The 238,439-nt window shown below is 35.8% G+C and overlaps 12 protein-coding genes across 23 annotated transcripts; 8 read left to right on the top strand and 4 right to left on the bottom strand.

The window, feature by feature from the left end:
• The first annotated feature begins 26,531 nt into the window (after positions 1–26,531).
• Positions 26,532–30,660, top strand: LOC114352607 (pupal cuticle protein 20-like). The gene is made up of 4 exons (XM_028304261.1): positions 26,532–26,583; positions 27,842–27,981; positions 29,761–30,006; positions 30,493–30,660. Exons 1-4 carry the CDS (start codon positions 26,572–26,574, stop codon positions 30,536–30,538), a joined length of 444 nt encoding a protein of 147 aa, XP_028160062.1. The 5' UTR covers positions 26,532–26,571; the 3' UTR covers positions 30,539–30,660.
• Positions 30,661–32,939: 2,279 nt separating this feature from the next.
• On the bottom strand, positions 32,940–37,399 carry CPR8 (cuticular protein RR-1 motif 8). The gene is made up of 4 exons (XM_028304259.1): positions 37,338–37,399; positions 36,794–36,930; positions 33,556–33,801; positions 32,940–33,131 (listed from the first exon to the last, which is right to left on the bottom strand). Exons 1-4 carry the CDS (start codon positions 37,350–37,352, stop codon positions 33,080–33,082), a joined length of 450 nt encoding a protein of 149 aa, XP_028160060.1. The 5' UTR covers positions 37,353–37,399; the 3' UTR covers positions 32,940–33,079.
• Positions 37,400–41,680: 4,281 nt separating this feature from the next.
• On the bottom strand, positions 41,681–44,773 carry CPR9 (cuticular protein RR-1 motif 9). Its single transcript, XM_028304199.1, has 4 exons — positions 44,408–44,773; positions 43,637–43,947; positions 42,981–43,226; positions 41,681–42,671 (listed from the first exon to the last, which is right to left on the bottom strand). The coding sequence occupies exons 1-4, from the start codon at positions 44,417–44,419 to the stop codon at positions 42,578–42,580; spliced, it is 663 nt and encodes a 220-aa protein (XP_028160000.1). The 5' UTR covers positions 44,420–44,773; the 3' UTR covers positions 41,681–42,577.
• A 10,552-nt stretch (positions 44,774–55,325) lies between these two features.
• On the top strand, positions 55,326–58,608 carry LOC114352608 (uncharacterized). Of its 4 annotated transcripts, none has more exons than XM_028304264.1 (4): positions 55,326–55,870; positions 56,333–56,456; positions 57,914–58,021; positions 58,384–58,608. In XM_028304264.1, exons 1-4 carry the CDS (start codon positions 55,832–55,834, stop codon positions 58,548–58,550), a joined length of 438 nt encoding a protein of 145 aa, XP_028160065.1. In that variant the 5' UTR covers positions 55,326–55,831; the 3' UTR covers positions 58,551–58,608. The 4 variants fall into 4 exon arrangements, with proteins under 4 accessions (XP_028160065.1, XP_028160066.1, XP_028160064.1 ...); XM_028304265.1 differs by lacking the exon at positions 58,384–58,608 and adding an exon at positions 57,246–57,502 and having other exon boundaries at positions 57,914–58,190; XM_028304263.1 differs by lacking the exon at positions 58,384–58,608 and having other exon boundaries at positions 57,914–58,266.
• A 5,730-nt stretch (positions 58,609–64,338) lies between these two features.
• Positions 64,339–69,790, top strand: LOC114352589 (uncharacterized). Its single transcript, XM_028304243.1, has 4 exons — positions 64,339–64,489; positions 67,097–67,217; positions 68,098–68,197; positions 68,821–69,790. Exons 1-4 carry the CDS (start codon positions 64,448–64,450, stop codon positions 68,936–68,938), a joined length of 381 nt encoding a protein of 126 aa, XP_028160044.1. The 5' UTR covers positions 64,339–64,447; the 3' UTR covers positions 68,939–69,790.
• Positions 69,791–71,756: 1,966 nt separating this feature from the next.
• On the top strand, positions 71,757–82,526 carry LOC114352594 (uncharacterized). The gene is made up of 4 exons (XM_028304248.1): positions 71,757–71,943; positions 80,049–80,169; positions 80,625–80,724; positions 81,502–82,526. The coding sequence occupies exons 1-4, from the start codon at positions 71,902–71,904 to the stop codon at positions 81,617–81,619; spliced, it is 381 nt and encodes a 126-aa protein (XP_028160049.1). The 5' UTR covers positions 71,757–71,901; the 3' UTR covers positions 81,620–82,526.
• A 10,856-nt stretch (positions 82,527–93,382) lies between these two features.
• LOC114352575 (extracellular serine/threonine protein CG31145) lies at positions 93,383–123,386 on the bottom strand. 2 transcript variants are annotated; one of them, XR_003655872.1, is made up of 11 exons: positions 123,093–123,386; positions 114,185–114,433; positions 111,834–111,958; positions 109,135–109,213; positions 99,802–99,894; positions 97,859–98,102; positions 97,410–97,490; positions 96,794–96,906; positions 96,319–96,459; positions 94,088–95,799; positions 93,383–94,035 (listed from the first exon to the last, which is right to left on the bottom strand). XR_003655872.1 is itself a non-coding variant. In XM_028304211.1 (10 exons), the coding sequence occupies exons 1-10, from the start codon at positions 123,299–123,301 to the stop codon at positions 95,610–95,612; spliced, it is 1,524 nt and encodes a 507-aa protein (XP_028160012.1). In that variant the 5' UTR covers positions 123,302–123,386; the 3' UTR covers positions 93,383–95,609. The 2 variants fall into 2 exon arrangements, 1 of the variants encoding a protein (XP_028160012.1); XM_028304211.1 differs by having other exon boundaries at positions 93,383–95,799.
• LOC114352620 (uncharacterized) lies at positions 123,300–191,786 on the top strand. Its single transcript, XM_028304282.1, has 2 exons — positions 123,300–123,435; positions 191,500–191,786. The coding sequence occupies exons 1-2, from the start codon at positions 123,300–123,302 to the stop codon at positions 191,784–191,786; spliced, it is 423 nt and encodes a 140-aa protein (XP_028160083.1).
• A 2,599-nt stretch (positions 191,787–194,385) lies between these two features.
• LOC114352571 (zinc finger protein 271) lies at positions 194,386–216,582 on the top strand. Of its 6 annotated transcripts, none has more exons than XM_028304203.1 (22): positions 194,386–194,794; positions 194,868–195,095; positions 195,245–195,404; positions 197,515–197,609; positions 198,152–198,226; positions 200,962–201,114; positions 201,582–201,779; positions 202,266–202,430; positions 202,781–202,911; positions 203,745–203,842; positions 204,472–204,610; positions 205,220–205,371; positions 206,198–206,365; positions 206,945–207,172; positions 208,243–208,423; positions 209,218–209,385; positions 210,009–210,176; positions 211,632–211,796; positions 212,349–212,503; positions 212,887–213,034; positions 213,381–213,462; positions 213,693–216,582. In XM_028304203.1, exons 1-22 carry the CDS (start codon positions 194,735–194,737, stop codon positions 213,816–213,818), a joined length of 3,243 nt encoding a protein of 1,080 aa, XP_028160004.1. In that variant the 5' UTR covers positions 194,386–194,734; the 3' UTR covers positions 213,819–216,582. The 6 variants fall into 6 exon arrangements, with proteins under 6 accessions (XP_028160004.1, XP_028160003.1, XP_028160002.1 ...); XM_028304202.1 differs by having other exon boundaries at positions 197,515–197,657; XM_028304201.1 differs by having other exon boundaries at positions 197,515–197,669; positions 213,696–216,582.
• A 588-nt stretch (positions 216,583–217,170) lies between these two features.
• Vps20 (vacuolar protein sorting 20) lies at positions 217,171–218,239 on the bottom strand. Its single transcript, XM_028304207.1, has 2 exons — positions 217,763–218,239; positions 217,171–217,643 (listed from the first exon to the last, which is right to left on the bottom strand). The coding sequence occupies exons 1-2, from the start codon at positions 218,063–218,065 to the stop codon at positions 217,326–217,328; spliced, it is 621 nt and encodes a 206-aa protein (XP_028160008.1). The 5' UTR covers positions 218,066–218,239; the 3' UTR covers positions 217,171–217,325.
• Positions 218,240–219,556: 1,317 nt separating this feature from the next.
• On the top strand, positions 219,557–227,703 carry LOC114352584 (luc7-like protein 3). Of its 3 annotated transcripts, none has more exons than XM_028304231.1 (9): positions 219,559–219,852; positions 220,131–220,326; positions 220,482–220,579; positions 221,162–221,331; positions 221,967–222,104; positions 222,445–222,687; positions 224,040–224,185; positions 225,913–225,995; positions 227,258–227,703. In XM_028304231.1, the coding sequence occupies exons 1-8, from the start codon at positions 219,748–219,750 to the stop codon at positions 225,957–225,959; spliced, it is 1,143 nt and encodes a 380-aa protein (XP_028160032.1). In that variant the 5' UTR covers positions 219,559–219,747; the 3' UTR covers positions 225,960–225,995; positions 227,258–227,703. The 3 variants fall into 3 exon arrangements, with proteins under 3 accessions (XP_028160033.1, XP_028160032.1, XP_028160034.1); XM_028304233.1 differs by having other exon boundaries at positions 219,561–219,852; positions 221,180–221,331; XM_028304232.1 differs by having other exon boundaries at positions 219,557–219,852; positions 225,913–227,703.
• A 3,087-nt stretch (positions 227,704–230,790) lies between these two features.
• On the top strand, positions 230,791–232,082 carry LOC114352597 (uncharacterized). Its single transcript, XM_028304249.1, has 2 exons — positions 230,791–231,006; positions 231,348–232,082. The coding sequence occupies exons 1-2, from the start codon at positions 230,904–230,906 to the stop codon at positions 231,536–231,538; spliced, it is 294 nt and encodes a 97-aa protein (XP_028160050.1). The 5' UTR covers positions 230,791–230,903; the 3' UTR covers positions 231,539–232,082.
• The last annotated feature ends 6,357 nt before the right edge of the window (positions 232,083–238,439 follow it).

Here is a 238,439-nt window from a genome sequence, read left to right as displayed (position 1 = left end):
TCTCCAACAAAAATGCACAGAATCCGACAAATATCAAGAGACTTTCAAGATTTTCTTTAGCTTACCATATTTTCGTTTCCCTACCTATTGAAATTGTATTTAAAAAAAGTTTGTAATTGTTAGGTTATTCTCATATGAAATTAATTAATTCAACTTCACATTTCGTGAAAAGTTTAACATATGTACTATCTGTATAACTTCAGAGGTTGTAGTACCGGTGGCTTTCACTTAATTCTGACTGAAAACTGAAAGATAAGCTTTAAGGAAAGCTTTTAAAAATATTTTAGTGTGTCACTAAAATGCTAATAATGGAAATTAATCCAAATCATACACAATGGTACATTAGACACTCATGGCCTTATTATGCTAATATCTAAGCTTCCTGAGCTTAAAGTAAATCCAAGTCGAATCCCATATAAATAATCGGATTAGTATTAGTTACAAGTAAATGAGACGGTAAATAAATCATCATACATGTGGGTCACGGTAAGACCGCAGTAGGAGCCGGTGGTTGCTAAATTGGGTTTTCGAAGATTACAAATCATTATGTGACGTGGTGACACATATTGAGGACTACTACGTGATGCGGTTCACACTCGCATATTATGGACTGAGATTTAAAATCCTATTAGTAGTGGTGATAGGACACTAATTAGAAGATACATTTTGTTTATTTACCAATTCGAATATTTTAAGAGTTCAATTGGGGGTGATTGAATGAGTGAGAGTTTGCCTGTAAGTACTATCTTCATACCTACAAAGATAATAGATGTATGAATGATGATGAATGAATACTTGTGCTAAAGCTGCATGCATTGAGCTACCGAGTTAGTTTGTTAGTTAGATAGTGGCATAATATGATACGATCTAACAATTTTTAGGTTCTATGAAGTTTCTATTGATTATCGAAGTGATGTTATTAATATCATAGAAGTTGGTAATAGTATTTTTTTTAAATTGAATCACGTTTAACACACGTGCTTAAGCAAGTTCGTTCAGGTTAACTAATGTTATGGCGCAGAATCCGAACGTGCAACTGATTGATTCTTTATTTATCAATTTCGTGTAGAAACACTTTAAAAATGGCTCCCAGGAAAGAAGTCTGGTTTCATTAGAAACACTATCTGTCTATGGTTGTGTACACAGTCCGCCAGACTGTTCGGGGCCGCGGATTGCCAACGAAAACAGAACTCAAGTGTTGTGTTTACAAACTGGAGTGTCCGCCAATTGGATGTTCTTCTGTTTCGTAGGCCGCGAAAGAGGGCATGATTCAGACGCATTGGGCCAGTTAAAAAACAAAAACAAATATTCAACTTTTTTTTGATCGCATTAACGCTGCGCTAACAGATACTATACAGGTTTGAACTTCACGCTTTGATAGGTTTTCAATAATAACAATAGTTTATGTATCACAGCAGTGAATAAGTCCTGTTGACCCAATTTTGTCGTTCTGAATATAAGCGATGAATAATCTGTACATACATCAATGTTATGTAACTTGATATTAAAATTGTTTCGCCCCAAAATTGGTTTAAGTCCGAATATAATGATCGCAATAGCTTAAATCTTCGCTGAAATTCTGGGTTTACCAGTACCTGATTTTGTGAATGCACTATTATAAAAATCAACTAAAAGAGGGATTGAACTGTCTCAGTATCCCAACTTTACTTCACTTTGCAATCAATGTTATTCGTATTCTTTGTTATAAGAATTGCCAGTTTCTATTCGCACCGATTATTTAGTTTTCCGAATAATCACACATTGAAATATTTATTCACACCAATTTTCAGCATTGATACTAAACACTCGAAGAAACCGTGAGAAAAACGCTTTGTTTGTTAGGTTTGTATTCGTACACTACGGAAAGACTTGTATAACCATACAAGACGTTCCAATGTAAACATTGTTTCGGCGAATAATCTTTACCAGAACTATCTATTATTATCAGCAAAATAAGTAGTTATTAAATAAAAATTATCAGTATAAGTATGAGAATATGAATGAGAAGGAACTCCATGAACGCTACCCCGCATTGTTCATCCAACCAGGTGTTAGATCTTTTTGCTTGAGATCATTTAGGCTAAGTTGCACCAACTTACTTTAACGGTAATTATCCTGCTTTCGCCTCCGAGATTTATTTTACCATGTAGTACCCCTGTACGACAACCCAATCCGCACACAATATTCAGCGTAGTAGTATTAAAAAACAAAAGAGCGGGCAACCCCACCCCTACCACGCTGTGGGCTCGGTGTCCGAGCGGTCTCATTCCTTTGTGCGCACGCGCAACGACCGCACGCAGTATAAGAAAAATGCTTAAGTGACGTCACCAGGACGTTTTTACCGACAAAAAACGTAATTATTTTAAGTTGTGCAGTGTAGTGACGAGAATTAGACCCAACAAAAGGTTGGTTGTAACAACTATTTTGTGCAAGTGCTCGTACATTTTTATTATAAGCGTTGTGACACGACGCGTAACTTTGACCCATTTTTAGCTCCAAGTTAACGCGCGATGTTAACCAGTAGCCATTTTTTTGCTCCGAGGTAATGCGAGATGTTACCCAGTAGCCATTCTATTGAATGATCAAACGAACTTACCAAGTGAAGTTCGATCTAAATTATCCTGTTTTCGCCGAAGAGATTTAAGGTCCCTCCCAACCCGAAGATTTCTATATCTTCTTCCCTGGAGGTAAACGTCAATGTCATCTCTTCTCTAAATATAATGAGACCGCTCGGACACCGAGCCCACAGCGTGGTAGGGGTGGGGTTGCCCGCTCTTTTGTTTTTTAATACTACTACGCTGAATATTGTGTGCGGATTGGGTTGTCGTACAGGGGTACTACATGGTAAAATAAATCTCTTCGGCGAAAACAGGATAATTTAGATCGAACTTCACTTGGTAAGTTCGTTTGATCATTCAATTATGACAATAACAGGTCCTTTTTATATGGCATTTGACAGATTTTTTACGTTTTGTCCATCAAGTCCTAAGCTGCTGCTGTCCTGCACTATGTTTGCCGAGCCTTTTATAAGTTCTACGACAGCTATTGCTGACGCACCGCCACTTTAGCATAGATGGTGTGCGACGTGCGTACTACCTTTTTTCATGATTAAATGAATCATTATGGCTCATGGGTTCGATCGAACCCACGACCTCTCTCCATGGCCATGTGGCCGTCAAAAATACTTGAAATTACCAAAATTAAGTTCTGCTTCTACGAAATTATACAAATTATAATATTCATTAGTCAATTTATGTTTCAAGCTACCGTTTCTGTCAAACACCACTTTAAAGCTGTAGGTAATGGCGTATGTATTTACCGCAATGGGCTCATTTAGGAAAAATTATGATAACTAAACAGCTATATTTAGGTGATGTACTGAACATTTAATGTGAAAAGTCACCGTTATAGATACAAAAATGATGTCGTAACGAGCGTTTGTCACCATCCTAAGTGTCCTGCGAGGTGCCATTGGTCTACAACGAATTTAAGATTACACTTTATATCTCAACAACTATTAGGGCTACTAGGTAATGTCTTTTAAATGATGTGTGAATGTTTAAGTTCGAAGATAAGATGACTCAGCAAGGTGTCATTGGTACCTGCTTATTAGTTTCGGCGTCTCTGTCATAAACAGGGCATCAGAGAGAAAGGGAAAATTCTTCCAATCCGTGCTTAAGTGAGTCACAGCTGGAACTAACCGCAAATGGGTAACCTGTTTTATCCGAAGCAGTATTTATTATATTTACTAGTGATATTGTCTGACTCATGATCAGTGCACGTGATTCCTCTGAAAGGCTTAATTGAGCTAGCTCTAAGCTTTTCAAGTAGGTAGATATTTTCCCCGTCATATAAAATGGATTACAAAAGGATTAGGCTTTGATTAACGGGAAGATAAAGCTTTCATTTGTTTTTTATAAGTGTTAAGTAAAGAAGGATTAATATATCAAACGCATTTTCCTGGTATACTAAGGGTTAGATAAAAAGTTATTATTAAAAACATCAACTTTTTTAGAAATTGGTTGGTTGTGCATATAAAGAGATTCCCCTTACCCAAAATCAAGCAAAGATACTCCTAGTACTTTTGATTTTTAAGTCAAATCAAAGCTTAAAGTTGGCAATACACACTTGATTGGCTATAGTTAAGTCAGCAATGTTTATAATCGAGTACGATAAGGAATGAGCACGTGGGAGCCGAATACCAATAAAATTATCAAAGAAAATTTCTCATGTTATAAAAGAAGCCTAGACTGAAACTAGGACTAAGTAACGTTAGTTTTGTAGGTTTAGATTTATTTTAGGTTTTTTATCAGATGAGCGTACTTTCTTTACGTGATAAATATCGTAAACTATGTAATTTAAGATAATACTCGTATATTAAATAACAAAATAAAGACCAAAACCTAAGGTAAAAAGATAATATTTCGAATTAATTATTTTTCTCATGTCAATTTTGACCCCCTACAATGTAAGTTGTTCGTGTACACGAATAAATTATAGCGAGGAGCTAAAATACCCGCAATGAAGCATCCTTAAGAATTTTTTCCCTTAACAGATTCACAAAGATGTTGCTCAGTTCCTGTTATACTACCAGAGATATTATGGTGGTTGAAGAAAAATCTTCGGCTTTTTTGTTCAGCACAAAAAGTTTTTCCACACTTTTACAATCGAATCCAATTTGAAAAGCTAATTAATTATCGGAATTGGATTCGAAAATTTATCATCTGTTAGCCTAGGCGCAGACCACCGACTTTAGTTGGCCGATAGTTGGGTCGAGCTGTTAATCAGTATGGAGAAATGGAGATGTATGAAAGTGCGCACATTACAAAGATTTGGTATCAGCCGATTTTTCATACATCCTAGAATCGGGTCCAACTATCGGCCAATTAAAAGTCGGTGGTCTGCTTCTAGGCTTCAAAAATATGACATGATATTTTGTTTTAACTCTAAAAACAACAAATACTGTTTTATTAAGTCCATTACAGATTCACGGCTGGTATTTCCCGGGATTTATTTGTTGTTACTGCAGTACTGTAGTGTTTACTACGGCAATCCCTGCTCCAGTTCTAGCTGGTGCCTCTAGCAATTATCATCTATGGAGCCGATAGGCACTGCGACCTCGCTCCAGTCTATGGTTATACTCATCTCTGTCTGAATAAGTGCAGTACATGGGACAGGATATTTTGTAAAATCGTACTTATGCATAAATACAGTAATGTATAGCGAAGTACTGTGGCACAGGGGTAACGTGATGAATTTTAAGACTTTTAGTTAATAATAGATTGTATACGTCATGGTTCGTCTTAACCGTTGTATGTAAATGTATTTTGAGTTATCAAATTACATACGAGATAACTATTGAAAAAAATAAATTTAGAAATATTTATCAAGCTGATATAGGTAATCAAAAAGACATTGCCACTATTGCTGATATTAACAAAAAAACTGTAATTTATTTATAGAAAGTGTATTTCATATATCACTTAACTAATTTAAGTGCTGTCAAATTGGATATATCCGGAGCAAAACAGCCATGTTCGTGATAGCCCCAGGAAAGAAGGTCATATCCACAAATTACTACTGTGCTTCGAGATCAAAAATGCACTAGAAATGTTCACGATATCCTAATATCGTGATAGCATCAACATCCAATTATATTTTGATACGTGCTACTTATCGCACGTATTCATAAAGCATGCAAAAATTTAGATAATGCAAAAATTTAGATGTGAGCATCTTATTTATTATGAAGTAGGTACGTACTGTGTCATATCATACCTATAGGTATGTGGTATTTGATATCAACAAGAAGCTTGAAAATAAGTAGGTATATTATTCACATCGGCGACCTTAAAGCAAACATTAGGCGCATTGATCGACTGCATAGATTAACACGTAAGATTTAAATTCATTATGTTTGTTTATCTCAGATATAGCTCAGCAAGAAAAGTAACTCCATCGCGCGAGTGAAGAAAAGCTCAGCAGCTTTACACGGAAAATTCTCGAACGTAGAGACGTTTAGTTAGTGATCGCTCACTCGTGGTAGAGTCGACAGTGGTTGCATAGATTATTTTATTTTATTTAGGATAAGATATGTAGTAAAAAGTTATATTTCGACATTTAGTTATTGTACCTACAACCCGCACCGCTATCCACATCTTACATCTTTGCATGTGAGAAAATGAAAATGAAAAATCTTTATTGAATTTGGACCAATATTTGGCACTTATGTAACATTCTGTACATCAAGATGTACCGTCGTAGCTTGCTAGGCACTGTGACATAATATGAAGTTTATCTACGTGCGACTTCGCAACAGAAAATTATAGTCTGTTATTCTGTCAGCTGTACAAAAGTTTGTGTGTTACTGTATGTTTTAACTAGCTGTTTTGCTTGCACTACGCCGTAGGGCCTAATTCTCGGCGGTATTTGTATGGCTAGTGGCGCCAAAGCGCAGACAGAGTGCATTCCAGAACAGTGGAAACGTGCCGACTTCCGTCGCGGTATGTAGGCGCGAGTAATTAGAGATTTCATCCCAATTAAAGAAAGTAAACTAGATATCACTGCTCCACTTTTATAACCTTTAGGTACACAGGAACTTGGTTACGGAAGCAATGAAAATGAAACTAGTCGTGATAATGCTGGAAAGTCTGTCATTTGCATTAAACGTTCGGTGCACTGAACAGCTTGTTTACTGGTATTTATGGAACGATCACGGTTTGTTTTCGCAAAGGTAATTTGTACTGACGAGATTAAATGCGATGTGAATGTAATTCAACAGAACAGTGGTTATTTTAAGGTGCAATTTGTACCATCTTAGTTGCTGGAAAAAACATAAGATAGTATTTTTTTTTATTAAAGAGTGATTACCTACTTTACTTATATTGCTAAAAGTTCATGAAAAATGAAAATTAGTAATTTTTAAGGAATTTGGCTTTCAATTAATTATTCTGATATTTCATGGAGTCCTGTTAACATATAGAGCCGGGAATTGGAACACTTAGTACACTGTACCTAATTTACTAATGGCAATTATTCAACTAATTACAGCAAGTAAACACTAAAAAGTGAAGTGAACACGTGTTCGACAGAGACATTACCAGCGAACTGTTCAGTTGGCAGTAATCACGCTCGCTGGCGCCGCGGGCGCATGCGGTAACATAAACACTGCGCTTAGCTGTTGTTTTGCTATTTGAGGATTATGGGAAAATGTTTGGATGATTACTTGAAGTTTATATTGATTATAAATAATTTTGGTATTATAATACTTAGAATATTTACAATAGCGACTGTCGGCAGTTATAATACATATATTAACTTCAAACGTCTTGGTTATTTTGATGTGAGGAAATCAAGATACATTACATTTGTTAGAATAAGAAAACTATGCTGAGGAGCCTCGTTAAATCAGCATTTCAAGTAATTCTCTACGAAAGTCACGCTACAGTTTTGAAGTGCCGGTAAATTAAGTTGTTTTGGCGTTAACAAGCATCAAATGATTTTTCAGTATAAAAACCGAGTATCGTGTCGAACGCAATAGCTTCCGAAATGCGCGCGCGCTGCGTGCCGTATTAAATCGATATTGATCCCAAAACTACCTTATTCCGGTTCAGGATTCACACAGGAAACGCTTCAGGCACCAAGTCATGATTTAACTTTTATTCTGCAAAGGATATCCGCCGATTTTGATAGTAATACTTGTAATCAATCCTTATCCAAATTATATCAGATTACGATATACAATAAATTCGGTTTTTCATATTAATGATTGCATAATCATGTGCACAGGAAGCTTGTGTTTAGAGAGTGATTCGCGTGTGACTCGATAATAGTAAAGTAAACTTACCAAAACACAGTTTGCGTGTTATAAAATTGGATTACAAAAACATTTGGTGTAACTTTCCCTTGTTTTCTAAAATAGATGCCAGTGGGCTTGTTTTCAGATAGTTAAAAAAGGTAGTTTCTAATTCTTTAAAAAACGCAGAAGATAAGTTAGTACTTTTCTACTATAAGATCGTGTTTTGGAGTTTAATTATCGCTAGAAATACTAAGTTGTCATAAAATCCATCAGCTCTTTAGGAAGCGACGTAAACATAATCGGATTTGCATCTAGGCCGAGAGTGGGTGAAACCCACGATACCGTCTCGTCTTGCGTCTAAGATACCTACGAGTATCAATATTAATTGTACTTACATTTCGCCAATATTATAGTAAATACATTTTCCTGTAATTACCTACGTCCAAATAAAAAAAAAATATAAAAAGAAAAGTCTGCATCACAATCACGAATTTCAAATAAAAGCTTCAATTTTGTGAACGAAATCACAAAACATTTGAGTTTTACGTTATCACGTGAAACATGTTCTTGCAATAAAGAATTTGGATTGATATAATGCAAGTACTTATTTAATGTGTCATAATAATTACTGACAGTACAGTAAGCAAGTACAGTTAAATGACTCTATTAGTGGAATATGCCCTCTATATGTCCGTAGATTAACCTGGATTGCTGTCTCATACGTTGTCTACAGGGTTAAGTTATCTATGCTATGGATATGACTGTTGATCCCTTGTCGCCTCTCACTCACGCATTCATGGAAGTTATGTTTTATTCCGGTGAATGGAACACACCTGTTGAGAATTTGGGATAGTTTGGAACGGGATTGTAGAGTCAGGGGATTTAAATAACCATTATTTTACCAACAAAGACAAAACACTGAAGGTTAGATTGTAATTACCAGGAGTATTTAAACCTACACATTATCATAATTATTTCTGCTCATAGACTTCAGTTGCTGAAGTAAGTAAGTCTTCAACATACACTTCCATCTTCGTCTGGTTGTGCCTTTTACAGTTCTTTGAACTTTGATTGGAACTTTCGGAGAAAAGCTTGAGAAAAGCTTAGTCTCAGTCTGTAGATAAAATAATAGCTTTGGTAAATATTTAATCTAAAAATCTTTACGAATGATGATTAATGGTAAATATATATTTCTCTTGACTGAGTCATGGCAACCATTTAATTGTGAAGGCGTTCCGATGACTCAGACTGCTTCGTCCACCGAGAGCAAAAGTATAAGGATGTGCGTTAAAGAAACCCATAAAGTTAATAAAGTTTCACATGTTTAACTGTTCCTTTAGTCACTATTTCACAACCATATCACCTTTGCATAACACATCGAAATTATGCGTACAAAACTACTTAATTTTGATGAATATCCAGTTAACTTTTGTAATGATTGCACTTTAGCATGACGAATGAAGACTAATATCAGATTAGGTCGTTCCTAATATTTTAATAACGGTTCTCGTGTACCGCAACGATCCCATAACTTATCCAAATTTATGTGTGCTTGTATTTGCATAGATTTCGTCAGTATATAGTGGCGCCCCCAGGCGGGTTCCACTTGCTAAGATATGGTAGAGTTATGGCGGCCGGTTGAGTGTATCGCTAAGTTTTGATGCCTGATATGAAATTGTACATTAAATTGAAAACAAACGGCGCCAGCACAATCGGATTTTATACTATTTTATTGCAAAATAGCATCTATTTCAACCACATAAGATGCCATAGTATTTTGCTTGATATGCGGTATATGACTAAGAAGTACGATCTTTTGAATATTCAGAGTTATTGAAGAGTTTATTTATCTCCGGTTTGCTCAGCCAGGATTCCCGGAATCTCATCTTATTAATGTCAAATTGCCGTCTCTAATGTCTAATTAATGGTTAGGGGTCTAGGCTGATACGTGAGGGCTATATTTACATCAACAACTTCGAAATTTTAAAGGATTTTTTTTATACACGTACGTAGTATTCGATGTTATTAGTTAATTAGGTATTTGAAAATAAAAGCTTAAAAAAAAGAGTATTTCATCTAACATGAAAATTAAACCACTACTACTACTGGGACAGTAATATCTTTATTACTACATTTTAGCATTGCACTGCAATCATTTGACAGAAATAATGCGAATTCCAGACGCTAACACATGGTAATAGGCTCATTAACTCCTTGGCACGGCATGATGCTACGTTCAATCAGCGAAGAACGCAAAACTAAACTGTATCATCAACTTTACAGCATTTTCCAAATTGTTTGCGTTTTATACGCATATTTTTCTTCAGGCGCAAATACCGCCACACCTTAACTGATATTTGAGTAGGGATTTGATGCGGACTCTGTCATTAGCGAAAGTGGTCGGATGCTACCTGTTTTGCATAATTGGAAGCTCTTGTTTTCTGCGTGGTAGAGATTATAATCCGATGGCTGGAGATCATAGCATGTCGATGGTTTGTGAACTTGGCTGTGACGTGTAGCGATGACGTGGTCAGGTCAAGTGCATTGGTTGGCATTGATGCCTAATTGACCGTGTTGAGGGTTGATATCGATGGACAATGATAAACTAAGAATACTTCGATTCGATTTTATGGTTAAGATTTTAGGTTTTGTAATAAACCTCCGGATGTTATTTTATGGTGGTAATTGCTTACTATAAGTTTTAAGATTTATTTTGTGAAATTTTGTCTTTAATAGAACCCCACGCTCGACAGGCAACTGTTGTAACCACTGAGTTATGAAGACACTGTTTGTAGCTTGTACAATGTTTTCCGGGAAGTGTCAAACGATACTTGTCTGATAGAAGAAACCAAATCACAATGCAATCCAGAAGATTGATCCGAGTGCATTGGATTAAAAAAGAAGAAAGTCGATCGAACTGCTACTTACATGATCACAATATCAAAGGGTGAGAATTTCGCGAATCCCACGCATCCGTTACTCCGACAATGAGATAAGGAAGCGCGTACACAGATCGTACCGTATGTCGGAGAGTTCACACGGCCGCATTGCGAAAACACGACCTTCGGGTATTACATATTACGTTGGTAGGTGCACAGCTGCACAGTGTTACGGAAAAAGACGTTTGGGATGCGGATATACAATTTTCAAACCACTGTTAGTCAAAAAGGTCAAAGCTTTCGTTATGATGCATTACGGATACTTGACATCGAACATTTTAATTGGGCATTGCCTTCGTATCAGAGAAAATTAGATAGGTATTTCAGTTTTTTAAGTACAGAGTAAGTTGAAACTTTGTAAAGAGTATGGTCTACGTGATCTTTGCGAATTCGAAATGATAGAGGAAATTTCGCTTCTACTTATACAGTACTCAAGGAAGAGTCTCCTCCTCTTCTTTTCAGCCAAATGACGTCCACTGCTGGACAAAGGCCTCCCCCAAGGTTTTCCACAATGAACGGTCCTGCGCTGCCCGCTCCTCCTATCTTATAATAAAAATTGAACCTCAATACGTATACTGGGTTGGGTACCTAACTTTCTCTACCTTCATCAAGTCCCAAAACAACCGATTGACTAACCGCAACATAAAAATTACATCAAGAATAAAGTTGTTATGAAACCTTTGCGGTCTGGACCACCTTCGTATGTGGTGGTCTCATTTCAGCTGTGTTGCCAAAGCCTTACAGTACAGTGGGTATAGCATCTTATCATAGCGTAAGTTGGTCTTGTTACAGCTGTGTTGCCAAACCGTATGCAGTGGGTGCATTGAGGCTGGCGCCCGGGTCTGTGAGGCAACCCGCGTCAATTCGCCAGCATTCCGACTCACTCTTTCAGGATTTTCCTTAAAAGCCTCTTCCAATCCTAATAAATTGAACCTCAATTTTTTTCTGTAATTTGGGTGAAATGAATTTTCTCTATCTTCGTCAAGTCCCAAAACATTTCGACACAAAAATTACATCAAGAACAACTTTGCTACGAAATACTTTTGCGATGGACCACACTCATGTGGTCTTGTTTCGGCTGTGTCGCCAAACCGTATGCAGTGGGTGCATTGAGGCTGGCAAGGAAAAGCCTCTTCCAACCCTAATAAATTGAACGTAAATTTTTTTTACTAGGTAGGCTGATTTGAACTTTCTCTATCTTCGTCAATTTCGACACAAAAATTACATCAAGAACAACTTTTGCTACGAAATACTTTTGCGATGGACCACACTCATGTGGTCTTGTTTCGGCTGTGTCGCCAAACCGTACCTATGCAGTGGGTGCATTGCGGCAGGCGCCTGGGCCTGTGAGGCAACCCGCGTCAAATCGCCGGCATTCCGAATTGCGGACCGTTACGGTACCCGGACGCTGCGTTGCGCAACGAACGCATCGCCCGATGATGCAACCGGTGCATCGCGCTGTCACACTAGTGCCAGTGGTTCCCAACTTTCTTCGGACCAGGAACCACTGTTGTCTTCGATGTTTACAGGGAACATGAAATAAGAAAAAATAAATCCGAAAGTGACCAAAAACTTACTGTAATACAGCAATAGACAAAACTGCAATTTCACCTGTTGTTGAGTAAGGTAAGTATCATGCATTTACCTACTTCTAGACTGTAGTTCCAGTCTACCTGCCCGGTAGGTAAATGGCTTTTCACTTTCGCGTTAAAAAGCCCGTATTATAATTAACTTTATTAGATAGAAATCATGTTTTATTTCTGGAAAAAAAAAAACAGTTAGGTATGTAATACGTTTTTTGAGCTTTCTGAACCAGTTTGGTAACCCTAGGACTTATACTTATTTTATACCTACTCAAAGCCACTGACTATGTGCTGGTGATGGTTGGGAACCACTGCACTATGCGGAAGGTCGGATTCGGATGATGAAAGACGACGGCTGCTCAACTCACGCGTGTAATTGCGTTTCAATGTTATGTTTACTCGCGTTAGATGTCCGGTCATTAGAGTCCACAAACTTTTCTGGAAAGTAGAATAAAACGGCGCTTTTTTTGTAAATAAATGATTTATTTATGTGATTTATTGCAGAAATAAATCAGTAAGTGCAGTATAAATTAAGGGATTAATGAGTAATGTTGATTTATTGATTTATCTGAATAAAAAATATATGCATTAATTCATCATACGAAAACTAGTATTAACAACGCCTACATAATGCAACGTTATACTTAAGTAGGTCTACCTAAACGATATGTTCACTTTATTTTTAAAACAACAAAACTTAAAATTACACTTTTCACCAAACTAACTTTATTATTTCCTTCCGCTCTCACATCCATTTAGTTTATTAATTGCATAATTTTCAATAGATTACATTCAAAGTATGACCTCCAGAGTCAAAAGCCCGTTACACGCTCTGTCAAAGAAAGCGTGTGTGAGCGTGCTGCGCACACGCATACGGCCTCGAGCGGCCTTGACAATGTCGCGCTGCCTTTCTTCGACTTCGCGCGGCAGCGGAGCAATGTACGGACGACAGCACATTAAGCTCAACACTGTGGCTTCTTATATAGTTGTGATAAATGCTGTTTTGCAGTAAAATGTATTGTCTGATGTGCAGTTGCCGGTAAGGCTTGCACTCTGCGCTCTTTGATTCTTTATGTGATTATCATAGGATGACAATAGTTGGCAAGCTTTGCGTGTGAAAACCGGCAGGAATAAAAACGATGTACTTACTGTAATTTTGTATTTTATTTACACAGAAAGAGATGAAGTGGGTTTAGTAAGTGATTTTAGCTGTCCAGCCGTAGGAATAACTTACGAAACTGGAGTCAATACTCAATGCGTTTATTGCTTCCATAATAGTCATAAAAGTTTCAGATTGATATTATATAGGTTTAAGAATCCAACTACTGTAGATCGTGAATAATTTGTAAGCATAAGTAGATGATGAATGAAGTTTTAAGTAAAACAATACTGAAAGAAACTTTTGACTGAAAGTGTCAATATTTAGGATCTTTTACTTGCAATAAAAAATAAATTTGAACCTACATAAAATTATTCTATAAGAAAACTTCACACTTCCTGTAATTATAAAACCTTTTCATACATTGTTCAAGCTCAGCATCTTTGTTCACACTTTTGTTTTCTGAACAGAAATTCTTTCTATCGTTTGTTCAACGTAACGTTCTTTTGTTTTCTCCGCGTTACGAGATAAATACGTTACGTAACGGAGACGTAACTACTTACACGCAGATTCAGGTCAAGATCTCAATACCTTATCCGGAATATTCCGTTCTCATAACTTTAAAATTGCACGGAACTCCAAAGCTAATGTGGTAATATCACACAATGGATACACATAAAGTAGGTCCACTGTTGTGTTTATTATTGTGTCTAGAAAAGTAGAAATAGTAAGTTGGTCTAATTTTGATGATATACAGTACTGTCTTATTTGTACTGACATTATACAGTGTGTCCGGGCTTGTAGTGATCAAACTTTAAGGGCGTAATCTATGGACAATTTTATCGATGAAAATACTTCAAATTTGGGGCTTGACCCATTTCTCGCAAAATTACGAGGATTTAAGTTTTTAATTTTTAGTTTTCACCTTTTCCTTCAAAAACAAGTGAAAGCGTGGGTAGCTTAACACTAATAAGCAAAAATTTTATATCATGCGATAGCCAATAAAATTATCTATTAGCAGAAGTAGAAAACAGATACAAGTTTCATACATTTTAAGGGAGTAAGAATGGATTTAATTAGAAAAAAACATGACTTTTTTCACTTATTTTTCAGTTATTTTCCAACACAAGAAAAACCAGGTCGTTAAGGTATGTTTTATTTGCATTGTATTATTAGTATTTGAGCTATTCTACAAAACAAATGTAAATTTATTAGTCTACGTCTATTAGTTTCGACGTAATTGTTGAACAAAGATACCCCTTCCCAGCGGTTTCCATAGCGCACGCGACATGCGAAAATCCACTGCCTGAAAGAATCACACAACCTATTCCGATTACTATGGAAACCGCTGCGAAGGGGTATCTTTGTTCAACAATTACGTCGAAACTAATAGACGTAGACTAATAAATTTACATTCGTTTTGTAGAATAGCTCAAATACTAATAATACAATGCAAATAAAACATACCTTAACGACCTGGTTTTTCTTGTGTTGGAAAATAACTGAAAAAGAAGTGAAAAAAGTCATGTTTTTTTCTAATTAAATCCATTCTTACTCCCTTAAAATGTATGAAACTTGTATGTGTTTTCTACTTTTGCTAATAGATAATTTTATTGGCTATCGCAAGATATAAAATATTTGCTTATTAATGTTAAGCTACCCACGCTTTCACTTGTTTTTGAAGGAAGAGGTGAAAACTAAAAATTAAAAACTTAAATCCTTGTAATTTTGCGATAAATGGGTCAAGCCCCAAATTTGAAGTATTTTTATCGATAAAATTGTCCCTAGATTTGGCCCATAAAGTTTGATCACTACATGCCCGGACACACTGTATATCAGGCGACTTAACAGCAGGGTTTACCTTAAAATTATATCAATGTCTGGAAGTGCTGTTTGATTCCAGGCATAGGTTCCAGTTTTAGTTTCAGTCAGTCACTTTGACCACCACTGTGGGTCCTTAAAAACAAAAGAAAAATATTAATTTGCGATCGTGTACAACTTTAGAGCAGAAACAATGAAAGCTCTAGCGCGAAGAATTCCTTTACATGGAACATGATGAATTTGTTTGAGTAGTTATGAATAAGAATAAGAATTTATTCATAATATTCATATTATGTCAAGCTAAGCTAAGCTGTTAAGTAGTAAGTTTACTGTCTTCATGTCTATTAGAGCGTTTTTTCCAATGGATGGATGCGACGAAGGGGAGACGACCGTGAAAGGAATGCGTGCTTTTATAACGTCATAACTTTTTCGGACTTTTATTGAGTTTAAAAGAAAAACTGGGCTCGTTTGTTCTCCAAAAAATATTTTGTTTTACCTTAATTTGACTTTCGAACTGGAGAGGCACTTTTGAAAATATACATGCTACACTGATGTTGATGCTGATAAGTAAAATGGGTTTAAACGTCTGCAGATTTTTATTTGTATTATTTGTGACAATACATTTTATATTATTTTAGTTAACAGTTTGTACATACATTAATGATTTGGGGAAATATTGATGTTTTTCAGATTTTACACAATTTACCTTAAAAGTCGGGCTAAGTCAATGCTGCTGTGATAACGATTAACACAAATAATCTCAGTTATAGCAATAGTAGTAGCCGTTCTAAGCAATTTCGGAAGTAAGAACATTCATACTCGTAAGTAACGCGTTCGCTCATGATAACGTCTATCTTATAAATTAATTTACAGCGTTTCTTGAAACGATTTATATCATCGTTGGGCCGTAATATGTCAAGGTGAACACGACTTACTCTTTTATTGTTAAGCGAAATTGGCAATTGAACGTTTCGCAACGATCCGCACAATACTAAACTGGGTAAAAGGTAGGGTTGCCATCTCTAAAATTTGGCAAACAGGACAAGACGCGTGAAAACCCCTGATTTTAAATCCCAGAACCCGGACATGTCAACAGACATTTTTAAAAACTTATTCGAATCGCGCGGCATCGCCCTCAGCCTGAAAATGTAAAACCCGGGCCACCCTCTAGGACAAATCCGAGGACACGTCCGGGTTTCCTGGGGTGGCAACCCTAGTAAAAGGTATCATAAACTGGCATTTTGTTAGCTTGCCTAGGGTTAACTTAGTTACTTAACCTGGATGTAAGATAGCTCCTTTCAACTACTTTGTATTTTCTAGTTGGAGCAAATGAAAATTAATGCGCAGAGCAGTTTTATAGACTGTTGCAGCGATGCAATAGCAAGAAATGTTTTTACGAAGTAAAAAGTGATTGTATTCCTTGAAAATTTATTCAACGTAACTTCCCGGAAAAACTTATAGAAAATTAAGGAGACAATAAGAAATACCTTATCAGTCCTATAGTTTGTTGAAGGTAAACTTACAACGCATTATAAATACTTACACAAAACACCTTCAAAGTGCACTCACCGCATTATGGCGTTAAACAAAATAAACAACCCACCAAATCCTTCATAAATATATTTTATCTAAAGGGACATAAGAGTAATTACTTTCCAGGCGCGGTCCTTTGCCGAAAAGAAAAATAAACAAGAAAACCTTTATTTCGCACGTTACAAAAGTTTTAGATTTGATTGGATGAAGAAATTGTAGTTCATTACCTAAATCAAAACTTGAGTCTAGGAGTAAAATTGTTATTGTTTTTTTTTGTTGACACAATTCTTGTTACAAATCAAGACGACGACTTCAGGACTTTATAATAAGCCCGTTGGAGTTTCTTCTATCTTCTATAAATACATTAATATGGCTAATTTAACCTTTTTATCGAGTTCAAAACGTATTTTGTAGGTACCTACCTTCTACATTAAAATACCTATACTTATTGTTTGTAGAACAAAGCAATTAAAATTAAAGACTCGAATAACCGAAAATACAATTAATATGGAGAACGCACGTAGGGTAGACCGGGTACAATAGTACCACGGGTCAATAGTACCATCGGCGATATTTCTTCATACAAACGACGTTAGATTGTGTGCATAGCGTCAGAATATGCGCTTTTTGTGTTTCCATCCGCTCACCAGTCGGCGGCGCTTGCGCTGAAAAATGAAGGTGTACAGGAAGGATTTTCGTTTTTTGCCCAGCCGCAGTAAGTTTTTATGTCAAATATATGAGCCCATAAGTTACCTAATATGCTATTTATTACCAAAGTATTGTTGTCAATAGTTTATCCAGGCTCTAAACTTTGTATCGACAGCGAATTATTGGCATTCACTGTGAAAATGACTGAATTTTAGGTGAAGTTCTCTTGACTACCTACTTGGAACAAATGTAGGACCAGTCTCCATGGGGTCAATTGTAGCGGTACAATCAACCCCGTGGTACAATTAACCCCCGGAACCTTTTTTTTTTAAAAGGGCGAAGCATTAGTAGGTTTAAATAAATCAGGGTCAATTGTACCAGGGGTCAATTGTACCCTCATACAAAAATAGATTTTTAAGTTTTGATTATTCTATCATTGTTATTATGCTTATTGTTGTTTCAGGAGCAATATCCGAGCCAAATAAATGACATATTATGTAGAAACAGTTAGCTTTTTCGTTTTTATGGATTAAAAGTTATTATTTTGTTTTTAAACTTTAGTGTTGATTTTTCATACTTGTTCCTAAATATTTTCGATCTCAATTAATAAAGAATGATGATTGTGGGAGATTAAGAGTACAGAATACCAATAAAGGTAATGATTAGATAAACATAACGACTTTTATAGCCTCATATATTATTGGTACAATTGACCCGTTGTAGGGGTCAATTGTAACATGAGACATCGTACAGTTCAAACTCGTTTTTCATTAAGTATTCGAAAGAATAGTTCAACTCTGCATGCTTAAATTTGTAGCTTATGAGTCTAGTTTTTACAGCATACTAACAGAATAAGTTTGTATTTCATTAGATTTCTCAATATTGAACAATTTCCAAAAAATGGTACTATTGTCCCCGGTCTACCCTACCCTTTACATTGCTAAATAAATGTGAAATAGGCCTGAAACGTGTGACACTGAGGATTTATGTAACATCTAAAATCTTGTTTAATGTTCGTGCTTAGCAAGACTTACCTACTGAATTTCCTTTTCTTAATAGGAAATACAAGCAAGTGATACGATTGTCCTGATAGGGGTCACCTGTCAACTGCAAAGAGCCTTTTGGATCCGTGCTAGTGACAAAGACAGTAGACGCTATTTATTTATTACGTAGCTAAGCGTTGCAACAGAAATACTGAGAAAATGCACCGCAATACAGTGCCTAATTTCCTGTTTTCATTGGAAATATAAAAAAGTATGAAGGATAATTTGGGAAATGGACTATAGATAGTATACCATCATTTAATTGAAATAATATGTTAACTTTAAAAGAATAAAATTTGACTTTTTGACCACTGAAAAGTAACCGTTTTACACTGGCGGATTGAAATGTCGAATAAATGGGCTATTCTGTTATTTAAAGAAGCAATTACCCAGACAGCTCAAAGATACAGCCCGTAAATGTTTTAACAAAATCAATTAGGTGAGGATAAAAGTTCAAAACTTCAAACAAACCGACGGTTACTTATGAATATGTCGATTGTAAAAACGGTGTCTGGACGCGGTTCAATAAATTCGTACTGTTTGTGTACCACCCGTTACTCCTGATTGTTTTGTTGGAGAGCCGCCAAGAAGCTCGATACCTACCGTAATACTATACTTACCTACACCACCTACGCGTAAGATGTAGATATAATTTTACGTGTGTACGGAAGTACGAATCGAAGTAACGGTTAACGAATAAACGGTAAGATAGCCAGTTCTTCTGTGGTTGAGGATTCCGGGTGAAGCTCGCTTCCACCTTCGGCCTGATAGTCACTTAGGTACTATCAGGTGAGATACAGGCCAAGAGTCTCCTCGTAGTAGATAAAAAAAATACTTTGACACAAATCAATCATTACGAGTAAGCATTAGTTGCACTTTATTTAAGAAAAAATGTTATTAATTTTTAATTAGGCAGGTCCGTATTCCATTCTTGTTTGGGAGTTCATTAAGGTATAGAGCCTAAGGGCTGATATTTCTAACTTTTAACTGAAGAATAACCTTGTCATTTTGCCATATTTCCCATACTGAAACTGTCAAAGTGCCAAACTTATTCTTCAGTTAAAAGTTATCTGACGATTGAAAAATCAGCCCTTAATAATATTAAAACGAACATAATCCAGATATTTCTAATGTTGCAGTCATGATAGAGCATTAGATTGTAAAATTCGAAATATTTTTAAAGCTCACAGCTGAAAGTAAGTAGGTAATAAGACCCACCCTTAAATCACTGTAGCCTAAAAATTGGATAAATCCAGAGCATACCTCATTTTTCGAGAGCATAAATATTATTTCCGCATATAGAATACCTACTATCATACGCTGAAAATCTTTAATGCGCACTTGATTTTAAATCTGAATGGATTTGCCAATTCTCAGAATCGATTAGGGTCGGCAATATGTTTATGAATTAGCTAGTATATGGTTGGTAGGGTGTAGATTATTTATTTGAATTTTAGGGACTTTAAAAATTAATTACAACATCAAATGCCATCAAGTTATGCCAAACCAGCCACAGGTAAACGAATTTATTAATTAGGTACTATTGAATCGTAATAAAGTTCAATTGCATCTTAATGAAAAAATGTTTCCTTTTAAGAAAGCTCTAAAGAAAAGTATTCCAAGTTATCCTCTATCTTTAAGTAGGTATTCATGTTTGTGTTTTCTACATTTAAGTAGGGATTGAGAACGTTTATACAAAAGCTAGTAGCTTATTTTGTGAACTGAAAACATAAACTTTACTCCTGATATAATAAGACTTGTCTCAGAAGTCACGTGGATAGTGGTCACACTACTCTGGTTAATCATCCAGGTTTCTCGCTAGGACTGTCTCCAGACAGTCCTAGCTCTGTGTAACATGTGTATGCTTTCCAGGAAAGTCATCTTTTTAGAAATACCTATCCAGCTATAAAACATGTGATTCATAGTTATTTAATTTTTAGCGTTAAGAGTCGCATCTCAAACTAATTCGAAAATTATAAATAACTTGAAAAAATCGAACTGCCTAAGGCGGCAATTGAACCCACGAGGGTTCATTCAATCGATTTTTTCAAGTTATTTATAACATGTGATTCATATTTTGTAAAAGTTAGTAAGAGCACAGAATAATAATTTACTTCGTGCAATGTTCTTCTTCAATGCAATGAATCTATAAGCAACAGCATGATGCCGATTCTTGCCATTTCCAAATAAGCAAATACCTAGCTTTACTTTGCAAAATATATCTATAGAAAAACAGCACGAACAAAGACGCTCTACATATACCATCTAAGGCTTTTCCTGGATATTGACGTTAACCATATACATAATAAAAGTTGTCAGTATACAATAACGCAATTGTCTCCATATATGAAGAATCAAGAAACATACGGTGTTAACACGTGATTTATTGGAAAGTCGAGAAAAGATAAGTGCGTATTCCAACTGCCTGTATAGTTTGTATTCTATGGAAAAGTGTCAAAGTTAACTTTTTATTATTTTTCAGGTGTTTGAAAACGTTTAATATTGTCCTGAAGCGAGGAGTGACAAGGAAAAATATTTTGGGTCGCGTAAAATCACTCTTTTTGCAAATAATACTTATTTTATTCAAAAGCTTCAAATAAAATCATGTTTCAGTACGAATTTCATTGGTAACGCATAGGTAAGTAAGTACGTTTAAAACAAAATTAAACTGTTTTCTAGCGCGGTAAGTACACGATTGTTTTTATTAAACTCTAACGGCATGACTTCGTGCGTCATTCCCCACGATGGGAAATCTTCCATCCTGTTGTTTGATTAGGAATTTTATTTTATTGCTTGACGAAGTTTTGGCATGCTGCCGGCTGGGCACGAGCTTATTGTAGCAAGTACAGTTTAAATAGGTAATTTTTGTACGTACATATACTATTAAAATCAAGGTTTAATAATGTAGAGATTCATTATAATCCTATATTAGTACGTTTCTAATTTTATTCCAATGTAATAAACCTTTGCTCATATGTAAGCAAGGCGCCTGAAGGAACGTTTCAAACACTTTCTTTGATACGCGTAAAGATGTTTTAAATAAAATTGTAGGTGCTTCATTATTCTCGCGGTTCAAATAATGAACACAACATTGGTAACTTTAATTGTACAATTGAAAATTGTAATTTAGTTTGGTGACTAAATAATTTACGGACTGGAATAGCTCTATACTGTGAGGTAAAGACTCACTTGTTTTTATGTAGGTACAAATAAACTTTTTTCAGTCTTTTATTTTGTAGTGACGTTCAGAAAATGTTTGGAGCTTTCTGAACATTATTTTACGATAAGAACCTTAGGTATTCATCAGGATTTTCTCAAAGACCATCCTACGTCTCGAATCTCTTTGTACGGTCACGCTTTACGTCACTGAAAAGAGATCCACAAAAAAGGCCGTAGGTGTTCGAATACATGCATGTGCTTACTTTGTGTGACATCATCCGGAATTATTTAACAAGTAGCTTTTGTTCTTTCACGCGTTTAAACTATGGAAAAGAGCATAAAGATAACACTCAAGTAATGAGACGATCTGCACAGTAAAGGACTTCCAAAAAGTCTTATTTCACGTAAAAATAAAAGAGCCTTTGCGTTTGCGTTGAAGTCTAATTTCTGCTGTGAATTTCAATTTTGTCTGCAACGAAGTCCCTACCTGAATTTTGTTTTATTGCCGGTATTCTGGGCCAAATTTTACATCAATAGTTTAGAATCTACTAAATACTTAACAGGTGTTATTGAATCTATAAATGTAAGTAGGGGAACCTGTTGTACTTAGGCCAGTTTTTCGAATTTTGATTTTTTGAAAAATAATGGTGATAGTTAAACTTGTCTAGTGCAGTTATATTTAAAGATCATTTAATTAACTACATAATTCATTCATAAAATTGTGTATAATTTAAAAAATTTGGGCATACTAGCTGCTAGAAAAAAAAAGGGAAAACTGTCCTAGGTACAACAAACCAGGTGTACCTTGGACCGTGTACGTTGTACCTATTTAAATTTAAATAAATGCTTATATTCGCTTCAATTTGTTAATTTTCTGTTAAATTATTATTTGAAATACCAATTATTACAGTTATTAGCAACAATATCTAAGTAAAAGTATTTTTTTAAAAAGATCCTCATCCATATTTTTTGTACTAATTATTTTTCACAATTTTTTGGCAACAAATCACTTAAGTTTAAGCCGGCTCTCCAGTCCATGTTCAGCCTTACACAATCAACTAAAATATGACAATATTCAACATTTTTTCTAGAAAATTTTGTTGAATGTTGATATGTTATGTCGTGTAGGACAAAATACGCGCTGGAGTGGCTTTAACTTGCAATCTAGTTTTTTTTATTTCTTATCATTTAACATAAATTCTAGCAAAATATCCATTAAAACCGCTTTATCAACAAAAATAATCTTAAAAATGTCATATGAAGATACATTAAACGTAAATTTAAAAAACATTAGAAATTAAAAAAATACATATCAAAAACAGACTTTAAATTGCTATTTTGAGGTCTTCGGGGCATTGTATCTATAACAGTATGATATGTTTTTTTTATTACAATAAAATTCTCATTAAAACGTATGAAAATCAGTGACCAAGGTACATCGCTAGTTGGGTGGTCAAGGTACAACATTGCGACTACTTCACTTAATAAGCACACTATACCCACTTCCATTTGAGCTTAGGATCTGAAACTCGTATCGTCCAGTAGCTAGATATATAAAGATTATGTTCTAACTATAACCGTTTTGTCAAACATGCAACATTTTTCATAAATTGACATGAAGTAAACCTCCAAAAACTCACTGCGTCAGTGTAAAATATTAAATTACCATTTTTTCTTGTACTTGCACGGCGTCGGCGAATCTTAGCTAACTACACGTTAATGTTGACAAATAACGTATGTAATACCCTAGACAACTTTTCATAAAACCGCATAATTTAAAAAATATATACAATTGTTTTAGGTACAACTCTGTCCAAGGTTCAACAGGTTCCCCTACCCACCTACTGGATTTCATCAAGCAAACACAGATTCCATATCAAGTCATCTGTATTCCTAACACTATTTTCTTTAAGACATGCAATTTTATTCGACTCACAGCTGAAAAAAGCGCTCCGATATCATCAACGGATCTAAACAAAGAAGCAGACACTATAGACCTTTACTATTACATAGAACTGCGTTGTCGGTTCATGCCTTATCTCCGCTGTATAACTTGCTATTATGTATTGTATGCTATTCTTGTTTAGCATACTATATGAGGATGCCAGATAACTCGTAGTTTCGTCGATGATATTGTCTTCACCTCTCATTGTAAGTGTAAAACATTGTTAGGTCCCTGACGTGAACTATCGAGCCTATGACCCCGTAGCTATTATTAAGTCATTATTTCACACGAATATCAATGTGTAATGTCGATGAACTTGTCTTCTTACTTGAATTATATTATAAATTTACTTCAGCTTTTATTATAAGTAAGTATATTCCAGTCGTACACAGTTTGAAAGTAATTTCGTAAAACGTGAGAATTCGTCTCTCAAATTTCAGTTCTTTAACGCTACCCGATAATTTTATTTTAGTTAAGAGCGTTAAATTATATTACTGGATTTTTGCTGCTCTACAAGCCTGATAAATATGAATAAACTTTATTAAAATAGGTGAAACGAGGTCATTGCTCGCTTTCCTTTTGCTATTTTAAGAAATGCGAGTGTTGATAAAATCCTATTTATTTTCATGGAGAGGGTTGTGCTCTTTCAGTAACACCATTTGATGATGACGTTAAGAAAAGGAACTACAAAAAGTCATTGGGACGTTGAGATTTAATTATGTTTTTTCAAAAAATAATTTACGTGTAAAGTTCATTCAAAGCTCAATTTTTTAACAAATGTTAGACCAATGTGTTTAGGTGGGTAAAATTCTTCCTCACACAAACATTTGATACAATACCTACAACTGCAATTCCAAAATGTAGAACCTTAACTCTTCCTGTTATCTATCTCTGTATTGTTTGTACAAAGCAATATCTAATATCACACAATAGAATATAACGTCTGTGCGGCATTCCAGTCCATAACTCGTCGAATTCTTCGAGATCTCAATCGGCTTGGCACCGGCAGTGCATAAACATCGAGTCTGAATGCACCTCCCGATCTGTGACTCCGCAAGTATTTACATCTTGTCAGTGGTGACCAACCTTTTATGTGGGTATCCAAACTAAAATGATTATTTTTACTTTCTTCGTAGTGCTGTGAAAATTGCTGATCATCATGAACCAGTTGACACCTGCCGAGCACGATCGCTCTCTTTTTTATCCAGTTTGAGGTTGTCAGTCTATGAAATAGGAACATCATACCTACACTGTTATGTTATTGTTATTTTGTGTCTATTTAATGTCAAATAAAGATTTTTAAAAAGATGTGGTCAACACAAATTCTAGTTTTTTCCTAATGCCTCTGTTCTGTGAAAGGTATTGGACCAGCCTACTGCCAGTTCTGTTCGACAAAATGTGAATATCAATTAAATAGTAGTATAATTTTAGGGTTATTTCTGTGATATACTCGTAGCAAAATCAACGCATACAAAGTCCTGATATGCGTTCAATTTTGACGAATTTGAAATAAAATCAAAATGTTTTTTATCTCTGCAACTACACGGAGGTAAATGATCCTCATTGTTTTAGTTGGTCACAATAATTTGTTGCGTCGATAATTTTGCAATTTGAACACAACGATTATAATGTTTGAAGATGCGAACAATTTACAGTTTAGCTAAAGATTAGAAACTAGTAACATGATATCTAAAACTAACATTTAACTTTCTTGGTACATTTTACTATTCTACGAGTACGAGAAGACAACGAAGAGTGTCCTATAAAGAAGTAAGATATTGGAGCTTTTAAGCTTTAGAATTTTTAAGGTTCCAACTTCAGACTGCTTATCTGTACAGAATATTATTTAATTGAGGCTAAGTTGACACTCGAAGATCTGTATTTAGAAGACACATTTGTATATCGTAATACAGTAAAGCAGTCCTTTTTTCCACTGTAGCTTGTATTCTACTTGCACTGTAGAATACTGTAGATGCATGACAGTCATCAATACTTACATGCTTCAGAAAGCATGTTGCATGCTTTCATGTTGATACACTGGAGAATTCACGAAGATTCATTAAAATTTCATGCGATTTAAAAAAATCTTGTAAATTAGTATCGCGATTTTAAAGCCAACCTTTTTTATCCTTATCCAATATTTTACTACAAAACTTCAGATCCTCGATCCTCGATACGGCTGCTGTACTTTACATCAGATACGGCGGTTATGATAAATGAAGCGTTGTGGGCCCGGCCAGGTCGAAAGGGCAGGACTTGAACATAGTTAAGTGCCTGTTATAGTTTACATTCTCACCTTGCGTGCGGAACTAGGGGCGGTGCCCGACGGGGTGCCATCAGAGGGAAATGCCGCGGCCCGAGGTAGCAGCGATGGCGTTTGTACTACACTAGTTTGTGGAAATTTGAGTGTAAATTGCGTTTTCTAGAAAAGTAAAAATGATGCGATCGTAAGTTTCATTACAAAATGATGTAGAGACGCTTAAATTGATAACTGTCGGTACTTTCTGCCTGGTTTGACATGATTATGTTTTTAGTATTCTACTTACAAAATGTTAATTATAATAGTGTATTCAGTAATTGCATCTAATTTAAATGAATTTTTTAATCCCTTAATAAGTTCTTACCTACTGATTAAACATTTAGAAAACGGAAAAGTTGTCATTCATAATCATTTTTTGGTATCAGTTAGTCAACATCTAGTTTACTGTAGATTCATAATTTCCAAGTTAATATTTTCTTAACATCATATTCAGCTCCTAGAGCTTATTTATGTAAGAAAAAAAAAAACATTACATACCTTCAAATATTTTTGATCATAAATTAGTTGCCGGGCTGTCTGCCTTTATGTCTAACACGTCAACACCTCTCATCACTTACACGCATCCCAGCACGGTTCAACAATACGAGCAAGGTGAGGCAACCCGCCGAAAGGGCAGCGCCGGCCGATATAAACGCGCGCATCCTTGCCACACCAACACTCAACAGACACTCGCCAAACTCACAATGTCGATCCTGGTAAGTTGGATTACGGATTCACAATCGATATCGAATTGAGCCGATAACATTGATAAGGCTCTCAACTTTTCCAAAAAAAAGTCACCAAAAATCTTTTCCACTAAAATCTTTCCTCGAAAATCATTAAAAAAACAAAAATATTATTACTTTGCGTTCATTTATGTCTTACAAACTAAAAAGTAACACATGATTGTATACAAAAACAAAAACCAACGACATGGGGATTTTGATAATATTATAACAATATAATGTTTCTTTTTCTTTAATATCGTAAAAAATAAAAGTCCAAAATGTCAATAACTTTTCAATCTATCAATCCTGGCCAAAAGTAACACACCCAAAAAACAAAAGACACGCGACAGGGCACTTTCTTCTACATTGTTTTTCTTTTGTTTTTGATAAAAGTATTTTCCATCATTAATACAGACACAGCTTTATAACTCGCTCTGCTGTACAATAAAGAAACCATATGAAGCCCCTATTGTTCTCCTAACAACAATATGCAGCATTTAAGATGCGCCGTCAATTTTCTTTGCCGCGTAGAGGCATTACGGAAAGCTACTCGGAAAAATGAGAAAAGGGAAAATCATTTTTTGTTTACAGTAATAATATTATTTTTGATAGGTTCATCGCCAATTTTGGAATGATAAAGTGTCATTCAGAGAAACGAATAACACGTTTTTTGGGAAAATTAATAAGACTGTGGTGTGTGGGTAGATATTGAATTTTCTTTCTGAAGGCACCTTATTTTCAAATTACAAATGTTTTCTAATCTTCTTTCAATAAATTCGTAGACTCATTATCCCTTCTAAATTTAATAAGGCTGGTGAAAATTTAATTTCATCCATTTCTTTTCTATCTGTAAGTAGTACTAAATTCTGTAAATTCAAGAACCATTTTTATCTTGAGCTAGCTTTTTTGCTGCTATAGTCATTGTGTCGATTTTTCTTGTGCTATTTTTACTCAATAAGATTAATTGTTAATTCATTCTTAAAAAGAATGACTCGCAGTAATTTTAAACTCGAAGTAAATTTCTTTTTATCAACATTTTCAAAGACGCTCAGTTTTTGAAATCACTGGACTGATTATATAATGTTTACACATAAAACATTTTACACTATATCCCTGACACGAAATAAGAAGTCCCGAATATTTAGGTACGAGCGTGTGTTTTCTCTGGGGACCTCCAGTAAAATTCACAGGAAAATTGTCTCTTTCTTTTCAAAAGCCTTTACAAACCCCTTGTTGCTAATTTCAGTTAGTTCTATTGTCCGTTGCGCTGCTGGGCTTCGCTGCTGGTGGCCGTCTCGACCATCTTACGGGGTACTCCGGAGGTTTCAATGCTGGCCCCTCCCGCTTCGAAAACGTCAACAATGGCGATGGGACTTACCGATTCAGGTATGAAAACACATAACAATCATAAAAACTCAATTTTCTGCTTGACTCGAAGGTTGACTGGAAGAAGATGTCATATAGTATTAAGTTCACCACAACCCAGCAAAGAAGGATTTCTTTAATGTATTGTGGCGAACTTTAAACGAATATTAACATGCTTCAAACGTTGAGTAAATTGTATAAGTAAGATATCAAGAGATTTAAATACTAATTTGTAGAGCTTTTACAGAAAATTTTCACTTAACGTTTGAAGTGTGCTAAAATTATCGCTAATGTGGCCAAAATATAACAAAACAAAGACGAAAACGTCCTTGATCCAAAATTCGGATATATCTAGTGCAATTTAAAACAAAAAATCACAGGTACAATCTTAATGAATCAAACAGACCTCTCTAATTAAGGCACTAAAATTGCTTAAAAGTAGCTCATCTTGGCCCATTTTTAGAAACACCGTGACGAGTTTCTACCGCAAAATCGTACTGCTATTCAACAGATTATTCAATAGCATCACACTAGCATTGAGAAGGATTTCCCACAAAGCAGTTCCGCCCACTTTAAGAATGTTAACTACTTACCTACAGTTGGTTCGGTGCTTTGAACTTTGGCTAATCACACCTGTTTTAGGTAGACCTTTAGTCGGACAGGGATCCTGAACTTTGCCACTAATCGGTTTTACAGAAATCAAATGGGTTTCGTGACCACGCTGCTATCGAATTAATAACTACTAATTTGAATTTGTACTATTACGTGTAATAGTACTAAAATGTTTTGTAATTGTGTAACTTATACAGGGTGTTAGAGATAATTTTGCAATGTAAGTAAATTGTGTGAAATATTGGGGTAGGCCTTTATACAGCAGATGATATATTTTGATTAAACCGACCATGGTGGAATTATGTAAAGTGAAATTACTATCTCAAATTTTAATCAATTTTAAACAGTGGACTAGTTTTGAAAGTTATAAAAGTAAGTAATTTTCTATGCAATTAGACTCTTAAAAAGCATTTTTACTTCCAGCTTTGTGAGTTTGATACCATAGTTCAATAAATTAAAAAAAAATGTTTGTTTCAAAAAGAAAAATTGGCTTAAATAACGTTTTTTCAGTTATTTCATGCAACTAAATGTGAAGCAAACCCATTCACTCCGTGGGCGAGCTCATAACTTTAGATTGCGGTATGAATTTGCTAAAGCTATTGGGCCCTGGAGACCGATTACTAACCAGTGCAATTTTTTACTCTTATTTTATGACTAACGAAATACATCCGTACCCTTTTTTTTTTTTTTTTTTCGGTGGTAAAAATGCATTGAGTTGCATACCCGCCGCTGTGGTCAGGCGACGGGTTATGTGGGGCTCTCCCCTCCAGAAGGGAGGGGCCTACCCACTAAAAATCCACCATCTCCGTCTCGCTGAGCATAGATGGGAGCCGGTGTAGCGAGGCCTTTCCCGACATGTTCCACCTATGCGCAGACCGTCTGCTATGCGTACAGACTCCATCTTCGACCACGCCATCTTTTATTTTACAGTGACAGTTTTTTGCACTGCCAGTAAACAGATGACAGAGAAGCAGATCAAACCGTCTTTAACAAGTAGAATACCGTTAAGTTTCTCTTACACATTTTTGTAACTTTTCATCAGTAAGTAGTAACACGTTAGCTTGTGAGTAAGGGTGCATATTGGATGGATATTTGTTACTTTACCTGATATTACAGATTTAAGAAACTCACGCAAGTATCAAACGTTCACTAATGATTTAATATTAATCTACTTTTAAACATTTCCAGCTATGACACCCCGACTGGCATATCAGCTCACGAGAGCGGCGCGCCTCGCGCGTCGGGTCCCGAGGGCCCAGCTGTCACATCGGAAGGAGGTTTCTCGTACCGAGCGCCCGACGGCCAGCAGATCTCAATCTCGTACACCGCGGACGAAAACGGCTTCCACCCCACTGGGTCCCATATACCCACCCCGCCGCCCATCCCTGATGCTATCCTCCGCTCGCTGGAGTACAACAGACAGCATCCTTCATCGTAAGTACTCGTAAACTATCGAATATCATTTATGGTCTCTATTTTATGCTGGTCACTAAAATGGTATTAAAAGAAGTCTTATGGTAAAACATAGCTGTTAGGATATCATGACGCGCTATCAAATTTCCCAATCAGTACATGCTCCTTCATGAAAGCATAATCTATTAGATAAAAATATTTATGCCCGTTTTCCCCATCAATCCCTAATTTTTAAGTAAACCCTATGGTAATACATAACAGAAATTTTGTTTTTATAAGGGTCACTTAAAATTAGGGATTGATGGTGAAAACGGGCATTAGACTCATAGTACTTAGTGAACGAAATAATCCATTGAGAATTGAGTAGATAGCCTCAATTAGTGTTATGCAATTATGAACTGACAGCAGTAAACCAGTAGGGAAAACGTTTCTAACCGTCCCTAAAATCTTATATTATATCTAAAAAGTAGATGTTTTGCATATTAATCATGTTTCTTGCTTTTTCAGAGACAATGGCGCTTACAACGGTGGACGGAACTCCTACCGCTACTGAAAGAAACTTGTGTAAAAAATATGAAAATGGACTTACAGCGACAACATAAATTATAGCATACCTCAAAGCCATGAACTGTGATATCATCGCAAAATAACTTATTAATATTTATTTCATAAATAATATTAAACAGAATAAAGATGTTGCTTTGAAACGTTGTTTTTTGTTTTACCAAGTAATCATAATTAGGTCATAGTCACTTCATTTATTCCATAAACAATAACATTATCGTATTGGAAAGCTATTAATATTAAAGTAGGTAGGTATTAATATTTAGACTATGAAATACACATTCTCGATCAAGTCACCTTTTTGACAAATAGCGTTTACTTACCTTTAGTATTAATGGAATAACGAATTTAATTTAATAAATGTTCCTATACGTCATAAAACTTATTGTATTATTCAGATTACGCCAAAGATTCTATCGAGCAAAACTGAAGAGATAGCAAATACTTAAACATTGCTAATTCAAATTCTAATAGTTTATTCAGTACATAGGCCCTTTCCAGGGCACTTATAAACGTCCCAAACATAGCTTGCCCTACCACCACTTCGGGACAACATATGGGCTGGTGCGGAGAAGAAGTGGCGAAAGAAACTCAGTCACCTTTGTCAGCCTCTTTTTCAATCCAATACAGTAATTTATAGCTTACATAATACGTAATACATGTGCAAGCCGTTTAGCGGAAAACCAACATTTGACAAACAGCTTAAAACATGGTTCCTCCAGGCGAAAGTGAATAGATACTTATAGACCCACCATACTGCATACTAGGCTGCATCTCGTGTATTTGCAGTCAAAAATCTGCTATGTTCTGGATTAAATAAAATGAAAATATTAAAATCTATTAACAAAAGTTCACGCAAAATCAGGCCCAGCTATCAGCCAAATAAAAGTCAGTGGTCTGCGCCTTTTTTTTTTCGAGTGGAAAATGCATGAAACTGCATACTCACCAGCCCGGGGGAGCCGATGAGTTATGTGGTGCTCTCCTCGCCTGAAGGGCAAGGCCTACCCACTAAAACCCAGTCGGGTCCCTCTGGTCGCGCTTAGTGGGGCAGTAGGTATACGAGTCGAAGAATCGTTCGCATGCGTGCCCCCACGCAACAGGCTAATGCCCGTTTTCACCATCAATCCCTCATTTATAAGTGACTCCTATGGTAACACAATTAGTTTTTATAGGAGTCACTTAAAAATTAGGGATTGATAGTGAAAACGGGCATAAGACAAACATTCTTTGTTCCATTGTAGGTTTCATACATTCATGTACCTACTCTTATAAACTCTTCATGTATTATTTGTAAAATCAACATTCCAGCTATTGTCCCTAAATTAAATCAATTTCCAGTGACATTTCAAATTATTTACATTTATCGGGTCCTGCGCTAAATTACGTTGATTGTTAAATCTCGCGATACTGATACTGAACGATAATGAGCGTTTTAATTAAGCGCGTCAATTTGATGTGAGGTGAAACTTGCAGGTGTTTAAATAAAATAATGATAAGTTTTGAATAACATTGTATAATAACGCACAATAAATATTAAGTTTGAGTTTAGAATCGTACATAATATTGTGTTTTTTCAGAAATTTCAAATAGGACCCCAGCAATATTTTCAGCACCAACCCGAACTTAACTAAAACTAAAAACTTAATAAATTATGGGCACTGTACGTAGTTTTTTGGTTGTTAAAACTAATTAGGTACTATTATAAGAATAAGTTCGTAGGTATTTGAAAATGACAAGATACAGACCATTTAATGTGATAAATATGTAGGTAAACCTATTTTACACTAATTGAGAAAAAGTTCCTACGTAATTTAAAGCACATAAACATTGTATAAAAACTCATACCTACTTACCGATACCAATTAGGCTTGTTTTGCCGCTCTTGCTCTATATTTTTTTCAGGAATGGCTTCACTATTATCACAAATTCACAATGACCTGTATCTTTGACTTCTACCAGATTGAAAGTGCTTTACTAACTTTGTTTGTGCTAACTTTGTCATGTATTGTGTTATGTCACTGTGTGTGTGACGTACCTACTTATTTAAAACAAGGAACATAAGACATGTTTTTTTTTCACTACATAATATGTAGTGAAAAAAAAACATGTTTATGTTCCTTGTTTTATCTGTCATAAATATATTATATTTATGACAGAAAGACAATTGAAAAATGGCGGGATTCTGTTTTACTTTTTTAAGGCAATATAGCCAGCCAGTCATTTGTACAAACTGTATAACACTATCACATCAATAACTTGGTTCAAATATAATAGTTTTTATTAAGATGTTGGTCCTTTAACTACATATTTGGCATAGTTTATTTATATGGTTTTAAAGTGTTGTTTATAATGATAAAATTTCCACAACGTGGAATATAAGAAAAGAAAAGTTTTTAAATCATCGTTCATTTATTTAAAGCTTTATAAATAGTACAATATAAATATATTACATTAAATCTTCAGTCCTTTGAAACTCGCCGGCTGCCATTACAAAATATCTGTATACACCTCTTTATGAAAGAAGTACTACTTAATAATAACCACCATGGTTGTATCTGCCACTGTTGTAGTATCCGTCGTTACTAGAAAGAAAAATAAAATATAAGTAGATATCATAAATTGAATGACACAAAACAAGAACTCAATTTCTCTGACGGGAACTTTTAGATTCAGCGAGCTATAAAAGTATTTCATAACTCAGCTTTATGCTCAGTAAAGCAAATCTCATAAAGTTATGAAAAGCTAGTGATTTCTTTCAAGTTTCAGTGGGGAATGCAGATTTCATATTTATCAAAGGAAATAAGACGCTATATTTAGGTACTTATACTCTTATATTTCTTATCGTCAACTATCGAAAGCTTGAAATGCTGTCTTAAGAAATCATTTACTGAAGTTGAAGTTTCCCCACAATATGTAATATTTTCTCACATGTTAACTGATTCTTGAATTTAATTATATTGAAATTGTTCGGTTATATCTATTTTACAAAATGTAAAAAATACTTACGAAGAAGGATACTGCCTGTTCTGTTGCAGGGAGCGGAGGATAGCCTCTGGGATTGGGGGAGGAGTGGGGATGTGGGAGCCGGTAGGGTGGAATCCATTTTCATCAGCAGTGTAGGTCAGGGAGATCTGCTGACCATCAGGGGCGCGGTAGGAGAATCCGCCTTCAGCTGTCACGGCGAGACCTTCAGGGCCAGAGGCGCGAGGGGCCCCGCTCTCATGCGCTGCGATTCCGTTGCCTGTTTCGTAGCTGAAAAAAAAAGAAATGTCAAATTACTGGTCTACTTTCAAACAAATGCGGGCGGGATAGTCTAATGACTGATTCGTAGTTGAAAAAAAAAATAATTGGCCAGTTATTAAACAATTGAAAGCGGGCTTTTCCATTAAAAACAAATGAAAATCAAACATGACCTTTGTAGGTACGAATAACCGAACAATCCCTGGAATTAACTATTCCATTACAGAATACTAGGAACAAAGGAGGGAAGGACTAAGCACTGTAATACACAGACGTGACTTATTGATAATGAACGCGCTCGTTTGTGCAGCCCCTGTGCGGTTACCAAAGGCAAAGGTGGAACTAAGGAGCTTGGAACAGATTCAGTACTGTTTCATGTAACTGTGAACATTGAACACTGCTTTAGTGCTTTCTCAAGCTCTATTAATATTTCTTGTTCTTCTTGAGTTTCTGTCTGTTTTTATTCCAGTTTGATATAGGTACCTGTTAGTGTTTTTCTTTCTTATCTATGAAATTAAGTTATTGTTTTCTTTTTTAATAAATTAATATTTATCGTTTCGTTACATCTTGGGATAATATGAAATGATGTGTATTAGTAACTGCATTCTACTTTTAATTAACAAATACACTCAGCGGCACGGAATTTGGCCCAAGCCTAAACAACCAGATATGGGGCCAAATAGGTGTTGTATACCTTAATTTCGTGTGACATGTTAACAGAACATTTTTTTTTGTTAATTTAAGAGGCTAGATTAATAAAAAAAATGCGTCTGTTTAACTTTTTTGACTTTAGAAACGCATTTCGTTGTTGGAGCGTAAAGAGTACGGGTAAGTTTAAATTCGATATTAAATGTTGTAAGGGTTTGGTGTCTTGTTTTTTGTTTTTAAATTAATCTTAGGGTTATTCTCGTTTCCATAATTTGAGAATAATGCCCATTACTCCAGCTCAAGTTGCTCAAATAGTGTTGCTTACATGTCAAGAGCGTATGCAGCGGGAGATGGCTGAAACTTTCAATTTATGGCGTACAAACTTAAAATACACGTTAAAAAGGCATGACCAGACCGCTTTTTACACAAGAAGATCAAGAAGTGGGGAATTAAGGTGTAAATCAGCGCGCGATGACCCGATTGTCGTGCTTGCAATATCAAAAAATCGGGTTCTCACTACGTTTGAGATACGCCAGCGTTTACAAACAGCAAGCCCAGTGAATGTCAGTGAGCACACAATAAGAAGAAGGATGGATGATCATAACCTGTATACTCGAAGACCAGTTCGAGGACCAGAACTTCTCAGATACCTTCGAGAAGTGCGACTTACGTTTTCTAGAGAACATGCAAATTGGACGCAAGGCTAATGGAGTAAAGTTCTATGGATCGATGATTGCAGAGTCACCTTAAGAGCTCCAGACGTCCGTGGAAGTGTATAGAGAAGGTGCGGAGAAGAGTTACTACCCAAACAGACAGTTTTCATAAAGAGTTTACTCCATTAGTCTAACGTCCAATTTGCATGTTCTCTAGAAAACGTAAGTCGCACTTCGCGAAGGTATCTGAGAAGTTCTGGTCCTTGAGCTGGTCTTCGAGTATGCAGGTTATGATCCTCCATCCTTCTTCTTATTGTGTGCTCCCTGACATTCACTGGGCTTGCTGTTTGTAAACGCTGGCGTATCTCAAACGTAGTGAGGACCAGATTTCTTGATATTGCAAGCACGATAATCGGATCATCGCGCGCTGATTTACACCTTAATTCCCCACTTCTCCGTCTTCTTGTGTAAAAGGCGGTCTGGTCATGCCTTTTTAACGTGTATCTTAAGTTTGTACGCCATAAATTGAAAGTTTCAGCCATCTCCCGCTGCATACGCCCTTGACTTCTAAGCAACACTATTTGAGCAACTTGAGCTGGAGTACTTGAATTTAAACTTAGCCGTACTCTTTACGTTCCAATAACGAAATGCGGTTCTAGAGTCAAAAAAGTTAAACAGACGCATTTTTTTTATAAATTTAGCCTCTTAAATATCAATCGATCAACATGGAAAGCATTGGGGGAGGCCTATGTTCAGCAGTGGACGTCCTGTGGCTGAAATGATGATGATGATGATGATGATGATTAGCCTCTTAAATTAACAAAAACCAATGTTCTGTTAACATGTCACACGAAATTAAGGTATACAACACCTATTTGGCCTCATATCTGGTTGTTTAGGCTTGGGCCAAATTCCGTGCCGCTGAGTGTAGTTGCTCTGTAACCATGAAACGGAATGGTAATTAGTGAGGATTAGCAGAATAGCCTGCGTGTGTAGTGATTGCGATTCCGATCGTTTGTCAGCGCTGAATTAACGCCATTTCGATACAAATAGTCGATTAATTAGCGATCGGCATGACTGATATTAAACATGAATGTCGCCGTCAATTGCCGGTGTAGATGAATGATGTTGATCATGTACCAGATATGTAATTGCATATTATTATTGCAATATTGATAGCAACTACACATATTAAAGTCATTAAAGAAAAATCGGCAATTAATTGGATTTACTCCAATTATTGTGCAAGGAGCACAGTATAAATGTTACGTATCATTTAATTGTAGGTGTATTTTACAAAGATTAAGCATTAAGCATCCTATGACACACTATGTCCCATGCTTAGATAAGCAAAAATGATGAGGATTCTAAGTTATTCAAATTATTAAGCTCCGAGTCGCATCGGAGGGTCGTGGGTTCGATTCACACTTTACGGGATTCGATTTTTTGAACTTAGTGACCTTATGTACGTACTTAGGCTGAGTTACACCATCTTAAAAATCTGTCAAACATCATACAAAAAGCATCGGTTATCGTTATAGTTACGGTCAAAGTTAGGTGGTGCAACTCAGCCTTAGATAAGCAAAAATGGTGAGAATTCCTAGTTATTAAAATTAACTCTGAGTCGCATCGGAGGGTCGTGGGTTCGATTCCCACCTTAGGAAATCCTATACTTTCAAGTTATTTAAAATGATAATTCTTACTTGTATCTGTAAGTGCCATCCCCGTTGTTGACATTCTCGTATCGCAGAATGGGTATGTGCGCTCCGGAGCCGCTGTAGCCGTTGTAGTGGTTGTACTCAGCCGCCGCGCAGGCTACCATCGCTAGGGCGACAATCAGCTGGAAGAAAGAATTAATTGGTCAGTTAAGAGGTTATAAAAATAGGCTTATTTATATGGCTAGGGCTAGTGCTGTTTCCGAATTTTCAGGTTCGCTCTTTTACTTGGAACCGTCACTCATGCCAGCATCTAGCTACGAGCAAGAGGGGTAGTTCAAAAGTTCGGAAACATTGTTTTGAAGTAGCTTGATGCTCACTTGCCGAAGTGAATATCAAAGCTAAAAGACACAATTTGTGAAGCCCCTCACTCCAAAGGTCCGAAAATTTTATTTCTGAGAACTTTTCTTGACTTGATGTGTCAGCCGTAAGTGGGCTAGGTAGTTAGGGCTTAAGCTGTAGGTCAATATTGTCAAGTTTAACAACTATCTAGACATTCAAAGAATAGATACGAAAAGAAATGTTTCTATACCTTTACTGAAGACATCTTGAAGTATTTTTTTTTGTTTGCAGCGAAGATGTAATCCAGATCTAAGTCGATGACTGAATGATGTTCCAAGCCTCTGTCATCATTTTATATTGATGTGATCGCCCCGGATCACCTTGCTCGACATCAGAGAATCCTAGCATTCCACCACACCCCCCGCTGGGTCGATGATTGTTGCCTATAGCAGAGAGCTAAATTCGGCAGACTTTTTGAACTTATCTTCAAGGGCACATAAAGTAACAATGAGGTTGCATAAGCCGCAAATATCACAATGCGGGTGTTAAAAATTTAGGCTTCAAGTTTTGACAAAGCAATCTATATCTACTTACGCCCGTTTCCCATATTCAATCCTTGTCCAAATCCGGATTTCAACTTTCAAATTTGATTCAGTTTTAGATTAAATATCCACAATATTCAATGCGTTTACACACTTAAACAGCCTTATAAACAATACAAAGATATCAAAACATCGAAAACCGCAGATATGTTGACGGACGGATCTGGATTTGGATTGAATATACACAGAAAACCAGCATTCACGAAACAATGAAGTCCAAAAATATACACGCTTACAAGTTATTTGATATGGAGTAAATTTTATTTCGATTTATTAATACAGGTACTCGTAGACATCTCAATTGGGCGCGATATCATAAATGACACGTCTTTGTTAATTGGGGCTCTACCCACTCTCATAATATGTAGGTAGAGACAAAGATATCTACGCATATGAAGCCACGGGCATAACCAAACAATCGCATTATGCGTTGAACTTTTGAAAAGAACTAAAAATAGATTACTCTTTGACCTATACCGCACCTTGATTTGGATTGCCATAGATATTATACTTAGCATCACAGGGAAGCGTACCTACCTACTCGTAATTTTTATCCATTTTTAATACAGTTTAGGTTAAGACTTAAGAGGGAATTAAAATCTTTTACAACAAATTTTAATAAGTAATTAAACAGTTTCTTGAAAACCTACTTATGCTCTAGATAAGAAGACACTTTCTAATAAAGTTTTATTTATTAATAGGTACCTTAGTTACTGTATTATAGTGAAATATTTTGAATTATAAGTTGGCTAATATGTAGTAGCATAATTTATATTCATTTCACCTTCGTTGCATGATTTCAATCTGCAACCACTTCTGTAAACCTATGGAATTGTCTGTAATGAATGGTATTATTGAATTACAACAGTATTCTTACAATAGATAATATACTTATTCCGATTTCAATAACAGAGATCTACTGGTCTTTATAATGTTCCAGTTTGGTAATATTAAATGAGAGCTTATCAAAGCTTCGATTCTGACTTTTCTAAATACAATTGACAAACATGCTGAAGACATCATTTTAAAAGCAATAAAACATACTTTTCGAAAAAATAAAATGATAATAGGCTTTCGATCTTAGGCTGAGTTATACCACAAAACTTTAACGATAAGTATAACGACAACTGGTGCTTTTTGTATAAAGTTTGACAGATTTTTGACGTTGGTTAAAGTTAAAGTAAGGTGGTGCAATCCAGCCTTAACTTACTATACATATTTTGATTGATTGCAATGTTACTAAAAATCAAACTTCAGAGTTATGTGAACTACTCTATACAGGGTGGAAACGATAAGTGATCTCACTTGATTATTTCTAAACTATACAAGATATCCAAAAACTGGTTACTGATCCTGAAAGTGCTTTACGAGCTCTATCCAACGGTACCAATAATTTTCGGATAGATCCAGTTAATTCTGTAAACTATTACTGATACCGTTTCAAAGAGCTCGTGGTTATCGTGACGCCTGTTTTTATAAGCTGCATAATTAGGCTTTATTGCATCGTGACTCAACCTGAGGACTTAGTGCTATCGCCCAGTGTTCTAAGTATGCAAATCTATATTATTTTGAGTCTACACAATCATCATTTCAGCCAAAAGTCGTGCTCTGCTGAACTTCCTCAATTATTTCCAGACTAGCGGCCGCCCGCGACTTCGTACGCGTGGATCCCGTTTTCCCCCTTCATCTATCTTACGCGGTTTAGATTTTTCATACAAAAGGATTTTCCCGCTAATTCCTGTTCCTGTGGGAATTCCTAAGTATACTATACATAACCTGCCCATGAGTATGAAGAATAATTGTACCAAGTTTCGTTAAAATCCGTAGAGTAGTTTTTGTTTCTATAAGGAACATACAGACGGACAGACAGAAAGACAGACAGGCAGACAGAAAAATTTTTTACTGATTGCATTTTTGGCATCAGTATCGATCACTAATCCCCCCCTGATAGTTATTTTGAAAATATATTTCATGTACAGAATTGACCTCTCTACAGATTTATTATAAGTATAGATTGACCGGAAAGTAGAGTTCTGCACCCAGCGCCTTCCTGCTATCTTTTTTTTTTTGTTTTGGGTAGGTATTCAAACAAGTTTATTTCGGCAATTTATCCTGAATTGAGAACAACTAGGATCACGAAATTTTATCTTTATCAAATAATTTGAATAAACGATCTCCGATTTTTTTTAATGCATAACAAGGCAGGTATTGATCATTAGATCTTATCAAAATTTGACATAGTAATTCATCTTCAATTTGGTCATAATATTGTCTGAATCACTATTTTGTACTATTTTATTTATTTATTTATTTATTTATTTATTTATTTATTTTATTGGGCTATCAACATGAGACACAGTATTATACACAATTTAAAAAAAAAATTAGCCAAAGGTCTCTAGCTAACTGCTCCCACACAAACGATAACCACAGCATGCATAATATTATAATGTAAGCAACCCGTGAACTTTACACAATATNCGCGCGCCGACATATATATAGATATTTGCGTTTTTACTATTTTGGTCCGTGTACCGTAACATGTTAATGAATTCTGATTGGATGGAGGCACAATTTAGCTCATAAATATGCATGTTTGTTACGCTCAACAATGACAGATGTATTTAAAAGATGGACAATAATTAGACTTGGCAAAGTTAAACGGTATTTTTATGGTGTTGTTGCATCCTTGACCTCCCCGCATACATCGTGATTCGTACCTACTTGAGTTTATGCAAACACTTCCTCTTAAAATACACAAACAACATGCACGAGCATTACCATTATGAGAGGTTTTGTATTTTCGCGTGTTGGGTAATTTTGTGGTTTATAAAATCGTCAGCATAACGCAGATTAATTTTCTTATGTTGGGGCACTTATTGTGCTACGCCAGATGAATATTATGTCCCTCCAATTTTATGGGTCGTAAAATTAGAGAAAGTGGTGTGACGCCTAACATGCGTGCGTATTTTATGTGAGTAATTTGTGTGTCGTCAATGTTCCGCCAAGAGAAGACTAAGGTCTTTAGTATGAAAGGATCTATTTCTATCTACAATTGTCATTGGTCGACTTTACACTATTCTTTAGTTTGAATTGGATTTTAANCTGGCAACTTCTTGCTGAGATCATTGTACAAACGAGATACACGAACAATTGGTGAATTGCGACCCATCCTCGTCCTACAAAATCTATTTCTGAACAATCCACAAGGGTAACGTGGTATTCTCAAGGGCACGTTATAGGCAAGCTGACCCAGCAAGACAGGACTATCAATGTGGTTGTTCACCAATTTATGGAGGTAGGTCATATCCATATATACACGTCTCACAGAAAGCGGATCCAAACCAAAATACTTTGCTTTATCTGGGTAGGCCTTAATTGTTCTCGGCATCCTGAAACGATAAGACAGACTGCGGATCAGTTTCTTTTGAATTCTTTCAATCCTATTGATATGCACATTATATCCTGGACACCAAACCGTGCTGCAGTATTCAAGCTTACTCCTAACGTAGCTATTATAGAGCAGGATGACTGTAGAACGCCTTCTAAAACCCTTTGTACTTCTTAGTATTATTAAGCTGTACTTGAGCTCGTATTGCTTTACTTATGTAATAAAGTTTTGTTAAGAGCAAACATTGTGAACATTTCAGGAAATAAATTCTACTCCTGCTTTGAAGGTATCAAGTTAGTTAAAGGTTAAAGGCACAGCGTCCTATTCCTATATTTGATAGACTCTCAATAATAAAATTTAATATGATGAATATAATTTTTTTGCAAGTATTGTATGTAAAGTGCTAATCTGTGCTTTAAAATGTCTCTTCTAAATATTTGGCGTAATTAGTGCTATTTTCACTAATCTTCATATCATATACCTATAGTTTGGTATAGTTTTTATTCTATCAGTTACTTGCTACAATCTACAATGCGTTTACAATTAACGGAATGTTTTAAAATAAAGAAATGAACAAGGATTTAAGATAATAGTCTCATTTATTCACATACTATGCTTATGTACATAGTTAAGAATATAATTATGAATAAGTTATACATTAACAGTGCTCCGTACTTCGTGATATCACAGTCCAAAATTCCATGGGTATGTCCGTCGCCGTCATGGGTATGCCATAGTTTCATAAAGTTATAAAAATCGCAACTAAAATAAAACTGAAAATATACATTTACAAGTAAAGCTTAACTAATGAAATAAACTTTGTGTACCTTAATAAGCATACAATCTAGACACGTAGTAAGTAAATAATGGTTTTGTACTAAGTTAAGTGATAGATGATATAGCCTCACAATTAGAAATGGTAAAATTTGAAGATCCACAATTATACTAATCGTAATTAATGTAGTGTATTAAAATTTTATAAATATATGAAATGTATAGAACAGACAAAAGTACCTACTTCACCTTTACAAGGCGCTAATGAAAACGTAACATATAAAGTAGCACAGTCACTTGCATAAAATTAAACTATACTTATTATTTCTAACACACATCTTACAAAACATAGAATACCTTAAATCTACAATCCATTCAAAGTCCAGACCTGCTGTTAACTTTGTCTTTTACAAAAACAAATCTCTAAAAAAACATAACCCTCCTTCTTGCGCAGTCGGGTAAAAAATAGAGGACAGCCACTAAATCCTTCATCTACAAAACGTTTATAGTAATAGCTTTACAGTAATTAAGAGAAAAGAAAAGCTCTTCATCATTTTGATGCTTTGTATTAGATTAGCTCTAAAATACACTATCAAATCTGCCGATAAGTTTCTGACGTTTAGTCTTCACAACATCGGCGTCTCTTGCTACACCAATAGCAACCGTCCTCTAGTGATCATAAAGTTTTGTTTTAGTTGCGATTTCTTATTAAGATCGATGAGATCAGTAGTGGTAGCCGTTGGCGCCACCACCGCCGGAGCCGGAGCCTCCTGATCCTCCAGAACCTCCGTTAGCGCCGGGGTTGTAAGCTCCATCACTGGAAATTAAAATAAATTGTTTACCTAAATCTTTTATTTAACATTATACGTATTTGGCATTTTTTTTAATGCACGAATAGTTACTCCAGTTCTAAATGGTAAACAAAGAAAAATTGGCTTTTAGATTTTGTTTGTTCAGTTCCTATTTTATCATGTGTCTTATGAGATAATGAGACACATGATGAGGTCACAGGTAAGGTCCCACTGGATGGAAGCGGTTTTCGTCAGCAGTGTAGGTCAGGGAAATGAACTGGCCGTCAGGGGGCTTGTAGGAGGTAATAATTGAATAAAACTCAGCAAATACTTACGAAGATGGGTTCTGCTTGTTGAACTCAATGGAGCGGAGAATCTCCTCAGGGATGGGTGGTGGAGTAGGCAGATGGGGTCCCACTGGGTGGAAACCGTTCTCGTCAGCAGTATAGGTCAGGGAGATAGACTGGCCATCAGGGGACTTGTAGGAGAACCCGCCCTCGGCAGTCACGGCGGGACCCTCGGGACCCTGCGCACGCGGCGCCCCGCTCTCGTGGGCGGAGATGCCGTTGCCTGTTTCGTAGCTGAAAAATAATTATAATAATTTAGTTGTCTAGTCGTAATAAGTAAGTAAGTAGAGTGTTGGTAAATGTGCCTAGCAAATTTTTTGTCTAATGGTGATGTGCTCCCAGGAAGCTAGGGGTTCTTAATTTTTCAATGTTTTAATAGATTAAGTTGGTGCAAAATACAAATAATTATGTAGAGCATTAGTTGTGCCGTTTAACGACTTGCTTTAAACTTAACATTTAATGGTGGCGTTGATGCAGTTTGCGACTTAAGTAGGTATCACTTTATTGTTCAAACATCCTAATCGTGACCATTTCGTTTTGCCAAATGATAACAAAATGTCGCATCTTTGAATAGAATATCGAATTTAAATGTCATTGACGATAATTGGAGTGCAATGCACACAAAGGGTGAAGTCATGCCTTACTTGAAGCTGTATGTGCCGTCGCCATTGTTCACGTTTTCGAACTTCGTGATTGGGATTTGTGAGCCGCTGCCGCCTCCGGAACCCCCGAAGGAGCCGCCTGATCCGCCGCCCGCGCCGAATCCAGCTCCGCTACCCGCTCCAAAGCCGCCACCGCTTCCTCCGCTTCCCGCTCCGCCGCCGAATCCGCCGCCGCTGCCGCCTCCCGCTCCGCCGCCGAAACCGCCGCCGCCGCCGCCTGGTCTAGGCGGCAGATATTGCGGCTCCAAACGCCCGCAAGATCCGATCGCCACAACCATCAATGTAACTGATATCTGCATTGAAATTGCCGAAATTAATTAATATCCATCGGTCATTTCTATATTGATTTAACATCTGATTAGCTCTTGATTTAATTACACTGATCATGCATTAATAATTAATTACTAAGCTCTATAATTAGATCTATGTGAATAGTTTTGAGGGATATTGATTAAGTCTGTTACACACAATATTGAAACGCGATCAGTTTTGCACAAGGCAATTGACAGTCGGAGAAATAATAAAATATTAGTTAGGTATAAATAGTAGCCTATTCGTGAAGAAAATCTGTAGAATATTTGAATCACTTAGAGGCTAAATTTGTATATTATCCAAGTCTTTTTATTAAACAAGTACCTATTTAGTTATTATAAAAAATAATATCGCGCATCCGAAATCAAACCGGGACATAAAAACAAAGGACGCACGGTCACCGGACCTCGAAAACATTCGACAATCGCCCTCAACACTTACCAGAGTGAGCATTATGTGTCCGTTAATTGGTTTACTAATGATGGTGCTCGTCTCTCGGCGGTTGGCACAATACACCCGGTGAGGATGTGGCCCGTTTTATATCGGGCTGGTGTGCCCTTTCTCGGTTGCCTCACCTTGTGCGTTCGGATGCAGAATCCACGCCTAGACCGACTTCAGCCTGGAATTCCGGATGCTCCTATCGAATATACAGTTCATAGAGATTTGACAAATTCCTTCGCGGCTTTACTAGTCTAAATGCTAGACTTATGACTAATGTTTGTAGTGAATTCCTCAATCGTAGGTGAAGTGAGATGTAGAGATTTGATACAGATGTTTTCAGACTCTATATTTTTATACCTAACTACAAATTGTCTGGTAATTGAAAAGGATTTTTAGATTTGCAAAATAATTTCGATGAAATCAAAAAGGGCTTAGTTAATTAACTTCAAATACTGCTAAATAAATAAATAATACACCTACTAAATCACTGTACACATAAAACGTGATGCAAAAAATCCTTCTAAAGTAATTATTTTCCCCGTTTTGAATTTAGGATTTATTGCGATTTAACTTAGTAGGAAAATTGAATCCTTTCCCTTCACCTTTTAAATAAAATATAAGTAAAGCAGATCCAGCCTCAACTTCATCGTGAAAGGTTAATTGAGAGTACAAAGGAATTCTTAGAATTTGAAATAGATCGCGATGTGAGAAAAACGCGACGCAAAATTTCACAGAAATATTACGCAGGCCTAAGAGGGTTATTAGACGAAGTATTATTAAAAAGTTCCCTTGCTTATTGGCTAACTTTTGTATTTCAGGAAAATATTATGTATCTACCTACCAATTCATAATGATCATTAATCATCTGAATTTTCACCAAGTTCATTTGTTTGTTATATAAATTCATAGCGTCTTTTAGATTAATCTGTTTATCAGAAAAAAAATGTATTCGCAAAGATTACCGAATGAAAAAAATGCAATAAATCGTCTTTATTGAATGTAAAGTTATGAATCCTTTGGCGAGGCACCGTTCTCGAGAATCAAATGCAAATTGAACTATTATCTCTGAAGTCTCGGATATATTCACAGACTACCTAGCTCTATAGAAGCTATCTGAAAAAGATATAAAATCAACTGAGCGCTCGAGCACTCGCAATATTTTATTATGTTTGGTCTCTAAAATTAATTTTCTTTTTATGTCCCAAAATAGAGTATTGTTTGGTTAAGCGTGGCTTCTTTTCACTAAGGTTTCTTGGTGTGCCAATTTTATATCCATTTTAAGAATCAGTTCAGATAACACAATAACTTGCCACTAGTCCAAATAAATACAAAAAATGCTTTTTAACAATGAGAGTAGTGTACTACACACTCTTAAAACATACATACATATGTTAAGATTTGTACTTCGTTAATGAAGTCATATATTATGTCGATATTTGATAGCTAAGTTGTCTGTATAATACGGTAATGTATTCCGGAGATTATCCCCGATATTATAACTCAATTACAAGAGTATGACAGGAATATTTGAGTTAATGTTATTGAGCATACCCACTTATTTGTCTTGGCGTACTTATTCAAGGCATCGTCAGTGAGGGCCGAGGTTGAATATAATTAATGTTTTAGTATTTTAGTAGGTACTTACCCACCTAGTAAGAAAATTAGGGGTATTTTTTATGTTTTACTTCATGATATAACTTTACAGAAAATGTATTATTCAGAGGTAGGTAGTATCCAGATCAACACGCATGCTGAAAAAAGCATTTCAGGAAAGAATTATGTTTTTTGCTCAAAATGCCCTGCTGGAAGATTAAATGCACGTCCTGTTAGTATTATAAATATTGTTTGTGTAAAATTGTGGTCTAATCCTTCTAGCAGAAAGCTAACCTAAACTTTAAACTCGAGCTTATCTGCTTGCACCCACGGAAGCTTTGTCGCCTTACGTAAACTTTACTGTACCATACTTTTATGATAGATTTATTAAATTGGTATTGAACATGTACCTACTTTATTTTAAGTATCGTTCGTCAATGTTATGTACTTACTCTTTTATATTGTATTGTATTATTATTTAAATAGATTAAGGCTGAGTTGCACCATCTTAATTTAACTATGACAAACGTCAAAAATCTGTCAAACTCCATACAAAAAGCACCGGTTACTGATATTGTTACGATTAAAATAAGGTGGTGTAACTCAGCCTAAATTAAAACTTTTCGTTTTGGTGCAAGTAACAGTAAATCAGATTAAGTATATGTTTTTGCTGCAAAATATTTATAGTAACTTGTAAAATTAATGATTTTATTGCAACGAAATGTTTGTCTGATGTCTCGTATGCAACATTTTTTAACTAGCTGTCAACAACAAGTATTTTCTTACTAGGTATCTTGTAAATGTATTTGCTGGCCATCTAACAAATCATCTGACAGTCAACTAAAGGGTTTAAAATATTGTGTTATTTTATATCTGGGGAAATTAAGTACTGTGGTACACAGTGGTTATAGATACTATTTTCTATCAAAACCATAATAATCATACATAATAAAAGTAAGTACCTCCATTATTGTTTTTGCATTTTGACTCTTAAAGAAATTTTATCGAAGATCTAGATCAGAGCAAAACACTTTGTCTTTACCACGCCGTATATTGCTAAGATTAAGTCTAAAAGCTTGGAAACTAATTTACTTATTAAGGAAATAGGTCGAACGCAAGTTTCAGTGCAATAACCGTGAGCCCCTAGCGGTGCGTTTTCTCTATAACACATGTAACGTGCTCTGTGCTTAGTTTGAACTAGTTAGGGCATTGTGCCCGGTCCACGAGGATGGTGGTCTCTAAGTAAGTGCAAAGGTCAAAGCAAATCAAAACTTTATTAGTATTTTAGGCCCTTTTCCGGGCACTTATACTCGATAAATATAAATTACTAGCTGACCCGGCGAACTTTGTTCCGCCTTAATGGCAATAAATAACGGGATAAAAAGTATCCTATGTCCTTCTCCTGGCTCTAAACTATCTCCCTGACAATTTTCAGCTAAATCGGTTCAGCCGTTCTTGAGTTATAAGTGGAGTAACTAACACGACTTTCTTTTATATAATAGATTATCCTTTACCAACAGTTCGGGACATGTCGGCTGGTATGTCACAAGAAGTGGCGGAAAATACTCAGTTACCGATAAAGGCACTACTTCGGTATGACATATCGACTGGCGCTGAGAAGATGTGGCAGAAGAAATTCAGTGACCGGTAGGTATAGTACAGTTAATAATACAAAAGGAAAAATTGTCTTCATAATAATTAAGTATCAAATCTCTTTAATTGAGTAAGATTGTCTACAAACATCTGTGCAGTTCTGGAAACTCTTGTACACTTTATAATGGGTTAAAATACAACCAGTCAAATAATGCACTAATATTGATAATCGTGACAGCTATATAAAATTTAACCTTTCGACCGCTCGTTACATTATAAGAGCGATGAGCGCTGACAGACATTTCAATCCCATTATTTATATACTTCGACTCCTCAGATCAAATAGTAAACAGGTTCAAATATGCAGTGTAATTGGCAGATATAGAGTTGAAACCGCAAAACTATAATTTTTTAAGCTTATAATCATAGATAATGATTACGCATGTGGTGGTCACTGCAAATTCCTTTCAAAAGGTAGGTACATGGGAAAATAACAGCAATAAAAGTTTACATAGTTGTATAACTAAACCTAAGATATTCTAAAAACAGTAAATCCATCAGTAATCTTAGGCTGAGTTGCACCATCTAACTTTGACCGTAACTATAACGATAACCGGTGGGTTTTTCAATGGAGTTAGACAGATTTTTGACGTTTGTCAAAGTTAATGTAAGATGGTGCGGTGCAACCCAGCCTTAATGTGCAAATAAATGAGTTATTAACCACTTCATGGTATCATCACTAGATGACAGATGCTCTCTTAATAATAACGTTTATTATATGCAATAACTTCATAATAATCGTGTAATAATACGCAATTTGACGATTATGGCACAGTATAATAGGCTTCTTTCGGGTAAAATCGTTTTCAGTAAATCTATTTTTAACTCCATTTACTTATAAGGACGTTTTGCGAGCTTTCTACGTTGGAGCAAGTCATAAAAAAGTTGTAAAAGTTATTTATCTTCTGCAAATAAGCTTTTATTATAGACTAGCTTTCCGCCCGCGGCTTCGCCCGCGTGGAATTTTGTCTGTCACAGAAAAACATTATCGCGCGCGTCCCTGTTTCAAAAACCGGGATAAAAACTATCCTATGTTCTTTCCCGTGACTCAAACTATCTCTATGCCAAATTTCATCAAAATCGGTTGCGAGGTTTAAGCGGGAAAGCGTAACAGACAGACAGACAGACAGACAGACAGACAGACAGACAGACAGACAGACAGACAGACAGACAGAGTTACTTTCGCATTTATAATATTAGTTGGGATTGGGATGAAAATAAAATTCATAAATTAAAATTCATAAAATTCATTTATTTTTGCAAATAGGCTTTAAAAAAGCGCTTTTACACGTCCCAATATTAACCCTACCACTGCTTCGGGACAATAAATGGGCCAGTGCTGAGAAGAAGCAGCGCAAGAAACTCAGTCACTATTGTCAGCCTCCTTTTCAAGGTTTTACAGTCTTTAAAATATACAAATTATAGTCATAAGTATTAATGCGAGCTAGGTAGTTAAACATTCCAAACATTTTTATCCTTTATATAATCATCAACTTTATAGTAGCCCTTTTTCATTAAGGTGCTTTTGATATGTGCTTTAAATTTATGAATGGGCAATTCTACAACAGTTTGTGGTAATTTATTGAAAAGTTTAATACATTTCCCCATAAATGAATTACCAATCTTGTGCAGTCTGAAATTTGGAACGGCAAGTTTATTTTTGTTTCTTGTATTGAACTTGTGTAAATCACTCTTTCTAGTAAATTGCTCTATATTTTTGCGAACATATAAAAGGTTTTCATAAATGAACTGTGAAGCTACTGTCAGTATATTAATCTCCTTAAAGAATTCTCTCAAGGAAAATCGGGGTCCAAGGTTATAAATGGCCCGCACTGCTCTCTTCTGCAGAACGAACACAGTTTCAATGTCCGCAGCTGAGCCCCACAACAATATGCCGTATGACATTATACTATGAAAATAGCTAAAATAATGGCTTTTAGTACATGAATATCTTCGTGTGAATTTAATCAAAAGTCATTGTTCCCTCTCTCTGCTCTTACATATGTAGGTACTTAGAACGAATTATTACGAGAAAAGAAGGCAAATAGATACAGCGGTTATAAAATCGAATTACAGCTAAACACAGCTTCGTATTACTGAATAGGTGCAAGACGAACGAGAAAGAAAAGTCCTAAGTTATAATTAATTAAAGTTGGTTAAGTTCTCACGTGCCATCGCGCCGGTGTAGAATATCAGTGACCGATCGCGTTTCCTTGGTGTTTACTGCAGTATTTGGTGTGAAATAGTGAAATATGGACATAGAAAGTAATTAACAATTATAAATAGCTAGAGTACTTCCAAACTATGAAGGTAGACAAATATTGATAAATTTAAAATTTAGAGTTTTAAACATGAATCAATGAACACAAATAATGGAAATTTCTAGTTGTCTATGTATACCTACCTACCTAGCCTGTACTAAGTTGTAATCAGTGCAAATTAAGTTAGAAATAGCTAAACTTTCCACGTGTAGACTTGTAGGTACTCGTGTGTAGTTTGCACAAGCGTTCGTGTGTGACCGATCACGTTGTTCTGGACGTGTCACCGCTTATTAGTGAGAAAACGGATTAGTATTGTTCGCTACGACCTAAGTAGTTTATAGTTTGAAATTGGGAAGATTTGGTAGGAATAAAAGGAAGAAACCATGTAAGCTAGTAAAGATGATTGCTACTTCATATGATTCAATCATCATTATCGGGTCATTAGTCTTTACTATAGGAAGACCACTCTCCATTTTCAACCGACTTCAAAAAAGGAGGAGGTTCTCAATTCGACCCGTATGTTTTTTTTATTTTTATATGTTTGTTACGCGATAACTCCGCCAATTATGAACCGATTTGAACAAATCTTTTTTCGGCGTATAGGTAATACCTCAAGATGGTCCCATTTAAATTTAATAATAGAAAAAACAACCCCGAAGGGTGGAAAATTGGGGATGAACTTTTTTATACGCAATATCTCCGCCGATTTATAAATCATTTTGAACGATTATTTTTTTGTTGAATAGGTATTATCAAAAGGGTGGTTTCATGCGAATTTGAAGAAAATATTTCACCCCCAAGGGTAGAACTTTTTTTTAATTTTTAGTATTATTTTGTGTTCACGCATTTGAAGTCGGTTTTTTTTTAAAGTTAATTATATGAGAGGCAAATTAATGGAGGATTTAGCCTACAATTCCTGCGCTGGCCAGACGGGTTGGGGACGCCTGACATTCGTATATCTCTCGTGTAGTCGTCTATTACGACATCGGGGTGGTTTTTACCCGTGATTTCATAGATCTCTACTCAATTTTAGTACCTACGTCATATTCAGATTATACCTTTACTAGCGGCCGCCCGCGACTTCGTACGCGTGGACCTCGTTTTACCCCCGTTAGATACCATGTTGATAGATGGCGTTTCACGGCATGAATATTTATAAGAATAGCAAAAACAGTAGTTTGCCCAGCGCTGTAGATTTTAACCAATGACGATAGACGGCGCTTTTTAGACGTATCGTCATAAATTATAGCCTATTATGTTAATCTGGGTTATAAACAATGATACTGTAAAGTTTCAACAAAATCTGTTCAGTAGTTTTTGCGTGAAAGAGTAACAAACTTCCAGACTTCGCCTTTATAATATTAGTAGGATTATATTTATTTGCAATATCTAGATTCTAGATCCTAAAATACCTACACCTGAAAATGGTTTACGCAGTAGCACCTTCCAAATGTCACAGTGCAGCGTCCGTGAGCACGTGACCGGCGCCCGCGCACGCCATTAGCCAAAATGATCCCGTTCCGATCGTTACCTACATTCAACTTACGTTCTTTTGGACCAAGGACAATTTCCGTGGTCATTTGTACTAATGAATTCTGAAATGACTGTGAATGCATGCGTAAAATAAACAAAATGTTTATTGATAAAGATTGGATTGGGTTTTTGATAAAATAATTATGCCTTACACACTTAGAGAGACAGACGATCATAGGGTAAACATATCAATTACCTTCCTACCTATCACATTCCTACCGATAAGGAAGTATTTACATAAAACATCTTTAACGTATAACTATACATTTGTGCCACTTTTGAATTGAACCATTCAAGTTTCGTTATTTTGAAAAATACCTAATACTAAAGCCCAATACAGTCGTTTTCATTGTAAGGAACATCGAACCCCTGTGATCCGTGTTCTTCAACTTTCAAGTTGCCTTATCTACGAGTAAGTACACGTAAATAACAAAAATAAATTCGGTTGCACCATCCCAAGCACCGCCTCCAGTCTTAATTTAAGTGTTGGTATCCTTACAAATATGTATAATGAATACGTAAGTGATTCTGTCTGTCTGTATGTTTCCATTTTCTATTCTTAAACCAGTAAACAGACTACGATTTGAATTTGTGAAAACTTTAAGTAATAAAGATTGTATTAAAGTTTAATTCCTCAAGTTAGTTTAAAAACTACTCAGGATTTTGGTAACTCTTAGGTTTTTGCAAAATCATATCTCAAGACGCTAACTCCCAAATAGGTATGGGGTTCCAAAATTCCCGTGTTTTTCCAGTATTCGACCATTCCTTATGGTAAAACATTCATCACGGACGAAACCAGGGTAACTGCTTGTATACTATACAATAATAAACCTGGCCTCGAACCCTGCACCCGATATGATCCGTATTTGCGAATATCACGATCAGACGCCAATCGCTGTCACGACGTTCTACAGCAAAGGTATTCTCGACAGCACGTCAGACTGTACATTTTTGTTGAAAAATCGCTCTAATTACAACTTAATAAGATATCCTGTGCTTAGCTTGAAATGCCGTCAAACGTTGTTCTGAACTTTGCGGGCAGGCTATCCTGGAAGCCTGGAAGGGAAGAGATTTTGAGAGACTCGTTTTATTACACACTTTCCTCTTCCTAAGGTGAATATATTTTTGCAAACTTACAAAGTTCTAGTATAAGTTTAGATGTGAAAAGCCTAACATTTAATTTTCGCGTAAACTCATCAGTTTAGCTAATAGATAATGAGCAAAAACTCACACTTTTCAAGCAGTGATTACACATTATAGAGCGGCTGGCGCAGAGCTCCGATTAAACGCAAGATTCAACGAACCTGCTATACAATATTATCTACAACTTTTAACCTAAGTAAGTACCTACGAGGAAAAAGTACAAAAAATCTAGTACAAAGAATAGGAACCTATAGTTCCAAGTTCAAAGGTTTGCACTATTGCTACAGTGCTGCAGCCACGTGCCTGAAAATATAAGTAAATGTCACCCGATATAGAGTTTACGAACTTTGTAACTAAATAAGTTTAGTTTATTAAAACAAACGAAAAGGATTCCCATTAGAATACATAATAAACAAGTCCATTTATCACTTACTTTTAATGTTTATTAATTATCTAATGGAATCCGTTACTCAGAGAGCAAATCAATATAGTGCGGTGATTCCCAACGACTGACCTATCGGATGACGTTAGGAAAAGGCAATCAGCTCTCGGCTCCACCACAATTGGCTTTCAAGCAATAATCCCATTGAACTACTGCATCGAACCTGTACAGAAACCGCCTAGAGGCAAAGGTAAAAGCGACGAACAATACGGTGTGCACCTAAATGCTGTTTGGGTGTACTCTTTGTGGCTTCAGCCCAAACTTATTGCAAGATAATGCGTTGCATTTTGGTAGGAAGCTGTATTGTTTCGTAACCAAAGAGTGGTCTTTAGGTCTAATATATTGGAAACAAATTGCGCAAGCAAGATAGTGTAACTAGGCAAACTACTCGTACTGATAGGAGTATCCAAAGTTGCAAAAGTTCCTTACCCTACGCGTGACGCGACACGCAATTCTTCCCTTTGACTTTCCCACGCTGGTTTTTTCTTTTGTCAATAAATGAAATGCCTTGTTTAAACAAACTGTTTGACTAGCTAAAAGACTGACAAAGAAACCGGATACAAAAATCAATCTTTGACCAGAATTGAATAATTTTATTCGTTCCTTTTGTGGGGTCGTAAAATAAGGGCAAATTCAATTGTAACAGGATGTCCTGTGGGCTAAGGAAGTAACTTCTATCCCGGTTCGCTATAAGATTCTCGCAAATTTGCGTAATCAGGACATTTCCTGCTGTGAAAGAAAAACATAGAAGTCACTATGTGCTCTTGAGACAACGAAGATGATATTCTTTATAACGTTATCCTTTCGTAAAAGTCTGCCATGTATTAAAGGCAGCACTGTAGGTAAACTATGGTAACGATGCACAAAATGGACATTGTCTCGAAGCGCTGGTAGGGCAAAAAAAGAATGCAATGAGACATGTATAGGCTCCATAAGAGCATTTGACGATTTGTAAGTACTAATTTAATTAGTCTAAACTTAAACAAATAAAGATAATTTATGATTTTGATTTTGACGAAGCTTTTCAAATGTGAGAAAAAACTATTTGAGGATGAAATTATTATTTGCCCTTGCCCAAGTTACTACATAGTTAGTTTTTCATGAGTTTACCTCGAACTTTTTCTATGCTGTTATTTCTACTGTCTGCGTTAGATTGAAACTATTCGGTAATATGTAACTTCTTTGTATCGAATAAGAAAAATCTCTCTAAGGCTTTCTTTCTCAAATGGTTTTGTATTGAATATTCGATTTCTATAAGATTCGTTATTTATTTTCCATTTCAAGATGTTGAATAAGCTTAGGCTGTTTGAAAACTAACAATCTTTAGAAGATGAACTAAATGTATTTTTTTCATATAATAGTCTAAGTACCTACCTACATTATTATTAAGTAGTTTAACGCGCATTGAACTCTAGTTTAAAGTGGACTGGGAATATAATTTTAAATTGTAGTTCCAACCCGGTTAATACTGGGACGTGTAAAAGTGCTTCTTTAAAGCCTACTTACAGAAATAAATGAGTTTTATGAGTTTTTTTTATGAGTTTTAACCTCGTTTAATGTTTTATTTTTAAGGGAATTATAATGGACAGATACATTATTTTAGGTAGATTATGAAATTGTGAAGTATTTAGCTAAACGAAATACCTGAATCGGGAAGCATTTAATAAGTAGCGAGTGTATGAGACTAACTAACCTTTTTCCATGCAAATTGTGTTACTGTCGAGTCTCTTCGGGTCAATTTAATCTGGCGTTTCAATGAAAATTAAAAATGTAGGCTACATTTTGTTTTGTCTGATGGAAGGTAGTAAATAGGCAGTTACCTACAGGCGCTTTATAACGGTTTTATAGGTGTAAAAAATGAAATTCATCTACATAATTCAGCACTGGATGAGTATAGGTACATAAAGTATATCAGAGTACTTTGTCGAAGAGGTTTTTTAGAGACTTTTTAGGTAAAAATGATGGGTATTTTAGTATTTATGCATCTTCTACATGACTACACTTCTATGTTTAAGAGCTCTTAAGTTTGTTTCTTTTCGTACAAATTAACGCATTTTTTTTTTAAAGTTCCAACTTGTAACGACAGTGATCCCTGATTGGTTCAGAAAATATCTGTATGCTGAATCATAATAATTTATCATCTATTTATGATTTCTCAATTTATTTAAAAATTTTACGAGATTAAAGTTCAAACCCGAAAAGTTCAATAACTTCCATTCCATTGTTCCGTGAATATTCAGATTATTTAGTTATCGAAAGTAAAAGGCGATTCTTACCACGAAACCGCCTTGAGATTTAAAACCAATTTTAAGTCATTCAATAGTGTTGTAGTTTTGTTCAGCGACAATATTGTTATTGTTTGATTTTCTACCCTTCGTCCTCGTTTCTATTTTGTTCTATTGTATTTCTTCCAAAATCCTACGAAGATCTAAACTTTCTAAGCACATTAGCACAGGCAAAATGTATCTAGCTTGCAAGTTTCAAACAAATTGGGAACCATTTATGAGTGACACAGTGAATTGATGCAGAAAAACCCCAGTTGAAGTCCATGCTAAGGTTCCCAAACCAAACCTCCGGCTAAACCATTTGATTGAGGCAATATTAAATTAATACGAATCTTTTAGGAGAAAACTTTTTGCTTAGTCAATAAATCACAATTTGACTTCGAAATTCCGTTAAAAAAATTAGTGTCACAGTTCTGAGCTGTCAGATTTGGGCAATTTGTTATTTTATTGTAATGCAGCTTTGTTAATGTAAATTCTTCATAATTCATTTGTGATTCATATAAATCTTGTGAAAATGTTAATACCGACGTGTGTAATCAAATTCTTTGAATTAGTGAGTATATTCGTGTTACCCATTAATCATAAAATGAGTAAAATATGTGACTAGATAAGTATTTCCTGTTCATTATAGCAATGTTCTACTTTGGTAGATCTTTTGGGTTGTAGGGTAGTGTGGGAGTAAACCCTTAGTAAGGTAACTCCCACACGGCTGCCTTTCTTCACAATTGAATGAGTATTTCTAACTCATACTAATATACCAAGTTGACAGAGCCTGGTAGTCGATTCACTCCAAATCTTTAGCCTCTCCCTGGTCTTATAGAAGAGTTACCTGGTAATCCATTAACCTCAATTAAAAAGACACATCGGTGTTATTTTTGTTTAATGGTAGTTCCACTACAGTGATTACCTCAATGGTGAAACTTTTCTACTATACTAGGCCATTGAAGTAATATACATTATAACTCAATGCTATAGGCCACTGAATCCGATCTATATTTTGCTGGTCCTGTTTCAGATGCTGGCAGTGTCCTGCCTGGTTCTCCACCACTACAGCTATGACCTCACAGACGTGCCTACACTCATGCTTTGTTCCGGAACCTACATTGGCTACGTCGTCGTTTTATCTGGAGAAATCATAGGTAAGATAATTTTAAATAATATGTTAAATGAAGGTTTCAAGGTGGCTCAAGTGGTGGTTATAAAGGTTTAGGCACTTTAATCTACTTGACTTGACTGATGAGACTGCTTTCAATTCTACCAGCATCTAAGGAATAAAAAAATTTAATCAAATCTTCAAATGGAGGATTAACAAAATCGTGACTTACTTATCTAAATCGGAGTGCTTTGTCTGTTATTTTATTAGGATTTACATCGTTAAAACACTTTCCCGAGGGATGAGCACAACTCGAGTTTCCTTGTAATTGGGTTTGTAAAGACGAAATGCGTGAAATCGTTTGCATGTTTTAATCCCACACGTTTCGAAGGAATGTTTCTTAATTAAATTACAACTAGCTTTTGCCTGCGGCGTGGAATTTGGTTTACTAGGATGTTATCACGCTTCACTGAGAAAATATCTATTTACTTAAGGCAAGTTGGGCTGTGTTACTTATCTCCGTCGCATCACCTTTTAACCTTTTGCTAGCGAACACATGGTGGTCAGAGTTACTTTCAAGCTTAATGTAGGTAATGCACTTACAATGTTGGCATAGTTTATACCTTTCACATTATATTGCAACATGTTAAATACTATTTTCGCTTTTAATTTTTGCATTAAAGCCACTTATCAGTTTAGATGGAAGCCGCACTTATACAAATGGGTATTTTAAAGGACCTTCATAAATATTTTGATTGCGATGAAAAAATAATGCAGGAGTAGTCTTATTTGGTAAGTTAAAGTTTCTTATTCTAACCATATGAAACGATTTTAGGAGAGATGATATTCGCGCCCTTGGACCTGGTTCAAGACATGTACTTTGGGATCCTGGGCATCGGTCTCTTCACAGTTAGCGGGGGGCTGGTGCTCTCCTCAAGGGTCAAGCCGGCTGCTTACCCTCGGACTGGTGACCACACGGCAGCCATGATTGCTGGATCCTTGGCTATTACCAACGCCTTCATCATGCTGTTCGATTTGAGCCTGGCGTACCTGGATTCGGAGGAATTTGATGAGGAGAGTGTGTGATGTCAGGTTGGTGCATGATGGATTTTCAAGAATATCTTATGACAAATACCAACTTCATTGTGTCAATTTACGTTTCTACTCAAGATGTATAAGTGCGACTTCTTATGTAAATTGATATTTTGAAAAAATATTCTTCCTTGATCTTCTTAATGAACATCGTGGATTTCAGATATCTATTTGTTTTTACAGTTCCCAACTGTAACATAAATATAAGTAGCTTTGAAATTAGGGCCAGGATGTAGGTCACCTACAGCTCAAGCTTCTAATTCTCCTCAATTAGAGACGTACATGCTCCTGCAATGTAAGCTATACGGCCTGATGTTGATGATCTAGCATCAACCTTATCCAGGAGTCATGCTCTACAGTGCAGTGATGATGATGATAATGATGATGAGCTTATAATGAACCTTATTCCAGGCGAGGCGGTGTCAGCAGCAGCAGACGCGTACATAGACGCGTGGTGGTCTGCCTCCGGTGGGCTTCTTTTCGGCGCGTGCGGCGCGCTCACGCTCCGCTCCTGGAAAGATATCCCACACTGCCTGCGCCGGAACCACGCGCAAGCTACAGCTGTTTGCTCGCTGGCTACCGCTGCTTTACTCACCATAGATGCACTGCTTGCGGCTTGTTCTGCTCACAAGGATGACACCAGCACGAGGACTAAGCCTAAGAAACCGGTCACTACCTGCTCGTGATTTGCACATAAACTGTTCTAATGTTGTTCTAATTCAGTGACATTGAAATAAAAGTGACATATTTCATACATTGCCTTTTCATTTTAATGATAGAACACACTCTGAAACAAACTTGGCTTTCACTGGTTAGGTTTAGCAGTTATTCGTAGAGCACTGGAGTCGAGGGCGGCGCGCTCACGCTCCGCTCCTGGAAAGATATCCCACACTGCCTGCGCCGGAACCACGCGCAAGCTACAGCTGTTTGCTCGCTGGCCACCGCTGCTTTACTCACCATAGATGCACTGCTTGCGGCTTGTTCTGCTCACAAGGATGACACCAGCACGAGGACTAAGCCTAAGAAACCGGTCACTACGTGCTCGTGATTTGCACATAAGATGATAAGACTGTTTTAATGTTGTTCTAATTCAGTGACATTGACATAAGAAGTGACATGTTTCATACATTGCCTTTTCATTTTAATGATAGAACACACTCTGAAACAAACTTGGCTTTCACTGGTTAGGTTTTGGCGGTCAAACTGTAGATCCTAATAGCTACACAGAAGTTACAGCTGGGGGAACTAAGAGGAAGTACTTCTGTAACGTACCTACATTACTTTCAGGTTGAGTAGAGTCCTAATGATATAATTTCATAGTGCTGCTGGTAAGTAACTGGACATTGTAGTGCAGGTGTCAAAATAGTGAACAGGGCGGTAAACAATACAATCTGAATGAACAATTGATAGTAAATTACTGAAAACTTTCATTCTTGCGTGAAGATGTTTTAAATAAAGTCAAGCTGAATTACAAAATAGAAATGTTTAAATCGCACATGGCTAGTATCGTCTTGTTCTCACAAGACAAAATGTGTATGTATTGGAATTTGTTTAATAAAGTGTTTTAAACAGTCTAATCGGAAATGCTGCACTGCGGTTACAATTAAAATAAGCAATCGTTCAGCGCTCTGACATTGGCAATGAACATTTGGATTGGGAATACATCTCTTTTGGTGGTTTTTTAACATCTTAATTAATTTTTATAGGTTAAGGTTTATTTTCGCGTAGGGTAAACCACCCAATTATTTTAAAATAATTCCCTCATTAATAAGTACACTATTTTTTTGAGTTAGCTCTATCTCTCGGACTCCATTTGAATTTCGTGGCTCAATCGTGGGCAGGTTCTGTGCTGTGGAAAGCAACATGATCTCTATCAACGAGTTATCGAAGTTCCACTAGATGGCAGTGTTAACTCTACAATAAAGCTCTGGAAAGTTTCGGAGTCAGTACCTACCTATGATTGTTATCTTTCAGTGTAAAATGGTACTTTATCATTAAAATGTATTTAAATAGAGAGGAAAGACTAGTTTTCCGGAATGCTGAAATTCGTTCGTACTGAAAAAATATAAATTGTGTGGCTCAGTCGTCATCTTTCTTTAAAAAAATGATTTCTTAGGGCTTTTAATGTAGATTTGTAATAAATTGTTCCTTGAAAAGCCTTATGTCCTGAAGGTATTTGAAAATGTGTTATACACTAAATACAATTTTGACTGTTCTGTTATACCTATTTCTATTAGCTGCCCACCTCTTACCACTAGGTAAACTTAAAACGATTAGAATAGAGTCATCATTTCCGAGTGATAATTACCAGATAAACAAGCTGATTAAACTGTTGGAGGCTTTAATTGAACTGTGAAGGACACATTGTTTTAAGTGTTACGTAATCGGCACTTTAAGGAACTGTTGACACTTAGACACAATGTAAGGATTACAAGGTTTTTTGGGATCTGATGTCATTTTCGCAGTTAAAACAATTAAAATCTTAATAACGTCAATTTAAAAATTGTGATTTGATATTGGGAATAGTATGAAAGTAATAAAAATTCATTCATTTTCTGTAAAAAGACTTAGAGAGAGCTTTTACACGTTCCAGTTAGTACTTATTTAACCCTACCACTGCTTCGGGACAATAAATGGGTCAGTGATGGGAAGAAGCAGCGCAAGAATCCCAACCACCAAAAGCAGTCACCTATCATTCAGTATGACTGTGTACATCTCTGAGTTTGTGTCACAACTCACAAATAGATAACGAGTGCCCGTGCGTGTTAAACGAAAACTATAAAAATTTTATTAGTCAACTAGCCAGTATTAACAGGCGACCGCTAAGGATGCGTTATTTGTGAATGTGCAGTGAAGTCATACATTAGTCAGATCTTAGACGATATAGTACTTGCGATTTACATCGATATGATGCAAATATGCAATTTGAGACCTTACTGCCTGATGTTTAGAACAAAAATTGATATTTTTGTGACTCTACATGGTTTGCAAAATGTAGAGCGTTAGTGAAATAACAAGTGTGTTAATGTTATTTCAATGTTATTTGATGGCAATGAACTTGTGCGTGTTTACCAAATATTAGCGCTTTTGTTTAGTAACTTATGAATATTAATTATTTATCAGTTACTAAATTTTAAATAAACAACTTGAAAAAATCGAACTGCAAGGCAGGAACCGAACCCACGACCTTTCGCTTGCCGGGCGACTGCTCTTCCAAGTTTCTAATTGAACCTTGCATTGTTAACTGATTACGAATAGTCTCATTGTTAACAGGATCAATAGTAATTAATTAATATCAATAACAGTTTTAAGTTTTTCTGTCTACAGACTCTTGGTCTGTACTCTCGTAAAAATTTATTATTATGTATGTTACTTTCAGTTTTTAGTTTGTAATTATTAAACCTTGCATTATGAATACCAATAAGTCACACGGTGAATAGGATAGTTCTTGAATATTAAAAACGGGTTATTCACCAACTCGACACAAGTTAAGGGACACACGTGTGTCCAGTTGGTGAAACTCAAAATTAGTATATCTACACGTTATTAGTACAGTCGAGTTAATAAATATATTAGCAGTGCCAATGATTCAAAATATTGTAAGCGTTTTAACGATCACACATATAAACTCAAACATCAATAAAATGTAATCATATAAACTGTTCATCAACATGTTGCGGTAGTGCAATATTGACTGCGCTACTGCTCTACAATATTTTTAAACATTGGGCACTGCCAATATATTTATGAACTCGACTGTACGTATAACCCGTAGTTGGTTTCATTTTGTAAGGGAGGGGTTCCCAATAATTGTGCTCTTGTGTAGGTAAGTAATAGTCGTAAACCATCTAACGTTTGAAGAAACTGAGAAATAAAGTCAGTGATTCGCATTGTAAAAATAAACAGCCGATCAAAAACTTTTATCACGAAATTGTTATTTAAACTAGGTACTCAATTAAAAGTATTTTTGGCAATTGAATCATTTGCCACCCCATGTTCACATTTTTAGATAGACGACGGCAATTTAGAGCGTGACTAACACTAACTTTTCATAGAAGTGAGAAGTGAACATGCTTAAGGAGTTTGTTAGGAAGATCATAATATTCGATGTAAATTTTGCATGTTGGTGTAAAAGCAAACCCGCCCGAATCATCAAGTACAACCACAAAATTACGCTAAGTTAGATCATAGTCCTTGAATAGTACGCACTAGTTGTAAATGCAAACGCATGGCCACCGTGAGTATAATTTCATTCTCATTCAGCAGACAGGGAGGGTCGGCCGCGCAGTCTCACAGCACAGAAAACGTAATATTAAGAGTCGGCACTCTCTAACTTACAGTTTTCAAAGTTAGGTTAACGTTTTCCACCAACCTAATGAAGAAATTGAAGCGTACTAACATGACAGAAATATAGTGAGGTACCGTACCCACTTGAACATTAATCAGTACATCGAAGTTGATATTCATTTGAACATCAATCGATATTGATATGTTCGGTATCGATAAAAATTACACTATATCGTCAAAATGTTTGATAGACTCTGGTGATAAAAGCAGACAATTTAACTCAACAGCAACAAAATAAATGAATAACTCAGAAATAATATTTTATGTGATCTGAAATTTCTCTCCTGACGCTGTCAATGTATATTGCCTACTTTTTTTTAAATAAATCTTACTAATATTATAAAATTAAATGAGAAAGTTTGTATGGATGTCTGGAAGTTAACATGTTTGTTACTCTTTCACGCAAAAACTACTGAACGGATTTTGATGAAACTTTACAGTATGAGTGTTTAAACACAAAATAACATATTATAGGCATATAATATCCATGACAATTTGTGACAAACTAAATCCCACCAAAAACATTCTGTAAAAAAACTAGCCAAGTCTAGATGGAGCTGCTTGTTTATCTCTAAAAAGTAATGAAATCTAGACAAAGTCGTGCCAAGTCTATGGTTCTTTACTGTGATTTCTTTATTATTATAGTTAATGTTGTGTGACTTGGCCGTTAAAGGGTACAAAACCAGGTGCTCCATGACACCATTGCACCAATCTGTTGCCAGAACCGCTACCCATTGACGATGGAAAATTGCCACTTGGAAAACGTTGATTTAATAACCAGTGAATTGTAGGCTTAGTAATAAAGCTGCGTATTTCAATAATATTTATGCATGATTATTGATTATCTTAATAAAGATTGTTCAACGACCAAGTCACACAACATTAACTATAATAATAAAGAAATCGCAGTAAAGAACCATAGACTTGGCACGACTTTGTCTAGATTTCATTACTTTTTAGAGATAAACAAGCAGCTCCATCTAGACTTGGCTAGTTTTTTTACAGAATGTTTTTGGTGGGATTTCACTTCTTTTTGTAGAATGTGCCATAATTATTTAACGTCGTCGTCCTTTAATATTATCGACATTTTTTTTACGATATTAAACACATCGACCTTTAAAATGGACAACGAATCAGAATAATTGTTTTAATAATAACTTAACCTTAGCGAACCTCACGATATAACAAAGTAAACGAAACCAACCAAATTCAAATTACACAACATTCAACTAACTTAATCGACGGGGGGGGTCTAGAGAAGAAAAAAAATATGGACACCGCGGTGCAGAAAATCGACGCTCAAAGTGCTAGCGCCATCTAGCGGTGAGCGGTACAGGCGAACACCACGGTGCCGGTGTGGCGCTAGTAGTATTGGTTATGAATGTGGTGTTACTCCAGATCTTCGATTTTCCTAGTTTTTATAGTTTTCCCTTTATGTGGCCAATAAACCCTAACTCTGTACCAAATTTCAGCTCTCTGACTTTATGGGAAGTACTAGTTCTATTTTGATGATCATCAGTGAGTGAGTGAGTGTCATAAATGCGAATATTTGCTTTCGCTTAACTTCGGAACTAAATGACCTACAGACTTGAAATTTTGGATTTTAAGTATGTGATTATAGCTTACTAGATGACGAAAATTTCTGCGTTCTGGTCTTATCCAGAGGTTCTCAAATAGGGGCCTGAAAATGCGGCGAAATGGTTCCAGTAAATTCCAGTAAAGGATGGTACGGCAGTGTTTGCTTCGCGCTCGACTTGGCGGGGGCACTGCCGTGCCCCCAGATTTCACGCGAGTGGAGTCGCGGGCAAAAGCTAGTAAGAGGATATTGGTCAAGATTAGGTATTTAATGAAATTTAACTATTTTGGTAGGAAAAGGCACTTTTATTTCATCTTTCAGGCTGCAGATTGGGTCGATTTTTGGTCTTTTGGAGGCTGCAACCACAAAAACTTAAATCAGTAATTCATGGTTAAGAAATTAGAATACTGCAAATCGGACAGTAGTATTAGGTATAAGTCATTTTAGATCGCAATTCGACATAATAATTATAAATTATGTCAGGCTGAAACAATCTATCGGAAATATCGGTAAAAAATATCCATGGAGACTACTCAATTATGCCACACTTTCTTAATATTTTATTAAATGTGTATGTTCATTAACTATTTTAACCAAGTAGACACAGTATAATTTGCGTGCTACTAACATATTTTATGATGTAAACATTCCAATTTACAAACCTATTTATGCTCCAATCTGGCTGAAAATGTGGCAGCCATATTAGGTACATTTCCCTCACGCCACTGACTCTCACGCCCCAGATTTACACCTAATTGACATATTGCAAGGATACCAACTTAACAATAGTAAATTCGACGTATAATGCGACCAAATTATCTTATTTGGTACTTTTTATTTTTGTAGGATTGTATGTTTTGTTGCAATATTGGTAACAAACGTCAACCTAACTTATACGGAGTATAATTGTATGGAGTGGCGTCAGCCTGTCTTACTGTAAACGTCAGGTTACACGCACGTCGCAGCCCCTGAAAGTTGTAAACAAACAATTCTACGTTGGAATTTGAATCAAGAAAACCAAGATGTATATCAACAGAATGTCCATCGTCAAATTCCTTGAGCTGGTGAGTTTTTTTTTTCTTTAAAAACATTCTAACCGGCCAGGCCGGGTTTGGTATATTTTGTAGTAAAAGCCACTTTTATTACGTCTCGATCGGTCTGGACTTCTGGAAGGACCTTCTTTACTTTTCATACTTTTAACCGCCGCGCCCGTTACTTGTTTTGGAAACATTACGCAGTACCTATTTCAGCATTTTATGTGTGTTGTTTTAATTTATTTATTATCTATCGAATCTTTGATAAATAAAGGCATGTTTTTAAAAATACTAAGAGTGAAAATAGTAACGATTATTACTTCTACGACGTGTGAAAAACAATCAGAATTATCAGATTGCTCACAGACGGGTCCCGTACATAAAAAAAAATCGCAACAGCGTTCGTCTCGCTACAGCGTCATTCGAAACTACATAAGGGACCCCTCACAGACAGACAATATTTAATATTTTTATAGTGGAAACTGAATACGCTTGATCGATTCGCGCAACTGCGTATCGGTCTTTGTTTTATGTTGACCGATCTATGGTCTGTCGTTCATTATGGTTTCATGTTTTGTATAGTTATTTGAATGATTCGTATGATTTTCAAAATTCTTTTTCATGAATTTCTATAAAGTGAATATTATCAAATCAAGAGCATTTTTTTACACCAAAAATATTTATTTACTTAAAACTTTTATGCACATAAACCACGGTACATAAGGTGAACTTAATGCCATTCTGCATTCTCCTCCAGTTAACCTTAGGGCCAAACTGAGAAATATTAGTCATGACCGGAATTATTGATTGGCCCTATGTAAATATTTTTGTCATTGATTCACCCAAGAAGTATAACAACAACAACATTCGGTAAACGTTTCCTACCCATTTACGAGTAAGTGTTGTCAACATATGACGAATGCCGGTGGTGCATAATAGGGTCAACATGCCGTGATGTTTGTTGTTTCATTCAGTGTGTCATATGTATTTTTAGATCAATATTTTTTACGATATTTCCATGTTGATAATTACTTAGTCTAATCTCCAATGTTGTCATTAAATCAATATTCTTATTAGCAATTCTGTTAAAAAAAAAATCTGAGAAAAGTCGTCACAGAAAAAAAAAATTAAAGCATATCAGGTCATGAAATTTTAAAGTCACAAAATTAATGATAGCTTCTAAACTACGAAAAATCGTAGAACATACATGGGAGTGAAATCGACAGGTATGTTTCTCACTTGTCACACACCCTGTATATTTTAATATTGCCTACTCATAAAGAAAAATAGGTAATAATTATTTTTAAATTATTATTGAGTGATCTTTCATAAAAAGCTACTTATTTTATTACATAGATCATTTAAGTGCCACCAGTGGTCAAAATTGAATAAAATATTTTTGATTTTGACTATAATATTCTCGTCTCGCCAAAAATCAGTTCAGCTTCAGCCGGCCCTTCTAGAGGTCACGATTCAGTACAAGTGCACTGCCCTCCAGACGGGGTGATGCAATGTGGGTCCCCCAATGCCCGCTAGTCTCACCTGAAGGTTACCGTATTATAACCTCTGTATGCCTTCTAGACGATTGCGACGTATCTAGATCGCGGCTGCTTCTACTCCCTTAATAGCCAGTACAGTATGAACGATACGACGAATGTTTAGTGCATAGTACCTATACGGCAAAAAAAAATGTTAGAGCAGAATACAAACTTTATACTTTCTTAGGCCTTTGTTACAAATAGTATTCTTAGTATTGCTAATATCGCCAACTTTTAGCTTCGATTTTAAAAATAAAGCTCCTTAGGACACTCGTAATTTTGACAGAATTTATGGCAAAGAAACGAAGCTTTGAGGGAATTAAAACCTATAAAATAGAATGTCCTCAATTAATAAATAAATACAGAAATTGTAAAGTTGTCTGCAATGTCTAGTAAATTAATATTTATTTTATGCGTAATTGCGTATTATTTGGCGAGACGCAGATGACGTATTTAGTACAGTCAGTCCAAGTTCATTAGTCCCCTGCCATTATTTATTTTGCAATTAATGTTATTTACTATACAGGGTGACTTTAAGGATAAGGCCTATTTTCGGGCACTTTTATGTCTATTAAGCTTTACCTACAGTTTTAGCAGCAGTACGTATTTTTCTATGAACGAAGTAAATTAACCACATGAATTTTGAAACCGCGCGCAGCTGATAGAAATAATGAAAAATGAAAAAAAAAAGTTATTTTTACTTATATAGATTAAGTTACTGATTCTGGATCGCTCCTAAAAATTTGGATACTGATTGCAAAGTCACCATGTATAGTCCTTGTATCACAACTCAATGCTTAGTGAAACAGTAAATGATGCAGGCCGCTACCAATCGATCAACATGGAAAGCATTGGGGGAGATCTATGTTCAGCAGTGGACGTCCTATGGCTGAAATGATGATGATGAATGTTAGATTTTAAACTTTCGCGTTCCATTTCAACTAACTAAGGTCTGCTTGTGACCACGGCTGCAGCATAGCAGCCGAAACGTCAAGCCGTGAGTACATAATGTAATTCATTGATAAACGTCGCGTTATGACCCGTGTCTAACTATGTTATGATGAATGTTGTTAAGTCGTGACATTTCCTTCACTTTCAGGCGCTGACATGCACCTGCGTGGGGCTCCACTACCAGAGCTACAACGTCGAACCCGAAATCGGTATGCTGGTCACCGGCACCTTCGTCGGCTTCCTCATCATCTTATCTGGGGTTGCCTCAGGTAATATTCCATGTTACTATACTCGGCGCAAAGATTCGTGGCAGGCGGAGCCATAAATATTTTTTTAAACAGAGATGCACACTCGCATCTATTTTTTTCAAGTCCTGTGTAGCCTCTACGATAGGATCTACAGCTTGACCGTCAATAATAATAATTCAACCAGTGAGGGTCAAGTTTATTCCAAAGTTTAGTCAACAGCACGTCAGACGATTGTTGCAAAATTGCATCGCTGTGTTGTCTTCTGTGCCAGGGTTGGCAAAAAGATTTTAGTCGCAAATTATTAAAAATTAATGATTAAAATCATAACCAAATTTTTTTTGCAATGCAATTCAATTGAAGTGGGGGTTGCAAAACTATGAGGTTTTGCATGTTGGGGAGGTGCAAGAGGCTTCGCACCAGAAGTTTCACGAGGGGGGCTAATTGGGGAGGGGCAATTCAGTTGAAGTTGGGGTTGCAAAACTAGGAGGTTTTGCATGTAGCGGAGGTGCAGGAGACTTCGTACCACAAGTTTCAGGAGGGGGGAGGCTAGGGGGGGGGGAGCATTCAATTGAAGTGGAGGTAAACTAGGAGGTTTTGCATGTTGGAGAGGTGCAGAAGACTTCGTACCACAAGTTAAGGGGGGGAGGGAGGGAGACTAGGGGGGTAATTAATTTAAGTGTGGGTTGCAAAACTAGGAGGTTTTGTTTGTTGGGGAGGTGCAGGAGACTTCGTGCCAGAAGTTGCAGGAGGGGGGCTAGGGGGGAGGGGCAATTCAATGTATGTTCAAAAAATTTTATCAAAATACAGCATGCATAACCAAGAACGTCACCGAATAACCAGATAACCCAAATTCTTTCAAAACCTTTTATTATTTACTTACTCCAAATATTTTCAATTCCAGGTTACTTGATGCAGTCGCCCACCCACAAAAGGTTGGACATGTTCTATTCGCTGGTCGGCGTGTGCCTGTTCCTCGCGAGCGGTGGCGTCGTCATCGACAAGTAATCATAATTATTTATTTATTGCTTCATTTGATTATTTTCCTAAGCATTAACTTTATATGAAAAGTTCATACGTAGTTAAGTAGCAAATAAGCACGCTCACTATAATTCTTAGCAAATACAAATAGTTAGTAATGTCCTCAAAATGAGCACACTGGTGAACATCTGAACAAATGAAATTAAACAATAATAATTTACGTACAGTTCACGAGACTGTACCTATTTTGCTAGCAACACTAACACAGATAGATAGGTATTCAATATTAAACTATTTACAATAATGAAATTTATAGAATGTAGGATCAAACCCCCATTAAATTAAGTACTTACCCACTGCATTAACGTATAATGCAAAGATGCAACCTCTTAAAACACACTTCAGTCTATACCAGTAAATCGAGTTAGTTATTTAGATCTTTGCTAGTAGTAGCTTTAAAATCAATAAACAGTTTGTCAATTGATTTGGTTTCGATGTATATTCTCAAGAAATACAAAATATCTTATCTGTTTTTTGGTATCCAATTCCATGGAATGTTATTTCATTTTACAAATTAAGCAAATCATGATTTGCTTAATTTGTAAAATGAAATGATAATTTTATCATTATTACTTCTTTGCTTCAGATACCAAGATCAATCTAAATCGGAGATCGGAAAATACAACCTAGCCAAGGGTTCCTTGGCCATCATCAACGCGGCGGTCCTGCTCATTGACTCCGTGTTGACGCAACGTGGTGAATAAGGAGTCAATATACCCTCCGGGTTCGAACCTCTTCAGAACCAAAGCATAAAGTTTTTTTACTATTAAGCTGTAATTATGCTTTAGAATGTAGCGTATAGTTCTTGCAACTCACGAAGGCGAGTGAGCTTTGGTGTGTATACCAGAGGGCCTAGTGTGAGTTTACATCAAACGCGCTCACTAGTGAGCGCGTCAAAAAATGACATTAAATGTATGACAGATTGTACAGCGCCCCTAGCGGGAAACGTTCAACAACTAAAATTTTCATACATTTTTTAACTAGCACGAGACTGTGTCTATCAAAACTTTTGAAAAACGAACAGAAGCGAGCTACCACAATGTAAAACTCACTCGCCTTCGTGAATTGCAACAACTATAATTAGAATTTCTCTATGGCTGATGAGGAAGGTGGAGACGTACACACGCCTGTGACGTGTATTGAAGTTGCATTCCCTAAGACCAGTTTCACTAATGTCTGATTAAGTTTGGGGTATTCAACGCTATGGTAAAGCTGTACACACACTGACAAACAGACTGATGAGTTGAACTGACGGACATCCAAAAAGTGACCATGTGTGTGTGAAATCTTAAGAAAAGAAATCAATTGTAAACTGTCAGTGTTTTGGAAGTAAGTATGTCAGTTCAACTGATCATTTTACATGACCGTGAAAGTCCAGCTTAAGGGTGACTTGATCCCTACTTTAGCATAACCAAAATTGTCGTTTAACTATCAGATAAGTTCCCAGGCTATCAGGGGCGGTGAAACAGGTTCATAGTATTTTATCCCTATCCTATCCTTTTATACTTTACCTACCTAAAATACTATACATTGCCTGAAAGCTTGTGAAGCTGTTATTTTGTAAATGATATTATTCCACTAATTAATGCGAAAAGTTTAATGTGATGGGAATTATTTTTCGACTTGCTTCAATCTATTTTTATACTCATAAGCTCATATTATTAGGTAAGCTAATAACTTTCTTAGATTTAGATAAAACGTTGTAGTATGTTTTATTATTTAAATTAGTGTTAAGTTTTTTTTATAAATGACTTTAATGTTATTGTCTGTCTCAAAACAAGGAATAAACTACCTCTATTTAATGTCTCTGTCACTTGTTCTGATTATTTCTTCCTAAACCCTAACATGTTATGCTATGTTGTCATCATCCATCATCCTTTCAGCCATAGGACGTCCACTGCTGAACATAGGCCTCCCTCAATGATTTTCAAATGCAACGCAAGTTATATAAATTTTCTATTATTATACACCATGGACAATTGGACATTAGCAAAAATAAAAATATGTGTAAAATGAAATTAAAAAAAAACTGGCCCATTACCAGACTCTCCCTTATCAGGCGGCCACTAAGGATGCGTAATTTATGACTTTGAAGTGAAGTCATAATAATATTAGTCAGAATTTAGATGCTATAGGACTTACGAATTACATCGATAAGATGCAAATATGCAATTTGTAACCTTACTGCCTGATGTTTAGAACAAAAATGCATATTTTTGTGACTCTACTCGTATTACATTACTACTATTGCAAAATGTAGAGCGTTAGTGAAATTATAACAAGTATGTTAATGTTATCTCAATGTCATTTGTTGTCAATGAACTTGTGCATGTTTACCATATATTTATGTTTAGTAATTTATTAATACTATTAATTATTTAGTTTTAAGTAGGTAAACCTTGCCGTGCCGTGTGTTGACGGCAGAGTAGAATACATTTGTCACCAACCCCTACTCTTCCCGCGGGTGTCGTAAGAGGCGACTTAGGGTCCACACATCAAACAGAGAACGGGCAGCAGCGCTCTCTGAAAAACATCAATCTTTTAAACTGCGATCTCCAACCCGCCTGCCAAGCGTGGGGATTATGGCAAAACCCTCCACTATAGTGGAGGAGGCTCATAGTCCAGCAGTGGACTGTAAAGGGCTGTCGATGATTGATGATGATTGAGGTAAACCTTGCATTGTTGAGTTAACTGAAATACAACTACACGTTATTAGTGTAACGCGTAGTTCTCTCATTTTGTAAGGGAGGGGTTCTCAATAACTATGCCCTTGTGAGATTTATAGATAGTAATGGTCGTAAAGCACTATCAGTTTGGAGTTTAGGCGGTCAAACATTTAATAAATGATGATATCGCGTGTCGTCATGGAACTATTTATAAATCTGTCGTAATGGAATGAGAAAATCAGTATTAATTGGAATTTGCTCCATATCTTAGTGTAGTGTAAGATAGAAAGATATCAAGACTGCACAAAAATCTGGTGAAATGAAAATAAACGAAATATGCCGTAAACAGGCAGCAACAGCTAAACCATCTAGGCTATACTACTATAGAATGTCGTTGTTTTGTGATAAAATATGAGTGCAATTTAGAGTAAAATTGCAATAAGAAAATTTATAAATAAGCGAATTTGTACTCTAAAGTTTGAGCAAACTGCGGAATGAAGTTGGTGATTTGCATCGCCAAAGTAAACATTCGACCATCCGATTGACTTTTATTACGAAATTGTTATTCATCCTGCTAGAACATAGTTGTTAAAAGTATTTTTGGCACAAATAATTTGATACCCCATGTAAGACACATTTTTAGATAGTCGAGAGCAATTAAAAGCATGACTAACACTAACTTTTATAGAAGTGAACATGCTTAAGGAGTTAGTTAGGAAGGTCTTATTCAATTTTGCGTATTAGTGTAAAGGCAAACCCATCCGGATCATCAAGAACAACCACATTACGCTAAGTTAGATCATAGTCCTTGAATAGTACGCAATAATTGTACGCACTCTGTCAAACGCATGGCCACCGTGAGTATGATCTCATTCTTCGTCATTCAACTGGGAGGGTCGGCCGCGCAGTCTCACAGTGAACTTCGGGTTACACGCACGTCGCAGCCCCCGTCCGTTGTAAACAAACAATTCTTCGTTTGAATTTGAATTAAGAACGCCAAGATGAATATCAACAGAATGTCCATCATCAAATTCTTGGAGCTGGTGAGTTTTTTCTTCTTTTTTTTCAACATTCTAACCGGCCTGTCCTAATTTGGAAGGGTTGGGTTTGTTTGCCTTGGGCTTTAACGGGTTTTGGTATATATTGTAGCGAAAGCCGACTGGCATTACTCGTACATCGGTCTAGGGACCTTTACTTTCGATACTTTAACCGCCCGTACTTGTTTTGTAAACTTTACGACGTGATTACAGTTAGTAGATATCAGTATAATTTAACAAGTTATGTGTATTGTTTTATTTTATACATTATTATTAATGAAATCAATAATATAAATGTACTGAAAATAGTAATAATTTATTAGTTCTACGACGTGTGAAAGACAGATCTATCATAGCAAAGACATACCTGAATATTTGGAAAGCTGAAACGTTTGATCGATTCGCGCAACTGCGTATCGGTTTTTGTTTTAATGGTGTCCACTCTATGGTCTGTATGATATGGCTTTATGTTTTGTATAGTTTTGTGAATGATTGTGTATGATTTACAAAATTATTCTTGTTGAATTTCCATAAACTGAAAATATTAGTCATGATTGGAATTATTGATTTGCTAATGTGATCCTCCTACGTAAATAATTTGTTATTGTTTCACGGCAGAAGCGTCAACGTCATACAATTTTTGTACCTAAACAACAACCAGCATTCGGTAAAAAGTTTAAGCCGGTACGAGTACATACCTAAGTTTGTTGTTTCTACTGACTGACGCTCTACTGTCTGAGAAACTATGTATTTCTAAATAAACTGCACATTTACAAGTTATTTTTCGCTTATTTTATCAGGTTTAATACAAACAAAAGCATTTCTCGAACCATCTCCACTGAAAGAATCCAGTTGTGAGTGTTTACGCGTACGCACGCGATCGTACGAGTAGAACATAGAGGTCAATGACTCTTGCTTTCATTCAGGAGTTTGTTTACAATGTTAGATGTTATATTAACTGAGATTTACTGGTGCATTCGTTATGGTTTATGTCTTGTTGTTGAATATAACTCTAGATTTGACTGGTAAGACAAATGATTTTTATTTAAAAGTTGATGAGATAGGTAGTGGGTTTTTCAGATTATTCTGTTCTAATTAGAAAGAAAAAAAATCTTAGTATCATAGCCTAGAAAACTTTCTTATTTACACCAACTACTTATTACTGTGGTAAAACGTTACTTAGCAATACAACAAATGGTTAGTTTCTTCCTTTTAATATTCAAGTCACCTTTTGACTCTTCCTTTCTGCCTAATAAGTAGTAGGATACGAGTACAATAGTAGGTACATTCGAGTACATTAGTGGGTACCTACTTCCTACTTCCTATATCTACCATTTGTCTACATAGCCTGATGAAAGTAGAGTTTTTGTGGATAAAGAAAATACTGAATATCAAAAATGGCAACTTTTTGAAGTGTTTGTAAATCGTTTCAGGGTCATCTTTTTTTACCAACATTTTAGGAGGATAAGTATGACTGAAGTCATAAAATGATATCATAGATGCCATTAATTTCCGCGTGAAGTTGACTAAGAATTCGTAATGTACACTAACAAACAGCATAACATATAATTTCCTGGCAAAATGACTCTTATTTCATTTGAAATAAAGCGGTCTTGCGGTCATCATACGACTGTACCAGTGTGTATAATCGGGTCAACAATACCGCGAGTTGTTGATTCATTCAGATCATTGTGTCATGTATATTTTTAGATCGATGTTTTTTTGCGATATTTACATAACCTGATAATTACATTAATTAAGTACAAGCTGTCATTAAATTAACATTGTCGTGGAACAGTTTTATTGACATCTACACGGATTTTTTCTTTATGATAACTAGGTAGGTAGGTACATATCCTTTCAAGCACCAGCGATTCCAGATACAATAGAAATCAAGTTTCCACAAGATAATATATTACTATAATACATTATAGTAAGCAGAAATTCATTCTCCTCCAGTTAACCATAGGTAACTGGAGAAGAATGCCATATGGCATTAAGTTTGCCTAATGTACCCTGCTAAAAGTACATTCATTAATGAACAATTCTTTTCATACTTCTATTTAGAATTTTCTTATTCAACTGCCACAATAACTCGCGGTCTGGTTGCACACAAACATAGTTAAACTGGAAATCGTAAATTCTTTCGCGAGTGTTTACTCGTATCACGCTTCCTTACATCACCGTCGTTAAATCTATTCTGGCCGCGCGTTGTCGTCCACTGGCCTTCTTTTGGTTAGTCAACCAGCATTTATTAATTCCTCAAACGGTGAATTTGTAAATAAAGAAGATGCCCAAAATAGCCTGTCCTTCCACGATGCAGTGGCTGTTATGAGACTGAATCAAAGAAGACCATTCGAGCGGTTAGGAATCTGATGGCAGGTGCATTGTGTGCACCTGTTGCTTAAGGAATTTTGGGTTCGATGATTTTTTTCTGTTGAACTAAGGTTAAAATGACAAGAGCTTGAATCGGATCATCAGGTGTCGTGAATCGTAGACACTCTTAAATTTCCTACAGAACTAAAATGATTTACTTGGCTACTTGAGGTACGTAAACAGGTGCAGGTAACCTTAATGTCACGTAGATGATAATAACTCAATAAGTAAATTATTGGTATTATTCTTTACCTTATCTAAAATATTTTGTTTTCGGCACAAGGTTGCCTTGGACGGATTATTATAGATTAAGCATTTATAAATAATCCTATTTTTAATGGTTTAAATATCTACACACTGTTAAACCAGATAGCAGACGGTTATTGTCCCTACACAATACGAGTACGTTTTGAAATTGATTGTATCTTTTTTAAAAATAGAAATAACACGTGATTATTCAGTGCATTTAATGAATGTGTTGCGATTTGCGATAAGTTATGTACGGCTGTATCCTGGCTATTTATAAATATGAAAGTTTGTATGAATGCTTTTTGATATCATCAAGTAAATATAGCAAGCACACCGACGTCCTGATAGCTATGCCCTTGATAAAATTCAGCTTACTTCCTTATTATCCTGATAGGATACATAGTTATTTCCGTATCAGACACGTTATGTTAACGTCTTTTATCTCGGACAAAATGAATTTTCCAGTAGAATCGCAACCGTGAACACAAGGCGGTATTGAATGAAAGACATATTTTCTTCTTTCTCACTCTATGTAGAGTTAGATAGAAACCAATATGTAGGCATATGTTTTAAAAATATATTGGTATTTAATTTTGATAAAGGAAGAATTTACTCTTATCTCAAAATAAGTAGTTAACCTTATTTTGGCTTAAGTTAATTGGAAAATAAGTGACTTCTAATGATTCTTGGATTACATTCTACCTACCTAGAATGTTTATCCAAGAAGAACAGATTTTTTAATTGAAATTAAAGGCAAAGAGGGTGAAAAAGCTGGTAAAATGGATTGACCTCAAGTTAACGTTTGAACCAATTTAGATGGTTCTAAAACCATTATAGTGATTTATAACTTACTCAAACTTTAAAGTTAACCGTAGAACTCGTAAAAAGTTGCGTTACTTCTTCTGAAAGTCTTTGTAGTTAGGTACGTGTACCAATACAAGAAACCACCTACCACCCTTTGAAAATCTAGCAATTACCCGACTCAAGCATCAACTACGTAGGGATTCAATAGAAATAATCGTAAAACAAACAACAATGAAGGCACAAGTATCCACAGGGAATCGACTAATTGAATTATCACTTGAGTATTGTTGTTAAAACAATGGGCTCTATTGTGCAGGTTCAAATCTCTGCGGTTTCGAACAACGCTGTTCATATTCGATGAACTAATAATGTTAATTGATTGACTTTCCTATCCTTTGTTCCTTAGCTAGGAAATTAATGTTAATAAAACACCCACAGTAATATTACTAGGCATAAATACTCGGTCGTCACTAGGGCATGTAATATCGGAAGGTTTTCAATTCCGATATTGGATTCCGATATTAGATCTCAATATCGGAATTCCGATATTAATATCGGAATTGAGTTCATGTGCTATAAAATTAATATTTGTTTATATTCGTAAGAATTCTGGATTGTTTACAATAAAATAATGATTTTAATCAAAATCTTTAATTTGGTACAAAACAGCACTTCATAAAATTGAAGTATTTTAAAACCATTTTTACGTTATGGGCATGTATGACAAGAGGCAAACGAGCAGACGGATCACCTGATAATGAATGGTCACTGATAATGAGCCTATATGGACTAGCACATAATTAAAGTGTTTTGTAAAATCACAGGTATCAAACAAAATTTTACTCCTTCATTATATTACCCTGTTTTATGTTGGCGGAACGAATTTTAGAGTCATTCAAATCACGTGTTACAAAAATTGTAGAGCGGTAAAAAACTTGAATATGCTTGTAATTTGTTCCTTTTTGATTATCGATGTACAACTCACAAAACCACGAGCCAGCCATATGTCAGCCATAGGACGTCCACTGCTGAACACAGGCTCCGATGCTGATTTTCACAATGGCCGGTTGGTGGCGGCCTGCATCCAGCGCCTTCCTGCTACCTTTATGAGGTCGTCGGTTCAACGTGGCCTCCACTTCAGAACCTTGCTGCCTCATCGTCCGTCTGTTTTGCGTACTAAGGCAGAACCGTTAGAAGACCTTATCACAATGCTCAAAGACCTTAATCTTGTCGCGACAAGGAAAAAATTCCGTGCTTTTAAGCGGTTTTGTGAAAAATATAGTAAGTAGGTAGTTGCTAATTGCTCATAAGATAGGCCCCCTTAATTGATATTTATTGTCCGTGGTGCATAATCTTTTCTTAAAGGTTTTAAACCTTTGTTTGTCACCTGTCATCCGCTTTGCAATGGAGGGAAGTCGAACCTTAATTTCGAACTCCTCCTATGTTCTTCTGATTAATTTCGTTGCGGGTCCAATGACAGTTTAACTTTCCCCCGGGACAAACTTGACCTTCATTGGTTGGGTTTTTGTGGCGGTCAAGCTGTAGATCCTGGCTACACAGGAGTTGCAGTGCTGGGAACGGGAGGTGGGAATAGTTCCGTAAGACCTTAATCGAGTTTCCCAACAGGTAGGCGTAGCTTATGTCGAATGTCCATGTTGCTCCTTACCCAGTTTCGGCTGAGCTGAAGTGGCAATGGCAGGACCCAGAATACGCAGAACTGACGGTCCACAGTCCAGTAAAATTAATGTTTGAAAGGAAGTTGAGATGTCGTTCTTTGTTGACCAAGCACCTATGGCAAATGCTTAAATTGATTTAGAACAAGTTAAATTAACCATAAATAGTAAAGATATTAAAATATTTGCAGTGGAACAAAAAGTGATGGTGAGAGACATGAGAAAATCATTGGTATTTTCCTATCATGTACTTTGGGCTTTGTGGCAGGTTGTGGCGAGTTTAAACGCTTTGTTTAAAATCTCAATTAAAACTTTTATCTGATTCCGATATTACGATATTGGGTCGCTCAATATCGGAATTGAAATATCGGATCTCGCAGTCCGAGATTCCGATATTACGAGATTCCGAGATTCCGATATTCATGCCCTAGTCGCCCCCCTTGCGGCGCATGCAATAGCTTTATGTAGACCTGTAGGCCTAAGATGCGCGCCGTGATAACTTTTATCGACGTCAAAATGTATGGGCAAAATCGATAAAATGGCGTGATAACCGTTTATCGCGGCGCGCATCTTAGGCCTACTGTCAACAAACAGTTAAGTAAGAGCTAATTCTCCACAGAACACTTAACTTTTGATATGTATTCCCTAATCATGAAGAATTAGGTGAAAGTCTCAGTTTTATTTTTAAACTTGTCCGATATCCTTTTTTTTTATCCACAACGAGGACTCTTGGTCTGAAAATATCCGCGGTGAAACATGCGGGAGGTATCTCAATAGTTGGTACCACTTATGTCGTCTCGCCACAAAACAGTTCTGCTTCAGCTGATCCACCTTCAAAAGGTCATGATTCAGTGCAAATGCACTGCCGACTCACGTCGCCCTTCAGACGGGGTGGTACAATGCAGGCCCCTAATCTCACCTACAGTTTAGGAAAGGTTACCGTATAACCTCTACCTGCCATCTAGAATTCTAGACGATTGCGACTTATCTAGATCGTGGGAACTTCTACTCCCTAACTTGGATCAATACCCATAGTCATAGTAGTTAGTCATATTTTGGTTCATAAGTCAATACTACTTACTTAAGAGCCCTGATAATAGCCTACTCGTGGTACTTATATCAAGGTATCAAGAAAAACTACTACTGCACATTAAATAAATAACGTAGAATGTTTAGTCCTAACGACTAAAAAAATTTTATTGTTCTGTAGCGCGAATTACTAACCTTTTTTATACTTTACTACATTTCTTTGCTATAAACCTCACGGAGCCCGAGACCTTTCCAACGAATGCAAAACCGTGGAAATCGGTTCGTGCGTTCTGGAGTTATAGCGTCAGGGAGGAAAACCCGACTTATTTTTATATAGTAGACTATACGTACGTCCTTTGTTGCAAATGGCATCCTTAGTAATATTGATATTTCAAAGTTTCTAAGTAAGTAAGTAGCTAGGAAGGTACACTTTTAGCTTCGATTCTAGCAATAGCAATAAAGCTAAATTTATGGCAAAGAAACGAAGCTTCGAGGAAATTAAAACCCAAAATAGCATGTCCTCAATTTATTTAATTAAAGCCACGCGTTTGCCCTTAGCGCTTATCTAATCGGTCAACTACTCCCTACAAAATGTGTACTACTTACTAATTTATATGTTGGCCCTGTGATTCATATAGTATGAACATTGAGTAGGTACTTCATGGTAATAATATTAACTCATGAATATTAATCATTTTCGTAAACACTTTTTATGGTGTGATTGTGTGAGGATATGCCATCTAAGTACTTGGGTACCTAGTTGTTGACAATTTGCATATATTAAATAGCTTTATATCTTTTTATTTGCCTAGGTAATCTACAGTATCATCTTCTCGAAAAGGTTTTCTCGTTAGGTATGAAACGAAATATTAAAGAAAAGGTAGACAACTTTCAAATAAGTATGCATGAAAAGCCAACCGTTCCAAGTTGACTTTTTTGATCTCTGTTTAGGCTTGTTGAAACATTTTTCATTTTAATCCTAAACTGTTGTTTATTCTATAGTGCCTAACGTGCTTTCGCCTGTAACTGCTACAGAGGAAGTGTCTAAACATTCCAAGGTAAAAAAAATCGCTATAAATTCACATTAGATCCAAACCTACAACCACGCCTCTCACGATTAAGCAAGGCAACTTCAATTGGCCCCAATCGGTGTTACCATCTTCAAGGCTCGGCCTCGCTGTGCTCTATACGGAGGTGGTTATAGCATCCATGACATCACCTTCCCGGCAAACGGGTCTCGCCAATGCTAAGGGTGACGTCAGCGGTGATCCGATGTGGGGACAGTACGTACAAGTAAACATAGTAAAAGATGACTAGTTTTGTGGAAGAATGTTTGTTCTACGAAACGTATTTCGGTGGATATCATGAAGCTTGCGTATGGTCAATGGAATTATCCTGTTTGTTTTATTTATAACTATTATCTGACTGATAAAAATGATTCAAAACGTTATAAAAAGAAACGCTACATTTATCAGCGTTCAAGTCTTAGTCAAGTAGATTCCAATAAAGAATGATGAATGAAATGAATATGTGATACGTATCCAAATTCAATGTTGTTGTTGTTGAATAATTTGAAGTCTTCACGGCTGCATTGTCTGAATTTGCCACTTTTTGCTACGTCGAAGGTCAAATAAACTCAATTAGGCCAGTTTTGCTCTACTGCATGTCTTGTTATAGAGTTCGGCTAATTTTAGTTTTTCTTGTTCCATCAGTAATAAAGGGACTAAAAAACGGGACTTATCCCACCACACTTTCCCACCACTGCAACTTCTGTATAGCCAGGATTTACAGCTTGGCCTCCAATGAAACTCAGCCTTGAAACCCGCAACGAATTTAACTAGAATAATATAGGAGGAATTCAAAATATACGATAATATCGACTTCCCTCCGTTGCAAAGCAGAAGGCAGACAGAGGGACCATAATGTTAGTTACACAAAAAGTTCAATGTTGTTAAATTAGTATATTTCCTTTACTTCCAGGCTCTGACATGCACCTGCGTGGGGCTCCACTACCAGAGCTACAACGCCGACCCCGACATCGGCATGCTAGTCACCGGCACCTTCGTCGGCTTCCTCATCATCTTCGCTGGGGCTGCCGCAGGTAATAATCCAAGTACATTCGTACATTTTTGTTTGTAACTATTTTCACCAACCTCTCTACCACCTCTCTGTCCCACTGCTGCAACTCCGGTGTAGTCAGGAGTAGGTCCTGACAGCTTCACCACCAATAAAAACCCAAACAGCTGTGATTTTGTATGTATTTCTTGTAACAGCAACAATCTTTCATGAGATAGATCGTATCTTCTGTTGAACAGTATAAACCATCCACTAATCAAAATTTTGTTTTTGATTTTGTAATTTTTTAATTTACCTTTCAAAAAGTAACATCTTTAGCTCCATGTGGACATAATTGGAAACATTAAAGCATGGTCAAAAGTTGTATCAGAAGAGGGTATTCAACAAATCATGTAATGCCAAGAAACTTCCGCAAATAATAACTTAATATCCCGAATTGTCACAAAAACTTGTACTTACCCCAAATATTTTCAATTCCAGGGTACGTGCTGCAGTCTCCATCCCACAAGAGGGTTGATATCTTCTATTCTCTGGTCGGCGTGTGCTTGTTCGTCGCGAGCGGTGCCGTCATCATCGACAGGTAATAATGATCAATTATTTATTTACTGCTTCATTTGATAATGAGGTCTTAAGCATGAACTACATATGAAAGTTCATAGTAAAGTAGGAAATGAGTACCTACGGTCAAGCTAAAAATCTCAAAATGAGGTGGTCACACAGGTGAACAGCTGGGCAAATAAAACTAGCCAAGTTATTTTACGTACCTGCATGTCTATAAGTATCTAGCACGAGATTTTTATTTTGCTAGCAACGCTAAAACAGATGTTCAAGATTCAAACTACAAAAACAAAATTCATAGAATGTAATACCTACATACTTCAAATCCCAAAAAACTCAGAAATGAAATTGGGTAGGTAGGTACGTAGTTACAGCATTATCCAAAATTTCAAGGATACCTCTTAAAAACACACACTTATATCTACTTAAACTAAGTATCGAGCTAGTTTTAAATTTTACATAGAATTAGATTTTAGTGACTTTAAAATAATAGTATAGTTTCGCAATTGAGTTGGTTTCCATAGCTTTCACAAAAACTATAATACGGGCCTTTTCAAGGCGACAGTGAATAGGCACTTACAGGGTAGATTATGTACCATCCTAGACTGCATCCCACTTAACAGTCAAGTTAACACCAGGTGCGATTGAGGTCAAATAGGTTTGACCTATGCATAAAAAAACTTCGGTTGCATAGTTTTCATTTGTTGCATGATATCCACGTTTTGCTTAATTTGGGGCTAGATGGCTCAGAGTATCTTGTATATCAACCATATTTACAATGGTGTCTTCTTCGTTTCAGATACCAACATCAATCGAGGTCGGAGATCGTGAGATACAACATAGCCAAGGGTTCCCTGGCCATCATCAATGGGGCGATTCTCCTGGTTGACGCCGTGTTGACGCACCGGGGTGAATAAGAAGATACATAGCCTACGGGTTCGAACCTCTTCAGAACCAAAGTCTTAAGTTTTACTATTTATTGCGCGAAGCCTGTGACCTGTATCGAAGTTGCATTCCTTAGGACCAGTTTCACTAATGCCTGATTAAGTTTGGGATAGTTATCTGACACATAACGCTATGGTAAAGCAGGACACATATTGTCCGTTAAAATTCATTATAAACTCGTTTTTTGGATGTAGTTAAGTCAGTTCAACTGATCAGTTTACCTGGCTGTAAGGGGTGACTTTATTTGTCAGATATTTCGATCCCACCCGTTTAAACAAATGTTGTAGTTTATCTGCCAGATAAGTATCGAGGCTATCAGGGTCGGTGAAACAGGTTCTTAGAGTTTTATCATGCTGTAGATGTGCTTTTAAACCTTGATCTGGAATTGAACAAAGTACCTAACTGCGGTGAATATTTGATATTTAGCTGTATACAGTAGGTAAATGGGTACTAATTTTATTTATTTCACACTGCCGTCCAAGTTTTGTGAGTGAACGAATACAATTTTAACATTATGTAACTTCAGTACAGGAGTCGTAGAACCAATAGAGATATAAAATAGTTACAAAAGTGCCTGAAAGCTTGTGAAGCTGTAATTTGTAAATGATATAATTGTACCTACCACAGAATGCCTTATGGTGTCTATATGAACTACTTATACGAAAAGTTTAATGGGATGGGAGTCATTATACTATTTCCATATTTTTCGACGCACTTCAATCTATTTTTCATACGTATTTACAAAAAAAAATAAACTTTTTGATAATACATATTTATATTATGAACATAAGCTTATAATTGTCTTACACAAAACGTTGTCAGTATGTTTTTAATATTAATGTTAGTGTTAAGTTTTTTTTATAAATAACTTTAATGTTATTGTCTGTCTCAAAACAAGGAATAAACTTTAACTCTATTTTAATGTCTTTGTCACTTGTTCTGTTTCATTTATCCCTAACATAAAAAAAACTGTCGTGTTGTACTTTTATTATGTTTTAGAGAAGTTTTGTAGGCGGTCCGAGCACGACGAAGATAGTCACACCCAAAATTAGAAACAATCATCACCACATGTGTTGTTTTCGATTAGGTATGTCGATATGTCGAAATGAAATGACTGAATATGAAAATGTGAGAAACTGCGAGATCAGGCTATTATAGTATTCTGGACTTTTAGAAGCAGAATTTAAACCTTCATCAGGACACCTACTATGTTGTTGTTATTCAGGAAGAAAAAATGTTTTTACTTACATTAATAATCAAGGACCTCCTTGAAAAGGAATCAATAAATCGACAGTCCTATAATAACTTTGCAGTGAAATTTTTCATTTAAGTATCAATGTATCAATGTCTCTCACTTTTGAGAGGCTTGTCCTCCTAGGATACGAAATGAATGAATGATGATAAATACGCATATGAAGTGGTGGGAAATAATCTCGATGAATTTATAGTTAGAGCATCCAGCTTGCAAATTGGCAGGAAACTACTTTCATTGCGGTGCATTTCCCTTATCATACTAAGGGTATTGATACTTACTAGTATCTTGTTTATATGTATAGTGTTAGTTTACTCATAACAACGTGAATGAAAAATGCAAATTAATGTAAATCGCAAAAAGGTTTCCACTTCACATTTTTATCCTCAAAACAGTCCAACAACCAATGATGCATTGTTTTCATTCAAACGTAACTGGTCAGGTAAATTAGTCAGTTCGAGATTTATTTGGATGTCGACACAGCCAAGCTAATGCTTCCAAAATAGCTTATATTAGGATTGAGTAGACGAGGACGGGCGCGACACGGGCAATCAGCGTGATGTGTTGGCCGAGCCGCCCAGATTGCAGCTGATTAATTATTCTATAGATAGGAAATAGAACGAATGGATTAACTGCTCAGTTGATTTGATTTGCCAAAATATTTTGGGGGTATAGAACTTGGACTGTACGTTTTGAGGGTTAAAACGGAACGCATATATCAGCTCTCAAAAAGGCTTTCTTGAAAATCATACATTGATCTCATTGATTTTAAGTTAGTATACCTCAGTCAGATTGACTCTATGATTACCTTTTTTCAACCGATACTGAGATTTGTTTACGTACATTACCGGTTTCGTTTCTTTACAAAAATAAATGACCCAATGTTTTAGCAGTTACATTGTTTGTATCTTTTTGAAAAAGCTTAAGATACTCGTACATTTTTAAAGGCGTGCATATTTTTTCCTATTACAAAATCCCGTGTTGCCATTTCACTTTTCAGCGATTTCAATTATAAATGAGCTGACATACGGGAAGCGATACACTAGAATGGAAAGAATACCTACTACACGTTTAAGCCAAAATGACAAAAACGAGAATAGTAAATGAGCATGGAGCAAAACTGCTGGTTTGGGAACAGTTGCTGAACAATAATTATAATAGAGCGGTTTCACTTTAATCAATCTATTTTAATGAAGGAGTTCAATTTGAATTTGAAGCTTCTATAAAACTAAAGATTGTGAATCCTTCGTCACTCATACACTGCTTATATTAATATGAACACATATTTGACTCTAATTCGTAACGAAATGTATCAATGACGAGGTCGTCATGTGTGCATGAGTGGCAGGTGCCACTGGACTACAAACACCAGAAGTTTACAGGTTCAGATCTCACTAGAGGTAAGTGATATTTACTACGTTATACTTAGACTACGAATGTATTACATTACACATATAGGTATTCGTTAATTATAATAGCACGTTGATCTAAAACTTGTGATTTCAGATAAGCACACATTAATTACCTACTTTCAAATGCAACAAAATGCAAAACTTCATGCCATTTCACGCAATTTCTCTTTAACTGACTTTAACCAACTGTACATTTTAATAAACTAATTTCGCTACGAGATAATTATCATCGAAGATATTCTGGGAACTTAAATTATGCACCGTGTAAGTTAGGACGATCAAATACAGGGTGTGTTTGGCTTTCATTGGCAAATGGAGTTGGATTCGCTGTTTGCCGATACCTGCCACGGTGTACAATATCATTGTCAGATGGCCGATACGGTGTTTGATCGGGGAATGTTTTGGCTCTAAGGTATATTATGTGGGAATATTGAATGATCTCTCCCAATATGTTAGATACATCTTGAGAAGTATTAAGTACCTACATAGACTTAGAGAATGCATTTTTAAGTTATCTTTTTCAGGTAGATGTTTATGGGACGTAGCTTTTTGTGGGACAAATGGTTTCTTGGTTGTTTCTAGTATAATCAAAAGCTTATTTTATTTATTAAGTTTCTTAAGCGTTATTTGACAATTAAAAGGTTTTTTTGTAACAAAACTGCGTGATTTATTTTAAAACATATAAATTTTAGATTTTTTTAAATTAGGATGACGAAAGCACACCTGTAATTATTGGTACCTAACTTACGACAATAAATGAGTTTAGGATGTACCTAGGTATGATAACGCTAAAATAATGTAAGTATGGTTTGCTCGCTCAGATACCATAATTCTTGATGTCAATCGTGTCGTTGCATGAGATTGTTGAGATAACTTGACCGAGAAATAGTATGTAAATGTATTTCGGTTTTGTGTACGATTTATATGCGACGGCATGTATTATCCTTTCTCGGGAGTTCAATTGGTCCAATACTTTGTATGTACGATTCGATTGAGATATGGAATCAGTATACCATTTTGTCCAAATCTTTGATACTGATTCAAAACAAAGAATAACATAATAATAATTAGCAAGCTGATGAAACTATAGGTTTAAATGAATATGTTTAGGGACAACGCAAATGGCTATTTTCCATACCATACAAATAACCATAAATTGTAAAAGGCATAGCTTTCCAGGTTCAATTTGGTGCAGCCATGAATATAAATAACCATGAATATAAATAGAAATTACGTATTTATTGCTGATCTAACCGACCAGATCGGCAGTATTTAGTATCTTCCAGAGCGTTGCATATTTCAACATCCTTATTCAGGGTTAACTTTGATAAGGAGGTAACCTTCCAATATCTGATCCCTTTGCATTTAACCCTAAAATAATATAGTGGCTTGATGTGCGTTCTGTAACAATGGATGAAATATAATTTTCATTGATCGGCGGACGCACATTTCCATGCAAATGAATTTTGTAGCGGTGCGTCGTATCTCAGGCCTCATCTTTAATAACCATAAATCAACAAATCGAACCGTTCAATTATTTATGGCCTAGAAAAAACCACAATGTCATTTCAATTTTGGAATTGGAAAATGTATGCTTTCGTATTTGGAGTCGGACGTAGGTAGGAATACGATTTTCAGGATTACTCGCAATAATGTAAAAATCCCTATGGTTGTTGTATATCAGCTTGGCATCGTGGATTTCATACGCTGCTGCCGGTTGTCTTTTTGAAGGCGTCGGTCCATCGAACAGAGACACGACTTATAGTTAAGTAGGTACGACTAGGCCGTTTGCCGAAAAGCTGAATCCAGTAGAAGACTTCTCCATATTATTTAAATATCGATTTTGTCTCAGATGTTGGTTGATGCTCATATGACTCTTGTAGACCGCTTGACTTCTTCTTCTTAGTCAGACACTCTTGTCAGAGTGGTCGTGGTTGCGTTGACACATTGCGCTGTAGGGTGATGTCATCCTAAAAAGGATATATGACGCTATTTGGATCAAATATGTAATTGCTCAATAATGAATAATAAATAAATAAAATAAATAAAAATAAATCTCCGAGGGTAGCTTCTATTTCTGACGGTTAGGCGTCGCGAGTACACTGGACCATGGTGGACTGCAATACAGTGATAGTTAAGTACCTATTGCATTGTCTAGACGCACAGGTCGTATGTAAAGTTGCAGCAAAGTCCGGCCAGATTGCAAACTATGCATCGGTTGTCCATACAACGCGGGCCACTGATTTATGTCGAGCGGCCGGTCGCAGGCGCCGGCCATTGTGCCGGGATTTATCGCCGCCGGAACAATTCACTCGGCCAGCAGGACATTGTGCTCATCGCCTGTTCCAATGAGCCGATCACAAATTACCCAATAACAACATCGCGGTGTTAGCTAACGCGACGTATTCTGCATAATGGGTTTGACAATACGCTATCGCCTGCTACCGGATAATGCGGAGCATCTGATCTGATAATGTAAAGAAATTAGAACATTTCAGTTCTAGTTATAATTTTAGTACTAAGATTATTTTATTTAGATAAATCAAGTAATAAATTGTGAACATTCCAAAAAGTTACACCATTTCAACAAAAAAATAATTTGTTTTTCTTTTTGCATTATATTTTTCAGGCTTTTGAGTTTAGGTACAGTTTAGCTTTTAAAAAATACAACCCATTTTACGTGCTCGGGCCTCGGGCTTATTTCAGGCATGTCCCGTAATGTAATAGTAACAAAGATCTTTTTATGATTTACATATCGAGAAGCATCTGCATAGTCCAGTAGCCTCTTACCTATGCAAACTATGCATCAACAATATTTATGTAGGTAATACCTAACGGCTGGTCGCAAGTGCCTATTGTCCTGGGATTTATCGTCACGGGAACAATTCACTCGGCCCAGGACATCATGCTTATCGCCTTTATCGATGAAACAAAACAAAACGGTGGCTAAATAAGTAAACAAAAAAAAATCTATGGTGTTAAAAGCTATGGTGTTGTAAAGTAGCTAACTTTACTTGGTAAAGTAAATAAATGCAGGGAGTAACTTTTCAGTAGGTATACTTGTAGATCAACGATGCGCTAAGGGCAAAAAAGGGCCAGTCACACCACGACACCAGCTGACTCTATAGTTGACCACCTTTGTTTCTGTGCACAATTCACTCACCACGCATTGTGCTCATCCCCAATGAGCGATCGCAAATCACGACGATATATCACGTTTGTTTACGTCAACAATATACAGTTCAAAGCCAGATGGTGAGATGGGCTTGATGGACGTATAAAAGCTATTGTAAATTTTAGGGCAACAAAAAGCTGGTAGGTATTTAATTAATCTTTTAATAAACAAAATCAATAATTTATCACTTAAGATACATATAAACAGAGTGCGAGTGTCATTTAAGAATACCTACATTGTCTGATGTATTTTTGTAGTATCAGAAGTTTGTAATCTCATCTGTAGTCCATATGAGTATTAACATGTAACAAAGCGTTCGCGTTGCGCTCAAAATAAAAACATATTTTATGTAAGTTAAGTATCACAAAGTAAACAAGTACGTAAGTAAAATCTGTGAAATCCAAACGAAAAACATGTTGAAATGAAAGTAAAGACTGAGAAGCTTACTATACTATCAACAAATAGAACGGCAACATGAAAGCTATTTAAAAGAAAATTAAGTACCTAGCAAGACCGCAAGGGCAACACTATTAAAATGTCTTACTTTGGCCACTAATTGGGAATATTTGTAGAAGAAGCCACGCCACTTAATTAGCAAATAGCAGGCAATTAGGAATAGATAAATGTGCGCAGATAATTTGAATCCCGGCACCCGAGTCCCATGTAGGGCTACCATCTTTCTAGATAGTTCCGGATATTAATAATTTTGAGATTAAATCTACATGAAATAAAAATACCAGATATGAAAACTATACTAAGTATTTCAAATTGCCTTTTGATTTGTTCGGTTTCCAGTCCTCGATGAAATTGAAGACACCATTTGCATTGGGCACATCTATCTTAAAATTACCATCTCCAAGTTGTTATCGTCACTGATTATTGATTTCGAAAATGCAGCCAGCATCCTCGCCTCTTTGCTTCGCGGTCACGCTTTTATTTTTTTAAAGTTTTATTCTTTGTTTTGTTTCCGTTTTAATTAGAAATTGCAAATATTTTTGTCCCGACTTTAGAGATTTTTTATGGCGATCCCAGTCTGGGGTGATCCCGGCTTTAATTGTCCATCCCGTACGTCCCAGAGATAAATTTCAAAGTTTATCCCGCTATTGAGTAAATAATTGTAACATTAAAATTTCATTAAATACTACTAATAAACTACTTTCATTAAATACTAATAAAATAGACACGTACGAGATGTGGACGTTGCCCAATTTAGTTCATAAGTTATTCAAAGGAGAGAAGATATAAATTTTAATTAAAAAGATAAAAAAAATGTACCTTTTTTGTTTTATTTTATTTTTTGTATCACTAAGTATTGATTAGATGAAGATTGTTCAATTTCTCTTGGTAACAGTTGATTAAATGTTTATATTTAAGAACATCATAAATTGGTGAGTTGTGAAATGATCTTTAAGTACAAAACTCTTGGTTTAAAAGGAAAAGCCAAAACTTGATGATCAGTTAATTATAGGTGACTGAGTTTCTTCCGCCACTTCTTCTTAGCACCAGCCCATATGTTGTCTTGAAGTGGTGGTAGAGCAAGCTATATTTGGGACGTGTATAAGTGCCCTGAAAAGGGCCTATGTACTGAATAAACTAAGTATTTCATTTCATTATGTAAATTAAGCCTGCATAATCTGCCCCAAATTCAATGTAAATGCATGTGTTGTCAAACAAGTTTAGTTAGTGCTCGTTACAGACAGTTCGAAACTCTTTCGATGTTCGGGCAGTAAGTTCGACACCCGCTCGGGCGTGTGTTCGATAGTTCTAACTGGTTAATGGAATTAAAAGTTTGTATCTGGGATACGAGTATAACATGCAACAATTTAGTGCTTAGTCTATTTAGTTCTTCAAGTTGTATCGTCCATTCGTCCATATGACTAGAAAAGTGCTAGACATCCAAACTAAGCCCAGCGGACGAGGAAGACCCCGAATTACATGGATGTCCGTAATCAAAACGACCTTAAAGAAGCCCAAGTTAACAGTAAGACAACCCAGGACCGAGCCGCCTGGAGACGCATGACGCAAGATGCCGACCCCAAATAAAATGGGAATGGGCCAGGCAAAGTAGTAAGTTGTATCGTCTTGTTACACGCACTAATAAGTAAATAATACGAGTAGGTAACTAGGTACTTCTATTAACTGAAATTTCGAGTCAATTTTCTAAACTAACCCGGCCAGAATTCGAACCGGACTGACTACCAATTTATTTCGTGCCACTACGTCCAATTTACGTTATTACGATTGGTGTAGTAATTAATAAAACTAATTTTAGAGTAAAAATAATTGACTAAAACTCAACTACCTAAGGCTTTTGACCGCGTATTCCCACCAAGAATAACATTTTTCATTCAGGATTCTTTATTTAAGCGTCTCCACAACAATTTTACTAAACATTTATAAGACATTTCCATAAAATTAATTACTGATAAACGAAGGCAAGGACCTTATAATATTGTCATGAACAACACAATAATTATAATCAAACATTAATTAAGGCCAACAATGACCCATTTATTCTACAATCTCGGAATAATTCCCTGGCATTTTGGACTTGTTTATTGTTTACAAGTAATTTAATCATGTCACAAATAATTAATGTTAGATAAAATATTTAAAACATATTAATGTGAGGAAAATTCCAATTTTCCTTTTTTTAGAATTAATTATGTGTCATTAATATTTATTTATTCGATCAAGTAAAAGTGCATAGCGTGTTTTTTTTAAGTACTTACTTTAATTTGCGATTTGAGATCGGTACGAATCCGACAATTAACAATTTAAATCCACCATTTTAGTGACCGTCCTAATTTTATAATTAAAGTTTTATTATAATAACAAAATAAGCTTTTTCTTTATTTAAAGTGTGACCACAAATATGAAAACAAAGTGTAACTGTGAACAAGTGTTGTCACTTCATCCCGCCACCCCCAGTCACCCCCTGTCGGCCTTCAATTATTAAAATATTCCCTCTAATACAGCACTTTCGCCCTGGGAAATTCTTGAGACGATAATGTTCTTCTTAATTAGAAAATAAGATTTATTAAAAGAGAAAGGCTTTATTAAAACAAATCCGACAAAGAAAATGTACGGAATATAGACCGAGTTCCATTTTCATTTGTTCTGCCTATTGAACATCAAAATTTTATTTTACTCAATTACCAACTCGAGAAAAACTGCTCAGTAGCATAATTATAATTATGTTAATTGTTACGTTGTTTAATTTTGCATTATAATTAGAACCTGAAAGAAAATCAAAATACATACACCTGTTTATTAAACCTGAATGTGTATTTATTTAAGTATCAGTATACTTATTCACATTTTGTCCATTAGTCGCGGACATCCATGGAAAGAATAGTACGTGCTCTGTGGGTCTGACCAGTAAAGGGAGTGTAAACTTAAATCCTCCATTTCCCTCTGGCAAGAGAGGTTGTAGTGCACAGCCATAGATCTGATTTCCAATGTTGCATCTACTTATATGTAGTTAGTTAACCACTTGGTTATCCTTATCACCAAATCTAATAACATTTTTGTCGATAAGGCTAGAAAAACCACACATTTTCGCACATGTTATTTAAAATTTGTCAAAGATTTACCTGCTTCTTGTTATTCACGATATGAGCTCATGGCCGGCGCGAGAATCGCTGTCTTCATGCGAATATACAATTTCGGAGATTGCCTCCCGCGACACCAGAATAACAATATCTTCCATGTAAATAGGGAAAAACACGATGGCTTCCATTGCTTTCAATGTCAACTACAAATTTGACTTTTTACCATACAAAAGGCGCGTCTTTTATAGGCACAATTTATTTAATTTTTATGTCAACAATTCTTGTTTTCCAACTTTTTTTTACGTATTCTTTACCACAAAAGATTTAAAAATAGAGTTAGGTAGGTACTTACCTTCATGGAAATTGAAATTCTGGTTTAATGTATATTTTAGATTCTTTCGTTCATTCGTTCGTTGCAGCCAAATGACGTCCACTGCTGGACAAAGGCCTCCCCCAAGGTTTTCCCAATGAACGGTCCTGTGCCCGCATCCAGGCTCTTCCCGCGACCTTTACCAGATCACAGACAAACCTTTACAGAATATTTTAGATTACTAAAATAAATTATCTGATGCCTTCAACTTTATTTAAAGTATTTCAGCTATGCATAAATACAAAGATAGGTACTTTTGTTTAGGGCAAGATGACAATTTCTACCTATTAATATAACGTGATTTCCTAACTTGAGCGTACCATAAGATTTGGCTGATATTTGAAAGTTATTGTAGAACAACAAATTCTATTAATATGCAAAATGTTTTATCAAACACGCCAGAAAGCGGATAGAGTCACCAATGTTTAGTTAGGCGTTTAATAAACGACAAAAAGGCCATAAGCTATAAAACGTTATAGCGAATATCCGTAGTATAGTGATGTACAAGTATCGATATGGTCAAATGCGAATAGAAAACAACAAAATGTCATGTGTTACAAGAAATAGGTAGTATTTATAATAAGTAAGTAGCCCCCTACAAGGCAAATTCACCAGATTTTTTCTTAACGCACTACGGTATGGTTGACCGTGAAAATAATGATATCGACAGCAGTATCACTTTGGATATAAAAAAACTGTTAAATAAAAACTCCTTTGGTTTAGAACGATGCAAACTATAAGATTCATATTACTTACCCTCATAACATAACTATAGCCAAGATACAGGTTGAGCTAAATGAATATAAGATACGAGTACAACCAAGAATTTCTGTATCAATTAAATTCAGAAATTCCATGCAGTTAGATAAATTATACAGCTTCCGATAGAGTCGGCCATGTCCTGATGATAGTAATCATTCCAATTATAACGGCTAATGTTACTGATACCAATCGATAAGTGCAGGCACTTAATACTTAAGTACTCATTAATATTGGACTAGATCCTTTAGATTAAGCGTATAGGTCTGATTTAGAACCTGAAATGAAACAGTCGACAACCTCTAATAGGTGCACAACTATTTCAATCGGTCAAATCCAACCTACTTAGACATTCTTAAAAAAACAGATTGTATCAATATCTCCGTGGAATAACTGAATAGTTAGAGCAGTTCCACTACCTACTTTTCAGGACATTCAATATAATAAATGCAAAATCTCTATACCAAAATTACGATTTATCGATATCTTACGATGTTCATCGCGGCGTCACTACGCCGTACTATTCATATTCAGTTTTTATGGGGGCCGGACATATCTTTGTGTTTCTTGGTTTTATGCGACCTTTATATGACGTCGACGTGAACAGTGACCCACAAAATTCGTGCTTTTACGTCTCTATAATTCGTTTTGTTATTTTACTGTCGCTGAATTCGTGTGAATTCACTTTCACATTAGGGCTTCGGGATTCTGTGACACAATAGCGTTTTGGAAATGACAATGTTACAGGCGGGTAGGAATAGAAAAATTAAGTGTAGGAGCTTTTAGAAGTATTACTGGACTAAATCAATTTTCAATTATTATAAATTTAATTAAACACGTATTATGCTTAATGAATTCTTACATCAATCGAAAAAGATTTTCATTTGAAGTTTTAGATTGGTAATAATATTTGTACTTTTAATAGATTCAGCTTTAATATGTATTTTTACTGACACTGGACTCTGGTACTTGCTCTACCTTGTATGGTATCTGAATTATGACTAACTAATTATTTCTAAGATTTAATATTGCATTATTAATTTAACTTCGCATATTTAGTAATAAAATCAATGGATAGACTTGACTATTTATTTTACTTTTTTACCTCTCATTCCCACCGCTGCAACTCCTGTGTAGCCAGACCTACAGTTTGACCGCCAATACAAACCCAACCAATCAAGGATCGATAGATAGACATTAAAACACAAATAAATTCTTTGATTCAACTTTTATTTTAAACAGTCAACAGAATCTCGCATTCAAGATACACACACTTAACATTTTTTACACCATTGCAGTTATTCGTAGGTACGTCTTTGGCAAGTCGACTCTAGATGATGCAGTCATTAATTGGTCAGTAAAAGAGCCTTTCAGTTAATTTATAAGCCACTTATAAAAACAACAATCGATATTACATCGACTTATGCATAAGTAGTACTTTAAAAATTGATTCCTATACTCTTCCTTTCGTTAGTTGATATCCCTTATCAACCTCTTCATTTGTATAATAAAATACTTTTAAAATACCGGTGGTATGACATACTTATTCCAATTTTTTAAATGTTATTACTGAAAGGTTCTTTTAATGAATCTGAGAAAGTTACAATCACACTTCTTATATGGGCAACTATCAAATTATGCTAAAGCAAACAATAAAATAATAGCGTCTTAATCGTAGTGTTGTTTGTCGTAGTGTTTTTGATTTATCGATATTTATAAAAATATCATAATGTAGGTAAGAGCGAACCCATGGCACGGGCTAGGTTTGTAAAATCCGCGAACTTTTTACAGTCGCATTTCTAGACTTTATTTACATTTTTAAATGCGTTGCGTCGTACACAATACGTTTTTTCATAAAATGAGAAGCTGAAATAATGTTTCACGCTATTAAAAATAGTTTAGGTAAGGTTAAAATTACATAATATTGTAGATTAGATGATGAATAGTTTTTGTTTTGATAAATACGTTGAATGTTGGATTTGATTTTGAATTTGACTTGATCTGGTATTTGTATAATTTAAAGAAAAAATAATATAGGTACAGATACAAGTATCATTTTTACAAACTCATATCACCAAATATAGAGATTAAAAGTGTACTAAATTCAGATTTATAAAGTTTTTTTGTTTAAATTTCATTCATTCTCATTCCTTACAACTAAAGTCTAAGGTCAAACCTTGAATAGCTAACTAAATAATAAATATATTTAAAGACTTCCAGCGTCTTAAAATGTAATAAACTAAGAAAAGAGACCGATCATTAATAAGAAAACCTATAAGTTCTCAAACAATTTCATGCTTTTATAGCAAAATGTAAAATATATAGGAAAACATTTATTATTCTTATACTAATAAAACTATTAAGAAATTATTTTATCACTTAAAGTTAGTAAGTTTGTCAGTGTAAGTTTTTATTATAAAGTTTTGCGCATCATTTTGCGTTTAATGAAACATTCTAATCTGTTACAATATTGCATAAAAGATTCAGTTTCTTGATTTATTTTTGCTTCGAGATCAAACATTATGTAAATAACGAAATCTTTGCATTAACAATAATTACCGGAAAGGATAGTGTTAGAAGATTGCATTGAAAACACTTGGTAGCCTCGAAGTCATCAGACTTAAAAGAAAAGTTAGTAATATATCACAAATAGCTTACAACGGCATAGCTATGATATGTATTATTGAGCTTTCGAGCCACGGTAACAGAATTCACAACATTAACAACATTAATGAATCGCCTAAAATCTGTCAAATACGAATCAAAACTCATCTGTAAACTACATGAAATATAAAAGTCATATGCGTTTTGATTGTATTTAAAATAAGATAGCGTAAACTAAAACCTAAATCATAATTCGATTAACATTTGACAGCTGCCTAAAACTATTATAAACTTCAGTAATATTATGTACCTACAATGTTGCACTTTGCCCTTACAACGCAAGTCTTATAAAATCAGATTTAAAAGCTATCCATCAAAATATACAACACAAAAATATCTGCATACATATTGATAATTCATTTTGTCAATACTGATACCAATAGACACTTTTCTAGACTATTTTATTTCATAGTTACAGAATAGTAACGATAATAATAATTTTCTTACATATTTGGCTTATAATGGCTAACTCATAGTGGAATGATTCTAAATTATGCTCAGTATCTCACAAATTCATTTGGACAATCTTTGGCACTATAATCTTATGTCTAGAAGGCTTGGAGACAGAACCAAAGATCTTGCATTGATTGCACTTACGCTAACTTAGATGAGAGAGTCTGACGATCCGACTAGCTGATCACCGATTGCAATTCCCGGTCCCATTTCACACCAAACGTTTCGTGTACTTATCGATATAGAGTCCACGGTGTGGACTATCACAACACGATTTAGACAGTGAAGCTACTCGTTTAAGTCCATTCGTCATTGGTCGGTGGTCATACGAAGTCGTTGACCTCTGCCTGCAAGGGGTTGTCGGCTTTGTCGACGCACTTTCTGATGGCGTCCAGGATGATGCCGATCCGTCGGTCTAAGGCCACGAGGTGCGGCTCCCAGAGTATGGGAGAGACGGGGTCGACCCTCATTGACTCGCGGAGGTGCTTCGACAGCGGGATGCCGTTGTGGTACCTTCAAAGATTAATGACATCAATTATATCTTAACTGCGTAATGGATAACAGGAATATTCCCAACATTCATCATAAGTAGGAAGGTAGTCGACTGGCTAGCGTGGGGAGTGTGGACTAAATCTTCCATTTGCCTCTCGTAAATAAATAGGGTCGTGCTGCTGAAACTAAATGACCTGATGATAATGTAATGTAGGTACTTGGTAAAAAAGACCACCCCTACCCGGCTGGCATGAACAGTGTCGGCTAAATCCTCCATTTGACTCTGATAAATTAGAGGGTTGTGTTCCTGTAGTAGAGACTAAGAGTAGGCGCACACCGTTGATTTTTCGTCGGCCGATAGTTTAGTCGAGCAGTTGATCAGTATGGGCATGTATGGGAGTGCGCACACTACGCCTATTCGATTTGGCCGATTCTTCATACAATCAATTTAAAATCGGGCACAACTATCGGCCAACTAAAAATCAACGGTGTGCGCGTACTCTAAACGACCTGATGATGACCATGATGATGATGACTTACTTCAATAGCGTCTGAAGCGTGGTGTGCCTGACGACGCAGCACTGCAGCAGTGGCGCGAGGATGCTGAGTTCGTCGTGGAACGCCTTGCCGAACGCTCGCCCCTGGTCCAAGTGCAGCGTGAATGATTCATTGCCGAACATTCTGGAAAGGAGTTCCATGTTGAGACAATGCTTGCCCTGCTTTTCTTAGCACTGATCCTGACCGAGTCAGGTTTTCCAGAAAATAAATTGCCTGGGACTGACGGTCACACAACAAACATTGATATTTTAAGGAATCTCTGCCCACGCCTTTGTTCGCAAATAAGAAGCCTTAAAATAAATCTACAAACATGGCACTGAGTGAATTTTGTAGCTATTAATAGTTTCTTGGGAGAAAGACGGCGTTTGTTGTGAAAGAGAGGAGGCAAACCACTCTTAGGGAATTCGTAAAATTTCCGTGCTTTTAAGAGATTTTGTGAAGAGTATAATATACAAACTTGAAGGTCTCGTAGTGGTGACGATCCATGTTGCCGGTGAGGAAGTCGAAGATGGACATGTCCATCAGGTCCAGCAGCCGCCGGCCCGAGTCGTACGGCGGCGTGGTGCGCACCTGCACAAACATTTGTGCAAACATTGGCAATGCATAACTAATAAAAATAATAATTAATTGGCCAAATATCTAAATATCCTACATGCCTATTTAATGGTTGTATGGTTAACGAACTATTGATTATTACCAATATATCATCAATGATTGGTACCAAGCTTTCTCACTAACTGACATCATTTTTCAAAACAATAATTTTGTAAATTCTAAAACAAGATAAGCACTATTGTAGATTCATTGTTACGTTAGGCTGTCACCAACACAGCGGATTAACATTCTCTGACGCCTACTGTTCGTTGCTAGTGAATCATCAGTTAAACGTACGAGATGAGATCGTACTTAAAGGTAATTTAGCAGTCTCAACAAGCTTTGTCCTGGATTATTTGATGTAGGATTTAATTGGGTTCGGCTTTATTAATATTATCACGTGTAGGAAGAGGACATTGCTTGTGAGATAGGGATAAATCTGTGTAAGATGAAGAGGGAAGAATTCATAGATTACTTACCGTATCGCAATAGTCAGATTGAAGCTCCCATTGAGCTTTTCTTCTCTTGTGATACGACCTTCTCCATGGATGCCGCCATACCTGCATAAAAACTTAATTTTATTACAAAATGCAATATGCAACAAATCGATAAGAAGTAAATATTTTTTCTTGCAGACAATTTAGACCCTTTTCTCTGTCAGGATAAATTCTAAACAATGTGACTTTGATCAATAAATTCTATTAAGTCACATGCAGCTAGAATTTAGTGCATCAATCAATAAAGGACGAAACGAAGCGATATCGGTACAATTTGTAGAGACACCTCCTAAGTTTAGCAGTAACTAGAAGTTTTATAGTGGCTAGATATTTTGGACGCGCATTGATAGTGATGTGGCTAACTTAGTAATTTAGAGGAAAATGTAGCTGTTTAAAAAAGAATAATGCCATTAATCAAGTTAAAAACTCACTTTACGTTCGGCCAGATCCGAGGATGGCAAGAAGGCGGCGAAGCTTCCTTCCAGCATGTCAGGGTTGCCACATATAGCGTGACCAGTGTCGCAGTAATATGAGCACTTCCCGTGGAAGCAGAAGTTGTTCGCTGGCGACACGAAGAACGTCTTCAGGATGTCGCCCTCCGTGACGTCATAGATCTCTGTCGTCATGTTCAGTACGCGGCCCACGACCGGCATCGCCCGACGGAACCCGAGTATCCTGGATTTGTAGTTAGATTTAGATTGTTGCCCTCGAGGCCATTAACTTGTTTTGTAGGTACCTATTGAAACTATGATGGCCACACTCTATAAAGTAGGTAAGGCTACCTTATTTGCCAACTTTCAGATTTCGTGGTCAACAGGGGATCTCCTTGAAAACTAACACACGTGTATATACTCGTATCTATTTGTTGCATTTATAATTTGTAATTAAATAATATCAACGAGATAATTGAATCAATGTCTCCGTAGCTCAATGGTCAGAGCTGTCACTGATCAAACGATTCGTAAATTCAAATCCAATGTAATTCATTCAAGTAAAAATCATCATTTTATATGGATCTGAGTTGAGTTTTTGTATTGAAATCCAATCTTGAAATTATATGGTCTATAGGTAATGCATTTAACCGAGGATGTGTTTACAAAAAAAAAGTTAATAATTGCTTAACAATACCTATAGAATAAAGCATTATGTGACTTGAAAACATAAATATAAATATGCCATCTAAACGACTTGCTGTCACGGTTCCATGTCTGATATAGTGTCACATGTTGTATATTCAATATTGGTTTAAACCTAAGTGTACGTAATTCTTATAGATATATTGTGTAAATATTGGTCTATAATAAAATCACGTAAGTCTCAATGTCACACATTCCATGTGAGTCATAATATCAGTAGTGTGTCTGATTCTGAATTGATTACAGTATTTAAAGGTTATTTTTATTAAATCAAAAGGATTATTTAAGTACCTAAACAAATATAGTTAGAACTATTAACTAAATTTAAGTATCCGCCCTATGTTAGTTTTTCTTCTTAATTGATTCTTTAATTATTATTTTTTGTAATTCGACTCTAGTCAATATTATTTTCAGTTCGACCTACTAATTTAGACTCAGTTGCACCACCTAACTTTAACCGTAACTATAATGCTAACCGATGTTTTTTGTATGGAGTTTAACATTCGTCCAAGAGTTTGATTTTTGACGTTTGTTGAAGCTCAAGTAAGATGGTGCAACTCGAATCAGCCTAAGGCTGAAATAAGTCTGCTCTACAAGTTTCACAAACAGCATGTAGGAGTATCTTCACTCAAGAATTATTGAGATTTCAATAGTCTTGAGCTTTTTTAAAACTAAGGGTGACCCTTAATTTTACTTCAACTTCACCAACGCGTGCAGTACCTCTAGTACGAAAAACTTTCGAGTTCGTTTCGTTTGCGTATTCAAAGTGTCATCGAAAAATTTTGTATGAAAAATTAAACAGCGCCCCCTAGGGCGGCTATAATATAGCGTACTAGAGGTACAGATCGCCATCGCCGGCGTGATCGTAGGCCAATGACAGGTCGCCTGACCCATGACAGTCCGCACGACCTGTCATTGGCCTATGATCGCGCCGTGATCGCGCCGCGGCGTTGGCGATCTGCATGCGTTGGTGTGGTTGAATGTGTTTTACAGAGACCTAGAAAGCAATAACTAAATCGAGTACACTAGCCAGTTTAAGAGTAGGCGCACACCGTTGATTTTTAGTTGGCCGATAGTTGTGCCCGCTTTTAATTTGTATGAAGAATCGGCCAAGTCGAATCGGCGTAGTGTGCGCACTCCCATACATGCCTATACTGATCAACTGCCCGACTAAACTATCGGCCGACGAAAAATCAACGGTGTGCGCCTGTTCTAAATGTCAGTTCGATCCTGCATACCTGTCAAGATGAAAGGCAGCGATCTCCGCGTTGTGCCGCTCGTAGTCGGAGAAGTAGAAGTGGTTTGGTAGCGTTTGGACGTCTCTTGCGAACCTGGGGACAAAATCAAATCTTATTAATATACTGGCGATTAAAAAAAAAGAGAACAATATTATAGAGTCTGTCAAAATGATTAACAAAAACATTTTTTTTTTCAAAAAATATCAAATATTTACTTATTGTTTGGAAAAAGAACCCCCTACAGAAATTAATGTCGTCAATGTGTGGAGAGCTTAAAATTTTATATAGTTTCCCAAAATTCCAAAACAGATTTAGTTTTATGCAGTCATTGTCAATTTTCAACACTTTCCTAATTAACGTTGATAAGAAAAATTCAAGAATGTTATTGTTATGAGTAAAACATTAATATTTATTTTGCGTCGTAAAACTTTACACGATTTATAATAGCAGCTACAAAAAATGTATATAAAATCTTTTATTTGTTTTAAAGACAGCATTTAGACGTTAGAGCAGCGAAAATCAGCACGAGGTTAGGTTAGACTAGTTAAAGACGAATTATTGAAAAGGATATAACTAGTGCGAACTGTAATAAATTGTTATTTGCAATACAGGTTTTTATGTCAATCATAATAAATATCATAAAAGGTATATTACGTTTTATTTTCAACACAAATAATAAAGCTTGTAATGTGATTTTATGGCAGCGTGTTAGTAACTTTATTACGTTAGAATTTTAAACTTAAAATATTTTTATCATATTGCTATTATTGTAGGTTTCGATATAGGTTCAATCCCTTCTGTTACAACCGCCCTCGCCCTAAGGAAAGCCGAGTATCAGAAGAAATGGAGACAGATTATGAGATCTATGAAGGACTATCATTAAGGTTTACCTACTGGAGGAGAATAATGACCTCTATGGTAGGTAACACATAACAGGAATTTTGTTTTCAAAGGGGTCACTTAAAAATTAGGGTTTGATGGTGAAAACGCGCATAAGTCCGCCTTAAATTTGTACCGTGTTTTATGTGCATGTAAGTTTTAAATAAATAAGTACACGACTTTCAGAGAAGAAAACATGTGCACGATAAACCTATCGTGCACATGTTCTCTTCTCTTCCTTCAATGAGCTTAATATTGAGATATCAGAAGTTGCTTAACATTCGCAGTTTAATACTGTTAATGCAGTTCATCGTCACCCAAAGCACTGTTTTTCTCGGCTAAAAGTTGAAGTGGTCAGCAAACTATTTGAATGTAACGACAGCACATCAAGCCGAACACTGCAGCGACTCATGTGATTGTAATAGAGACTATATTGCAACAAAAATGTTATAGTCTGAGTGCAGCATATCAAGGGAGTCAATCGCGATAAAGCACGGTTGACGGGAGTCGCTTGATCTGCGATCTTCGGTAACCTGTTCTGAGCATACTTCTCAGCTCATTATCGGGGTAGTGATCGTTTGTACTGGCATGATTAAAGACTGCCAGAAATTAAATAATTACATAGTCCTTATATGAAAGACTCCCATAAATCAACTGAACTGCATGAGATTGGTACCTTGGGATAGGATTGGTAAGTACAGAATGAAAAACAAGTTAAATTCCGCTAAAAAGTTATTGATTTCTATGCTTTTGTTACAATTTTATGAAAATAATGAAAAAACAAAACATTAATTTAAAATTGAAATAACAAATACTTCATTTTATTTTCATTTTATTGACCATTATAGCTAAATCTGTCTATCAATGAAATCATAGGAGTTGATATAATAATAACATTGTTATGTAAATATTAATAGTTACCGTTATTCACTATTTTATTGTTACTAACGATATGTTTACACGGAATCATTTGCATTCCTGCGTACGCGTCATTACGTTAACGACTTACTGGGAAATAATAATATACAAACTAATATTAATTAATTAAATTAGAATGCGAATGGGATATACAGACAGACATAAAAGTAAACACGGTAGAACCTTATGTCAGTGGCGGCGTAGCATGGATTGGTACCCGGGGCGATCACCCCCACCCCCCCCCGTCACAAGTCCTATGGCACCCCCTGGTACCCCCCAGGATTTTGGGGTTACCTACCGATTCGAAGATTGAAAGACATTCACACCCCCCACCCCCCCGTATCATGACATAGACCGCAGATTTGCCATGCAGATGCGCCAGTGAGTACTAATCTGCGCGACTTGTGTCACCCCCTGATGCTTGGCACCCGGGGCGGACCGCCCCCACCGCCCCCCCCTTACGCCGCTACTGCCTTATGTTACTAGCAATAGTGGCGGTTTTGCTACAGAAATGTGATTCTGATGTGACTGTAGACTGTTACTTATTTGTGTCGTAAAACATTGATTAGTTTACTTCATTATATTAAGTAAACAATAAAACCTAGAGGTACTTTCCTTATTAAGATTCAGTTATCCAAATTTATTTGAATAGCTGGGCATTAACTCGTTAATCCGTTAATCGTTAATTAACGAAGTTAACATTTCTATTAACGGATTAACTTTTAAGTTAAATTTAAAAAATGATAACGGACTTCCGTTAAATTATTCTAAGTCCGTTAATCGTTAATCCAGTACCTACTATTTACCAAAAAGATACAGCAGGCACGCTGAAAAACGCTAGAAAAACGCGTTCTGACAAGTACATTCGGGCTTCCAGCAGTACTTCCAGTACCTCTAGTACGAAAAACTTTCGAGCGTTTCGTTTGCGTATTCAAAGTGTCATCGAAAAATTTTGTATGAAAAATTAAACAGCGCCCCCTATATTATAGCCGCCCTAGGGGGCGCTGTTTAATTTTTCATACAAAATTTTTCGATGAAACTTTGAATACGCAAACGAAACGAACTCGAAAGTTTTTCGTACTAGAGGTACAGAACACAAAACAACAGTTTTTGTAACCAGACCACTACACACTTGTTAGTATGCGTGGGACAACTCTTGCAACTGAATTTAAGACCAGTTTTCCTCAACCGATTGAGCTGAAATTTGGTATACTTATGTAAGTACGATGACGATGCAAAGTTATGGTACCATTGAGCTGGTCTGATGATGGAGTCATGAGGTAGCCATAGGAACTCCTAAATGAAACGGCGGCATGCATCGAATTTGGATTCGTTGGATTTGTCTTTTCGAGCACTTTAGTACTAGATGATGTCCAGGGTCCTGATGATGGAGTCAGGAGGTGACCATAGGAATTCCAAAACGAAACGGTGGAAACTTATCGAGTTTGGTTTTGCTGGATTTGTCTTTTCGAGCACTTTGGTGCTAAATTGTATTGTAATTGAACCAAGGCTCTGAGATTGAGATGCTACTAAAAAGTGTAAAATAAAAATAATAATAATTAAAAAACTTTTTTAAAAACAAGCTTTTATTCTGAAATGCAGTTGTACTAAAACGAAAAAAATAATTGTACTTATGCAAGGTTCAAATAACTTCGAAAGCTTGTAGCGCAAACATAAAAGAGGAATAAATTCCATGCGCGATACAAGCTTTCGAAATTATTTGAACCTTACATACAATTATTTTTTTCGTTTTATTATCATGTGTTAACGGATTAACGATTAACGTTAACTTGCGTTAAATCGTGCGAAATGTAACGTTTTAACGTTTAACGAAGTTAATTTTTTTTAGTAACGGTTTAACGATTAACGAAGTTAACTATTTGATTAACGGGCACCGTGGGCACCTATGTTTATTTGTCAGTGCCTTACGTCATTGTTTACTATCATAATTTAAGTATAGTGGTCAAATCACCGTTAGATATTATAAAGCTGTTATTGTTTTTTTATTTGCTGGTAATTAGCGGCATAATTAAAACCGTTAAAAAATTTAAAGTAATTTTGTAAAATATGCATGGTAATAGGTAGGTCAATTTCATTTTAGTCATAATCGTGTAGTTTTATTTTATCTTTATGGAAATTGTAATGGTTTTTAAGTTTAATCTGATGGTAAGTATGCAATCATTCGCTCTTTAATTCCATTTATGCAGATTTTTTTCAGTTCGTTGATGAAAAAGATACCTAATTTATTTGTTTTTTAAAATAACTCACCGCGGATCACCGACAAGTTCCGTCAAAAACATAACAAATTGTACCTTAAAATGACACCGAACCCTCGACACAGGCGACGTAAATTGAAACCAACTCATATAAATCCATTAAAGAGCAATATCGAATATCGCATCTTCCGAGCTTCGTAAGTGTATTTATTACGTGGAAAAATGCTAAGTTCAAAAGGTAATGCTGTAAATTATGCGCCCTGAGTAAATTAAGGTGGGTTCTTCGCTTTGAGGAATGTACATCGATGTCATAACAGGCTTGTACTTTATGTAGTTGAAATAGAAGCCTTTTTGGCACAAAAATAAGTTATTTAACGCTTTCGACTCTACAAATTGGGTATTGCACATACAGGGAGGAAATAAATCTACTTCTATTCTAATATTATAAATGCGAAAGTAACTCTGTCTGTCTGTCTTGCATTCACGCCTAATCAACTGAACCGATTTTGATGAAATTTGGCATCTTAGAGATAGTTTGAGTCCCGGACTCCCGGGAAAGGACATAGGATAGTTTTTATCCCGGTTTTTGAAAAAGGACGCGCGCGATAAAGTTTTTCTGTTACAGACAAAATTCCACGCGGGCGGTAAGCAAGTATAACATACATAAAATAATGAATGTATTGTCTCTGTATTTTATTCCGTTTCACGCTTTTCACCACTGAATCTATTTTGATGAATGACTCTTGGTTTAGAGATAGGCCCTTTATGAAAGACATGATGACAAAAGACCCGTCATATGTAGGTAATAATAAAATGCAAATAATTTTAGGCAGATAAACTGCGATCGTAAGCTACTTCAAAAATAAAATAAAACAATAACGTTGCTAATTTACACAATTTAAAAGTCATCATTAGTATTCTAGCAACAGAAAACAATCTGCAATCAGTTTTTCTGGACTTTCATTATTTTGTTTTTAATAATTGGCCATGAATATTGATGCAAATAAATTTCACTTGATGGATATTGCTTATTGGCCCATTACCTTAAATCTTGTTATTACTTCACTTATGAACATAATTTTCAGATATTTTTATTATTTTTTGTCATGAGAAATTACTTTCGCTAGTTTATACATAAATATCATCATCAATGATAGTTTTAGGTAAAATGTATAATTAAGAAAAGTGTTTTTCTTTTTCACTTTTACACCCACACCACTTACTTATTCTCATATTTTTATTTATATACAGAATAGATCTTTTCTTCAGCTCATGCTGTGAAAATATCAACCTTGTTGGCCAAGAGAATGGAACCAAATTATTTAAACGCTATCTAATACCAATCTAAAAACCAATCTCTTACAAATCACATATAATTTAAACCTCAGTCTTAGCCCTATAATTTACTTCATAAGTTTCACAGTCGTTGTGAATAAAATACTATGCATATTTTAACCTGAACCAGTTCAAATTTATATTAAGGCTCGATCTAATCTAAGGTATAGCCTACCTGTGATAATGCCTGGACATAATAAATCTCTGGTTTGGTTCTAATCCAGGTCAATTGATTACTGTTCAGGTAGCCATCGCGCTGCAGATCAAGATGGCGAATGGATCTGCAAATCAATGGCTTAAAATCTAAGAAAACACAACAGAAATCAAGTAATTGGACATATGTAATACTTGGATTGGACATAATAATTGGACGGAAATAAGGTTTAGCCTAAAACCAAGCGATATGCAAGACGAGGTTTTTTTTTTACTTATAGCTGTTGTTTCCAAAAGTATATATAATAATGATAAAGAGCTTTTATGTTACAGTAATATTTCGAGTAATGCCCGTTTTCACTATCAATACTCAATTTTTAAGTGACCCATATGAAAACAAAATTTTTGATTGATGGTGAAAACGGGCATAAGTCACGGAAATTATCTGTCTCTTAACGAAAGCTCTACAACCCTATAATATCGAGTGCAGGTGCTTAATCAATTTCTGTGAAACAAAACGATTAAAGTGGATATTAAATCCCGAATCTGGTCAGATAGGGGCACTACCGGTAATATACTGGCCGATTCCAACCATTTATTGTCTCCGGCGATCGCAGCGCTACTAAATTTTAAAAAGCTTAGTCTGCCTAACTCTTCTGAGTTGAACTCAAGCAGTGTGTTTTATTGGTACATCAAAATGCCAGTTATACTTTCGCTTACGAATACTGTTGGCAATAAAGTTTTATATTTAGACAGTGCTGAACTCGTAAACTTAATTTCGATGTTCAAAAATCAGCTGTATTAGTCTAGCAGATACCAAATGGAACTTTTCTAGAACATCTTAACTGCAAGCGACTTTTAATCTTCTCTCAGCAGCTTCGAGTGAAGTTTTTAGAAAAATTATAGACTCGAGGGGTTATCCCGACGACGTATCAAGAGCCCTCGTGGGTCTACAATCCACTCGGGGCTCGTAAATTAGACGACAGTCGATAGTAACCCTTCCCCTGCGAGTGTGTTAGTTTTATCGGCGACGAGTTAGGGTTATGGGTTAGCAATATTTCGTTACGTAGTTTTGTGTCTCGGCCGAAGTGGTTGCGGCCATGATTCACGATTTAATTTGCACCAAAATTGTATAAAAAGAAACCTTAAAATCTATTTATTTTCACTACATCATTAATGCGTGTCAAAAGTATTCGTTAAGTTTATCTTCTTGTTCACAAAACCATAAAAGTAATGGAATTACGCTCAATTGCAAGCATATTTCAAATGTTTCAAAGATATAAGCGTTGTTAGTAAATAATAGGTTAAATGATTCAAATAATCTGAAACTAAAACTTCAATCAGATAGTTTCTTTAGAAATAAATGTAGAGCAAGAGAAAACACCATAAAAATAACTATTCGTACGCAAACACGTCCGAGAATCGTTGAAGGAATACAATATTAGTGTTTACATTGACTTTGTCTAACAACTACAATCAGGTTTCATTTTCTCTAAGAGAAGGTGAATGAAAGTGCAGTGCAGGAACATGATCAGAATAGACTCATCTATAGAAAATACGAATACGGAACCTATCAAAAACACCTTGAATGATGGCTATGACTATGAATACCTAAGCCCTATTTTGTTCCATTCTCAGTTATAATTAATGCCAGAAAAATGCTCAAGGATTTTCTACAAAAAAGGTAAAGCCTTATCTTTTTTTAAAATTTAAATGTGTTTTCTTTTGGGCATATTATGTGAGCATTTTCTCTTTCGTCCTTTATTATTATAAGAGCACATCTTATTAAGCATGTTGGTACACACCTGTACCTTCAAATTTACCTTATAGACTATGCCTAAACCTACTTGGATTGAACATCGAAGGCTTTTATCAATATACCATATTATAATCTTACTCAGAAATCGTTTTCAATATACAAGTCGGTGTCAATTCAATATTACTTTGACGTTGGATGTTCATGGTAAAGCATCATGCCTGTAGATGGCTGACACTCGATATGCAAGTCTACTGGGACCCCGGCGATACTCCCGCGAGTGGATTTTTGGTAAGGCACCTTTGTTCTTTGTGACAATGAAAATTCTATTCCTTACCCTTTCAGAATATTTTACGTCTCCCTCGATATAATTTATCGACATGGATAGGGAATTGAGCGTGACAGGAATTTCGGAAGATAAGAAAATGTGAAAATGCTTTCTATAGAAATGAATTAGAATAATGTACTAATATGTATAAAAGTTGTAACAGCAACAAAAGTAAGTATTACAACTGAACGTAAAGATACTATCAAATTTGTAGATGGATTCATTAATTGTTTAGAAATATTTCTTTACAGGATTCCTCACGCGTTACTAATTCAAATCATTAACTTAAAACATTTATTATAACTGACAAATTAATGCAGTCTCAGTTTAATTAAACACCTGCCTGAAACCGCTTTTATATTTTCAAACACATTCTCGTGTCTAAATAGAAATCTACTATTCTCTGTACAAGACAAGAAAAATATAAAACGAGTAGCCAAATCGGCTTTAACTGCACGTTGCATGCACAAAGCTTACAGACTTTTGCAGAAACACAATCAACTTCTAACAATGGGTAAGAAACAACTTGGGGTAACTTGAATAGTACTTGGAGTGTGGGCAAGCTAAGCCGATCGCACGAAAGAACGTTCTCGAAGTTGAAGAATAGACGCACAACACTGGAGGTGACAGGGAAGTTGCTAAAGGACCACGCTCCAAACTAAAACACTCGAACTGAACTTAGGGACATGCGGGGAAATTTGGAGGCTGCGTAAAAATATTCGGAGAAATATGAATTGGGTTAAGCTATCGGGACTTCGACAATTAATTCTAAACTAAAAATGTGCGTAGGTATAGTTTTATTGACTATCTTAACTCATAAGTGCCACTTGTGGTCTAAATTGAATAAATATTTTTGATTTTGACTGGACTTTCAAAAGTAAAGGTATAAATACATTGTGAGCTTCCGTGGTTTAGTGGCTTTTTAATGAAAAACATGTATTAAGTAATGAAATGCGGCCCCGAGTAGCTCGCACGCAGACTAGATCCGCACGCGTGTCGAAATCCTCATCAAAGAAAAAAGGCACTAATCAAAATAGCAATAGAAAATTATTCATTAATATATTTTTAACAGTCAAAGATAAAATTCTTGAACTGATAAAACTATAACACATATAAATCTATAATTAGAGAAACGACTGATAACGTAACCGTTGCGTGACACAAAAATGAGATGACCGATTAGTGTTACACTTTAGATAACGAATACATCATTCGAGGAAAACTACTACACTATCGGCATATTGTTCATGTATTCCACGTGTAACACGTGGGAAATTAAAATATTTTACGCAAATTACTCGCGAGTGTTCACGTGTGGGTTTTGCAATGAAAATATTTGGAATACTATTCTGTCACGTGACTTCCACAATCCGAAACAATTGAAGTAACGTCTGCTGTCCAACCTATTTTATTCTGTTGATGTCTCTATAAGATTTTTATACGATGAATCTAAATTATCTTTATCAATTTGCTTATCGAAAATTAAATAGGGTTATCCTGCAGCAGTAGCACTAAATAAAATGATGATAAGGAAAGTTTTTAGGTCTTGCATATTGGTTTTCACGATACACGTGTTTGTATGTAGGGTGTTGAATACGTAAGTATAAGTATTTTAATGTAAACTATGTATATTATGAACATTAACATACGTAGGGTTTATTTACAACATTAATTAGTTCTAAGTATTAAATTGATCCGCAAAGCCGTACAAATCATATTAGTGGTTAGTAATTAATTAAGTCACTCACCTCATTGGCTTGAATAGAGCTTGGATACCATTCGGGTAATCGATGATGAGCTTCAACTGAGTTCCTCCCTCTTTTTGCTCTGCCGAAGATAATAACAATTATTAGACAAGACGTAACAAAAAGGAGTTTAGAGGCAAGGTAATTTGCTCTTTGTCTAAGTAGGAATTCCAATTTAGTACTTATACAGGGTGTCCCAGAATGGATGAATCAAACTGCTAGGGGAGGTAGCTCTAACAATGTACTATCCCTAAAAATATGAAAAAAATAAAGCGCAGGAACCAGCGGTTGACAAACGTTCTTATGTAGTTGAGTTATTATGCCAGTAATTTAAGTAGCGTAGTTTATTTCTGTATTTGATACGTTCTTTATCAATACCTACTTGTGTAAAGGATCCTAATTTTCCTTATTGTGCATGTTGACACTGTTCGTAAATATTTTCTGAGATAATATGAATACTCGTGTATAAAAATGACATGATTATGAATCAGCTTTCAGGTAGGAAAACAACCAAAAACCCAAAAACCAACTGATATTCAGGTTGTTGACATGCGTGACGCATTCGTTAAACTTACGAGTATATCATTATCTATATAATAAAGATTTTTCTACTAATGTTATAAAGAAGAAAGTTTCGTATTTTATGTTTGTATTGAATAGGCTCCGAAACTACTGGACCGATTTGAAAAATTCTTTCACCATTATAATCTTTTATATATTTTCTATATTTTTTTAAAAAACTTTACATTTTTTTCTTAACACGTGCGAAGCCGGGCAGGCCGCTAATATCGAATAAGTTTAATTAATCGAGATAGAGCATCGCAGTTTGCGCTACGCAGCATCGGTCTAAAAATACTATGAAGTCGGGTCGGACAATGAAATCCATTTAAGTAGTTTAAATATTAAAGTCCAATCCGAAGTAAAGGGCGAGATTGTTGTGGCACTATTGTCCGTCGACCGACCGCTGATTGCGCCCCCATCTAATATACATATCGTTCGTGCCCGGCAACATTCTGTATGGACAGGCCCGCCCTTGGAGGGACGTCTTTTTAAAACATTCAACCACATTTTCTTGGACGACATGTTCTTTAGCTTTAACGCGTACCTAACCTACCTACGCAAAACTAGCAGTAAGGTCTGTCGACCACGAACCGGCAGCAGATTGCGCGCCTCCGTGTAAATGTAGAGCCGCCAACATTTTGTAAGAAGGTTACAGCAGATAAATAACCTTCGCAGGACGACTTTTTTTTAAATCTTATTTTCTTGTACGCCGTGAAAGCACTTTGGCATTAATACCATAAATGAAGATAGCCTAGTTATGTGCGCAAGAAGAAATAGCTAATAACATTTTGTATAAAATTGGCAATACTGCAGCTAGAAAATGTGAAAACAAAAGCAAATAATTTTTGTACGTACCTATCTGAAGTATCTAAATGTCGTTTAATTAATTTATTCCTTGCCAATTACGCAGTTGGGCGACGATTAAATTTGCAAGCCAATGCAATAAATTAAAATATGTAGTCAACTGACACCGTCAGTTCTTGTGTGAGTTGCATACTTAATAAATAATCGGTAAGCACTAGAGTTTTCTTAGAATATGTATGCATGTATTTGCATTTAATTAGCTATTTTTGTTGTCTTGAACAAGTTATAGGTAGCATTCTAAAACTTGGTACATTAAGAAAAAAAGGTTCCCTACATAACTGGTTGTTTTTTAGAATGTAGGTAGGTACAAACTTTTTTTTGTGTTTTGTGTTGGAATTTAAAAGTTTAAAGCTGAGTTGCACTACCTAACTTTGACGGTGGCTATAACGATAACTGATGCTTTTTGTATGGAGTTTGACAGATTTTTGACGTTTGTCAAAGTTAAAGTTAGATGGTGCAACCCAGCCTTAGTTGTTAACTCAAAGTTATATAATATTAATTCTTTATTTTAAAATCTTAAAAATATTCTATTAAGCAGATTTGATACCTAGACAACTGAATTGGTGTTTTCAGAAATAGTTAAGATTTTGCTTAAACATTGACAATTAAGCAATAATGTTGTAGAATAATTAATAAGGTGGATGGCGGTAGCGTGGGCTTAAAAGGCTTATATTAACTTAATTGCTTTTCTAGGTTCGATCAACGATACCCTGAATATTTTATTGGTCAAATATCGGGCCGTTGATTGAGATCGTATTTTATAGACGATTATTAATTGCGATTGACGGTACAGTCTGACAATGTAGATGACCACAATATTCTGAAATAGGTCATATGATTTTATATAGGTTTTTGTATTAAATGCTCCTTCTATTCTGTTCAATTTATTTTGAACTTAATTAATACATAAGTATCACAATAAATCGCAATAAGAATTTAAGTTTGTATAATGTAAAGGTTCCCTAACGATTATTTGAACAATAACATGTTAACTGACATGTTATAGTGCGAGCGGCGCAGGACCGGTCTTTGTGGAGGCCTTTGTCCAGCAGAGGACGTCTTTCGGCTGAAACGAACGAACAAACGAACGATGTTATATTTGGATTTCTCCTTTTATGATTGTAAAGTCACTTTACTAAAATGTGATTATTTTTTACTCTCCCCGATCCTTGGGGGAGGCCTATATTTTATGTCCATCAGTGGACGTCCTCTGGTTGAAACAAAGACTTAAACTGCGATCGATAATGGATGATGATGAGGGAAATGTAGACACTCACCAGCGTGGATGATGGGGAGACTGACCATGTCCTTGATGACGGCGTCCACTAAGGTCTCGGCCTCCTCGTACAGCTCATGCTGTGCGATCTTCAGCTGGAACTTCTCCAGGTTTGATGCGTTTACACTGTGAAGTAAACACTTTGGTTAGTTATGGTGAGAGTCGGTCTTAATTAGAAGGCATTCAAATTATTGTAGTCAGTCGTCAATGAACCGGGATCGTCAATGGAATTTTGGCGAAAAGGAATCCTAGAATGTGGCAAATTGTGGGAAGTGTCATCCTACAGGTACATATACAAAATTAATTAAAATTGGTTGAGTGGTTTTGATGTGAAAAGGTTAGTAACTGACAAATATTAGTCAGACTCTTACGCATTGTTAACATGGAAGTGTGGTTGATATGCACACCCATTTCTATTTGCAGGTGTGTGCGCTAACGTTCAACCGATTACCCAAGTCAATACAATACCATCGAACCATATGAGGTTACTATTATGATATCATTTAGCCCTTTCGCACACCCAGCGGATCAATCGCCACCATTCTGCTAATGTCTCAATAGCCGACCGCCGCGTGCCCCGAATCTATAAACGTCCACATCCGCGACCATTTCGGCGAATACTTTAAAATTTGCGCACACGCTCCTAAACCTGGTCGTTAACGAGATTTACATGGAAGATTTTCCGATGGAGTGTTGGTTTTGGCTGCGTGGAACACATAAGCGCACGTGATTTGCGTACTAGCAGGTGCGAGGCTCCGGCGACGCGGCGCAGGACCCTGAATACTAAGGAGCCTACGTGTAGCGTTCTCGATTTGTGGCATGCTCCGATAACCTGCATTTAGAAATCAAGCCGCCAGCAACTGCAGAATTTATGGACTCTCTTTTAGTGTGAACTGTGCTACGCCAGGTGGGAATTCAAAAAACACGATGCTCACGATCAAGACAAATAGACGCTTAGTATTTCAAGCTGCCGAAGAGCGCAGCCAATCAGAATACTAACGTTTACCTATTACCGACGATCGCATTACAATATGTCACTTGCGACCCGGTTTGTTTTTCATGATAATAGCGAATTTGAAACCACGACTACCTTAAGTGCTTAATGGATTATTCCTCACTAATCCTTTAAGTAGGTACCTAGATTACATTGCAAAATGCAATCAAGATTGCTTATTTGTAACGTTGCTTTATTTATTGAAACACTGCAAATAAGGAACCTTTTATAATAAAGATACAAAATAACCGATGTAATATAAAATAAACCCTGCGTATGATACATGAATTCTTGAAGCGGCCCCATCATATCACGAGGCGTTCGCGTTCTGAGGAAGCCATCACGCATTCATTCCATTTAGTTTTATTGTAAAAGACCCGCGCCTATCTAGCCGGAGCCTCCTTACTGGATTTTAAATAAGATTCCTTGTTGAGCTTCTGAAATTTGCCTTACAAGATAAAGAAAGGTCGCCATCTATGTCTCGTAATATTATAGAATCGGGTTGTCGTGGAAGCGTAATATGATCCTTCTTTATAGTCCTGTATCATGCAAAATCCATTCCGAGCGTATAGGTCTTATTAAAGTGGGAACAGCGTGCAACTTTCTTTTTATTCTTTTCAGTGTTCCTATGAGATTTGGCCTAATATTTGCTCGGGCGAAATTACGTCAACCGCGGGGACCGGCCGCGGCCAACCTGTTTGATTTTGATGCATAGTTCAGTTAGGCGCGGGCATTCGCAGTAGATGAAAGCCGTGGGACGTACCGCTTTATTGAAATTAATATTGTAGGCGCATCAACTCCCTCGGAGCTAAGTAGAATAAATTCGCGAAAACGGCGAGCAACTGCTCCTTGCGATGCCACGCTATCAAAGTTTAATTGCTGCAATAACGAAGTAACTAACAATTTAATTTGGAGTCTCGCGGTGCGGTACATAAATCGTACTTGTGGATGTCAGCTGTCGGCAACTTCAGAGAATTTTCCTTGTAATGTCCCTTTCCGCGTCGTTTTTAGCGGAACAATTTAAATTAATATCTCTTAACGGGCTAAATTACTTATTATTTTGACTGAAGTTCTGCGTGGTTATGGAATGTGAATTCATTTACGTTGCTTGAGGAAACTTCCACAGTCATTGATTTTGAGATTTTATTCATTCTACCGTATTGCGTACCGTATACCTACCTATAACTAGTACATTTGTTCGTATGCAACTCACTTGCGCTTTAATAAGTTTTCTTATCACGTTTAGACCTCAATGACGGTTTCACTGCGATGTTCTTCCAACCGCACCTTATCAGGCATTTGTTTTACTATAAAATTCTTGAATCGATCTGCTAGAATTTTTGTTATTGATACTCTACCTTGGCTCTAAGTCCTCCATCTCCCCAATGGTCGGGTTCTCCGGTCTCAAGACGTTGAGGTCTCTGTGCGGGGGGATCACGACCGTGTGGTCCTCTGCCTTGCCCTGTGCCTGGTCCCGCAGTATGCGCTGCAGGTCTTCGTATTTGTCGGCAGGCGGCGCTGGCGTGCGCGGCTCCGCATCTGCGCCCGCGCCACTCGTCTCGCTCGGCGCTGATAGCTCGTACTCCCGCGATCCATTGCTGCCGCTGCTGTGGAAGAAAAATGAACTGTATTTCAAGAATAGTCTTATAATAACTTAGTCTATATTATTGTACAGAAGATGACACGTCAAGCTAGCACACTGAGACAAGCTAGCAATCTTAGGTAGTAATAGGTAAAGGTGATAGAGCTATCGACTGCGCTGACCGCGTCTAGATACTTCCCGCCACCACCAGATCTTCGGTCCACCTAGTGGAAGGCCTACCCACACTATTTTATATTTACTCATAGTTTTTTCCTCTGAGCTATACTTTTTCAATGTAGAGTAAGTTTAAGCTGTCTCTGCCCCGTTAATCTATCATTGGAAATAATCAAGTTAACAGCGAATGTGTTAGACATTTACATTTTCAACACTTCCCTCTTAATTTATCACGATATTTAAAAATGTAAATGACAAGAAAAACGTTCGTTAATTTTAATTCTTAATTAGTTCCTAAAATAAAAACTTGTCAATAAAAATGCTATGTAGCTGTACCAAAACGAAAAATATTCATGAGGAAAATTGTCATCACTAATTAACCAATAATTAACATCAAAACCTTAACACATTCAAAATCGTTCTACGAGCCAATAACTTAATTTTAACAAAAGGCATTGCAAACAATCACATTGGTAAACAATAAACTGGAGTTTTGAATAATAGACTGAGGTGGTGCTTTGGTACTTATTGTTTTATCAAAATTCCCCTGTACGAGGGCTGCACTAAAAGTATCGGGAATGGAATATTTCCACTGCTCCTATCATATTAAAATCTTTTTAATTGCAAACTCCTTGATTTTATAAATCGAATACTATTTATTTAATTAAAAAAAGATTCTCGGTCTTATCACAAGGTCTTGTGAAACTTGTTCAGTCGTTGAGAAAATGGAATTGACTCGATAAAATTCAAGAGCGACGATTTATTATGACTTTCGGAGTGGTTTAACACAAAACCAGTGTGTTGACCGGATGATTTCTGCATTTGGTAATGAAGCCCCATCCAAAACCACAATTTATCGCTGGTTTGCTGAATTTCAACGTGGACGTGTCAAGCTCAGTGATGATCCCCGTCAAGGTCGTCCAAAAACTGCAGTCACCCAAGAAAACGTTGATGTTGTGCGTAAGCTGATTGAAGAAGATCGACATGTGACATACCGCGAAATTCAGGCAACCTTAGACATTGGCATGAGTCAAATACAAATAATCTTGCATAAACAATTAGGTGTAAAAAAGTTGTTTTCCCGATGGATACCGCATTCGCGAACAAAAGAGTTTTTAGAGCAAGAAAACATAGAATTATTAGAGCATCCACCATACAGCCCCGACCTAAGCCCTAATGATTTCTATACTTTCCTTAAAATAAAGAATACATTGCGTGGTCAGAGATTTTTATCACCTAAAGAAGCTGTGGACGCCTACAAAACGGCCATTTTGAAGACCCAAACTTCCGAATGGAATGGTTGCTTCAATAATTGGTTTCGTGTATGGAAAAATGTGTCAAATTTCGCGGAGAATTCTTTAAAAAGCAATAAATACATTTTTAAATAGTAATGTTGTTTCACTTCCTTGATTCCCGAAATTTTCAGTGCCGCCCTCGTAATTAACTCAAGGGCTTCGAATTACTTGACTATGACGTCAATAGCTCAAGTGTCTGACTGGCGTTGTCGAAAAAAGGCATTGTAACCGGATTTTTGAATGATTAATCCAAAAACATGAAGGTAAATATAACATTAATTAGGAAGTGAGTACGTGTTTTGTTTTCTTTATAATAATATTGTTTAAAAAGGATTTTATTGAACGTTATACCATTCTAAATGGGATGGATAAAGAGGAATTTATTAGAGCTTTCACAGTTGTTTTTGTTTTATGCGATTGTGGTCACAGTTGTAATTTCAGATGCGGTTTGCTGTCTAAAGTCAGGATTAACAGAATAGATTAGAATTCAATTATTGTTTTGTAACATTAAAGACAGTAAATGGTGATGTCACTCTTCAAAATTACTGTAAAAACTAAATAGAAACTGTTTTGACAGCTCACCAGTTAAAAAGTGACACCTAATTACATTATAGAGTAAAATGAGCTTACTGTGTGCCTACCATGAGTTTACGTTAGGTGTGCTCGCTAGCGACTGCGTAAATAAATGACATTTAAATGTATGACATATTGTGCAGCGCCCCTAGTGGCTACTTTCAAGAAATAAAATCTTCATAGAATTTTTTGACGTATTCGCTAGCGAGCTCACCTAACGTAAACTCATGGTAGGCACACTGTTATCTACATTACATTGCACACAATTTCGCATTCCATTTGTCTAAAACAATCACGTTCAGATGCGATTTGTGCGCTTGATCGAAATGATTGGCACATTCTGTCTATTATCTATAATGTGGTGCGCATCCATTAATGGGTACAGTTAGCATCAAATAGTTTGTGACACCCAAAGTAGCCAAAAAGTTCGCAACACATCTTTGTTACTTGTATTAAAGTTGTGTTGTCAATTTTTTGGCGACTTTGGGAGTCACGAACTATTTGGCGCTGACTGTACGTACAGTTATAGCTCTTTTCGCGCATTCAACTACCTAATTATCAACACAACAAAACAAAGTGATATTAACGTTTTCATTAATTAAGATACGGAGTATAATCACTGTTATCAGGGTGATTAGCAACATATGATTTTTGTGTATTTTTAGATGTTGGCGTGGGGTTTTAGGTAGAAAGGTTTTACAATTGTTTGTGATGAAGTTAAAATGTAAAGTAGGTATATAATATACTCTATTATTAACAATATAAAAATTATATTAAGGGATAACCAAGTAAGGTAACCTGCTGAACAAAACTCTATTCAACGCATCCGATGAAACAGTTGATATAGAAATAGATGCATACAAAAGTGACGACAAACAATGGTTGTTGAAGTGAAATGTGCTCATTAGTGCCTCTCTTATGGAAACAAAGCAGAGGTATACAATCACAAAAGAGTACATATCAAGTTCGTACTGCCTAGCACCCTTGTTCCGCGTGCCTTATTGAAATGCACAATAACATTTTCTTGAAATTTTTTATTGCGTTAGGTATATGAATTGTGATTGGACTGGAAAACGCAGGTTTCGTTTTTCCAGTTAAGTAATTTCTATTGCTTGAAAATGAAATGGAAGACGTCATGGATTGGAAATTATAATAATTGAGTAGGTACTATTACAGGGACCGAGAAGTAGGTATTTTATTTCTCCTTCCTCGTATAGAATGTTAAAAATAGTTTCAGTAACTATCCAAAATAGCCGAAAATGATTGGAAAAATTAATGATTGCTGAAGACAGTACAAATAATCGATTTTGATTCGATATTATGAGAGCTAAGTCAAGTAAGGTTACAAGTTGGAAGGTACACAAAAGATTTGTAGCACTATTAAGTCTAACTGATACCTAACAAATGTTATAAAGAGCCTAGAAGCATTAGTAAAGTTGAACTAAATTGGGGACTACTGCAATGTCTCAAAGTTGGGCTTTGTCTCCAAAACTAGGCGAGTTAGGTGGTACCTAATTCCACTGAGTATATTAAAAAAGATGCCTAATTTCGGGGAAGTACAAAGTAATACACAACACTAGTTGGAAAGGTTGGGACCTTGTTATTACAATTTTCTCTTATCAGATAGATTTATCGATGTCGATTAATAAAATTATATCAGATGGACGAATAGAGGACATAAATATTCAACTAATATCAGATCTAAATCTCCATAAGCAAAATATTGTAGTAGTGAATCCAAAAAGGCAATTGACTAAAATTAATCTAACAAAAATCGTTTTACGTAAAAGAAATTAGTGGTAAGTATCGAGGCTAAGTAAAGTACACAATAAAAATGCCTACATATCGAACAAAGACTAATGCAAAAAAGATTCTTGAGATTGTTGTTCGCAGACCATTGTCAATTTGTGCGTATTGTTTCTGGGGGTACGCCATTGAGTGGCGGGCTCATATTACATTTATTATTTTCTATATTTGGCCCACTGAGACGATGACAAATTAATTAAGGTATTATTCTTCAACAAAGCGTAGATTAAGTGATACCTAAATATGGATGCGACCGACCACCCCCACATCATGGAAATTTACGCTGACTATTTTTGTTATGGAAGAACGTAATTAGAGCGATACCCATTTTTATGAAAGAAAATGCTTTGGAAAATGTATGCATCACAAAGCGATAGAATGATCTTATTTTCTTTTGGAGGACTAGCGTCCATATCTTCTTCTATCGTGACAGTTTTAGTAAACTAAGGTCACATGTCAAACAATAAACCGCCATTGACGCCTGATTGACTCTATCGCTCTCTCAGATTGATTTTTATGTTCAGAATTTTTAAAGAACAATGTTTCCATTCAGAACATACACAAATCAATCAATTGTTCAAACTATGCGATCTGGAAGTCATTGGGGGAGGCCTATGTTCAGCAGTGGACGAAATGATGATGATGATGATGAATAAATTATTTAAATTTTAAAGAATTTATTCATAACTTTAAAAATAAACAATAAATTACATTTCTTTTCAGTTCGTAAAACTCGGTTATTCACCTTATCAATACGCACTAATAAATCAATTGTTTCGATCTCAGTCTAAACATATATTTGAAATCTAAAGAAATCTAGTAAAAGTGTTCAATAACTTTTATTTTTGCTAATAAATTGAAAGTTGACTAAATTAGACATTTATCATTGGGCCTAAAGATATAAAAGAATTGGAATTATTATAGTTGGACACAATTAATGTTAACGTAATAGCAATCAGAGAATTAATTTGCACTGATCGCCTACTAATATGATAAATGTTTTTTACAATTAGCTGTTAATTGGATCAATTGTGAGTAATGTTCATCAAAAAAATAGCAATTGTCTTTATAATAATTCACTGAAAGGTGTCCCCCTAGACAAAACGCACTTTTTGATCGAATCGAAAATAGAATCCGTCAAAACTCCATACAAAAAAGGGGCTTTTCGACCACTTTTCGACTGGTTTGCGATTATAATTTGCACTTTGTCTAGACCCACAGGTTCTAGCGTTTTTTCGAACACAACACAAGGTTATTATAATGCAACTCATTGAAGCGTTTTTCTTTTTTCATAACACAGAATACCTATGTCTAAATCGTGTAAAGTAAACCATTGTTGCTTTTTGTTGAATAAGTACTGCTCAGTGTTTGAAATCGGTACCTAATCATGTTTTTTTTATTTATTAACCCAATATGTATATGTCAAATCTACCTTTTTGATTTTGATGAATCAAATCAGGGAGATTTTGGTTGTAGGTCGGCCGAAGTGGCAAAGATTTGAATCAAGTTTTCTTCGTCTTTATGATATAAAAATGCTACATTTATGCATTTCAACTGAGCCCCGCGATTTGTTTTGTAATGAATATTTTTTATTGATTTATATGCAAACTGATTGTATCTGAAACTTGTCATTGTGATTGCTTCCTATCTACTCATTTTCTGATAAGGATAACCGCTGATATTTGGGATTTTGGCGATGTACCTCAGGTGTACAGGAAAGTATCAAACTGTGTTTCGTTATCTGGTCAATTTCACTAATAACGTCCAATCTACTTGCATGTACCTACTATACATACCTATGTAGGTAGTAAGTATTTTTTAATGTGTCGGTCGGTTCAAGGTGATGTCTATTTAATTACAATTTAATCTCTACATTTTTGTAGCTCTAGTTCACACGTGTTTTGGCATAGTAATGTCCGCTTAACAACAAAATGCTGATATTGAAAATAACAACCCAATAACCTCTTTCATTTTACCTATTGCGGTGTTTTGCAATAATTACCTATTTGGTAGATTCTAGTACTAGGTACTTTATCAAGATGTGCAATTATTTTAGCAATTTAAAATAAGTAGGTAATTAGTTTGGATGTTTTGTGTCTAGTTCGTCCATACAATGCGTCTTTCGATTAACTAACAAAATGAAATATCGAAATAACCCACTTAAAACCCTCTGTGAAATTTTGGTTAAAATTTTTAATATGCGATTTTATTATTATTTTAAAATGAAATTTTTTTGCGAATGAGATAGTCGAATTTGGTAAGTTGATTTCTATCACAGAGTTTTCAAAAGCTGACATATTTATTATCCCACAACCCGCCCCCCTGTCATCACTCGATTCAATATATCGTTAATCGTCATAACAATCGTATCGAATGTCAAATCGACGTCATTGATGCACGTGTATGTAATAAATGAGTCAAGTTTATTAGGTGGGTCAACTGGAAGAGATCGCTTTTAAGCATATAGCCACGATAGCCGAACGGTGAAGGAGTCAGAGTGGCCGACTCGAGATTCGAGGAACGCGGGTTCGAATCCCACCGCCGCTCGACTATAATTGTGGTGAGCCCACTCGTAACACAAGCTTATTTAGCTTAACGAGGGGCTAACGGGACTATTAGTAATTTGTGAAATACAAATTGCTTTTAATATTTAAAAAAAAGCAAATTATGCAATATTAGAAATGTTTATCTTGTTTTGATTTGATTGTTACTAACACGATTTTATTTTTATCGGTCTGATAATTTTTTTTTTAATTCAATTACTAGCTGACCCGTCAAATTTTGTACCGCTTTTGAAAATATTCTATAGCCCTATGTTCATCAGGCATAATCCTATCCTACATAATATGTAGGATCCTAAAATGGTGAAAAATTTTTTTAGATTGGTCCAGTAGTTTCAGAGCCTATTTAATTCAAACAATCAAATCTTTGTTCTTTAGAATATTACAGTGTAGAAAATGTACCTAACAGAAACAGCTTATCTTTTTATTAGTGACAGTTAACTATACGGCAGATTTTAATTATTTTATGTGCGTAAACATGTATTCTTCCACTAACCGAGTACCAAATAAAATAGTTCAAACAACTTGTCCTTCCGAGCGATGCTCTACTCTGGGTTATCTTTAAAGACTGTCAAACCCGTCGCACTGATAACGCACTGATAACAGCCCGCAAATAATATGGTATAGAAAATACACAGTCGCCAACTGTTGATGTGAAAATAATCTTCTTTAATTGATTATTTTATTACCTAATACTTATTAATTTATACTTTAACCCACTTGTTACTAGCGTTCTTTTAAAAGAACGCTTGTTTTTACCTAAATATTTTTACTAATGTGGGTAGTGTAAACAATTTTTATGTGCAACATTTGAAAGATGAGGTGTGTCGCAGTACTGTCCAAGTCTTATAAGTACACTGACGTAAATAACTATAAAGTTTTGGAGCGATTGTTTTGAGATAAATTTATCATGACTGATTTAAGGTAAGGGATAGAAAAAGTGAACTCCGTAACATGTGGGTTAAACAAAAATATATCGACTTATTTGTCTCCTTTTCTAATTTCAATATCGATAAATTGCTTTTCTGACTGATGAAATCACAAGATGTGTCCGTTGTTGAGACTCTATTTACATACAGATGTACAACAACATATTTATGTATGACTAGCGGCCGCCCGCGACTTCGTACGCGTGGATCCCGTTTTACCCCCTTCATCTATCTTACGCGGTTTAGATTTTTTCATATATTTTTTTTTCCGCTAACTCCCGTTCCCGTGGGAATTTTACGATATCCTGTTGTAACTAAGCTTCAAGTTTACTAAGGTACCTACATGCCAAATTTCAAGCGTCTAACTTAAGCGGTTTAGATTTTTCATACAAATGTTTTTACCCGCTAACTCCCGTTCCCGTGGGAATTTTGCAATATCCTGTTGTAACTAAGCTTTAAGTTTACTAAGGTACCTGCATGCCGAATTTCAAGCGTCTAACTTAAGCGGTTCAGATTTTTCATACAAAACGATTTTCCCGGTAATTCCCATTCCCGTGGGAATTCCTAAGTATCCTATAACCTGCTCAGGAGTATGAAGAATAATTGTACCAAGTTTCGTTAAAATCCGTCGAGTAGTTTTTGTTTCTATAAGGAACATACAGACAGACAGACAGACAGACAGACAGACAGACAGACAGACAGACAGACAGACAAAAATTTTACTGATTGCATTTTTGGCATCAGTATCGATCACTAATCACCCCCTGATAGTTATTTTGAAAATATATTTAATGTACAGAATTGACCTCTCTACAGATTTATTATAAGTATAGATAATATTATACGAGTCGACTTCAAACGTTTGATTTGAGGGTCAACCTCGAAGATAAACTACTTTATCACATTTTAAGACTATAACTAGGTACGTAGCTGCAATCATGCAATTACTGTTAAATTATATTTATTTATTTTAATTCTTGATTCTATTTTAAGTATTCTGTATTAAGTAGAAGTTTTTGGTTAATTAAAGACTAAGGTAATTGTATTCCTATTCAAACTTGTTTAATTGTCTAGCAAACTTTGTAGTTGCTGACACTAATTAAAATTAAATGCTACCGACAGAAATATTTGATAAGATAAAATATTAAAAAGGTTTATCATTGGAAATTGGAATCTGATACGTTAAATTTTGAATAATATAAATGAAGTTTCATCTTACAATACCGACTAATAGATCGATCTGTTTACAATGATTCACTACTATCTGCACAGTGCCAAAGTTCAGGGTGATATGAAAGTATATTACTTACGTAGTTCACAACACAATCACTGATCACAACACCAACCTTTTCTGCAGGAACCGCTTCCGAAATTCTATGTACGCCGATCGTCCTTTGTCCTCGTCGTCGCCGATTTTGACGCGGCCGTGTAAAGGGACCCTGTGTCCAGAGATGCCATAGTCCATTTGTAGGTCGACTATGAGCATGAGCGTGAAGAGGACGAGGAACGCGCTGATCGCGAGCGCGAGGCGCTCCTTGAGTTTCATGTTGAGCATGGTGCGCGCGGTCGAGCGGCGCGGCGCGGGCGGACTGTGCGCATGGTCGGGCGGCGGCGAGCGCTTACAGTCGCGTGCGCGCAGCCGGCGCCGCCAGCGCGCGCGCGCCCAGCCGCTGACACTGCAAACAAAGCGTAAGTCAGCGAGCTTCGTAGTGCTACGGGATGTAGCGGCTTTCAGGCTTCTTCGTAGCGTACTACGAAGGAATGTCTAGCGTTAAGAAAATTAACAATGGGGATGTATGAAATGAAACAGTTTTCGTTACTCTAAGGCTTGGTTGTACCATCTTACTTTAACTGTGACAAACGTCAAAAATCTGTCAAACTCCATACAAAAATCACCGGTTATCGTCATAGTTTCCGTCAAAATTAGGTGGTGCAACCCACCCTTACACTCTTAAATTACTTTGTTTTGAACTACTAAGGCTGAGTTCCACCAAATTTAACCGTAACTTTAACAATAACCTGTGTTTATTGTATGGGGTTTGACAGATATTTGACGTTTGTTAAAGTTAAAGTAAGATGGTGCAACCCAGCCTTAATGTTAGTTATGGCTAGTATTAAAAATGAAATGGCTACTTTCATTACATAAATTATCTTATCCCTTCTTATTCTTCTTCTTCGATATTATTATCTTACATTCACCTTGTTAAAATCATTATAAATCTTTGTCAAATGTGTGAAAGAAGTCTTATTAAAGCACGTGGTCAATACGCCTTAACTGTGGGAACGTAGGATCTTTTAGGACTTTTTCGTAGCGCAGCATACTATGGAGATGGGCTGTAGTTACATGAAGCTTTGGAGCCGAAATTAAAAGTTGAGCGGCAATCAGTCTTGAGGCACTTTCGACATCTCACTATAAAAATGTTTAAAACAATATAATCTAGGTATTTGAAGTTTATACAAACGAAATTATGGTAGTGAGCCTGGATGCGGGCAGCGCCGGACCGGTCGTTATGGAAATCCTTGGGGGAGGACTTTGTCCAGCAGTGGACGTCATTTGGCTGAAGAGAATTTAGAACGTACGCACTCATGGTCCTTAGATTGTACCTCCTAACTATCTACTCTAGTATGTAAACCAATGTTCCGCTAACGTATCAATGTAATTTGAATTGAACTTTCATAAACACGTGTGTCACTTGTGTACTTTACGTCATATTATCACAGCTCGTATTTGAATTAAGATAACAGTAAACTAATAAAACGACATCATAACTAACAATAGATACTCTTGTTAATTACGTCATAAGACAAACTATAAGTCACTTAATCCATGGGAATGACATTGATATTGAAGTTATGAGAAGTTCTAGGAAAGTATTCGATGGCGCAAAGCCGCAGTGGAATGTTGGTGATACTTGATCTAATGTAGAGTTGCATTCACGCGTGTATTACTGTCTACTGATATGAAATTGATCTTGAGTTATGTGCAGAACTGAAAACTTGTTTATAATGTGCTGGTGTGCAAATTGATACTTATACCCCGTTATTAATAAGACTTACACCCTAGTTGACCTTGGTTTAAATTGTCATTTAGTATGGAAATGACATTTGAATCCCGGGTGTAACTTTTTATTAATCCCTTATTAACGTACCTGACCGTGACACGAAAGTAACAATATTAATAGTGATAAATAAAATACTAATTATCTGATAGAAAATAAATTTTACCTAGGTAAGCTTAACAGCAATAAGTATAACAAAAAATATATTTCACTTATTAATTTCAGTAGTTATTTTTACTACACGAATTGATTGAAAATATCAAGTAATATAAAATGAAAGAAAACATTCATTTAAAGTCATATCAAAATCCTCGCAATAAAAAATTGAATGTATAAATTACAGTAATTGCTTTTAGATCGGCTGTTCATAAACAGTAAATACATATAGCACTAATTAAAGAGCAAAACATTTTGCTATCTGAGACCCAGTAAAGTTAAACTGATGACAAAGTAGTAGTAAATATCAAACTCACGCATCAACAATTTATTATTATATTACACGTGTTAGCAACTTTGCAATTTTCAGGTCAATAGATCAATGTTGGATAATAAATTAGTTTTATCTATTACTGGCTTTACTCGGCCAGAAATAATATTGTCAACAGTCTAGGGATACCATTTGTTAGGGTAGAGAATAGTTAAATGCCTCGTACACACGACTACTACAAGCCACGTGTCTCTATGTATGTGTTTAAAAAAAAAATATGGATATTATTCTCTATATAAACTTCACATTCGGTTTACAGGTTCAAAGTTCGCTAAAATTGGTAGATATAAATTAAATTATTCTTAAATTATTCGGTCCAAGAGATTCTACCACACTTCGAATGCACACATTTGTCCTATCCCTATCTGAAACTCAATAAAGCACTAATTTATACAAAAGGGAAAAGGAATTAATCAACTGTGATGATTTTAAACCGGTAAGGATTTAAAAAATAAGTCTGGATTAAAAATAACCGCGTAATTAAAAACAATAGTACCTAGTAGAAGTTAATGTATGACTGTCCAATTAATGCTTGAAAGATTAATGATTAATCACATCGTAATAAAGTTCGTTATGTGCGTAATTATAATGATGGTGGCTATTATAGGCCAATTAATTTAGTTGCCTCTTCGCATCGACCAGTAATTATAATGTCAATCTCGAAATAAGTTAAGAACTTACGATCGAATATTGATTTGTAAGTCTTTAATGGGACATAATATTAGGGACCTATTTAAAGATAGAAATGCTATCAAAAAACTATATTTTTGGACTTTACAAACCTTGAAACTATTAATTCACCTTCGGAGTTTTAATATTCGCAGTTTGAAAAGGTTTTAAATTATATTTCTGCATTTGCAATTTAATCTATTTTTTTAAGTAGTTAAGTACTAATGAATGTATCTCTGCTCTATATGCTTTAAGTCTCACCTTTTTACCTACATGATGTTGCAACTTTGCGATTTAAAAAGATATAATATACTCCCATGAACCAATTTGACGCAATCATATGAAAACATGTAATATAATGATAGACAAAACAATACTATCTAGCGAACACCTAACAAGCACTCCATATGTAAGAACTGACGTGAGATTTTTACACTAAAATAACACACAAGTAACCCAATTAAAAAACTGATATATCTCTTTATATTGCAAATACCACAGTGTAGAACAACCTACCTAGAAACCTAAATATCTCATATTGCAATGCAAATAGAGTTGCCAATAATAGTACTAAATAGATAAATTGATTTGTTTTTTAGTGTCCTCTGGGTTAGGGGTTGAACTCACCCCAAGATTACACAGCAGAAGGGTGAATAAAGGTGCGTAAGTAATGATTTCAGAATAATGTTTTCGTCTACTCAAAGGGTTTTCGTAGACGCTAGGAACGAAAACATATTTTCAGTTTGAAAGCTGTGTCCGACAAAGCTTCTGAGCTTAGAGGTCTCTAAGAGCTTTCTAAGCGACATCACTTAATAATTGTACGAGCATTACATTTACATTACATGTGTGCATTCTTAACATTTTTTAAGAATATGGATTAGCAATTTGTAAATGCAAATTGCGAATGAGTTCAAACAATAGTCTAACGACGACGTAGATCTTGGAGATTGCTGCCTAATGGAATTTTTGGTGCCAAACTTGGCCTTCACTGTGTGGGTATTTTATTTTATTATCAGTCAATATGTAAATGTAGATGAGGAATTGCTGGCCGTTACGAGTATACACCAGTTTAACATATTTGACAGTTTTCCCTAACATACTAAATTAGGCAAGAACCATAACTGAGTCTGATCTTTAACAGAAATAAAAATTTGTTTATATCCAATATTATGATAGGTACTTCAGGATTAATAATATTCAAAAGTGTAGTTATTCCCAAACAGCATCATTAAAACAGCGATCCGAGTTGGAAGATACTTCAGACATGCCACACGAGGAACAAAAATGCACCAATTAAACAAGTTACTGTGGGGTAAGAGCTTTTGCTTACTTAAGTACCGAATAGTAAATTAATTATACTCGTACATTTTAATTTTCAGACTTTTTGACTGAATTCAAATTGGTTTCAGTGATATAGACAGTAAGGTGGAAAAAATTGATTATAGTTGATTTACCCAATAAAAATCGTCACGAAAATTCTGTTTCGTTCTCAGATTTGCAGGAAAGAAGCTTTTCTATACAATGTTTTCATGCAATTGCAATCTATCAAGAACAGGTATTTAAATGTGTGATTGTATATTTTCGGATATAATAAGTAGGTATAGTTGTCAGTTAGAAACTCATGATTTTTCACAATGAAATATGCAAAGAAAATATTTTGAGCGTGTTACTAAGTGTACTCGTGCTCCTACGTATATTAACTAATCGTTAATTTATATCAAATACATCTCAGCCGTAACATTGCATGCAACTTACAATAGTTTTGATAAAACAAACTATTGTGTAACGTAATATTTACCTATATGTAATCAATGTGGAATTTTATGTACGGCTTGCAAATTATATGTACCGTATTAATACGTATGTACCTACGTCCTAATAAATCACATTCAGTAATGCTTACGCGTGTAATAACTTTGATTTATTGTATTTGGTTTATCGTATTTTATTCAATCTTAATCTAATCGTAAACACGTAAAATAAAACTCTAGGTACTATGTAAGTTAGTATATGACGTACGTGAACTTGGTAAACTACTGAGTGGTTTATTTATCATAGCCTATATTTTTGATAGGGTGATCGCTATAGTAATTAGCCAATACATAGTTATTGTCCAACTTGCCTAAAATGAAAAAAAAAACAAGCCTAATGGAAGTTATTAAGAGAGGAAAAGAGACAAATATTTTTTCTGAGCAATACGCAGTCCAATGTAGTAATATTTTTGCCTCTTATTAACAATCCAATATGCCAATAACTATGTATATGCTAATTCTATAGTAATCACCCTATTCTGATTTAAAACATAATGTTTTGATTGGTATTAAAAGTCCCAATGGAGAGCTTGACCCTCTACTGGTCGTTTTGAAATATGGACAAGCAGACTTTTAATTTTGTTACAAAATCGACCTATTACAGCTACTTATTTACAATGCCACAGATTGTACAATATTAATAGGTTCTTTAAGCGTGATTCTACAAAAATAACATGTTCTTATGATTATTTTTCCATAAAAAATACTTAAATTGCCTAATGCATTTAATATGCACATTTTTGTGATGCAAAACCACCAAACCTTGTCGTTATTATGACAATATACCTACAATTATGGGTCCATCCTATTCATTACGTTCTGCAACGGTCGGTGCTCTTCTAGCTGTGAATGAATCACAAAATAACTGAAATGTAGGTACTAAACAGCTGACTCGAATACGCAACACGTTGTCATTACAATAACCAACTAGTAATCTTCAAAAGAAGAACGGTCATCTGTGACCCAGGCCCGACAGACACGAGACATACCACAGTTTTTTTGTCATGTCTTAATTAGTTAAATTATATATTTTTTATATTCGAAATCTATGTATAACACCAAAATATTACCCTTTGTTTTTGTTCAGGCGTTATACAAAAACTAATACAAAATGACTATTTATCACCAAAATTGGTAAATGTATGTACCTAAATGTCTATTACAGCTGCTATGGAATGTATCTAGGTGACCTGGAGATACAGCCGGATTATACAGGGTGGAAACGAGGTTACAAAATCCAAAAATTCAATGTTACCAGCTTCCATAATCTGTAACCTGTTATTGGTACCATTTGAAAGAGCTCGTGAAGCACTTTCAGAATCAGTAACTAGTTTTTCGATATCTTGTATAGTTTAGAAATAATCGAGTGAGATCACTTATCGTTCCATATGTAGGTATAACCACCCTGTATAATCCGGCTGTATCTCCAGGTCACCTAGATACATTCCATAGCAGCTGTAATAGACATTTAGGTACATACATTTACCAATTTTGGTGATAAATAATCATTTTGTATTAGTTTTTGTATAACGCCTGAACAAAAACAAAGGGTAATATTTTGGTGTTATACATAGATTTAAAATATAAAAAATATATAATTTAACTAATTAAGACATGACAAAAAAACTGAGGTATGTCTCGTTTCTGTCGGGTCTGGGTTTTTTTTGTATGGGGCGTGACCGTTCTTCTTTATTTATAATTTGGTTAATCACATTCTATTAATGGGGCTAGATAGTCGCAATTCTGTCCCAACTAACGAAACTCCTATACAGCCTCCGACATTACAAAAGTTAAAAAATAAAATACGTAAAATATAGTTTTTCAACTCAAATAGTGACGTGCATTTCTCTTCTCGTAATTACAAAAATAAACCATAAGCTTATCTAATCTATCTTTTTTTGTAATTATAAGGGAAATGCACGTTAACCTATAAAATGAAAATAGCTCTACAGATTTTTTTATTCTATTTATTACGGAAATGAACAGCAACATTCTTACACATAAACCAAACCAAATACATAACACATTTGCCTTAATTATTTGTACCTATATGATGTATTTATGTCACCAACTTTTTCCACTAAAAAGACTATGGGAAGCGGTTTTCACAATATCGCAAACTGATTACCGTGTGCGGCGCGCGCATAACCGCTCGTTTCGCGGCTCTCTGCGCGCGCGCATGCACTTACGCTATTGTCCACAGTGGGGTTTCGACAGACAATTGAAGTAAGTGTAGAAGCTTCTGGTCTTTGGGCTTGTGAAGCGGGTCATTTCTAAATTCACTGGGATTTGCTGGACGACGGAAGTTGTAAGGAGTCTATTCGTTGTAACTACTCGGTGTGCTTAAATTGCAATCCTGAAGTGAATATTATTATTAATAGATATTGCAGTGGGGTTTTTTTGACAGAGCGACAAATTAAGTACTAAATGAAAAGCTTTTCGAGTCTTCAGGCTTGTGAAGCAGGTCCTTTTATATTCAGTGGGATTTATTGGATACATGCTGGAAGTTGAAAGTAGTTTATATTATCATCGTAGCTATTCGGTATCTGATTAGGCCAAATCTGTAATCTTCAACGTGTGTGTAGGTCTAATGTGTAATCTTTATCTAAAGGAAGTGTTTTCAGATAAAGTTAGAGAGGGTCCTACTGCAGTACTTTGATTTTTTTTGTAAAATCATATCTTTTAGAAATAAATTTGACTATTTTAACTTGGTTTTATAATAGTCATTTGCAAAATTGTCTTTTTTATCCCGATTAAAGAGAGAAGTTAATCTCTATATCAAGCCTCAAACTATCATTGTAGCTAATGAAGAATTGGAGATTGATTAATTTTCCTATACAATCTATTTTATTTTTGGAATAAATAAATGAATGAATGAATGAATTCACTGTCTCTAAGTACGTTGTGTCAGCGGCAGCGCTCAGGAAGAACTAATAATGTTCGTTGGACTATTGCGTACGGTGACGCACGGAAATGAGCTCCCAGTCGTTAATAATAAACCAAACTAAATACATTACTGTGTTTAGTAAAGAAAAAATAATTTTATCATAATAGGTACCTATGCAAAGTATGAGAAATGTACCTATTTCTGGGTAGTATTTATTCTAAAGAGATTCGAACCAAATACAATAACTTGATACTAGGAAAAAACGGAGTACCCCAACAATAGTCTTCAGCATGAAAAGATACTCAAAGTACTAAGAAACAAAGACATAAAACATTTTCTCCGTTCATCAAAATCGTTATGGCGGAGCATTTGAAGACAAATAAGCGAAAACAATAAGGTAAACGAATGTTACAAGAACAATGGGACCATAAGTGCGCCGCGCACGCGAACGTTGGTCATTCAGATTGAAAACAACTGGCATTAGTACAACAGACGAACACACAGTAGATTTAGTACGTAAATGATCTATTGAATGTCATAGATTACCTATGAAAGAAACAATTTTGACATCACCAGGTGGTAGAGCTACTTCGTAACACCGTTTACGTAATTTCAGGTATCTACGAGTATGCTGGAAAAGACAGATGCTTTGCCTGAAGGAGATGAAAATATTCGAAGCTTTGGGAGTAGCACCCCAAGGTATCATGCCAAGTACGCGTGACAGTTGTTTAGTTGTTGCAGTTATTCAATTAAATAATTGCATTTATTTGTGTTCAAAATCCAAAAACTGTTGAGTAATAGTAAGCAAAGTGGGATATGTATCTTTATTTGGTTGGTTTTTATAAATAGAATAAAATATTTCGACGAATTGAGAACCTACTCCTTTTTCTGAAGTCGGTTAAAAAAAGAAAATAAGCATAAACTCTCACTCCTTTTCTGCTCTACATTTTTGATTAAGTAAGACTTAATGAGCAGCCTAGGTACCTACGTACAATTATTCTACTGTGTCTTCTCCCATTGTTACGAAGTTTTGATTGAAAGACATGAGTACCTAAACAATAAGCGCTTGTCCCATTGATAGCATCTTGATCGCACGCCACTCGTAGTAGGACCCTAATGATTTCAAAAAATGCATATGCAAGAGGATAATATTATAGATAGCTTACCGGACATGAATGTATACTTAGTTAGCTTCGAATTTGTAACTCAGTATTAAATCACAAGTTATTTTTTAAGTAAGTAATGCGAAAATGGGGTCATGTAAATGAATTCATGCAATTACACCTTTATGGTCAAGAAATTATAAGTTATACTAATGTGGAGACTTTATTATTTTTAATTTTCTCGTTAAAAACGATACTAAAATCATAAATTGCAAAATTATTGTACTTTATGTATTAAAAAAAAAAGATTTTTTTATGTTTAACAAGTTATTTTATGTTAATTACATGCTTCATAATTCTACGTAAATAATTACCGATAATTCAGTACATGTTCAAGTATTTTTTGTAGATAATTTGGTAACAAAAACAGGAAAATAGTAGGAAACATTTTTGTTAGAAGGTTTTACAATGAAACAATTGTATTTAAGTAACTCATTTTGGGGCCATTTTTGAATACTTTATTCAATAATAAAGGAGTGAGAGTGTATTACGTCATTCTATGGTAGTAAAGTTCATTGCACAAACAATTGACAGTAAAAGTATGTTTTTAAAACAAAAGGTAATCTAGGTAATAAAATATTAAATAATAATAAACAGTTTACAGTCTTGTCATTATAATTACACCACATGCAAGTGATGTGACACAAAAACTGTTTCGCCACTTGTCGATAAAACGTCCCATTCGAAATGCACTCGACCACGTTATTTGTAGTGCTTACCTAATTGACAGTGGGCAGGATACTAAAATAACCGCCAAATTATCGGACCAATTACGTCACTTCGATGGTAATTAACCCTTACAATGATTCAAGTGAGTGCTAAAATCGAGTGGACCACTTGACGTATTGTGACTGTGTATTTGTTTATTTTTCTTTTGCGTCTATTTAAATTTCATTTGAATAATACTTTAAGGCTAGGTCGAGGGCCTCAGGAGTCGAGTCGGTTCCTTTATGTAATTTGCGGTCGGTACGACCTTTTTATTAATTTCCAAATTGACTAACTCCTCAATCATAGATTAGGGGCCATTCATTTATTACGTAAGACTATTTTCGCTAGTTTTTGACCCCCCTCCCCCCTATTATAAAAAATATAAGAAGAAAAAAAGTTTAACACATGAAAAGAGAAAAAGTAGTAAATCCGCAGTATTAATCCAGTATACCATGGCAGTCACTTAAGTAATATTGTAGTGGTAATATGTCACAATATTCCACTTTATTTGTGAGGAACGTGTAACTTTCCCACATTTGCAACTTTACCCCTCTCGCTTACTTCTTCAAAAGACTTTAGTGGTGACGAAATGTAACTTAGCTACGATAAGTTGCAAGATATAGTTACTGCTGTGTGTGAATAACACCCCTAAACTCTATTTTTAGTTTACAATGAGTTAAAGTGTAATTGTGTTAACTTAAAATTAGTACTAATTTTCAGTTCCTCTTAGACTAATTTTAATGTTAAATGAACTATAAATATTTATTAACGGTGTAGATAAGTGGCAATTACTTACAAGTACTCGTACTATACATAAATGTAAAGTAAGAACATGTAAATTGGTGAGAAAATATTATTGTTTTTCCGTCTCACAGCCAATGTTTTCTTTTTTAAGCAATTTTCTTCATTTGACATAATTTTCCTATACTTCATAAGTCACCCACTTACATGTTATGCATACCTATTGTGAATTGAATACCATTAATAGACATTCTAGACTACTAGACATAGCTTCACGTTGTCACCTGATTTGAACAATAACAAGGAAAATCGCTATGAGAACTGGGACATTTTTTATCTCACACTTACTGGTGCAGACATATTAGTCAACTGATGAAAAAGTAATGGGCAAAATACTATATGCAAGCATCTAATAAAAGCATCGACTATATTAATCGATAAGAGCACTCGCATTCCAATAACACACCCAAAAAAGATTGAAAATATAAAAAGTTACATTACGTCATGTGAGTAATGTTACTCGACTATTATAAAGAAACCCATTTTAATATTTTTAGGTTAGCAGAAGGGGTTAACTGGGCTATTAGTAATTTGTGCAATACAAATTAATATTCTTTTAAAAATGTTCTTCGGTAAAAGTTATAGAATAACAGTTTAACATAATATAACAATGACCCTCTGACAAAACAAAACAATACATTTATTGTGATGCAATTTAATTAATGTCCAAATATGGTCTGTGGGACTATTAACCTGTTAATTTACTAAAATGTAATGGTTAGGGTAATGTAACAAGACATTTAGATTGTAGATTTAGAAGTAATCATAGTATTTATCGTGATTAAAGTGTGTACTTAATAAAAAAGGAGGTCAAGACATGTAATGTACCTAATAATATCAAGATTGTTTGAAATGCACTATACTTTAGATGACATAGGCCTGTGCGTGACTCAATAAGCATTGTTATTAGATAATTGGACTAGGCTTGGTTTACATTACAAATACATAAGTTTATAGTGTAGTCAAAGTCAAAATTTTCTTTATTTGTATAGACTTACATATATTAATAGTAGTTACAAATCGTCAAATATTTTGTTTTTATTGATCCTCTACATGACTCATAATCTTTTTACCCTACCAGTCAATTACTTTATATATCATGAAAGCCCACAGTTAAAGTAAAGCGAATACAATAATACTTGTTTTACGAGCAGAAACATTATTATGAAAAGTATAAAGACTAAACAATTATTTTCTAGTCTTTTATAAAAGCTTTCCAAGCAGGTTTATTGGCGCAGTTTTCTTGAGATAATCGAATTATAAATTGGAAATTTTGATAGAGATAACGCATTCCAGTTATTTAAGATCCTAAGATTTTTGACGATGATGTAGGGACATATTATTGTTTTTCTGGCATAACAACTGTTTCTGATAACAATGGAGCCGAAAAACGTAGTACTTATACAATATTGTCCTTTGCAGGCTTTGCATAGCCACGACCAATGTCATAGGTATATTTTTTGTGCATCTACTTTAGACTAACACTGAAAAACATTTTAATTTATACTAATTTACGTGACGTGAACCGTTAAAATTTAAATAAATCTACTTAGATATACTAATAGACTTAATTTCTTCCGGGTTTTTTTAGTCTGACGCGTATGTAAATATCTACGTCTGAAATAGGTATTTGTTAGGTGTTCATAAAATCAAATTATTTCTACCTCCCCTGCAGCTTAATAAGAGAGAATGTAAAAGGAATGAAAATAGAAAGTTAAAGATATAATTAATTAAATAGATGACAGTTCATGATTTATATGACAGCTAATTTATTATCAACTACTTCATCTTTGAATCGCTAAGAGCCGGTAGCAGTTAATAATCTCGTAAATAATATTATTAATGTCGCACACCGGTTTGAGAAATGACCAGTGACCAAAAATTCTGAGTGATTTCAAACCTCTGAAAAATGCTCCTCAAAGCGACTGATCCCTCTTTTATACTGCTCGACCACTCGATTGCAACTGCTAGTTTATGGGAATCAGGCGTGGGTGTTCGTATTGTGCGTTGTTAGTGATATAGGAGCACAAAAGTAAAAATCACGGAATTGAGGCACACACGTCGGACAAAATTTAAATGTGTTACTGTATTAAAACCCAAGGACTTGCAATAAAGAAACTCATTTATATAGCTTTATTAACTATCCCTTGTTCTGTGAATGTGGGTTTCATAATGGGGAAGTTATTATTTCAAAAGTTATGAAGCAAAAACGAGTAAATTCTGGAAACCGGACACTCCATTTTAGGCCAAATTTCGCCCGTTTTTGAACTTTCGGATTTTTCCAAGGCGAGATGTAAAACCTGGCGGTTTTCTAAATATGCTCTCCATCAAGTCAAGAGTCTTATAAATACGTGTGATTTTTTTCAAGTCCGTACTTCAATTTTAAAGGTACTTTTTTCGCCCCAGTAGGTCGATCGGTCGTCCCCGTAGAAATGCCCATAATATTAACGTAAAGTAGACTATATAAGGATTAAAATGACATATGATACATATGAGTAAGGGTATTTTAAGATATTCATTTCGCATCACAAAGTTGGCAACTCCGATAATTGGACGAAAACTAGCGCACTTACCCTACATGTATTAGCACACGTCATGACAATCTAGTAAAATAGAGACTTAATTGCGCAAATCTATTCACGCATTCGTAAAAATAATATCGGACACGTTTCATAAAATGATATAAACTTTATAATACACTCGTATGTCACTTTATTAGATCACCAGCATTGAATGCAAAGTATAGTCTACAGCCCAACAACCCAAATATTTTTTGCAAAATAGAACTTATTGCAACTACATAAGAATAACAAAGTCAAGCTTGTCGTGCCGCCGTTTGTACATGCACATAATACTAATGGTATCGGCCATTGTGGGGCCACCAATGTCAACCATACAATACCCATGGACAGCGTGTGGCGAGTAACAAATTGTGACTTTGGTTGATGGGTATCATGAGTGACAATGGCATTGATGATGGGTCGCCATCGGTGAAATATCAGACCGATGCAATCGGCATTGAACAAGTGTAACTAAATTTTATAATGCCATACAATATACAGGATGACATAACCTTAAACACTGAATTGAAACCATGGAATAGGAAGCATCTTAACCTTTGTTAACTTTTTTACTTTCCTTGGAAGTACCTACAGTTTTCAGTTTGGAAAATGTAAAAATCATTAATGTTTTCAGTCTACAATAACGTCTAATGTTGAAACCTTTTTCAGTTTAGTTACTTATTTCAGCACAAAACATTAAAATTTCTAATCACGAACGTAACCTTTAAATAAAATTGTGCATTCCCATCGATTTTTAGAGAATAAAGAAGAAAAGTACTTACAGTAAAAAGTTTGACCCATATACTTGTATACTTTTAGCAAATCTATTTGTCTGCCTTATTTAAAGATTTCTAAATAAACAAACAAGTACAGTAAAACTTAAGACCTCTATTAAAACCTGCAAACCGGATTGCGCAAAATTACCTTTCCAAGACTTTAGTGCTAAACATAACACGAATCTAAAGAAACGGTTTTTCAAAAAAACCTAAAGTAAGCTCGGACTTCTAAAACAGTCACTCAAAAGTGAAATGAGCCCGCGCTGAAAGAAACTCATTTCCGCCACCGACTTTCTCAATACATTTCATTTAAATACTTTTCTCAACTCTAAATGCAGAGAGGTTTTAATTTCGCATTTTGCTATCTCATACGTGAAACAAGAGAATGCTTTTGGCACCACCGTCTTGGGTACCTACTCCATTTTTATGCAGTCCCATTAAAACATTATTTAGTTCAATATGAGTCAAGATTTTTTCTACCATGGTAAAAATATTTTTGCTCTACGCCATTTTGTGGTAGGTTCTATGACTATCGTTTAACAGCCAAGGAGGTCTGAATAGGTAGTGTGGTATCCGTATGACTTTTAAGCCAAGATTAGTAAAGCAATTATGTCTATTAATTCATCAAAGCCCAGGAAAGTCGACGCGGGCCGCTAGTCTGCCAATAAAGCCAATGAATTATATCACAACCTCTGACTACGCTGGTGGTTACGAAGCGTGAATTCCCGTCAAAATCCATTCGTTTTTAATTAATCTAGATAAGTGTTAGTTAATGAGTCTCCTATGTCCAGCGATTAGCCACAAGTCACGGGCCGGCTGGATTAATTCATCTACTAATACTCTAGCGGTAATTAAAGTAGGTAGGACCTATTTAACACCATCACGTGTTGTAAATTAAGGTAAATTACTACTTTCCATGTTTTTAAATGGAATGGAAATGATTGAAAATAAGTAGAATTTAATAGAAAAGGTAAGAAGAAAGTGTGCATCATTTTAGGGCTGTGTTATGAAACTCAACTGAATGAAACAAAACTTAGATCTTTAGTCTAATTGCTGGTTTCAACAAAGCTACGAATCTTTATCCAGTTTTACACTTCGTTTCAGTAGGTAAGTCTATTTTCGAAGCATTCGAATTCCTAACTGCATTTAGCAAAAATCATAAATACGAATGGAATCTCACTTTGAAGACAGCCTCCTGATCGTCATTTTTTAAGATTTCATTGACATAAACCAGTTTCATTACATTGATTGTGCAATATAGCCTACAGTATTCAGGCAAAGATTTTTTGCATGTTTCCATACGAGCACAATCATGATAGGATGCATTTGGCAGTCTTTGTGAGAGCAATTTGGATGAAACGCACAATTTAATTGAAAGTTTATGCCAAAATTGAGTCATCTATACTGACTGAAATAAAAATGTTTTGTACTAAGAGGTGCAACGTTATCATTTCAGTCATTTACACACTAACTTATTTTTATTGTTTTTACATTCAATATTTGTAACAGTCACGTGTTTCTGTTCCATTACACCCAATAAATAATAAAAGTCATCCACAGTTCCACACGTCGTTACTTTAATTATTAACTCATTCACGTTTAATTATAACATTTATTTTTCGTTAGCGATCAAATTTTTACTTATTGCTGTAACACACCAATATTTTATCATAATTGGGCAATTATAGTGTAATTTTAAGTATTTTATACACTTTCAACATCACTTATTATACATTTGTATACATATTCAGTGCTTTATTGAAAGTGCAATCATTACAGAAAATCACGATCAATAATTAAGTTTAGTAACCAATTAGAAGGAGTTGATTTATGGTCTTATGAACTTAAAACGTTAAGTTTACAATTATAATTAAAATATCAAGTGCAATTAAATAGCTCTCCATTAATTAATACCTATAACTATCTCTATTTAAAAATAGGTTTAAATGATTTTAAAATAAAACAAATGAAGCAGTAATAATTTAAATTAGACTTAAAATACGATAAGTGCCTCAATAACTAGTCATTTGGGACTTCGAGCTGACATATTACCTTCGCTTTGTGTTTATTGTCATGTTGCAAGTTTGACGGCTCCTCAGAGAGCGTGTGTCAGATTAAATTGTAGTTCCTAAAGCTGCATTCAGTCATATTGTTATTGGATTTTGATGAAACTTTATAGTATTATTCTTATAACACACAATAACATAATAGGCTATAATTTAAGACGATCTGTGACAAACTAAATTTCACGCGGGTGAAGCCGCGGGCAAAAGCTAGTATTTGATAATACGAAGTTGTGAGCTGTGACATAAAGCAATAGAACGCAAAAATTTAATTTGACCACATTTGTGAGTAGATTTTATTGGAACTGCTTTTTTTCATAAATGTAGAGTCCTTTATATTGGTTTTATACAAATTACTAATATTCCCGTTAGCTCCTCCAGCTAAGCTTTAATATATGTATGTATTATTGTGTTACAATTATAGAATAGAATAAAATAGAATATAAATGGTTATTTAATTAGGTCCACGCCACCACAATAGTCCAGCGGCGACGGGGTTCGAACTACCAACTCTCGAACCATCGGGAATCACCATTGGGGTATTGGTTGCCTCAAAATCATGACTGTCATTTCGCGTTCTTTAAGAGTCCATTATGTTACAGTAATTTATACTTTAATTTTAATTTATTATTGACAATAAGTTACTAGGTGTCAGTATAGCAGACGTGATTGATGGTCACAGGCGTGTACTTAATGCACTCGTGATCACAGATTTCGCTTTCAAAGCTAAACTAGCTGAACGAATGTAGTATATCACAACAGAATGATGTATACCATAATTTACCATTGTTTAATGAACGACGGCATTTCAAGCTAAACACTGCATCTTATGTAGTTGTGATAAAGCAGACTTTGCATCAAAAATGTAGAGTCTAATGTGAGTACCATTAGCATATTTAGCAGAGGAACCAAAAAAAATCTTCGCTTATCATTCAGACAAGGAAATTCAAGATTGATCCAATCGCAATGAAACAATATAACAACGAGAGCTTGGCATATTTGAAGTCCTAATAAAACACATATTTAATTTGTTGGCAACAAATGACATAACATACTTACACGAAGTATGCCATAAGGGGTCATCCATAAAGTACGTCACACGTAAAGGGGGGGGGGAGGGGGTCGACAAAGTGTGACATGGNTTTCGTGACATCACATTTCAATTGTTTCAAATACTTGATATAATGTTGATTTCATAAAAAAGTACTAAATTTATATGGAAATAAAACTAATTTCGGAACAGCTGTTCTAATTTAATAATTTTTCGATGTGAAATTGCAAAACATGTGACGTCACACTAGGGAGGGGGGGGTCTCAGAAATGTGACCACCTGTGACAAGGACGGGGGGGGGGACTCAAAAAATCATGAAATTCGTGTGACGTACTTTATGGATGGCCCCTAAGTAGAGGATTAGTAGTGAGGTCGGGCTCGGGGGACTCCTGGGCATACTAGTCAGGTATACTGTCACTTGAAGCATTGAAGATGCGAGGATCTTTCACTTTCTAAACATGTGGGATCATAGGTACTACACGTGACGCGAATTCACAATGAAAAAGAAGTGCAGTTTCTGTTGTAATGTTTTGATTAATTTTCGCACAACTTCATTAAAACAAAATAAATAAAAGGATAACAATATCAATGGCTTAGAAAGCAATTCTTCTTGGAATTTTATTTACCTACTGTTATTAGTCATCTTCATTCTTAAGGCAGCTCCAATAGTCTGACACATTACCGCAAGATTGGCCGGAAGTCTTTCAAATAGTTGCGTGCAACAAAAACCGGCGCGTGAGTCTGTGTGGCAAAAGTAAACACAACAGCTTTGCTCAATCATAGGATCTGAAAATATTCCGAGAGTACCTAAAATGTCAAGGTTTTATCAGTCCCGATTTTATAGGCCCTCCATGCTCCTTTTGACTGAAGACAGGGAGTTCAAAGACACATATTATCTGTCTTGGGATGCGATGGGTCACACAACCTTCATGAGTTACATTTCCCATTTCTTAGTGTCACTCACTCTTGATTCTCGTAACAGTAAGATGCTTCTAGTGTTGTTTGTTTTAATGTATGTCACCATTGTCAGCCAGTTAATAAGGCATGTCGGCGTGCATGCTAATCTAGCTCCCGGTTGATGCGCGCAAAGATGTTATCTGACGCGCACTCACGCGCCGCTTTTTGTGAAACCACCGAATTGGGGCACCTTCGATTAACCTCCTTCGTTTGAACGGTAATGCTAACTGCATCGTGATTATAATATCATATTTTGGAAAGTTAATTCGACTGTTGTTAGAAAATTAAACCTAATTTAGATTAATCGCTTGTTTTACTTATTGTTGTTTTATTATGCGGCCACGCCACTCGATGGGCCGATGACTTTAAGAAGATGTCTGGAGCCTACACTTCAGTGATGCCCAATTTGGCGCAGTAGTTGAGACCTCAGGTCCTACGGTCTTTGGTTGTAGTATAAGGTCTCGGGGTTTTATACAATACTCATTCAAGTATTTACAAAAAAAAAATTACATCTTAGTGTGAAATTATGATCAAAAGTCCCATTATATGCATGTAACTTTTAGCATAACATGGTTTTATGAACTAATATTTATAGAACGACATTATTCATAGAGTATCATGCTGTAATCTATTGCATTCTATGGGCATTACGTGACTATGCCCGAGCTGTTTTAACCATTCAAACGTTGAAAAGACATTTATGCTATTCATCATTTCTTTAGGCCAGACGTGCCCATAACTAATTCATTGTATTATTTTATTAGACGATTGCGTTCCTAAAGAATAATGTACGTGACGAATGGGTTTCTTTCAAGTTTTACGGTGCAGCGTCTTGAATAATCAAAGTGAGTGATTTCGCTAAGGAAAGATGTTTGAGAAATTTTTAAATGCATCAAAAGTACTTGAAACAAAAGGTAATAATTTGTAACATCTGAAGAATTGTTAACGATGAAAAAAGTAATTGAAAAGTGAAAATGAATACTAATTTTCATTCACGAAAGTCTTTGAAAAGAGATGGTAAATACAAATCACAAAAGAAACACAGATGCTGATCATCATTTCAGCCATAGAACGTCCACTGCTGAACATAGGCCTCCCCCAATGACTTTCACATCGCATGGTTGGTAGCGGCCTGCATCCAGTGCCTTCCTGCTACCTTTATCAGGTCGCCGGTCCACCTTGATGCTGATAATACTATAAAAACATATAACCCTCCTTATGGCGCAGTCAGGTAATAAAAAGCTCTCGGTGAGTACGTTAACATAAATGCTCTACGAAACAAAGAAGCATTTACCTAAATACCAGAATTCCTTAAAATCTTAAATCACAGTGACCTACGCCGAAGGTCTCAGCAAAAGTGCGATTGCGCACATTTCTGACGCAGTGGGAGACAAAAGCAAAGATACGAATTAGCATAGACAAACAAATGCCCATAAACGTCCAGAGAGAAACACGTTAAACAACCGAATGACAGACGCTAATGGGTTATGAAATGACGCCAGCTACCTACACTTATTGTAAGTACGAGTATGGTATTGTTAGTTATTATAACAAATATTATTCTTACGCACTTTACCTTAAATTAAAACAACAAAATCTCCGGGAAATTAAATTCAGAATAAATGATAATTGAATTGAACATAATTAAACTGTCCAAAAGTAACCAAATATGTTTATACAGTGTTTATAGAAATGCGAGATAGGTCGAAGTGGATTAGGTTGTAAACCAATGGATCTAAAGTATTATAGAATAAAAGTTTAAAATCAATGGCAATGAGCAGCTTTCAATGCAAGGGCGCCTTCAAATTAGAAGCGTGCAGCGGCTCTGCAGTGACGCTACTGTGGCGAGTTTTCTAGCAATTGTATGAAAACTGGCTAAAGGCTCAAGATCTCTGTGGGTCAGAGTACACCACCACCAGCTCGCATACCATATTAGAGGTTTGACCTAAAAATCGTTTTCACACTGCAATGTTTATCAGGTCAAATTACAATAATTAGTAAAAACACAAAACTGAAGAAATATTTCAAGGTGCAAATTACAACACGTGTCACATGTGAACGTTACGTTGCAAAATAGTTTCTGAAAGTCTGTAAATAACTGTGTCCCTTTTTCACGGTCGTACAATTGCTTTGTGCTAGACAAGGACGAAATCTGGCGGGAGGCCAAACCTTTAAGCTCGTAGGTCAAGATCTAGAGCACATTTATACACGTTAAACTGTGAATGCTACCGATTAACATAAATTAAGGAAGCAAAATAACAAATAGTTTTTAGTCTTTTGTATTTACAACACAGAAATCTAGAACGTATTATTATTAGAAAATTGTCAGCTAAATCTAGGGAATTTGCTTTATAACATTTTTTTCATTTTATTGATTCTCTTCTTACCAGTTTTTTGAGGATAAAGGAAATTTGCCCGAACAGGAATGAGGAAATCCATCGAAGAGCGATCGATGGTGAAGGTATAAAACCCAAAAAGGTGACTGGGTCCAATTTCGTGAATAGTGAGGTAATCAACTATTTATGCAGTCAGGTATGTAAATAAACATGCACCGATTAATGAGAACTATTAATATGTTGTCATAAAATTTTATAAAAAAAAATAAAACCGACTCCAAAAAACCTACATTAAAAAGTAGAAAAATAATTACTAATAACCTACTTATTTATTAGGACGAATTAATATTTATGTAGGTATACCATGATTTATACTTCTGGAGTCGGTGCCAAGATTATGAAACATGTAAAGTTTGCCTGCACCGACTCCAAAAGTATCAATCATGGTATACCTACATAAATATTAATTCGTCCTAATAAATAAGTAGGTTATTAGTAATTATTTTTCTACTTTTTAATGTAGGTTTTTTGGAGTCGGTTTTATTTTTTTTTATAAAATTTTACTTATTTATTGCTTTTTAGTTAACTAATTATTACCTTGATGTTACCACTGAAGGTAGGCAGTACATTGAGACCATACTCTTCATGTCTAGTGTAAAATAATATTCCCTACAAAATACAGGTTACCATATAGGAAACCTAAAAAGACCTTAAACCGTCAGCCCACCTTAAAAACATGAAAGAATACAACTGTTGGTCTATTTGTACTTATTAATATTTAAAGAATTATCCTCCAACTCCTAAGCATTAAGGAGTTTTACCTTCTATCATCAGCTCATCAATATGAGATGATGATTTCCAGGAGCAAATATATGAATAACTTAAGAAAAAGTTTGAAAAACGATATACGTGCCTATAAAATTTGAGGGTTGCTCTCGATTTCCCTAGGATCCCATCATCAGATCCTGACTTGGTGACAATGGGACCACCTCAGAAGTGTACCCTATCGAACAAAAAAAGAATTTTGAAAATCGGTTCATAATTGGCGGAGTTATCGCGTAACAAACATAAAAAAAAAAAAAAAAAAAAAAACATACGGGTCGAATTGAGAACCTCCTCCTTTTTTTGAAGTCGGTTGAAAATAGGTGCATTGGCAGGTATTCTTGTTTTAATGCATTTGCTGTCAACAGCAGTTTAGACATATTTATGTGCGCATGACATCGCGAACCTCATGCATGCTTTGTTTCATAAATCAAAAGAAGAGAGAAAGAATCAGCTAAATCAGTTTGGACAGTGATGTTTATCAATAAAATTGGTCCATTATTACACGAGCGAGCATAATATACATACATACATAGACTTATGAGGCGACAATTAACACACAAACGATATCGAATATCGGTTGCCTAAACGAATTACGAATTAGGCGTGATATCCCCGGGGAGCGATGTTGACACCACCGAGATAATGATCGGCCTCCTCTGTAAGCTATATCAATATTGGTTGATATTGAAATACAACATCTACCTACTTACACAGCAAACGATTGATTATAAAGATTTCTCTCAAGGATAAACACAAATAAGGTAAGTAATGCGATCCAAAATGGACAAGACCATGAATTTGAGTATGATGACGTAAATTGTGGTGTAGCAATAGATTGTTCACTGTTAATAGTTATGGTGTAAATGATATTGTAGGTGCACCACCATCACTTAGCCCATCAAATAGCCCTTTTTATTAAAAGAACCCATGTAAATAACAAGTATGGCATGTCATACTTATGGATGGGTCTATCTATTTATGCTATCATTATATGACTCTTAATGTATCACTTCCAAAAATTAAGCAATACTGGATTACGTGAAAGAGGAAAACATGATGTGTCAATACCACGACTATCTGGTAACATAAACTGGATGCAAGTGGCCGAGGACTGAAATCGGTAGAGGGTTGAAGAGGTGGCCTAGTATGTTCGAAGACGAACCCTAAGCTGATATACATAGATAGATAGATGTTAATGACTATCGCATCCACAATCTTCCGTATCTTTTAGCTCCCAAAGGAGCCTGACCCTAACCCACGCGGTTGGTTTGGCATCCAGCGCTACAGGTGTCGCCGCCTGTCGGGCTGATTCCATGTGACGTCAGAGCGTGGAACCGATGGTAATTGGTGTCACATACCAATTTATTAATATATCCTTTCTATTCAAGGGCACTAATAAGAATCGAAGACTATTGCCGTTGCTAGGTATCCTCATTTCGGCTTGAGAGGCGTGTTTTTGAATCACTAGAAACTGAATTTCAATCGCTTTTAAGGTGATTACACTAGTTAATAAGGGAATGAATAATTTATTGTTAATTTTCAATTTCACTTCGCATTTTCTATTTCTTATAGTTTAGTTAGTTTCTTAGTTTAGTATTAATTAATTTGTTTCATATTCGTATATTAAATTACAAGTAGGCTATTAAATAAGTAGACTAAACGGTCTAGACTAGAGAATGCAATATGAATTCACCCATTACCTACAATAGTATACCTATTATTATTCACATTTGCAACCTTGGACCATTTTTGAATTCGGTATTTATTTGGAGCGAAAACAACATAAATATTAAAACAATAATCATAATGACACTTCATTGTGTCTTATGCAGTGTTTTGGCAAGATTACACACGGCTAGGGCACAAATAATCCTGCTGTCACTATTCGAACGAACAACAATTTTAATGATTTGCGTAAGGTTTGCATAAATTAAACATCTGTATTATGACACGTATTTCGATAAGTTGCCAAATTCATAATACTCTTTAGGGTTTACGTATATTTTTTAATTTAATTTTTACATGAGCTTTACCTGAAAATCGAAAAAAAAACCTCTTTATTGTCACAGCAAAAAAGATCTTTCTCGAAAACAATGTCAATGATGCTCCCACCGTTTATGTGTGTGTAGAATGAGTTTATGAGTCAATACATTCCATTCATCTGTTTATGGAGTTAAGAACTGTTCCCTGCTCACAGCTAGTACCTACAACAGTTCCTAGGAAGCTTTATTGAAGTTGTGTATTAAATTATGCCTCGTCCATTACTACTTAGTCACTGTCTACTCACGGACATTGCCCGCGGGCGGCGTGACCGGAGGGAGCGGCGAGCATTCGGCGAACGAACGAGCAATTTTCGGTTCGCGAACGAACATAGAAGAAGACGATCCTGACGCACTCTCTTCAACGACTTTGCACTAAACGGTCTCAATATTATTGTAAATTTATACCGAATAGACAATTAATTTTATACAGTCCACTCTTTTCTTTTATTAACTTCCACTACACTCACTATCGAAGTAACAGTCACGTACAAAAGGCAAGGTTGGTAGAGCACTCGGCGGCTTTTTGCTCACAGAAGAAAGCGGCAATGTGTATACCTATCTCGGAAGCTTCCGGACGCATCAGACGTTGATGTGTTGTATTTGCTCGGTAATAAATCAATACATGTATCATCTAATAGAGTAACAGACTGGCGGAGTCAGTTAAAGGTTAGCAATTTCTGAACAAGCAAGACACTTTTACATCTAGATATCGATCATCAACTAAGTATTATATTATCCTAAACTGAAATTGAGTCAGAGTAGAGCAAGTATATATTTTTGTTTGTAATAGAAATTGATAACAACTATGAGTATATTGTTAATTGATAGCTTTACAACGTAACCGTAAAAGTACGAGTACCTACCTCTATACGTTTAACCTATTTCAAACTTCGTTAAGTTTTAACTGACCACGAATATCCGTGTAAATATACAAAGTATTACGCATAGAGCCTATGAAATCAAATTCTTCACGTTCTGCAAGAGCGAAATAATACGGTAATATAAATTTGATTTGCCGCGATAAAATTACGTCGGTTCTTGGATTTATGATACAAATCAACAACTACCTACATAATATAATAGTGCCAAACTGCCTATAGTTTTTATTCGTTAGAAGAAACATGCTTAAGCATTATTAATACTGCCATTGAATAGAAAAGTTAAAGAAAACTTTCGAATGCATTACCGTCCGTAAGTAAATTAAATTATTATTATACTGAAAATATCACGCGTCAAAATGACAAGTGAAATTTAATAATATAAGCGAATATTAACATCTATTAAAATTAAAAACTGAATCAATTGATTTTTTATTATTCTAAATGCATAATTTATTTGAAATACGTATCAGTTATAGTTTTTCAGCAAAATATTATTTGAGAAAAAACATAATAAGCCTAGCTCGCGTTTCTTGTCTCTTGCTTGTCTTGTTTATTATACTTTAAATGAATTATTATACTTAAAATAATTAAAGGAAAATAAAATACTGAAAAACAAAAAAAAAATAACGAATTGAGTTTTAATTAATGAACGTGAAAGAAATCTGCGCTCATGTATGTTTATTCAGTGCTTGTCAACCACTGCTCAAACTTACCATTTCTTTTCTGCTAAAGCATAACAGCCGCACTATAGCATTACTAGCTACATAATTACTACACGTGATTATCTGCTTTGATTGACACAGCTAATGACATATGAACACTTTGAACAGTTCATAATACACACTTATGGTTGTCATCCCACTCATCTGGGGGCGTAGTGTGAGTTTACGTCAAACGCATTCGATGTCGACTGCGTATAAAAGTGACATTAAATGTATGACGGATTGTACAGCGCCCCTAGCGGAAACTTTCTGGAACTAAAATCGTGCACTAGTGACGACTTTTGATGTAAACTCACACTAAGCCCTCTGTGTGTAATCACAGACAAGCGACCCTACCAAGCTTCGCACGGGTGCATTAGATGCTTACTAATGTGGATTTGAAGATAAATTATCTTAAAATCGGTTGCGTTGCGTAGGTACTTAAAAGATCTAAGCGTACAGAGAAGTAGAGCGACCTCATTTTCTAGTATGTAGAGATAACTTTCAGTGTACAATTTTCTAATATTTTTGGCAAAAACGATTGTATTGGTTCAACCATTTATTGATCAGGAAATAAATAAAATAAACAGCTCACTTTGTATAGTATAGTACCCATTTAGACACCTCAATTTTCATAAGTCAGATTGAGTCAAATAGAACAAATAGAATTACGGTCCAGTAGTGGAGTATGGCCAGAATATAATACAATTGTGTTGAAGGCTTTACCTTGTTGGATATGAATGTCCTCATGATATAGTACAACATAGTATATTTATATCTTCGCTGGCAACCCTACGCCCAGCCCGCGTAACGCAGGCGCAACGCAAATAGCCGCGCAGATCGCGTGTGCGCAAGTTCCGCTTCCGAGGCGCAAGAGTTCGATAACGGACGTGCTAACGCGTGGCAATGGACACTATTACTAGCATAATTTCAGGTTAATTAATCAGTATTATTTGGTTGGATTATTAAATTCCTGATTGATCATCGAAACCGGCTTGAGAATTTATTATAACGCCGACTTCATCTTCTTCTTATCGTGTTGACAACAAACCTACACAGTGTTTTAGCTCAAACTCCGCCACAAGAGTGGCGTTGTCAGCAGCATTCATTAAATCCTCCTGCGTGCAGTTGCTCGGGCACTCAGGGCACGACACGACATCATGTGTTTCATCGACTGGGGAACAAAACCGCACCTGCACTCCATGTTCGAGCCATCCAAGAATCTTTATCCAAGAATAACGCCGGATGTTGCTTCGATAGTGATTAGTGGAAATGTAGAAATAAATAGTGGACTGTACGAGTATAAAAAGTGACAATTATATTATTGACTTTGGTAATTACAAAGAAAGACCGTTAAGTACGAAGTTATTTGATTAAAAAAAAAACCGGCCAAGTGCGAGTCGGACTCGCGCACCGAGGGTTCCGTACAAACCTGCAAGGTTTACAAAGTTCGTTCATTACGACAATCGAGTCATAACTATGTTTTTTTTTCACGGGTTAAAGGCAATTAGATCTAAGTATTTGATATGAATTTCAACTTGATAGCTCTACGCGTTCATGAGGAAAAAAGTAATAAGTTTATATTATTAAAAAAATAGGGGAGAGTTCGGTATATTGTACCGCCGGGTAAATTGTACCACCCTCATATTTCGTAAAGTATTTATTGAATGTCTGTAATGGCAACACTCAGCGATACACAACTAAAATCAATTTATATCGGCCATGTGGTTTTTGCCGTGACAACAAACACGTGTGTTTTATTTTGAAAAGTATTTTTTCATTTTTTCAAAGTAACTTTTGACAGTACATGTTTAGTTTGTAATTTTGTTAAATTTAATCACAGGGTGTTTCTAATATATTATTTAGAAGCGTAAATTAGTGTGGATTACAATTATTTGAAACATTTTTCGGTATTTGTAAGCTATATTTTTTACCGATTTTTTAAAAGCACTATCACCTAGTCGGCTAAATTGTACCACATCAACTTGTATGGAACTTTACCAAAGGATTTTGAAATTTTTTTTTAGTAAATCATATTTTGTAGTTATAATAGCTTAGTTATGTTTGACTAACAATAAATGAAAGCAAAAGACTGGCAAAGTAGATTAGGTACAGGTGTGCGTTACGATAATTGGAATTAAAAAACTTGTACTCAAAATCGTGATAACGTGTAAAACAATATCGATTGTCTATGTTATTAACTACTGTTCCTTTTCGTTTCCTAATTTGTTAAGAATGTATCGTATAATATTTTGCCATAGTTTTTTTAAAGGCTTGAAATTTATTGAAATCCAATTTATTAACCCTGTGGTACAAATTATCGAACCGGTTGGCTAAATTGGACCGAAGCTCTGAACTCGTACTTTGTTGATTTGTGCTAAATATACAACAATTATGTTAATTAATACTTATGAAATAGTAAGTTGAATAATGTATCTTTTATTATATACCATGGACATCAGCAAAAACAAAAGAAAACTATGTGTAAAATGGGATTGAAAAAAACTGGTCCAAATTAGCGGACTCTCCCTTATATATTTTGTAATGTAACTAAAAATTAAAGGTTTTCGGAATTTTTCCTTTATGTGTGCTATAAAACGTTGCTTCATGCCAAATTTCAAGATTCTAGGTCGACTGGAAGTACCCTTTAGGTTTTGATTCCCTTGCGAGTACTTGCGAGTTTCAAAATATGCAGCTTAAATTGCTGTTTCTTTTGATTGCGTTGACATAGAAGTTTGATTTTGTTAGGGTTCGGACAAACCAACGCGATCACACCGCGATCAGCCGGCGTGCAGCGATGGCGACCAGACCTAAATGCATTGATCGCCATCGCTGCACGCCGGTTGATCGCGTTGGTTTGGCCGAACCTTTACAGCTTAAAGGTATTATAGACCTGAGTATTTGGTATGAATTTCAATTTAATACCTCTACGCGTTTATGAGGAAATGGGTAGTAAGTTTAAAATTATAAAAAAAATATATATTATGTGATGTAACTAAAAATTTATGGTTTTCGTAATTTTTCCTTTATCTATGCTATAAGACGTTGCTTCGTACCAAATTTCAAGATTCTGAGTTCACGGGAAGCACCCTGTAGGTTTTGATTCCCTTGCAAGTGTCGAAAATTTGCGGCATAAACGGCTGTATCTTTTGATTACGCTGGCTTAGAAGTTTGATTTTTTCACAGCTTCAAGGGACAGTAGACCTGAGTAATTGATATAAAGAAGAACGGTCACGCCCCATACAAAAAAAACCCAGACCCGACAGAAACGAGACATACCTCAGTTTTTTTGTCATGTCTTAATTAGTTAAATTATATATTTTTTATATTCGAAATCTATGTATAACACCAAAATATTACCCTTTGTTTTTGTTTAGGCTTTATACAAAAACTAATACAAAATGCTTATTTATCACCAAAATTGGTAAATGTATGTACCTAAATGTCTATTACAGCTGCTATGGAATATATCTAGGTGACCTGGAGATACAACTGGATTATACATGGTGGTTATACATATGGAACGATAAGTGATCTCACTCGATTATTTCTAAACTATACAAGATATCGAAAAACTAGTTACTGATTCTGAAAGTGCTTCACGAGCTCTTTCAAATGGTACCAATAATATGGTACAGATAATGGAAGCTGGTAACATTGAATTTTTGGATTTTGTAACTTAATATTTTTTTCACCCTGTATAATCCGGCTGTATCTCCAGGTCACCTAGATACATTACATAGCAGCTGTAATAGACATTTAGGTACATACATTTACCAATTTTGGTGATAAATAGGCATTTTGTATTAGTTTTTGTATAACGCCTAAACAAAAACAAAGGGTAATATTTTAGTGTTATACATAGATTTCGAATATAAAAAATATATAATTTAACTAATTAAGACATGACAAAAAAACTGAGGTATGTCTCGTTTCTGTCGGGCCTGGGTCACAGATGACCGTTCTTCTTTCAGCTTCATACCTCCACGCGTTCCTGAGAAAAAGGGTCTTGACAGACGGACGGACGGACAACAAAGTGATCCTATAAGGGTTCCGTTTTTTCCTTTTGAGGTACGGAACCCTAATTATTTGATATTTGATATTTATATTTATATTTGAAGTCCTTTTATTAGAGGGAATTTGAAAAAACTAGCACCGATTATTATGCTTAACGTAAGTTTAAATACCTTCGCTAACCTAGGAAATAGCAATGTTTTTGTTTTGGTTTAGTAGATAGAGTCAGATGATCTATTTATAATTGCGCTGATTTGTTCAATCTACAAACTGAATTTTTAATGTATTTAAAATGATACAATGGATTGAATTGGAAAAATAAAAATTACTGACTTTACATTGTCTGACTGACACTGATTATGTTCAATTACTTCACTTAAAAACGTTCGCTAACTTTATATTCAATAAAACAGCAAGGTTTTTTTTATTTTTGTCTAGTCTAGATGATCTATTTATAATTGCGCTGATTTATTCAATTTACTGACGTTTAATTTAAAATGATAGTCGAAAGTAGTTGTTTCCTGCACGCGAATTTGATAGAACTTGCATATAATTTGGGCACTGTGGGTGTAGTCCAGTCAATAAAGCATTATAGATGGAAAACTGTAGAACACAATTTCTGACTTCAGGACTTTATTTAGACTAGTTAGGAGGTGAACATAGCAAAAGTCCCCGCCCTTAGCCCTTGAGCCGGCGAGGAGAGGGGGGTTTAAAAGTGCCACTTTTCGGTTTTTCGCTTAATCCTCGGAAACTATGTGTCCTAGTGACATGACTACTTTGAACCAAAAAAAGCATATTCAATTTGCTACAGATGAGATGGACAAGTTTTTCTATAAATTGTATAGTTTTCGCGGCATCTGCTCTAGAAGGTCTGTAATATTGGAAATTTTATTTTTGTTTTACATGTTCCCATCAGGAGAAAATCGACTAAATCAACATTGAGCAATCATTCTAGACATGCGGGAGCATGTTAAGCCTAGTTCCAGCGAGGGGACTACACCGTGCGTATATTTAGACGAATCACTTTGAGCCACTTTTGAGTCGTCATCACTCAAAAACTACTGTGCATTAACACTTCAAATTTGGCTCATGTGTTGAGACTTACTAGATATACATTAGTTTCAAATTTCATAAATCTGCCTCAAACGGTTCTTTAGATATTGACGTCCAAAAATCTACATGTCTGACCTATAGACCAAATTCTAACCACTTCCAGATGACCTCGAAGGTTCAAATTTGGCATCCAGAAAGGTAGTTATGTAAATACAAAGGAACAAATAAAAAACCAGTAAATTTTAACATTTCACATGTGATAGATAGATAGTAGTGCTCTAAATATCGATTTTTGAACGTCAATACCTAAATAACCGTTTGAGGTATATTTATGAAATTTGAAGCTGATATACATCTTGCAAGTCTCAATACATGAGCCAAATTTGAAGTGTTAATGCACAGTAGTTTTTGAATGATGAGGAGTCAAAAGTGGCTCTAATTGGTTCGTCTAAATATACGCACGGTGCAGTCCCCTCCATGGAACTAGGCTTAACGTGCTCCCGCATGTCTATAGTGTTTGCTCAATGTTGATTTAGTCGATTTTCTCCTGAAAGGAACATGTAAGACAACAATAAAATTTCCAATTTTACAGACCTTCTAGAGCAGATGCCGCAAAAACTATACAAGATATAGAAAAACTTGACTGTCTCACCTGTAGCAAATTAAATAAGCTTTTTTTGGTTCATAGTAGTCATGTCACTAGGGCGCATAGTTTCCGAGGATTAAGCGAAAAACCGAAAAGTGGTACCTTTAAACCCCCCTCTCCCCGCCGGCTCAAGGGCTAAGGGCGGGGACTTTTGCTATGTTCACCACCTAACTAGGCTAAATAAAGTCCCAAGGTCAGAAATTGTGTTCCACGGATTTCTCTCTACACCGTCGTTAAGGCATTCATTGACTGGACTAGTGGGGCAGACGATTGGATATCTTCGGTAACCTATGCAGACGATTACGTAAGTCGCATTGCTCAAATGGTTTGGCAATGCGTTAAAGGATCCTGCATTATGTATTATTATATCTGTGACAGCTAAATCAGCTATAGAAACACGCTTTTAAAACTGACATTATCGGGATTCGCATTTGTTTTACTCCTTTTCCTTCAGTCAAAACAATTGAATGTAGGTACCTAATCGAAATTAGGTAATATAATTTTTCCACTTTAAAAACTATTAAAAAAATTACAGCACATTTAAAATCGTAACAGTTTTCCATTCTCATGCATACGCAAATGAAGGAGTAAGCCAATAAAAGTTAATGACTTTGCAATTGATAAGAAGTAAATAACATTTCGAATGATTTCCTTGGTCGTTCATTTTGTTTGAGGTTCCGTCATTGACTTAGTAGATTTAGCATAAATGAGCTATACGGTACAGTCGCGAAGAAAATGTAAATAAATAAAGATTCAGAATGAAATGGCAATAAAAAAGATTAATGCTCGATTCTGAATTATTCTGTAAACAAAATGGCAGGAAATAATAAAATGTCTATGGGGTGTAAGAACTTTAAATAAAATCAAACTAAGCGATCATTAGATACTTGTGTTTTTTTTTTCGAATAGCAATAAAATGAAAAATATTATGTATTTGGATCTATGTATTTACTTTCTCTCAAACCGAGATGCTTGTACGAGTGATAGCGAAAAATATAGATCAGCCTAGTGTAGTCCGTAGGACTATTCCCATTATACTGTTCATCATTCGTCATTGCATTTATAAGTGTAAATGTTAAACATCACATAAACAATATTTATTGAGCCTTAGGACGACAAATTGATTCTGTGGCCAACCGTACGTACGCTAGAAAAACGTCGACTCTACATTTTGACGCCGCCGATGTACGATAGTGGCGCAATGTCTAACCATTTGTCAACCGCGTAGAAAGCGTCTTGCGGGGAGCTCGCACGTGTGGTTGCATACTTTTCCTACTTTGAAAATATGCTACTCGGGTGTACAAGAGTGCATTTCATTCATTTGATGATGATGGATGAAAAAAGGATGTAGAGTTCCCAAAGATACAGCCTAATTAATAAATTGAGCCTATACTTTATCAATCGTATCACTTCTAGCATAATTTTCCTTAGGTAGTCCGCGCCTTGGACTTTCTTAATTATGAATCTTAAATCATAAAAACCAAATAGTAAGATAAAAAGTCTATTGGCGTTGACTGTACATTTAATATCTTCTATTTAGTAATTAGTGTAATACAATATTAATTAATTTATCGTCAATACCTAATTGTTTTCAAAGTAGACACTTAGATTAAATATTTTCGTAATTCTTACTAAGTAGTTGCCCGCGTCTCACACCAATATTTTAAAAGAATATATTACAAGTTCTAGACATCGATCACAAGTCAATAACCCACTAACAATCCATCAATCAAAGTTATCAATAAGACGAAGTAAAAACGCTAAGTGTTTTTTTGCGCATACACTTGCAAAGACCGCTGTAGAGCGTGAGAGAGTCATTGTTATATGTATTCTAGGATGCTGTTAGTGGCCTGGTTTGATATGTAGACAAGTAAAGTCATACAAATCTTCATAATCAACATGTTTCTATTGAGATGAGTTCCCTATGTGATGATACAATATGCAATACACTGAGAATGCAACGCTACATTCATAAAACGATCTCTGTTTATTATACCTATTCCTAAATGACATCACAACGTTTATTTAATGTCTTATTCAATCATGTTTATTGACCCTGGCAAGATATAAAAAAAATGTAAGACTTACCAGACGCAGTAATAAAATGCAGCACCCAAGTTTCTGAAACAATGCAAATTAAAATTAGAAATAAAAATACAGCTTTATAATTATTTCCCATATTATTTCTAATATTAATAGGTTCGAGTAAATCTAAATGTTACCAACATTCAGTACGTATAGGTGTAGAGTTCATGTGGCACATAGATAACGACTTGATCCAAATAAGCTGACAGTTTTCCTTTGTGTTATCCATGTGATACCTATTAGTAGAGTAGTACCAACTATGTCAATGGCCCAAAATATCATTAACAAAGTGCAATCTTCGACCCAAAACGACGTGACCGTCATAAGTACTGTAAACATAACAGCAGCACTAAAGGCAATAAGGAGCGGGCCATTAAGGGAGAGGGAGCGAAATCAGTCATTAGGCAAAAACGTTACAAAATCAAACGAACCCACTGACAGTGCTGGAAAGTTCTTAATTGCAAACTCCTTTGAGCTACTTAAACATTACCGCAAAATAAAATGCGAGTAATTTGCTGGCGAAATGAAATGACGACTGCTTAAAGGGCTTTTTTGAGAACAAATATTAACGGCAAATAATTGCTAATTGGTACGCAAACTCGATAAATTGATTCTGTGTCAACTATGGAATTGGGGCAAGTTAATTAGATTCTTTTATGGTATATTTTATTGACTGTTACCGAAAAAATACACGCTTCTAATGCGGATAGGTAAATATGTAGTACAAAACAAAATGTACCTACTCGTATACAGGTTAGGTATCATTGGAGTAGAGCAAAAATAGATCTAGATGGGTGATATACCTTTTCAGCTCCACTGACCAAAAAAACATCATTATCATTAGAGATGAAACGGATAGTTGTTTGGCCGGATACCGGATACCGGATATCCGGCGAGCTGCTAGGCCGGATAGCCGGATATCCGGCGGCCGGATAGTTGTCCCATTGTCATGTTGCATGTCGTAACGAGTTTAGCGCTGCACAGGTGCTTCGAACGCGATCAGTAGGTCTAGTAGACTAGACAAGTCACACTTTTCGAAAATCGAATTCGTTCGAATACAATGTCAGATTTTGCCACTCGTCTAAGGGGCAGATCAATTCGGGCGATTTCGGTTGCCATCGTGAGTATGTGATTGAATAGCAAAAATTCAATTAGTTACTTGCTGCGTAATCTGAATGAACTGCATTATACAGGGTGACTTTGAAATCGTTGGCATTCTTTTTAAAATAAGACTCTACTTATGATTCCTCAAATATGAGTCATATTAAATGAATTAAAATTTCAATATTTGAAATCTTGTACAGACGACAGCACATCAATCTTCATATTGTGGCATCTTATTTCAATGTATTAAGTGTTATTTTGCAACGAATAAATATTGATGTGCTGTTGACTGTACAATAGTTTTAAACTCTTTTTAAGAGCACACTAAAAATACATAGTTAAAATAATGACAAAAAATCTCATTGGAGTTGTCTCATATTTGGGGAATGCACCATGTATCATTAGTAGTCTTATATTAAAAGGATGCCAACGATTTCAAAGTCACCCTGTATGTCATCAGACCGTCAGTGAAAAAAAGATCGCCTATTTTATTTGGCAATATTTCGACATTAAAATATATTTACTATTTATGTATTCGTCATTAGAGTGAATAGCCCAGAAAAGAAATTAGTTTTTTAAAAGGCCTTAATATGGCTTTTTTGTAAGTTTTTGGACTTTACATAAAAACCGTCATTATTATAAGCCATTGTATTGATATTTGACTCAAAGATTAATGTGTATCATTTTATTATAGGAAAATTTCGTAGTTTTTTTTATATCCGGTATTCGGCCGGATAGTGAGCTACTATCCGGTATCCGGCCGGATAGTAAATTTAGGCCGGATATCCGGCCTACCGGATAGTTGCCGGATATCCGTTTCATCTCTAATTATCATCATCATAAATCAGTCCGTTCTGTGGCTGATAAACCTAGACTCCTCCCCCAATGATTTCCAAACTATCCAAATGATATCGTTCGGCATATATCACCTAGAAATTTTATTATGGTATCTATCCACCGTGTGGGTTGACGTCCCACCAAAAGATGCTTGTCATAAATATTACAGTCTGTAAATAATATGATGACAGTGGATATTTCTGCTCTAGATCGTAATAATGTGATATTATTAGCCATTAGTGGCAAAAAATATGATAGCAAAAGATACAGCAATTTAAGCTTTGAACCAGATTTGTTGCGCACGATTTAATACGTACGAGGCGGCGCGTGCGGCTATTTGTTGAAAATGTAGACCTGGCTGTGAAATGCAGGTGGCTTTATAGAAATTATACCCAATTATAGAAATAAATGTAAGATGTCGAAAAACTTAAATGTAAGATGTCGAAAAACTTGGAAAAAAGTGCGACTTTTGTTTTGTAACTATGTAAAATGTATCTCGAATTCCAATTAAGTGCAGTGTTTAATGTTTTATTAACTATTTACAACTTGTTTCGCCTGCTTAGACAGCATATTAGCGAGTTATAAGTCTAAATTAGTTCATTTTTACATACTTAGGCTGAGTTGCACCACCTAACTTTGACCGTAACTATGACGATAACCGGTGTTTTTTAAATAGAGTTTGACAGATTTTTGACATTTGTCAAAGTTAAAGTAAGATGGTGCAACCCAGCCTTAGTTTGTCAAACACTAAAATGTAATTAACTTAACACTATTTACAGTAAAGTTTACACATGTACCTAAGTTCACTGAAACTAAAACTTTAATCTAATTACATCTTTAGATTTTTGTTAAGGTTACTTTAAATTAAATAAGTTGTTAGAAAAAAAAATCAAAGTCAAATCAAACAATAATTAACTGTAATGCGGACAACGACCTCTACATCAATATCATGCTAAGAAAGTAAGGAAGCGAGGAAATGCGAGCTTATTACTTGGTAGCAATGACCCAGTATACAAGGCCAGTGTTAATAAAAACAAAACTCATGCAGGTAATTAAAATTTGGTCTGATAATAATCGCACATTATTTTCAAAGCATAATTTAAGTTCCTTCTCATTGAAACATGTAATCTACATTCACACTTAAGGCTTGGTATTTCTTCTAAAGTAGGTATTTCGCGCTGTCAAAATCTGCGCGCGCAATTCTTCGCCGAAAACAGCGCGTCAAAGAGCTCCCGCCACAATTTCCAGCTACACAGTATAGAAATACGCAGTTGGTTAGGTTAGGTTGACTTCCTTCCCTTCAAGCGTCACACTCACAACACTTTCTAATAGAAATCATATCCAAATGATACAAATTAAAACACCTTTCAGACTTTTTGGGAATATATTCTAGAATCGAATAAATATAAAATATAACTGCAGAAGTAAACACGGTTCAAAGTGGCCGTGGCGTCGCCCGACCTTCTGGAAGTTCTGCGCCGGCTTAAGAATTTCAAGATTACGTCGAGCGATTGGAATTTTTTTTTTATGATAAGTTACTCTTAGTAGCGATTATTTAGAGCTTGGATAATAAATTTAATTATAGTTGTTGCAATTCACGAAGCTTTGCATGTGGTTAATAACATTAATCAGTATAGGTACGCATCAATTTTGTTCAGTCTCTTTGTTTATTAATAAATAAAAATATCATACTAAAATTGCAGAAACATCCCGACAGAAACGAGACATACCTCAATTTTTTTGTCATGTCTTAATTAGTTAAATTATATATTTTTTATATTCGAAATCTATGTATAACACCAAAATATTACCCTTTGTTTTTGTTCAGGCGTTATACAAAAACTAATACATAATGCCTATTTATCACCAAAATTGGTAAATGTATGTACCTAAATGCCTATTCCAGCTGCTATGGAATGTATCTAGGTGACCTGCAGATACAGCCGGATTATACAGGGTGGAAACGAGAAGTTACGAAATCCAAAAATTCAATGTTACCAGCTTCCATAATCTGTAACCTATTATTGGTACCATTTGAAAGAGCTCGTGAAGCACTTTCAGAATCAGTATCTAGTTTTTCGATATCTTGTATAGTTTAGAAATAATCGAGTGAGATCACTTATCGTTCCATATGTATAACCACCCTGTATAATCCGGCTGTATCTCCAGGTCACCTAGATACATTCCATAGCAGCTGTAATAGATATTTAGGTACATACATTTACCAATTTTGGTGATAACTAGGCATTTTGTATTAGTTTTTGTATAACGCTTGAACAAAAACAAAGGGTAACATTTTGGTGTTATACATAGATTTCGAATATAAAAAATATATAATTTAACTAATTAAGACATGACAAAAAAATTAAGGTATGTCTCGTTTCTGTCGGGCCTGGGTCACAGATGACCGTTCTTCTTTCAATAAATAAATAAGACTAAAAGCGCCATCTATCGTCATTGGTTAAAATCTACAGCACTGGACAAACTACGGTATGACGTTCGTAAATATTCATTCGGGGGAAACCGTGAAACGCCATCTATCAACATGGGTAAAATGAGGTAAGACATCATATCTAACGGGGGTAAAACGAGGTCCACGCGAACGAAGTCGCGGCCGGAAGCTTTCCCTCCGCAACCTTATTGGTATTCCATGTATGTGTCTTTTAACTGAGTTCTGTTAAACATTTGATGTAAAATTTGTCCAATTATAACTCTATTTACATCTGCATCTGTAAGCAAGGATTCATGTTCTCCAGCCCAGATGCCGAGTAAACAGAATCGTCTTTCAGTGACGTGCAGCTGCCCCTATATTTGACCCACTGACCTAATTTTTTATTATTTATTTGTGTCAGTGTGCTCTTCTAAAGAGTGAAGACGATTGTATGTAGGTACTATTAAAATGTAATTTTAACTCATTGGTTTTGTCTCATATTTGAGGAATGTATCATGAGTAGAGTCTTAGTTTAAAAGGATGCCAACGATTTAAATTTCAATAGGTAGACAAAATTCAGAATTCTTAATTATCAAAAATTTTAGCTTTCTCCAGTAACACTGGTATTATTATACTGTGACTCATCAAAGTCATCATTGTCAAAAATATTGACAAATCGAGAACTGTCACGGCCAAAAAACTGGCACGCGTCCGTCCTCCGTAAGCGCCACCGCGCGACTGATTGAGATTGTCCAAGCCGTCATGGGCGATTTTTTCCACATTTTTTAACATAGTAACTAAATAAGACGCAATATAAAAATTTCATCCGTTAAAAGTCCTTAAGTTATTTCTGAACTTTAGTTTAGTAAAAGATTCAGAATCTCAAATCGCTTATTTTAAAAATAAAACCATAATTAGAAAACGAATAGAGGTAACTTTGGGAATTTATTCTATCGAGTCAACTTCATCAAATCGTGTTTCCATCCGTTAATAGCCCTAGAAAATATCCTCAACTATGCCCAAAAAAAATCTTAGCCTTTTATTTTACTGTTTAGTACCTCAAAAATGAAAAATGAAAACCTCATTTTCGCCATTTTCTCTGATACCCGGCCTTAAGGCAGGAACCTTCTTCTATATCTTATTTGAAAGCCACCTTTCATGGATTTATTTGCCTGTATAACCTGTAAGTGCACAATTATAAAAATATCCAGACCGATATCTATCCACTTCTATTTTTTTCAAACCTTTTGGTTTAAGCAAGACTACGGAATGAGATAAGTATATTTACATACCATCCATGATACTTAGGGGAGACTGGCCCAAAGCGGGCACTCCGCCTAAAGCGGGCACCCCCCTCTAAACTTACACTCATTTACTCGACTTGTTGTCTTGTCTTGTTAACGTTATCCCCCCGCCCCGCCGCTCACGCGGCAGTCGTGTGTGCCACCTCCGAGTGACAACACCACGCGTGGACAGCGATAAACGAAATTCGTCAATTTTATTTGAAAAAACAAAGGTATGTTCATTGTGTTTTGGATGAAACTGAGTGACGTACGTTATTATCAATGTATGCGTGGTGTGTTGCACCTACTTAACCGTGTTTAAGGATATTTCCTTGAAAATTATTAAAAAGGAATTATAGTTTATGTTTTATGAAACGTGGTGTGGCGCAAAAGGCAAAGTGAGCAGGGCAAAATGAGCATGCTCACTTTACCCTCTCATCATCATCATCAACAGCCCTTTACAGTCCACTGCTGGACTATGAGCCTCCTCCACTATAGTGGAGGGTTTTGCCATAATCTCCACGCTTGGCAGGCGGGTTGGAGATCGCAGTTTAAAAGATTGATGTTTTTCAGAGAGCGCTGCTGCCCATTCTCTGTTTGATGTGTAGTCCCTAAGTCGCCTCTTACGACACCCGCGGGAAGAGTAGGGGTTGGTGACAAATGTATTCTACTCTTCTACTTTACCCTCTGCATAGAACTAACTTGCTTTTATTGTTAGTCCACTATATTTATCGTGTAGGTATAGTCCGTTTTTCTTTGCTAGTCGAACAATGTAAACAATCTTTTTATAACTTTTAAAGCAATATCAGTGAAAAAAAAAATTTAACTATATGATTTGAAAAAATATCGGTGTTCAACGATGACTTACCTGTCTAAGTTGTGAGCTTAGTGTTATCTTATTTTAAAACGAATTATTTCGTTAAAAAGGAATATCAAGATTGTTTACAATATTGGACAAGCAAAGAAAAACAGACTAGTGTAGACATTAATCTCTTATTATTTGACTTTTTAGGTGGTTAATAAATAAAAAAAGAAAATCACAACAAGGTTCTTGGAGTGAAGCTGTAATACTTCAGCTCAAAAGCTTCAAATACTAGAAGCTAATGATTCAAGACTGCATTATTCAAAGAGAGTTCCTTCTGATTAGTTTTACGTTTTAAGTTTTATGTTGTTTTTATGTCTAGAATCTATTTTTTTGCAATAAAGAAGTATGATTCTCATTCTGTGTTTGAATAGAGACATTCCTTATTATTCAAAGGTCAAAATTATATAGTAAAAATAAATAAAAAAACTATTGCCTTCTGCATGCCCGTTTTGCCCGTGTGCCGGTGCTCGCTTTAGGCCACCCCCTCGGGCAAAGTGAGCAAGTGGTAGTGTTTCGTATTTGAGTGCCTACTTTATATATATTAGAAAAATGAATGATTTGAAAATGCCATGTCAAACTACAATAAATGTAGTAACTGATCATGATAAAAACTTATTCCGTTTTGCCTATTCTGTATGTTTTTTCCCTACTTTACCTTAAGGTGCCCGCTTTGGGCCAGTCTCCCCTAATTAGTAGTAATCACTACTGTAATTAATTTCAAAGCCAACTAACAAGGTTTATATCACAGTTAAAATGACAAATGTAGTAGATTATGACATTACAAATAATTCCTGGCAAGGGTTATTTATGTTAAGTACTTGTCCCCTAAATTGCATCTACCTTCGTGATGTTCAACACAGTTTAGTTAAAGGCGGCTTTATAAAAATGTAAATCATGAAAGATAGCATCAAACTTGTGTCGGTTAAAAATGTTGTAATAAGCTTCAAGAGAACTAAGCTTATTAAATGTAAAGTTGAAATGCTAGCAGCTGTATAAATTAAAAATACTTTGCCACTAACTAGTTCTATTCTATCTTTTGAACCATCAGTTGTGGTAACAGGAATTTTTATCTTTATTATTCTCAAACCTGATCATTATATTTCAGTACAAGTACTTACAGATAAGTATAATTTTTACGTCCCTGGGGCAAGTTCTCAGCTCAATATCGCTTATCAAATGATGATCTGAGAAGCTTCTATCATTTAACTGGCAACCTGAATTATGGCTGACTGACTGACATAATTGCCGTTCTTACGATTAAATTGTACGTTAATATTTAAACGGACGTTTTTTTGTATGTTGTAATCTGATCTCAGGGCAATAAACTAAGTAGGTATGAATTAGATTTATTTTATGAGGATATCACTACTTTCTGGTGAAACGCTACATTTTTATTTTGGCATTCTAAGGCCCAAGTTTTTGATTCATAGTTAAAATAACAAATTGTTAAATTTTGCTACTAATGGTTAAATATTAACAAAATGTTAACTCATAGTTAAAAAATTTACTAAAAGTCTAGCTAACCATTGTTCGAAAAACATTTTTCTGTGATATTTAACCACTTGTCATTTGACATCTGTCAAACTTGACCATTGGTTATTTTAACTACGAATCAAAAAACCGGGCCTAAGCGCTGCTACTCCCTAAGAGAGAGGAAACGTAGCTGCACCAAACAAACTTGAGTCGAAATATTATGTAGAGGCGAAGTTAAGGGAAAGACACGGAGCGAAACGAACGCGAAGTTCAAGAGCGATCGCAATTGAGGCTAATGATGATGAGGCATTAGACATCATTTGCTTAAACTAGGGGCATATGATCTAAAATAAAACAAATGAAGATCCTCTGCTTTACCAAAAAACCTATACCAGGCAATAATAAATTGAGTTGTTAATCAAAGAACATTGTATGGAAGTGTGCAAGTCAAATTGCACTTCATGACAAAAACAAATGAACAAACTTGAAGCAATGTGTATTGTGTAAATACCTTACTCGTACGTAACTTATGTTAAAGAAATGTAAACCCATTAAAATGTAACCTTGAACTGAGCCATAATGATGGACACATTGTCAATTGTGAACAAAACTGATGTTTTCAAGGTGGGCATTGTTATAAAAAACTACGTAAACGCATGTGAAACATTGCGCATTGTCTTCGTGGGCTGGTCATAGTGTCATAATGGAGGCAAATATCATTAAGAACGCTTAGTACTTAATATTTATACTACTGTAGAAGCAGACAGGTAATATTTATAAAGATTATTGTATTGATTAAATTATTATTATCCTATTGATTAAAATAATAATAATCATTATCAGGTCATTTAGTCTGCAGGAGCATAATTCTAGAGGTATTTTCCCGGGGCAAATGGAGGATAAGGTCACTCCTTATCCATAAGGAGTGGCCTTATCCTCCATTTGCCCCGGTTATGGTTGCCAGGCGTCCGGCTTTAGAGTCAAATGTCGGATTTGGTCTACACCGCCCCCGCTAACTAAAAATAGAAACAAAAACTCTATTTCCAACTCATTAAATCACTAAAATATAACTCTTAGCAACATTTTTGACAAAATGATTTATAGATTACATTCTCTTAGATATTGCCATTGCCACAGCTAGCATTGTGTCAGACTGCCATAAAGAGCAACGCCATTTGAAATAATTACGGAATTATATTCGGTGAGTGGCACGAGGCATGGAAATTTTAACCTTATAAGTATCTGTGTGCCTTGTTATACCTTTAATTTTCAACCGACTTCAAAAAAAGGAGGAGGTTCTCAATTCGACCCGTATGTTTTTTTTTTATATGTTTGTTACGCGATAACTCCGCCAATTATGAACCGATTTGAACAAATCTTTTTTCAGCGTATAGGTAATACCTCAAGGGTGGTCCCATTTAAATTTAATAATAAAAAAAACAACCCCCAAGGGTGGAAAATTGGGGATGAACATTTTTATACGCAATATCTCCGCCGATTATAAACCAATTTGAACGATTATTTTTTTGTTGAATAGGTATTATCAAAAGGGTGGTTTCATGCGAATTTGAAGAAAATATTTCACCCCCAAGGGTGGAAAATTGGGGATGAACTTTTTTATACGCAATATCTCCGCCGATTGTGAACCAATTTGAACGATTATGTATCTTTAATTTATTGTACCTATCAAGCAAATAACAATCAAATTCAACCACCACTCGCAAGAAATGTAACGGTTTCGGTCAAACTTTTAACTTTAATGCCCAATTTGGTTGCGCTGTAAATCAAAGGGACAAAACACTACATTGATTAAAAATTAATAGGAAGCATACATGTCTAGATTTAATAAGATAAGACTGCTGCTGATACACGTGTTGCATCGAAGCGTGACGCTATTATGATGACGTTACTTTCTGACACCAGTTTCCCACTTCCCACTAATTTTAATCATCCATAAATACAACAGTTATTATAATGAAGTTTACATACAGTTAAAATAAATTTAGTTAATTACTGCAGTTTTTTAAATAATGTTATTTTATAAAGTTGTAAATAGAGTCGCGATTATTATTTTATTTGTTTTCACCGCAAATCATCGGCTTCCTAATTTGAATTTAACAAGCACTTAATTACTTTTAAATCAACTCCAAGAAACTTATACCAACAGAACCGTATGTACGGAAGTTCACCTATTAAATGAAATTGCCCCGGCTCTCTTATTATCGTAATTGCATAATGACTAGACAATTTTCTTCGGAACTGTCATTGACACTAGTGTCCGAGCATAGTTTACGTCTATAATGAGTGGTCTAGGACCGGTTTCCAAGGTCGGAGACAGGTTGTGTTTGTCACTCGATCTCCGTGTGCCTGCAAAAATGCAGTTTCATAACTTGCTTATTACTTATTAATTACTTGCTAAAGGTTTTTTGCACGATGAGATCCGGTATGGGGATATCCGCAAAAACAAGTGACGTTGTTTAATTTAATGTCCAAGCTCCAAAAAATGCAAAGTTGAAGTGGCTGTGGGCAAGACGCGTTCGTAGAACAGACAATCTTTGGGGAAAAAAGGTTCTCGAGGAGATACCATGATCTCTATGACGATACGAGGGCCTGATCGACGGTATAAAGATAGAGTCAAAAAATAAAGAAAGTATTGTTAAACTTTTTAAAAGTATTTATTTAGCCGACCCATTATCAATGTGTATCTTCAACTAAAGAGCGCTAAAAAGTTATGGCAAAATTTTCAGCTTAGAGCCCGCATGCCAAAAGTAAATTAATTTCCCCCAAAATGAAAGAGTATTATTTTTTCCTGCATCTTATTACGACAGTCATTAATAGCCCTGTGTGTAGGTACCAGCGTTTAGAGTTACTTGTGACGCCTTAAGGCTTTATAAGATATAAAATCATAATAATTATATCGCTCAATTGCCCCAGAAACGTCAGCCAGTTGTTCATGTTTTGTAAGTTACTTAGCGAAGTGTAAATCATTCTAGAATAGGGGCTTGTTAGAGTACCCACGCAATTCAGTGACATGAATTTGATAACTTTTGAGTTTACAAACTATAGCTTACTACTTGGAATCACTGAATGAGAGCTACGATTCCACTCGCATGACTTTCGGTTTGTCAAGAACTATCACATAGGTCCTCTTCGGGAATGTCTTTAGTCGTCGTTCCCGATAGAGAAATTATTTAAAAAAAAAATATGCAATTGGGTACCAAATAAATTCAGTTATGAAAAATTACTGAGATTTGTGTGCGTATGATTAATGTTTTAATTAATGTCAATACTTTGATTGATGTCTGACAGATATTTAATCACGCATATCTGAATCAATTTTGTTTTTTAATTGACAATTTATTGTAACACTTACTTATAACTTTTTCTAACTCTATAACTTTTAAAATATCAACAGATTTGATTTCTAAAAGTTCCAACGCTTATTTAAATCATCTTTACCTGTTATCTCATCCCACACATTGGGGCACAATCACACAAATTAATTCAATACTTTACCTACACAACACCACCAAACAAAACTGGAAATACCTCATCACAAAAACTAATATCCTATAGGCACAACACGAAATATTTTTAATACGTTTGAGTCTGTTTTCTTGAAAAGTTTATAGTATACAGTATTAACGCGGAAAAACATACACTATCCCTGTAAAACGATCCGCGGCACTCAGACGCGCGAGAGTAAGATGTTTTGAGCAAATCGCGGCTTAGTGAAAGATCGTGCGCCCACGCAGTCGAACTATTACAAGCGCGCGGCCCTGCGGGCAAGGTTACCTGGAATACTGTACTATTTTGGCTGTGGAGTACTGATAACAATGCAAGTTTTTTACGTTGACGAAAAGTGATCGTGTAGCCTTTACCTTTTGGTATTTAATAACATGTAAAATGTACACAAAGGTCTACATTTTCGAGGCAATATGGCCCGTATTACAACTAAATAAAGTATATCGTTGTTTGTATGAGCTGACCATTTCATTTCATCTCCCACGTTGACAAAATAGTTCTAATACTACAACTCTATTTACTGACCTTTGCGCGGCCCCGCAATCACAATCAATCAACCAATCAAAATATAAACTACCTTCTTCAAACATTGAAAAGTACCAACCAATGCTAGAAACTTGACGTACCTATCTACTTACTTGTCTACAAACAAGTATATCAATTTATAGTAATTTACGTAGTTATGGTCAAATAACGGGTTTAAAATTATGAAAGACAAATGATCTGCTAAAATATTGATTAATTGATAAGGTGTGTGTATCCTATTACTCATAAGAAAGTTAAGTACTTACCTATCTATGTTAATTCCAAATATCTAGATGATAGAGTTAATCTGTTTACACACAGAAAAAAAGAAAACGATTACACAGTAACAATCTAAATGATTTGTAACAACTCTCAAAATAGTGTTGCCAATATAAACAAATCGGACGTAGCTATGGCCGGGACATCAAGCTTGATACCTACTGTGGCATCTTAGGTTCTTGTATTATGTGTTATTTTGCAACAAAATTCTATAGTCTCATGTGCAGTCTACTGTACATTTGTCTTGTCTTTGCGTTACTCAACGAACAGTTGATACACGCGTATGCGCCAAATGTATTGATAAATTGTTTATGATTGGATATATTTATTCGTGCCAGACGTTTTACGAGTATGTCCAAATACCTCAAGCATCATCAAATAGCAATCGGACCGTGCCGCTAATCGCTATAGACAAGTACCTAGGCAATTGCCATGTGAATATTAGTCGCTTGATCCAAATAGGTCTGTTGGTTATTTAGGTCTATTAAGACATGAGAATGAGCAACTCGATATTAATAATATTACAAATTACAAATACACAGACATGACTATGGAACAAAATATAAATTTGAGTGGGTAAGTTACTTACTTTAATATAAAACAACAGAATTTAAATAAAGATATATGACTATTTGATTCATGGAACACCTACATTCACTATTAATACGATACACCTCATCACTGAAAATTGTAGCGTTAAAATTAAAATTACGCGAAGACAAAATTAGGAAACATCGATATTTGGCGATTTTCCAATAGGAACAAGCCCACAAAATTCAAAACAACTGTTCAAACGCTGTTATTGACCTGCAGTCTATTATTTGATACGCAGAATTTGTTTTTTACGTCACATTTTACGCAATTTAATGACACTAGTAGAGTCGAAAAACTATCTAGCGATTCTTAATTGTATCTTTTGTATAGTTTAATCAATGTGTTTACTTATAACTATAACTACTATAACTTGAATTTTAATCGTTTTAAAACGTTTTCTGCTGGTCAAAACGGCATAAAATAACTCTGTAGTAAGAAGGTAACGTTATTAACTGATGGTATTATTCTAACAAATAAGTTTGGCCGATGAGTTTAAAGATTCAAATCAGATTTGAAATCTTAAAATGTCGTGTCTCCTTTTTTATCAACTTGACCTAGATTTACTATTTAGATGACGAAGTCCATCCTGGCATTGTAATATGCGTTAAAAATATTACATCGAAGATTATACCAACGTTTACTTAAAACAACGCATGCCTAAATTTAAGATTTTTATCGTCGTACAACCATTGCGTTTCGCAATACCGAACATAAAGTCGAATCGTAAACATACTATTTCTGATTAGGTTTATACAACGCGCACTTAAATGTTTATAATATGAAATGTACGAATACTTGAGCTGTGGGATACGATTCTGACCTTCAGTTCTGAAGGTTGAAGCCTTAATTTATCCTGTTTTTAGGAAATAGTAGCGACCCGCCTAGACTTCGCACTCGTGCTAAGTATACATACTATAAACATTCCTCTTAAATCACTATATCTATTAAAAACACCGCATCAAAACCATTGCGTAGTTTTGAAGATCTAAGTATACATAGGGACAGACAGTAGGAAGCGACTTGTTTTATACTATGCACTTAGTGATATAAGTAGTTTCATTTACACACGCAGTTATGACGATAAAATACACGTTGTCACCTTAAAAGCCCTAAATACTCACCTGCTATTTTTCCACCTTTGTTTCCAAGATTTACAATGAACAATATTTACACAGTCAATGGACTATCACCACTAGCTATAAATAAAATAATTGTAGGTAATTAATTACTATTACTACTAATTCACAAATAATAGTTTATTCAGTATACACAGCTGATCACACGTACAATAAATTTCACTTCCACAAGATTGTTCTAGTAGTAAATGAATAAAATAGGTGGAAAAATACTAAATTGCAGCCTTTGGAATGAATATCTGTATTTGTTCCTGAAAATGGTTTTACTAGAGTTATAGTTATGTTCAGTTACTACTTAAGTATATTTTTGATGTGGGGAAACTCGACAGTTTTCTATAAAGAAATTATTGTGATTTGCAACTGGCAGCGTGAATATTTAGGGGTTTTTGTATAAAACCAATTGGTACTTAATGTACAGTAAGAATGCGTACTGTTTAACTATGCTGTTAACTGGTGTACTACAATAACTTACATCCGCATGAGATGCGGGCCAATTTAATGAGATCTCTTAAAAACCGCTTCCGTTTCTAATTTCTTTGTATAACAACAAGTTACCGATAATGATTGTAATCGGTCCATTAAGCAATCTTAAAGTTAACTAACAGTTAAGTAACAGTATCTATCTAAAGGTCAAAGAAGCATTTAATTCAACAATATGATCAGACACTAACACCCAATTTTTATTTGAAAGAAGCTCTATTACACGCAGTCACAGTGGATGCGAATTATGGAGTTTTGTAAATATCAAAGTCAAAGTCAAAATTTCTTTATTTGTTTAGACTAATAAATAGTTCTTACAAATCGTCATTTTGCTCTAAAGGAGCCTCTACATGTCTCATAATAATTTTACCCTACCAGCGCTTCGAGACTAACATTTGGCAAGTGCTGAGAAGAAGCGCCGCAACAAACTCAGTCACCACTGTCTGTCGGTTAATATAAATAAATAAATATACCCTATACCTACGAAAATTCAGTTTTATTAACATGATTGTAGCAAATCAATGCACCTTTAACCCTTATAAAATACACCCGTAATAACAAAATAATAAGAATTACTTATCTCCGAGACTTGTTACGTCACATTTGCGTCAAAACAATCTCATGAAATATTTTCACGCTGATATTTTTCCACCATGAAATTATTGCTCGTAACTAGGTACTTGATAAATCGCACCTTAACTAATCTGCTACGAAAGTAAAATGAATACCTCGTGAATAATTTTATGCCAATATTTTGATAATGAACCTAGCCTATGTAGGTAAGCTTATGTAGAGACGATACCTACAGGAAAAACTATGTACAATGTGGTCCGTAATTTTACCACAAAGATGTATAATCTGATGCACTTTCGTCAGTACTTACCCATGTAGGGTCAATACTTACTTGTTGTTCGTTTCACAAGTGTGGTTTCGTGGTGCTAAAACACGTCACGATTTATGCAAACAACTTGCACAAGTTTCGCCGTCATTTATTTTAATATTAAAAACGGGATTCACAGTAATTTACTTTGTTAAATTAATTTATTCAAAATTGAGTAAGTACCTAGTAGGTGGAACAGTATTGTACTTATTATGGCTACTAGTGGATCTATTATTAGCACAGTCAATGGAGGATGTTGATGATTTGCGCTATTGTTTAATAAAACTGAACCCATTTTATTCTAATTTTAGTATTCACCATTTATGGATTCAAAAGTACTTAGGTATAAATTGACAATTCACTTTGTTCTCACTTGTATTACCAAAGATCTGAGTTTTTTAGTGAGTGTTTGTTAAACTTCTGTAAATAAGAAAATTGGTTTCTTTTAACACCAAAATCATTTTAATTAGCGTACCGTTATTAAGTCTAACCGCTATAAAATCGGGTTTTTCGGTGTTACTTTGATACAAAATATTGACCTTATAATATGTGTGGAATATAGCTACATGATTATGTTATGATTATGCTCTACCTCGAAGTTTGAACTACGAAGCTTCTTCTTCTTCTTTTCGTGTCGACAACAAACCTACACAGTGTCAGCCCAAAACTCCACCACAAGAGTGGCGTTGTCAGTAGCACTCATCAAATCCTCCGAAGCTAATAGTTTATTATCTCGAATGTTATCCTTACCTGACATTGGCAGAATCACTGCGTGGCGCCCTGCGCGCTTCAAAAGGACAGTCCATCTTTAAAAAAATCATATATTTAAGATTTTGCAAGTTATTTTTATCCCTTTAAAAAATTCGCAATCTTCGTATACACATATTACACACACATTGACATCGGTAACCGGTAAGTCCACCGGCGCTTGTCAGCAGATGGTGCGAGTGACGTAACGCTTGCATTATTGGGACGAGCCGTGAAAGTCGGCGGTTCGGTGCCGGCCGGTGACGCGGACAATGCAATTAGCTAGGGCTGACAGTGGTGATAATAGTACACATCTCTTTCTCACCTTAGTAGATGAAATGAGACAGTCTATCTTAGAACCATAACGTAATCATGACAATATTAAGACTGATCATTACTACATGCATCGTATGCATTTTCTTCTTATTCGGTCATAATAAGTCCTAATTAGTACCGTTGCGTTGTCCTATATTTAGGACAATTAAGCTGGTTTAGATTAATTCGTATTCACTTAAACACGAATGTATGATGTGGACTTATTTGCACAAAATAGAGCGACATAGATTTTAAAATTTTTTCTTATAGAATTGCTAACTAAATCAATATTTCATAAAACTACAGTTTACTATGACTGTGATACTAGACAAGAATAGAGTTGTTTCAAGAAGAATTAGAACGGTTGCAATTAGTAATGGTAATGCTGACCAGTTTTATAAATATCAAAGGGCCTGCCTCTACAGATATTGATTGAGCTTTGACCCACAGACGAGGTACACACATCAGACTATACTAACCCCTATTACAACTGCACAAGATTCCACAGTGTTTAGCTTAATATACTGTCCTATAAATAGTACAATCTTAGAATATCTCCTCAATACTTTTTGATAAAACCAAAACATATTTTCAGCTTTTGTTGCAAAAATATTATTAATGTTATTACGCCACCTCTTTTCAGTACCACTCATCGCTAAATATATTAGTAATCTGACATTTAGCCCGTTACGACTTTTACTTTTAAATGGGCGTATACATAATTCATAGAGGACTATGAACTGGCGACCCTGCGCGCGCGCATCGGTCGACGCACCGCGAGTCGATGAGGCTTATTTGGCGAGCACTGTGTCAATGGAGCAAGGCGAGTTTGTAATTAATGGACGTTATCTATTAAAAGAAAGTTAAATGTAAATATCCCTTCAAATACAGTCAGCGTCATATAGTTCGTGACATCCAAAATAGGCAAATGGTTCGCAACACGTCTTTCTTACAATTGGAATAAGGTTTTGTTGGCAAATTTTTGGCCACTTTGGGTGTCACGAACTATTTGACGCTGACTGTACCAGCGAATCGAAACACATTAGAAATAAATTGTTACCGCGGTCTCATGTGACCACTTAGGGTCGCACTCGCACGAGTTAAAGTGAAGAAGACTGAAGATCTAGTGAAAGGTCACGGGAAGCACATGGATGAGGGTAGCGCAGGACTTGTCGTTGCAAATTCTTGGGCCTTTATTCTTTCTTTGGGTAAAATGAACAAACATTGAAGATATGACACTTCAGGCCCCACACCAGTTATTTAATAAGTGAAATCTCTGTAGAGTTGTCCGATCCCGTTCAATGCGAGATTACGACTGTAGGATGCGCTAAAATTGTGGCAACAAGCTATGAAAGAGCGTGTTATACACATACTATGCTGACAATAACATGGATGACGTATAAAACAGGGTGACCTTCAACAAAAAAAAACATTAGATTTAAAGGCCAAACAATGGAACAAAGAGATTTTCAGTTTGCAAAATGTGACCAATGTTGGGTATTTACCATACTAAACCTACTTTTTATTTCACCATGTGGGCTGTAAATGGCCTTATTGGTATGTCGATTGAATGTTTTGGAAATTCACGCGGATGACGTCATACTTTCACTGCAAAGAAAGGATTCGCAGACGAAATTTTACCCAGAACAGATTAGCCAATATTTGGTTCTGTATCAAACCAAGAAGACTTGATACCATGTATTTTTTGTAGTTTTATAAACTTTACTGACCACAAAGTAGACACAATAGACACACCTAACAATAGGTGAGTCATATTCGACTCATGAGACAAGGAAGTTAATGTCTAAAGAATGATGTTTTTATGCGCGAACTTAGATAGGAAACATCAAATATCAGATTTCTCATAAGCATTGAAGACCATTTGCCTTCATCAAATCAGACAACAACGACTCCTTTGTGAAAAACATAACCCTTCTGTCAGTCGCGTAAAAAGTAAGAACTCTACCATCAGTCGCCGCCGCTAAGTGACCGCGACCACGTACAGAAGCGCAAATAATCGCAAATGTCAAACGAAGTGTCTTTTTATCCATTAAAATGCCGCTAGCAATACAGTTGCTCTATTGTTCTTTTTGTAATGAAAGAAAGAAACATAACGATAGACTGAACTGATTCTATTTCTACGCTAGATTATCTTAAAAATGAGAACATAAAAAAATATTTTATGATAGCTATCCATAGGCCTCTGTGCTCTCTCTCTCTCTCTCTCTCTCTCTCTCTCTGATGCCTTTAATGAACTAATTGTTGTGAAAATGTTTTTTTATTCGTGACATTAATTATTACATTTCTGCACGACTTGTCTTCTGCTAAGTTAAAGTCCTACTATATTTAGAAAATCCAAGGGCTTGCCCTTTATCTAATGCCCATTTACATAATATTGACAGGTTTTAAACTAGTCTAGTACCTACCTAAACTGCTTATTTGAAAATAAGCTGTCCTTGTTCAGTTTCTAGCTTATAACATTCACAGCACTTAATCACGGTCTTGACATTTGATTTCATTGATATGGATATAAGTAGTAATAAAGTGAAGTAAATGCACCTGTAATTCTAAAATATTCTACACTTTCACTGCTGTATTCATCATACTTAAAAATGACGCTGGATAAGTATAGATAATTATAATAAGTCAGAGAAACAATCGCAATAAGATACGTGTAAATTGTTTATCATTATTCAGATGCATCATTATCTTAACAACTTATTAATCATCTTACCTATATCCTAAATTAGGGGATTGTCATTTATCGTAACTCTATATCATTTACCTACGTGTAAAGCCCTTGGCTTTATGATAAGTCGTGAATGAATATTGAAAAGCCCTTGAAGTTGTAAATTCATTTGATTTTAAAATACCTTGCTATTGTCTAGCAATTAAAATGTTTCATAAATTAACCGTGCATCGTTTTATCTAATAAATATTTGTCACTACTGAAATGTATTTACTAACTCCGATAAAATAAAACAAAAGAGTGTTTAAGTTGAAACTAATCACTTTTTGTAAAAAAAGAAGGTCAACCAATAAACAGACCTGTCAGGAATACAATTGAGTTCCATCACAATATTGGCCGTTTAAAGTCGCAGAGGGTAGTAACACAAACTGGCCATTGAATGCGATCAACGAGTGTCAACGAGAAATAACTGCAGCTTGTTATGGACAACATCGCTACTTTGTTTATTATTTTTCCAAAGACTCATTGGCCTCATTGCTCAAGACGAGAAACAAACGCAATATCTATAGCAGGGGTTCCCAACTAGTGGACCATGGACCACCAGTGGTCCGCAGGAGGTAATAGTCCACGAACGATTTTAAATTTGACGAGCAATAGGACTTCCGTGTGTCATGAGAATTTAATAATGATTTTATTCCTAAAATTACCGAACTAGTACAGAATAATGCAAGCTCAAAAATCATACTGATACAAATTTTAATGTATTTCTTCCTTTTCGTTCGTTCGTTTCAGCAAAAGACGTCCACTGGACAAACGGTCCCCCAAGGACTTCCACAACGACCCGGTCCTGCGCCTTCCTTTCTTTTAATAATATTATTGGTTTATACGGATTTTAATTTCTTTTTTTAATGATCCTAGAATTCCCAGCTAACAATACAGAAACTAAAGTGGTCCATGGTCCAGAGAAGGTTGGGTACCACTGATCTAAAGAATGATTTGCCTAATCTGCGCTCGGATCGGAGTATTTTGTCACTTTCCTTACACAGTGAGTGTGCCGACCTTGAAATTTTAATAAAACTGTTTCGGACTTCTGGGCGGTCTTGACAAACAAACCTTGTCAAACCACTATAAGTAAGGCTTCAATTGATGTTGAAGCGAAAAATAAAACATGAAAATTCCACGTATTATGATTTTTATTAATCAGTTACACATTGGGGTTAAACGCAAGGCTCTTCCAACGTTTTGTAGTTGTAACTTAGATAATAATCAACAAATCATTTTCTAAAATATCACAGAAATAAATGTTAAAAATATGAGTTACTGAGATACAAACTTAAGGTCAGACCATAACCTTTGCACTACTGAACTTCTGAGAAATGTCGTGAGTCGTGACACTTGTTGAAAGGCGAACTCGCATTATACGTACGAGTATCATTTTGTGGCAATACTTGCATAGGATGTAGAGAGGAGTAAAACTCAAACTCACGATATAAAACGAATCTTAAAACTCGATTCAGACTCAAGCAAAGATTGAAGCTTGCTATGTTTTTTTATATTAGTGCTACTGAAATGTACTTGCATTTCGAGCTAGTGGATTACTCCAATTGTTATTGGTTGTATTCCAATATTTCTTAGTATAACCATCACATCATAGTAAATGAGACTTTAAATCACTTTTCATAATTGCGTAGTAGGTAATAAGAATAGGAAAAATTAAGAAACTAAAAATAATTTTAAAAATGTTTTAAATTACAGGGTGTTTCCTTCATAGAGTCAGCAAACAATGATTGAATCTGGCATTACCGACATTTTTGCTGTTCTATTATAAGTGAAACTAATCAATTAACCGCTTAAGCAGTCCGTCGTTAATACGTATTAACTTTCATTCGCTCTCACATTAGTTTAGGAATAAACGAAAATCTATATTTCTGTCAATCGTTTGTATTATTAATACTAAATTAATTTCCGAATAATATTGTTCGTATAATATGTATGTAGGCATAATACTGCAATAATTGCAGCAGTTTACGATAACACGATATTTTTAATCCAAAGTCCCTCTAGAGACGCATAAATCTGGAATTGTAATTTACGTTATTTAAATATTTGTTTATATCAGTAAACCACTAAGGCCCAGTTTTTTTATTCATAGTTAAAATAACTAATTATAAATTTTTTCTACTAATGGTTAAGTATTAACAAAAGTTAAAAAATGTACTAAATGTCAAGCTAACCATTGTTCGAAAAACATTTTTTTCTGATATTTAACCACTTGACATCAGTCAAAGACTATTGGTTATTTTAACTACGAATCAAAAAACTGGGCCTAAAGCGACAATAGCCCAATGGTGTCAGTTCAGACTGGCTGAATCGAGATCCGAGGAATGCGGGTTCAAACCTCGCGCTGGACTGTTATTGTGGTGAACCCACTCGTAACATAAGCATATTTAGCTTACCACGAGGTTTACCGGGACTATTAGTAAGTCATTTGTTTGTACAAATTATTAATGCTCTCTATAAATAAATAAAAATAGTAAAAATAATCTTGAATCCAACCGACCGTAAAATAGTAATAAGAGAGCGTTCCATTTTAGAACCAATCTAGGCATTATTTCCAGCTACAAATTGCTCTGACCCGCAGGTTAAATCCATGTAAGCTGGAGGCACTAACGAATTTGACACGCGCTATATGCATTACATGCATAGGTTGAACGAATAAACCATATCATATTTAATTACTTCCCAGTATAGCAATGATGTGGTTAAATACATTATTTATTACAGGCTTTTATTTAACTTGTTTTGATACGGATATCAATAAAATATGCCTATTACGCCATGCGTTTTCGTTTTTGGATGTTTAACGCTGCAATTGTTGAATTTATATTTATAAAAATTAAGATACATAGGTTAATTTACTGATTTAGGACCGACACCTGACAGAGCCTTCTACAAGTTTAAATATTATACAGGAAAATTACGAGACATATTATCTACTCCTCTTCATTAAAATAAACTGGTATTAGTTAAAACCTGCTCTACGATTTATAACTGCTCTACCAATTACAATGGCCAGTAATCGTAACAAATGCGTGTTTAGGTCTTAGGTAACTGGTCTAGAAGTTCGCATAAGGGAATTATCAGAAGCTAAATCTAATAAAGCTAGATAGACTATGATTGATAGCCTTCAAAACCAGTTCAAAGATCGCTCGTATAGGTCTTTATTGCTCCGTCTTGTACGTTCAAAATACATGTATTTCATTATCTTTACCGCACTTGTATGGTAAATGTAGGTTATAAAATATAAATTAAATTATTATATTAGGTCATACATAAAATAATTAATTTTTTGCCAATTGAGTTTATTATAATATTTTCGTTACAATAATTTTAGCAAGATTACTCAACTTCGTTCAAACACGTCTTTCAAAAAATATTCACTAAGGTAAAAGACCAGACAAAAAATCTTATGTCATGTTATGTTATTTATCTCATACACCGATACAATCCTGCATTTTGAATTTGCGAAGACTCTTAGCTCTTGTTCAGAGTGCAGTAAGAATCAAGTTGTTGTGCTCTTATACACGCAGTACAAGGTTGCCATTCCCATTTAGAAATACCCTTAAGATAAAATGCAAATGTTTTAAGTATCCTGTTAGAGGTCAATCAACCAAAAATACAGGGATCAACGTCTCAGGCCTTTAACCTTAATTCACTGCCGAATGCGTAATCACAGCAGAGTCATACACTGTTGCAGTGCATGAGGTAACACTGGTAACACTTTCGACCAAAGTTCACACTGTCGCTCTAACGATGTTTACTTGTGGCCATTTCTGTGGGCAACGATTCTGCATATTTACTTATTTAATTATAAGGCGCCGTATCACGAAGTCGATATACGTAAGTATGGTCGCCGGCGTAAGCGCAGTCGACGGAACATTAACCTGCTCCAAGCTGGATTGATTTTAAACTCTATTACTTAAGTTACAAAGTTCATAGAGCTATTTCTGAAAATTTCAGTATACGTTTATGTGATGGCGATTAAACAGTATTTGATACGAGTAGGTACGATACATTTATGTATGTCTACCGTCATGAAACTAAAGCTAATATTAGTAAATCATAGCCGAACTCTAACTCGTCTTTTCATCACTGCTTAACACTTAAGTTTATCGACATTTGACCACTCAGAACAACCTTTGGAAAAGGTAATGGTAAAGGTACCTAAAAGGTAAACATTTTGTAAATTATTTTATTCACTAAGTTTTAAAAAAGTTGAATAACATATTATGACGTGATCTTAATTTCCTGGTACACTGAACTTGAACTTGAAACATATGTTTTGCAAGGAAAAATACTGATGATAGCGTTAAAATACCGACAATACCTCATCCACGCTCCGAAGCCGTGATCCGTATATCTTAATTTGTTATTCCAAGTCGCGACGGTTTTAATCGATTTGAATATTTGAAGAACAACAGGGGGGTCGTCGGTCGAGACATTTAGTCAGTCTCAATGAATCAATTGTCTACTGACCCAGCCAGATGGATACTTATGACTTTATTTCGGTCTTGGATAGAACATTGCTTTACTTGTAGTGCGATTTCGCACCACTCGCAATCTGATTTCGAGAAAATACCGACCGGAGTAGGAACCTACTTAAGAAGTCGTCTATTTGTATGGTAGTTTGCGCACTACGAGTAGAACCAATTTCGGTCATCTGATTTAATTTTGTCTTAGTTAGTTTTCTAGATCCGTATTTTGACGGATCCGGATCGCACGTAGTGCAAAACCGCTCTTAGACTTGTAGTTTTGTTTTAGCATTCGAATTCCAGAATGTATGCGAAATCGCACAAATCCCGTCCATTCCCATACGATTGGTCCAGACTCCAGATTTAAAATACATCTCCAGGTTTGAATCAACCGGATTTTCCGTTAAACTGAAGATCAAGATAACCTGCCATTCAGGGCTATCTGAAACTGTAGAAAACAACATTCTTCAATGAAATTCTGGGTGTGATAAGATAAAACCTTAAATTTAACGGTTTTGGTGTTTTCGATGAAAGATATGTAACAAGGTTATACGTACGAAACTTCATACCTTCATTTCGAAATTAATGACTTGTTTTTTAGATTTTGGTTCTTTATTATGTGCGGCCTCGAATGCATATTTTAAAAAGGCTAAGACTTATTTAAAAGATTTTTCCAAATTCCATGCAACCTGTAGTAATATGACCAAATAAAACCGCAAGAGACGGTAACTGATGTCTCTTAAAATGAATTAGCAGTTACGATTACAGCAATCTTGGCAAAATTTCGTGAATCAACGCGTTACTATGACAGCTCTTAACTTAGTTTAGGGCTGTCCCTTGAATTAGAGATCTACTTAACTCGATAGTAAAAAATTATATATCACATCATGTGTGGTAGTTAGAACATTGTACAATCTATTTATCAGATATGTAAGATGTGTGATGTGATGACCTATGTGCTAAAGAGATCACATTCGGCTGTCACTCACATTGATAGAGTTAAAGGAAATTATAGATAAATAGAAATAAATCGTCTAAATTAAATCCAATCCTAGTGTTTTAGTTAATACTAATCTCTCCGATTACTCTTATACATTATAGGTATGAGTGACAAACACTGCACGTCATTTAAGGATGTGCATACTGGACAGCTATCATGCAAATCATGCTATATTTTGTTGCAGGGACACTACGGATTCGTTTTCCCTGTATTATTAACCTAATAAGCCTTTATAATAATGGTTTGCCCAACTCGACGTGCCCTCTCACAGCCCTACTACCATTATGCAACGTCTCCAGCATTGTTCACAAAGCGAACATAAACGTGCCGATAAAAAGTTTCGCATCTTATTCCACGATCGCTTGCGACACAGCGTGAGAAGCCCTAAGTGCACGCACCACCGTGCACCATTTTTGATAAACTTTAATTAACCGTAAAATGGGCCGGTTCTCATGATTAGACGAATAACTATGGTGCAATTCGCAGTAGCAATTTGATTATAACAAATCAATTTATTCTCATTGTACTATTCAAACTATTATGTATGAGTGCCGTATTATTATCCATACTGATATACTACACTATCGCAATATTTATTAAGCGTCTGTTGTAGCCCTTGTAGATAGTAGATAGATTGAACAAAGAAATAGTAGGACAGGCTATATTTTGTCTCGAAAATACGAATGGTAATTTTCGGTATGGGAAAATCTGTAATTTTCCATGTTATTTGGCAAATAAATTTTATTTCACTCGTACGAGTATATTATTATCGGCACGTGCGATAATGACTTTCTATGACAGATAGAAACGTAGGAGAAGCCGCGGGCAAAATGTATTAAAGTACCTACAATAAAAAAAGTTAATTAATAAATCAGCGTTAGAGTAAAGTTTTTTACTCGATTTCGGCGGCTCGACATAGGCAAATTGCGTAGGTACTAGGCAAAGGGGTGGCTAAACCAATTAAGAAAATGAGCTTTCTATAATTGGCTTGGATCCCTACCCTAGCCATTGCGGTCGCAAGCAAGTCGTTCTGTCGGAAGGTTTTTTAGTTTTAATGTTTGTATTGTACAGATTGGCAGGGAACATAGTACGCAGAACTGACGGCCGATGGGGCAGGAAGGGTCTGGAGTGGAGGCCGCGTACCCGAAAAAAACGCAGCGTGGGACGTACACCATCAAGGAGGACCGATGACATGGCGGACTGGACGCACAACATGGCTGAGATGATGATGATAATGATTGTACAGAATATTTTCTTACTAGGTATTATATTTTGAAACCGACAGACAGCAAGTAGGTAAATGTAGAGTCTGAAGACGTCTAGACTATTTTGAGAAAACATGCTATACCTACCTACTATTACTTTTGTTCCTTACAAGAAGACAATGGACGGACGAACTTTCTTGCTTGATCGATCTTACAATTAGCTGGCATTAATTAAATAACCTTAACAATAGATCGTAAACGATATGAAAGCTATCTTATAATAGTTCTAACTAAAGAAATAATTGGTCTATAGCTAAATTACCTACATTTTTAATAACATACATTTAAAAATAGATTCTTATCCTCGTTTATTTGTATAATTTCTAGGTAATATTAGATAGTGCGTGATCCATAATTTAGTGACTGCATTGCAATGTCAAGGTGTTAATTAAAATGACCGTGGACTTTCAAATATAATTTTAGGTGTAATATGTACGTGATAGTTAATTTCATATCAGGCTATAAATATTTGTTATAAAATAGCTTTTAATACGAGTACATAGGATACCGCAGTGTTTAGGTTGATGTGCTGCCTGTACCTACATGATGGTTTTGAGGCTTCTGAAGCTTGACAAATTAGACTCAATATTTTGGTGACCACTGCAATTAAATCATTTGTAATGGTCATGGTAATTCTTCCTTGCGGTTTGGCTAGTAAGGTCATCCATATACATAGTATTTACTAAAAACTATTGCAAAAAAATAGGTACATGCAAAAACCGAACTTGATATAAAAAGTCTACAGTATTATGTCTTCTATGTATATTTGTTTTCCATCTCTCTAGAATCCACCTATCAAGGCAAAAAAATATTTATTATTATCCTTATTATAATAAAAGTGATTTCCTCAAGTATCAATACCACATTGGGGGTTTTATCATGAATCATGACATCCCAAAATAAGCCCATTTTAAACTATGTATAATTAGCCCCATTAATTCACCATCTGTTTGAATAACAAGTTTTTTGTTCTAGAATCATAAGAACATTCAATAAAATAACATATTACCAAAACCGACAATACCACAATAACCTTCACTTCTTGGCTTTGTTTGTAATTTGACGCACTAATTGGCGGTTGAATATTTAAAGAATTACTTTTGTTTTCTTTCAGAATCCTAGTTCTCATGGTAATTACCGTGAAATACCTGCTTAGGCGATATTCACAATACTGAGCCGATAACATTCCAATCTATATCTGGAGGTCTATCTGTATAAGTTAATAAACGTGTGTGTGCTAAATTAATTTCAAATACAGTCCAAAGGGAAGGTAGGATGTTCAAAAAGATAGAAGTATGCGATTAATTAACTTATTTAGCATGATTAAAAGGGACTTAGGATTAGAGCTCTACATTCAATTATGCTATGCTATGCTATATGAAAAAAGGAAGGCTTTCAGAAACAGCACATAATTTACAGCGAGGGTTCTGAAATATACTTTATTCTCTGTTTAACTGTGGCTTCACCTATGCTTAGTTAAACCTATGAGGAACAAACTAAACTGCATCTCACTTAACATCAGGTGTGATTGCAGTCAAATAACTGCTTTGTGCTGCATAAAAAACAGTATCTCCACGGTTATTTTCAGATAATTACTTTAATTATAATTATAACATCCTGCAACCATTCACTTTAACAGGTGGGTCAAATAACAACAGGAACTATTTGGTTTTGACAATAAAATAAATAACTTTTAAAGATTATCTTTATAAAAATATTATTTTAATTCTAACATTGCCATTCTTAGGACGATATTAGCGAACTATATTCGAATTACCGGCCGATTGTCTTCATTAGGAAGCAAGGAAGCCGGCATTAGCGTAAAGAACACGCGATGCTAAAATAACTGAATATTGCTTCGATAACATAACTCAATTGCGAATTAAGTACTTTATTGCATTGTAATTATACGCATATAAATTACTTTTTAAAGTCTACATAAAGAATCTCATTATAAACAGGAATTTGTTTGTTTAGTAGTTTAGTCCACACTTAAACCAATTTTAATGAACACCGATTGAATTACAAACATATAGATTTGATCTTATAAAGGGAGTTAAATATAGAGAGGCTATTCTTTATTTATGATTTTGTTAAGTAAGTAAAAAAAAGATAAAAAATCTTTTAGAATTGCTTACACATTTTGCAGATATAATTTTAATAAAAGGCTTTCTGTAACTTCCAAAATTACACGGGCATAGTCGCAGACATAAACTAGTGTCCTTGTTATCGTTGTAGACACGTGTACATTTTTTACAGGGTAGAAGTGCAATGAAAATTGCTTCCGTACTACTATGTACTCTGTCCTTATACAGGCTGTTTTAAAACAGTCTTCTTTAAATAGCATTTTTTCAGCTACACACAGAAAAATTCGGAAAATTCGTGAAAATTAAAAGTAAAAGTATATTTATTTTTAGCTAAAACGTTAAATCAACATGCCAAAAACGATTGCTGGCGTATTTCTATAAATTGTACTACAAGTAACTATTGTTACATAACTTAGTCTACTTAAACCGAAGTACTTAGGGTCTGCTCCAGATATTATTACCGCGATTATAATAAGATGTCGACCAGTTGACCATGACCACTGGATTCGTGCCGAAACTGACCCAGTGATCACTTTCCTTTTTTAATTTTTTACGGTAAACACGATTGTATAACTTCTATTACAATCTTAGTTCAAACAATACTTATCGTCCCACTAATGCTAGACTTGATAATAAATTGATGAAAGTTCAATCGTAATGATTCACTTCATTTAAATTGCCAAATAGATCCCCTGTGGATATTTGTAACATAAAGGATTTGGCAATGCGCTGCTGACCTTTCAGACTTTACTGTTACACTGACCATTTTGCGGACGACAAAATTAATGCTATTCATTTAAAACTGAATATTTTCTTAATATTAGATGCACCTTCTTATACCAATGGCTGAGTTATGAATGAAATTAAAACATTATTTTGATAGCTTTTTGAGTCGCTAGACCAGCGCGAGAGTTCCGGGCTGATATTACTAATTTTTACGTCAAAAAATGCCTATCTATTTCAGTACATTTAACCGTTGTTTTCTCATCAATAACCCTACCAATACTTAATTTAAGCATATAACTGGGATTGATATGACTGAATATTAGAATAAATAATATTACCTACTACAAGATCGAATCGTATTTATTTCCATCCATACTCAGTTTACCATGTGTCTTCTACAACCTGCTAACAACTTACCACACTACCCGTAATTATTGTAAAAATACCAAGCAATGGATGACCGATGCATAATTTACCGTCACAACGGAGCGAAACAAATCATTAGATCCTGCACCTCATTACTGGTCAGCGTAGGTCTAATTACACCATAGAGGTAACAATTTGTCCGTCGCAAGTGGGACATGAAAAAATACCTTATCATCAGCCGCTATTACTGGCAAGGTAATGATACGCGTTTGACAGATTTCACTGTTATGGGTATTGAGTGTGAAAACTTTAGTGTCCATTTACTCGTACTTTCATGTAAGCCGCAAATCAGTCAATACTTTTTCTATATCACCTATAATGGGATACATTGGATACTGGTCTACACTAAAATGTGTTTTATATACTTACCAACACATTGACCATTTAATTTCAGAGGCATTACCGCAAATCGATCATCACTTGTTGTCTGATTTTCTTGTGATGAAGCTCATTAGGTACTGGTCTAAAACATGTTTTAAATTACTCTTTAATAACTGAGTTATAGAGTTACTACTATTAAATAAACAACTGCTACATAAAGCGCCCAGAAAACTGATAAAAAGTACTTTTAAGGATGTTTGAAGACACTCTACTAAGTGTGGTTTTCGAAAAACTGTAGCATTTACACTACACTTCAAACAAGTTATGTCACAAGAGAAAAGCGTTATTGACTTTACATGCTAGTCCGTGTTTACACTTGCACATCACTAACACAACAACATGCATCATAATGTTCCGCCAGTTTAAGAAGAAAGAAAAACAATATGTGAATCAATATTGAAACAATTTATTTATAATAGAATACGTGTTACAATTACTAGCTATTAGTATTTGTAAACAATACTACACTTGAATTCTATTTTTAAAGTGGAAATTTTCTATTTACAACTGTATGCCCCCTAGATCTAATAGAATAAAAATAAAGTAAGTATTTACCTACTTAAGAACGTCATAATAAGTAAACTGAAGACAATAGGTTCGCAAATATCTTTATAATACTCGTAGCATTCGTAGTACTTATGATTAATTATGTTTATAGAGTTAATCGTAGCACTCTTTATGTAGAGTTAAACAGGAAACTGTTGTGTCGAATTGTATGGCGTATGTACATAACATAATACATTACGCTTACGCCATACAATTCGTATAAAAGTGTGATTTCGTGTGCAAATTGAAGCCAATAATGTGCTGCACTCTATGCTACAAATATAGTGATTCTAATTGCTATCTACTTACGTGGATATATTGCTAGCATGCCACATCATTTATTTTACAAAAAAACATAACCCTCCTTCTGGCGCAGTCGGGTGAAAAAACTAAAAATATTTTAAATCAGTTTCTCACGTTTGAAACCAAACTTTATATCCGTCTAAGAGCCAAACTTTGTCGCATGCCGCTATTGGGTAAATATTGGCCTATCTAGGTGTGAACACTAAATATTGAAACTAGTATTAATATAACCAACAGCCGTCAGAACTTAGCAATAATGCAGACAGTATAATTCGATATGGATACTTGGACACCAAGATTAGTTTGTAGCCCCAATTACATTACTTATAGTCAACATTTAAACCGAATGGAAGTGTTTCTCAGAAATGCAAGTAGCAACAAGCACTTAAGTGCTTATTTTATACGTATTTGTCCTACACCGCCGACCATATGGACCAACAGGCCTCTGTCTCTACATTATGAAGTAAATACTATGAGTCAAGAACATGTACTAGAAAATAACACGAATTTCTGATGAGTCATCAGAAGACACATTACACAATCTGTGATAAGATACATTGCTTACGAGATAAACTAATTTTGATTTAATCTGGGATGAAAGAAGCAATTGAGTATCTCTACGAATATCGAAAAAATATGTAGTTTAAATTTTCACATTTTAATGACGTGTGTTTCATTAGAAGAGTATGTAAAGAATAGACATTCTTCGGAACTACAGGTAAGTACTTATTTCTTTTATCTTTCACGATTTGGAAGGTACATTAATCCTTTGATTGACCCAAGAATACTGACTCATCAATTTCTTGCGCTGAAAACCAGTTCTGTGGCTGGGTCAGTGACGGAAGAAACCAGTAAACCTTTTGTTGTTTCAGGAAATTAAAATATTTCAGGAAATATTTAAAATGTAATGAAGACTCTTGTCATTTAAATAATCATTCTAGTTTATGTATCCTTTTTTCGAATTAGGAAGGCAGAAGAAGGAAGGAAAAGCTAAGTTTTATTGTCAACTTATGAAAAAATGTAGAGCCCGGGCGAAGCTGGGGCCAGCCGGCGATGAATAACCCTACATTATTAATGAATAAAATTAGTTTATAGCTCTTCGTATTTTCCTGTTTCCTTGTGATTTGACACCACATTAAGTAGGTACCTATTCTCAGTATATTTACGTGTTTCAATAATTTTTAACATCATATTTCTTCTAGAAGTAGGATGTAATATTATTTTTTTTTGCCTTATCTGAATTTATTGAGGATGTAAAAATACGTTTTCTTTTGAATATTATTCAAGGGATATTCGCACGTGTCTTCGTAATTAATTTCCTTGTAGCATTATTTTAATGTTACGTGCAGCCGCGGTACCGACTTACTATTTTGTTTTTCATTCATAACCACTATTGTCAAAGGCAAGCTAATTGTTTTGAATCTTTACCAGTGTAATATTGTTTTATAAGCCGCACGCTGGGCACATGCCATTACATAATCGAAGTAAAGTCGCTCACAATGGCGGACTTATAAACATTCTTGTGTTTACAAATTGTTACAATTCGCTCGTTGCAGCGTCCGATATGATGTGATTGTGTTAATTACGCAGAATTTTCTTTGTTGCAACACTCGTTATCGCATTTCCTGGTAAGTTTGCGTTTCAATCATCTTGAACGGCTTTTAACGATGCTTTCGAGTCTGTTCAATAATGCATCGATCAATTCAAAATTTACAGCTAATATCGTTCTGTTTTTGTTTCGATACCGGTAAAATTGAATCTTAATGTAGGATTTGAACTATTGGCAGAGCATTGACTTGAATTTTTATACAATTCCCTGTAATATTTGCTGAAAAACAGCGTCGTGGCATACTTTGAACTTTACTTTTTTTTTGTTACGACTAATGATGAGTCACGGACCTTTATAGTACAGTTCAAACTACTTACTTTTTGTATTTAAACTATAATGAGGTTCTTTTTTTGTAATTTTTTTTTCTTTTTTGTATGCCAAATAAAGATAATTATTTTATTCTAACACTACATGTTCTAGAACCAAATAAGTACTAAACATTAAAAAAAAGGTTGATTGTATTAATATTGCAAATCAATTGGCTTTTAAAAGGTCTGTCGTCAGTTCTCTGTGCTTATAATAACTTCTCTATTCTGTTGAAAATAAATTGCTTTTATCAAGCTGTGTTAGAGATGAAATTTATTTATATTGGCTCCACACGGGTCTTCTTTTCACAATCAGTTGGCAGAACGAATGCTATACCTGTACCTCTAGCATGAACAACTTTCGTCTTCGAATCGTTTGCATATTCGATAAAATTCGATACTCAACCTTCGAATTAAACGATAACATGACAATTTTGATTCTCAAAATAAATTTCGTGCAACCATTTCTTACACTAAGTTCACTTTACGACACGTTCACAAGGGCGCTGTTGTAGTTTTCGTACTAAATCTTTTGATGGCGATTCGAGTACGCAAACGATTTGAACTCGAAAGTTTTTCGTGCTAGCCGTACTGTTCGTGCCGTCACTGTCGCAAGCGTAACTAAACTCTGACCACGGCAATAGGACAACTTTGTGGATTTTAATTCGTAATTTATAGCTTTAAATATTAATATGCAGATCACAATCTATGCTGACTTTCAATTATTTTAATACTAAATGACATAAGACTCTACTTTTAGAAATTTTAATTAATTAAATTGTTGGCAGCGTGGGTAGTATTACACTTTGTTTTTACAATAAAATTACAAAAAACATTGTTTTTTTATTCTTCAATATTTTTCTACTTTAACTATTTAATAGGTAAAGTACAAATATAAGATAATAAATAGTAGAGACACGCTGCATTATGAATTAATTAATTAAACATATTCTTACTTCTACATTACAAAGTTTTATCAAGTTTTACGTTGTAAAGAGTAGTGTAATCTCGTAGAGAACTTTAATTTATTTATGAATAAATTAACAAGATCTGCATTCGTTAATAAAAACTTTGCATCTCACATATTTACATAAGTGACGTCATTAGTACGTCATAAACTCAATGTAAAAAAGTTTAAAGCAACTGTATTAAACTACACATGACCATACCTAGTTGATAGCGTATAGGTTCACACTCATACGCAGAAATTAATTAAAATTAAGTTTGTTGCTGTTAGGCGGCAATAGAAACTGAAATTAGTAGAATTTAAATTTTTAATTTTAAATAGCCGCTTAAGTTTTAAGTTCTAAATAACAAAAACCTAAAAATAGCAGATTATACATTACGCACCTGAAACATCCTACATATTTCAGGTAGGTACGTAAGCCTAACTACAAATACGCGTCTATGATTACTTAACTAACAATGATTTCATAATAAAAAATAGCCGCGTACCTACTTCATAATCGCCGCAAATAACGAAACAACCAAGTGGGTACTTTTAAACTTACGTACCTGTTTATCTACTACTTTTCAGATAAGTTCGCGGATTATTGTCGTCGTCAAACTTTATGTAAAAAGTAAACGAAATTGTAATCAAATTCCAACGCCTAACATAACCTTAATTTATGCAGTTACTCATTATGTAAATTGAATTTCTTTAACAACACTGTTTTAGCACTGTGTTGCGGTGAAAAACCACAACAATTTCCCTATTCTAGCGACTCAGTTGAATGCACAACCTTAGTTTCTAACTTAAATTATTGCGATAGCGACTATGATTTCGGTATATGGCGATTAGGTGTCTATGTATTGTAGCTTTGTCATAGTAATATCAGTAATATCCCAAATGTACGTACCTGCAATAGTTGAAGCCGGCGGCCGGCAAATCGCGTCGTTTCCTAATCAAAACAAATGACAGCTGAGTGAACCGTCCGATTTACCAACGAGATAATAGTTCCAGGGCAACGGACCTCGTTTTAATTGACAAACGCACTTTCACAAGTGATATTTGAAAAGAGAACAGTCAGAATGCGGATTATAAAAAGTTTTGTGAAGTTGCCGTAAACGTTTACGCTGAGTGCGACTGGAAAGGCGCGCGGCCCCTCTAACCTCGCAGTTATTACTGACTCGAGTTCGCTCGGAGTTCCGGCCGGCCCACCACGTTCGACGGTAACGTATAACAAAACAATCCGAGGGCTCCTTGGGTATCCTCGAGCCAGGATTTTGGTCGTACCGCCATAGAAATAAGGTCGACCCGGGACACATCCTCCTATTAAGTAATTTAGAAACAAGTGGGCGGAGCTCTTACTGAACGGGTATGAGGTGATAACAGCGTAATTATTGCTGTATTACTCCAAAACAGGAACGTGGAAAAATGCTAAGCAGTTTCTTCATTGTTAATGCAGCTCCAGTCATAAAATTGTAACGCTGAGAATGAATTAAATGGATTAGTAGTAGCTGCCTACTTCAATTTACTTTTTGTAGACAGAAAACGGCATTATGTAATCGTAACTAATCGCTTGATTTAACCATTTAATCAGGTTAGGTGTAGGAAATAAAGTACGAGTAAGTAAGTAATAAAGTATATATAACACAGTCTGATTTACTCTCCGTGTAAAATTGTGACTTTAATTAAAAATACTATTCAGATTTGTATGTCAAAGCTTTGCGTCTATGAAACCTAAATATTTTATAATAACGTAAAAAATATTCTGGGAATTTATATTGAACTAAAATTACATCACAGCAACGTCAACAATATACTTTATTATGGATTTTTTTTCTTTTAGTCACCTAGATCAGTGCCCAAATTAACTATGTCGACTCTACATATACATTATAAGTTTTAAAAGAAAAGTTGAAAAACTTAATATTATTAGCTACGAATCAAAATACCTACGATTGCTCTCATTTTGTTTTTCTTTTTTATTCTCCCTAGTTTTAGTGCTAACAAGAAATTATATTATTTTGTTTCTGGCGGAAGTAGCTCAACGGTGTTGGTAACGGACTGTGCCGATCCGAAGGTCGCTAGTTCGAAACCCGTCGACCGCTGCTTGACTTATGTATTCTTCGAACACTTAGCTTAGCATCCCTCCAGGATGAGTGCCTCTTATTACTATTTTTAAAAAGAAGAATAAAAAAGTACTTAGTTGCAATTTACTGAACTTAGAAAATCAACCAGAGAGAGATGTAAAAAAATATAAAAAATAAATTACGCGCTAAATTACTTATTTCAATTTAAGTATGCATTTATGCACTCTCTACAAGTAAGTAATTCATCATTTCATCAGATACATATTTCAAACAAACAATAATCCATAATAATATTATCGAGTTTAACCTTTTCAAAACCATTCAATTTTTTCCCAAAAATATTTATCACGTTAAAGATCGATACTCAGAAACCTAAACCCTTGTGAATGCATTGCACCACAGAACTTTAATATATTACACGCACAAAAAACAAAAATAAATTAAGGATTTTCTTGTGTTTACCATAAGTAATAATTTTGCAATAAGGAGTTTGCAAAATAATCGTATTTGTCACAATTGTTAATCGGAACGTAACTAATAACGTAATTTTGCCTTACGTTGACTGCATAGATGATTATACATTGTTTTTTGATTGTATAGACAGGTACGCCAAATAGGTAGGTACGTACGAGGTATTTCTACGAAAACATACTTCAGAACAGAAGTTCAGACCCAGGGGTCCCGAGTTCGATTCCCAATAGGGGCAGATTTTTCTGTTCGGTTTAGTTGGTGGAAAGTAGAGCTTGGTTTAAGTCCGCCTGGCTAAGCAAAGTGCCAATTGCTGGCATTGTCGAGAAGGCATTGAGGATTCCGCGCAGCACACACTCGAAGTGTGCCAAGCTTGGGTGGCAGAGCGCGAAATCCTCGTGGAACAGGTAGGACAAGATCTCTCCTTACGGGCCATCCTGCCTCGTATGCTAGAGAGCCCAGATGCATGGCATGCGGTGCTCCACTTCTGCGAGGAGGTCATGTCGCAGAAAGAAGCGGCGGAGAGGGAGCGAGAGGCCTCGCCTGACGCTCCACCGAACCGTCGCCGACGTCCAGGACACCGCAGGAGACACTACCATCTCCATGCCCCCTCTTAAGGGTCCTCGGCCACTAGACACGGGGGTGTTTGGTGGCCGCTAAAGGAGGATCCGCGGCGGCGGCGCGCGTATGTGTTCACGCGCACCGTTAGTGAAGAACAGGGGAGGTACTACTCCCCTGAAGCCAGTCGTCGCTTGCTCAGACCAACAGAGCGAGCCACAGTCTGGGGCGGAGCCGCGAAAGAATGTCTAGGCCGTCTAGCTCGGACAATAACTCGCAGCTCCGTCCCAAAGACTTCGGGAGGACACCGTCAGGTTTTAGTGAGTAGGCCCTGCCCATCTGGCAGGGAGAGCCTTACATAACCCACTGGTTCCCCCGGGCCAGTGGGTATGCAATTTCATGCATTTCCTGACGAAAAAAAAAAAAAAAAGTCCGCCTGGCTAGCCACCACCATCTTACCTAAGGCTTTTGCTTTAACAATAATATTATCAGTATTGTTATGTTCCAGTAGTAAGAGCCTAGGTAAGGTAGCCAGTTCCTCTGTGGTTGAGGATTCCGGGTGCAGCTCGCTGATCATTGCTTTCCATCAGGTGAGATGCAAGCCAAGAGTTTCGTCGTTGTAGATGAAGAGATAAAAGAATAACTACCTTCTAAAACTTAGGATTAATTAATATAATTCTAATATTAAATGTACTCGTACCTACTTACTTAGGTATACTCGCAATATAGTTAGGTACATACTTACCCTAGATTTTGAAGTAAATTGACTAATCACCACCAAACATTTTTTTATTTATTATCTAAGTAGTACCTATCTACTTATCTATTGTAGTTAGTTATGATAGATCTGCCTGTACCTAAACAAGTGTTGACTTCGCATAACACTGCAAAATTTGTCCCTACCCTTAGATTTAATATACAGTGTGAGTCACGTTAAAGTGTACATATGAAAATAGATGAAACTAGACCTATTTTTATCGACAAAAAAGAGGTCAAAAAATTTTTGAGTTTTTTTTTTTAATTTTTTATCAAATTTTTTTTCTTCCAATTACCTATTGTAAAGAAAACGTAATAACTTTTAAACTAAGCGGTATATCCTGATAAAATAAAAACAGTCATAATGCTAAATAACAGGCGATACTGAAAAAATACATAAAATACCCAGAAAATGCTAACAAATAATAAAAAATGAGACTTTTTGAATAAAATCTGCTTAAAAATTCGTATTTTTTTGGTTATTTGATAAATTTCTCAAAAAAATGCCCCTATAACAGGTGGTTTTTATTACTTTGTATTATTCTCTATCGTATTATCTTTGTAAAACCAAAAATCGCATGTCTCTATCCCTATCACAACATTTGCTATGATCGTTTGAACAAAGGCCTGCCACAACATTATTCTCCGCTACAGGTAGAGACAATTTTAATTTTAACTAAAATGCTTGTGTTACTTCGAAATCTTTTGTTTTTATTTGACATCTAACTTGTCTTTATCAAAATTACAAATCTAGAGCCATTTTCATTTTCGTTGTTAACGAAGCGTTGAATGGCGCGCCCGGAGAGGCTTAGTTCAAACAATCATTGCAAACGTTGTGATAGGGATAGGGACATGCGATTTTTGGTTTTACGAAGGTAATACGATAGAGAATAATACAAAGTAATAAAAACCACCGGTTATAGGGCCATTTTTTGGAGAAATTGATCAAATAACCAAAAAAACACGAATTTTTAAGCAGATTTTTTTCAAAAAGTATAATTTTTTATTATTTGATGGCCTTTTTTGTGTATTTTATGTATTTTTTTAGTATCGCCTGTTATTTAGCATTATTACTGTTTTTATTTTATCAGGATATACCGCTTAGTTTAAAAGTTATTACGTTTTCTTTACAATAGGTAATTGGAAGAAAAAAATTCGATAAAAAATTTTAAAAAAAACTCAAAAATTTTTTGACCTCTTTTTTGTCGATAAAAATAGGTCTAGTTTCATCTATTTTCATATGTACACTTTCATATGTACATTTTCGACATACCTATCTTCTTCACTTTCATCATTCGTTGATCGTTGATAAGGTAGGAAGCTGAAGGAAGTAAGGTAAGAAGGAAGTTTTTCTTAAAAACCAAACTTACTGTAGCACAGCTGATCGAATATTTACTTAGTGGGCATAGTGGGGGACTGTCGATTGAAATCCTAAGTACGCTGCCGCGCTGGTTCGATTCCCGCCGAGCATTTGTTTAGCTTAAAAGGAGAGGTTAATAATTAGTTAATTTGTCCAATAAAAATCAAACACTCTTTAAAACAAACCCTGTCCCTATCTTTCCAGCCGTTTCTTTTACAGAAACGAAAAGTCAAATTTTATTATTACAAATAAACACATTACCCTTCTTTCCATCGCGCGGCCGGATAAAAAAGACTAGAAATTAATTTTAATCACATTACAAAAATCATATCTGTCGCCCTCTATTGGCCAAGTCACAAGTGAGGCTGAAAAGTTTTTAACCATAGACAAAGAAATAATGTTTTTTTTTTATTTTCTCTCTATAGGTTGGTAGCATTGTTTTAATGACAGATGAAAATATTCACTCACTCATTCACAGATTAGACCACAGATATGGTGGATTAGACATTTATCGTACATTCACTCAATAATCATTCATTCACTCGTTCGTTCCTATCCGTGGATGTGTGCAACGAAATGTGTGTTTTATCAAAAAGTTGATAAATTCCTATAAATTTTCTCGTTTTTTTTAATTACGCGTGTAATTGCAAACTTTATTCATCTATTGTTATAGCTTTAACCAAAATGGACTTACAAAACATGCTCTAAGAATCGTCTAAGAAAATGTTATTGTGCGCTAAGTTTCATAATGGCGGCCCGTCGCGTCCCCCGCGCCTCCATTTCGATGACAGTCAAATTATGACAATGCCGATGCGTAAAGTTTAGAAAATGTTGTGTTGTTGTAAATAATTTAGTGAAAGTTAAATAAATCAAGAAATCTGAGGACTAACAATGAATCCTGAACACCATAGTATGAATACGGGTGGTGGCCAACCTCCTGGAAGTTCGGAGGTTCGTGGAGTTTTTATAGTTTTTTTGTGCGAAATTCGGAGTAGGAGAGCAAATTTTGACTTTGGTGTTACAGTCGCAGAGCCAGAGAGTTCAATCTGCGCAGCAACAGCAGCAGGGCAATAATTTGCCCGCGACAACCTCTGCGACGGATTTGCGAGTGAATTCCGCGGCCGTGAACGTCGCTTTGTCTAGCGTCGCCAAATACTGGGTGTTTACAAATTTATTTCCCGGACCTATACCACAAGTTTCCGTGTACGGTTTGCCTACTGGCGCCAGGATTGAAAATGGGAAACCAGTCCAGGTAACTTTCTGAAATCTTCATACTACACATCTAATTAATATCTAAAACTTCCTCATGCCAAATCTTGAAACTTCCTCATAGATCAATCAATATCATTTTCTGATATATTGTGAACAATTCAAGAAAACAACTTAATTCCGTTTCAACAGTTGTTACAGGACCTAGGTCAACATGCTAGCATACTCAATGGTGATCCAAATATCATTTTGGGGCACCATGGAGGCCAACAGCAAGTTACAGTGTCAGCCGCTGGAGCACAACAAATACCTGTATCTCAAATTATTGCAACACAATCAGGACAAACACATGGTATGTAGTTCTGCTTATTCTTCAATCTTGATACTGGCCAGTAAAAAAACTAAAATCTAGGTACTCAGCAAGTGTAGATGACAAGCCCTATTTTAGTAATTAACAGTTTGTTACATCATTTTCTAAATTACTACACCAACTTTCCCCTTATAATGATAATTGCTGGGTCAATTAGTGATTGTCAAGCTTAAAATATTTGTTGTGATCATCTGTTTTACATTTGATTTGAATGGTATTATTTTTGTTTTCCTTGATCTTAATTAAGCTCCTGGGTCATTCCATGACAAATGTTACCGAGGGTGAAAAACTAAATATGTTCTTTTCGCATTAAATCTGATGAATTTTGAAAGTATACATTCCAAATTATAATGTGCAACAAAAAAAATCTGAAAGAAACAAGTGATTTTTAAGTTATTAGTCTTCAAAGTCTATACTTAAGTCAACTGTCTGAATGATCATTTTCTCTCTAATTATTAGTAATACGATTAAAAAAAAACTATCAATCTGTGAAACGTTTTGCCACTATATGATTCGAGGGTATTTATCATAGTATTGGTAGATAACGTCATAGTCCCAAAAAAATTGATAACCATCAAGTTTTAAGTGTGTTTTCTTGTTACTTCGGCGATGTAACACCCGAAACAGAAAAACAGGTATTTGTTTTATTATTGTACCTTACACATGGATTAGGTTAACAATATTTGGTAAAAGTAAGGTCATGGTAGTAATGATTTCAAATACTAACTAATATCTGAGCATGATACTAATTTAGTATGTTTCTTTCATGATTAAAAACTGTAACACCCGAAACGTTTCGGGTATTACATTATTATTTATGTGTCGATATTGTGTGTATATTGCTTGGAGAAGTGAAAAAGTATTACTGTGAGGGTCCTTTGACCTCCCACTAGCGCTGGAATCGGAAAAGGAGTCATATTTCTCAATTTAAGACTTTTTTGAAATGTCGACTTAACACTAAAATTAAGGTATTGCTAAAAAGTGTCGATGTTTGACATTTCCAATAAATATCGTAATTAGAAATTAAAGTAATGCTATTTCAAGCCAAAAACAATGGAAAAAGCTATATTCTGAGGAAATTGTAAAACTTGAACTTTGTATATTTAAAAAAAAAAGCTGCTTCGTTATTTCAAACCAGAATTCGCTCTAATTGTGTTTATTTGTTGTACTTTTTATTTTGTAGGACCTAGATACTAATAAAACACCGATTTTATCGATAAAACGCGTTCAATTTTCGTACTCGTAACACCCGAAACAAAACCATTGTAACACCCGAAACAAAGAAAAAATTTATAAAAAAATAGTAAAACGTTTTATTTAACAGTGATTGTATGTTACATGGTTTGTAAATTTCATACTTTAGAAGTCCTGTAAGTTTTAGGTATGATTCCTTAAGAAAATTCGCTAAATCTCGAGTAAATGCAGCGACAGTCGGAACATAGAGGCAAAATCTCGTAACGCCCGAAACGCACACTTTTCGACTCATATTTTCGTTATCCTACATTCTAAGCTGTACAAACTTTATTATTTAAATAAAACAACTAAAAACGGACAGATTAAGGCACTAACATTATTAAAATACTATTTCAAAATACATGAAATTGTTGAATATGTGTGTACGAACGTAACACCCGAAACGATGGAATGACCCTCCTAGAATAAGTTGTGAGATTAGATTATAGAAAGTGAGCCTAAAACATTTTACAAGATAAAACATAAACAATACTTTCCAAAAATATTAGGGTTAGGTCTGGTTGTGTACTATAGCTAATTTCTTAACAGAGAAACCTTAGTTGGAACTTTAGGCATATCAAGCAAGGCTATCTGAAAACTACTATGTGAATAAAAGTATTGACATTTACATTTTGTACTAGTTATGTTCACAAATACCTACGCCTAAATATCGCATCAATGAATTCCACTCCTTTCTAGTTTCTAAATATTTTTTTTAATTTTTCATAACAAGGCAGGTACCTATTTGACCAAATTGTACCTGGTGTTAAGTGGGACTAGGATAAATATAAGTGCAATCAATAAATAAAATAATGTAAATTCACATTTTTAAAGTCTGGAATTGTTTAAATTGTTGCAGAAGCATTGGTGGCTCACAACCAACAGCAGGAGCTGGCGCAGCAAGCGGCCAACGCTGCTCAGGTCACAGTTAGTGCGGGCCAACCACACCAGCAGGTACCCAATAACCGGGTCGAGTTTGTACAACACCATAACATTGATATGGTAAATCACGTGGTAACAATCTCTTTATTAGCGGGAATGCTAATTACATTTGCTGATGTGTAGATGATAGATATTGAATAGAATTTTATATTGAGCTTACGAGGTTAGTATTGGAGCATGCGTCGGATATCGTTAACAAAATATTGCATCATTTGTTAATGATAACTCTAATCAGAAATCTTTTTGTAATGAGAATGTTAGACTTGTCTTCTTATTTTAACTTTCTTTTTTTTCAATTCATAAGTGTAACATTAGACGTAAATGTTTAGCAACCATTGGTGCATGTACTAAGTAAATATTCAGTAGATTGTATTTTGCATGACCAATACTACTCATAATAAAGGTTATTTGAATGTTAGCTAAATCATCTATTTTTTTTTTGTTACATGGTCTGTGATTGATGTTCCTTGAACTGTACAGTCCCTTTAATAAATTGGCTATAATATTCAAATAGTGAGACTATGGGGTTAAAGTAAATATTTTTGTATGTACAGGGGCATCATTCACAACAACACTTAATGCAGCAGCAACTAATGGCGGCTGCCCGTCCGGATCACTCAAATCAGCAGGTTTGTTTTGTTTTTTGTTTAAACATTTACACAAGTTTGTTCCTCATGTTTATGTACATACATTATTGTGCACTTGTAAATCAAATGTTCCTGTACACGCTGCTTACATTATCATCAGCATCAGGTCAGCGAGGTGAGATCATCTATGATTCCTAAGTAGTTGTGATTCTTTGTTTTTAAATATTGGTACAGTAGAATTTAAAATCAAAGATCATTATGTCTCTTGAAGTAATTCAGGAGACCTCATTATTATACTTTTTCATTATAAAACATGTAACTAACTTTTAAAAGCCCTGACTGTATAACCAATTTGGGTATGAAGTTAAAATACACATTAAAAACGTGGTCAAAAAACAAAATAGACTATGACGAAATTTGTATTGAACAAATATTAATGCCACATTAAAACAATAAAGGCATGCTTGTTTTGCATTTCTAAAGAAATAGCCTTGACTGTCTTATCGTCGTTTGATATATTTGTTCTATGTTTAAGCACTTATATTATTATTTGGTATGATTTTACGTTTATTATCGTAATTACGTGACCTGCAGTTTGTCTATTTTCTTTTCCATTGAGAGATCAAAAAATGATAGTGACATTGTAATGTTAGATATTTTGTGCATTCTGCTTCTGCAATCGTAGATTGCTATACTATGTCTTCTACATCATAACACCATTCACTTTGCATTTATGATGTAAATATTGTTATTTCAGTATAAACGTAGAACTTATACCTATTGTATTAATAAAATCAATATTGTAGGGTAAACCAGAGAGTGATTGCCCACTGGTAGTGATTGCCCGCTTTAAGAATAATATTGTCAGGTGCTGACTTTGAATCACTCTAGTTAGATTTGAATTTACTAAGTAGATGGCTCCGAGATCAATGTACAGTAGATTTAAAATTTACAATAGGAAACACTAAAAAAAAACAGTTATGGCGGATATTGTCAAGACGGGTGAAAATGTTACTCAAACAGGTAAAGACTTTAACAATTTTACTAAGGAATTACTTTCTTAGAGGTTAAATTTTTTTTGCAAGTTATTTTATATTCAACTAATGGTATATAGTTATGATGAAATTATAAGTGTTTTCTCCATTATCAATGAAAATAACTGATAAAATTTGATTTCTAACGGTCATTTTAACGGTGGGTAATCACTGCACGTAAATCTGTATATTTTTAGTTATTGCCCACCATCATTTCAGTTATTGCCATATGTTAATGTATAGTTATTGCCCAGGGCAATTATTATTAGAGTGTTGCCACCATGCAGTAGCAGTGTTTAAGTTGCTCATTGCTAGACTTGTTTTGCAATTTACAGGCATAAATATTGAAATGGCTTTTAATGTTTCATTTTCAGTATGCCAAAGACTCCAAAAGTTCAATATAGCATAGAAAATTTGCAAAAAGCGATCGAAGCTGTACAAGATGTATCCAACAATTTATCTACAAGATAAATTGCTGAAAAATATGGTTTGGCTTGAAAAAATTGATAAAAATTCAAACGCAAATACAAAAAATGAAAATCCTACGTTAAATCTACTAGTGAAAATGTTAATTGTAAGGAAATAGATACAACTTTAGGGAAGAATAACCAACAGCTAATTGAACATTCTGAGCAACCACTTGAACTGATATCAAAGAAGATAAAAAAATAAATACATATAAAATTTACATATAAAATTCAAATTTTTGCGTCATCTATGTTTTGAAGTAGATGATTCTGTCTCTACCGATTCTGACTCATCAACATCAGCTCAAGAAATATTTGATAATATGTTAATAAGGCCAAACGCAATTTATTTTGAAATTTAGAAGACTGTACTACTAGAATTTAAGATTAATGTTTTGTTTTGTTTATTTAAAGCCTATTTTGTCATTTTAAAATTGATAATTTTGTTTTAAGATACTGGGCAATTACTGTGCTTTGATGTGGGCAATTAGTGTGAGTAATGGGCAATGACTGTACTTTTTGGAGGATTTTAAATTTATTTCAATATTTTCTAAGTTACGTAAGTTTTAACTAAAAACTGTTAATATTCTGTTTAACAGTTTATTGAGTTATAAGAAAAAAGTCATAAATGGTCGATAATTAAAATACTTTCTTTAATTTTTCATCTCAATGTGTTTGAAATCTTTAAGTGGGCAATAGCTATACGGTTTACCCTAGTTTTCCAAGAGATAATGACGTCATATTGTACGATAGTATGTTAGGAGTTTATTTTTTTACTAAATAATATGTATGTACACATTAGCATGAGAAAACGTAAGCTGCATGTAATATGAAACATTTAGCACATTTGTCAAACCAACATATTTTACAGGAAAAGAAATCATGAATTTTGCTACCCTACAAAGACTAACTTTTTAAAGAGAACTTTTACAAACTTGTGGGTATTCCTTTGGTTCGTTGTTCCTGAATAAACTTCGAATTTCACCAAATCATTCTTCCGTTTTCACGCAAAGGAAAAATGTAAAAATATAACGTTTCAGATGAAGAAGACTCAATCAATATAGTAAAACTTGGTTTGACAAAAACTTATATAACGCCCGTATTCACAATCATTACTATGAGATCTCAGTGCGCGTGAACGCACAGGGTGACACACGAACCAATCACAGAGCTCTATTCAATGCTGTGTGTTCGATTTGCTGCTTCACTTAAGCAAGCATCGTTTGTGAATACGGGCGTTAGTGAACTATGTCTAAGACCACAATTTTTTTTATAGATACAGCTGACAGTCAGTGAAGATGGAATTGTCACGGTGGTGGAGCCAGGAGGCGGCAAACTGGTCGACAAGGAGGAACTCCATGAAGCCATCAAAATGCCCACAGACCACACCCTCACTGTGCACCAGTTACAACAGATCGTTGGACAGCAGGTGACACCTATTTACTATTTTTTTTGTGTTAATAGGGACTAATTTACATTTGGAGAATGGGGCAAATGTTAAAAGTAAACTAAACATCCTATCTATCCTACTAATCATGATCTCTAACTAATGTTGTATCTAATGATTTCCTTCTGAAACTGCTTTTACTCAAAACTAACTAAAAAGTTTCGATCTTAAGCCAAGGCGATAAGATTCAAAATTTAAGACTGCTATACTGAAAGAAATGTTCATCTACTGTCTATTCCGCGTAGGTTAAGCACAGTTACCAATTAATTAATCAGTTTGTTCCTATTAATAGACAGCATGGTCTGTAGTCTGTACAGAACAGTCCTCTCATTTTGCGTAACTCTCGATCTTATGTCAAAGCAATAAGGTTCAAAATTTACGACTACTCTAATGGTGGTTCTTCTATTTTACTTAGAATAATCAGTTAGTTAATCGTTTCTTGTTAACAGGTGTTAGACAGCGTAGTCCGCATAGAGCAAGCTACAGGAGAGCCAGCGAATATTCTCGTGACTCACAATCCGGACGGGACAACCTCCATAGAAGCAAGCGCCGGCGAACAGCTCATAGTGAAAGACGAGAAAAGCGTCGGCAAAATCGAGACAGCGCAGTATGCTGAAATCAAGGACATAAAAGGATTAGATTTAAAGGTATGTCAATCATCATAATTTCAGCCTGTGGCGGTATATACTGTGTGGAACGACATAAAAAAGCCATCTTCTGTTTTTTATTCACTGCCAGCTATCTTCTTCTCTTCGTTGGTATATTGAAAGTGGGTATTTTGCGTTGCTTCCACCTTTTTCGGTTCTCAGGCAGCTATGACTAGCCCATTGTTTCATGATCTAGTTAAATGAACTATTTATCAATGAAATGTATCATTAACGCAAAAATTAAAGGTGGAATGAGAAGTCTTATTAAGTCTTGGCATTAATTTAAAGGTTTACAAAAGATTATCACTATTGGATTACCTGATACCTAGTAGAAAACATAGTAAACATACCTACTAATAACAGTAATGCAAGTATTTATATTAGAAAGGGTTGTTGTGTAATGATGATAAAGTTTGTCTTATTTTGTAAAGTTATTTAGAGTAAAGTATATCTTATATAGCTTCAATAAAGTCCACTTTTATACAGAGTGTCAACGCAATGGGGATGGAGGGCGCGGTGGTGAAGATATCTGGAGCCAACGAGCATGACCTCCACGCCATGTACAAGGTCAATGTGGAGGACCTCTCACAACTGCTGGCCTATCACGAAGTGTTCGGGAAACTGAACGCGGACGGGCAGCCTCAGGCTAAGGTTTGTATAAGTTTTATTGAAGTCATAAATCGGGTAAGGCTTTTTGAGTCTGTAGGTTTACTCTAGAAGACGACGTAAGCCAAGTTGAGATATTATTTATAGGATAAGACTCACACGAGTGAAGTTGGCTACTACACTTTAAAATATGTAAAATGATTCAAAAGCAAATCTCAGAGGCAAGAGAATCATTTTTACAACAGGACCTCTTAAAATAGCGTACTTGAGACGACCTAAATCGATTCTTTATATCTCGGGAGCTCTTTTATGATATCATTATGACAGATCGCGAGAATAGCATAACATTAACGGCCGGTATTGTTGATACTTTACAATCTTTTCTTTTCCATCAGGTGATAAGCGAAGTGGAAGTAGAGGCCGGAACAAGCGCTGGAATGTCAGAAGCGGAGTCCTCGCCAGGCCATCATGCTTGCGATATCTGCGGCAAGATATTCCAGTTCCGATATCAGCTGATCGTCCATAGGTAAGCATGCTGTTTAGGCGCGATGCACACATTCATGTTCTATGTGTGAGTTACGCCTTAAGGCTAATTTACACGTATTGAGTAGATAACTAAATTTTAACTTAATTTTAAGTCTATTTCCAAACGTTAAGGTCTTGTTTACTATGAAACTGCTTGTCAAAACGTGTCAAGTGACAAGCCCCGCCCACCAACTTACCCGAAAAAATAAGTTAAAGTTTAGTTATCTACTTAACACGTGTAAATCAGTCTTTAGAGCTGGTCCAGATTACGCGTTTTTCATTCTATCCACATGCAATTTTTTAGTTCTCATAGGCAAGGCATTTCTACTACACTATCGCGCGAGTAAAAACGCGTCATCCGGAGCAGCTATTAAAGTGTATTTACATGATTTGACGTGTCACATCCAAACACTGCTGCTGCAACTAGCAGTATGAGATCATTAGCCTAACAAAGTACAAACCAAATACGTCACACGTCGCGTCGTTATGTGTAAATATACCTTTTTTAAACCTCGTCTGTACTTGTCTGTAGTTGCAACACGATTTTTAAGATTGAATGTGAATACTTTATTCAGTAAACTTGATACTTTAGAACACACGAGGTTTAACGTTAAATTATGTCTCAAGTATTTGTTTCCTCTTTATTTTCTTAATACCATAATGAATCTGCTGCATCATAATTTATTTAATACTTAGAATATATTATGTGGATTGTCATTGAGCAAATTGATTACTGATTAAAACAACATTTTGAATTCCTGATTCTTCACTATTTAAGTCTTGGCTCTTGATAGTTAAAAGATCTAGTGTTCAAGTTATTATTTGCTTATGTAGACGATATCACGGGGAGAGTAAACCATTTACATGTCAAGTTTGTGGTTCCGCCTTTGCCAATCCGGTCGAATTATCAAGACATGGGAAGTGTCATCTTGGTAAGTGTTTTTTATAATCTTTTACTAGATTATTAAAAAATAAAAAGTTTATTTGACACCAGGTCTGCCTGAGGCATGGGAGTGGCACGGAAGAGAGTTTTTGTGACGGTCAAACGTTAGCGAGACTTCTAATCTCCTCCAGATTTGTATGCTCTGTCACGTCATAATATGTCAATGTCACCCCTCCCGTGCCTGAGGCACTGACCCTGTTAAGCGCTATACCTTTAGTAGAATTTACAGTATATTAGTTTCAATGTCAGAAATACGAGTGCAAATAAGTCTAGTTTACCTGTTCAAATTCTAAGTGCTTTTGTCACATTACTATAGATCGTTTCATCCACGAAGACCCGCCCCACCAATTTTTTGTCGAGGGTAGTACGGGGAGTTTGATCCAAGCAATCCGAGCGTCATTATTGTAATGTGCGTGTGCACTCATGGATAATTTAGCGTGTACCGATAACACTGAAACTTAGCGGAACAATTAATTTATTAAATGGAGGGGCGCGTCTTCGTGGATGATACGATCTACACGTCTATTTCAAGTTACGATGCAAACATAAAAATTACAAAACAAGTACAGCTTTTTAGTGTTGCTAACACAGATACTATAGAACATGAAACTTTCCCAGCCGGGGATCCCACTGAGAGACACACAAAAAGGTTGACACAAGACAAGCCTTACGCCTGCACCACTTGCCACAAGACTTTCTCGCGCAAGGAGCATCTGGATAACCACGTGCGCAGCCACACCGGAGAAACGCCATACAGGTAATGTATTATACCTTGCTGACTACTTAGGGTATGCAATATCGACGGCACATTATAATGTGGGTCAGATTGAATAATGTTCACCCGTTTTCCGAGTCTTACTAAGCGTGGATCCAGTCCATATAGACCATAAAAAAGTTGTGGGGCTAACTTACCTAAATTATTTTTTGTATCTATCTCAATAGACCGTGGAAGTATGACGTCACAATATGTGTAGTAAGGTTGTGGGCATGCCTATCATGCCCACCATAGTTGATCTGCGCCTGGTCTGCTGCTTAAACTCTTGAATAATTGGTAGTACAAAATAAATATTTTCATCAGCCACATTACATTTTTAAAACACAAACTCCTAGGATTATAATTATGAGAGTACCTACTAAAGAATCCTTAGGACCAGAACAGACGGTGAAACGCAACTGCAATGAAACTGCAACTGTTTGAAAGTTTCAAACTGGTCGCGTCATATGTGGTCTCTCTACGGACGCTATGGCAGAAACTTAGATGCAACTCAAAAGTAACTAGCAGTTGCAGTTGCGTTTCACCGTCTGTTCTGGGCCTTAGACTTTTAGTGCAGTATTCACTTAAACATCGGTCGTTTATCTTATGCAGATGCGAATTCTGCGCCAAGACATTCACCCGCAAGGAGCATATGGTGAACCACGTCCGGAAACACACGGGCGAGACGCCGCACCGCTGCGAGATTTGCAAGAAAAGTTTCACCAGAAAAGAACACTTTATGAACCACGTCATGTGGCACACGGGTATGTTTAGTTGAAAATACAGCACATTTTTTATTTGATAACTTTCCGCCACATTTCGAATCTTGAGCTTTATTCTTTATTCCATTTTACTGGTACTGGTATTAGAAACACTACTGTTTTGATTACTACAGATCTTGTAATAATAGATTTGTTTTTCAGTGACATAGCTTTCAATAATTACTCACTACATCATATCAGTTGGCCATTGATTCAAATCAGTATACAGTTTTGACACTCAAATTCAAAAGTATCAATAGTCAGAAAACAAACGAAAATATTCGTAGGAAAGCTTCAGGATAGGTCTACCTAGTTTTTATCATCATAAATATAATTTGTACAGAGAACAAAGATAGACTGTATGATTTATGCAGAATCACAACACAGTCATGACTACACAATCTTTGATAATTTATTACTTTATTATTGGTTGGAGTCAACATAATAGTACAGTAACATTAGACATACGGGACTATCATTATTTATACTAACACAAATAGGTGACCCTTACTTAAATCATTCACTTATTATTTTACATCATGCTTTTTATTTTTATGGAATACCCAAGCCTGCACCTATACAAAGGTTGGTTCCAGTGGTGCAGAAAGTAGAAGTATTATTGAATGATTCAACTATTCATCGAAGAAATCTTAAATAACAGTGCAATTTTAAACTAATTATAAGCTTCCCAATGTATACAAATTGCTACAATACTAACATACCTTGCCGTAATAACGGTAAATGACCATAGTAAATGTACTATAAAATGTCGAGAGATATAGTTGCATCATTGAATGCTAACATTTTATTTTCTGCCCCACTTCAATAGGTGCAACTCCACACCATTGTACATTATGCGGTAAGAAGTATACTAGGAAGGAGCATTTAGTGAACCATATGAGATCGCACACAAACGATACGGCGTTTCGATGCGACCTGTGCGGCAAGTCGTTCACAAGAAAGGAACATTACACCAATCACATAATGTGGCATACCGGTTAGTATGTTTTCATTAAACCAGTGATGTTGCTAATCTGATTGCCGCGTCAATCTTGCCATTAGGAAGCACCCTTTGATCTTTCCTTGGTGTCAGGCTTGGAATTTCCTTTCGTGTTACCTTTTGTAAAAAAACGCATGAGCATCTTATGATGTCCTAACAAACCCCGGTTGTTAATGATGTTTTAGCTCAGAAATCAGAATCTTTTGTGTGTGTTAACCTACCTTTCGTTCCTATGCAACTAACATTATTTCTAATCTTGTGCTAACTGCAATGAAGTATCACAAAATATCTGCTAGATTAATTGACTAATCATACATATTTTTGGAATAGTCGAACTATGTTTTTGATCAGTATAATCAGTCACATTAACATTCTACAACACTGTTTTATGATAGCACTTTATTTAAAAAAATACTGTTTTACTTTTACATTTAATGTTTACTTCAAACGAAAGATTTAATTGATTTAAGTCGTCCCCTCCGGCTGAGCTAAATATGCTATGAGTGTGTCAGTTCAGCCGCAATCAGTCCGATGTTCTTTTGTCTCTAAATCTTCCATTCGTCATTTGTTTCCCAGGCGAGACCCCACACCGCTGCGACTTCTGTTCGAAGACATTCACCCGCAAGGAACACTTATTGAACCACGTCCGCCAGCATACTGGCGAGTCTCCTCACCGCTGCAACTTCTGTTCTAAATCGTTCACGCGGCGCGAGCACCTTGTCAACCACGTGCGACAACACACCGGCGAGACGCCCTTCCAGTGCGGATACTGTCCCAAGGCGTTCACCAGGAAGGACCACCTCGGTAAGGTGCCACTCTGGCTCCCAAACTAACTAGGCCAGGAGCTAAGCCGTTGCAACTTCTGCTCCAAGTCGTTCACGCGGCCCGTGCACTACGTCAACCACGTGCGACAACACACCGACGAGACGCCCTTCCAGTGCGGATACTGTCCCAAGGCGTTCACCAGGAAGGACCACCTCGGTAAGGTGCCACTCTGGCTCCCAAACTAACTAGGCCAGGAGCTAAGCCGTTGCTACTTCTGCTCCAAGTCTTTTATACGGCGCGAGCACCTCGTGAACCACGTGCGACAACACACCGGCGAGACGCCCTTCCAGTGCGGATACTGTCCCAAAGCGTTCACAAGGAAGGACCACCTCGATAATAAACAACTCTGGCTCCTAAACTAACTAGGCGAGGCGCCACACTGCTGCTACTTCTGCTCCAAGTCGTTCGTGCGGCAATACACCGGCGAGACGCCCTTCCAGTGCGGATACTGTCCCAAGGCGTTCACAAGGAAGGACCACCTCGGTAATAAACAACTCTGGCTCCTAAACTAACTAGGCGAGGCGCCGAAACGCTGCTATTTCTGTTCCAAGTTGTTAACGCGGCAGGAACATCTCGTCAACTATATGCAGTGCAGATACTGTCCCAAAGCGTTCACCAGGAAGGACAACCTCGGTAAGGTGCCACTCTGGCTCCTAAACTAACCAGGCGAGGAGCTGAGCCGTTGCGCCTTCTGCTCCAAGTCGTTCACGTTACTTTGTAGTCGTAACGACTTGCTGTGGTTTTATGGAGGCCTTCAGCTATTTACTTCTAGATACAGGCTCATAATGTTAATGATGATGTAATCAATCTCATACAAAGTACACACAAGTTCAGTCTGTGGACTAATCTATCCTAGAGGTTGAACAACTAACATAGATATTTTCCCGAGTTGGGACTGTGCAATTTTTTCAAGTCAATCCAATAAAGAAGTAATGAGTATAAAATATTCAGTCATCTGAAAATATTTCATTACATAAAATTTTGCTAGAAATAACGAAAAACCTAAGAAAAACTTACAATTTATATAACCAGTTTCTTTTTTCTTTCAGTAAACCACGTACGACAACACACGGGCGAATCACCGCACAAGTGTTCGTTCTGCACCAAGTCGTTCACCCGCAAGGAACATCTGACGAACCACGTGCGACAACACACGGGTGAATCCCCGCACCGATGCTCGTATTGCTCCAAATCGTTCACAAGAAAAGAACACTTGACAAACCATATCAGGTAAGGTTTCATTTGTTTCAAGTAAAGTTTTGACCGTCGATTCGTTTTTATTTTTAAAACATTCTTTTTGTTTTATTATATGGATAAAAAAAAACAAATCATGATTATGCTGATAATTAACTTCGAAATATTTAGAAACATCAATGAGTACTGTATCATATTCTCAAGTTCAATATATTCAATATAAAACTTTTTGTAAATTACTATTTATAAACAATGCTGTGCTACAAGGTTCCTGTATTATAAACGGTTATTCCTAAATACTGACCGTCTTTAGATTCATTTATAGTACCCCGAAGCATGTCTCCCGATATAGTTTTGCATGTTAGCGTCATTACTGCTCTCTGGAAGGTAGGTAAGGTCACTTTTTCCTTAACAATTTATGGGTTGTTAAACCAGACGGCATTTGTGTGATGTTTCCCTGACCAACAGTAGCACAGCATTGTGCATTCCGATTTGTGGTCGCAGTTCCACGTACCAATTCCGTCCCCGGTCACATTGTAGCAGAACTTAGTGTTAAGAAGATAGATTAACGGGCCTTTCACTCGATTATACTTGAATACCAAAATTACGACCGCGTTATGTTATCGATATCAAGATACAGTTTTTGCGTTTGTTTTGTAAAGACTAAACTTACTAGGCAAGTGTGTACCACCCTATATGGCATTTTCGCTTGATGTTGTGTCAGATTGCGCTCAAATACCTGCCTGTAGTTAGTCGTGAAAGAGTGAAAGCGCGCGCTATCTTCGCGCATTGTAACAATAATACAAATCGGAATGTACTCTGTTGCGCAGACAGCACACGGGAGAAACGCCACACAAGTGCACGTTCTGCCCGCGCTCGTTCACGCGCAAGGAGCATTTGAACAACCACGTGCGACAACACACCGGGGAACTGCCCTTCAACTGCACCTACTGCACCAAGAGCTTCACGAGGAAGGAGCACCTCGTCAGCCACACCCGGTACGTGCAGCGTAGCTTAGCGAAAGGCGCTGACATCACACGCGGTCTTGAACAACGGCATCGTTATCCACTAGAGGCAGCCTTGGGCTGAGAGGCTGCCTTGTGCCAAGTGACACAATATGGCTCGGCTCGCGGGGACGAATTTGCCTCAAGACGCGGGGTGCCTCAGATTGAGGCATCATCCCCACTTGCACTGCCTCGCGACGAATGACGTCACATTCTTTAAGCTCATCTTAAGTCCGGTCGCCGAGCAGATAGAATTTCGAACAGTGGTCCCAAGCTCCCCATTCTTATCGTTCGCGCGTCGCATATTATATTGCTGTCGCACTCGCACACTCACTGCGGCTGCCTGTCGCAGATATCTTAAACCATTACGCATGTCGGTACGAGCGTTTTCGTGTGCGCGTATTTTGTAGGAACTTGCTAAAATGATTATAACATCTAGCAGTAGGTTAAAAAGGTCAATGAACGAAATTCTATCTGCTCGGCTACTTTATTAGCCGCTGAAATTGCAGTAGCCGTGTACGGTTACATGCTATAATTTCGTCCATAGTAGAAGTTTAAGGGTAGGTCTATATAAAACCTTGCACATTTCATACTTACCAGTTATGTTCTTCCTACAGACAACACACGGGTGAGACCCCCTTCAAATGCGCCTACTGCACCAAGTCGTTCTCGAGAAAGGAGCATCTCACCAACCACGTGCATCAACACACCGGCGAGACTCCACATAAGTGTGCTTTTTGCACTAAGACATTCTCCAGGAAAGAGCATTTGACCAACCATGTCAGGTTAGTAGAAACCTCTTTAATTGTTTTATTAAACTTTCATGGTCACTAACAGAATAATTATTATTGACGGGATTGCTACCATGTACCTTAACTCGGAAACTCGAGATTAAGGTGCATGGTAGCAATCCCGTCAATAGTAATAAACCTCGTCTGGTTTCATGAATCATATAATATGCTTAGGGCCTGATCACCACTTGAGTTTCTTTCGCCATTTCTTCTCAGCATCAGCTCATATATTGTCCCGAAGTGATGGTAGGGCAAACTATTTGGCAAGTGTACTGAATAAAAGCTTTGACCTTGCTATAAAGTCGATTTGTGAGTTTGGTGAAATTATTCATTATTATCGTTACAAAAACAAATGAAACGCCGGGTCTGTTTCACCACTTGTGATAGTCTTTATCCTTTCTTGTTGACGATCACCTTGTATTTAGTCGTCATTGCATTTGCTTTATCTATTTAAAAAAAAGTCTGACAAAGGTGACCGAGTTTCTTCCGCCATTTCTTCTCGGCACCAGCCCATATTTTGTCCGAAGAAAAGCAAGCTATATGTATATGGGACGTGTATAGGCGCCTTAGAAAGGGTCTACTGAATAAACTATGTATTTAAATATGGGCACACAGTGTTATAAAGTCCCTGATAGCCTTATTTGGATTAGGAACTTATCGGCCAGATAAAGGTGTAACTTTTGATTTCACAGGTCTCAGATAGAGATATCTGACAGATGAAATTACCGGTAATCTTTGTTCATTATGTCCGATTTCCAAATTATAGGCTTTGAGCCTGTTTTACTATGTGCTGATAAAGGATAGGATTAGGAACTTACCTGTCAGAAAAGATACAATTTCATTGATATCAGACCAAGTCACCGGTAATCAGCAGTCTATACTTGTTAAAATGTCAGTTACCTATCTGAAACTTTATCAGGAACAGGTAAAACTGGCCCTAAGTCGCCGAGATGATTCAACACTTCAAAATAAACACATCTTTATTTTAAATTGAGATCAATGTTATCTTCAAATAAATAATGATTGCAAATGTACTAAAAAGCGGCTATAAATCTAGCGCTTAACTCTAGTCAGTGTCTGAGGTATGGAAGGGGCACGGGAGGGTGTTTTGTTACGGCAAATATCAGCAACATTTCGGATTTGTATGCTCTGTCACGTCATAATATGTCAAAAACACCCCTCCTGTGCTGCTTCCAAACCTCACACACTGTCTCAGTTTATATCTCTCAACGATTTGTAATTTGAATGCTATATTGAAGTAAATACATTTGCCTTTGAACAGTAAAATCAAGCCTTTTGTTTGATGATCACCCATCAATGGGTCACCCTGTATATCTTTTAAATCTGATGATATTTATACACAAATACTAATTGAAACCAATAAGTTATCCCATTTCCTCGCACATCATCACCCTGCAAAACATCTTACCAATGTCCATGCACTTTCAGAATCCACACGGGTGAGTCGCCCCACCGCTGCGAGTTTTGTCAAAAGACGTTCACCCGTAAGGAGCACTTGACGAATCATTTGAAACAACACACGGGCGACAAACCGCACCCTTGCAAAATCTGCTCCAAACTGTTCTCTAAGAAGGAGCTCGTCATGCATATGAGGTCAGTACTGGAAACATTAATGATATACTCTAGGCAGACTCTTTATTCATGCCAGTAATATAGTGTTTTAACGGTTAGGTCAGTAGGTTTCAAACCAACGTTTAGTCCTAAACAATTACGGCTGAAAGCCGAATATCTTGTCAATTTAATCTCACAGTACCATGCTTTACTGTCTTTCTTTGCTATAATAACCGGATAGTATTAATATTATGGAACCTACCTATTTACGAATACTTCCTTGAACATACGTATTATAACAGGCCTTAACAACGGTTTTTCTTAAACTATGATAGCCTTTCCCAAAGTGGGCGATAACGCCCCTTGTGGGCGCTGCAGGCCTGAAGAGGGATGGTAAGAGACCCAGTAAATGAAATCGGGGAGTTGTGAAGATTTGATAAGATTTGGGCGATTTGTAATTTCATCTACTGAGCGAACTCTCGACTACAAATGGAGGCGTTAAAAAAATCATGTATCCTTAAAGTGGGCAGTTGACAATATAAGTTTGGGAACCCCTGAACTATGATATAATGCTAAACAATTCAATTCCATCAGATCGCATAGCTGCGGCGACCGACCCTTCAGTTGTGGTGAATGCGGCAAGACGTTCCCGCTAAAAGGCAACCTGATATTCCACGAGCGATCGCACAAGGCCGCCGGCGTGCGCCAGTATCGGTGCGACGTGTGCTCTAAGGACTTCTTATGTAAAGGTGAGATAATATTAATAATGGAGAAGTTTCGTGATGTTGAAAACATTATATGTATTTCACTGCATAGACCATAACTAAAAAGACGGTGAAGTTTTTTTTTTTAAATCCATCAAGAAAAGGCTGAGAAATTAATTATTTAAATTACCTACATATTTTCGCGTGGAACTCAAACAGGGCGGTGCCGTGATTCACGCCACCCGTTCTAGTTTCAACCACAATGCTTATCATCCCTGGCACGTTCTCGAGAATGACACTAATGTCAAAGTCTTCTTCTTCTTTTTTTATATGGCCAGGTCTGGTATATGTCAAAGAAAGGTTACAAAAAGGCCGCGATTTTCTTTCGTTACAATTTGTTTATTTTAATCACAATAAACTATTTCCAGGACATCTGGTGGCGCATAGACGAACGCACACGGACGCGACGGAAGGCGGCAGCGCCGAGGCGTCGGTTGAAGGCGACGAGTGCAGCACCGATTGCACCAAGTGCGAGAAGATGGAGACCGAACGGCCGGAGAGAAAGCATGAAATTAGGTAAACACACATAATAATGTACTAGGTACAGAAAGCTTTTTTCGCGAAGGCATTTAAAACAATGTCTACTCAATGTCGTCAAAAATTTGGTGTAATTTAGCTTGTCTCAGAGTCGAACACTGTCGTTTACATACGCAGAGAAACCCATTGTACGCGTACGTTACTTACTACTCTCTCGTGAATCCCTTGTGGATTAAAACCCGCCGGCGGTACGCCGCGCGTGTTTTGTTTTCGATGCCTACTGGGACAAAAGGAAACATTACACAAAAAATTATTTTAAACAAAATAAGCTAATATAAACGTAACATTTCACGTTCACTATATTGTTTACCTTGTTTAATTTCAGATTGAGTACAGAAAATAGGCCAGCAGACACAAATGTCACTCAAAGTGAAACTAATGTAGCTGTGATGCAACTAACAAGTCAGGTGAGTTATCATTAGTATCAGATATTTACTATATTGTAAGAATGAATAAATCGTATGCTGATATCTATCAAATAATTGCAATGCATCAAAACATCAACACATTTTTAATTTATATTATTTCCATGATTGTATAACTGTTGGCGTGTTGGATTTTTTGTAAGCCTTCAAGCAGCCTTCTAAAATAAATAAAAAACTTGAGTATTATTAAATTAACATTTCAATTTCCAAAGCAGCAAGTCCGAGCGGCCTCTGCGGCTAACAACACAACGGTCGCGGGCGCAACCTTTACGCACTCGGCGCCGCAGCACCATACTGGCGCGTCGATAGCGCACCACCCGGTCACGGTCAACTACTAGCACATCCAAATAGCGCTCCATCCCTCGGCTGGGGTGGACGCGCCCGATACAGCCGACGGCTACACTGTGTTGTAGTGAAGATGGAACCAGTGAGCCTATGCTGTGATAATCTGCGCGTTAGGGTTACTACACACAAGTAACATTGCCGTCAAACTATTGGCACATCACATCACATAGCAGTATTTTTCGCAAAACAAAGACACGAAGAAATTATAATACATAAGTGCAGTGAAGCCGAGCGGCATTTTTGCTGAACATTCACATTAAATCTATTTAACGCCCGGCTGTGCCGATTTACTCACGTAATGGTGTAGTAACCCTCACGCACTCCTAAACCGCAGTACATAGTGTGAATACTCTACTGTACATAAACCATACCGCAGTATACAGTGTGAACGCGTAAATAATCTAATCTTGTAGACATAGTGAGACGCGTGAGTGCCGTGGCTGTGATTACTGTGTGAACACAACATCGTGCTTCACACAAACTGAAGTTGAAAACACTCATTATCATGACTAAGACCTTGCAAGTAATGCTAAAACTGTGATTGTGGATACCATCACGCTACCGAACTTGAAGCTGCCGTTTCATTATACCAAGCTTATAAAGGAGCTGTGTTTTTCTCACATTTGCCATATTTTTTTATTGGGGAAATTCCATATTAGCCAAATTTCAATTATGGTGGTGATTTAGTTTTTGCCTGGGTAAAAATTTAATAGGAAAGTTAACTTATTGACGGACTGATTAGCCTTGAACAGAATGAATATCACAAATTATCATGGTCTCTTCCTGTTATTTATTTTTTGATCAAGAAAATGACTGGCCCAATACTGTTTTGGGACTGTGTAAGATGATGAATGCTATCTACAACATTACTGCGATTTTTAAATAATCCAGATAATTTCTTCTGTGTTATTTTTTTAAGTTCAAGACAAATGTAATAAGTTGATAGCATTGATCAACCATTTTTTAATAAAGTGTGATATAAACACTACGTTTTACCTGATATCTTGGAGCAAATGATATCTTGGCAGTGGTTTTATTTAGAGACAGGCAGTAGTTATGTATGTACGGTTACAAGCACATCAAATTATCAAGCAATAGATTTTTGTGACAAAGTAGCACCTTTTGCTAATATTTACATTAAATATTATAAAGTGTAACTAGATGTGCTGTCATTTGTACTTGGTAAATTAAAACCACTGTTTTCAATTAATAAAACACCAGCACTGCCTAATTTCCCACATACACCGCATGCCCCTGATTTTGAGTTAATAATGGCCAGTAAATAATGCCTACTCGATAAACATCACTGAAGGAAGATTGCTTATGCCTAAGATATGTGCATTCTTTTTAAATCTTTTTTACATATTTTCTCATAGAAAACGACCTATTGTTGCCCTCTTAAAAATAGTTTTATTTATAAAGAAAGTTCTATTTTATTTATTATTTATGGCAAATAAATTGTCTGTTTTATTTACCCTTTAAAAATGTTTGCCTTTATTCATAACGTGTTCATGTAAATAGTCTACAAATGTTATTTGTAACTTCCATTAGACATGTCAAAACAATTTACAAAACAGTTAATGTGCATTAAACAAGTTGATAGAAATCGTTTTACGCTTACCAATTAACTACAAAATATCCATTTAAATTAGTTTTTAATGTTAATAAAAAAAGGAATAGCATAGAGGTTACCAGATAACTCTTATTTTGATTTTAACCATGTAAATAATAATCTAATGTAGCTTTATTTAATACAAACATTTGGATTTTTAGACATCTTTACGCTGTATTCATTTTCCATTTAGAATTTTGTTTTTTTGTATTGTATGGGTGTAAAATTTAAAAAAATACATTCCTTCTTCATGAAACTTCAATTTCTTTCGTTGTGAAGTAATTAAATCATGAATGTTTTTCTAAGATTGAAAGGGGCTATGACATGAATGTGGTATAAGTTCCTTTACAATTTATTGTGGTACATGATTTTACTTAAATTTTGCACATTTAGAAACTTTTACAATAATTGGATTAAGTTTCTTCTTTATTATTAACCATGTTAATGGGACCACTATAAGGAAAGTTTTCTTTAGTATCGACATAAATGATCCTTGCAGTTTCCCTCCCCATTAGGTTTTATTTACATAATATTGTGTTTATGATTGTTGGGCAATAAAAATCTCCTTATTATTGTTCCACAGCTATTAGTACGGTCCAGCTAAAATAAATTTAATTAATAATATTCTTTGCCATGATTGTACAGTACAAGTGTGATAAATCTTTCATTAATTATTATTAAGGAAATGTATAAAGTTGAGAGCTGGTGGGTGTATTGCTTAGCTTAGCGAAACCACCAGGTGCGTGAAGTGGTGTTGTAATCACTTCCGTGGTTATTATAACACAGCTTGTAAAACTATATTAATATAGCTTGTATTTACTTGTACAGAAATAGCTGTAACCTATTAGTTTTACCTTGTAGCAAACTTAAGACTAATAAAATTATATCATATTACTTATTATTATTATGTTAACAATGTCTGGATTGTGGTTAAAATGTTACAGGACAAAAACGGGATTAAAACGATTCTGAATCGTCTGGTTGTAGTAAGATTTTTCTAAGGTGCGATGAATCATTGAGATAACTTATTATGTCAGCCAAAAGGTAAATTATCTTCAATGGTGCCACGCTGATTTATATTTTATAGGAAGTCTAAATCTCTAGATACAATAGTGTACTAAAAGCTAATTTATGTTCAGTAATTTGATATGAATGAGATTAAAAAATGGAGAAAATTTCTTTGTTTTATTCCTTCAAGTACCTGATTAAGCATATTCACCAACTAAACTAATAGGGAACTAATTAATAGCACCTATAAGCAATAAATAGTACCTACCTATTAACTAACTAGATTCAAGAGCTTCCTTTTTGCTCAAAATAGTCCTACTAATAATAATTCGCAAGTTTGTATGGACGTCTGGATTGAAATTTGTTACTGTCACGCAGAACTTACTAAATGGATTTTGATGAAACTGAGTATGATTGGATGCGTTTGGCGGAAAATAGTAATTTGCGCTTTTTAGCAAATTGATCGCAAAGCGGTAAGCTTTAATTTATAACAGTCTGTGACAAGCTAAATTTCACGCAGTTGGAGCCGTGGGCGAAAGCTAGTTAAAAATAAAGGCATAGCGCATAACTGAGTAGGTACATACCTACTCAATTTATTATGCACTATGCCTGTATCATTCATTCCATTATTTAGCTAAAGAATAAAGACTACTACTAAACTCGCTTTAACAAAGGTTTTGAATCACTGTAGACAGATGAGAGAAAGTTCTAATAAAACAGCAAAATAAATAGGATAGTTTAAAAATATATAATGCTTTACTTATGAGTTAAATTAATTTATGTACAGTAATATAATTATAGCACAAAAAGGAAAATATAAATCACTGCAGACAGTCAAATCACTGACAGGACTGTTGATAAAAAATATTTAACATTTTCTCTAGGCTTCGACTGCAATCTTGGATGGACTTTCTTTTGTTTTACGCGGCTTCTCTGGCACCTTTTCTTTGTCCACCTCTGGTAACTTGTCTGTAGGCACATCAGGTAGCTCATCTTTGACATCGAGAATGGCTTCAAGTTCTGCTTCAACCTCCTCTTCATCTTCTTCCGTCAACTGGCCAGAAATCATTTCATCTATCTCTCTCTGTTTTTCAATGCCTTCTTTAGTTTCATCCATTATTTTTTCAATTTCATCTATGCTGAGTATATCATGAACCTTCTTCAACGCAACATTACCGGTCTTCAATCCATCTAATACCTGTAAATATAAATAAAACCTATAAAAAGCTTTCTGGGAACAGTCACATAAAAAAGTTTACTATTACTAAGATGCAACCAAGAGCAGCAAGTATGACAATAAAAATTCAAGATACAGACCTGTATTTCGATTTGCGCAAATTCTATATCATGAGTAAGCTGTTCTAATTTTTCTAATTGCGTATCAGTGTTCTGTAGTAATTGTTCCTGGTATTTCTTTTTTCTTAGCAATAGTTTAGCTCTGTCTCTTTTGCCTTCATTAAGAAGTTTTTTGGCCAGCAGCCTATCCTTCTCAAGATTGGTTTCTATTCGTTTTTGGTACTGTTTTAACTTATCTCTCTGTTGTTTGAGCTGTAAAACAGCTTTATCTTGTTCAGTCACTCTGCTCACTTGTTTTTTGTGTTTACCAAACAGACCACCCATTTTATGATTTACTACTTTATAAAACTACACTTTAGGCTTACAAACACATCAATTAAATTATTGTTTAATTTCTTTTTCGAAAGGAAAGAATAATTTTTGTCACAGGTACAGAAAGGAAGATAAGAAATTGACATTTCATATTTTGACAGTTTGACACTATACACCACAGATATACACTGACAAATAGTCACACAACAACCCATCACATTCAGGCTGCGGTCCGTAAAGTGCTGAAAGCGTTGGGATAGCGTATGATCGGTACCCGACACCCGTACGCCTAAAAGTCGGTCATAAAAATAACTGCGCTGAGCATAAGGCATGCATTCACAAATCTGCCTCTTGAGACATTTACGCCAAAGTGACGTATTAACATGACTTTGGAGACCACTTCACGTGCAAATTAGAAATTAAATTAAAACGAGCAACGCCTTAGTAAAATGTTAGGTCTAATGTAAATGTACGTGAGTATTATACGTGTGACAGTCCTGAGCCCCGTGTAGTGTGTACGGTAATTTTTAACGTCTCCAATCTTAATCGTATCGCAGAATCGATGAAGCGCGTCTGGATTGGAGACGAGACGTTAAAAATTACCGTAATCGGGGCTCTGCTGTGCCTCTTTTGATATTGTTTGGTCCTGCTGTGACTTGTGAGCCTTTTGTACCCTTTGCACCACCGGCCTGCACCACTGGTGGTGCAAAGGGTATTTTTAAATCCCTCTTGCACCACCAACAAATAGTGCTGTGCTACCATCGACTGTAAAACTAGTAGTAGACTGTAAAATACTTAATAATTTAATTGTTATAAATAAATCAAAACCTACCTAAAAGTTTTAATTTGTGTGTGTGTAAGTGCCTATAAACATTTCACTTCAGACCCACGATACCCCGGGCCTACATCCTACATACAACGAATAAAGTACCAGGGCAACATAACCATAAAGGAGCTATTTTATGATGATACATGTTTATTTCTCGGGTCAACCAAGAAGAATTTGATATAACTCCTTTATGATTATGTTGCCCTGGTACTTTAGGAATATTATTCGTTGTATGTAGGTATGAATGGTTGATTAATTTTTATGTTATGTTGTCAAATCTCCAGTAGTTTCGGAGCCTATTCAGTCTTTCTTTTTTCTTTTTCAGCCAAATGACGTCCACTGCTGGACAAAGGCCTCCCCCTAGGCCTATTCAGTACAAACAAACAATCAAATCTTTCCTCTTTATAATATTAATATTATAATATGATTATAGATAATCGCACCAGTGGTGCAGGCCGGTGGTGCAAAGGGTACCAAAAGGCTTGTGAGCGTATTTCGGACTGCAGCGCCATTCATGCAGGGATCCAAAATCTATGATCCAAAAGCGAGTTTAGACATACTCTCTAATCTGTGAAAGCGAGAGCCAAGAAAAAAAATCGTGAACTTTTCTCTATGTTCAAATTGGATTTTTTTTCTTTCTTTCTGTCACTCAAGACCTCTAATCCATATCTGTGCTCAAGACACTCATTTATGTCATCTTGTCTGTGGTTGCGCAAGTTGAAGGAAAGGAATTCGTAGTTATTTTCGTGATTAAATCTTGCCTTAATTTACATTGTTTTTCTTTTCTAGCTGCTGATATCTATTACTGGATACGTCGTCTATCAAGTGTTTATGTTTTTTCTTGTAATAAAGTTTTATAGCAACAATGGCAGTGCTTGCAGCTGCACAGTTGTTGGACGAGTTGATGGGGCGACATCGCAACACAAATCCTAATGAAAAGATAAAGAAACCGAATTGGGAGGATCCAGAGGTAAGCATTCTTAATGTTATAGTTTTTTCCTGTAAATACTTTGTAATAATATACATAACCTCACACCTTTTACCTTGAGATTACAAACACATTGCATGGCTTGGCATGACGTTACAATCGGTCGATGCACTTTGGAGTTCGGCAAGATCCGGTATTATATTGCATCAATCATTGCATTCTAAATCCCTTACTTAATCCCTAACTTGTGAAGATAGCAGATTCTTAGCCTTTAATTTTAATCAAATAAATATTGCTTAAAAGCTTAATACTTGTTTCAGTATTGCAAATATTACATGGTGAAATTCTGCCCTCATGATCTCTTTGTGAATACAAGAGCTGACTTGGGTGTGTGTCCAAAAGTCCATGACGATGAAGTCAAGGAGTTGTTTGAGAAAGCGGAGCCTTCGTACAAGAAGACTCAGTATGTGGACGAATATCTCAGGTTCTGCCGACACATGATCAATGATGTTGAGAGTAAGTTATTATTTTGATTTTCTTCATAAGAAAGAAAGAAAATAGTTCATTTGTATTCACTTAAATGGCATACTTTAGATTGTGTTGTTTAAAAAGTTAAGAATTTCCTGAGTTTATAAATGTATGCAAGTTTCTTAAATTTTTATTTGTTGCAGGAAAAATACAAAAAGGGAAACAGAGATTGGAATTGATGAACTCCAAACCTGAAGGTCCACCAATGACGCAGGCTCAAACAGAAAAGAATCAGGAGCAGGTATTAAATATTTTCAATAAGTTTTCATCGTAACAGGCCTAACTCATTTCTCAGCTTTTACAGTACAATTTATAATAATATTCTGTTCTTCATGCTCACATTACCTGTCAGTGTTACTGTAACTTTGTGCATAAAGGTGGATGTTGCTAGGTGAAAAAAGATTTCTCATTAAATTGTGAATATGACTAACTTAGCTTTTGATGATGGACCATGTAATATTTTTGAATTTTTCTATTTATGTGTATAAACATAACTTTTAACATTAATCCTACCAATGCATTAGCATACTGTAGGCCTCTTACAATAGTTTTACTACACACTCATACACTTTCAAATCATTTTCGTAAATAAAGTTAATCATACAATTTTTTTAACTAGTTATTTTTTAAAGAGAAATAAATATAATCTTAGCTATCATTATGGTATGGGATTGGGTCATAACTACCTGCGGTAGTGTTTATGATAAGTATTCTCTACCATTCTGTCATCACCATTGTTGCTTGACTAACATTAAAGCTTCAATGTTCATATAAAGATATTTAAGTTATTTTTTTGTTCATTGGTTATTAATTGATATTTTAGGATGACACATTTCCGCAGGTCCAATTGCTATCGGAGAAGATTGGTGCTTTGGTTCAAGAGGCGGAGGAGGCAGGCACCCGCGGCGACGTAGAACAGGCCCAGGGACTTATGAAACTCTGTGATAGGTTAAAAGAAGAAAAAGAGCAGCTGTTGAAACAACAAGAGAACAGGTATGTTTTCATCCTCATATGTTACTTGAGAAAGGCTAAGGACACGTTCATATGACGAGCGTTCAATGCGCGTTTACAACTACATGTAGAAACGCGCGTTACCATGTATACTCCAAGAATAAAATACATTGTAGGTAGTTGTTAACGTGCGTTAGCTAAATGCCCATTGTGCGCTCATCACCTGAACATGGCCTTAGGTTAGAGTAGACCCAGATGACGCATTTTACTCGCGCATTTCGAATCACGAGATCGTGAGATATTAGACAAAACGCGCGATCCCATGTGGACAGAATGTATGAACCTCTAGTTCGTCTCGATAGCGCGATTCGAAATGCACGAGTAAAAACACGTCATCTGTAGGCCTAGGATGCGCGCCGCGATAAGCGTTTATCGCGTCATTTTATCGATTTTACGCGATAAGCCCATACATTTGTCGTCTAAAATCATCGATAAGATTTTATCACGGTGCGCATCCTAGCCCGGCTGGACAAGCTCTTGAGATGTAGAATTGTTAAATATTCAGTGAAGTCAGTCTGCTAGCTGACTGAATTTAATTACACAATTATTACATACAAAAACAAATAAAGAGATTAAAATTTTTCTGAATATGTATGCTAATTGATATTTATTTTCAGCCATTGGTCCATGACTGCGGAACTGGCCGCCGCCCAGGAGAAACAGATGGAGGTGTGCCCCGTTTGCGGCGCCTTCCTGATCGTCGGCGACGCGCAACAGCGTATCGACGACCATCTCTCCGGAAAACAACACGTAGGGTAAGTTAAAGCAGAGTAAATACAAATTCGTATTTACTCTGGTTATAGTAAGGGTTAAAATCCGAAAAACTATCCCAAAGAGTGTTGAAGCTCTTGACATGACTGCTAACCAAAGTGAAATAAATAAAGCCAAGCTCACTTCTGAATAACATCTTGGTTGATCAGAGTTTAATATAATTTTATTAGTGAAGTCCATTGAAATCAGTGGGGGAGGCCTTTCTCTAGCAGTGGACGGCATTTGGCTGAAACGAATGAATGAACACCTAACTAGACCACAACCTACATGAAATCACCAAAGGTAACCTAAAAGACGTTTCTAAATAATTTCTTATATTTTTAGGTATTTCAAACTCCGTCAAGCTTACGAGGAAATGAATGAATCTCGCGAAAAGCAACAGCAAGAGAAAGAGAGGAAGCGTCGGGAAGAGAGGGAGAAAGAACGCGTCTCTCGCGGCGGCGGTCTTGGCTCTGATAGGCGAGATAGGGAACGCGTCGAGCGTGACCGTGAGAGAGAAAGGGATCGCAGCGAGAGAGGCGACCGGGATAAGGAGAGAGACAAGGACAGAGATAGCCATCGGCATCGGTGAGTTTGTGCTTTTAAGATCGCTTTCGTCTCGTATTGTTACTTAACTAGCGAACTCCGTCGCTCGCGGTGGCGATCTTGACTCTGATAGGAAGGCCAGGGAATGCGTCGAGCGAGACCGCGAGAGGGAAAGGGATCGCAGCGAGAGAGGCGACCGGGATAAGGAGAGAGAAGGACAGAGATACTCATCGGCATCGGTGAGTTTGTACATTTAAGATTTCTTTCGTCTCGTATCGTATATTTACTTAGCTGGCGAACTCCGTCTCTCGCGTCGGCGGTCTTGGCTCTGACAGGCGGGATAGGGAACGCGTCGAGCGAGACCGCGAGAGGGAAAGGGATCGCAGCGAGAGAGGCGACCGGGATAAGGAGAGAGACAAGGACAGAGATACTCATCGGCATCGGTGAGTTTGTACATTTAAGATTTCTTTCGTCTCGTATCGTATATTTACTTAGCTGGCGAACTCCGTCTCTCGCGTCGGCGGTCTTGGCTCTGACAGGCGGGATAGGGAACGCGTCGAGCGAGACCGCGAGAGAGAAAGGGATCGCAGCGAGAGAGGCGACCGGGATAAGGAGAGAGAGAGAAGGACAGAGATACTCATCGGCATCGGTGAGTTTGTACATTGATTTCTTTCGTCTCGTATTGTAACTTAGCTAGCGAACTCCGTCTCTCGCGGGGGCAGTCTTGGCTCTGACAGGCGGGATAGGGAACGCGTCGAGCGAGACCGCGAGAGGGAAAGGGATCGCAGCGAGAGAGGCGACCGGGATAAGGAGAGAAAAAAGGATAGGGATAGTCATCGGCATCGGTCAGTTTGTACATTTATGGTCGCTTTCGTCTCGTGTTGTTACTTAGCTAGCGAACTCCGTCTCTCGCGGCGGCGGTCTTGGCTCTGATAGGAAGGCCAGGGAATGCGTCGAGCGAGACCGCGAGAGGGAAAGGGATCGCAGCGAGAGAGGCGACCGGGATAAGGAGAGAGAAAAGGATAGGGATAGCCATCGGCATCGGTGAGTTTTTGCTTTTAAGATCGCTTTCGTCTCGTATACTTACTTAGCAAGTCTTAGGTTTGGTAGACAGGATAGTGCTTTTGACTTTTATCTCGTGTTGCAATTTTGATGTTAGGTGTTGAAGATTTCAGATGTGGGAACTAGAACATTTTCTTTAATGGACAGTAGCCTATCAAGCTAAATACGTGGCATCCAGAACCGTAGCTAGGGGGCGAGGCATAAGGGGACAATTTAGATTGTGCTCTAGAAAATTTACTATGCAATAAAACTGAATATCTCAGGGAGAGCTTGTTGAGATTTTTAACACCATTAAATATTTAGACTAAAATATTGTTTTTGCTCTTCATCAGGTCAAGTCGCGACGACAAAGGCGGTCGTCACGAAGACCGCGACCGCGAGCGCGAGCGCGACAAAGACCGCGAGAAGGACCGCGAGCGCGACAACAAGGACCGCGAGCGCGACCGCGAACGCGACCGCAAGCATCGCAAAGATAGAAGTGAGTATTGAAGATTGACAAAGCCTATTTATTTATTTATTTATTTATATAAGGCACAGCTACAGAGAACAAACAATAACAATACAATTAACACAACAACATAGCACAATAGGTATTAAGTCTGAACTCCGATTAGAGCCAGGCACAGCATTTAAATAACAAAGAAATAACAAAAAAACGGGCTTACAAACAAAAGACAGTTTCACTCAATCTTACTATAACAATTCATTTACCCTATCCCTACAAGTCCGAATAAATGTATTAGTTGGACCGAAGAGGTCCAGATCTTTACTTACATTATTGTACGATCTGCACATTCGGTAGATAGGGTCATTGAATGTGACATTATTATGAGCAACTGGTATGGAAAAAAGATTTTGAGTTCTTGCACTACCAGTGGTCTTAAATGAGAAATGGCTTAGCAACTCACTTGAATCCCATTTGGCATTTATTATTTTAAACAATATTGAGAATTTCGCCATCCTGCGCCGTTGAGCGCTATGATCGAAAAAGCTCTAAGCATGATCATAGGACTGAGTAGGACCAAAATGCGCATCTTAGTTCGAGCCCTCACTGGACACTACAGCTTAAACAAGCACTTGTCCACTATGGGACTGTCCGAAACAAGAACGTGCAGGATGTGCCAAGAGGCAGATGAAACGCCACTACACATGCTCACGGACTGCGGACCTCTGATGCGCAAGCGGAGCTTACACCTGGGCAAACACATCCTAAGCCCACAAGATGTAAAACATATCGCCCCCCAAAAGATACTGCACTTCCTAATGGATGCAGGACTCGGAGGCGAACTGTAAGATCATAGGACTGAGTAGGACCAAAATGCGCATCTTAGTTCGAGCCCTCACTGGACACTACAGCTTAAACAAGCACTTGTCCACTATGGGACTGTCCGAAACAAGAACGTGCAGGATGTGCCAAGAGGCAGATGAAACGCCACTACACATGCTCACGGACTGCGGACCTCTGATGCGCAAGCGGAGCTTACACCTGGGCAAACACATCCTAAGCCCACAAGATGTAAAACATATCGCCCCCCAAAAGATACTGCACTTCCTAATGGATGCAGGACTCGGAGGCGAACTGTACTGTAAGGAAAACAGCGGCGATCACAATAGATCGATAACGGTCGCAGTGATACTAGGACTTTATTGAACTAGAATAGCCGCTCAACACAAATAAAAAAAAAAGAGGTTTCACAGTGCGCGTGGACGCACAGGGTAACACACGAACCAATCACAGAGCTCTTTTAAACGCTGCCGTGCGTTCGGTCTTTGATTGATTGAATAGGTAAATAGTTTGAAGTAGAAACAAACCGTAACGAGATGACTCCTGAAGTTGGATGATGATGATGAGATTCCATCATTCAAAAAAAGAGGCAGTGCTATTTAGGACCTTGGCCTTTTATGTAATAATCAACCTAAGACACAGGCTGAGTTGTACTACCTACCTTTAACCGTAACTATAGCGATAACCGGTGGTTTTGGTATGGAGTTTGACAGATTTTTGACGTTTGTTATAGTTTAAAAAAGAGGGTGCAATCCAGTCTTTGGAGTTTTCGCCCACATTGTGTCCGGCTGATTGCAGATAAAAATTTCTCTCTAAGTCTTATTGCATTTTGCTCATCTGAAACTACTTGGTAGTGCCAGAATATTTGTGTCTCATCATAGATTAAGTTTATTTTTTGCTAAGACTTAATAACTTTCCAGGATCTTCCCATGACCGGTCGCGCCGCCGCTCCCGCGACCGCCACTAGTGAATGACTGAGGTATCACAAAAGCGCCTGAAACCGGTAAGTATATCGACCACCAAACCACACTATACAATCCTGCAATGCGACGCTCCCACACAATACCCATCCATATACTACACTACCCGCCCGGTCCCAAACACATCTACGCTCAATATCATTCACATCCCTCAACACACATCACGTGAAAATGATAATACAAGTAATAAAGTGAACACTGTTGTTTTACAGCTTAATGTAGCATACCAAAATAAAACTTCGGTATATGGCAAACATATGGGGAGTAATGTTGACCCCCTATGCACTCTCGATTCGGTAGTTGTCGTCACACCGACGGACTTGGCAGGTATTTGATTGGTATTTTGAATAGTTGCCGTGGGCTGTGAGGCTTGCTAGACGATCGTGCGTCCCCTTGTATTGAGTGGGACGAGACCGATTGTGTCTACAAGACCTCTCGACACTAGCGGGTCGGATCGCCGTTGTTTTGAGGTATTCAAATATTTACAAGCTATCGTTCGCCGTCGTGGTATGTCCAGTCGACTGGTGCTGATGCCAGGTATTTGTTAGGGCTCGTCTGGGATAGACATAACAATACAATACTGTCCGATTACTGCAATCAATCATGAACATATTTATGTATTCTTGTATCGAATATTTGAGTCATTTTAAAATCCAGTTTGCATTTTGGATTTAAATATTTTTTATGTATGCCTCTTTTAGGATCTTCTAACAATATTTTTCTTAACAAGATAATCATAATATAACCCAATTATAAAATATCAGTATCAAAAACCAAAACGACCGTTTGATTTCACTGCAAATAGATTCTTCCGGGTCATGAAACGCATTTGTAACTAACATTCGACGCAGGGTCTATGTCAGTACATTGCCATCACATACAATGCCATAACGGAGATGTGAGCAGCACACGATGTGCTACGTATAGCACGTTATTGGATGCTGTTATCACGTCATCTACTGTGTACTTCCAGGTACCCAAACTTTGTAATATATGGCAACAAGTTTCACAAACGCGCAACTTAATTAATTACTCCTACGAACTCGACGGAAGAAAGTTGAAAAACTTGATGCCATGTTATAAAATTAATTGATACCCCTAAACCCTATTGGAGCGAAACTTTTAATGATTGATACTGTCGAGCTGTGCCTGGTCTGTGTGATCTTATTGGTTTTCTACAGACATTTTTGTTCCCCCATTTATACAATTTCTCTTCAATCATTGAGAGTTCGATCTGAACCTTTGCCGAGGTGCGTGTTACTAGCTTGCTCGATGGACTTTTCAGTTGGCAAACATGAAGAATGCTCCAGGCCTCCACTACTGCTCAGGAAAAGAGGTACTTTTGACATTAAACCAAGCCCTGCTGAAGACGAAGCTCGCGGAAAATGCTGAAACCGGCGTTCGCCAACGGTTCCGAGGTGACATAGAATAGTCACACGTATTAATAAGTTTATATTAGCAATTCCAAATTCATTATGAATGCATGTAGTCCAATAACACTGGACATAATTTTACCGCTTAGAAAAACTATTGTATAAGATGTAGCTACCTCCGATGTTTGTTCTCTAGGAAGGTCTCTGTTATTACTGTTAACCAGTTCCCACTGAGGAGTCATCAGGTATTTATGATATTTTCTTTTTTATTCATAATGTATTGTGATTGGTTTTAACCTATGCTTTGTAAGTGTGAATTGGTAGGACTATTTTCAAGGAATAAATTATCAATTGAAAAGTTATAGTTTAATTTTCTACCCTTTAACTATCCGGCTCAAAGGACCAGAACTGGCGTAGGTAATATGGAAGCTGCCCAGATAATAAAAATTAGGTTGAATAATAAGTTATCCGGCTCAAAGGACCAGAACTGGCGTAGGTAACGTGGAAGCTGCCCAGGATAATAAAAATTGGGTTGAATAATGGAAAAGTGTACAGTTAAATCGCAGTTGATAAAAAGTAACAATAAAAGCTCTTACTCGCATTCGTACAAAATGCAGAGATGTTTTTTCTCCATTTGTTCCTATGGAATTCGCTTCATTTGTCACACCCCAGTGTATATGTAGGTACACGGAAAGTCCTTTAAGCTGGCGAAAACAACGAACAAACGCGAAAAAACACATTGTGAGGACGTGCGTGGAAGTTCGCCCGTTGTTTTCACACACAAAGGTTTCCTTATTTATTTCGCTGGATTCTTTTTGGTCACGATGTTCAATTGTCCCTAAATTCAATAAGTTGCCGACATACAGTAGATTCGTTTGTAAGTAAAGAAATGTGGTTATTTATTCTTTTAGAAGCTTTTCTGATATTTTTTGCGGATCTAAACCCAAAGGTGCCCTGAGGGCTTAGGTAGGGTGATGATCGCCAAGAACCAGTATCTCAGGTTCGATTCCTGGTCGGGTCATTCATGCCGGAACACGTCTGATTTTGTTTAATGCCTTCAATGGTGCGTATTTGAAGCACACTGGTTTCGCCAATGTGTACAGTGAAATTTAAAGATTGCCCGGTGATAATAATACATTATTATCACCGGGCAATCTTTAAATTGGTAACAGCTAATGACGTTCAGTTTTTTCTCGCTTCGTAATGAGAGGCGTTTAAAAACATATTAACTAAATGCTGTTTAAGTTATATAGACAAAACTATTTTCAATTTGTATGACGAATATGCAATTATAATTGACACAATGAGGTATTGTGTTGTTACATGTAACATTAGCTGTTACCCAAAAGTTTACACATCCCAGCTCGGCCGGAGATGGGATTGAGACAAACACCCGACGGCCTTTCGTTCGTTACTTTGAGCGGAACGTTCCAGGGATGTCTTCAAAGCCTTATTTTATAGATACTACCAAACTATGAAACTACTGATACTTATTAGGTCAAAATTAAAAAAAAAAAACTATAGGCGTTAAGTACCCTAGGTTACAGATGTCTCTTTAGAAATCAAGAGAATCTTCCTATCCTACACGAAAGAAAACAACAGTTTGTTGGGACATTGTCAGCAGTCACCATTCTTCTTTCTTACGTTCGAGAGCCGGCGGGAAAAAGGAGTCGTGAAGAGGTTTTGAGATGATGATGATGATAAGTAAGTAATACCTACGTACGTAGGTGAGTTACGTTTATCAAAGCTTTAGTTTAACTTGGCTTACGACATTTTGGCGATCCCTGACAATAACAAAAGTATAAGAGTTTCTTTTCTCTATCTCTATGACCCAATGGGAGATAGTCATTGCTATAAGGAATGAGACCTGCATTTTCAGCGTAGTCCTTTTAATTTATTCAGTACACATACCATCATCACATCATTTGCTATAGTTGCCAACCCTACTGAGCCGCAGCTTGAAACCACGCCACGCTAAAGTTTGTGCGAACGAACTCCAATATTACGTGCTAGTCAGATGGATTTGAAAACGTCTTTGCGGGACTGCAATTTAAGTCGCCGCGTTTGAATGAAGTTTCCTCCGTTTTATAAGGCCAGCTGCTGCGGTCTGAGGGTTTTATCCTTTTATCTAGGAACATAATAAACTTGTATGGGTTCCCACCCATACAAGTTTAAAGAGTTAACAAAAAAAAACTAATAAGAATTTTCTATTCAACATGAAAAAGTGTTTTAAAAAGATGATCATAGTGGTTGAACTAAAAAATCATTATGCCTCTCCAATCAGAGTCATGGTCCTCTATTATCCTGGGTTCGATTCCTAGACGAGTGCAGTTTGTTTTGTTACACGCATTATGATGTTACAGAATACGGATCATAATATTGCCTTTTAGGACTCATAAACCCCCAGCTACTTTGGTGGTTATGTATTTACTTAATGCTTCAACGGTTTTTGAAACAGTGAAACGCGTGGCAGTTTTTCCGTGGCAGACTTTCAAGGTGTTGTGATTCCTGACCCGACCACGACATCAAACGGAGTTTTTAAGCGAACGAGTGAAGCTGCGGGCAAAAACTAGACAATTTGTCTTCCTAAACCTAATGGATGTAGGTAATATAGCCTGACCAGGAACATAAAAACCCTCGCCATGTTGCGGAAAATTAATGGTACTAATTTCTTTTAATGGCAACAGTAACTGAAAACTTCATTGACATGTCACCTTGCATGTCAGTCTATTGCTGTCAAAGTGTAAACAAACTTTATTTTAAATGTGCGCAATTGATTTTGTGAATTAAATTGCTAAAATCTTTTTATAGTCGTGAAAGAAAAGTGGTTCACAATGTGTTAAAGTATTTGTCGAAGAGAAATACTAAGGGTTCGGACAATATTTTCATTGAATAATGTTTCCGACAAAGGTTGTCAAATTGACTGACATGTTTATCGTATAGTACAGTCAACTATGAAAATTAGCTGTGGTTTGTTTCAACTACCTATTTTAAAGTTTTTTGTCACTTTGTAAGTATTGAATTTTATGGAATTGGGAAAGAAGTACCGAGTTTGAAGCGTTCATGAGCAGACATTGTAGTTGAATATTCAAGTTCAGAATTTGATTATTTATGAATAATAATAAAATCGTACTTGCTCGATTGATGCTTTCATTTAATTTATTTAAACCAGTTTACCTATAATATAATATGTTTTTGTTAATTTATGAAAATATTAAATTAGCCTATAATCCTGAATCCTGATACATAAAGTTAGCCTATTAATTTAATACAAGTACGACTGTACCCAGTGTTGCACTATCAAATGCAATTGAAGCGCCTCTATGCCAGGGTTTTTATGTTCCTGGTCAGGCTATACTTACTATGCTTAAATAATCACTATGCTTTTGCTATTATTAAGTAAAAAAAAAACTAAAGTCAATGTCAGCAAATGTCAAAAGTGACACATTGATTGTTTTCAAAACAATACATTTTCGGTTTTGTAAAAATATAAAAAAACTTAATAGATATTCAATAAAAACGGATTTTCTAAATACGTGATCTTGTAAATAATACATTATGGTTTCTAATCCAGATGAAAAACCAGCCGAAGTGAATGTGCAGCAAGCAGCTAGAGCAAAATTACGTGAAAACTTTCTAAGCGCGTTGTGTGAACTACAAGGTAAATTTAGAAACCACAAAAACACTAGGAAAATGTTAGTTGAGATTAGACGAGGCCTTGTAGAACATAGAAGTAGTTTCCTGAAGTAATAATAGCATAATCGTGCCTTAAAGCTTAGTACCATCAGTACACAATGTGTGCTGTTTTTCATACAAAAGAGTACTTTTGACAGTTTAACTGCTGCAAAAATTTACAGTAACAGCAACTAAAAATTTTTTCTTAATAAATATTTATCTAAGTTCATTTCATAAGTTGCCATGCAAGTAGTAATATTATTATTGTTCAGAAAATTATAAACATGCTGAAATAAAAATTGTTTTAAATTCCATGTTTTATTTCAGGTAAATCCGTCAGTATCCTCACATATGAGCAGTCTACCCTCGAAGCTACATTCTCTGCGTGGAAGCCAGATGGTTCCGAGCTCCTTGTTAAAGACATGATGACTCCTGCTTCTTATAAAGTCCCTTCTGCGATTTTACGGACACCAGATTTAATAGCAATAGAATTCACAGAACCTGTGCAGTTACCATGATAAAGTTTAAAATTAAGTTATCTTATGTATAAAATATGTGTAAGCGGTTACTTTTTTGAATACATCAGTTTTTCCTAAATAATATAATATAACATGCTTTTATTCCTATTTTGAGTTACTTAAACATTTCACAATCTTTGTTAAAATGGCATAGTATTTTGATTACAAAGAAGTCTGAATTTTATTATGCAGCTTTGTTTTCTTAAAATTACTGTACTGAATAGATTTTTGGAGTGAGTCGATAAACACAGACCATTACTGACAGCTACAGAGAAAAAATAAGAAACTATAATTTGAGTTGGTGATATCAAGAACTGCATGGAAACTGTAAAATATGAAATTAGCAATTTACATAAATGTAATGTTTGGAGTCTTACTATTACAGTGGTTAAGAGTATGACGTATTCTATGTTACAAACATTAACTGAAATACCTCATCTCATCATATATTTTTCTGGAACTTTAAAGCTTTGCTTATTTGAAAATTAAATAAAATTGTGCCTTTTACAACTTGAGTTTAAAAGTGTACTTGAAATGGTCTTTTAAATTGATCTTAAAAGAGGTGTAGATCTTTTTTTAAGTAACATTAATTTATTATACACCTTTACAAAAGTATAAAAAACACGTATGTATGTATTCAAAACGCGACGCAAGTACGTTTACACTAACCAACAATGTTTGTATTACATTTACGAAATTAATCTAACGGCACTTTATCACCCAGTGCCGTATGTATAAGGGGATCCGACAAATATTATTCATTTGCTCAAGATTGGATCGTAAGCAGGTAATCCCGATATCCGCGTGAGATCGTTCTTCTAATTGAATTTTTTCCGCTTATTCCATTGGCGCGTGATTAGGGCTGTTAAAGGATGATGGGCACAAATGTATGGAAAGTGGTACCCGCTCCAATAGCCATAACCAATATATATATTTTAAAAGGCCTTTAGATGTAGGAAAATGTTTGCTATGGGGCCAGTTCTAAATCACGTTTTGAAAGCAGTAAGTAATTCGTGAACGTCAGAATGGCGGGTGTATGGTCACAGAAATGAATAATATAAATATGAATTTTTAATACCTGAGGTGTACCTTTATGTACCTTTAGTTATTAATTTTGTACTTCCCTAATACGGGAACAATTTAAATTACAAAATGAGCCGCCAACCTGATATCAGGTTGGCGGGTGTATGCTGAAATTGGACGAAACAGGTAAGTTATGGTTTTCTTATATTTACCATTATTTAGTACCTCAAATGTACCTCACAAATATATTATGATAAACCAAATGCGACGAATAATTAACGAGAAAATAGATACGAAAATTTTGATGTCCACCATTTTTTTGATGGCCACCATTTCTTTTAACAAGTTAGAAAGTTGACACTGACACAGATAATACATACCATACAGATATTTTTTAAGTCTGTTTTTTATGGCATGCACACTTGTGCATTTGCCAATGCCAATACTTTCCTAAAATCTAAAAGTATTGATAGTAGCGCCCTATTTTCTCGTTAATTATTCGTCGCATTTGGTTTATCATAATATATTTGTGAGGTACATTTGAGGTACTAAATAATGGTAAATATAAGAAAACCATAACTTACCTGTTTCGTCCAATTTCAGCATACACCCGCCAACCTGATATCAGGTTGGCGGCTCATTTTGTAATTTAAATTGTTCCCGTATTAGGGAAGTACAAAATTAATAACTAAAGGTACATAAAGGTACACCTCAGGTATTAAAAATTCATATTTATATTATTCATTTCTGTGACCATACACCCGCCATTCTGACGTTCACAGTAATTCCACTAAGTATTATAATGAAAGTATAACACCTTTTATATACCTTTATGAGGTCGTCGGTCCATCTTGTGGGTGGACTTATTGGGTCTTGTGGGTTAATTCGCTTTAGCAACCCATAATAAAACCCTTAAGAAGTAATAAAACTTTAACCCCTTTATTAATAAAAGTTACACCCTAGTTGAACTCTGGCTTAAATTGTCATTTGGTGTCAATCCAAGGTTCTTCCTAGGTGTAACTTTTTATTAATAAGGGGGTAGTACTTCTATAAATAAAAATATTTATTTCACAATTATCCCCATCAATAATTATAGAGTTAAGGAAGGATGCTGGAGCAGTAAACCCTTCCTGCCTCGCATAACCTAAGTACCATACGATGGACACGATGATACTTCTTCTTCTTCTTCCTCGGTCCCTCACTGATGAGGATCGTGACCACAGATAGTGTTCCTCCACAGGCTACGGTCATAAGCTGTGTGGACCGCACGATGCAAACTCCCGCCCACCGTCTTCCTCACCGCGTCCGACCATTTCGTCGGTGTCCTGCCCCGAGCGCGTCCCCCTTCATACTGTATGATACTTGGGTTACACAAAAAGTATCTTTATCTTCGAACGCAACCAGATCTGAGGCTGGTGGCCATAGTAAATGTTGTTCGTCTTGGTAAGACCTTTCAAATGACACTACAAACATAACTATTGGAGCCGGGTACCATTCTACAAAAAAATATGTATATCTTCGTACACAACCAGATCTGAGGCTGGTGATCATAGTAAAAGTTGTTCATCTTGGTAAGACCTTTCAAACGATACTAGACACATATCTATTGGAGCCGGGTACCATTTTGCCCATTGTCCTTTGGATCACAAGAAACAAAGATAGGATTAGTGAATTGATCAGATAGGTTTATTATAGATTCTCATTAAGTTTATCAGCCAGGTTTACCGTTGATTTATTACTTAAAATAAAAACGATATAATTTTCAGTCTTTGGGCTTGTATTAACAGACTTCAAAAAAGGAGGAGGTCTAATTCGTCTAGGTAAGTAGGTACTGTGTTTTTTTCTTGTTTGCGGAGCCAAAAACATTTTTTTTAGATAAATAAAATATCGTAAATATAAGTAAGTAGCACTGCATTTTGGACAGCCCTGGATAATTCTATTTATATCGGTTCCAAAGAAAAAGCGGAAAATGCACAGATTGGCGCCCGAGATACGTCGCTGGCAGGGTCATCAATTAAATCGGTAATTGTCTTTTTTAGACAGTTTTCTTGCGAACGGTGACCGCTAACTCACTGTTTTTATATGGACAGTCTTAATACCTTCTTATTTATTAATAGGTTCTATTCTCTCATCAGGTTTTACACTCGTAACTAAGTAAGTACTAGTGATATTATTTTATTTGTTCCTGAACTTGCATACTTAAAGGTTACATGCTGTGTGCGTATATGAAATTCGAGAGATTGGTGGTTAGTCAGTGTAACTTTTTTCACGTTTTACACAGTTGTAAAAAAGTTGCTCTAGGACTTGCTACTAATTTGCAACCTACCTATTTAAAATACTCGTTCCTGTGTTGTAGCTGCATACGTTTTCCCAATATTTATTTTGTCTCGTTGCATATTTCATTCAGCACGTAAATAAACCTCATTTGTATTCAGGCTGCGATCTTTTCGCTTCTCCAGGTGACGAGGGCGCCCGATAATAAGTACCTACGACAGAGGCACACTCGAAAATTAATTGCGAAGTATAATTAATTTCTTAATTGGTACGGCTCATTGAAATTTTCGTAATTAAGACATAATTTTGTGTTTTTTGGGAATCTTTTGAATAAAAATGGGCTAATAGAGGTTCTTAATCTAATCTTATCTTATCTACTAATATCATAAATGCGAAAGTTTGTATGAATGTCTGGATGTTAACATGTTTGTTACTCTTTCACGCAAAAACTACTGAACGGATTTTGATGAAACTTTACAGTATTATTGTTAATAACCCAGTATAACATATAGGCTATAATTTATGACGATCTGTGACAAACTAAATTTCACGCGGGTGAAGCCACGGGCAAAAGCTAGTTTACTATAAAAATGTAAATGATCATGGGTCTTATAAGAACTTTCAGTCACTCACCTTGCTATGGAAATTCGTTAGTTGGATGATTTATCATATTTTTGAAAAGGTTTTCAGGGAATTTTATTTAAGTAGGTTAGGTACCTTACTTAGGTAGGTACTCCTATCTATCTACCCATAGATCTGCGCTAATAAATTCGGCCAATTTTAAAATAATTTAACTTTATTATTAAGAATAACTAAAACAGATCTGGGGGCACGGCAGTACCCCCACCAAGTCGAGCAAAAAAGCGGCACGGCCGTACCATCCTTTTCTCGAAGCAATTCAGGCCATTTTCGACCGCCTGTAACTTCGTTGTGGATAAAACTAGAAGGCTGAATTTTCATTAGCTATGCAGGCATTGTAAAGACACGGTATATTTAAAATTTCATTCAATTTGAACCAGTAGTTTAAGAATTATAACGGGTCAAAGTTACTTAATTTTGTCACTCACTGACTCACTGACTCACCGATCATCAAAATTCTAAGGCACTTCTAGCAGACCTAGAAGCTTCAAATTTGGAATATAAGTAGTGTTTGGTGTATGAATCAAGGAAAAACTAAAATATTTGGGGGCACGGTAGTGCAACCGCCAAGTCGAGTAAAATTTTTCAATTTCGGTCCAGTTTTCTAGATACATAACTGCTGTCTACAAAATACAAAAAGAAATGAGATCCCATCAAAAACAATACTTGTCAAAAAAACCAAGTCTCGCAACTCAGTTGTTCTACGGTAAAAAGTTGTGAGATCCATGTAATACCAAGTCCAGGCCAGGAAATCTTTAACGTTTTACATAAATATATTGACTTGGCCATCGCATGAAAACACGTGTAAATTAAATTATTTAGTGCAATGGCCAAGTCAATAATTTATGTAAAACGTTAAAGATTTCCTGGCCTGGACTTGGTATTACATGGATCTCACAACTTTTTACCGTAGAACAACTGAGTTGCGAGACTTGGTTTTTTTGACAAGTATTGTTTTTGATGGGATATAGGTTTCGGGAAATAAGTTGTAGGAGAGAAATCGGCGTCAATTTTATTTCGGCTATCGAAAGACCTCCAAATAATCTTCAGTTTCTATTGGTGCGTACTATGATTATATCTCTCTTTAGGAATCCGCAATACCCATATTTGTGCCAGAAATAGCTCGCTCAAATCACACATCAAAGAAAAGTTGTACTTTTGATACCTACTCTCTGTATAAATCAGTAGCGAGAGGCCGCAAGCCCTGGCATAAACCTGTTGCTCAATCGATTCGCTCCGGCCCTTGAGCCCAGCCGATCCCGGCCTTCATAATATCTCGTAATGTTATTGAAAAGGTACCCCAAACATCAATGTTTAAAATGTATAGCGTAGGTACATAGCTATAAGGCCGATTTTGCGTTATCTTTTGTATCGGACTTATTTTTTAATAAGCTGCCAGTCTTCAAAAAATTGCAAGCAAGATTCTCAACTAACACGCATGAAAACTTGAGTTTTTTATTGAAGAAGAAATGTCGCAGAAGTATTTCACATTTCCACACAAACTTCAATTTCAACGTTCAAGTTCTTTTCCCATCTATTTTTTTTACGAATTTTCGTTGATCTTATACATTCGCATAGTCGCATTTTCATAAAATTATTACACAGAAAGTTACTCGCCAACCAGTAAAGAAATGTGAATCAATAAAAGGAGCAAATTATGGTAATGTATGCAAAAGCCGAGCTTGCCTGATCATATTATTTGCCTGGCAATGCACTTAAACAGGAAAGTGTGAAGTTAGGAAATAGGTAAGTTTTTTATCATATATTACGTGATTTAAATAGGATTAAGTATCTCAGATATAATTTTTAAAGTTCCCTGAAAGAGAAACTGTTACGTAGTCACCTCTTTTTGAGATGAAAAGTGCTTCTTAAGTTCAGTAACCTGATATTAAAATAAAAGTAGACACAAAGGCTTCTCAAAACCCCTACCTACCTAATTAAGGCTGTGTACACACGCGCATGAAAATGTAATGGAGCGGGAATGAGTCGCCTTAGCTAAGCTAACGAACCTTGCTTATCGCGTTTTTCTGCCTATTTTTTACTCTGGAAGTTAATTCAGATGGAAAGTGTAAAAAAAGAGTAACACATCTGAATTGCCTGTTTAAATATTCTATTGCGTGTTTATTTTGTTCGGGAATCTGTATTGACGTGGATAAATCCGGTGAGTGGAATAACAGTTCGTGCAATCGGTTAAATATAGTTAAGGTCAGAGTTCACCCATTGCACATTTCAAACGAAGTGATATATCTGAAAAAATATGGAAAAGGGCTTGTATGTTACCTACACTCGTATATCTAATACGTAGTTAAAGGAAAACTGCGAGCGCTATAAATATCAATATTCTGGACAAATGAGAAATGTACGAGAGCTTAAGACACGATTAGTAAGTTCTTAGTTTAGTTACGTAGCTGACTAAAGGATTAGACGGTTTTAAAAAGAAATGTTAGGTAAGTAGGTGCCTACTGTTTTAATTTTTACTCGCCTTTATTGTACCGAGAAAATGTCTTTATCAGCGGTAGTTACAATAAGAGCCATACTAATTATTTCTCAAGTTGGAGAGGAAACGATAAATTAACCGGAGCAAGTTTTTCAGACTGAGCAAATTGAGAGGCACTAACCGAGTCCCGAGAGCTTTAATTTAACACTTTAGTGGCCGAGCTTTCTCGAATCACGAACAAATCGTGTGAGAAAACTTTGCTAAGAATTTCACTTTAAAATTTAGTCCCGTAACAGTAAGATTCGATGTACGATGGTTAGCATGCATGCTAACTCTACACTCAAGTAGGTATTTTTTGTCAATATATCATAGTCACACCATGTTTCTTCTCTTTCTTTTTATGTATACGAACCAAATAGGTAAATGATTTTATTATCCACTACGAGGAAGCTCTTGGCCTGTATCTCACCTGATGATCTTTTTTTCTTTACCAACACAAATGTAATTTTAACGGTATTAGTTTTGACA

The sequence above is a fragment of the Ostrinia furnacalis genome, unplaced genomic scaffold, assembly GCF_004193835.3.
Source record: "Ostrinia furnacalis isolate ACB-3 unplaced genomic scaffold, ASM419383v2 OfSCF1409, whole genome shotgun sequence".
Taxonomy (NCBI): domain Eukaryota; kingdom Metazoa; phylum Arthropoda; class Insecta; order Lepidoptera; family Crambidae; genus Ostrinia; species Ostrinia furnacalis.
The sequence above is the reverse complement of the archived record's forward strand: the minus strand, read 5'-3'. Positions and strand labels throughout refer to the sequence as shown.

Coding starts and splice junctions, on each gene's coding strand:
- CPR8 (XM_028304259.1), bottom strand. Junction 33,802..36,793: donor GATGGCACTTACAGATACAA/GTAAGAATTATC, acceptor TTTTTTTTTCAG/CTACGAAACAGGCAACGGAA. Junction 33,132..33,555: donor AACAGGCAGTATCCTTCTTC/GTAAGTATTTTT, acceptor TTTTCTTTCTAG/TAACGACGGATACTACAACA.
- LOC114352594 (XM_028304248.1), top strand. CDS start 71,902: ATGAATATCAACAGAATGTCCATCATCAAATTCTTGGAGCTG. Junction 71,944..80,048: donor TCATCAAATTCTTGGAGCTG/GTGAGTTTTTTC, acceptor CTTTACTTCCAG/GCTCTGACATGCACCTGCGT. Junction 80,725..81,501: donor GGTGCCGTCATCATCGACAG/GTAATAATGATC, acceptor TCTTCGTTTCAG/ATACCAACATCAATCGAGGT.
- LOC114352620 (XM_028304282.1), top strand. CDS start 123,300: ATGGTGCGCGCGGTCGAGCGGCGCGGCGCGGGCGGACTGTGCGCATGG. Junction 123,436..191,499: donor GCTGACACTGCAAACAAAGC/GTAAGTCAGCGA, acceptor ATTGTCGAGAAG/GCATTGAGGATTCCGCGCAG.
- LOC114352608 (XM_028304264.1), top strand. CDS start 55,832: ATGTTAATACCGACGTGTGTAATCAAATTCTTTGAATTA. Junction 55,871..56,332: donor TAATCAAATTCTTTGAATTA/GTGAGTATATTC, acceptor GTCCTGTTTCAG/ATGCTGGCAGTGTCCTGCCT. Junction 56,457..57,913: donor TTTATCTGGAGAAATCATAG/GTAAGATAATTT, acceptor ACCTTATTCCAG/GCGAGGCGGTGTCAGCAGCA.
- Vps20 (XM_028304207.1), bottom strand. CDS start 218,065: ATGGGTGGTCTGTTTGGTAAACACAAAAAACAAGTGAGCAGAGTGACT. Junction 217,644..217,762: donor TTGCGCAAATCGAAATACAG/GTCTGTATCTTG, acceptor TTATATTTACAG/GTATTAGATGGATTGAAGAC.
- LOC114352607 (XM_028304261.1), top strand. Junction 27,982..29,760: donor GATGGGACTTACCGATTCAG/GTATGAAAACAC, acceptor AAACATTTCCAG/CTATGACACCCCGACTGGCA. Junction 30,007..30,492: donor AACAGACAGCATCCTTCATC/GTAAGTACTCGT, acceptor TTGCTTTTTCAG/AGACAATGGCGCTTACAACG.
- LOC114352584 (XM_028304232.1), top strand. CDS start 219,748: ATGGCAGTGCTTGCAGCTGCACAGTTGTTGGACGAGTTGATGGGGCGA. Junction 220,580..221,161: donor CAGAAAAGAATCAGGAGCAG/GTATTAAATATT, acceptor TTGATATTTTAG/GATGACACATTTCCGCAGGT. Junction 221,332..221,966: donor TTGAAACAACAAGAGAACAG/GTATGTTTTCAT, acceptor ATTTATTTTCAG/CCATTGGTCCATGACTGCGG.
- LOC114352571 (XM_028304200.1), top strand. CDS start 194,735: ATGAATCCTGAACACCATAGTATGAATACGGGTGGTGGCCAACCTCCT. Junction 201,115..201,581: donor AACAGATCGTTGGACAGCAG/GTGACACCTATT, acceptor TCTTGTTAACAG/GTGTTAGACAGCGTAGTCCG. Junction 210,177..211,631: donor CATTTGACCAACCATGTCAG/GTTAGTAGAAAC, acceptor ATGCACTTTCAG/AATCCACACGGGTGAGTCGC.
- LOC114352575 (XM_028304211.1), bottom strand. CDS start 123,301: ATGCTCAACATGAAACTCAAGGAGCGCCTCGCGCTCGCGATCAGCGCG. Junction 114,434..123,092: donor AAGCGGTTCCTGCAGAAAAG/GTTGGTGTTGTG, acceptor TTTCTTCCACAG/CAGCGGCAGCAATGGATCGC. Junction 111,959..114,184: donor ATGGAGGACTTAGAGCCAAG/GTAGAGTATCAA, acceptor TTTACTTCACAG/TGTAAACGCATCAAACCTGG.
- LOC114352597 (XM_028304249.1), top strand. CDS start 230,904: ATGGTTTCTAATCCAGATGAAAAACCAGCCGAAGTGAATGTGCAGCAA. Junction 231,007..231,347: donor CGCGTTGTGTGAACTACAAG/GTAAATTTAGAA, acceptor GTTTTATTTCAG/GTAAATCCGTCAGTATCCTC.
- LOC114352589 (XM_028304243.1), top strand. CDS start 64,448: ATGTATATCAACAGAATGTCCATCGTCAAATTCCTTGAGCTG. Junction 64,490..67,096: donor TCGTCAAATTCCTTGAGCTG/GTGAGTTTTTTT, acceptor CTTCACTTTCAG/GCGCTGACATGCACCTGCGT. Junction 68,198..68,820: donor GGTGGCGTCGTCATCGACAA/GTAATCATAATT, acceptor TCTTTGCTTCAG/ATACCAAGATCAATCTAAAT.
- CPR9 (XM_028304199.1), bottom strand. Junction 43,227..43,636: donor GACGGCACATACAGCTTCAA/GTAAGGCATGAC, acceptor ATTATTTTTCAG/CTACGAAACAGGCAACGGCA. Junction 42,672..42,980: donor AACAAGCAGAACCCATCTTC/GTAAGTATTTGC, acceptor TTTAATTTCCAG/TGATGGAGCTTACAACCCCG.